At 52.5% G+C, this 270,315-nt stretch overlaps 75 protein-coding genes and 3 non-coding genes across 78 annotated transcripts; 39 read left to right on the plus strand and 39 right to left on the minus strand.

Moving 5' to 3' along the window:
- Window positions 1-4,794: 4,794 nt before the first annotated feature.
- apm1 (AP-1 adaptor complex mu subunit Apm1) lies at window positions 4,795-6,337 on the plus strand (the record flags this gene model as incomplete). Its single annotated transcript, XM_065758589.1, has 3 exons — window positions 4,795-4,833; window positions 4,899-5,027; window positions 5,102-6,337. The coding sequence occupies 3 exons, from the start codon at window positions 4,795-4,797 to the stop codon at window positions 6,335-6,337; spliced, it is 1,404 nt and encodes a 467-aa protein (XP_065612654.1).
- Window positions 6,338-10,284: 3,947 nt separating this feature from the next.
- On the minus strand, window positions 10,285-11,872 carry RMS1 (Ribosomal lysine N-methyltransferase 4; the record flags this gene model as incomplete). Its single annotated transcript, XM_065758590.1, has 4 exons — window positions 10,285-10,737; window positions 10,798-11,031; window positions 11,088-11,689; window positions 11,740-11,872. 4 exons carry the CDS (start codon window positions 11,870-11,872, stop codon window positions 10,285-10,287), a joined length of 1,422 nt encoding a protein of 473 aa, XP_065612655.1.
- Window positions 11,873-13,610: 1,738 nt separating this feature from the next.
- N0V96_009252 (uncharacterized protein) lies at window positions 13,611-15,134 on the minus strand (the record flags this gene model as incomplete). Its single annotated transcript, XM_053195880.1, has 2 exons — window positions 13,611-14,064; window positions 14,095-15,134. The coding sequence occupies 2 exons, from the start codon at window positions 15,132-15,134 to the stop codon at window positions 13,611-13,613; spliced, it is 1,494 nt and encodes a 497-aa protein (XP_053046613.1).
- A 4,548-nt stretch (window positions 15,135-19,682) lies between these two features.
- Window positions 19,683-20,809, minus strand: N0V96_009253 (uncharacterized protein; the record flags this gene model as incomplete). The annotated part of the gene is made up of 2 exons (XM_053195881.1): window positions 19,683-20,094; window positions 20,148-20,809. 2 exons carry the CDS (start codon window positions 20,807-20,809, stop codon window positions 19,683-19,685), a joined length of 1,074 nt encoding a protein of 357 aa, XP_053046614.1.
- A 1,054-nt stretch (window positions 20,810-21,863) lies between these two features.
- Window positions 21,864-23,603, plus strand: N0V96_009254 (uncharacterized protein; the record flags this gene model as incomplete). Its single annotated transcript, XM_053195882.1, has 2 exons — window positions 21,864-23,021; window positions 23,103-23,603. The coding sequence occupies 2 exons, from the start codon at window positions 21,864-21,866 to the stop codon at window positions 23,601-23,603; spliced, it is 1,659 nt and encodes a 552-aa protein (XP_053046615.1).
- A 275-nt stretch (window positions 23,604-23,878) lies between these two features.
- N0V96_009255 (uncharacterized protein) lies at window positions 23,879-26,371 on the minus strand (the record flags this gene model as incomplete). The annotated part of the gene is made up of 5 exons (XM_065758591.1): window positions 23,879-24,177; window positions 24,706-25,375; window positions 25,429-25,455; window positions 25,701-26,107; window positions 26,236-26,371. 5 exons carry the CDS (start codon window positions 26,369-26,371, stop codon window positions 23,879-23,881), a joined length of 1,539 nt encoding a protein of 512 aa, XP_065612656.1.
- Window positions 26,372-27,677: 1,306 nt separating this feature from the next.
- On the minus strand, window positions 27,678-28,683 carry N0V96_009256 (mitochondrial 54S ribosomal protein bL27m; the record flags this gene model as incomplete). Its single annotated transcript, XM_053195884.2, has 2 exons — window positions 27,678-28,348; window positions 28,455-28,683. 2 exons carry the CDS (start codon window positions 28,681-28,683, stop codon window positions 27,678-27,680), a joined length of 900 nt encoding a protein of 299 aa, XP_053046617.2.
- A 357-nt stretch (window positions 28,684-29,040) lies between these two features.
- On the plus strand, window positions 29,041-29,458 carry LCL2 (Long chronological lifespan protein 2; the record flags this gene model as incomplete). The annotated part of the gene is made up of 2 exons (XM_053195885.2): window positions 29,041-29,203; window positions 29,265-29,458. 2 exons carry the CDS (start codon window positions 29,041-29,043, stop codon window positions 29,456-29,458), a joined length of 357 nt encoding a protein of 118 aa, XP_053046618.2.
- A 545-nt stretch (window positions 29,459-30,003) lies between these two features.
- On the minus strand, window positions 30,004-30,910 carry N0V96_009258 (uncharacterized protein; the record flags this gene model as incomplete). The annotated part of the gene is made up of 2 exons (XM_053195886.2): window positions 30,004-30,743; window positions 30,841-30,910. The coding sequence occupies 2 exons, from the start codon at window positions 30,908-30,910 to the stop codon at window positions 30,004-30,006; spliced, it is 810 nt and encodes a 269-aa protein (XP_053046619.1).
- Window positions 30,911-34,656: 3,746 nt separating this feature from the next.
- Window positions 34,657-36,342, minus strand: N0V96_009259 (uncharacterized protein; the record flags this gene model as incomplete). The annotated part of the gene is made up of 2 exons (XM_065758592.1): window positions 34,657-36,242; window positions 36,336-36,342. 2 exons carry the CDS (start codon window positions 36,340-36,342, stop codon window positions 34,657-34,659), a joined length of 1,593 nt encoding a protein of 530 aa, XP_065612657.1.
- A 2,988-nt stretch (window positions 36,343-39,330) lies between these two features.
- On the plus strand, window positions 39,331-40,640 carry N0V96_009260 (uncharacterized protein; the record flags this gene model as incomplete). The annotated part of the gene is made up of 2 exons (XM_053195888.1): window positions 39,331-39,583; window positions 39,646-40,640. 2 exons carry the CDS (start codon window positions 39,331-39,333, stop codon window positions 40,638-40,640), a joined length of 1,248 nt encoding a protein of 415 aa, XP_053046621.1.
- Window positions 40,641-44,726: 4,086 nt separating this feature from the next.
- N0V96_009261 (uncharacterized protein) lies at window positions 44,727-45,260 on the plus strand (the record flags this gene model as incomplete). Its single annotated transcript, XM_065758593.1, has 2 exons — window positions 44,727-44,733; window positions 44,878-45,260. The coding sequence occupies 2 exons, from the start codon at window positions 44,727-44,729 to the stop codon at window positions 45,258-45,260; spliced, it is 390 nt and encodes a 129-aa protein (XP_065612658.1).
- A 746-nt stretch (window positions 45,261-46,006) lies between these two features.
- N0V96_009262 (uncharacterized protein) lies at window positions 46,007-47,185 on the plus strand (the record flags this gene model as incomplete). The annotated part of the gene is made up of 2 exons (XM_053195891.1): window positions 46,007-46,430; window positions 46,497-47,185. 2 exons carry the CDS (start codon window positions 46,007-46,009, stop codon window positions 47,183-47,185), a joined length of 1,113 nt encoding a protein of 370 aa, XP_053046624.1.
- A 5,652-nt stretch (window positions 47,186-52,837) lies between these two features.
- On the plus strand, window positions 52,838-53,520 carry N0V96_009263 (uncharacterized protein; the record flags this gene model as incomplete). The annotated part of the gene is made up of 3 exons (XM_053195893.2): window positions 52,838-53,185; window positions 53,249-53,389; window positions 53,446-53,520. 3 exons carry the CDS (start codon window positions 52,838-52,840, stop codon window positions 53,518-53,520), a joined length of 564 nt encoding a protein of 187 aa, XP_053046626.2.
- Window positions 53,521-59,894: 6,374 nt separating this feature from the next.
- On the minus strand, window positions 59,895-61,649 carry N0V96_009264 (uncharacterized protein; the record flags this gene model as incomplete). Its single annotated transcript, XM_053195894.1, has 2 exons — window positions 59,895-61,195; window positions 61,268-61,649. 2 exons carry the CDS (start codon window positions 61,647-61,649, stop codon window positions 59,895-59,897), a joined length of 1,683 nt encoding a protein of 560 aa, XP_053046627.1.
- A 5,648-nt stretch (window positions 61,650-67,297) lies between these two features.
- N0V96_009265 (uncharacterized protein) lies at window positions 67,298-67,970 on the minus strand (the record flags this gene model as incomplete). The annotated part of the gene is made up of 2 exons (XM_053195896.1): window positions 67,298-67,813; window positions 67,866-67,970. The coding sequence occupies 2 exons, from the start codon at window positions 67,968-67,970 to the stop codon at window positions 67,298-67,300; spliced, it is 621 nt and encodes a 206-aa protein (XP_053046629.1).
- A 1,172-nt stretch (window positions 67,971-69,142) lies between these two features.
- N0V96_009266 (uncharacterized protein) lies at window positions 69,143-70,558 on the minus strand (the record flags this gene model as incomplete). The annotated part of the gene is made up of 1 exon (XM_065758594.1): window positions 69,143-70,558. One exon carries the CDS (start codon window positions 70,556-70,558, stop codon window positions 69,143-69,145), a length of 1,416 nt encoding a protein of 471 aa, XP_065612659.1.
- Window positions 70,559-74,173: 3,615 nt separating this feature from the next.
- On the minus strand, window positions 74,174-75,610 carry N0V96_009267 (uncharacterized protein; the record flags this gene model as incomplete). The annotated part of the gene is made up of 3 exons (XM_065758595.1): window positions 74,174-74,792; window positions 74,836-75,511; window positions 75,586-75,610. 3 exons carry the CDS (start codon window positions 75,608-75,610, stop codon window positions 74,174-74,176), a joined length of 1,320 nt encoding a protein of 439 aa, XP_065612660.1.
- Window positions 75,611-76,522: 912 nt separating this feature from the next.
- Window positions 76,523-77,135, plus strand: YAH1 (mitochondrial matrix iron-sulfur protein; the record flags this gene model as incomplete). Its single annotated transcript, XM_053195899.2, has 3 exons — window positions 76,523-76,677; window positions 76,730-76,836; window positions 76,900-77,135. 3 exons carry the CDS (start codon window positions 76,523-76,525, stop codon window positions 77,133-77,135), a joined length of 498 nt encoding a protein of 165 aa, XP_053046632.2.
- A 384-nt stretch (window positions 77,136-77,519) lies between these two features.
- On the minus strand, window positions 77,520-78,377 carry RRP15 (pre-60S ribosomal particles component; the record flags this gene model as incomplete). The annotated part of the gene is made up of 1 exon (XM_053195900.1): window positions 77,520-78,377. The coding sequence occupies one exon, from the start codon at window positions 78,375-78,377 to the stop codon at window positions 77,520-77,522; it is 858 nt and encodes a 285-aa protein (XP_053046633.1).
- Window positions 78,378-81,243: 2,866 nt separating this feature from the next.
- Window positions 81,244-82,967, minus strand: N0V96_009270 (uncharacterized protein; the record flags this gene model as incomplete). Its single annotated transcript, XM_053195901.1, has 3 exons — window positions 81,244-81,888; window positions 81,949-82,429; window positions 82,498-82,967. The coding sequence occupies 3 exons, from the start codon at window positions 82,965-82,967 to the stop codon at window positions 81,244-81,246; spliced, it is 1,596 nt and encodes a 531-aa protein (XP_053046634.1).
- Window positions 82,968-85,541: 2,574 nt separating this feature from the next.
- On the plus strand, window positions 85,542-86,826 carry N0V96_009271 (uncharacterized protein; the record flags this gene model as incomplete). Its single annotated transcript, XM_065758596.1, has 4 exons — window positions 85,542-86,369; window positions 86,443-86,471; window positions 86,538-86,657; window positions 86,718-86,826. 4 exons carry the CDS (start codon window positions 85,542-85,544, stop codon window positions 86,824-86,826), a joined length of 1,086 nt encoding a protein of 361 aa, XP_065612661.1.
- A 226-nt stretch (window positions 86,827-87,052) lies between these two features.
- On the minus strand, window positions 87,053-88,618 carry N0V96_009272 (uncharacterized protein; the record flags this gene model as incomplete). Its single annotated transcript, XM_053195903.1, has 1 exon — window positions 87,053-88,618. The coding sequence occupies one exon, from the start codon at window positions 88,616-88,618 to the stop codon at window positions 87,053-87,055; it is 1,566 nt and encodes a 521-aa protein (XP_053046636.1).
- Window positions 88,619-95,304: 6,686 nt separating this feature from the next.
- Window positions 95,305-96,564, minus strand: N0V96_009273 (uncharacterized protein; the record flags this gene model as incomplete). Its single annotated transcript, XM_053195905.2, has 1 exon — window positions 95,305-96,564. One exon carries the CDS (start codon window positions 96,562-96,564, stop codon window positions 95,305-95,307), a length of 1,260 nt encoding a protein of 419 aa, XP_053046638.1.
- Window positions 96,565-97,679: 1,115 nt separating this feature from the next.
- N0V96_009274 (uncharacterized protein) lies at window positions 97,680-98,858 on the plus strand (the record flags this gene model as incomplete). The annotated part of the gene is made up of 1 exon (XM_053195906.2): window positions 97,680-98,858. The coding sequence occupies one exon, from the start codon at window positions 97,680-97,682 to the stop codon at window positions 98,856-98,858; it is 1,179 nt and encodes a 392-aa protein (XP_053046639.2).
- Window positions 98,859-104,226: 5,368 nt separating this feature from the next.
- On the plus strand, window positions 104,227-106,094 carry N0V96_009275 (uncharacterized protein; the record flags this gene model as incomplete). The annotated part of the gene is made up of 2 exons (XM_065758597.1): window positions 104,227-105,624; window positions 105,651-106,094. 2 exons carry the CDS (start codon window positions 104,227-104,229, stop codon window positions 106,092-106,094), a joined length of 1,842 nt encoding a protein of 613 aa, XP_065612662.1.
- Window positions 106,095-108,159: 2,065 nt separating this feature from the next.
- On the plus strand, window positions 108,160-109,893 carry N0V96_009276 (uncharacterized protein; the record flags this gene model as incomplete). The annotated part of the gene is made up of 1 exon (XM_053195908.1): window positions 108,160-109,893. One exon carries the CDS (start codon window positions 108,160-108,162, stop codon window positions 109,891-109,893), a length of 1,734 nt encoding a protein of 577 aa, XP_053046641.1.
- Window positions 109,894-110,460: 567 nt separating this feature from the next.
- Window positions 110,461-113,529, minus strand: N0V96_009277 (uncharacterized protein; the record flags this gene model as incomplete). Its single annotated transcript, XM_053195909.1, has 3 exons — window positions 110,461-110,940; window positions 111,011-111,234; window positions 111,294-113,529. The coding sequence occupies 3 exons, from the start codon at window positions 113,527-113,529 to the stop codon at window positions 110,461-110,463; spliced, it is 2,940 nt and encodes a 979-aa protein (XP_053046642.1).
- Window positions 113,530-115,638: 2,109 nt separating this feature from the next.
- Window positions 115,639-116,928, plus strand: N0V96_009278 (uncharacterized protein; the record flags this gene model as incomplete). The annotated part of the gene is made up of 1 exon (XM_053195910.2): window positions 115,639-116,928. The coding sequence occupies one exon, from the start codon at window positions 115,639-115,641 to the stop codon at window positions 116,926-116,928; it is 1,290 nt and encodes a 429-aa protein (XP_053046643.2).
- Window positions 116,929-117,152: 224 nt separating this feature from the next.
- Window positions 117,153-118,214, minus strand: N0V96_009279 (mitochondrial 54S ribosomal protein mL57; the record flags this gene model as incomplete). Its single annotated transcript, XM_053195911.1, has 3 exons — window positions 117,153-117,314; window positions 117,406-117,641; window positions 117,755-118,214. The coding sequence occupies 3 exons, from the start codon at window positions 118,212-118,214 to the stop codon at window positions 117,153-117,155; spliced, it is 858 nt and encodes a 285-aa protein (XP_053046644.1).
- A 542-nt stretch (window positions 118,215-118,756) lies between these two features.
- Window positions 118,757-120,526, plus strand: N0V96_009280 (uncharacterized protein; the record flags this gene model as incomplete). The annotated part of the gene is made up of 1 exon (XM_053195912.1): window positions 118,757-120,526. The coding sequence occupies one exon, from the start codon at window positions 118,757-118,759 to the stop codon at window positions 120,524-120,526; it is 1,770 nt and encodes a 589-aa protein (XP_053046645.1).
- A 260-nt stretch (window positions 120,527-120,786) lies between these two features.
- N0V96_009281 (uncharacterized protein) lies at window positions 120,787-124,169 on the minus strand (the record flags this gene model as incomplete). The annotated part of the gene is made up of 2 exons (XM_053195913.2): window positions 120,787-123,613; window positions 123,670-124,169. The coding sequence occupies 2 exons, from the start codon at window positions 124,167-124,169 to the stop codon at window positions 120,787-120,789; spliced, it is 3,327 nt and encodes a 1,108-aa protein (XP_053046646.2).
- Window positions 124,170-124,976: 807 nt separating this feature from the next.
- N0V96_009282 (uncharacterized protein) lies at window positions 124,977-126,717 on the plus strand (the record flags this gene model as incomplete). Its single annotated transcript, XM_065758598.1, has 6 exons — window positions 124,977-125,170; window positions 125,267-125,417; window positions 125,482-125,809; window positions 125,882-126,209; window positions 126,446-126,460; window positions 126,606-126,717. 6 exons carry the CDS (start codon window positions 124,977-124,979, stop codon window positions 126,715-126,717), a joined length of 1,128 nt encoding a protein of 375 aa, XP_065612663.1.
- A 5,023-nt stretch (window positions 126,718-131,740) lies between these two features.
- N0V96_009283 (uncharacterized protein) lies at window positions 131,741-133,473 on the minus strand (the record flags this gene model as incomplete). The annotated part of the gene is made up of 3 exons (XM_053195915.2): window positions 131,741-131,898; window positions 131,964-133,304; window positions 133,374-133,473. 3 exons carry the CDS (start codon window positions 133,471-133,473, stop codon window positions 131,741-131,743), a joined length of 1,599 nt encoding a protein of 532 aa, XP_053046648.1.
- Window positions 133,474-134,138: 665 nt separating this feature from the next.
- Window positions 134,139-139,399, minus strand: N0V96_009284 (uncharacterized protein; the record flags this gene model as incomplete). Its single annotated transcript, XM_065758599.1, has 5 exons — window positions 134,139-135,296; window positions 136,085-136,584; window positions 136,614-137,497; window positions 138,211-138,850; window positions 139,048-139,399. The coding sequence occupies 5 exons, from the start codon at window positions 139,397-139,399 to the stop codon at window positions 134,139-134,141; spliced, it is 3,534 nt and encodes a 1,177-aa protein (XP_065612664.1).
- Window positions 139,400-140,600: 1,201 nt separating this feature from the next.
- Window positions 140,601-142,601, minus strand: N0V96_009285 (uncharacterized protein; the record flags this gene model as incomplete). Its single annotated transcript, XM_053195918.2, has 3 exons — window positions 140,601-142,095; window positions 142,151-142,318; window positions 142,381-142,601. The coding sequence occupies 3 exons, from the start codon at window positions 142,599-142,601 to the stop codon at window positions 140,601-140,603; spliced, it is 1,884 nt and encodes a 627-aa protein (XP_053046651.1).
- A 700-nt stretch (window positions 142,602-143,301) lies between these two features.
- N0V96_009286 (mitochondrial 54S ribosomal protein uL1m) lies at window positions 143,302-144,257 on the plus strand (the record flags this gene model as incomplete). The annotated part of the gene is made up of 2 exons (XM_053195919.2): window positions 143,302-143,540; window positions 143,600-144,257. The coding sequence occupies 2 exons, from the start codon at window positions 143,302-143,304 to the stop codon at window positions 144,255-144,257; spliced, it is 897 nt and encodes a 298-aa protein (XP_053046652.2).
- Window positions 144,258-144,469: 212 nt separating this feature from the next.
- Window positions 144,470-145,405, minus strand: N0V96_009287 (uncharacterized protein; the record flags this gene model as incomplete). The annotated part of the gene is made up of 1 exon (XM_053195920.1): window positions 144,470-145,405. One exon carries the CDS (start codon window positions 145,403-145,405, stop codon window positions 144,470-144,472), a length of 936 nt encoding a protein of 311 aa, XP_053046653.1.
- A 4,063-nt stretch (window positions 145,406-149,468) lies between these two features.
- On the plus strand, window positions 149,469-150,569 carry N0V96_009288 (uncharacterized protein; the record flags this gene model as incomplete). The annotated part of the gene is made up of 2 exons (XM_065758600.1): window positions 149,469-149,477; window positions 149,505-150,569. 2 exons carry the CDS (start codon window positions 149,469-149,471, stop codon window positions 150,567-150,569), a joined length of 1,074 nt encoding a protein of 357 aa, XP_065612665.1.
- A 12-nt stretch (window positions 150,570-150,581) lies between these two features.
- N0V96_009289 (uncharacterized protein) lies at window positions 150,582-151,075 on the plus strand (the record flags this gene model as incomplete). Its single annotated transcript, XM_065758601.1, has 2 exons — window positions 150,582-150,589; window positions 150,742-151,075. 2 exons carry the CDS (start codon window positions 150,582-150,584, stop codon window positions 151,073-151,075), a joined length of 342 nt encoding a protein of 113 aa, XP_065612666.1.
- Window positions 151,076-151,999: 924 nt separating this feature from the next.
- On the minus strand, window positions 152,000-157,495 carry N0V96_009290 (uncharacterized protein; the record flags this gene model as incomplete). The annotated part of the gene is made up of 4 exons (XM_065758602.1): window positions 152,000-153,335; window positions 153,818-154,275; window positions 154,358-157,326; window positions 157,444-157,495. 4 exons carry the CDS (start codon window positions 157,493-157,495, stop codon window positions 152,000-152,002), a joined length of 4,815 nt encoding a protein of 1,604 aa, XP_065612667.1.
- Window positions 157,496-163,779: 6,284 nt separating this feature from the next.
- On the plus strand, window positions 163,780-165,024 carry N0V96_009291 (uncharacterized protein; the record flags this gene model as incomplete). The annotated part of the gene is made up of 1 exon (XM_053195923.1): window positions 163,780-165,024. One exon carries the CDS (start codon window positions 163,780-163,782, stop codon window positions 165,022-165,024), a length of 1,245 nt encoding a protein of 414 aa, XP_053046656.1.
- A 336-nt stretch (window positions 165,025-165,360) lies between these two features.
- Window positions 165,361-166,605, minus strand: N0V96_009292 (uncharacterized protein; the record flags this gene model as incomplete). The annotated part of the gene is made up of 1 exon (XM_053195924.1): window positions 165,361-166,605. The coding sequence occupies one exon, from the start codon at window positions 166,603-166,605 to the stop codon at window positions 165,361-165,363; it is 1,245 nt and encodes a 414-aa protein (XP_053046657.1).
- Window positions 166,606-170,418: 3,813 nt separating this feature from the next.
- N0V96_009293 (uncharacterized protein) lies at window positions 170,419-171,975 on the plus strand (the record flags this gene model as incomplete). The annotated part of the gene is made up of 1 exon (XM_053195925.2): window positions 170,419-171,975. The coding sequence occupies one exon, from the start codon at window positions 170,419-170,421 to the stop codon at window positions 171,973-171,975; it is 1,557 nt and encodes a 518-aa protein (XP_053046658.2).
- A 1,194-nt stretch (window positions 171,976-173,169) lies between these two features.
- On the plus strand, window positions 173,170-175,540 carry N0V96_009294 (uncharacterized protein; the record flags this gene model as incomplete). Its single annotated transcript, XM_053195926.1, has 3 exons — window positions 173,170-174,006; window positions 174,064-175,359; window positions 175,418-175,540. The coding sequence occupies 3 exons, from the start codon at window positions 173,170-173,172 to the stop codon at window positions 175,538-175,540; spliced, it is 2,256 nt and encodes a 751-aa protein (XP_053046659.1).
- A 362-nt stretch (window positions 175,541-175,902) lies between these two features.
- N0V96_009295 (uncharacterized protein) lies at window positions 175,903-176,702 on the minus strand (the record flags this gene model as incomplete). Its single annotated transcript, XM_053195927.2, has 2 exons — window positions 175,903-176,437; window positions 176,533-176,702. The coding sequence occupies 2 exons, from the start codon at window positions 176,700-176,702 to the stop codon at window positions 175,903-175,905; spliced, it is 705 nt and encodes a 234-aa protein (XP_053046660.2).
- A 3,015-nt stretch (window positions 176,703-179,717) lies between these two features.
- Window positions 179,718-180,755, plus strand: N0V96_009296 (uncharacterized protein; the record flags this gene model as incomplete). Its single annotated transcript, XM_065758603.1, has 1 exon — window positions 179,718-180,755. The coding sequence occupies one exon, from the start codon at window positions 179,718-179,720 to the stop codon at window positions 180,753-180,755; it is 1,038 nt and encodes a 345-aa protein (XP_065612668.1).
- Window positions 180,756-180,996: 241 nt separating this feature from the next.
- N0V96_009297 (uncharacterized protein) lies at window positions 180,997-182,219 on the minus strand (the record flags this gene model as incomplete). Its single annotated transcript, XM_053195929.1, has 4 exons — window positions 180,997-181,636; window positions 181,696-181,768; window positions 181,832-182,064; window positions 182,146-182,219. 4 exons carry the CDS (start codon window positions 182,217-182,219, stop codon window positions 180,997-180,999), a joined length of 1,020 nt encoding a protein of 339 aa, XP_053046662.1.
- Window positions 182,220-182,926: 707 nt separating this feature from the next.
- N0V96_009298 (uncharacterized protein) lies at window positions 182,927-183,982 on the minus strand (the record flags this gene model as incomplete). Its single annotated transcript, XM_053195930.1, has 1 exon — window positions 182,927-183,982. One exon carries the CDS (start codon window positions 183,980-183,982, stop codon window positions 182,927-182,929), a length of 1,056 nt encoding a protein of 351 aa, XP_053046663.1.
- A 743-nt stretch (window positions 183,983-184,725) lies between these two features.
- N0V96_009299 (uncharacterized protein) lies at window positions 184,726-185,247 on the minus strand (the record flags this gene model as incomplete). The annotated part of the gene is made up of 1 exon (XM_053195931.1): window positions 184,726-185,247. One exon carries the CDS (start codon window positions 185,245-185,247, stop codon window positions 184,726-184,728), a length of 522 nt encoding a protein of 173 aa, XP_053046664.1.
- Window positions 185,248-192,216: 6,969 nt separating this feature from the next.
- Window positions 192,217-195,826, plus strand: cta3 (potassium/sodium eff; the record flags this gene model as incomplete). The annotated part of the gene is made up of 3 exons (XM_053195932.2): window positions 192,217-192,620; window positions 192,737-193,345; window positions 193,402-195,826. 3 exons carry the CDS (start codon window positions 192,217-192,219, stop codon window positions 195,824-195,826), a joined length of 3,438 nt encoding a protein of 1,145 aa, XP_053046665.2.
- Window positions 195,827-196,961: 1,135 nt separating this feature from the next.
- On the plus strand, window positions 196,962-198,173 carry N0V96_009301 (uncharacterized protein; the record flags this gene model as incomplete). Its single annotated transcript, XM_053195933.1, has 2 exons — window positions 196,962-197,323; window positions 197,399-198,173. 2 exons carry the CDS (start codon window positions 196,962-196,964, stop codon window positions 198,171-198,173), a joined length of 1,137 nt encoding a protein of 378 aa, XP_053046666.1.
- A 2,464-nt stretch (window positions 198,174-200,637) lies between these two features.
- N0V96_009302 (uncharacterized protein) lies at window positions 200,638-201,771 on the plus strand (the record flags this gene model as incomplete). Its single annotated transcript, XM_065758604.1, has 2 exons — window positions 200,638-201,479; window positions 201,648-201,771. The coding sequence occupies 2 exons, from the start codon at window positions 200,638-200,640 to the stop codon at window positions 201,769-201,771; spliced, it is 966 nt and encodes a 321-aa protein (XP_065612669.1).
- A 216-nt stretch (window positions 201,772-201,987) lies between these two features.
- Window positions 201,988-202,476, plus strand: N0V96_009303 (uncharacterized protein; the record flags this gene model as incomplete). The annotated part of the gene is made up of 2 exons (XM_065758605.1): window positions 201,988-202,041; window positions 202,150-202,476. 2 exons carry the CDS (start codon window positions 201,988-201,990, stop codon window positions 202,474-202,476), a joined length of 381 nt encoding a protein of 126 aa, XP_065612670.1.
- Window positions 202,477-202,853: 377 nt separating this feature from the next.
- Window positions 202,854-203,099, minus strand: N0V96_009304 (uncharacterized protein; the record flags this gene model as incomplete). The annotated part of the gene is made up of 1 exon (XM_065758606.1): window positions 202,854-203,099. One exon carries the CDS (start codon window positions 203,097-203,099, stop codon window positions 202,854-202,856), a length of 246 nt encoding a protein of 81 aa, XP_065612671.1.
- Window positions 203,100-205,513: 2,414 nt separating this feature from the next.
- On the minus strand, window positions 205,514-206,742 carry N0V96_009305 (uncharacterized protein; the record flags this gene model as incomplete). Its single annotated transcript, XM_053195936.1, has 2 exons — window positions 205,514-206,479; window positions 206,536-206,742. 2 exons carry the CDS (start codon window positions 206,740-206,742, stop codon window positions 205,514-205,516), a joined length of 1,173 nt encoding a protein of 390 aa, XP_053046669.1.
- Window positions 206,743-210,139: 3,397 nt separating this feature from the next.
- Window positions 210,140-211,824, minus strand: SRP54 (Signal recognition particle; the record flags this gene model as incomplete). The annotated part of the gene is made up of 2 exons (XM_053195937.1): window positions 210,140-211,651; window positions 211,747-211,824. 2 exons carry the CDS (start codon window positions 211,822-211,824, stop codon window positions 210,140-210,142), a joined length of 1,590 nt encoding a protein of 529 aa, XP_053046670.1.
- Window positions 211,825-212,973: 1,149 nt separating this feature from the next.
- Window positions 212,974-214,236, plus strand: N0V96_009307 (uncharacterized protein; the record flags this gene model as incomplete). The annotated part of the gene is made up of 1 exon (XM_065758607.1): window positions 212,974-214,236. The coding sequence occupies one exon, from the start codon at window positions 212,974-212,976 to the stop codon at window positions 214,234-214,236; it is 1,263 nt and encodes a 420-aa protein (XP_065612672.1).
- A 184-nt stretch (window positions 214,237-214,420) lies between these two features.
- N0V96_009308 (uncharacterized protein) lies at window positions 214,421-216,144 on the minus strand (the record flags this gene model as incomplete). Its single annotated transcript, XM_065758608.1, has 3 exons — window positions 214,421-215,670; window positions 215,726-215,761; window positions 215,817-216,144. 3 exons carry the CDS (start codon window positions 216,142-216,144, stop codon window positions 214,421-214,423), a joined length of 1,614 nt encoding a protein of 537 aa, XP_065612673.1.
- A 3,737-nt stretch (window positions 216,145-219,881) lies between these two features.
- Window positions 219,882-220,655, plus strand: N0V96_009309 (uncharacterized protein; the record flags this gene model as incomplete). Its single annotated transcript, XM_053195940.2, has 1 exon — window positions 219,882-220,655. One exon carries the CDS (start codon window positions 219,882-219,884, stop codon window positions 220,653-220,655), a length of 774 nt encoding a protein of 257 aa, XP_053046673.2.
- Window positions 220,656-222,522: 1,867 nt separating this feature from the next.
- N0V96_009310 (uncharacterized protein) lies at window positions 222,523-223,892 on the plus strand (the record flags this gene model as incomplete). The annotated part of the gene is made up of 3 exons (XM_065758609.1): window positions 222,523-222,527; window positions 222,578-222,585; window positions 222,742-223,892. The coding sequence occupies 3 exons, from the start codon at window positions 222,523-222,525 to the stop codon at window positions 223,890-223,892; spliced, it is 1,164 nt and encodes a 387-aa protein (XP_065612674.1).
- A 208-nt stretch (window positions 223,893-224,100) lies between these two features.
- N0V96_009311 (uncharacterized protein) lies at window positions 224,101-224,580 on the minus strand (the record flags this gene model as incomplete). The annotated part of the gene is made up of 1 exon (XM_053195942.1): window positions 224,101-224,580. One exon carries the CDS (start codon window positions 224,578-224,580, stop codon window positions 224,101-224,103), a length of 480 nt encoding a protein of 159 aa, XP_053046675.1.
- Window positions 224,581-227,149: 2,569 nt separating this feature from the next.
- N0V96_009312 (uncharacterized protein) lies at window positions 227,150-229,742 on the plus strand (the record flags this gene model as incomplete). Its single annotated transcript, XM_065758610.1, has 8 exons — window positions 227,150-227,165; window positions 227,517-227,564; window positions 227,622-228,193; window positions 228,246-228,370; window positions 228,429-228,577; window positions 228,652-228,827; window positions 228,910-229,081; window positions 229,141-229,742. The coding sequence occupies 8 exons, from the start codon at window positions 227,150-227,152 to the stop codon at window positions 229,740-229,742; spliced, it is 1,860 nt and encodes a 619-aa protein (XP_065612675.1).
- Window positions 229,743-230,153: 411 nt separating this feature from the next.
- On the plus strand, window positions 230,154-231,986 carry N0V96_009313 (uncharacterized protein; the record flags this gene model as incomplete). Its single annotated transcript, XM_053195944.2, has 5 exons — window positions 230,154-230,508; window positions 230,563-230,987; window positions 231,042-231,593; window positions 231,651-231,880; window positions 231,938-231,986. 5 exons carry the CDS (start codon window positions 230,154-230,156, stop codon window positions 231,984-231,986), a joined length of 1,611 nt encoding a protein of 536 aa, XP_053046677.2.
- Window positions 231,987-232,168: 182 nt separating this feature from the next.
- N0V96_009314 lies at window positions 232,169-232,250 on the minus strand. Its single transcript has one exon. It is a non-coding gene; the product is annotated as a tRNA-Ser (tRNA).
- Window positions 232,251-232,902: 652 nt separating this feature from the next.
- Window positions 232,903-234,666, plus strand: N0V96_009315 (uncharacterized protein; the record flags this gene model as incomplete). Its single annotated transcript, XM_053195945.2, has 2 exons — window positions 232,903-233,250; window positions 233,314-234,666. The coding sequence occupies 2 exons, from the start codon at window positions 232,903-232,905 to the stop codon at window positions 234,664-234,666; spliced, it is 1,701 nt and encodes a 566-aa protein (XP_053046678.2).
- An 810-nt stretch (window positions 234,667-235,476) lies between these two features.
- Window positions 235,477-240,206, plus strand: N0V96_009316 (uncharacterized protein; the record flags this gene model as incomplete). Its single annotated transcript, XM_065758611.1, has 4 exons — window positions 235,477-236,922; window positions 238,770-238,913; window positions 238,964-240,121; window positions 240,174-240,206. The coding sequence occupies 4 exons, from the start codon at window positions 235,477-235,479 to the stop codon at window positions 240,204-240,206; spliced, it is 2,781 nt and encodes a 926-aa protein (XP_065612676.1).
- Window positions 240,207-240,531: 325 nt separating this feature from the next.
- On the minus strand, window positions 240,532-242,310 carry N0V96_009317 (uncharacterized protein; the record flags this gene model as incomplete). Its single annotated transcript, XM_053195949.1, has 3 exons — window positions 240,532-240,551; window positions 240,603-241,045; window positions 241,097-242,310. The coding sequence occupies 3 exons, from the start codon at window positions 242,308-242,310 to the stop codon at window positions 240,532-240,534; spliced, it is 1,677 nt and encodes a 558-aa protein (XP_053046682.1).
- A 589-nt stretch (window positions 242,311-242,899) lies between these two features.
- Window positions 242,900-244,228, plus strand: N0V96_009318 (uncharacterized protein; the record flags this gene model as incomplete). Its single annotated transcript, XM_065758612.1, has 3 exons — window positions 242,900-242,928; window positions 243,260-244,039; window positions 244,078-244,228. 3 exons carry the CDS (start codon window positions 242,900-242,902, stop codon window positions 244,226-244,228), a joined length of 960 nt encoding a protein of 319 aa, XP_065612677.1.
- A 131-nt stretch (window positions 244,229-244,359) lies between these two features.
- N0V96_009319 lies at window positions 244,360-244,444 on the minus strand. Its single transcript has one exon. It is a non-coding gene; the product is annotated as a tRNA-Ala (tRNA).
- Window positions 244,445-245,018: 574 nt separating this feature from the next.
- N0V96_009320 lies at window positions 245,019-245,106 on the plus strand. Its single transcript has one exon. It is a non-coding gene; the product is annotated as a tRNA-Tyr (tRNA).
- A 176-nt stretch (window positions 245,107-245,282) lies between these two features.
- On the minus strand, window positions 245,283-245,893 carry N0V96_009321 (uncharacterized protein; the record flags this gene model as incomplete). The annotated part of the gene is made up of 2 exons (XM_053195951.1): window positions 245,283-245,373; window positions 245,460-245,893. The coding sequence occupies 2 exons, from the start codon at window positions 245,891-245,893 to the stop codon at window positions 245,283-245,285; spliced, it is 525 nt and encodes a 174-aa protein (XP_053046684.1).
- A 1,312-nt stretch (window positions 245,894-247,205) lies between these two features.
- N0V96_009322 (uncharacterized protein) lies at window positions 247,206-248,527 on the plus strand (the record flags this gene model as incomplete). The annotated part of the gene is made up of 3 exons (XM_053195952.1): window positions 247,206-247,509; window positions 247,565-247,900; window positions 247,962-248,527. 3 exons carry the CDS (start codon window positions 247,206-247,208, stop codon window positions 248,525-248,527), a joined length of 1,206 nt encoding a protein of 401 aa, XP_053046685.1.
- Window positions 248,528-252,684: 4,157 nt separating this feature from the next.
- N0V96_009323 (uncharacterized protein) lies at window positions 252,685-254,229 on the plus strand (the record flags this gene model as incomplete). Its single annotated transcript, XM_053195953.1, has 2 exons — window positions 252,685-253,024; window positions 253,079-254,229. 2 exons carry the CDS (start codon window positions 252,685-252,687, stop codon window positions 254,227-254,229), a joined length of 1,491 nt encoding a protein of 496 aa, XP_053046686.1.
- Window positions 254,230-254,796: 567 nt separating this feature from the next.
- FAL1 (RNA helicase) lies at window positions 254,797-256,125 on the minus strand (the record flags this gene model as incomplete). The annotated part of the gene is made up of 3 exons (XM_053195954.1): window positions 254,797-254,855; window positions 254,909-255,949; window positions 256,020-256,125. 3 exons carry the CDS (start codon window positions 256,123-256,125, stop codon window positions 254,797-254,799), a joined length of 1,206 nt encoding a protein of 401 aa, XP_053046687.1.
- A 526-nt stretch (window positions 256,126-256,651) lies between these two features.
- Window positions 256,652-258,253, plus strand: sap61 (Pre-mRNA-splicing factor sap61; the record flags this gene model as incomplete). The annotated part of the gene is made up of 1 exon (XM_053195955.2): window positions 256,652-258,253. One exon carries the CDS (start codon window positions 256,652-256,654, stop codon window positions 258,251-258,253), a length of 1,602 nt encoding a protein of 533 aa, XP_053046688.2.
- A 1,049-nt stretch (window positions 258,254-259,302) lies between these two features.
- Window positions 259,303-260,311, minus strand: N0V96_009326 (uncharacterized protein; the record flags this gene model as incomplete). Its single annotated transcript, XM_053195956.1, has 2 exons — window positions 259,303-260,125; window positions 260,187-260,311. 2 exons carry the CDS (start codon window positions 260,309-260,311, stop codon window positions 259,303-259,305), a joined length of 948 nt encoding a protein of 315 aa, XP_053046689.1.
- A 5,683-nt stretch (window positions 260,312-265,994) lies between these two features.
- Window positions 265,995-266,264, plus strand: SLX1 (Slx4p interacting protein; the record flags this gene model as incomplete). Its single annotated transcript, XM_053195957.2, has 1 exon — window positions 265,995-266,264. One exon carries the CDS (start codon window positions 265,995-265,997, stop codon window positions 266,262-266,264), a length of 270 nt encoding a protein of 89 aa, XP_053046690.2.
- Between the last annotated feature and the right edge of the window lie 4,051 nt (window positions 266,265-270,315).

The raw sequence follows: 270,315 nt of genomic DNA on the forward strand, positions 1-270,315 counted from the left end.
CCCCCAAAGCGAAAGAGAGGCAGGAGGCAGGCGGCGACAACACCGCAGCTGGCAGGCACGCGGGCCACACCCATTGCGGCGGGAAGGAGAAGGGGTCACTGGCGCATGTGGTGGGCTGGGATACTTGAAGGTACCTGTCTTTCACAAGTCACCTTTGTCTCGGTTCAGGCTGCAAATTGCACCCTTCTGGAGACCATATATACTTGGCTTGCAGTACCCGAGATTGTACCTTAACTTCTCTCCCGTCACGGTTCCAGATGGTGGATGGATAAGGTACAAATGGGGGCCGGGATACCACGACGGAGTCGATCTTGGGTAAGGTACACTACGGAGTACTTGGGCACTTCGGTCCTCACCATGGCCTGGGTACCTAAGCAATGGAAACTATCAATCGACGTTAGATTCAATAAGAGCTTGCTGGGGAAAGTCACTCTCGTATTGAAAGCTAATCACTTTACTTCCTCTAGATCTTGCGTCAACTAACTTTCTCCATTGCTGAACTAGAAGCTTTCCGTGGGGAAAAAGACATGAGACGGACACGGGAAAGTGTCCGTCAGCCGTACGCGTACGGGGGAAGACAGGCGGCTAATTTCCTCTGGCTCTTGTCACTCGGCTTTGGTCTCTCGCAGTACGGAGCAGTGCTCATTGCTCCGACTTCCGAGTTCCCCATGTGAAGGTCCAGGTAATAGGTAATGTGATGCGCTGTCGTTGGTACTGTTTTCTGCCCGTCCATCTCGTCTGCCCAACGACTTGACTCCTCTGTTTCTCGCTTGAGTCGTTCCGTGGGGGGGCTGACCGAAAGAGACTTCTCGGCACCGTGATTATGTGGCTGATTTGACTTGGGCGGGTAAGGGTATAGGTATCGCACTCACCACTGTATCCGTCTGTAAGCAGACCATGCGTGATAACCAGCGTAAAGCCAGCCCACATTCCTAGGCCCAACAAGCATAGCCATGAGGTATCTCGTCCTGTGTCTCGAACCTCTCGACTCCTCAGTGACGGCAAATACAGTGCTGTACGGAGTACAGCGCGAGGCACGCTGCTCAACGAGCAGGGGGGCGACGGCAGACGCAAGACCCAATCATCGTCCACATGCGAGTCCACGTTCCCGTTCGGGACAGGTCAGGCGGCACTGTCTATGGTCCATCTCGTTGAGAGTCTGCAGGGTCCGAGGCACTGTTCCGCACTGGCAGCCGCTAAACTCAAGACAGAGATACGGGCTAACGCTACCTTGCTGCTGACATCTGTCAGTACTCTGTGTACCAATAGAAGGCAGTAGGGAACTCAGCTGAAAAGCCGCAATTCAGTAGTGTATGTACACAAAGTGCCTACTGCGTAGATACTCGCAGTCTGACGCAAGGTAGCTAATCGTATGGGTCCGTACCCCATGTAAGAGAAGTGAGGTGGTATCGGTGTTGGGTATCCGTATCACTATCCAGTATCCATGGACCATATGCTTCGCCCGGGCCAGCAACAAAAAAATAGCCGACGACGATGGGTGGGAGTCGGTTACAGAAACAGACGCGAACCTTAGCAGATTCAAGGCCATACTCTGCAGGAATGCCGTGACAGAAACGGGATTCAGAGAGTGCCATTGCCACAGCTACCGCTAGGGTACAGTGTGAGTGTATCCATACACCGGTCGAGGACGCAAGTCACTGGTGTGTAAGGTAGGTTGTAAGGGTGTGCTGTCGGGTTCGTTCTTGTCTGACGATGCGCTGCTCGCTGGCCTGACATCTGCAGACTCCAGAGTGCAGACCGCATTTTGGGTTTACCGACCAACTGACCTCGTTGTCGCATGGAATATTGTCTTTGTTTCTTTTTTCTTGAGCCACCATCAGGTCTTGACTGCAATGACTGGAATGTGAAGACTGCTAGACTGAGACCTGAGACTTGGTTACTATCAGTTTGCGCCCAGACCGCTTGTGAGAAAAGTGAGGATGACCGTTTCGCTGATCGTCCTACAGCGAATCCTGCAAGCTATTCTTCCAGCCAACAGCTGGTGGCCTCTTCCTGGTTATGACTTGTAGGTATTCGTACTGTGGTGCACTGGTGCCGTTGGCAGTAAGAGAGGACCCTAGCCTGTGATCTGGGACACACAGGGGGCAAGCCTGGGAGAGAGTTGAGGGGGGAACAGGAGATCAGGGCCAAAGTTGGGGAAGCACGTGTCAGAGTTGTTGGGGCCGTCATCACATGCATCTGGCTGGGTTGGACGGGATGAACAAGTAACTTAGCATGTGTGGGCTCTGTTAAGCTTTCCGCTGTGTTTCTGCTTTTGATACTATCATTCTTGAATGCCGGCTGTGTCACAAGGCATCAACTGACAACGGGCGGTGGCCGGGTCGGCAAGCCGGCATTCGGCCCCAGGCACAAACCAGGCTTCCTCGCCGTTTGATTGGCCTGTCGCTTCGTTCCTGCTACGTCACCCTGGAGCACGGGCTCCTTCTTTCCATGTGAAAGCGAAAAAAAAATCTCTGGAAAGAGGCACACGCGCACAGAGGGGAAGAACCCACGGCTCATGAGCCTTCCGCAAGTCGAGGATTCCCAGCCCACACTTGAGACGCGTTTCCGGTCACCTGTCTCTCCAAAAACGGCATCCGCGACTTGCAACCACCAACCTGATCTTCACAAGTCCAGCTGGGCCCCTTCCTTTTACTGCGTGTCTGCCAGCCCTGCCTGCCCCAAAAAAAATTCTCAATCCGGGGCCTCATAAACTCGCAATACCGGTACCTTAAGGTACCTTAGGTAGCTTAGGCAATCATCCCACAGCTGCCGTTAAAAGCCCATAATCACGTGCGATTTGCTGCACCTCTGCTGACTCTGAATTCTTGGAGGGGAATTGGTGGGACTTTGCAGAATGGGTTGCCGGATGACCATGGCAATTTTCTCTAGATCCGCTCAAGGGTCTAGTTGTTCCCGCTGACGTTCTTTCCTGTGACGCCTTTTTCATGGATCTACCATGCCCTTTTTTATTTTCTTCTATCTCTCCATCATCATCCGAGATTCCGCCGTTGCCGTCTGTACATCAAAACCACATGCAAATTAAGGTACACCACCACACGTCAGATGTGAAGCCGCAGTAGTCTGTCCGATTTGCTTTGCAAGAGTAACAGCCGATAACCTGTATTGGGAGATTGGATTACAAGATCCAATCTACACGAATCTTGCGAAACCGATGCCCAATCATGCAATTGAAGCACCAACGCAATCTCTCACCTTCACCCACCCGGCCTTATCAATAATCACCATCGACATCGAGGTGCCATACTGCGCTGATTCCCAAAATGGCAAACGCGCATCTTGTTTGAACCCGATTCCAACTTCCAAGACCTTCTTCCAAGTTCCCAGTTGCTGCCCGCCGGCTTACTTGCCTGTTCGCCCTGCATCGCACGACTCAGTCCTATCTGCTACCCGCCTATCCTGACGAGTTATCTGCCACAAATGATGGCCATGTGATTGCATCTCAGACCCGAGAAGGTGGATCAGCCGCGTTTCCACGGCCCTCGCTGCATGAGCTCAGAGCACGCAAAAGCCAGCTGGCATCGTCGAGGACTAATCAAGCCTTCCGCTGTACCTTTTGGCACTTCCCCGGTAGCAGCAAACTTCTTGTAACCCCCCGAAAGCCGAGAGAGACATTGGCTACCTTGGTTCGGGAGGCGTTTGTCTTTCTTGACTGGGGTCTATCTAGATCTGACAACGGGCCGGCCGGTCGTGCATCGCAACCTTTTCCTTGCCATAGAGGCTGCCAGGAGGACATTGCATGAGGCTTCCTAACTCAAAAAAAGACCCTTAGCTTCAAACAAGCGTACGAGCACCTGTCAAGACTTGTTGAGCTTCGAGGCAGGAGCCTCGGCGATTGCTTTTGTCAGGAACACAAGATACGTTCCATGCATAGAAGCCTGCTCCTGAAAGTGTCTCCCCAGATTTTGTCTTGTTCAAGATTATCTACTAAGATGTACCGGACACAACTATTGTCTAGCGATCGGTAGATCCAGTGGTCTTCTTGTATGGTAAATCACAATAGGAAAAAAAAACATCAATTTGATAGTATGTGTGGCACCTCTGACGCCGCCCTGGCAACTGTACTCCTCACTCGAAAGCAAAGAGAAATGCATGGGCAGCTCTTATGGAACCGGAAGGTTTCCTCTGCGCGTCACGAAATCGCAATTCACATCAACGACGACACGAATGAGCCCAGCAGAATGCCAGTCCAAATGTGGTTGTAATAATGCGCTGCACTGTCTAAAAGGACGCGGTAGTGAGGAAAAGAAGAAAAAGAAGTAACATCGTGAAAATTTTGGCCCGATGTAAGCAAACCGAAGACCCACTCTGGGAGTTGCAGATCATGTGACTTACCTCTGGAAATCTACCTTACATACTTACGTAACACTGCTTTCCCCTGAGGGTATTACATAAGACTCCAGGCCGTCTGCGTGCATCATCAGCCACAGCCTCAACCACAGGCATGTGTGGCTAGCCGCATGACAGCTTGCTTTCCCAAGACGTAGGTAAGGCTGTCATTGTGCTGGTCCGTGCCCTTCCGACTCCAAGGAGACATCGTGGTTTCAATATCGCCAGCTATCTGTCAACGCGGTTCATCAACTGCACGACCCGCGAATAATGACAGCGTCCACCTCCAACTTTTGATCATTTGATACCACCACGAGCTGCCCGGCTGTACCAACTGCATGAAAAGATCATCCTCACTGTCATAGTTCCTCTGGCCAGCGTGCCAATTGACTCCCACCGCCTCTGCCCCTGCCCCTCGATCCCCGCCTTGGCAACCACTTCATCATGGCTTCCGCCGTGTTCTTCCTCGACTTGAAGGGCAAGGTGCGCATTACGAAGCTGATCTGATATCTGAGATATTCGGAAATGCTGATACTGGCTTGCGATAGACCCTTCTTGCCCGAAACTACCGCGGTGACATTCCCATGTCAGCTGTCGAGAAGTTCCCCGTCCTTCTCAGCGAAGCAGAAGAAGAATCATCAGCTGTTCCTCCATGCTTCTCGCACGAGGGTATCAACGTACGTGCCGACTTGCGGTTGTCTGCGCTCCAGCGCCGTATGTGGCATCTTGACTGACGAGATGCGAACTCCAGTACCTATACATCCGACATAACAATCTATACCTCCTTGCCTTGACGAAACGAAACACCAACGCTGCCGAGATCCTCCTATTCCTTCACAAGATTGTTGAAGTCTTCACCGAATACTTCAAGGCTCTTGAGGAAGAGTCCATTCGCGACAACTTTGTCATCATCTACGAGCTTCTCGACGAGATGATGGACTTTGGCTACCCCCAGACTACCGAGTCCAAGATCCTCCAGGAGTACATCACCCAAGAATCCCACAAGCTCGAGATCCAGGCCCGCCCACCCATCGCCGTCACAAACGCCGTCTCATGGCGTTCTGAGGGTATCCGCTACCGCAAGAACGAGGTCTTCCTTGACGTTGTCGAGAGTCTCAACCTTCTCGTCAGCGCCAACGGCAACGTCCTGCGCAGCGAGATCCTGGGCGCCATCAAGATGAAGTGCTACCTCAGCGGTATGCCCGAGCTTCGCCTGGGCCTGAACGACAAGGTCATGTTCGAAACAACGGGTCGGACGACACGCGGCAAGGCCATTGAGATGGAGGACGTTAAATTCCACCAGTGTGTGCGGCTGTCACGCTTCGAGAACGACAGAACCATTTCTTTCATCCCCCCGGACGGTGAGTTCGAGCTCATGAGCTACCGCCTCAACACCCAGGTCAAGCCCCTGATTTGGGTCGAATGCGTTGTCGAGAGCCATAGCGGGTCGCGAGTCGAGTACATGCTCAAGGCCAGATCGCAATTCAAGAGGAGGAGTACGGCCAACAATGTCGAGATTATCGTTCCAGTCCCCGACGATGCCGATACTCCTCGCTTCCGCACCAACATTGGTGCCGTCCACTACGCCCCTGAACAGAGCGCCATCGTGTGGAAGATTAAGCAGTTTGGAGGCAACAAGGAGTTCTTAATGAGGGCAGAGCTGGGACTGCCTTCGGTACGAGGCGACGATGAGCACGGCGGTGGTATGACTGGTGGTTTCGGCGGTAGTATGGGCGGTGTTGGTGCGCCTGGCAAGGGTGCCAAGAGGCCAATCCAGGTCAAGTTTGAGATCCCCTATTTCACGACGAGTGGTATCCAAGTGCGGTACCTCAAGATTACTGAGCCAAAAGTAAGTCTTTTCCCCTCGAGGAGTTTCCAGGAGCCGTCATTTGCTAACTTGTCACAGCTGCAATATCCCTCGTTGCCTTGGGTCAGATACATCACCCAGTCAGGAGACATAGCTGTGAGGTTGCCTGACGCAGTATGAGGCGGGCGGTTATTGGTTTAGTTGTAACGCAATACGAGCTCGAAGGGAGTCTATTTTCCATCGACGCACTAGTATTTTATTGAGCGAAAACGTGAATTGAGGTTACACAAAAAACAAATCGGCTGGTGGGCATGGGCCATAGACACATCCAGGAGGGAGCAAGGTAGATGCGTCAATGCTTCGGGGCTCCCAAGAGCCGTTGGATGAGTGCTTACTGGGCCGAGTAGACAATCCTCGTTCACTAGGACAAGAAGGAGGAAGCTTTCAATGATGATGTAAAGTTCAATATTGCAGAGATGTGTGCGCCCTAGGAGATATATCCTGCGTGTGTCTGCCCCTATAAGAGCTTCATCCCTCATCTTCGACTCCAAAGGCCGTTCGTTAATCATGAGCGTCATAAAACTCCCTTGACTCTGAGACAACCACACTGATGGAGTGAAACATTCGTTACTGCTGGTCGAAGTGGGTATAGATATTGTTAAGAAGTCCTTTAGATAAAGGAAAGAAAGCGACGCGATCCTGTGTCGTGAGATGGAGTAGAGATATTCATGATCGACGATCTTTGATGGCACAACCTTGTTGCTCGAAATTCCTGATAGCATCGAAGGTCGAATTAGTGTTAATGTTATAGCTATCACAGCAGACTTGTACCATCACACCCCGCGGAGAGCCCCTGGGGTCGGGGTCTAGAGAGTTGGAAGTTAGTAGTAGCACACCAAAGAACTCGCTGATGTGGTTTTTTTTCTTTCTTCTTACCAGCCTGTGGACATCGGCTTCCTGTCCATTGGTGCCTGTTCCATTGGCCTTGGAGAAACACATCATCCATGTGCCTAGGACGTGTCGTGAGGGCGAGGAGAGCGATGATGATGGCAAAGCTGCCACCAAGGCCGGTGGACTGGGGAGCTGATGGGTCCGGCGTGGCGAATATCTCTGGCAGAACATGGGGCATCCAAGACGGATTCCTCCCAACCACATGTCTTTGGGACCCGCCAGGCACAATGATCCGAGTAATGCCCGTATTGGGACGATCGTGGCGGAATTCTAGGTTGTGCCAGAATGGGTCATCCACTGTGGACGCGTCAACGTCGGTGAATCTGCATGGAAGGAAGCGCCAGCAGTTGAAGACGCTGCAAGTCTGGTATTCCATCATCGGTCCAATGTCTGGGTGAAAAGTCCCATTCACGTCGAAATGCCCCCCTGTCGGACCCCAAATACCTCCGGGGCTTCTCAAATCCGAACGATGCCAGATAAACTCACTTCCAGCTTGACTGACGACGCCATTCTCATACCGCCAGACCAGACCGGCAATCTCCCTACCATAACCATCAGCGGAATTGGGAGGGAGAATATTGCCGTATGTATCGACATTATCATCTCCCTCGAGGATCTGGAGTTCGTTGACTACAAAGAGAAAGCTGCAGCTTGGGGTATCTTGTTTGCTGCTAGACTCTCTTGGCTTGTGCCCTTTGTCCTTCTTTTCGCCTTTCCTCCCATGTTTGTGACTTCCACTCCGCTATCTTTGTCAGACGTTTTACTGATCCGAGGCACAGGAGGCGTGGGTACATACACTTGAGTGAGAATACATCTCCTGTTGGCAAATAGATCCGGCAGGCAGCGGCTAAGATTGCTAGCGCTAAGGGCTGAACACGAAGTCCACGATGTTTGCTGTTATTCTGGTCGGATGACAGTCGTTTCTGTCAAGTGAGATTTGAGTGATCTTGTCAGAAATGACAGAGATGATGGATTCCAGTCTAATATGCAACCATTGTACCTCGGGGCCTGACGATGTCGTCGTCCATGCCCGACAAGGTGGCCTGATATTCTTCAACCTGCGATGCGTCAAGGATGCAACTCTTATCCTTACTTGCATCCCTGAGCATTCTACAAGTCCAGGGTCCGATTGGGACATCATGGTCTGGAAGATCATTAGAGCCCAATCCAAAGCTGTCGACGCCTTGTTGACGACAATGGACACGTGTGAGACAGAAACGTAGAGTTCTGATCTACCTCAGATTTCCTGATCTCGACGGAGGCGCAGGCCCCGTGGTCACATGTCGTTTGGCCTGTACTCGGCCACGTTGCGCCGGTGAAGAATGACTGCATGGCGCACTGCAGAGACACAACTATGCGATTCCAAGATGAGAAGACATGGGAATCTTGACAATGCGGGTTTCGCTGTTTCCTTTGCTCTGTCTGCCTTTGAGCCGGCGAAACCCAACGAATAGAACTTGACTGGCCCTTGTGCCGCCAGCTGCTCATTGGGGCACGTCTGTCCTGGTGTAATACAAGGGCTTGCTTGCTGTTGGGTTGACATCCAGGTTCAAGACGCCCAAATCTTCCTGCAACTCCGTGTGTGGGCTTCAACATCGTTGAGCGTGGTTGCAGGAGTGCTGGCATCGACAGTAGATCAAGCGTGTAGGGTTGTCACCCATGAGGTGGATGTTTGTATGACTTGCATGAAGCTAAACCAATCATGTCCATGTATGCGATTGGCGTGAATAAATCCGGAGCCAATGAGGTTGTCGGCGATTTTACTTCTTTGGCCCAGCTTGGGGAGCTCGGGCTCGGCCGTCGACGCTGGAAAGGTTCGGCCAGAAACCGACTCGAGGTGGGAGCGGGAATGGATTGTGGCTGTCGACTCGACGGCCGTATTGATGGACTGCTTCCTGGTCGGTCATGGATCCCTGGTCGAAGAAAACATGACACCTCCTTCCCTGCCTATGACCTGGCCGCAGTTGAGGCGCCAGATTCCGCCATCACTGCAAAGAGAGTAGCGTCATTCGTACAGACGTTCATCAGATCATGAAGCCCAACAGCCCCGGGTTGCCTATTGCACCGAATGAAACCTTGGAAAGCTTGGTCGGTTAAACATTCCATTTGTTGTGAAGGCTCGACGTGGCATCTTTGCGAAAGTGCCGAAGACTCGAAGTAGGCAAGGTTGACGCGCTGTGGGGAGCTTGTAGCGGCGGAGAGAAAGATTGGGTATCAAGCGGTACCATACAACCTTGAAATCGCAGCAAAACGCCAGTTGGATTCGTCTATCTTGTGGTTGAACATAGTGGTCGAGAGAACTTGAGAAGAGAGATCAGAACTATGCTAGACGCCACCCTCTATGAGGTGCGTAATGGATTGTTTTATGTCCTCCTAGTTTTTGATGGGAGCAGACGTCTCTCTGACATGGCGATTTTGGCACTCATCCGGGGACGAGATATGGAACAATATTGGATAGGCATGTCTGCGTGATCTCGGTGAGACTCTTCCTCGTAGCACTTCGCTGAGAGAAAGAGGTGGCACGAAACCTCGAAGGGCTCATCCTTCAAGATTCATAGGCCTTTCTTAAGCAAGCGCCATCGAATTTTGTTCCACGACCCTATCGTAAACTCGCGTATTCTTGAATCGGTGTGCGGCAGGCTGGCTTGGAGGGCTGACGGTGTTCCGCCCATCCATATTCCTTCGTCATCGATTGCAATCGGTCGATATCGGGCATCCAGAAGGGCCTATCGGGTGGAAACATCCCCCGCTGAGCTAAGGACCGGTCAGCTCAAGTGCGGGGGTTCATTTGGAGTGAAGCGAACTGGTTTCGCTGGCCAACTGCAAATTATGGCGAACCAACGCCATGTTGGGAGGCCGCAGTTGGTGGGCATGTCTCTGACTGCGGCGGCGCGGCCAGTGGTTTTGGTCGGCCAGGATTTCCGACAAATCCGATGAAATGGGCTTGTTATTGCGGCACAGACTCGAGAAACGCACTGCCATTAGATAAGAGAGGGAAAGGAGACAACAACTTGTGGTTTTAGAGGCACGCATCATCAAGCGGTGTAAGTGGGACTGTTTGTGTGACGTTGAATTTGACATTTCGCAGCCAGGCAGCTCCGGGCCACTTGAGCGTGAGGCGATTACATACTTTCTCGCCTGACTTTATTCCCCTACTCGCTCTATACGGATGGAAACTAATGTCGCACCCTTTTGGAAGCTCTGTCCGACTCTTCCTCGCCAGCAGCTTCCTCTACGGAACCGCTGGTACCCACCACTTGAAGAGCCTCCTTCAGAAGACGCTTCTCGCCAAGTCTTACCTCAACAGCCATTTTCTGACGAGGTGTCAAGCTGCCCGATGCCAGCAAAGCCTCATCTTCCTCGGCTGTCGTCGGGTACTGCGCCAGAAGTTTCTGCAGGGTGGACACAACAACGTGCTGGTAGATTTCATCGCGTTTCCGCTTATCAGGGATGAGATCAGCATTCATCTTCTTGAGGAGCTTCAAGATACCCTTCAGCTGCTCTTCAAGCTCTGCAGAAACCTCCTGGACCTTGGCGGGGTTTGTGAGTCGTCCTTCCGAGTCTGGCTCTCCTGACTCACGCTCGAGGACAAATACATCCTCGAGGTCTTCAGGGTCTATGTATTCTCCCTGCGCCACTCCCGTTAATTCGATTGCCTTTCTCTCTGGTTGAATATTCTCGGTACGTACCACTTTTTTCCAGACCTCGTCAGTGAGCTTCAACTGTTCATTGAGTACAGACTGCGCCAGGTCCCACGGAATCTCAACCACATCGTACCGAGAATGCTTGGGAGTGACATAGCCGTATCTTCTAAGCAACTCAGAATTTGGGTGAGGGCCGTAGTAGTTCAGGATCTCCTCTCCTGCGCGAATTGTTCGCAGAGCGGTGACGCTGAGGTCATCGTCACCGTGATTGACATGAGCCTGCCAAGTCATTAGCGTTGGTAAAACGTCAAAAATGTGAATGGGGGACTACTCACATTGAACTCTGCATCGGCGTTCAAGATGTCAGCCATGGGTACCATACCCAGCATTGACTTGCCCTCGCGATCCTCAACCCATTCCTCTTCCTCCTCTTCCGGCTCCTCTTCGTTCTCCAAGTCGAAGGCGTAAGCCATGATGATGCTACCCATGCGGTGAGCCAATCGCAGGAGCTCTGCGTCAGCCAATCGCGAGGCACCTGCAGGGTAGAAGACGGCTGGATTGGCTGCGATGACCGACAGAATTCGCGAACGGAACATATCGTCGGCTTCATCTTTTCCAATCTTTGACAATACAGCGCTTCCCTTGAGGTATTCGAGCTCAGAAGACTCCCAGAACATGAGTGTGTCAAACTTCTCAGGAAGGACCTCAAAGTAAGGCTTCCAGGGTGAAGCATCGCCTTGGAGGTACTCATAAATCATTACGAGGATAAGAGAACCCCATGAGTCGAGGGGCTCATTCTCCATGTCCTCGTCATCTCCATCATTGCCGGTAAAGACTTGAGGAATCTTCTTGGGAAGCTCAGACGTCTCGACATTGATGATACTTTTTCTTGGGATGGTGAAGAGGACTGTCTCAGGTGCGATGTCCTTTGTGGCCACTGGGGGTCTCTTAGTCAAAAGTGTCTTGAAAAGAAGGCAAATGACCTACCCATTCCTCGCCCAGCGTTTTGGCCTCTCAGGTCGACGATCTGAATGTCATCGTGGAAAGTGGCGCCCGACAAAGACTTGAACCACGACAAAAACCTTTGGGATGTCGTCTGAAAATCACCGTTTGCAGCCATGATGTTGACCGATTATGAGTGCGAAGCCAACAGTACACGTATGTGGAGCCTGAAATATATGAAAGAAGGGCGTGGCTGGTATATCGTGATGTTTTTTTTGTTGTTCTAACGATTCTATTGGCCTTGGGAGGGCCGTCTAGCAATTGGAGACCAGAATTTTCACTGACATAGACGTACCGTGCGCAGAAGATTCTTTTGACTATCGTACTGTATTCGGCGAGACCCACTTTCCTAGAGAGTCTGATAGACCAACACGATGTCGAGGTTCCATCAATTGAGATTTAATGTTAATACGATTCAATTCCTAGTGACGTAGAAGGAGTTGATGTTGCAAACAATATTTGAAAGATTGTTCGATGGATATTAGTAGAAGGGCAAGATTGTATTATTTCTGGGTAGTTTCAAGACATCAGTCCATGGTGTCTGGCTCATAAATACATGTAATTACCACCCCAAGCCAAATGAACAAGAAGACATGGCCGTCCTTCGGTCGGTTGCCTTCAAGATGGGCTGATCTTCAACTTTTTTAGTATGTAGATTTGGATTTACTGATCTGCTTCGACAGGCGAAAGAGGATTGAAATGTTCACTAGCCAATATTCACTCCAAAAGCAGTTGGTCCGGATACTCAACATGGCATTCAGCTGCCTAGAACTTATGGACCATTTCAGAAGCAGTAGAACACTTCAGTGATTGAATTCATTTTATGCTTGAATCTTAATTGCAACTCCAAGTGTCCAGGAATACGGTATGACCTTAGCTGGGCACCCAAACAGGGGCCTCGGACAAAAAATGGACGCATGTCAGCACTTGTGATGAAAGCTGCCTCATATGGCCTAGCAAAGCTCCACAACATTGCTCTCGTTGAATGGATGCCTGGGGAACCCTATGGAAACTGATACGAGAATAAAGATTCCAAACTTTCAAACAAAAGCCAGTGGCATCAACATCATCGCTGGGAACCTCAGCTGACATCCAACAACGCCACAAGAATCACCAGCCAATCTCTTTTTACTTTAGAATATGCGTCCTACTCCTCTCGCACTGCCAACTTTTCTGTTGACAGTTGGCTTCGACCAGCCGAATCCAACCGCAACTCCGCCTTCGCTTCCATCGGACGCTACGCCTTGGATACCCCGTGCGAAATGCTTACATCGAATGGGCGATGCCATCATCGCCGAAACTCATTGCGGCGACAAGGAGATATTGCGACCATGTTTTCTCGATGCGCCTAGTAAACTTCCGGAAGGCTACATCACTCAATGCTTGCTGGATGCTGGTTGTGGTACGGGTCACGCCAGCATGGAGGACCTATGGATCACCGTTGCTTGTCTTCGAACATTCGGCAACGATTGGATCCATCTTGAACATCCCGATGATCATGACGTAGAGTCGCAGTTGGGTGATGGTGATCTGAAGCTCAAGCGGGAAGAAATCCTTGCTAGTGAGTACTTATTTAGCTCGATCGTAGCCTAGGCTTGAAGGATAGATGAAGCTGACCTACTAGTGAGAACGTAATACATGAGCTACCATGATTCAAGATTTATATTGACGCGATGTTCTGCTTCCTTCTCTTCGGGCCCTGGGAATATCACACGTAAATCGTAGAGGTGCATGGAGCCTTGTTATTGTACTAGGCCGTGAGCCATTGACTCTTTTTCTTAAGGTACTTGTAATTTCCACACAAACTCCTACATATATATCACTCGGAAACAGACCTCAAATTATCGTCGGATACACTAAATGATACGATCACCAACTTGCGAGGTTTCGATAATGGTCTCATCAGCCATGACCATCTGGCGACCCTCAAATCGAACCTTTAGAGCCTTCGAAGCGCTTTGGAGTTCATCCAAAGGCCGGAGTCCACCTCCTGCTCTAGCACGAGAATCTTCGTCGAGGGCGACAAGCATGGCCAAAGACGAGTTCTTGGCTTCCCGGAATGCATTACGTTCTTCCCTGCTTGATGCCTGGCCATCATTCAATTTGATTTGGCTGACGATTGTAAGGGCGAGAAATAGTAGAGCAATCACAATCTCGACTGCAAGCATGGATATCCATCCCCAGGTGATGTGTACATATGAGACCTGCGTCAATGCTTCGCCAGAAATATTGAAAGAGTTGAAGGCGTAACTCCGCGGTTGATTGACTCGCATGCTGGTAAAGTTCAGAGGAGTCCAAGCTTTTAGAGCACTGCAACAAGGGGCTAAGGGGTAGACTTACATTGTTGAGACACTAGTTGCAACATTTGTGTGTATATTGTTCAAGGCGATTTGTCGTAGAGTAGAGTTGGCGATATTTTTCAGGTCAAATATAACACTTTGAAAAAGAGTCTTGAGAAACTCTTGTCCACGGAAGAAAACAGCTGTATCCTGATACTCTTCGGTGACGTAGCTAGCACTCGCATAGCCCATGATGTCAGTCTTTAAAATGGTGGATATCTTCTCTAGAGAGAAGTAGCTTGCACTGTAATGTTCTTCCTCGAGTGTCGGGTCAATGTCAAGCTTTGTCAGAAACCTCGGATCCTTGAGATGCAATGTTTCGTGCCAACGGTCGATGCTCTGGTTGCACGTACGCGAGGCTTCTGCAAGGAGTGCCCGGCACTGCATGTCCAGGAAGAAGGGTTTCTCTTGTTCAACAGGTACAGCAGACGTCTCGACAAGAGTAGTTCTTTCGATACCCATAGAAATCTTTGTCTCGTACGTTTGCACGCATAGATAATACATGACCTCCATTGCTTCATGTCGAAAATCGTAGATTGCGCCGATGAGGTCTGACGCAAACGGCGCTCCGGCGACTTCAGAGAGCCCGTTGTACCATGTCTCGTTCAGCTCTGTTGGGTTGGTGTAGATGACGGTGAAAGACGATATCCTAGTTTGCTTGAGATCTTCGTCGTCTTGGAAACCAAAGGTCTCACTCCCGTTGAGCATATCAGTCATGGCCGCTAATGGTGTCTGATGAGCCATTTCCAAGCCGTTAGGGAGAGATGCTCGCCACACCTTTGCATCAGGCTTTGGGAAACCCAAGACAAGGGTGTCGATCATGTCTGGGGAATCGAACTCCTCCACTTTCAAGTATTCGGTGATGTTCGCCGTCTTCACGCAAATGCCCAGAGACTGATACCGATCAAAGGTGCAATTACCTGTAGAGCAGAACGCGCCAGTGGGTGCAATCGGTTCCATGAAATCGGTGCTGTCAGACAAAGTGGCTAGCACTAAAGCTCGGCGTGTCCCCAAGTTCATGCGATCTTCGTCCGACGTCATGTTGCGTACTGCCGCTGCCTTGGCTTCCTCATGCAGGGCCACAGAGTCTCGGACGGGATATTTGATAGCGAGTTGCGTTATTGGTGAAGTTAGGGCGCTGACAACCATCAAAAAGGCACCGAGAGAAACGAAGTGTTTGTATCTAATACGTTTCAACAGCAAGACGGAACCCCACGGCCCTCTGCTCGCTTGGTCGAACAATTGCAGGTCATGGAGAGGTTGGTCTTTGAGAAACCATGACCATTGCGTCTGGCTTATTGCGACTGATACGGGAAGCATAAAGGCTGCTTTTGCCAACGTGGTAAAGAAGGCAAGGAAAGTGTTGAGCGTGATATGCAGGGGCCAGTCTGGTAACGGTTGTTGGTCATAGCTGCAGAGGACCGCAACGATCACTAAAGTCGAAATCGTTAGTATGAAGCTTTGACGGTATTGTCAGATAGAAAAACTTATAGAAACGTACAAAAGAAGGAGGATACGCTGAGAAATATGTAGAACACCTCCCAGGCCCATATATGCCAAAGCGGCTTGACCGTAAATGGTTCACATTCCGATTTACTGGGCGGTTCGTCACTCAGATAGCCTCGTTTTAGACTTTGATAGCCTTGGCTATCCACGGTGTCAAACGTAGATGTAGCTACTGGCTTTCTATTGATTGATACGTTCACAACAGGCGTGCCAGACTTTGACCTTGCCGTGGAAGTCTGATCGACTGGAAGGCCTGTAATCAAAGGATTGCCCTCAATATTGTTGAGCGAGCGTCTGGACAAGAAATGCTCTCTTCTAGCCATTGCTGGGCGCATAGTGCTGACGAGGCCATCACGCGACAAGGATGTTTCTGTTATTTTGTAAGCAGTAACTCAGCCTAGTCAACTTTTGTTGAGCGTATACCATGTCCTTGGTCAAGATCAGTTGACCTTTGCCTCTCTCTCGAGATGAATTGTGGGAAAGCTTCTGCGGACACTGGCCTCGAGAGCCGTCCACGGGGTACCTCCTCGGGACCGGAGTCTAGCCCACTTTCTGAGAAATGGCTGTATCTTTGGCCAAACATGATGAATTCGGGCGTGGTAAATTTGGGGCAAAGTTTCAAGTTGCAACGCGCAAGATGGTTTCGAGGCACACAGTCAATTCTTTTATGTCAGCGAGTTCTTGTTGGCAACCCATGGCTGCGTATTGTACAAAGACTCAATGAAGCACTACAAACGGGTCCTCCCGTGGTCGCCAAGTACAACCTGCAGTACACCAGCCCCCAAACCGCAAACACATCTGCGGTAGAGTGCCATTTGTTCTAGACTCCCACCAACCAAGTTCATCAACTATTACTCCACATAAAAATTCAAGGTTGGACTGCATACGAGCAACTACAAACTGGAAGGCGATTAGTGCAGGCAGCCACGGCACGAACAAAAATAACACTGTTCGCGTCGAAGGCAGGTGCCGGGATGAGAGAAAACCGTCTGTGGTTGGTAATGGCCAAGCACTCAATTCGGACAGAGCTTCGACTTCTAGCCGAGTGATGCAGATGGAACTCAGTCTACCTGCCCGAATCGGCTGGGGGCAGGGCGCTGGAGTCAGACGAACGACTTACGAGCGGAAAGAGGTGATGGAGCTGATGCTACCTCAATCAATGATGACTGATGAATCAATTATCAGGAACAAATACAATGAGTGCCTATCCAAAACTCCTTGTAGAATACACAGCTTTTGCTTCTTCTGTGGCGGTTCTTCACTTACTACTAGTACCTAAAGTATGGCGGTGTCTAGTTGTTAGTATTATGACCATAGGGATTCATTTAACGCAGGCTAAGACAAGAGAAAACTTCACAGCAACTCACCTGCTCGCAAAATGCCAAGTCTCGGTGCCGTTTTCTCTTTGGCTGTGCAAACGTCTCCATCTATGGGCCGGCTATCAGACGGATAGATTGCCAATCAGCACTACTGCAATGCCAATGTCACAGCCCCACGTGATGCCACCCTCTTCTGCAGATGATATGCAGGCATCGAACCACGGAATCAGCGAGCGGGGTACTGAGTCTAAAAATTGTTGATTTACAGCATCCATTGCCTGAATTCAGGCCCCCAACAACCAACCTGCGTTCATTGTCGGAGTGTTGTCTTTCAGCTCACACCGGGCCGACCTATCTATACCTGGGTTCCAAGTTGTCAGTCTTATTCCCTGGAGAAGCATCTCGTAACTGCTGAACGGTGAACCATGTCATCGCTGAGGCAGCGCCTTCTGCCTGGATGGATCTACAAGACGGAAGAATGCCCGATATGCCTGTCCTTCTTCTCCACTGACATGCCACCCGGCCCGGACCCCCGAACCGGACTGAACCCCAAGTTTAAGCCCGATAGCCGCTTACTGCAACCAGAGTACGAAAACCGTTGTCACGGCTGCTGGGTAGCCCGCTTTACAATCTCGTTCTTCAGTCATATTCTCGACGATGTAGACTCAGATAACATGCGAGATGCCCTGTTCTACATCGACGCAGACGTGGACGGCACGAACATTGTTCTTACCGCAAGGAAAGAAGGGTTAAGAGGTGGTTATATACTATCAAAGTTACAACTGCTTAAAACAACACTGCCACCGACCCAGGGTTACATGCAGTCCTGGCTGCGATGCTTGATCTCAGTCCTTGATCCCAACGCTTACAACCCGCTGCCGGTATATGTAGCCCATGCCTACGAGTCTTCGCCCATCGTAGGTCACACGGGGTCTCCAGATGCTTTCAAAAAGATCTTTACGTGGTTTGGGGAGTGTGTTGCGCAGCATCCGGACTGTAGCAGCGGACTCAGCATTCACCCGATGCCAACTCGTCTGATCGATATCTCAGACACAGACAATATGCGATTGGTTGAACATGTTACCATAAGAAGCCACTACATCGCACTCAGCCACAGATGGATAGAAGCTTCCAAGATGCCGCGGTGTGTGAGCACCAACATCGAGTCGCTGAAGAAAAATGTTCCTTGGTCTACTCTTACCCGGAACTTCCAGGACGCCATCATATTCATAAAGGGCTTTGCCTCGTGGTATGCGAGAGGCCATCCGGAAGAAGAGCCCATTCGATACGTCTGGATTGACAGCCTCTGCATCATCCAAGACAGTGTTGCAGACTGGGACGCAGAGTCGAAGCTAATGTGTTCTGTCTATGAAGGTGCACTCCTTACTGTCGCAGCGGCGGCTGGGCCTGATGGCTGCTTTGCTGAAGCTGAACGCGTCTACAAGGGATTCGACGTTACCAATCCTCAACGCCAAAATCCAAGACTGATGTTGCGAAAAAGACTACCGGATCATGAGAATGATTACGAGTTAGCTGGGAGGGAACATGTCATGCAGCAGCAGGGTCTTCGTACGCCTAGTAGATTAGACCTGATGACGAGGGGATGGGTGATGCAAGAAAGACTACTTTCTCGCAGGTTCGTCATCTTCGCCCCAAACGAAGTCATGTGGGAGTGCTACGAAGGCTCGCAATGCGAATGCGGCAAACTCTCTGGCATGACAGGTCAGTTAAACCTCAAGGGAGAGGAAGGCAACATGAGTCAGGTCAACCAAAGATCCTACCGGTTCCACGACTCTAAGCGGGCAGAGGACCCGAACTATACAATCCTGCCGATGCCGCTCAAGATGGCGTACTATGCCTCATTGGACGACAAGGGTGAACATGCGGCACGCAACTTGCGCAATTGGTGGCGTCGGCTGGTAGAAAGATACACCACCCTAGACCTGACTCAAGAGTCAGACAGGCTACCCGCGATAATGGGTCTCGCAATCCAATATGGCCGCCGGACCGGGCAAGAAATGGAAGATTACATTGCTGGAATCTGGAAATGTTCTCTTCCTTTGGACTTGCTATGGCATACAGAGAATCCTTCCAGCGAATCTCACCCCAAAAACTCCAAGACCGAGGAACCGCCATCGTGGTCCTGGGCATCCTGCCGAAGTCAAGTCACAATGCCTCGAGAGGATGGTATGCTGAAATTGACATACTACGCTGAACTGACTTCTGTCAACGATAGCATCACGCTCAGCATGAGATGTCCTGTTTTCACTGGCTTGAGTGAAAGAGCAAGAGATGAAACGTTCCCGATTACTGTATTGCACGACTTTCCCAACAGAGAGGCAAGTCTTTCTCCTTCGGTCTGGGAAGCTGGGGCCATGTTTGCTCTAATTCTCAGAGCGGGTGAAGGCCAAGAGACTACGTGGATGTATCTTCACATCAAGCCCAGCAAGTCTGCCCATGGTGGCGGGGTCACATACAGCCGTGTAGGACTTCTTGAACTAGGAAGGCGCAGATATTTGCGAAGTAAGGCCACTTGCTCGGACGAATTGGTCGAATCCTATTTCAAGTCGAGAAGAATCAAAGATCTAGAATTGGTATAGGTAATTTCGAGCAAAATGCAACGAGGTCATGAGTAAACTGAGATGGCTCTTTTCAGCAACATCATTTCGAGTCTTTTGACCTCGAGAACTCATAAGTTCTCTCAAACCTCAAACGACACCACTGTGACTTAGTCAGTCTCACCACTCAACAGTCTCATACCGACTTAGAAAGGGGCTCTGTGACGTACCTCGCCACAGCTGATCGGCTCATACTTGGGTGGATTCTTCTCATCCGTGCAAGTAGGAAGCACAGAACACTGCTCATTGTGGTTGAACCCAAAGAAGAAGGGCATAGAATACCGGTCCTCGGGAGCGTAATTAAAGACCCGGTGAACAGTCGACTTGAACCGGTCATTGGACAGACGCTGCAAAAAGTCGCCAATGTTGATGACAAAGGTGTCGGGGACGGGCGGCACCTTGATCCACTGCCCGTCTTTTGTAAGCACCTGCAACCCGCCGACGCTGTCTTGCCAGAGGAGGGTGAAACATTGCAGATCAGTATGAGCGCCCAGGCCGACGTCGATAGTCGCGTCTTGTGCTTCCGTGTTCTTTGGGTAGTAGTTACAGACGCTATCACTGTAAGACTGTCAGTCTATGCTCGCGATTTCGTCAAAGGCATGATCACGTACCTTCCAGGATATGTAATAACATCATCAAAATAGTTCTCAGGAACATCCAACGCCAACGCGAAAGCCCGGATCAAGCTCCTCGCAAGCGTCAAACAACCCTGCCAGTACGTAATCATGTCATCCTTGAACCCAGGCAAGTGGCTCGTCCCCTCCCACACAAAGTCCTCATGCTTCATCCACGGCTTCACCTCCTCCGGCACGGCGTCCGGGTCCTTGGTCTCGGGATCATACCGCGGATCATACCGAAAACTGAACCCCTCACGGTGATCCTTCGTCTCCGTCGGCGAGATCTGCGCAGCGCGCTTCTCAGTCCACCCGTTGAAGAATTTGCTCTTCTTTTGCGTCGCCAGCGCCTTCTTCTCATTCGACTGCGAGAAAAAGGCCTGCGCCTGCGAGAAGGCCGCGTCAATGGTGGCTATGGGGATGCCGTGGTTCTTGATGTAGAAGAAGCCCGTGTTCTCGGCCGCGTCGCGGATGGTGGCGGCGAGGGCTTTGCGCTCGGCCTCGGTGCCGCGGATGGTGAAGAGGTCGATGACGGGGACCTCGGAGGCGTTGCAGTCCCGGGGCGGGGTCTTGAGGACGTCGCGGTAGACGGGGCCGTAGGCGGACATGAGCTCGAGCTTGTAGCTCTCTGGGGCGGTCTCAGTCACTGTGGTAGTCATGATTGCGGGTTGTGAAAGTGAGATTGGTTCAGTTGTCGAGTTATTCGTCGAGTTGAGCTATCCGAACTTCAAAGTCCACGTCGAGCGAGGTCAAGAGAAAGGATTCCCTTTTTAGTCACGCGAACTTGTCTCTTTTTTGAGACCAACACTTACGACAAGTTTCACTGCGCACGAATTAGATATGTCAACTCCGACTAAAGCCTCCGGATGAACAAAATGCTCAGAAGGGGTGGTTTAGATCTCGTCGGGTAGTTGAAATATCGTCCGCCGGTCTTAGCCGGAAATCGTCTGAGGTTCGAACGAGGGCGAATGACACGATAGCCAAAGATAATGGCGTGCGACGCGGTTCGCTGGAGACAATCTGCAAATCCGCCCAGCACGGTCGCTTATCGCTCTCGGGACAATGCGCCGACAACGGACCGTGTGGGGTACGGGGTTGATCCCCGTCTTCGGAGCCACCAGGGGCCCTTTGTTTCCCGGGGGCTTCTCTTTTCCCCGGTTGACTCTTATACTCATATAATGCTGATCTACCAAGATACTTGGCGTCACCTGAGAGGTCTTGGTGAAATTTGAATTCACCTCAACATCATCATTTCGACAGTAAAATAGCTTCAATCAGAACCGTGTTCACCAAATACTCGGACGGTCCTCCGTACAGCAATGCACAACTCTTTTCTGTGAAAGGTTGCACAATGTGTCGGCCATTGAGACTCGTTAGCATCCCTGCAGTGCTTATCTCCCCCACATGAACCGCACGACTCCGGTATCTTGAAGAGTATCATGGGCTATCAGCATGCAGCAGCCGATCGCGACTCCATAGCCGATACGATTACCATTCTGTCGGGTATGATTTGGTATAAGTCTCTGTCATGGTAACGTTGAGCTCCTCCAGGTGTCTCCCGTTTGCTGTTCAAGCAACTTGTACGGGTGGGGGGGCATTGCTTTTCAGACGTGTTCAGCACAGTTGAGTGTTCAAAGCGGAATATCGCAAATTGACTTCTCACTTCCGGCCTCCGGATTCAAGAGTGCCGCAACGGGCACCGTCCATACAGAAATGGGCCTCCTCAACCGCCTCCGCATCCCCGCCGCCGCCGGCACCTCGGACATCCACAGCCGCGACGCCCTCCTCAACAACGACGACCTCCGCCCCCTCAAGCTCGCCGACCGCACCTGGACTCAATGGACCTACTTCACCTTCTGGTTCTCCGCCACTGCCACCGTCTCCAACTGGTACGCCTCCTCAACCGCCCAGGCCCTCGGCCTCTCCATGTGGGAGTCCCTCGCCTGTGCTTTCGGAGGCCAATGCCTCATCGCCGCCATCATCACCCTCAACGGCCGCCCGGGCAGCTGCTACCACGTCGGATACCCCGTTGTCTGCCGCGCCGCTTTCGGTATATACGGCGCGTGGTGGCCGACCTTTAACCGCGCCGTCATGGCTATCGTTTGGAACGGCGTGAATGCCGTGCAAGGAGGACAGTGCATTTACGTGATGCTCCACGCCATCATACCGGGTATCGCAAATATTCCCAACACAATGGGCGAGGGCTCGGCACTCACGACGGCGGGAATGATTGGCTTCGTCATCTTCTGGCTCATCACCTGCGCGTTCCTCGTCATCCCGGTGCCCAAGATGCGCGGGCTCGTCTACGCGAAGCTGTGCGTCTTTATCATATCCGCAGTGGCCATGCTCGCGTGGACAGCGACAAAAGCAGGCGGCCTCGGTCCTGTTGTCCGCCAGGGCGGTACGGCGACCGGGTCAAAGAGGGCGTGGCTGATCATCCAGTTCTTGATGCTCGGCGCGGCCAACTGCGCCACCTTTGCGAGTAACGCTGCGGATTTCCAACGGTATGCAAAGAAGAAGAACGATGTCATTGTCGGTAACCTCTTCTGTTTTCCCGTTGCCAACTTCATCGTGGCAGCCGTTGGAAACCTCGTCTGCGCCTCTAGCGAGTTAATCTTTGGCGAATTGATCTGGAACCCTGTGACGCTGCTGGATAACCTCCAGACGGCCGAGTACACGGCGGCCAACCGAGCCGGTTGCTTCTTCATCGCCGGCTGCTTCGCATACTGCTGCATCTTCAGTTCCATCTTTGAGAACTCTTTGCCGGCTGGTAACGACATTGCCGCGTTGTTCCCCAAATACCTTACAGTTCGAAGGGGCTTCTTCGTCTGTGCCGTCATTTCCTTTGCCATCAACCCATGGTTCCTCTTGGTAAGTCTCGCTGAGCCCCCAATATAACCAGAGTCTTCAATCCACCTCAATGTCTGGTAGCATATAGCTAACAAGCCCTAGGGCTCTGCCTCCGTCTTCGTATCCTTCCTCTCATCCTATCAAATCTTCCTCTCTGCCATCACAGGCGTCTTACTGGTAAACTACTACATCATCGGCCGCGGCCGCATCAGCATACCAGATTGCTTCACGTCAATGAAGTCAGGGGCCTACCACTACTCCCACGGGTGGAACATCCGTGCTTACGTCGCCTACATCGTCGGCATCATCCCCAACTTTTACGGCTTCCTCAACAACATGGGTGTCTCGGCCCCCGTCGGCGTCACAAGGTTCTACTTCTTTGCGTATTGGGTCGGGCTGATTCTTTCCGGCTTCACTTTTTGGATTGCCTGCAGGATTTGGCCGCCTCCGATCATGGAAGAGGGATGGATTGAGCCCAAGGACTATGTCAGGCCTGAAGAGTTGGAGGGCGAGGGGCAGATCATCGAGGCTGTCGACATGCCCCAAAGCGGCGAGGTGGTGGACCATGAGAAAGGTCTCGGTGAAAAGGTGGCCAAGATGTAATGTGATGAACCATAGAACCGCCAAGAAGACCACACGGAAATGAGATAGATCCGTCCTGGTTATGCTAGTACGAAAAGGTCGTCGAGGTCTCGAAAAGTATTGCAATATGTTTAATGATGGAAGGCTACCTGCTAAAGCTCAGCATAAAGACTCCAAGCAAGTGACCTGCGATGCGTAAGGCCTCAATCCTATCGTCATCTGAAGACCGGGCACGGTATGCGGGCCTCTATGACTCCTAACGCCAATCCACGCTCAAAGCCTAAGAAGTATCCACTCTAGAAGGACGAAACAGTGGTAACATGCAGCACCGCGTCAATATATAGCCGGTTCAAAACAGTGCATGCAGTACCGGGCTTCATCTTGAACATTCCGTTCGGGCCCATCGAGAATGGCTCAGCGTTCTCAAGTTTCACCTTAAGTTTGCCCGCGGCCAAGGAGCAAATTCGGACCTTCTCCGATTCGGCGGCCCATTCGTGCGACTCTCCGGGCTTGATGACGATAACGTTGAAGGATATTTCCTCAGAGACAGTCACAGCTTGGTTGCTCGTGAGATAGGAGTTGGAAAAGGCTACATCTAGGACATGGTTAGCATCGTAGTATAACATCGGATAGACGTTAGAAGACCTACTTGTTGGGGATTCGCTGCGTTCATCACGAATCCGCCCTGGAGCAACTTCCCAGTCTTCCATTTCCAGAGTGTTTGATGGCATAGCATTGCCACTGAGCGAAGAGGCATGTCCGACGGGCGTCAATGTCCTGGAATCGGCAGGGAGCTTTGCATTAGCCGCCGAGTGTCGTGTGGTCCGTCTCGGCGGGCTAGGGGGCGGGTGGCTATCGACACCGTGAGTGCTCGGCGCCGGCTGTGTTGATGGCGGCAGGGAAGCGGTAGACACCGGAGTTGAGGTTTTTGGAGGTGGTTGAGATGCTGGAGGATATGGCAAGGCATATGCATCAGCCGCGGTTGTGGCAGATGCGGAGCGAGTTGCAACCGTAGATCGTATAGGGGGTGCTATTGAGGTGACTTGTGGGTTTGACGCTCCTTGGCCCGAGGACAAGAAGGAGCAATTATTCCTTTCTCTGCGGAAGTTAGACCGCCACTGACATCCCGAGCAGGCCTTGTTTCCAATCTCCTTTAGGAAACCAGGAGCTGCAGCAGACATGACGACGCATGGCTGCAGGAAATTCTCAAAGGGGTCATTGTGCTTGTAGCACACGTGGCAACATGGTGTCGCAAGATCGCCAGTGAGAAATATCAGAAGCGCAACTGTTGCGAGGGGCGCCAGGTGTCCGATTCCAGTGTACTTCAACTTCCACGTCTGAGGCAATGGGCGCCGTCGAGGGAGTTTCAGCAGCGCCTTCACATCCGGCCTTTCAACCGGTATCTTGTAGGCGGGAGAAAGGTGGCCGGATAAATACGTGAGCAGCGAGCCATCTGAGGCAGAAACGCTTTGGCTCGGAGGCGGGGCCACTAAAGGTGGCTTGATAACTGTCATATCATTCTTCAAAAATGACTTGGGGACGGCCCGGGACGGGGTTGGATTCACAGGTTTCGGAGTCGGGCCCCACGGAACTGGGTTCGGAGCCGTGGCCGGGGCTGACACAGGCTTATAGCCTGCAGTCACTGGCTCCGCCAAGGGAGGCTCGTCGCCCCTGAGGGGATTCTGCGAGACCACGATGGGGGCCGCGTACTTGGTGCCTACCCTCTTATAGTAGTCCACGAATGACAGGGTCCCGTCGAGGTTGTCGTTGAACTTGGAGCTACGATGCTTTGCCTGTTTTCTGTCAATGTCACGAGACTCTGGGATCAGCTGAAAAGAAGACTTACGCAGAAGTGCGCTCCAAGCCCGTTCCACTTTGGAAAAATGACGCGACAGTTGCGCACCGGACAGATGTATGGGTTTTTTGGGTCAGAGTGAAATTTGTAATTCGTAGGTATGATGGCGCCGCAGGTGGATTCTATACCCTGGGGCGTTCTCCATTGCAGATAGCCGCGAGGATGCGGGCTTTTCGTGGATGTGAACTCTTGATCAGTGCCTTGAGATGGCGGCTGTGTCCCTGTCAGTTACAGTCTTTTGGGTCAGAAGGCACTTCTCTTACGAGGGCGGCTTTTGCAGATGGCGTGCCTGTAGTGTTGATCTCCAGGTCTCCTTCAGTCTCTCCGTCTTCGTCTTCGTCTTCGTCCGTCATATCATCAGCACCTGCTTGATCCTCGTAGTCCATATCCTCGTCCGAAGATTCAATCACTTGGACTTGATGCGCTGCTCCTGCCGGTGATGAGACGTCTTCGGTGCTTTTCAGGATGTCGGGCCTGGAGCCGGGCCGTCCGAGCCCAAGGACGTTCAGTAAGTCTTGCTCCGTCGGAGTTGGATTTGTTCCTTCTTCGGGCGATTTACTAGTCGATACACCGTGAATGCCGGTATCCGTTGCCTGCCGCTTAGCATCAACCCCAGCCAGATTCTCAGTCAGAGAATGCTTTCTCTTGGACGATGCTTCGGATGCAGACCCTGTAGGTGTATCAGTAAGTTGCAATCTTGAATGAGGACCTCCATGAAGCGCCGTCAAGAACAACCTTCAAACAGAGTATGCTTGTGAGACCCAATCTGGCAAGAGCTGAGGGATTAGGTCAACTCACCACCCAGCCAGTCCTTTGCATTCGCCGACTGTCCAGCAGAACCCGATTGACCTCCAGATGCGTTGCTAGAGGCCCATGAATCTTGCAGAGCCTGGATCTTGGCATGCTGCGCAAGACTCTTCTTCTCGCGCGCCATGTCTGAATCTGAACCACCTTCCGAAAGTACCGCTTCAAGCTTGACTGCTAATGGATCTTCAGGGTCGGGCTGAGCAATGTCGCTAACAATGCGAGCTGGTTCCGGGCTGCCTGCCCTTGTGCTGCCGCTGTCGTCGGAATCTTCAGTACCTGAACTTGGTTGAGTGGATTCCAGCTCTGGTATGTTGATTTTGTTTTCGGATTCAGCTTGAGCTTGAGCTTGAGCTTGAGGAGGCGCAGAAGCTTGAGCAGGGGTGGGAGGTGATGGAGCAGGCGCCGTAAATGACTTTCCGCCCAGTAAGGAAGTCGCCCAAGGTGGTGCCTGTCCTCCGTAAAGACTCGGTCTCATGAGCGGTTTCGCTGCCCCGGTCCTCTTCATCTTCCTGCCTGAAGTGTCCCCGCTGCCGGAGGCTGAAGAAGGCGACACTGTGCGGGTGGCATTGTTTGCCTGGGTAGTCGAGGTCGTATTGGCCGGTGATAAGGCGTGCTTAAATGAATGTGAGAGCCCAGATGGTTGTGCGGCCTGAGCGTTGGATGCCATTGTTCTATTCCTTTGACTTGAGAGATGAGGTTGCTGCCCACCTCATGCAGCTGCACGCGCACTTCCAGATTGGAGATGCTGCTGCGGGGGTCGAGTCCAAGTCTCGTCACTTTCCACTGCTTCGCATCGAATTAAGGGAGTCAAATGGTTTTTCTTGTGAGATAAGTATTGAAATCAGTTATTATGGCAGATGAGATTTAGATTCCGCCTGGCGTCTGGGCGTCCGATTGTGAAGAGCAATGAGAGAGTGAAGAGAAGGTTGAAGGTTGAAGATGGACGTTGAAAGAGACGCGACGGGACACGCGACTGCTGGGGGCGTAGGCGCCATGTTCAGGTACTCTTTCCTCTAAGGTTGGTGGTCAGGTACATTGCAATTCGGCAAGTGCCTCCCCCACACGCGACCTCGACGGGAAGTCATTAAAAAAAGCAAGTGCCAACGGCTGTCCCGAAGAGCCCCTTTTGCAACAAAGTACAAGATATCAAATTCTCGAACACATCTAATCTCTCCATATCGAAGACCTTGGCCAAGGTTGATTGGAAAGCCGGGATTCCTAGAAGCACTGTGGTAGCAGGCAAGGTCAGAGAATGTGACACCAAATCGTGGATGCTAGTATGGATTTGTACAAGATATTCTACACTCGAGATGACCCCCATGACATTTACGCCTCGGTAGCCATGATACACATCATCCCAATTCGCCTACTCTCACACGTATACCCCACCCATGCCCCAAGCAATTCCCCAAGCAAAAGACACAGTTGATCGATTACCGCTTCTTCTGCGACTTGGCAGCCTTGGCCGCCACCTTCTGCGCCTTCTGCTTCTGCTTCTTCTGCTTGGCCAAGACGGCGGCGTTCTTCTGATCCGACAGTCTCTTGGACGCCGCAATCGTCCACTCGTCCACCTCCATCTCGGCAAACCTAGCCTGCGCCGCCCTCTGTCCCGACAAGTTACGCTCCTTGGCGTATCTCTTCTGCCTCAGCTTGGCCTTGCGGCTCATGCCGCCAATGTTCATCTTGACCAGCCGTCCGATGCGCCAGTTGTCCTCACGGTACGAGTAGTCGTCTCTCAGCTTCAGGATGCGGGCTGGCTGCGTGGGCGCGCCCTTGGCCGTCCGGGGCGCGGGCCGCACAACCTGCGTGGGGATGCCAGAGGCCGAGATGGCGGGCGTCTCGACGGGCTTGGCGATGGTGTGCGCAGACATGTTGAGCTTGCGCTTGCGTTCGGCGTGCGTCGGGTAGGGGAGGACGTCGTCCTTGTTGAAGACGACGCCAATGTATTTCCGGTCCGGGTGGCGCGCGGGATCGCGGTAGTATTTGACGTAGCCCGTGGCCATGGCGTGGATCGTGTGGTCGCGGCCCATGATGCAGTTTTCGCCGGGCCACCAGAGGGAGCCGCGCTGCTTGTAGATGATGTTGCCGGGGATGACATACTGGTCTGGAGCAAGCTGTTAGTATCGAGCTCTTGACCGTCTGTAGTGATGATTATGGAGTTCTCCACTGAATCCAGTTCGAGACACATAAGGGAGATGAAACAAACGTACCACCGGTGCGCTTCGCTCCCAGCTTCTTCGGTATCGTCCTCTTGGGTGCAAGCTTGTAGGCACCCTGCGACTTGACGGAGGCGTATCTTCGTCCGGCCACGAGGGCGTTGGCGGCATCGGCGCGGAGCAGCTGAGCAGCGGTCGAGGTCGTGGACTGGATCGGTGCGGTCGTCCGCAGGAGACCGGCGGCAGCGGCCATCAAGGGCCGCTGCAATTGGAATAGACGCATCAGGTGTGCTTCGTGGACGAGCTGCCCATACGTCGTCAATGGCAACTCAACTGGGTATTGCGTTCTCTCTCCAATTGAAGCTTTGCGTGCATCAAGGGACGGGAGATGGGCTGAGAGTATTTTTCCGGCTGAGTCAGCGGGCCGCGATAGCGATAAGGAATCTGGGGCGGGTCCCACCTCAGGTGGTCTTTTGGACAGCTATCCGTAGGCGCATTGGCGCAGGTAGTGGAGGTTACAGCAACATTGAGCAAGACGACGAACACCTCGAGCGAATTACACAACGGAAGCAACAAAAGTAGATCAAGGGAAATCTTCTCGTCCTTTTGTCATTTCGCCCGGTACCCAAAAACCGACGACATGCGCTTCTTCGCCTCCCTCCCGCTGGTCCTCCTGACCTTGATCAGCTCGGCCCAGGCCCAATTTGGCTTCTTCGACCAGATGTTCGGCGGCCAGCAACAGCAACAGCAGCCCCAAAATGTTCCCAGCGACCCGTCACAATACCAGCAACGATACGATGGCTGTAAGATGTCTTCTTTGCACCTTCACAGCTTTTGAAAGCACAGAATCGCTAACTTTTGTAGCCTACTGCGAACACTACCTCTGCCCCGACACCCTCGCCTGCGTCCACTTCCCCCACCACTGCCCTTGCCCCTGGCCCGCAAACCAGGACAAGTTTGAGCTCACAGACGGTAACCGGATCTGCGTCTCGAGAGGTGGTTTTGCTGCAGGCGAGGCGGCGAGGAAGATTGAGTTGGCGCGCAAGGGTCTTTTGTGAGGAATGAGTTGGAGGGGCAGCAGCAGCAGCAGAACGGACAGGCATTGCAAGGCGCAAATAGACACCAAAGTTGTTTTCCTTTTTGGGGCTTTGGACTTCTTTTCACATGAGCCACAAGATTGATGGATCCTACGAGATAAACAGAGTTGATAGGACAATTCAGACTCTATTGAAAGTGCCAGGTTCTGGCCGAAGCAAAAAGCCTACTGAGTCGTGCTGAAATACCCCTCCCCTCCGACGACGACGGCAAAGAAGGTGCCGACGGCAGAGAGGAAGAAGGCTGCTGCAGTGACTGCGAAACGCGACGATTACAGACACGAAGGCCCCGGAACGCCGCTAAAATCCCCATCCGTGATATCCACCCAGAACTCCTTCGTGTGCCACGCCGTTGCCGGATGCTAATCTCCATCTCGACCCCAAAAAGCGTCAACAGTGCGTGAAAATGCTCGTAATGCGTCTCCCGTGTCGTCCTCCTCGGTACGGCGTGCCGGCTGAGCATGAACTCGTCCAGTGATATCCGCCGCCACCCAAGCTCAGGCTGAGGTTCAGGCCTGGCCGTTGGTAGCCTCGCTAGGCCGGGGAAGAGCAGGGACGGGAGGCGGCCCGCGGGCGGAACGCTCCTCGTCGTCTTCCTCCTCCAATTCTTCGGGGTGGCCCAACAAGTGGGCCACATCCTTCATTTCGTAGTGCTTCTTGCGCAACTCCTCGAAACGACGGTGCTTCTCCCGCTCCTCGGGCGAAAGGCCGGCCAGCTCATCGTCGTCGCCGTGAGCGCTGGCACTGTCGTCGACGTGGACGGCCTTGAGGGCTTTTTCCTTGGACGACTCGCTTTCCGGGACCGCCTCTTCCGGCTCGCCAAGCGACATGATAGGGATATCATCTTCCACGCCAGGACCAGCACGAGCCGTGCGAGGCTTCCTCTCAACGTTGGGGTCTTCCGACATTTCCTCGTCGTCCGAGGGGTCTTCGGTGGGGTCGTAGTGCTTCGCATAGGGAGTCTTGGGCTCGTCAATCTTCATAGTTGACGAGCGCTCCTGCTCGGTAAGGTAAAGGTTGGCCTCGTCCCACTTGAGGCGCTGGGACGATTCGAGATCTTGCTCGTCGTCGCCCTGCTGAGAGGGTGTTCGGCTGGATTGGCGGCGGGAACCTGAAGGGCGGGCTGCGGAAGATGAGCGGCGGTGGCCAGCGTTGTATTGGGTGTTGACGAGGGTGAGTTCCTTTTCGGTGAGGTCGGCTTCACCGGGTGAGGTTGGGGGCGACTTTTGGTACGAGTTCTTGAGAATACCTGCCATGGGTGGTGGTCAGTAATTGCAAGCTTACCGGTCAAGACTTGCTGGCGTTGAGGTCTGGGACGACGGTCGCCTTGCAGAAGGATTACTCACCTCGGGGTCTCTTGGGATGGGGACCAGGAGGGGAATGCGTAGGGGGGCTGCGTTCAACGATGGCGGCCATTTTGAAGGCTTCTGCAACGACGGGCTAAGCTAAGGTAGTGCGTGCGAGGAGCTGGTATTTTTTGGTGAAGCAAAGGTGAATAGTCGTGATACCCAGTCTCGTGAGATGTGTCGGTCAGGTCGTTGGGTTTTAGTCGGAGTTTGGATCAGTTTGGCTCGGATGGTATTAGGTGAGGTGGGTAGAGGGTAAAATAGCGGGGTTTGGGAAACCTGGTGACGACAGGCGGTGGTTTTGTTCAGTCCTGCAGCTGGGTCCTGAGGATGACGAGGGGTGGTGGTTCGTGACCTGCAGGGTGCGGGTGCTTGTGCGGGTGCGCCGACCAGGGGTGGGCTGAGCTGTGCTTGGGAACTTGGGACGTCCCTCTTATTTTTCTTTTTTTTGGGGGGGTTTGAACGACCTATAGAGGGGGCTCGTGATGTCTGTGAAACAGGGAGATTGTTGAATTAGGACCAAGATTGTCGGGATGTGTCGAAGAATGTGTAGAGGTTGTCGGGACGATCAGGGTTGAAGAGGGTTCGGAAAGAAAAGGAACCCAGGACAAGCAAGAGTGGTGAGACGGAGGACTACAGGGTGATCAAGAGATATCGGTAGAGGCGTAAGGTTAGTGTTGAGGGACTTTGTTGCTGTCAGGAGTGGAATGTCAGGCAAATGACGGCGGTGAGGGGGGGCAGGTGAGCAGATGCAGCAGAGGTGCTGCCTTTTGAAGGTTGCCATCTTGTCTTATACCACCGGGCCACAGGCAATGGCAGATGCAGCTTCTCTCTCAACCCCCTTTGGCACAGGGAAGAGAAGTCTGGACTGGGAAGCCCCTCAAGTGGCAGATGCAGCATCAGGTAGGTAGGTAAGGTAGCTCATGAGCAGGGTTGCGTGGGTTCACTCTGTCACCTCGGGCTTTATTCTCGACTACCTACTCCGTATACGGCAACATTACCTCCATCTTCCCAGCTGAGGTTACATCTTCAGACCTTTTCTTTGCTTTGCGTGCAGACACAGATAGTGTAGATACTTGGTAGATAGGTGATGAGAGATAGCATTAGAATTGTACCGGTACTTGGAATATAGATGCCTGGCAGCTGGAAATACTCGTGTGAGTGAGGTGGCGCGTACTCCGTACTTCCGATACTTCCTGAGGTACGGAGTAAGTATCTGCGCAACTGCGGCATGCGGGGATGAGAGAGGGAGGCTGGGGTGGCCTTGGAAAAGAACTCTACTGTTTACGCAGTATGGGTCTCAGTCGCCTTTTTCGGGGTCGCTATCCCCTTGTCCCACTCACTTACGATTCACTTGGGTCGCTTTTGGGGGCCTCTCACCGGCTCACGTACATAGTGTGCAGTACACTACCAAAGCGCCGCGTCTTCCGCGTCTGTCGCTTCCGACAACCTAAGGTGATGATGGATCATTGACGTCGGGTGTCACTGCAGCCGTAGCTCGCTTCGAGTGTCTTCTACGCCTAAGCGACCAAGGCAAGGCACAGCCAGGTAAGGCAGGGCATGTAAGACACATCAGACCTGTAGGTAATACTGCGAATGCGCTTCTCACGAAGTAAGGTAGGGAATCTTAGGTATTTGCCATGGTACTGACTTGTATCCTCATGCTTGTTTCGACTACATTAGCCTGTTGCGAGGTTGGGCTTGCTTGGGCGTGTTTGGGCTGGGAGCCGCAGTGAGGAAAAGGCCGCCATGCGTCAGGAAAAGGTGAGTGGTGGAAATGCCGGAGCTTTGGCCACTCAAGGTACCGAGTACCCTCGAAATGATAAGGCATCCATCCACCTTCGCCATTACCTACGGAGTACTTCAGGCAAGGTGTCCATGGGGGTATTTGTTGTGCCTTGTGCCTTGTGCCTTGATTCCTGAGGTTCGATTCCTTCCAGGTTCTCCATCGTCTCCATGTGGAAGTGGCAGGTGTGGACCCCAACTCCTGGGTTGCTGCTCCGCCGTTGGTTGGTACGGTGTACATACCGCAGTACTCGACGTGCATGTGGTCTGTGCACGCAATCGCGATCGGCCACAGGCAGATGCAATGGAACTTGCAAGCAGCGGCGTGCCAAAGACACGGAAGGAAGAGGCGATGAGTGGCTTCCCGTTGCTGCTGCCTCGTGCTGTGTCTTGCACCGCCCAAAAGTGTTCCTATTTCCAGATCTCATCCACGTCTCATGCTCACTCTCACTTACACATGTCGTGTAATTCACTTCAGCTTCTCACTCCGGGACCCTGGACCGAGCCATGTTATTCTCTCCAGCTGTACGGAGTATACCAATGCTCATCCAAATTGAGTAAGAATGATTCAATCATCGTTTCTTCTGCGACTCATGTCAATGAAATTCAAGTCAAATCGCGACATTTCTCCTCCTCTCCCAACCTCCAAACTCACTCGGATAATGAAGACACTCTCTTTTCTGACTTGCCCCCTACTTCCCATGACTCTAGAGGCTCCCCACCATCGTGACGACGTCATCCGACATGCATCACCCCTCGTCGACATCCAATACCATCCACTAACCTTACCACTTCACCACGATGGCTCGCTTTCTCTTCCCTCGTTTATTGCGCTTTCCCCTCACACTGCTTATTCCTTGGAGCAAACCGCGGCTGTCATCCTATAAAGTGACCTCATGCCGCATCTCGCAAACACAACATCAACCAATCCAATCGCCCCCACCTCACCAGTAAGATCCCCTGAGTTCATGCACTCCAGGTCAGACCAAGGTAGCGCAAACTCATGATCGTGTGTCTATCCTCGGCCTCGCTCCTCGATGGACCATTTGGACTGAAGTCCATCGCTCCATCCCCGCATCATCAAACGCCCTGGTGTGGCCCACTAAACTCCCATCGCATGGCAGCGTCATTCCAGAATCCGGGGTGCATTGGTCCTAGTGCTCATCCACAGCACTTCGTCGTGTGCACCCGCAGCTTCTCATTCTTCAACTTTGTTCAAAGTCAGCAATCGCTCTCAACGCTGGCCGTTATTCATATTCTTCGCCGTTGAGCGAGACCATCTCCCAATTGCCGATTCCCATATCCGAACCAGGTAGTAAAGTTCCACTGCTCTCCTCTTCTGGCCTCCCCTTCCGGCATCCAAACTTCTAGTTTGCATTCCTTTTCGTCAACGACGTTGCACCTTATCTCTCCGAAACGCCGGGCCCCTCTCAACACATGTTTGCTTTGACCTCCGATGAACAGAAACCCTAAATGATCCACTTCCCACACGGCCCGGTCTCGGCCGCCGTTGACTAGGTTTCCCGCTTTCCGGCCTTCATCCCCCGTGTGGTTTGTCCGGTTAAATTTCTGTGGTGCCTGCCATATTAGTTATGAGGATCCTGCTCTGGAATGATACAAGGCTACCAAACATTAGATGAACAAACAAACAAACAAACACTTTTGTTTCAATGAGCGGGTTGTTTCGGTTTTCACAATGAAGTTTCGGGATATTGAGAAGGAGGAAATACAGGCATCGTGTGCTTCACAGGTTCAACCTCATCAGCAGTGAGGCTACACAAAATGACGATGGAGAATCTCAACCCCGTATAAGTAACACTCGGCTGTCAGGTAATTCTGAATGGGTAACAACGCACACAGCGCAGTCATTCATTCTAAGCACATAGCCCTATGGATATCTTGTGAGACGGGCCAGACAGGCTACTTCCGGCGGCTCAGTAAGGCAAATGGCTATGCTAGTCCATGCAGTTTGGCTTGCGGTATTAAGTTCTTCGACTCTCGTCTCCAACATCTCAACGTCCATCACTAAATCTACTCCTTGGGTGATGCGGCCTTGACAGTAACCGTCAAGCCATCTCCTCCCGCCGTGGCCTGGCGAACCATTGCTTGGAACTGGCCCTCATTCGCCAAATCCTTCATCACAATCTCTCTCGTCCTCTGAAGACCCTCCAGCTCATCAAGTCTCTCCAAGCTGGCTTCAAGAAGCTCATCGAACCCTTCTTGCGCGCAGATCTCCTTGAAGGCGTTATGCATCGGCACAGAGTCCGCCCGGACCATGGAATTGGAATCGATCGAGAAGATGTTGAAGTGGTCATGCTTCTGGATGAAGTCGAATCTCGTCATGAGATGTCTCGCCTCGTGAAGAGGCATCTCTGGGAGCTTTCCGGCCAGAAGCTCTTCTGGCTTCATATCCTTCTCCTTCTCGATCAACGCCTTGGCCAGCAAGAAGGCCGTAGTGGCGTGGTCTTGTTGATCCTCGGCATCGGGATCCATGTCGGCGCCCAACATCCAGCACTGGCCCAAGAGCCAGCGTTTCTCCCTGTCGCAGATGAATTTGCAGGCCGCGAGCATATCTTTTGATCTCGCGACGTGGTCGAGGAACCTGACGCGCCCGCCGACCAATTTGTAGACTTGGTTCAGGATGTCGCTGGACACATCCTCTTTGAAGACCTTTTGCCGGAATTCGTGGAGCGCTTCGACGGCAGGATCGCGGGGCACATCGCGGACGTCGGTCACGGATATCCGCGTGGCTTGCCACTTGAGGTGCTCAGTGGTACTGTGGTCGTCACTTGTAAACACCACCGTGACAAGGCGACTTGCCGCCCACATCTCGGCCCGCTGTTGAATCAACTCCAGCAGCTCGCGTCCGTCATCGTCATCTCGGAGGACGTGAACGCGGTTGATGATCAAGACTAGCGGCTTCCGGATGTGTCTCTGCCGCATGAGAGCCACCTTTTCCATCTTGTTGAAAGCTCTTTCAATGTCTAAGATGGCGGTCGAATCGCGAGGGCCCTTGAAGCTGAACAGGCTTCCGATGTAGTCCTCGTGGAACTCAAAGTCGAGGGCTTTGCCCAGGCGGAGACGGAAGACCTCGAGGTCGCTGTGGGCTTCGAGCATGGCAATTCCCGAGCCGTTGACCCTACGCATCGCCTTGAGGATCATGGAGCTCTTCCCCGTGCCCTTCTCTCCCGTAATCAAATGGTACTGGCCTCGGATCGTCCCGTCAATGATGCCGTCAATGTGCTCCTGCTCAGCCCGAGGGATCCACTCATTCTCACCCTCCAAGCCCGTGAAGTCATCAATGGTATGGAGCTTATGAGGAGCCACGTGGCGTCCTAGAGCCGTCAGCTCCGGTGTCGAGAAGCCAACGCCAAAGGCATTGTCCATCTTTCGCAGGACAAGGTCCTTGTAGTAGGCGTGATAGGAGTAGCCCGCCAGACCGAGGACCGCGATGGAGCCAAAAGCCGTCGCGCTGCCCTCGACGACTCTCCAGAAGGTCGGTCTCCAGCCATGAGGTGAGTCTTCAGGTTCATCCTTTTCGTGCCGTTGCTGGTTGTGAGAGGAGCCTTGAGTTGGGCCTTGTTGCTCCACGACGATGAAGCGGGTCCGGGTATGGACTCTACTAGTTGCCTGGTAGGCCTGAGCATCAATGAAGGCACGTAATTAGCTCGATGCCACGTGAGATGGACTTGACAGATGTGCTTGCTTACCCTCCATTGTTTCGAGAGAAGGTAGCGTCTAGCCATCCGTGAGTTGATGTCGTATTCCGGGCTGGAGCAACGGGCTCACGCGTTGTCACGCGGAGGTGTCACGGAGGAACCTGGCACTAAGAACGGTGGATATTTCCAGAAGCCACGCCTTCCCATCAATGGTTCCGAAGACACAAACGGAAGCCGAACTGCTCTGAGCAGATTTCAGGGTCGACACAGGTTCCAGGTCTTTCCAAGAGAAGTCTTCCGAATTTCTTGGCAAAGCATGCGCGTCCTGCGATGGACTCTGGGCCAAACGGCCGTTTGTGTCGTCAAAAGGGACAGAAGATGTAGAGGCACGGTGACAGGGCCCGCCATTTTGCATCAGGGCGACGATGTAGAACCTTAACAGCAAGCGGCCTGAACGTAATGGTGGAGTGATAGAGGCGACTCGTTGGTGGGCTTATGCGACAAGCCAAGTTATTACAGGGACTTCCCGCGGACCGCCCCCTGGAACGTCTATTGTTAGCGAGTAAGGTATCCATAAAACTCATCTTCGGCATCCAACTTATGAATAAAGGACACCCGACGGGAGATATAATTCACTGCAAACACGTTCTGTTTCAGTGTTTATGTTCAGTGCAAGTTACTCCCGTTGGGTTTCTAAGTAATTCTCCTTCGTGTTCCTCTGATCTAAAATGGACATATACCAAAGTTTATGAATTCCAATAAACCTGCCTTAGGCAGTGTGCGTCACTTGCGCGAATTCAAGACTTCACACCGTCCTCGAAGGAAGTTGAGCGGCAGAGCTTCCGGCGAGAGATAGCAGCTTCAGCGTATATTGGGCATTGAATTCTATAGATAGCCGTTTTCCATCACTTCACTTTGAAGCTTTGGCATCGAGCTGCCCTCTTCACCTTACTCAGTGACCATCCACTCAACGACCAATGCTTGACTCAGAAGTATCGAGAAGTAGACATATAAACTTTCACAACGAGACTAAAGGTACGAATGAACAAATCTCATGGAAAAGCCGACCTCAAGAGCAGTGAAAGAACGATTTTCAGTATAGACTAAAGCGAAGCCCACAAACACTTGAGAGATTGGCTGCCGCAGTGTCGTTAGTGTTTGTCCGCAAGATAATCCTCGAACACAAACCCAGACTCTTGATCATATCCCCAGGCTTCACTACGATGTGAGTCCAACAGATTTTATGGATTCGTGTACCTGGTGATTGATCAACTTGGGCAACTGCTATTACCTCCCGTGCCCAGTGAGTGACCAGAGTGACGAGTCAACATCGATACCTTGAACATTGATGACCTCCTTGCGTCTCTTGTATCCATTTTTCGTTCCATAAGAGAAAGTCTTCTATTACGAGCAAATCTGGGTCTCCCGATAAATGTACGGAAGACCTGCGAGCTTTCTACTACTTGACTCCATGGCATTGTAACTGAATGGCAGGTGGCTTCCAAATGGAATGAGTTGTGAGTTGAGATAAGCAAACTAGGACAATTGAAAGAAATAAAACAGGGGTTTTCTTCCAGCTGGTTGCGTAAGGGCTTTTTATACCCGCTTTATAGCACGTAAGCTTTCTGAAAGCAGCCTCCTCGGAAAGGCAGTCATTAGGGGCATCTACAGTATTCATTATCCCTGTCACAATGTGAACAGCTTCCACAAAACATGAGCCACAGCGTCCCAGCAGACAGTGCCATAAAGTTCGCCATTATTGAACACCATGAAATACACATGATTCGACCGTAAGATAACTTGACCCCGTTCTTCGATGATTGCCATTAAGGCGGTTTTAGAGGGTGAAATTTTATTAGTACGATAACTACCTAGGTAAATGTGTTGTTGGATATCTGCATTAGTTCCAACGACAAGAATGACAGCGCCTACAAACTATGCTGAACTGTGACTTGCACCTGTCGTCATCTTTCGCTCCTCGATGAACGTTTATTGCGCGTCTATGATGTCGCGAGGGATGACGCCAAATACACTGAAGTCGCAAAGGTGTATTGCTTCTGGTTGCAGAGTGTCTTTCCGTGAGTACACAGAGGCTCCAGTTATTAGAGAAATTCACGGCGAAAAAATAGCTTCCGCTTGAGGAACCGATAGACTCTTTACCTTCACCATCACTTGCCGGGCCTGTAAAGTAGGCATACGCGTACAAGACAGAAACTAGGCTTGGTGGAATCTCCGTGTACCCCTAGCTCCCGAGATCGAGGTTGGTTAGGTGCTCCTGGCATGTCGGTGGCTATGACGCGAGACACGGCTGGACCGCCGAGGGCGCGATAACGTCCGCAATGCAAACGTCCACGTTGAATATTTCTGGCTACTCACCCGAGACAAATTGAGTCGGTAGAGACTAGCAACGCCACAAAGGGAACCGCCGACGGGTTGCTAATCCATAATCCATTGATCCACATAGACCCCCCCACATGGCATTACGCTTGATTTTATCTTTAACCCTTGGCTTAATTACCCCTTAAAAGGTCCGAACCATTCGGAAAGGAGAGGGTGATTTGATTGAGGTCTCTGTGATTCGCCGGCCGTTTCCCCGCAAAGTAGCAGCGTCGCACTAAGATCTGCCCTCCGCCGCCCAAGCTCCCACATACCGGGGCTTGGCATCCGACTACAGCCTCAATCCCTCCGGTAGACGGTGCGTGACTGCAAGTCGATGTGAAAACCCATGCGTTGGACCGAGGACTGATGACGAGTCACTCATACGTACGCAGTTTGCAAAAGATTGCGATGTTGTTGTTTGCCCTTGCTGTGTGATTCGGAGGCGTAAATGGTCAAGCGTGACGACATCTTGTTCCCTCCGCAAGATGGCATACATAAAGACGACGAGCCATGGCGAAGTTCAGCAGTTCTTGTTTCTTTCCTCACCGCCATCAGTCCTTCTAAGCTCTTCTCTTTCACTTCTTCACTTGAGCAAGATCTTGAGAAATCACATTCTTTTTTCACTTTACTTTCGCTATCTTCAACTTTGACATCTCGATCCAACAAAATGGTTACCGTTTCCCGCCTCGCTCTGGCGGCTATCGCACTCACAGGTGTTACTGCGCACCCGGGAGAGAAGCATGATCCTCACGTTCACAAGCGCGAGATGGCCCTGCGCCGATCTGTTGCCGCCAGCACCCGCCGGGCTCTCGACGCCTGTGCCGGCTCGGCTGCCGACGTCGCCCTCAAGCAGCGCGCAATCCAACGTCGTGAGGCCAAGCTCAAGGAGCTCCGCGCCAAGAGAGCCATCTCTGCGACTGGTAAGTTTTCCACGGTAACCCTTTCGTTCTTCCTGGCTAACATTTGACTTTTTTTTGTTTAGCTCCGATCCGCCGCCGTGCTGAGAGTGACTTGACCACCTGGGCAGCTATCGACCACGAGTCTTCCGCAGGATACACTCTTGAGACCGATCCTGCTACCCTCTTCGCCCAGAACACCACCTGCGTCGTCGTTCCCGAGACCACTATTGGGCCCTACTGGGTTGCCGGCGAGCTGATCCGCAGCGAGATGACCGACGGGCAGTCCGGCGTGCCTCTGCACCTCGACGTCCAATTTGTCGACGTCTCCACCTGCGCGGGTGTGCCCGAGATCCTGATCGACGCTTGGCACTGCAATGCTACCGGCGTGTACTCTGGTGTTTCTGCCACCGGCCAGGGCGGTCTGAACTCGACCTTTGGCCGCGGTGTTCAGCAGACCGATGACGATGGAGTTGTTCAGTTCGATACCATGTTCCCGGGCCACTACACCGGCCGTGCTACCCACATCCACGTCAAGACGACGACGGGCGCCACTGTCCTAGACAACGACACCTACGTTGACGGCGTAACGAACCACGTCGGTCAGCTATTCTTCGACCAGACTCTCATCTCGGAAGTCGAGGCCGTTGCGCCTTACAACACCAACACCCAAGAACTGACTCTCAACTCTGGTGACAGCATCGCCTTTGGTGAAGCGACCGCGGACTACGACCCCTTTGTCCAGTACGTCCTGCTCGGTGACGACATCTCCGAGGGTGTTTTGGCCTGGATCACCGTTGGTTACAACACCACCGCCGACTACTCCAGCTCTGCTAGCGCCGCTGCTCACTACTATGCCGACGGTGGTGTCGATACTTCTTCTGGAAACGGCGGCGGTGGTCCCGGAGGCGCCGGTGGCCCTCCTAGCGGTACCTTCCCCAGCGGTGCCGGTCCCAGTGGTGCTCCCCCGAGCGGTGCTGCTTCTGGCGTTCCTCCTGCTACCTCTGCTACTTCTGCTGCCGCTTCCACCACCACGACTGCTGCTTCCAAGGGTGGTTGTGCGCGCAAGCGTCACTTGTAAATTTGGTGAGAAGACTGGAGCCTCCAAATGCGCGGCGATCTGGGTGTCTTCTTGCCGGTGAGGAATATCGACAGAGTGATTCTGAGCGTGGATGCCGAATTGGTGGTCATTGCTTTCTGAAGGTTGTGTTGTGGCGAGAATATTTGTACGTACTTTACTAGCAAGATGGAGAAAAAGGAGGCAGAGGATGGTGCAAATCTTGTCTGCCACCGTCCTGTTTGGATGATCGAACAAAATCGAATTCGTGTTTTCTAGCATTAGAAAGGCCCACCATCAGCGTTGAATTATTAACACGGCTACACGATACAAACATTTGACTTTTCGCTTCCAACGTTCCGGTTCCTCATGAATCATCTTGAAGTATAAGTATGGTTGAAGGAGAGTTGTGAAAGACAGCAGTACCCGTGCAAGTACTTTCTCTTGAATGAATCCGGCTCAATCGCGCTGGTAGCCATCGGGGACATTACTCAGCTATCGCGGTACTGGCGCACGAACTCATGCAGTTGCACAAGAGAATCGTGTCCAACTTTCTGCATGTACGCAGAACTCTTGTCCCCTGAGATGGAGACGTGAACAAGCTTTCTTGCTATCCAGCATAGCTCGCTATTGTACCGAATCATGCCTGCTTTTTCGAATGCGGCGGGCTCCATGCGACCCCTGATCGTGTCCCACATGACTTCCCACCTGGAAACGGCACGTAGCAGGGCTGGCGCGCACGCAGGTAAGACGCCCATGAGATTGGCCGATGCCAACATGCCGTTGAGTGCTATTGTCATTAGATTTGTCTACTCCTTGCGTATGCTTCAACACTGAATAGTAAAGGGGCTGAACATACCGAAAATCAACAATTGTAGGTCGGATCCGCTGATATCCTGGAACGGGAAACTTCCCATACCGACCCAATTTTCAGCCATCAGCGCGTCCGTACACTGTTTAACGGAACAAATCCTCCTGGAGCCATCGGCACCGAGAGCGTTGGCCGCTTCATAGTACTCCGCCGCGTCTTTAGCATCCCAAAGTTCCAAGGGGCTTGGCAGATCACAAGTCAACTCTGCAGGCGTCATCGATGGCGGTGTATTGAACATGCCGCATTGCTGCCAGTCTCCCAGCGCTGTCCAAATTGCTAGTCTACAAGTCTGTGAGTAAAGGTGTGTCTACTGAAAGGGGTACAGAGGGCTTACCTGATTTTTGACTCATTGCGTACAAATTCTTCGTATTGGAATATGGGCGCATGTTTGGTCTGTGCTAGACCGAGAACCCGTACGGCCGATACAAGCTGCGGGAGTCGCTGGGTTCTATTCTTCCGCCGTGATGCTACGTCGTTTCGGAAGAACTGAACAGAGTGAATCATGAGGGCTGCCTGTAGTGTTTCTTCAAGCTCATGGGTGAACTCTGGCGCTGAGCCTGGGGGCATCAGACGCTCTAGGCAACGAAATATGTATTCCTCCGCAAGGGTGAGATATCCACGGGCTGCGAGAGCATCGTCGCTTGGGGGTGATCTGAGTGACCCAGAGAGTCCAACGGCCAAAAGGAGTTGTTTGGTGGTGTAGTCACTGCCAAAGTCTGGTCGATGAACGATAGGGAAGTCAAGATGGCTGACTCGGAAATAGGTCGCAGCAAATTGGCACAGATTTCCTGCCGAGAACACCGAGTTTGCCGTGTCAAGATCAAAGGTGCCGTCATACCATTGATTCGTGGCAACTAGGTTGTGATGAAGTTCTTGTAAGCCCGAGATTATTTCGGCTGACCGCGGTTCCAGGCTTTCTGGCACAAGAAACGACATCCTTGTGTTGGATAGTATGTTTTCTGATAAGACATCCAAGGAGTTGAAGTCTATCAACTCGGGGGCGAAAGTTGATGCGAAGCCATAAGGGAGGAACGTGAAATCATCATCGATTAGCATGTTTGGAGGGTATTGCGTGGGCACTTGCATGTCCTTCATTGTTGGATCGATTCCATCGCCCTCGGTTCTCGCAGCTGCTTCACTGGCGAGGAACTCGAGTATGTTTTCCGAGTTGGGATTTGTCAGACCGAGAAGGAAAGCGACTGTGATTTTGGTGCGGTCCTTGTCATTATCGGGTGTGCCTACCGCGGTGGTGGCCAATGATGAGGATGGTGTGGAGGATGATGCATCTGTGGTGACAGATGTGCTCTCTTCCAACCGGTGATATGTGCATGGGAGCTTGCGAGAGACGCACCGCACGCAGGGATCAGAAGTATCGCATGACTGCTTGCTGTGAAAGCAGGCGTCGCATGCGCGGGGTTTCTGACCGCGCTTGAGATTTGGAACGGTTTCCTGGTCTTGTTTCTTGGGGCAATGGATTGTGTGCTTACGGCACACATCTCTACCAGGCTTTAGTGGAATTTTCGGCATGGATGTGCGCAAGATGATACGAACCGTCTGGCGAACGCCTTTTCGCAGTACAGGCACTTGTACCTAGCCGATTCTACGTCTGCGAGGTTGTGAGTACCGAGGTCAAAAAACATCCCGAAGCAGTCAATCAAACGCTAAACTCTAGCTCGGGCTGATTGATATACTACGCAAAGGTTGATTGAGAAGAGGCAAGGTGAATCCTGTCACAGTGAATGCTGGAACGAACTGAGAGTACTTTGATAATGACACCCGATAAATCCGGGGAATCATCACTGTCAGGCGGGAAGTAGGCGAAGATCGCCCGAAATAAAACAAGGCTGTAGGACCAAAGGGGCAAATTTTGACACAAAAGAAGAACTACGGAAAGGATGAAGAAGAAACGAAGGGAGGAAACAAGAAGACTACCCACGTGTAGACTCGTGCCGGCGTAGATGAGCACTTCTTTGATACTGCTTCCCACAAATAGCACAGGTATGACCTCCGGTTGAAGGAGCGGCCATGGCGGGTCCGGCTGTCTACCGGCGGCGTAGTTGAAGAATCCCAGTAGAGATAGCGGGCTATTCGAATTGGGCTTAGGATTCTCAGTAATCAAATCGCGTTGGTTGGCAGTGGGCTTGGATGAACGACAGAGAATGTGAAGATGGTGGGTTTAAGCCGATGGACGCGTTCGGAATGACGCGGGATGGCAGGACGAAGGACCCACACATCCGCGACAAGGGGTTCGAGGACAGTCTGTGACCGGAGAAATCCCACCCCCGGAGTCTCGGTGAGCCCCAGTGGCCCCCGCCCTGAGGTCAGGTGGATTTACTATCCCAATTGGGACGGAACTCTCGCTTTCGCGGCTCCACTAGGTGCCGTGGTGGGTCTCTTGACGAATCACAGTACCCTTGGTCTTGGCACAAAATAAAGGGAAAGAGGCTACTCCCCCGACTTCAATCTGCATCTTGACCTCTTCCTTCCTCAACTTCTCACCAACATCAACGTCCAACTGCACCACCCGAAAACCCGGAAGCCCCCGGAACATGCATTTCGTCTTATAGTCATAGTGTCATAACCATATGTATCTAGTGAATAAACTTACTTCATCAATAGCACTTTCTGCACTAGGGATGTGTCCAAGATACCACACCCTACAGCCGCTTTTGCGGCCACCGCAGCGTAATGCATCAATGGGGGCCTTCCGTTATTTGGATCCCGTATAAAATGATCAATGTGCTTGATGTTTGACGCACTGCTCTCGGCCTCCGGTGGTCTCTTATAATGTCCGGGACTGCGCGCTTTCCTGCAAACGATAGAGTTGACCGACCTGATACCCTTCTGCCTTGCTCAGCTTTTCCTCTGCTCGATGCTCGCGTTTGACCGATCCTATTGAGTCGTGTAAGATGTCCAGCCTTTGTAAGTCGGTTCTATCTTCAAGTGTTCCTCGGGCCCTCGGGTTCCTCAGTCGTCAACGGCCCTCTCAAGCACATGCATGGCCTAAACATCATGGCTCACCATCTCATTAGCTGTTCTGCGGTATCATCCGCCAAGACTGGTCACTCGAGCACAGGTTTATGCCCTTCCTCTTTCATCTACATTATATATGCCTAGACCTCAACACCAGAGCCATCAGAGCCATACAAGATCACAGTCTACGAAGACTAGCATCGTGCCACAGAACACTCTCCCCTTTGACAGCCAAATTATCAAGCCTCCATCTAACGCCGTCGAACATGTCTTGTAAGTCCATCAGAGCATTATATCTCGACACTCCCATCACTAGCCATCACGGGCTAACAGCAAAAAAAAAAAACAGAACTACCTTGGATAGCATCGTCAACTGGGCCCGCCAGGGTTCCTTCTGGCCCTTGACCTTTGGTCTAGCCTGCTGCGGTATAGAGATGATGCATGTGTCCATGCCCCGCTACGACCAAGATCGTCTCGGCATCATCTTCCGCGCTTCGCCTCGACAAGCTGATGTTATGATCGTTGCTGGCACGGTCACAAACAAGATGGCACCTGCTGTTCGACAATGCTACGACCAGATGCCCGACCCGAAATGGGTCATCAGCATGGGCAGCTGTGCAAATGGAGGTGGCTACTACCACTACAGCTACTCGGTCGTGAGGGGAGTCGATCGGATTATACCCGTTGACATCTACGTGCCCGGATGCCCACCCACTGCAGAGGCCCTACTACATGGCGTATTCCTCTTACAGGCAAAGCAGAGACGGACGAAGATCACGAGAATGTGGTATCGGAAATAGGCTTATGGGTAACGTCATGTCCTTCAATTAGTACTACGTATATACCATCCTTGTTTTTCTCTTGATCGAGAACCCCCTACCTCTCATGCCCGTGCAGCTAGCGTGCTAGCTTACTGGATCTATCTTTCATGTGTCCTGCCTAGTAGAATTGAGAGCGCACTTGATTGCAGTCGGTAGCAACTGAGGTTACTCGCTTCTCACGTTACTAAGACCGTCAACTTCAAGCCTTGGACCGTGACTAGCTCATATGGAGCTGAGTGCCGGACGCTGAATTGGCTCGCCAATCATCGGGAAGGCACCACAATGAGGCTGACAGCTATTTATCTAAACTCACTAAGCGAAGGCAGCTCGATCATCAGTCCTCAGATTACCCACTCTGCTGTCAGCTTACTGGCGCTCTAGATGCCAAGCCGCTTCGCAAGAGGCCCCCCCACACTACGCCCACAACCATTTGCCCGACGTTGCACATTTGGACTCCTGTCAGCATGACGGGTTCACCCAGCTGCCTGATCTGGGTAAGGCTAGTTCTCGTAGAGACCTCAATTCAAGCTGATTTGACTGCGCCGCTGCATTGTTTCTGTCAATAGGTTCTTGCATCTGCAACGAGAGGGGTTCGTGAGGCAAAATATCTATGCCAAGAAAAAGGTCCATACCAGGAGACTTACTTAAATCCTTCAACATCACGTTGGGGGATACTGAAATTGCTAAATGTCTCGAACGGCTTTACGGCGTCCTCGATCGCCAACATGAAGGTTCGAATCCCAAAAGCCCTAGCCGTCTGGTTCTACTTGTCGCTCGGCTGTGCGGTTCTTGGGGAACCACTCCCTGATCCCACGGGCGGACATAACGTCGGCGCCCAGCGTTTCGTCGTCCCCTTCTTGGAAGCAAATGATGTTGTGTGGCCGAATGGTGTTTCGACTGAGTATCTCGTTACACTGTACTATCCTACCACCGACGCGCCGCCTTGTCCCAAGCCGTACCTCGAGCCCGAGCTTGCCAAATTGTATACCGACCTGTGGAACTATAACAGCTCTCACTTGACGTCAACTCTGCGGTGGAATGCTACTTATCTGGATGAAGAAACCGGCCCAACTCTTTTGTTCGGACCTGGCGGCTGGGGTGTACCGACCGATGGTGACTACATCATCATCTCTGATCTGGTCTCACATGGTAAACTCGCTATCCCCTCAACCTGTCGTTGCTCAAAACTCTAGACTGACTTTGCATCAAATGAAGGATACACCGTTGCTGCATTTGATCACGTTTACGAGCAGCCTTTTGTGCGGTACCCCAACGGCACGGGTGTCTACGGACTGCCGCCGAATTTTAGCAATTACACTCTTGACTGGGTAGAGGACTTGCATGCCGTCAGGGTCAGCCAGCAGCTGCATTTCATCAACTACTTCCCCTCACTCGTGTCAAAGCTTGAAGCTCCCTTTAAAACCAACGATTTCGGCACATTCGGTGTATCTTTAGGGGGCTCTGCTGCTCTCACCGTAGCTCTCGAGAGCGATGTAGTAGCAGCTGCTATCAACATCGACGGTGCCAATTGGGGCCGACTGAACAGCACATCTGACTCTGACCTCAAAAAGCCTTCAATGATTCTCGGCTTCCAGGGCCACAACGCGAATTCCGACCGCACCTGGAACAACTACCGAGCATGGCAGACTGGCTGGTGGCGTCTCTTCTCGGTGGATGGAAGCTTGCATCCTGACTGGTCCGACCTGGGATTCTGGAAGATTTTCGGCACGACACGGACACAAGGGCCGATTGATGGAAGGAGAATGGTCAAAATCTCAAGGACGTTCATCCGGGCCTTCTTTGATGATATCTTGCGTCATGTTAACCAGCCTCTTTTGGACAGCCCTTCTGAAGACTTCCCTGAAGTGCATTGGGACGAAATTCACAACGGACAATCAATATAGTGACTTTCTTGACTATTAGGATGGATATTCTATATAATCACCGAAACTTTGCATGGAAAAACGAATCGATAATCAGCGATTGCCTTGATTAGTCCTTCTGCGGCCCGCCGCCACGAGGTGCGAATGTTGGTATACATTCTTGCTTGGGCAGAGATACGCATGATTCTTGTACATGTACTTCAGAATTTGGACTTCGAACTGCAACACGACAACCAAAATTGGATCACATGTCAGAAAGACTTCACTCTCTGGGAAAGGCCGCGCCTCAACCTCAAGTTGTCACTGTACAAGGAAATGCCTTTTTTCGGAAACACGGTAGCTTTAACAAATCAAAGTACTTGAAGAGTTTGACGTATTCACGACGGTAAACAACAAAAATGACTGGATAAGAAGCTTCTGTCGGCAGGGTCCATTGTATTAACGTCTTAATTAATGCCAATCTTTCTCTTACACATTGTGTAAAGTAATCCTTTAGGTCTATGTGGGTTTCTATCTTTTCCTTACCAAGTTCTTCTCGATGTAAAGACTATGGTACATTGCGATAAATTGTTGTATCAGTATTAAAATGTAAATATTGAAGGCAGCCATGTCTACTGCTATTTAGTTGATGTTGGAATAGTAATATTGTAATCCACTTTCTGGCCAATAGGCTCGTATCTCCATCTTCCCACGTACCCATTGAAGGAGCCATTCCCACCATTAGTGGTAGCATAGACACCGAGCAAACCACCAGTGGTAGCTCCATCTCCGGCCAATAACGCGTTGTTAAAGACCCAGAGCGACTGCTCAGAATCTCCATGATCTGCCGAGCTTCCAAAGAACTCATTGTGAGTCTCGTTCCTCGGAGATATCCTGATCCGAATAGTTCGGCCCAACAGTTCTTGCGGAATTGGTACGATCCTTGGATCAGGAGCTGTTGAGTTGTTTATTGAACGGGCCCTGAGTTGGAAGTAAGGCTCGAGGTTGTCTCCCTTGTCAGATCCAGTGGCTTGGTAAATGATACCGAGATCGACATGCTGATTAGGGTTGACATAATTCGAAACTCCAACTTCATCGCCGACAGAATTTCCAAAGCCTAGCTCGATGTCAACGGAAAAGTTGAAAAAGGTGTGTTCCTGCCGTCGAAAGACAGACGTGACGCCCTCAGTCGTGACGTTGAAGTTGATATCTCTTGTGAGATTGGCGCGAGACGCAGTCATTTGAAGAGTATCTTCGTGACCCTGGGGAGAGACAGTGAAATGTGTGGCATTGAAAGGCGCTCTCCAATAGACCCAATGCGCTGGAATGGCGGACCCCGACTTGAAATCTTCCACATCTGCTTCGCCAACGAAAGGGCCAACTCCTCTTTGAACAAGGGACTTGTCGGGTAATGGCCCGCTCATGTTTCCGCGAACCTTATCTGCGATAGGCCAGCCTCCCACTGGCCAAGTGACTGGGAATAGAACGGTCTCTCGGCCCATGGGATAGTTGAGGTTGTTGTAAAGATCCGGTCCTCCGCGAGTAGACAAAGCAACACCCCACCAGTTTCCAATCGAGTCTTGGAAGAGATCAGCATGCCCGACAGTTTGAAAGTATTCATTGGTGCCTCTGTTGGAAATAAGGGGGTTCTGAGGTGCCGCTTCCCAAGGCCCTTTGATGCTTTTTGATCGTGCGATAGTTGCCGAATGATTTAGCTGAGTGCCACCTTCAGCAATCAACAAGTAGTAGTATCCATCCTTCTTGTAGATATGGGGGCCTTCGGCGTTTGCGCCTCCAGTTCCATTCCAGAGGTCCCAAGGCTCACTGGTATTGCCGGTGGAGAGATCAAGGTAAGTTGCTTTGATGGGTGTTCCGGAAGAGGCAACGACAACAGAGCCATCATCGTCGAAGAAAATGTCTGGATCAATTGTGTCGCCAGGTGTTTCTGGCCATATCGCGTCGGACCACGACAGGTCGTCAAATGGGTCCTTTGTGGTGAAGATGACAAACTTTGGTCCTCCGAGCTGGGCACTGACCCAAGTTGAGATCAAGTAGAACGTGCCATTATTGTAGCGGAGAGTGCTTGCAAACATGCCAAGGTCTTCGCCTTGACTTCCGTTGCGAATTAGAGGGAATTGGGACACCCGGTTGACTGCATTGCTTGCAAGTCTCCAGCTGATAAGATCTTTGCTGGCATAGATAGGATTTCCCGGAAAGGCGATGAAAGACGACGTCGTGCAGAATATAGTCTCATTCCACTCAGGGACAAAAGTGCAACTAGGATCCGAGTGCCATCCTGGAATGATTGGATTGGTGTAAGATGTATTTGCCAGAGAGCCCAGGACACCCAAAGGGCATGAAACGAAGGATATGAAACGCAGAAACTGCATATTCAAGACCGAAGAAAGCTTCTTGTCACTTTGATGGCTAAGGATTCTACGAACGTGCAGCTGTCTCCCGCTTTATTTACCAAACATTTCAATCACATCCCGGTCTGTTTTAAGAACTTGAGTAGCATCGAAGTGTGGATTCTCTCATTTGCCTGCCCCGCGTTCCCACTTCCCCGCCATAGTCTAAGGCGGACTTTCCGAGACGCGGATATCCCGGCCCTTCTCCGAACTTGCAGCTATGAAGAGAAGTACGGCGGGGCCGAACCGAGCCGAACAAGCATTCGTTGGCTGAAGTTATCATTTTAAAGAGTAAGGCAAAGACGGGCTTTTGGGTGGGAAAGCCTGAAGAGAGCGTCGGACTGGGTTCCAGTCTAAAGAAACTCTGGAAGATGACAAAGCTAACTCGGAGCGCCTTCCCTAAACGAAATTCGCCTACGCAATAATAGCATAATCTTAGCGCGAGCAGAGTCTCTCCAGCTAGCCCTTCGCACGATTGTGGCCCCTCACTACCTACTGTGTAGAATGTTGAAGAACTCGAAAGATTGACCCGACGAGGTACGTAACAGAGCAGTTATTCTAGTCTAAAAAGCCATGCATCGATGGCATATAACCGGCATTGTTGCAGTGTTGGCACAACTCATCGTAAGCTCCATTGATATCCTCCATGATTACTCTGCAGTCTGTTGTCCACTTCATCTTATTCATGAAAAGCCATGACGGAGACTGGTGATGTCGATATAAAGTCATGCTCAAAGGCAAGTTTCCGCTGCATATCCAATGTTATCTCGCACCATCAAGCTGCTATAAGCTTCTTCGTTGTGCCCTTGGCCTTTCAGTCTCAAGATGGTTGCCTCAGTCATTGTGGTAATGTCACTTCTGTTGACGGAAAAAGGGGAAGGGGGTAGGGGGAGGGTTAATGTCATTTGTCTGTTATGTGTCTTCTCTTCTCGAGTCGGAAGACATCTCAAATGGCCACGGTAATAGACCGTAAGCATATTACTGCCATCTTTTGCCGGGTTAGCTGGTCCATCCCGTGGTGAATATACTGATGTTCCAAGCCAAGTTGTCAGGTATTGTGAGCCAGGGGATGACGGTGATGAGAGCGAGCAGCTTCGCTACCGGCCTGCGAAAACGACAACGAAGAATCGAGTCTGAACGGAATCTTCCGTAAGGTTGTCTGAGTCGGCGAGGCATAACGTGTCTCAGCTTGGTGATGTGTGAGCCCACACCATCCCACCGGAGGCGATCTCCGCAGGATATCTACCGATAGGTAGGTACAGCCGGCATATGATCGACTTGGTCTGGGCTCAGGTGGTTGGACGACCAATTTGCCGGAATTCCGACCACGCGTCAAGCCGAAGGCGGTAGGGTGATCCGTGTGTAAGCCTCAAATTCTGCTCGCCTCGTCGCCTTCATAGTATTAAGCGTTAAACAGCCGCGGCAAGTCGATGTGCCGATGTCCTGAGACTCCAACGTCGTTAATAAGCTCTTGCTAGTGCCGGGTCTGCCCTAAACCCAACCTTCCTTTGGCATGCGCTTAGGATAGCCCATGACTGAAAATAAGGTCGATGAGCTATCAGCAAATCTTCTACGGACAGGCTACTGGAGAGGATTCGATAGATCCCCAATGCACTTTGAATGCTCTCTGTGATGTGAGCATCAACTAAGGTATGCGGTGTCTGTGGTGCGCGATAGTGACAGCCGCTCAGACAGTGTTCTCTGGCTGTATCGTACTGAAGGCAGCTCTTGGCGATGGATTTCTTGGCAATGCTTTTTGGACGACGAAGATCTTATTGCAAATCCTCTAAGAAAATCGTCTTCAGACGATGATCCGTGATCGACGCAGGGGTTCCCCAGCAGTCCTATCCCAAAACTAACCGTCGGACTTTTTTCCCTCACTCTAAACAATTGTTTACCATCAGGATGTTTTGCGGAATAAGTCATTAGCTAACTTTAAGCCTCCAACGGTGCTAAAACAAAGATGAAAAAGAAGCTTAAGTACTCCGGCGCTAGTCAGGAGTTTCGAGCAAGTTACCGCATGTCAAGAGAGCTTAAACTTTCCTTTGTTCCACCTAGCGCGGGGAAGCGGCAGTGCGGACAAAAGGCAGAGGCCGACCCCGCTGTCCGCGCTTAACAAGACGGGAAGAGCAGCATTGCGGGTACAGGATGCCGGAAGCTTGACAAGCTTCCTTCTCTTCTGTGCCAGTGCGTGGTCTCATATTCCCCTGCCTATGGCTCTTGTAGCCTTCACGAAGCAGTGTCACTCTTCTACCTAGATGGCAAAGACAGAGACAAGCCTAGACCTACAAAGACAAAGTAAACGAGGCGGACAAGACAAGAGACATATCTTTCTGCCATGGTCCTACATTTCTGTAAGGTTTATACTAATTGGATGGTCAGCTCATCGGTGTGTGCACTTGAGACGCAGGAGTATTCCGTCGCAGGGCTGGAGTGGTTCCAGCTTCATGCATCCTTCGTCTTGCGCGGATTATGACTCTCCCACACTTTCCCAAAACGGTAGTTTGCCATCTTGTGTTCGAATAAAATGAGAGATTTTATACGATTCGGGCGCGAATGCTGGACAATCTGGAAGTACGATATGTTCGGTCCAAGGACCAAGACAAGGAACATACTTGTACTGTCTCTCCATGCACTAGGTGTAAGCACCATGATCGTTCTTCTCATGTCCCTTTCTCTTTTCGTCTCCGCGTCTAATCTGACCAGTTTCGCGCTAGAACGCTACATGCATGTGTGCATGTGCAGACGAGTCCGATCTATCTTGGCATCTAATGTGGAATGTGACCCGAAAATCAAAAGGGCGCAAAAGGTCTTGGCATCTAGGTTCAGCCCAAAACACTTGTGCGGCTAAACTTTCTTCGTTTCGACTCCACCCAAAAGCTTGTCACTTGTCAACAATCATTTGATTTCAGATGATTCGCGGGCGTAATTGCCCTCGTGTGCGACGCAAGAAAAGCTTCCTCTACTGCAGGGCGAAACGATCACGAAAGCATCACGACTTAGGGCAGAAGAACGTTGCCAATGTATGGTGGCTAGATCCGTCGACATCTCTCGGACGAAGTGCAGTTGCTGAGGAATTGGGATGATGACTCGCAACAAGCTCTTCCATTGACTATTGAGCATTGGGCCCAAAATTGAGTGTATATAAACTGCCCAAAGGTGCATTCAAAGAAGCATATGTTCTTCACCATCTCATTCTCATCTCAGTCCATCGAGTCACAGTCTTGACGGCGTCGACCCTTAATACCTTATTCAAATCAATCATTAATACTACCAAACCGCCAAAATGCGCGTTCCCCAGCTCATCCTCTCCCTCTTCCTCCTCTTCACCTTCGTTGTTGCTCTGCCCGTGCCGGCACCGGTAGACGCACTTGTTGAGCGGGCGCAAAGCGCATCTAAGAAGGGCAGCGCGGCGGGGAGGAAGAAGGAGGCTGCTGGCATCGACAAGAACATTAATATCCAAAAGCAGGAGCAAAAAGACGTCAAGAAGGTTCAAAAGGCCGAAGGCACAAAGGACTTCAAGAAGCAATCGGGCCAGCTCAACAAGGACATCGCTAAGGGACAGAAGCAACGCGAGAAGAACCAGAAGAACGCGGATCCCAAGAATAAGCAGTTGAATGATGGTCTCAAGAAGGTACGGCAAATAGAGCCTCTCGTCTTTTTTTCAAAAGTCCTAGATCTGACTGTTCCCTTTTAGGTTCAAGGTGCACAGGCCAAGGAGTCGAAGCAGGCCAAGAGTCTGAAGGGCAATAATTCTAAGCAAGATAAGGCTACGCTCAACAAGCTCTCGGGCGAGTTCAAGAGCGGTGAGCAGCAGAACAAGAAGAACAAGCAGGCCGTAAGTGTAACCGGTGATGCGCCGAGTAAAATAAAGATACTGACAGGAGTTGACAGGCACTCAATGGCGGTAAGAAGAAGGGCGGAAAGAGGTCTGCGGAGGAGGCCGAGGAGACTGAGGAGATGGAGTAGAGGTCACTCTGAAGAGCTTCATCAGTCAATACACGTATCACCTTGGGCGAATCTTTATGGACAATTTATAATCTACGATGGGATGAAAATCCGAGAATTGATTAGCATGGAAGACAGCTGCTATGGACATGTATTGATGGTGCTGAGATTGATGAACTGAGAAAGGAATTCGTGTTGAGGAAGGAATCTGTCACCAGGCATAACTAAGGTACTCCATAATGCGACACATATCCTGCAGTTCCCTTGGAGAACAATGTCAGTGCGTGCAAGAGAGGTCAAATCCTTAGTAGTCCGCTTGGCAACATCTAATGTGAACAAGAGTCTGGGCTCCTCCTTCCTTCGTTTCCTCAGAACTACTTCTACAAAGGTAACTACGGCAGAGGACCCACGGCAGATGGCAACACATCCTTGTTTTGACCGTGATTTGAATGTGTAAGTCCTGTAACACACTATTGAAAGTAGATCTGCAATATGAGTGTGAGCTATCCATAAATACTCGAGAAGATCTCGATGTTGTGGATATCTAGAAGGTCAGATGCTAAGCTTGGAATGCCAGTACGTGTCGACATGTATTACTTAGGCCGATGACTATCTTGGCGGACCTTGAAGGTTAGAAGACAAGTATCTACACAGGTTACTGTTTTGATAGGAACGGCTATCTGACTCGAACCGAATCCAGATTCATACGGTTGGTCCGCATAACAAAGTTTTCTGGAATAAATGCTATAGATGGGCCATGACAGAGAACATCTTCGAGAAACGCCTCCTCTGACTGCATTCACCAACATTTTACCTTCAACATCCACTGCACTTCACGACGAAACTGAATTCCACGCCGGAACCCATGAATCTACGGGGAAATACATTCACAAAAAAGGCGATGGTGGGAATTGCCAAATTACCGCCGGAGGTTATCCAACATATTTTTGATCAGCTTTCGACTGCGCCATCGTATTTGCACCTGCACCGGGTAGACGCCAGTTTTAAGAGCAAGTTGTCAGACCTAGAGGCACTCAGTCGAACGTGTCGAGCTTTTCAACAGCTGGTCGGACGAAATCTATTCAAGTACGTCTGGATGGCAAAACCCGGACACAGCCACCTGATATCTCTCATCAGAGGTTGGGACTCCCGCCCAGATTTAACACAACATGTGCGACGTGTGTGCATTCCTATCTATGTTCCAGAACAATCTCCCCGTCAGGAAGAGATGAGATTGTCAGAAGACGATGTCCCGTTCATCGAAGAGACACTTAGGAAGATGGAGCTCGAAGTTTACCCAGGAGGATGGAATGGCGGCGGCCATATCAACATACTTGCCATAATGGTCCCTCTCATGGCCAAATCTTTGAGGGAACTTGAGATTGAGTACATCTTGAGTATAGATCACCGAGGCCATGAGGTTTTGGACAAATTTCTTCTAGTGGAAAACGACGTCTTTCCCAACTTGGAAACCCTGCACATCAAATGCACACCTCGCGCAGGCCGATTTCCAATGGAGCTTGTCAAATCTATATCAAAGAATGCCCCAAAATTAACAACTCTCAAGATACAACGTTTCGACGACGCATGGTTCGACGGATCGCAAACTTGGGAAAAGCTCACCAATATATCCATCTGGTCAAGTTTGAACATGCAACCGTTCATCAGGGAAATGATTTCGACACCAAAGCATTTATGTCATTTCGGACTTGACAGATGTGTGTCGAGTGTCAGTCAGATGGTGGATATGATCGACGAGTTGGCCGAACACAAAGAGACGCTTACAGCTCTAAGTGTCCGATTCCCCGATCGATCAACTGGAGAAACAGCGAGTCTGCTTCTACACAAGCTCTGTAATCTGGAAACCTTCACAACGCAGTTACAGGACGCCGGCACGCAGGATGAAAACATTCTACGACAGCTCCCAAAATCTTTACGAAAGCTGCGTATCGTACGAGCACGAGACTACCACCACAACCATTTTGCATATCATTATTGGTTGGAGGAGCACCTTCGGAGACTCAAGAAGACGGGCAAACATTGTAAATTGCAAGTGTTTGTTTGTGATACTTGGGAGGAAAACGAGGGAGAAGAAAAACTCGACTTTGATGGACGAGACGAGGATTCCATTGAGAAAGGGTACTTGGCAGAGGCAGTCGACTGGCTGTACTTGGTGCCTTGATAGATTCGGATTAAAGATTTGATTTCCCTTGAACTCAGCGCAAGGGCTTATCTTGATCCGGACATCAATGTCAGCGGGTTAACTTCAGTTTTTGTACTTGCTTTTTAGTTCTAGATCTACCAATCACCCCACAGGCGTTTATGGCTGAAGTCCAGGGCGATAGATACCTTTTGGATACACGATGTAGCATTCTAGTCGAGTATTTGCCAGGGACTCGCAGTCAAACCAAGGTATTGATACACACATAGCTCGGCAATTCGCCACACAGTCAGGAATAATGCCGCTACTTTGTGTGCCCCCAGCTGGAGTTGCCCTTTGCGTGATAGTGATTTCATTGATGGAGACCTCGGAAATCCATCACTTCTTTTATTTTATCATGTCTTCGAATTTCTGGACGAGATCCTGATCCAAGGTCAGTTCGATGATCACAGGGAAACCTAATTCTTGACTTTCCCGGAATGTACTTACGTTGAAGTTGCAGGTGCTCATTGTCTCAAACACAGCCTTGTTGTTGTGTAGGCTCATGCTACTGACCCGGGGTGTCCGAATACCGAAAGCCACGCAGGCCATGAACCGGGCATCGTCTTTGGCTGTGCTGTTGGCCAGTGCCTGCCTAGTCTGAAGTGATGTGGTCTTCGGTTTACCACCTTTGGCCTTACTCGCCTCTTGTTGACAGGCTTCTTTGCATACGGCCAATACTCTTCTCATGGCCTTTTCATCCAAAGGTTTGGGGGTAAACCCCGGTAGCCTAACCTGCTGGTGTGTCTCGCACCATGTGCAGTGGCCACATTCCTTGACTGAAGAGTGGGTCGTATCCGCAAAGTAAGTTGCCAGCCCACGAGTAAGGCAGCTTTCGTCTGTCAGCAGGTTGACCAGGTCTTGAACACGCTGCAAATCCTGCTTTTCCTTCTTCACAATCTCCTTGTCTATGTTGTCGATGATTTCGTCGATGTCGGCCTGCTTGCTTGGAAGTTGCTTGCTGACGCGGAAGACCTTTTGGACACCTGTCTTGCTGAGCTTGATGATGCCAGACTCGGCCCACGAGTCTAATTTGCGGGTGATATCAGCGCGGCTTACTCCGCCGTTCCCAGCAGGAACGTCAACATCGATATTTGTCCAGGTTTGCGCTTTTCTAGAGTGGGATAAAATGTACTTCGATGCTGCTGAGCCGTCGGCCTCAAGATCACGATTTTGTAGCACCTGATACTTGTATTCGGAGTACTGAGGAGTACTAGCCCGAAGAAGACCGAACTTCAGCTCTAGGTAGGCGTAGATTATGGAAAGTTGAGTCTCCTGTCCACAATTAGTTAAGACGAATGCCGACACGAAGTAAGGAAAATAGACTCGACAAACCCTAATGTCTACCCGCCGCGATTGCGATGCGATAGCCACGGAGAAGGGGTCTCCGGGCTTCAACTGGCAGTTCTCCTTGCTACATATCTCCTCAAACAGTGCGCGTAGAGCCAGCATGGACGGTCGTTCGCCATGAATAAAGACGTTTCTGACAAAGAAATCCTTGTCCGAAAGATAGAGCATGCACGTGCTTGGTTTACCGTCTCGTCCAGCCCTCCCAATCTGTTGGCTGTAGGCTTCGAGACTGCCTGGAAGATCGAAATGGATGATGGTCCGTACATTATCCTTGTCGATACCCATGCCGAAGGCGATTGTGCCCACAATCTAATAGAAGATCCACATGTCAGAACTCCCTCCTACGAAGGCTGCCGGTCAAACTCACGATCATGTTTTGACTCTTGAGAAACGTGTCTTGTATTCCGCCCCGTACGTCCGCGGTTAATCCTCCGTGGTATGCACGAGCACTGAACTTCTTTTTAGACAGTTCATTGGCTAGAGTTTCTGCAGCCTATTTGCATCAAGGTTAGCAAATTCCCGTTAAGAGGTGAGTAGAGTCCTACCGCATGGGTTGTGACATATATGATGGATGGCCCGGGGTGTTTCTTCAAGAATTTAGTGCAAATCTCGACTTGGTCGTCATCTGCAGTGATAGGCTCGACCAATAGTCGAAGGCTAGGAGATGTGAGCATGATGCTAACAGAGAGAGATATTGTCATTGCCTGACTGACTTTGATCGGTACATGCTTGTCACGAAAAGACCCTCGGGCGGGATATCGAAAGTAGTTCGAATGTCTTTAGCAACAGCTGCGGTCGCGGTCGCTGTGAGGCAAATGACTCTTTCCACATTGGCTTCTTTGGCAAAACGGGCGACTGAAAGCGTTTGTCAGTGAAAGCAGAGACAGTGGCCGCATCGGGAACCGACTTTTGAGGTAGTCTGGGCGGAACGAGTGTCCCCACTGCGATGCCGTCAGATAACAGAATTCGAATCAGACAGTAAGTTTGTGACAATTTGAGACATGCCTCTGAAATGCAGTGTGCTTCATCAATCGCTAATAAGCGAATGCCACCACGAATCGACTTCAGAGACGCAAGAAAGCCCTCGTTGTTGAGCCGCTCTGGTGCGCAGTATAGAAGATCGAGTTTGCCACACGCCAGCTTGCTGTGGATATCGACGAACTCTTCGCGACTTTGCGTCGAATCTAGAACGGCTGCAGAGATACCTCGGCGTCTCAAAGCATCGACTTGGTCCTTCATCAGTGCTATAAGGGGAGAAATGACGACCGTGACACCACTTTCTTCTGGGCTACGGGATCCTGTTTCCTTGTCAAGCTCCTTTATAGCCACGGCAGGGACCTTTTCAGATTAGACATAAGTGACTATTCTGAGCAGAATTTCCCATACCTGGTAGCACAGGCTCTTGCCTCCGCCGGTGGGAAACACTACAACAGCGCTGTCGCCACTGATGATGCGATTGATTGCGGCTTCCTGTTCCAGACGGAAGCTTTCGAGGCCGAATCGTTCTTGCAAGACTCTGCGGGCCAACACCGAATGGTCAGAGGAACCTTTGTGTCGTTTCGGTCCCGGTTCTTCACTTTGGTCCGTATCCTCGTTGAGCCGCTTGGCTGCAGAGGGAGCAGCGTCCACTACGGCGAGGAGATCGGCCTCATCAGCCGAGTCGAAGCCGAAGTCGTCATCCATCGTCGGCAACAATTGAGGTTTTGATGGAATTTACAGTTCACACAATTGGAATAGACTGCCGAATCCCTTGGCGGATGGTGGTTGAGGTCGAGATCAATGACGTCCCAATTGGGAAAGTAGCTTTGCGTGCTAAGGTAGGCTTGCCCGGCAATTACGATGGAAACGCGTCGACGCGTTCACCGCAGGAGCTCGCATCGCGTGGGTCATGTGACCCATGTGTTGAGACCCCCTTGGATTCACTCACATCTTATGTAATACCTTACCTCATGAATCTCATTTCACGACTCACTCAACGTGTCTCGCTGCACTCACTGAAATCGGTCGAAACTCCAAATAACCGGCGAGGTCCAAGAAATTATGAGTCTTTGATATTCGTCGTTCTTAAAATCAAGCAACTAAGCTGGAAGTATCCTATCCGACGGCCTACCAGGCCTTGCCAAATGTGGGATTCTGTGCGGGTCGGTCACCCTCACCCACGACTCATCATGGAGACAGTGAAGAAATTGGACCTTCGAATCGGGGCAGTGGACCAAAAGAAGAAGAACTGCAATTATGAAGGAGTACTCTTCCCCCTTGGCATTCCGTTACTCTTCGGCTGATGTTTCTTCGTACGCACTGGATGCAAGTGCGGTGGGCCTTTCGGCTCGGGAAGGGCGCCGTGGTGTGAAGAGCCAAGCCGAACCGAGATTGTCCATAGCGATAGCGGACCGTGAACTTCGGGTTGCGTGCAGGAACCGGGATGAAAGAACTTGACCGAAATCATGGCGTACTCTTCTCTTCATTGAAGATTAGGGTCTTGAGTGCATATTTCATCCTGATCTGAACCGACCTTAACCAGATATGTCCTGTCGGGTCGCTGCACTCCTTGAGTCAACAGGTTCATCCCACTTACATAGGTATAACTTGGGCCTAAGGTTATAGCCAAGAATGGCGAGGTTCCATCAAGCGCGACTCCAAAGCTAGCGTCAATGTGGGAGAAAGATGAGCACATGGCCTGAACATTTGACTTGCAAAGAAATAACGCGAATCTCGCAATCCCATCATTCATTATGATATACATTGTCTACTTCATCTGGGCACACCTGGTTGGCATCGTGGACCTTCCAATAAGGTAGCTGAGGTACATGCAAAATCATGGATTGGAGTAAGTGACGACCCGGTTTCAGTCTCTGGCCGTTCTGCTCTCTCGTTCCGACATATAAGCACGCCATCTCGGATTGAGGAGATAGACAGGCACTCCGAGTAGGAAGATGAAGCCAAAGATACCAGCCAACACACCAAAGGCGGTTTGATATCCCCATTTCTCAACCATTGGAGTCAACCCATACGTCACACCGAAAGAGACCACGTTCTTAGTTCCCACGACCACGACCAGAGCCGGCCCGGGATGTTTGGGCGCGGCTTCAGATGCGAAGCTAGTGGAAATGATGAGAACGGAGGTGAAGGAATACTGGAAGATGGTCCAGCCGATGTACGGACCCCACCATGTGTAGCCCCCTGATGCGGTGTAGCCATACAGCAATAGCATTCCCACACCGACGACGGCGGGTAAAGCTAAGACGACCAGGTGGTGTTCCGGGATGTGAACGCCTCGATTCCGACGGGCGAGGTACATGACCAAGGGATTGCCGACGAATGTGCAGAACAACATGCCGAGAACAGCGCCAATGACGCCGCCAATGTTGATCAACCCAACATCTTCCGACTTCCACTCATAGTTCGTCACCAGAACAGTGTTGTAGGTCAGTGACATGCCAACACCGCAGCCAAGAGCAATGGAAGATGTCAAGACCGCATAAATGATTCCTGGGGACGAGAATGATTCCGCCATGTGCTTCCAACTCAAGATCATTACTCGCATTGGCTGGGGATGCGGTGTCGACCAAGGTTTGATACGCTGCAAATACGACTTTCTCTCAAGGGATTCGGCCGCTTGATTGGCGCCCGGGGCCGTGAGCCCAGACCGTTCCATCTCCTCGAGGTACGCTTGAGCTTCAGAGTCTGGGATGACACGTGTGACACCAAAATCGTCCGTGATTACGACTTGTCCATCGAGCGACTCGGGCTGGCGGGTAAACTGTGTCTCAAAAGCGAAAAAGAACGCAATGACCAGTCCGACGGCAACAGTGATGACGAAGACCCAGTAATACCAACGCCATCCCAGGTCATGGTTCAAATATGACGAGGTCAAGTTGATAGTAGAGGATATCGCATTTTGTGCCATCCAGTAAAGGCCAAAGATTTTCGAACGCTCATGGAGAAAAGTAACTTCAGTGAGCATAAGCGGCAGAAGAGACTCTGAGGCACCCGTAGCCAAGCCTTGAACCACTCGGGCAGCAAGATGCCCGTTGTAGCTATTTTGCAAAGCGGCAGCAATAGTCGCTATCAGAAGGACGATCATGAATCCCAGGAATACTGGGCGGCGACCATATGCCAGAGCAAGAGGAAGGATGATATAGTTGCCTGATGGTGATAACGTTTGTTAGTCGCTATTGAACCTTGGACGGCGGCGTTTTAAGTTAGGATGGAACTTACCAAGACCAATGCACAATGTTGGAATAGTAATCAGGAGAACAATGTTTTCGGAAGAATAGCCTTGAGGGCCATACATAGCGAAGAACTCATGCAAAATTGCACCCAGGCCACTGGCAATCGACAAGCCCATACTAGAAAACCAGCAGCAGCAGAAGACAATGCCGTACTTCTCCCAAGGTCTGAAACGAAGGGGATCGCTTGGATCAGAGGAAGGAACCGGAATCCTGCGAATCTCTCCATCTCGGTTGATGAGAAGTGCGTTGCCTTCCACATGGCCATCGTGTTTGTCTTGCAAGCCCGGCTTGCTGAGGTCTTCGAGATGCTCAATTTGATTGTTGTGTTTCGCATCGCCACTACTCCCAAGAGGAAGAGACGAAGTCATCTTGAAGGCTGATCGAGTATCAGGTAGTTGAAGATTGTTTAGGTGGTCCGAGGTGTTGTAAAGAAGAAGACACCTGCGGGTTACGACTGCGAGCAACCGTCGCAACTGCAGGGAAGTTTGATGCACCCAATGTTGTCTTGATGGTGATGATTGGGGATAGAAGACATAACTTCTGTGAATACATCGCGACTGACAGCCTTGTTATTTCAATATCTTGACCATTATTGGAGATTCTGGCCCGAATTGAAATCCGGGGTAGACATGGGCCACCCCGTTCCCCGGAGTGGGGGGTTGGGGTGGGAGGTAGTCTCAACTCCCCCGCAATTTCTCTTCGGTTCGGCTGAGAAACAAAGCGCCATTCGGTTCGGGATCTCAAGCTTTGGAGGGCACCATGGCGCAACCAACTAGTACAAAATCAACGTAGCTCGTGTTGAATATTGAATATCCTTCATTTATAAATCCACAGGTTAGTCGACAATCTCGGGCCACGAGCTCTCAGTCTCAATCTGTTCCGTTGCCGTCATTGAGTGGCATTATTCCACCGGGGGCGGGGCCGGAACTAGAAGCTAACAATACATACGTGGCACGGTATCGCAGGATTATCATATGGTATTATTCCGGTCAAGTTTCGTAGGCTTTCCTCTATTTCTCTGTCTATAGCTGACTCAGAACATCTAAATGTTTCCGCCTCGATGACCCAGCTCTGACTAGGACTCGATATCAGGGACATGCCATTGGTCCCCACTCTGAATCCGGTAGGAAAGGGGTCTTCTGGATCCAAGACGACCTGCTTGTAGCTAGTAATCCATGCTCTGCCCTTGATTATCGGCACTACAGCATCAATATCTCCGACTTTGACAGTCCGAGAGATGCGGCACTCGAAAGCTGTGTCAATGACGCTAGTGTGCTTGAAGTATTCTCCGACCGCCAGCTGGCCCTTGGCATGCAGCAGAGCCATCCGCGCACTGGTGCCTGTACCACAAGGGCTGCGATCAAGACGCCCGGGAGATACAACGACAGTGTTCTTGGCGACCTTCCCAACAGCATCTTGGTGAAGCGGCTCCGTAAATTCGAGGACCGAGATGCCCTTGATTTCTGGGTTCTCCGGATGATGAGGCGTGTAGGCAGCTTTCAAGGCTGACTTGATCCTTTCGCCAAGCTCCACCAGCTTCGCGCCTTGCTCGGCTCGATGGTCATCCCGACAGAGGCCGCGTCCACGATCGCGTACCACATTCCGCCCCAGACAATGTCGGCGGAAACGGTCCCGATCCCCGGGACGTCGACCTGCAGATCGAACCGGTCCACGAAGGCGGGCACATTTTCAAAGGCCACGGACTTGCATTTACCACCTTGGCACTCCGCAGTCACGCCGACCAGACCGGCCGCCGTATCTAGAGAGAACTTGGTGATTGGCTCTTGCATGGGGATCATCCCTGTCTGTAAGAGTACCGTCGCCGTGCAGATGGTGTTGGACCCGGACATTGGCGCATATTCCTCACTTTCCATAATCAGGAATCCTGCAGCGGCTTCGGGGTTGCATGGCGGGAGGATCAAGTTCGTGTTTTTTGGTGATCTTCCTCTTGGCTCATTCAATAGTAGCTGACGCAGCTCGTCTTTATGCGTCAAAAAGTGCTGTAGTTTGTGCCACATGCTCGGAGCCGGCACATCCAGAACACCGCCGGTGATTACATCACCAACTTCACCCTCCGCGTGGCAGCCCACTACGTTGATGACACGGCCGGCGTTCATCCTTGTGTCGAACTGAGTTAAAGAGACTGTTGTCTAGATGGGTACTTTAGGTACCTTGTGTAAGGTTGGTAGGTGACGCGGGGTTAACGTGGAGCTTGTGGCTTGAGGTGACAGGTGACTAAGGAATGGTGAATTCAGACGAGCAACAGAAAACAAAGTTTTTGACCGGCTCAAATCAAAAATCATATGTGAGGAAAATGGCAATGGGGCTCTTGTCACCTCTGATGCCCCGTGTTCCTCGCAATACCCCGCAGAGTATCGCGGAGACTTGCCGAGTTTGTTCATGTTTGCTCTAGAGATGCTTGCTTGATAAGCAAAGCAAACCGAAGTTCCCAGTAATCACCAATCATTTGAAGAAAGAAGGAGCGAGTTGGCTATTAATGATAGATACACGAGCTGTCAACCCGAAACCAAGTGGGATTGCTTTTGTATAGACGTGTGGCTCTCACGCTAATCCACGCAATCGAGGAATCATTATCCGCCCCCTTGATACTATCGTAAATCAATTCAGACGATAGGGCTTGGAGCAAAGTTGGTAAGTGATTGACTGCCTCCCGCCATTTTAATAAGAAGTAGCAGTAAGGGCAATCAGCTCAATGGCATACTCTCTATTTCCATGCCCGGGGCCTTGGTCGAAACATCTCGAATCCGTAAAGCGATGTTATCTGATTGCCGCAATTGGCGACCCACCGTCGCGGTGCCAAGAGAGCCATTCGCTGACAGCCGCAAAGCTATGGTCGGTCTACAACCGCCAAGGCAAACATGTTCGTGGCCACGCTTTGGAAATGGCTTGCAGGCAAGCTAAGCCTCGATAGAATCCCTCGTTTTCCATGAAGGCGGTTTTGAGGTGTGGTCGAGGTGTGGTCGTTCCGGGACGGCCGGCGCCAGGCGCAGTTTGCATGGCGCGCGGTTGTTTATCACGTTGATCTTGCCATTGCCCGGTGGGTACCAGGCTTGACTTTTGATGCATTTTCGACACTTATTGTCTGAGGCTTATTTCATTTGCATGTGGCGATTCGGTTTTCTTATCATACTGAGAGCTCACTAGTTTGTGTCTTTTGATTTGGCTGTAAGTTGAACCGAAACCAATTGGTCCCAGCCAAAGGTCTCCGCCAACAGCTTGGATTGAAAGTGGGAGCAGCAAGCTGAGAACAGGGGTCCTGCTATCCCTTGAACACCCACTGCCACCATGAGGACCGATGCAGTAGGTCTGCGGATTGCTTCTGCCTAACTGGCCTTTCGGCGGGCCAACTCTAGGGCGAAGAAAGACAATGATATCATCCTTGAGACATAAGCAGGCGCCCGTGATGCTCAGTGATTTGTTGGTTTGCGATACCATAAGCCCCCACATACCCATCATCCCTCCCGCATTGGCTACGACGTTGAGTCCCCTAGGGCTGAGGGGATGGTGATCGGCGGTTGTACCTGTTGCCCCCAAGGCGAAGCACAACATGGCAGTCTTTACCCTAATAGGAAAATACTCTGGCCAAGACCAACTGCCAAGTGAATCGGCTTACTTGGTGTTGTACACTGGGGCTCAAGCAAGGCAACCCGCGCGCTCGGAGCATAGGATACTTAAGAAATCCAAGCCTATGCGGATCTGGCCTGAGTTGAGAGCCCCTCCGCAATCAAACCCTCGACCCCTTCGTCCCGTCGACTTCTTCTTACTCAATCTGGTAACGCTGGTGCATATCAACCTGTCAGTCGGGTAGGGCTGAACTGCACCTTTTCGGACCTGATCCACGTCTCGTAACACAATGTTGCCGGCATCTCAGCCATCATTATCCCCGGAGATCCCAGAGAAACGACGTTGCTGGGAATGTCAACGTCGTCGACTTGTCTGCGACTCTGTCAAGCCAGTCTGCAATAAGTGTCGTGCTTCCGGCATCGTTTGCCCTGGCTATGACGACAGAAAGCCATTGACTTGGCTCGCACCTGGAAAGATCACTTGTCGTACTCGACGCAAAGGCCGTGGGGTAGACAAGGACACAGGTGCGAAGAAGGACACGAAGGCAAAGACAAAGCCAAAGCCAAAACGCCCAGGGGAACCCGAAGACAGCGAAGCCTTTATCAGAAGCAAGAATAAATACGGCGGAGAGCTTGTCTTTCACTCCGCTCTAAGAACTGACATTTGCGACGTTTTCGAGGCCGTCCAGTATTGTAAGTTGCATACCACAAGACTTGACAAAAGATCTTGCCATTACTCAAAACCTGCCAAATTCTCTAACACGGGAATTATTCAGTCAACGACGTGTTCTATCCATACACGAAGTCGGGGCACTCACCAACTAGCAACGTGTTCATCGCTGAAATTCCCCTCAAGGTCGTCAAATATCTGCCGATCTCGATTGCGCACAATTTGGTGGGCATTGTGTACCATCATCGTATGCATGTGCAAAAAGAATGGAAGAATGATTGCCCATCTATATCATATGCCCAACACCGTATGCACCATCATCGGGGTCTGTCGATACGGGCTATCAACGAAGATCTCGCCAATCCGAAGACCCAGAGTAGCGATGTTGTACTGACAGGGGTCATCCTTCTCCTCCAGTCCGAGGTCAGTCGAAATCAATAGTGAGGCTTCTCGTCCACAATGATTGCTGACCCAACATCATTAGATCAACGCATGCATAACACCCCAGTGGCGACAGCATGTAGACGGTCTCCTGGCTATCCTCGCATGTCGGGGCGGTGCCCGGGGATGGGCCATGTCGGAGCCATATCGCCAAGCCTTGCTCCTGTCTTTTATGATGTAAGTCTAAATCTTATGGGTAAATCAACGCCTTGATGCTAAACTCGACGATGACGTAGTGTGATGACTTCGGCGAATACGACGAGTCCGCCTGACAATCAAGTTACGATTTGTGGTCAAGAAGAGTTCATTGACTTGATCCAGGAGTTATATCCACTCGGATTACATCCACACATTCCTTGTCCGATGCCGCTATTTTTGGAAATTTTGCGGATTAACCATCTTCGAGCTGAGGTCTCCAAGAAGTTGATGAACAAGCCAACAGCGAATGCAGTTGCGGAGGACATTGTTGCGAGGATCGAAGTCTTCGATGGAATAGACTGTGACTCCTTCTACGAAGAAAGGGATCACCGTGATCTCATCGCTGCGATATTCCACTCTGCAGTGGCCGTCTTCTGCATCTCATCGCTGCAGAGCGTTGGAGCCCTACCCAGGGCCCATCGCCTGACAATGCTGAGAACCATACATGGAAATCGCCTCTATTCTCTTATGGAGGAGACAAAAAATTATCCCCAACTCAAGAAATCCGTCCAATGGCCTTTGGTTGTCGCTGGCATCGAAGCCTCGGTTCGGGTAGATAAGCGTCGGCTTGTAGCAGAACTTTACTTGGAGCAAGCCAAGGACATTGCCACGCCATTACCACTTCACGCTAAGAATGTCATGCGCACCTTCTGGGACGGAGACTCTACAGATTGGGATGCATGTTTCGACCAGCCTTACGCATTTGTTTCATAGTGTGAGGTGGGAACACGGCTTGGCTCAGAAGGACAGATAAACGGAAAGGAAACAGGACATTATTGAAGGTGTTTGAGCTACGGGTGATGTGATGAGCTTTGCTGAATTACATTAAGGGAAGAGATGGTATTTTTGCAGTGGCAAGCGCTTGTGTTGTATTTCAGGTTGATTAAATGAATGGCAGCTACTGCAGCTTGGTTTTAAGGAATGTGATAATGGCGCCTGGCCCGGAGCCCAACCACCGACCACGTCCTCTCCTCCGAACAACTTCGAAGTCTTTTTCGTGTAAGTGTATGTCATCTTGCTTTCAGCCCCCAAAGACACTCTCATTATGCCCCAAGTTGAAATCCCTCTCCCCGTTTCAGTGCCCAGGACTTGGCCCTTATGAAATGGTCTTCACATGTCATCATCAACAAGTCGACGCCTTCACGTTAACCTTGAGGTTATCCATGGCCGTCAAGTACGTGATGGCGGTTCCTGTGATAGGACTCGTGGTTTCAAAGCTGACGCTCTTGAGATTCTTCTCATTCACAAGGTTGCACTTTGCCAAGCTTGATCCAAGAACATCGGGATCATATGAGCAGAATTCGGTGATCGTGTTGCCGTTCACGTCCACTCCCTTCACGGTGAGCTTGCAAGCCCTCTTCATATTCTCGAGGCCGGTGCGAACGCACTGGAAGTCGAATGTCTCCAGCTCAAAGCTCTTCACCTTTGATCCGCTGTAGTCTTTGGTGATCAACGGGTTTTCCAGTGTCGAGGCTGTGGTGATGGTGCCGTACACCAGGAACTCGTTCTCGCGGAGGTTGGGGTCCAGCGCCCCGCCGACGGACTTGACTCCGAGGCCCGAGTACTTCAGTTGTTTGTAAGGGGTAGGCGGGAACACAGGATTCAAGATAGGAAAGGCACTCGAGCCAATGTCTTTGTACTGGAGTGTAGGTCAGTAACACATTTTCTTTTACAGGAGGAGAGTGGCTTACTGTGAGCACGTATGGGGTGACCTGCTCGCAGTTGTTCCCAGTAGGAGATGCCATGATACCTCCCAAAAAGAGGATGACAGAGGCAATTTGAGAAAGAGGAGCCATGATGGGCGGAGTGCTGCAGTCGAAGTATCTGGTGCTGGTAGTTGAGTCCTGGCTGGTGATGCCGATGGTGATGTTGGCAGGAACAAAATGGGGGTGCAAAAATGAGCGAGAGGGCAGTGTCTTTATACTGATCCTAGTATCCAGGAAGGTCATATTACAGACCTCAAACCTTTACTTCGTCAATACTAGTCAGCTTGCCAGTATCAAATGAAGACATGATCAAGCGAACAACAGGCACAACTGGAACCATGGTATTGTGGTATGCCGATCATCCGATGTGAAGGTTTTCAATGTTCACAACGCCTGCAGTCACATATTAGGTCTTAGATTTATTGGTCACACAGACAGCTGTTGCTGCATCATGCACCAAACTCTTAGTTGTATGGAAAGCTAGCCTCAAGTAACTCCTTCTTGTCTCTTCATTCACTTCTGTGTGGGCTACCACAATAAAGACGTTCGACGATGTCATGTGATTTTGCTTTCTTGCAAGGTTCTAGTTAGTTGAGATATAAGATAACCCACGAAGATAAAGTTCTTTTCCTGGTACTGAATTCACTGACCGGAGCATAAGTGGCCAAAGCAGGCAGAGTTACTTGTGACGCTTGCGATCTGAGACTTGCGGCAACGACTGGAACTAGCTGCAGTGTCACACTGTTTGATGCCGCCGGTTGGCCTTCGAGGTCTGGAACACGTCTGGTTTCCTCATCGACGATCGGTCTATAGACTTGAAGATGCCACTGGCAGCGGTTCCGGGTCATTAGCATATTACGATTACTCATGAGTGTTTGGTTTAAGTCTGTATGACCTCTAGACTAAGACATCATCAAAATTTCTCCAGACCTTCGGCGGGCAAAATCTCGAATGTAGATATAACACATAGACTGGCACACCGTATACAGCTGAGACGGAGGCCACGTACCTGCACTAAAGAACACTGAGCTTGACTTACATCAGAGGTTTACCATGAAATAAGAAAAGCGAGTGGGACACAGATGATTGCTAGAAAGCCGGTCCATTGAAGATAGTTCATCTGGATACATATAATGAGGTTAAAGAAGGAAGAAATAGCAGAAAGAAAATAACGCAAACCGCCCAGGCTATCATGCAACGCTGAACCACATCAACTAACACACTGCAATACCATCCAGTGACACAACCCAACTTCATATCACTCATGCCGGGGTACATTGAGCGTAGTACGGGTTGGCTGTCTTGCAAGTAGCGCCAGGGACACAAGACGTCGGGCTCTCAGCCGGCCAGTTGACACCGCCACACTGTCCGTACAGAGACTGAGCTCCCGCAGGTACAGGACCAGGAATACATTGCGCGTAGTACGGGTTGATGGTGGTGCAACCCGCGTAGTCTGGACACCTGGTCGGACCAGCGTAGTTCATGCCACCGCACTGGCCGTACAGGTTCTGAGTCGGTTCTCCTGCGGGAGGTGCCGTCGTGGTCATGGTCTGGAAGGTCGTTGGCGACGGTGTCTGCGACGTTGTTCTGGTGGCGCTAGTTGGAGTGTTGTTGCTGGTGCTCGATTTACTACTTGAGCTGGAACTGGGGCTTGAGCTTGAGCTCGAGGTCGAGCTTGTGCGGGTCAGTGTGATTGTCGTCGTAGCAGCAGTAGTAGAAGTCTGAATCAGGGTGGTAGTGTCCGAAGTAGAGTTGCCGAAGCTGATTGTGCTTGAGGACCTGCTAGTGACACCAGCAACAACAGAACTTGAAGTTGGGACACTGACGGAGGCCGTGATGACTGAGGTCGCACGAATCGTTGTGCCGTAAGGGGTAGCGCTACCAGAGGCAATAATTTGGATCCTCGATTGCGGGAGCATGGAAATACCGCCGGAGATGATGGCACCACCAGGAATGACATAGTCGTTGAGGTTGTCCCGGTAGATGTTGTACAGGATACCGGGGTCGTTGGCGCCATAGAGAGCGGTTCCCGGTACGCCAGCAGGGTTGTCCGTTCCGGAGCCGGTAATTTCCAGGTTCACGCATTGGGGGTAACTTTGCGCTCCGTTCTGCTGACCTGCGCTGTGAAGGGCAATGATATCGTGACGAAGAACATAGTGGCCGGGAGCAACATTGGGCGGGATGCGGACGGACCACGCGTTGCCGTTGTTAATCAACACGGTTGCCGCCCACTGATTTGTCTGTTGGGGAGGATTGATAAGGCCGGCGCCGTCAATCTTGAAAAACTTGAGTGCTGTCTTGTCAACGGCGTTGCAAGGCCCATTGCAGTTTGCCAGGAAATCCATAACGGGTCCCTTGTGACTGTCAGGCCACTCCGTCCATTGGAGCTGCACAGTATCGCCAGCAGCAACTGTGATTCGGCCCTTGCCAGACACTGCTTGTCTGTGGCAGATGATATCGGGGGCATTGTAAGCGTCAGGTGCGACAAAGCCGTTGTCGCGCTGGTCTATCGTCCAGCCGGCCACGAGAGGAGGGTTACTGGTGTATGGGTCCTGGACGGGGATGTAGTTGCGGTATGAGACGCCGTTGACGACGATGTTGGTGACATGGCCGTGAGCAGCGACTGAAACAGCAGATGCCAAGATGGCGAGAAGGCCAGATGTCTTACGGTTGCCCATTGTATAAAAAGAATGTGAGTCGGCGTTGAAGAACGTCCGAAAGAGGAAGGGATAAGCAACGAATGAAGAAAACGAGTGTGTGTAAACGAAATCTGAAAGAGTGATGATCCTTTCGTTCGGAGTCGACGCTTCGGGAAGCGTTGATCTTGATACTTTATACTTGATAACCCCGCTGAGTACTGAGTTTATTTGCGTGAGATCACCATGTGGGAGCTAGGGATAGGGTGAGTCAAACATTCCAAGCATCGGTGTTCCCTCACATGGTCTTATATTTTGCGAAAGGGAGTCTCGCCGTTGTCTCCCTGGCTAGCTGAAAGCTCAAGGCGCGCCATGAGTTCGCCACCGATTCTGGGCTTCTTGGGCGTGCCTCAATGTTGCACTCTTCTGTCCCGAGCCATGAGGCACGATGGACTCCCCAACATGATGCCGGAAGCAGGGACAGCTTGAAGTCCATCACACGCCACGTGGATGAGACTAAGCGCCTTTCTTTCAACCTCAAAAGAGATACTAATGGCATCAGAGAGGTGGATCGATGTCCAGATCAAAGTCTTGCCTCCCGTCGCAAACGTCTTGACGCTCTGCCACCCACTGCGGAACCGGTCCGCGGCTGAAGCAGGAGCTTGATATCCAATGTCACCCGGAACGACGTTGAGCCTCTGAATAAGCGAGTGTTCGATGTGCGAGAGCTAGACGCAGAAGAGTCTGCCTTTAAGGATGCAAGGGAGAGTGTCTTGAAGAACCCTTTTTCCAGAGCACGTATTCGCAAGTGAAGGATGACGGGCCATGAGGGACAACCGAGCTAGGTTCTAAGTAGTCAGATCTCATGACCAAGGAGCGAAGAAGACGCTTCTGGCCTTCCAAATGTGCCGGTAATTGTGTATGTGCCTTTAAAACGAGCTCGGTCGAGACTGGGGCAGCCAAATCTGTTCGGTGAAGCCTGGAGACACGACGAAACGATGCTTAACGACTAGCGCCTTTCCCCGACAGTCTAGCCTCCTGTCAAGCTCGATAGCGTGAAGACATGTAACCGATTGTCTTAACATTGCTCATCTGCGGCGTGTGTAACCCGATCGCGGTTCCGCGGGCTTCTTCGGACTTTCTTACTGGACCAACTTGGCAGGGCGGCAAACCCAGACCATTCCCTCACCGAGTCGGCTGGAGGCTGATTATACCCACAGAATCATTGCAAGCTACTGGAGCTGAAGCCACACCTGAAGGTTGTCAGATCATGGTGGAGATGTCTCCAATCTTCATTCCATGCGAGGCGCCGGGATAGAAATCAGTAATCATATCCTCGACATCGTGCCTCGAACAGGATGATACACGTATGAGGACGTGGCTGCCCCTCATCGTGTGAGAATCACGTGAGAATCTGCACCAGAGATAGGCGACAGTAAGCTGGAGAGTGCACCTTGGAATGTCAAGACTTTGACCTGTCAGTCATCGCCTACTTTGAGCTCATAGTGCTGGGCTCAGTGAGAGTGTCTCTCTGCGAGTCCCTGCCGAGGGCTGAACTAAGAAACTGTCTGAATCACTCATCGGTCTTGTGATTGGGCCTGTCCCAAACGAGAGAACAAGCAGACTAGAAGGGGACATTCGGATTTGGCAAAATACTTTGGGTAGTTATGTACGTAAATAGCTGTTTGTTGTTCTAAACAAGACAAATCCAACGCCACAGGCGCGGTGATTGTAAAACTTTCAAATAATTCCTCTCCAATCCAGAGTCAGATTGCTGAACAACCGACGTTTTCGTCCAAGAATGGCCCAGCCATGCTTAGCGGATGCTAACGTGAACGCCTCCATGAAATTGAAAGCCGGGCAGAAGAACGCCCCAGCAAGGTACAGATAGCCTCTGAGAACGGACTCTAGCTTCCCAGTTCCATGTTCTCGTACCGGGACGGGGCCTCGAGACTGGCGGTGGCCGGCGTCTGGGGTGCAGCGATGCCATGTGGATGGACCGTGGCATGGGGTCTCGGCGGAGCACTTCCTGACAGATTGACACGCGGGAGCGTTACGGGCCGAACGAGCGGTGGTACCATCGCTCCTGACGCTGCCCTAGTGTTGACAGGCGGTTGGAGTATGCCTTGTTGCTTATATGGATGGAGAAGAAGGCAACGCCTCGAACCCAAATAACGATGAGGTGTGATACAAAGGCGCCGGCAGGTGTGCTGGTGATGTGTGCATGTTTGTTTACCAAGGAAAGACAGTGGCGGCAGGTCCTCCATGTTGTCATCTCCGTCTTACACCTTGGGCTTGCGCCCACGACCGGTGTCTCAGCCTTCGATGATGGCGATGTGGAAGAACATGAAGGGCATGAGAACGACCATGCAAGCGTTGCGCATTGTAGAACGCGCGACACCCAACGCAACATGCTTAAGAATGATACAGGTGAGGAGGATAGCGTTCAAGGCAGAACTAATGCGGAAGATTGAAGTACGTGCCATGATCTTAGTTCGAGGTGGATGGAGGAAACTGAGTAGTTTGGAATACGCGAGGAAGCGAGAAAGAACCAGTTGAGATGTGATGTGTGAGGTGATTGCATTACAACAGGACTGTTTACGAAAGAACAGGCCGCGCTGGTCCCTTTTTGAAGTTTTTGTCTCATCCGTCGGACGTCGTCCCCCTTTTGGTCGCCTCCCCATGTGAAGAGACCAGGCAGGCGGAGCTCCTATTGCAACGAGCCAACACGATAATCCAGGTACGATGACATCCTGTCATCGGACGAGAACCCACGATACCGGCCCTTGTCCGTCTAGGGTCCATGTCCCCTCGGATCTTGAGGGAAAAGGCTTGCAGTGTGCATGAATGGCATGTAGACAGCTTTTGGGTAGCCTGTGGCGCCCATCTTGCAGACGGGCACTCGAGCATCCGGTGCCTCGAAGTAGAGGAAGGCTTCGCAGATCCTGCCTCTGTCACAGGCGCGGAAATATCCTGACATTGACTCATCGGCGTTCCTGGAGGCTTGAAGGGAAGTAGATGCCCAAAATCCTCAGATGACCTGCCACGATGAGCCCCTTGGTGCTACTGACAGCTGCATTCTCCATGCAGGCACCCTGCACGCCTTGGTGGGTAAATGGGTTGGCGCCCTCCTCGAACCCAGTTTCTGGCGTCGTACAAAGAAAGTTCTAGCGAAATCCCACAGATACGGACGTATTTAAGTCTGACGGAGGGGTAACACAACCTTGGGATTCGCACGTAAATTGGGAAAAATTGAGAGAGTGTGACGGAAAGGACTAATTTTAAAGCAGAATGTTCTATTAGGAGTAGTGGCTCGGTGGCCCCTGAGACTATGGAGTTTGGATTCCAGCAGGACGAAAAAGGTACAGAGAGTACACCATCTCGATGCTTGGGGGTTTCCTTTGCGTCGCTTTGATCAAAATTTGAAAGGAGGATATCATACCGTATCTCATCATGGTCATAGAGGAGAGAGTTGTTCAGGATTTCGAAAGTTTCCGTTTCCCATAACGCCAAGAATCCCGCAGCCCAAGTACACTTCTAGTACAGCAGAATTACAGTTGGATGTTTTGTTGTTCGCACTCGCACTTTACAGTCGGCCGTTGGTTGGATGTGTTGTTGCATAGCAGCCGTTGAACGGCTCGCTTGAAAATCCCTCTTCTAGAATTCACCCTCGGCACTGTTCCCGATGACCCCGGCGGTCCAAAGTCCGACCAGGCCCCACCAGGAGACCTTCCAGCCGCGCCATAGGCCGTCGAGTCCTTGACCCTTGCGGTAGACCGTTTCTGCAATCTTTGGCTTGCCGCCCCTGACTTTCTTCACCGGTGCGGGCGCGGTGGAGATCGCCCGGGTGCCTTCCTCATTCATAATGTAGAGCATGGTTCCGAGAACACCTTTATAAGGCCCAGCCGGAACGATAGTATCGAGCTTCTGGTCCTTGCCTGATAAGGCCCGGACATGCGCGGGGGTGGAGAGGACGGCAACTTGGCCGCGCCGGAGGACTGTCTCGAGAGGAAGCTTGACGAACAATGCTACCGAGGAAGCGCAGAACTTGGCAACTGAGAATGTAGTGGGAGAAACGCGGCTGTCGATAAGGAATCTAGTCCGCAGGACAAGTGGTGTCGATAGTGTGAGGATGGGGTGGATGAGCGAATGGAAGATCGTGGGGATGGCGAGCGAATAGGGGCAGACGTAGGATGGGAGAGCTCGCAGAGTCGAAAGCGTTCTCCTCGACCCCTTTGAAATTGGTGTGACGAGAAGTCTTCCTCCGGAGTTAGCACTGCCTTGGAACCCGAGTCAAAACGAAACAGCCAGTGACATACCTTGTGCGCACCAGGTCCAGAGGTGCGAGAATGAGGCCCGTTGCAACGGCCGCAGCAGCGGCAACGCACAGGGAGGCCCACGGATAGGGCGAGGCAATATCAATTAGCCGATCAATATCCTCCTTGACACCGAGATCTGGCACGTTGAATAATGCACTCAGAGCACTTCTGGACCAGTTTTCCAACAGCGAAGAGAGCACAGAGTATAGGAACGTTGCATTCGATCCCTTCCACACACCCCAAGCTCCCTCCTTTTGCCACAGTTGGCCGATGACTTCCATCAGCGAGTCGGATCGACGGATTGTAATCTGATGAGGCGGCACGGCCTGCTGCTTCGCTGCTGGCGTCTGTGGAGGAGTGGAGGCGGAGGGAGACTGGCGGCTCCGATGGTCCCTGGAGTAGGACGGGGTCGGTGTGCTCGGGACGTTGGAGGTGAAGTAGGCAGGCTCGTCGAGATCCGAGTCCGAATCGGCTTCGTCATATGTCGTATTGCCATAGCCAGAACGCCTTCTCTCGGAGACAGGCGTGGCCAGGGGCGTCGGTACTGCGGCCAAAGTCACGTCATCGTGACTCCGGACCTGCAAAATCGTCTTTGCAACCTCGAAAGGCTGGGCCATCAGGACGGAGGTGTACTTCCATAGTAGCTCATCGACGAGGTCCTTGACGGTTTGAACGACTGAAGGAGATGGTTCACTGATATAGTCCTTGTAGTCGATGTCGGAAAAGATGTCGCGTGCTTTAGACGCGTACCGTTCGCTCGTTGCATTGGCTCCATGACGGGCAAAAGGGTTCGGTGCGGATGAGGCAGATGTCGGATCAGGAGGTTCTCCTATAGTCGGCGGCTTGTAGTATGGTCTCAAGGGATTCACCCCTTCTCGATGAGTAGCCATAGTCTGGTTCGGCGTTTGTTGATGGCTCAACTCTCGTGATGCATGATTTCGGGAGCTTTCCACTTTTGCTACCAATTTTGCATGATGAAATGGAAATCACCTCGGAGATAAAGACTAGCGGGGCCAGCACACGACAGTAAACGCGCCTTCCCTGGTGCTTTTTGGTGCTCTTGCTGCTTGGTAACAGCTGAAAGGACTCCGCTGACGAACTGACCAATGGGATTCACCCCTTTCAGGGTTGTGACGGCAGGAAAGGCCCATAAGGTACCTTACGTAGGTGGTGCCTTCTCCGTGCCTTAGGTACCTTCCGGCCGCTCAATGGGCAATGAGCCAAGGTCTCCGGAGGCGGAACATTGCAAATCGCCGGCCGATAAGCCCGAGGGGTGGGGGCCTTATCGGAGCTCTTGCAGGCGTCCGAGCCTATAGAATTTTCGCTGAATCCAATGCATCTCCACAGTTCCCTTGCGCATTTATCGAAGCTTTCCAACAACTTTTTGTCATTGCTTGCGGGCACCCACCACCCACGAACCGAGCAAGCTAAACAACTCATCTAATTGCTGGACTGTGGTGTCGCTGTGTACAATTGCCTCATAACTCTACGACTTTACTTGTCTGTCTTCCACCGTGCTCCCGAAATCGACGGGCGCTTCGATCGATTCCCCTTAGACCGAGAAGAAGAAAAAAGAATCCCGGCTGTGAAGCCGAGAACGGACTCATACTCGGCGACCATGTCTTCAACCAGACTCAGCACAAGCCTCAGCAGGATGGCTGTCAGCGCATGCCGACAGGCCCGCCCGATGCAACGGCATACCCGAACCATCCACAGCCAGATTATGTCCAAGAGGCCGACACAGCTTCCCTCTAGACAGCTTCAGTGGACTTCGGCGCGCGCTTTCTCAGTTTCGGCTGTCCAGGCGCATGGCCACATCACCCCTCCGAAGGCCGGCGAAGAGTGAGACCGTCCACAGCAGTCTATGGAGGCTTATACTGATGATAACTCATAGGCTGTGGGTAACATTCGTCGACAAGGACGGGGACGAGTTCAAGATCGCTGTAAGCGAAGGGGATAACCTTCTTGACGTTGCGCAGGATAACGACTTGGAGATGGAGGGTATGCAACAGCACTCTTGGCAGCAACGTCAGGTCGTATAACATGCTAACCATTTATCCCTAGGTGCTTGCGGAGGCTCTTGCGCTTGCTCAACGTGCCACGTCATCGTTGCCGAAGAGGAATACTACGAGAAAATGCCCGAGCCCGAAGATGATGAGAACGACATGCTCGACCTGGCCTTTGGATTGACCGAGACAAGTCGATTGGGCTGCCAGATAACGATGACGAAAGAGCTGGACGGCCTCAAGATCAAGCTGCCCTCGATGACACGGAACCTCCAGGCCAGCGATTTCAAATAGCAAGCACCCTCTTTCAACATTCCGGAGTTGGAAGCGGCATACCACACAATTATTTAATATCTGTACTATATTATACATACACCATGTCAGAAATGGAAAGGATAAGAAAGTTTAGCGGGGAGAAAAAGCTGGGGAGGTGTTCATCAATCAAGCGCGGCATCACGGATGGGATACATCGGCTCGGCTCGGCGTATGCTAGATATGGGCGGGTATCAAGGAACGTTGGGAGGGAATAACATCACTCCTCTAAGCTCATAAACATAAACCTTGACAAATCTGATGGACAAATCTGGTGAACGAAGGGGTAAAAGAAACAGCCCTGCCTGTACATGTGCAGTACAGAGGCATTGCCGACATTGGTTTGCCATTGGTATCCTTTTTGAATTAAGCCTCCTCCAATCCACCCTTCTTCAGACCTCCTCCTCCGGACGCAATCAGGTCCAAGAATCCCTTCTTACTCATCTCGTTGATCTTCTCCTCCCTCCGCACAACACCCACGACGCCATCCTTGCGCGCCTTCTTTTCTGCCTCGGCAGCCTTGACTTGCGCCGCTCTCACAGCGTTGAAGAGCTTGACAACACCCCTTTGCGCGACCTTGCGCAGCCTCCGCTCCGTCTCAATCATCTCCCCCGTCGACGTCTCCTCCGTCTCCGGCGCCACAAGCACATTGCGCACGCGGCCCTTCTCCATTGCCTCCTTCTTCTGTGCCCTCATCTGCTTGCGCGCCTTGGACTCGAGCGCCTGGTCGACGGCCGCCTGGGCGGACTGGTGGGCCTCGGCACTGCGGGCGAGGACTGGGTCTGATCGTTTCGCGTTGGAGAGCTTGGTCGATAGAATTTTTGACATTGACGTTGAGAAGGCGGACGGATCATTGCGTTTGGACTTGATGAAATTGGGGTTGCCGCCATCGTCGCTCTCGTCTTCTTCTGAGTCGGAATCTGAGTCGGTGCCTACGGGCGCGTCTCTGCTCTTCTTGGGCTTGGGGGCAGTTTTTGTCTTCTGTTTGGGTGCTGCGGGCTTGTCGTCGCCTGAGCTGGCTGAGTCGTCGTCTGACGCAGCGCCGTCGTCGACAGCCGCGTTGTGAATATCATCGTCAGAATCGAGGAGGTTTACCGCATCGAATTCCTGTTCTTCGTTGTCGGAGGCGGGTTCGGCTTGCTTCTTTTCTTGTCGCTTTTGCTTCTTGGTCGGGGGCGCAAGGCGGCCATCATTTGTCCGCTTCTTTGTAGCTGTTCCGGCCATGGCTGTGGATTATGTGTTGCAGTCAATTGGTGTTGATGCAGTGTGGTGGTTCAGGTGCTCGACTTGGCTGGGAAAAGTTCCCCATGCCGTCTTGCAGGGTCAAATTTTTGGGTTCGGCAGGTGGGGCCATCTACTTATCGTCGGTGTACTCTCCCCGATAAGCACGCTCTCACCGAACGCAGCTCCATATGTTGCGCCGCAAGACCCACACGGAGGTCGAGCGCCGAAGGTCACCGCACAGTGCAGCAAATTCGTCGCATTGATGCGGCGCTCCCACGGAGGTGAAGGCGCCCTCCCCCTCGATAGCGTTTGAAAAAGTCCATCTAGACGGATTCTCAACCAATCGACATGGCAAAAACGTCTACTCCGAAGCCAGTTGCAACTCAGTATTATACTGTAGACACCAGACGAAAAAAAAAAAAAATTGAAAAAAATTACAAAGTTCTCCAACTCTCGAAGCATGAGCAAAGCTCACGTAACTCATCCTCTAAAGAGCCGCCAACCAGAACATCCTAAAAACATCAGTAACCTAGCTGCCCATCTTTGCTATGGAAGAAGCGGAAGAGCAAGATCAGGTTCACTCGGGCAATAAGTGCGGAATGTTGTCATCGTCGGCTTGGCTTACCTGCTCAGGGATTTTTCGTACAACTTATTCGTAAAGTCGGGGAGGTTCGAGCTTCTGACCTTACCATTTCGGGTCCCTGAAGCCGACGGTACACTGGGCAGGCCAATGGCAGCATTGGATGACCCCATGTTTGTCTCGACGGCGACGCATGCCATCGCCATCTGAAGCCAATGCCACTGATTTACGCCAAACTTTTTAAACAAAAAAAGCACCAATTTTAAACACCAAAGTGTCTGCCTAGCCCGGGCCCGCTCTTCCATCAAATCTAGGTTCTTCCAAATTGTAGCATGCCTTGTAACGATGGTTCTTTACATCATAGCCAATCATACGCCCCTCTACGGAGTCGGGGAGCTCTAGCACCCATTAAACAGAGCGGATCAGGGGTACTCTTAGAGCTCGTCTCTGTTCAACCCAAACGTTATGTTCGGCGAAAATCCTGCTCTACATCACGTAAAGGCAAAGCTGTGCTGGCCGGATGGACCGCACTGACGCATCCCGCGCGCTTGCTGACTGGTTATCTCATTGATCGCTTGTCATGGAAGGGCGTGACCGGTATGCAAGCCGTGATTCTCATAGCCATACCCCCCTGCTCTCGCCTGTACATAATCATCCATAGTATTCAACTATGAGACTTGTTACCCACTATTGTATTAAGGTCACAAAGCCCTCGGAAAGCGTCCCGATCCCGACTCACGACGGAGATCTCATTCTACTAACCTGATGGAAGCCTTACTCCACAGAGTTGCGTCGACAATCGCTCTCTTGGACATAGAATGAGCCGGGAAACGCCCAGCCTCACCGAGATAATTCAAATATTAAAGGTTGTGAACTCTTGTGAATCTGGGCAGGATTCACTTGATGCCTACCCCTGTTTGGCATGCTCTGTGTAATATCTCGGTGAGAAACGAGCTAAAACCATCTCCTTCTCAGCTCAAACCTTTCCAGCCATAAGGCAGGTAGTTTACTTATTACCATCTCGAATTTGGTTTGGTCTAAGGCTGTTCCGCATGGATAAAATGACCTACCGTCTTTCTTGAGATGTGGGAGTGGGCTCAGAGGGGCGAGTCTCGTCGTCGTTGACGACCATGCTAAAGCTAAGCCTTGCAGATCTCGTCTCGAGGTGCCTGAAATCTACATATGGAACAGACTGTCCTGAACTAAATCATTCAAACGCTTAATGCCTTCAAGCCTACGCATAGCTTTGAATTCTGGATGTTGTTGGAAGAAAGGAAGACACATTTTTGATCACGCGTGTTTGATAGCCTAAGGTAAATGTGTTGATCACATCAGCTAGGGTACAACAATCCTTAGACTTACTTCGATCTGCCTCCTGTAGAATGAATTGAAATGGTACCCCTAATATTCTCAGACCACAAGAGGCTATGAATTACGACGGAAAACTTCTGCTGTTTTCGGCCGGCATGGCTTGCCGTGAGTGCATAACAGAGTTCTCCTACCTGGCAACCAGCTTCGAACTCGCGTAAGAGCGGTGGAGCATGGCGTAAATGTCTGGAACTGTGGCATCAATTGTCGAAGAGACTACGGTGACTGCAGCTGAAGGGGGTATACCTGTACACTCCCGGAAAGGTAAGTCTTCTACTCCGGGTAGCTTCCGCCTGCAGCACAGAGGAACCCCTGCTCACCCTCCAACACGTGCCGGCAGCGGACACTAGGGGCGACAATGCCGCTCAAAGTAGACCGGAACATCGTAGATCTCGGATTCATGGATCACCCAGCCCGAGCTGGAGATTGATACTGCAGTGCCTTGAGATCCATCACAGGACCAGATAATAGATGGCTAGGCCGCCAACCGTGATGTGGTGATTCCTACAACCTGACCAAAGGTTCTCCACAGCCTACCTGTCACTTGATGCTTACTTGCATTTCCCCAGCTTGCTTCACTCTCTCCTTCGTTCCTAATAAACATACTCAACTTTAGGATGCCGCTGAAGACCACAATGTCGCAAAAACTTTCGTTGATTCTCATTCGATCCAAGGCCCTGGCCAATAAGACGAGAGATGCATAGACATTTTGACTTTGTCCATCTGCAGGTGGGTGGCTAGCCTTTATTCTTTCTATCCGCCATTTAACATCAAGCTTTCGGGCTCTACACGAGTACAGACCACAGACCTTCGGACTCACCACGTTACCGTCTAAACGATCTCGAAACGCAGTTACCCCAAGAACACCCATCGCTTCGACCTTCTGCAGACGCAAGCCCCGAACTCTCACAGCCCTATCTACACCTTGACGTTTTCCTCCGAAACCGATCCCATCTTTCGACTAGCCTTCATCTGCTTCTGGAGCTCCCTGGCACGTTTTACACCGAACCCGTGGTTGAACACCTCGCGAATATCCTCGAGCGTCATATTCTTGACCTCGGGGTAGCAGAAATAGATTGAGACCCACCCGAGCACGCAGATGGCCGCATAAAATCCAAACGTACCAGAGGGCGTGGTGTTTTCCATCTGTGTCAAGAAGGTGGAGGCGACGATGATATTGGAACCCCAGCAGCTCATCGTCAGCATCATGGTGCCCATGGCGCGCACCTCCATGGGAAAGAACTCGCTGCTCAGCCAGGCTGTGTTGCCGATACCTGAGGAGTAGAACCCGACAAAGAACACCATGCTCACGAGAACGATGATGGCCGGCGGTCCAACCGTAGCTCCCTCTCCAAGGGATAGATCATGGTTGATGGGGATCCATTTGAAGGCGACCGCGGCCACGACCAGGAATAGACCCATGAACTGTACCGTGCAGAGTAGAATCCTGCGGCGACCGACTCGATCTACGAGCAACAGGTTGACAAGCGTAAAGATGAAGTTGGTGCCGGCAATGATGGTTCCAACTGCCACAGGGTTGTTGAATCCAACGAGGGAGAAAATCTGGTTTACCATTAAGCTATACTCTTTTCAAGGAACAAGAGTTTCGTGAACTTGACTTACGAGGGGACTGTAGTACATAAGCGCATTAAAGCCACTTAATTGACTGATGGCCATGAGTCCACACGCCGCAATCAGGGCGCGTAGGTTCGCTGGGACAACATAGAGCTGCTTAAGCACCCACCATTGCGACTTTCCGGCGTTCATGTTCTTGGCCTCTTCGACGTGGATGGTGATGTGACGGACTTTCATCCGGACTTGCTCGTCCGTTCCGTTGGGGAAAATCTTTCGAATAACCTTCTCGGCCTCTTGTTCCTTGCCGTGATAGATCAGCTGCCTTGGCGACTCTGGGCAGAAGGGCAGCATGCATGCCAGGATGATGGCTGGAATCGCGCCGCCGCCAACCATGTAACGCCACCCGCCTTGTATGTGGGCGAAGCCGGCACCGACGCCATAGCTGACTAGCTGGCCGCCCGTGATGCACATGTTGTCGAGACCGATCATACGACCGCGATATTTGGCAGGGGATAGCTCGGCAATGTACCTGTTTTTCATGTTAGCGAGGGTCCATCATAATTGAATCTTGCACCATTTGATGCTACTGTGACATACATCGGAATGATCATGGCTGCGGAGCCGACGCCAAACCCAACGACAAGGCGACCAACAGTCATCAAGGCCAACGAGTTGGCGGCAGCTTGAAGGATGGCGCCTGCAGTGAACAAGAAGCTGCCGACGTAGATGGCAATCTTGCGCCCGAAGCGGTCTGCCGTGGCTCCCGCAAAAATAGCACCGATAAAGGCACCACCGGAGGTGATTGACGTGATGAGTTCCTTTTCAGACGAGGAGAGGGTGTGCCCAAGGTCATTGTCGATGTAGACCAACACGGCTGATATGATGCCTGTATCGTAGCCGAAGAGCATGCCGCCGATGGCCGCGGTGATGGAGACTAGCCATGAGAACTTGCCCGTCTGGGTATGTTCGATGGAGTCGAGATCATCAAGGCTGGCTTGAATCTCGGAGGAGCCGTCGGCTACGGTCTCCTTATGCTGGGCCAATTCTTTCAAGTCTTTGGTTTCCATGGTGGCGGTTCGTTGCGTGAAAATAGCCGAGTCAAGGTACGAGGGGTCTTGATATTAAATGGGTATGGCAAAAAGAGACAATTGTGACTATGAGAGAAGGGCGAAAGTTCCCAATTGGCTTGAGGGGAAGTGCTCAGTGGAATGCTGTGATAATCTGGGGAAGATCTGGGGTAAAGTGAGGTCTTTATATTAGCAGTCGGAGTGAAGACCGGAGAGCGTGAAGTGAAGCAATAGGATTACCCCGAGCAAGGTGTTGGTTCATCAGTAGCGCCTTGCTAGATTTCGTCGAAGGCCCAATTAGCTGGTAAGGAAGTAGAAAGCTCTACGCGAGCTATCTTCAATGACACCCTAATCTGCGCAGGTTGGCTGACCTCGAGGAAGATGGCAGGCCACGATGATGTGTCAACCAATAGCAGGATGGCGAATACCGAGAAATACTTGAGTACTTTGCCCATGTCGGTAGAGATGCCAAGCCAAGTCAAAGTCTAGACGAGCCCAGTCATTGAAGCTTCCCCCGGATTTTCCCCAGATTCATGTCATGAACAAGATAAGCCATATTCCGCGGGACTCTTGTCCCAGCCAGGAATCCACCCGGAAGTTCAAACCAGCCTAGGGGTATGTGTAAAAACGTCCATCACATCACCACGAGGGCGAGTTAGTCTAGTGCCGGTGCCGTACAGCGCTGGTGGAGTTCTTAGCGGTGTATGCAGGGTGCGTGCGGGGGAAAGTTGCCTATCCAAGTTCAAATAGGCAAGTCAGTCTTATTTCCCTCGCGTTTCCTATTTGACCTGCTTTCATCCACTCCGTCGTCTCCCATGTCTTCCGCCTACCGCCAAAACCCAACGACTTTCCCGCTTTGGCCGGGTTACCTAAATCCAATGTCAGTAGGCCATTATTGCAAGTTGACAACCTGGAAAGCAGTCGTTGTAGCAGTACTCGCCAGTCGCCGTCCTACATTTCTCGTCCCACGGGCGCCCCCGCCGCCAAACCACCACTCTCACACAATATCGTTTTGAGTCTTTCTCCCCCCTATGAACCGTCAAATCAAGGCCCAGTAAATCTCTGCCCACCGGCCGGCTTTCTTGTATGCCACTGTCTACGCGGAAAACACACGTATCAGCGCACATACTTGACGCTGGACAAGTCCAGTACCCGGCGGGTCCAGAACATGAACCGAGTACAGACCCGGACGAATCCGTGTAACGTCAGTATTCTTTCCTATCCTGTCACTTTCCTCAACCCCGTCGCGTCCCCTCGTCTGTCTTAGGGCCGGCGAACATGTCCATGTCTGCGTGGCATGGGATCACGGCTTTTACCCGATGGAACCATCTGCAGTTCGTTCCGCCGCCAGGAACAGTCTTGTTAACACGCATGATGTTGTAGATCTGCAGGTTAAGGTGAGTTTCGATTCCGTGGGTTGCATATTCCGGCGAGATGGACCTTACAAGGCCCGTGGCCTACGACTGTTCCCCATACCTTCCAAACATGGTCTTTCTGAGCTATCATGAAGGCCTATTCTAACGACTTGATTGGTTCTGCACGCTAGGCACCTCAAATGTAAGCAACCCAATCCTTCAATTTGCGGCTCCTTAACCTCCCACCGGTATCTGTACCATCCCACCGGGAACTTGCCCGTGGCTGAGGCCCTTGGACGCAGTATCTCAAACTCGGCGAATATTTCCTCGATTGCGATCCTTGCTTGTCACTGACCAAGACCACATGCAGGTGATTCAAGTCGATCAACGTGTTCTAATTGTCGAAAATCTGGAGTCGAATGCACCCGTGGATATAGTGTACGCTTTAGGCACACACTGAACCCTAGGTTCGTGGACCCAAGTTCAGTAATCATACCTCAGCCGAGCCCCTCCAGCTGACTTGAACCCTGCGTCTGCGTTAAGTGTTCAGCCAGAGAGAGGAACTGGGGCTGCTAGAAGCGAGTACAGCTTTTCGGAAAGGCAAACCTGGGTGCGTACAACGAATCGGTCCTTCAGCTTTGTCGACGAGACCGAAGATGTGGTCAACATTCATGCTGCTGTCACCGGGGAGCCCGGCGCCGACGAGGGCAGCGCAAACACCTACCTAGGGACTCCACATAGACATGAAAGCCCGCAGGACTACCTTGCCTTGCTATCTGCTGCTTCTTCTCCAGTTCCGGAGTTGCTGTGTCACTCTCGAACTTCAGCAACAAAATCGCAAGCCTCACGTAACGCCCTCCACGGCGGAGACGTCACCAGGAAGCAACGAAGACACTTGCGACCGAGACTAGACACGAAGACTACAACACAAGATGCCATACAACATCCAGCTAAAGAATTCCATACCCATGACGACACGTCTGCATCGAGCGGTCATACTGGAACCTCAATACCATGGGACCTGCTTCACCTTGGAGAAGATCTGACACTCGACTTTCCCAACATACAACACATCTTTGAAGCGATAGATCCCCAACTAGAAGACAAATCCACCGGGAATGATAGAACCTATGTCGAAACACCACTATGGCCCCTCCAAGACCGCCAGGAAGCCTTCCTCTACAGATACTTCGTCGACAACCTCGCACCTCTTTTCGACATGTGCGACAACGATAGACACTTTGCCAAGGTGGTGCCGAAGAGAGCAGTTTACTGCCCGACACTATTGAACGCGATGTTTTCAGCCTCCGCGAAACGTCTGAGTCGAACAATTGGCGTTGATGGGGTCATTGCCGACCGATACCATCAAATTTGCCTTCGCTCGTTGATCCCGGCGCTCTCGTCCTCTACGGCCGTCGTTGACGACAACCTCCTGGCCGCTGTCGTAATCCTGCGCTTCACGGAAGAAGTCGATATCGGTTCCATGACCCTCGAGTCCCATCTGATGGGTACTAGAATTCTGCTTGCCGCCCAGGAAAACGCCGCCGACTTCAGCGGTCTGCGACTTTCCGCATTCTGGCTTGCCCTGAGGCAAGAAATATATATGGCGTTTGTTCATACCCGCCCGGTCTACCACAGCTTCTTCCCCAGCATCAAGCGGATACAGGACCGCGGTAACAGCGATGAGAATGCCGTGGATTGCCATTATGCCAACAAGGCAGTAAGTATCTGTGCAATGTGTCTTAGCTACTGTTACGGTCAGGAAGACAACCACGTAAGGAGCTACGCGCAACTGAAAGAGGATCTTGATGTATGGTGGAAAGAGAAGCCATGGTACTTCGACGCCATGTGGGCGAATCCAGAACCTGGCTTTCTGCTGGAAGAACAGTACATCACCGACGCTGCTGTCACTGGATTACAGCACTATCACCTGGCTCGGATGCTTTTGATCGCCCACAACCCCAAGGTCGCGAGACTTGGTACGGCTTTCCGGGCAATGGAAGAAGAACTCAAACAAACCGTTCGTGTGATATGTGGCCTTGCTGTGGTAAGCTTGTTGTTCATCGACGCCATCGATTTAGGGGAACTTATCTGCTAATTGCCTGGTGCTCCGTAAACAGGCGAACGAGAGAACACCCCCAGCATACGTGTAAGTGCCACGAATCGGCAAGCAAACACTCTACCCAATCATCTTCTGACCGACGGGATACAACAGGAACGCATGCATAGCAATCACCATGGCAGGCGATCGTTTCACAGACCGGAAAGAACAAGAGGAGTTGTACAAGATCCTTGTCAAGACTGACAGGCGGTTGGGGTGGCCGACTCATGCAGCGTAAGTAGACCCTCGCGCCAGGCCTTTAGCCACTGGAACATGACACTAACAGGCGAGCAGACAGTCTCAGATCAGAGAGGCTTGGGGCTGGGAAGACTCCCCATCACCCCCCGCGATGCCTATTGCGGCCATGTTGAACGCCCGCGCACGAGCTGGGACGGCGGATTGATCTGAGTCAATCAGCGAGGGAAGCAAGCTCTAGCGTTCTGTATAAGCCCGTTAGTTAATAGCGACTCGCATTTAATGAACCCTTGCAACTACTTCACTTACTTGCGGAAGGGTCGAGGTTCAATTTACTTAGCATTCTCTCTCAAAACACAAGCTTTGATCTATCTACATGTCTAGATTGGTGACTGCATGTTCTCGCCTAACTTGCCTGTTTCATTCTTCCTGTTTCATTCTTCCTGCTTCAACTTCCTGCGCCAGACTTTCAAAGGCATCGGACTTGGCATTAGGTTCATGGCCTCCCGCCTCTCCGGTTCCCACTCGGGGAAGGGCAAGGCGAAGTTATACCTGTGCAAAACACTCGCCAACAAAACCGTCTGCTCCAGGTAACTGATGTTCCGCCCGATGCATCCTCGTGCACCAGCACTGAAACTGACAAAGTACGGTTGCAGTTCCTTGCCCTTGTCACCGAGCCATCGCTCGGGGATGTAGGACTCGGGTTCTGGAAAGATCTTGGGATCTCTGTGGACGATATATGCCGAGATGGCAACCGTTGTGCCTCCAGGGATGAAGTCTCCGAGGACATACGCCCCTTCAGGTGGAGTTCGTCGCGGAAGACCAAAGGTCGTTGGCGGTATTATCCTGAGAGACTCGTCAAGACACGCCCTGAGGTACGGCAAGTGCTTGACCTTGTCGTACGGCGCAACCACCTCTTCGGGCTCCAGAACGGCATCGATTTCCTCGCGCAACTTTTCCATACACCTGGGATTCTTCAACAACCAGTACATGACGTTGTTCATAGCAATGGCGGTTGTATCTGAGCCGGCATTCATCATGATGGACACCTCCGCAACAATCTCGCCCCAGTCGAGCCCATTGGGGGTTCCATTCTTATCTTCCATCAAAGCTTGGAAGAAATCTTCCAACTTTTCACCAGCCTGGTAGCGCTTCAGTCGTTGGGTTGCACGATGGTAGACGATGCCGTCCCATCCCTTATTCAGGTTCCACCATCGACGGAAAGTTGGTGATATCAGAGATGTCAGACGATGATTGAACTTGTACCAATCACCAGCCCAAACAGTGATGGATTGAGCGACGGCGGTCGAATGCAAACAGGCTCTGTAGTTCACCTCGTGAATGGACCCGTCCATGCGCTCGGCGCGCACGAGATCGTGGCCCTGGTCTAGAAATCCCAATTTCTCAGATAGACCAATATCTGCAATAGCATCGAGAGTGAAGTAGTTCGTCCACGCTCGGTAATCGAAAGCAAGATCGGCCGAGTCTGGACGAAGACCCTCCTTCAGAGGCTGGGTGCAGGCCTTGTCGCACCCGACAATGAAGCGCTCAGTCTTGTCAGCAACTTTGTGTTCCCAGTTCTCAAGGTTCTTCAATGCGTATGCCGCCGACAGAACCTTGCGTTTCCGGGCGTGGTCTGCCTTATCGACGACATCGGCAAGGTGGAAGTGGGTTCCAGCCAACGTCTCGTAGAATTCGCCCTTGAGGCACTTGGTTCCGTGTCCGTAGATGTCCTTGATTGCATCAACGGTGCCATACGAAAGCGAGTTGGGCCCAGTGCGGAGCACTGGGTGTCTCTTGTGCTTCTCATAGAGAGTCTTGGATCTGAAGCCGAGTGCAGCTTCGCGCATGAAAACCAAATTGGTCACCCCAGCTAAAGGCTTGAAAGCCGGGAATCGACGAAGTCTTTTGGGGTCTCGGAAATATTCGACTAGGGGGTAGACGATGAAGTAGAATAAGAGGCTCAGCAAAGCTGCTGAGGGAAGTATGAATGCGTACATGACGAAGTCCTATCTCGGTTGGTTTGAAAGGCTTGGTCGCTGAGGTCTGGTGTAGGAATTTTGATATTTCGATTTCCGACGCTAGCTGGCATATTATCACGGCATCACACTTGTAATAGCGAGCTTTGAAATAGTCATTCAGTCCGGTGCAATCAGCTGACCTCAAGATCAAACATAAACGCAACGGGATATGTATCCCGCGGAATGCCAGCGTTGGAAACATCAAAACAGTCATTCTCATGCTCTTCAGGCGCCTCTAGTGCAGGCGGACATCTTCCAAAGGTGGGCAAGTTGCCTATCCCGTCACCCAACGTGTCCCTGTAAGACGAAATCAGCGTCTTCTGATGGGTCCAGATCAATGGTCACGGCAGACGGCAGCGTGGACTATCTCTAGTCTCACGCACTCCCCGCATGCCAAGATCGAGTTAATTGGGCCCAACTTTCCTATCCGAGACGTCCCGGATTGGAAGTTTCCTATTTGGAGTATACCCCACGATCAGTCGTGGCGTCTATCCAGGAAAGGCAACTTGTCAGCCGCAGTAGATCTAACGACTTGCCTATTTGGCTTCAGATAGGCAAGTCAATTCCAGGCTAGGCAAGTCGGCAGTCATGCATCGCGCCGCGTATTTCCAAACTCGACGTCCCGCCCACATGGATAGTTACACAAGCGCCGGGAGGGTTGGGATGGAAGCCCTACGACGGCTAACCTTGGCGATGTCGATTCTTGACTCCTAAGTACAGGTACTTGGTAACGAGAGGTAGCCTGTTTCCACCCCTCAATGTCCAACTAGCCACTTGCAATCTAAGGACTACTTACGTTTTACTTTCAGCTGGCTTGAATACGTCAATGGGAGACGATGAATCTAATGAACTCGTTCACGAGCCTATCGTTCCCCACGCAACCCTGGCCTTTTTCGTTCGCTATGGCAATGACTCTAGTGGCAAGCGGCAAACAATTTTTTTCCGAAGGAGCTCGTCATCCATGGGGGTGGCATGGATCCAATCCTCGTCGTTTCATTGCACCTAAATAGCGTGATACCGACACATCGAGTGACTTCCTGGAACAGACCCTTTCCCTCAGCCCATGTTGGATATAGTCACAATTTCCGAGACAATATCCTACTTTAGAATCTTTCGCCGACTCTCTTTTTCTTCCTCGCTGACTTAAGTAATAGCCAGTGATGATTCGCCTTGGTAACCCTAAGATATGATATCCAGCCCTTCCACCATAAGTCGTCTCCTTTCAACATCGCCTTCATCGTTCTCAAATGAAGCCGAACTTCTAAACTGATTCCCACCACAATTTTGTCGTGTCAAGTTTGTTGGAAGTCTTACTGGCAAGACCTCCAACTTTTTACGCATGCGGGAGCGATAATCTCAATCCAACACATGAGTCTTATCCGCCGGATTCTTATCGGTGATTATTCTAGCTATTGCCAACTCCCGGAACCCTTTCACTCAGAGGGTATCTTGAAGTCCGCAAATCGATACAACTACTCCTCCACGACACTGATCTACCTTTTGCTCCCTCTTTCCCCACTTATCCCGGCCTTAACGGGCGTATGTTTTTTATTGAGAACTCTCACTCCCCCTTGGGAATCGAGCACTTGAGCATTCGCCATTTTGCTTACATGTTCCTTTAGAGACCCATGGTGCTAAATGCTTCAAGTCACCAAGATCCACTTCTTCGGCCTGCTCGTTCAATTTGCTGTTATCGTCATCCCGACTTGAGCGATCTGCGGCTGGTGCTTTGGGCTCACTATCAACAGTTCCAGCAGCCAATACACCGGTTGAGAGATGTCCGATTCCCAGATCCACATGGCTGACATCCCGACGAGAATGATCAGGCTCATTGTTTTCGTTGTCAACAGAAATAAGTTCGTGCAACCGATCGCTTGGTTGCAAGACACTATTCCCAATAGTCCTCATTCTCGCCCTGGCACCAAATATCGAGTTTCCACCTTGAACTGTTCGTCTGCGTCGTAAGAATAGCCGACGGAAATAATCTCTAAAGGCGGGCATGCAGGAGCAGAAGATGAAGCCATTTAACTCGACGAATGACCAATTAGAGATTGGTACAATGTCCCCTGGTAAGCGTCAGTAATCGAGTTTACAGTCATCGATCAACCAGCTCACATGTCGGATTTGAAGTCTTCATGAAATCACTGATAGAGCTGAGTCTCAGGATAGAGACAAAAGTGATTCTGTAATGGAGATTAGCTCTTATCAATTCCACATCTCCCGGTTTCGCAGGGCGCCACTCACAACAATGCTACAGCGAACATCATACCGGCCCCAACTTTCTGTCTCCATCGCCAATTGAGCCTGACAATCTGAGAAATGGGCATCGCTACTACAATGACATCAAGAGCGATATTGACCGACGCATGTGCCCAAGTCTGAATATTAATATCGTGGCAACGGCCCTGGTGTTCTCCATCCCACCTAGTCCAGGTATAGCTGATGGGCCAGCACTGAACTGAAGTCGCAACTAGGAACGAAAAGGCTGATATGACGCATGCCCATATAACTCCCCAAGTTAAGCGCCTGAACGTTTCATCGGCGAATAGGCGCAAGTAGAAGAACAGAAAGTTCGTCTTCGCAAACATAACGGTGAATGCATAAAAATGCTCCCCAATGTAGAACAGCTTGGCGAGTTTGGTTAGCTCGGACTCTTCTCTTTTCGCCGACCTCATTGCCTGCCATTGAACTTACTTTGAAGAACTCGTTGATTTGCTCCGGTGTAAGTGTCCAGATGTCTTTTCCAAGACCATTTTGGACCGCTGTAGCATACATTAGAACCCGTTTCAGGATTGTTTACTCCGTGCATGGGTGGGCGGCTTACTGAACACAACAACAATGCTCATAGGTACTGACATCAACTAGATCAATCTTGCCTTAGTCTAGGTACAGGGCGAATCAACGATTTGATGGAATGGAAAAACAAACCATTGAGAAAATCAAGGCATAGTCATCAAGTCCAATAATATAATCCAACCGTGAGAGTTGAGAGTACATGCGGACACCAACACTGAATACAGCCACAATGGCCCCTGCTACGGCACTGGCAGTGGCCGAAGTACCTCTATCTCGATTGGGAAGTCCACAAATATCGAATGTGATTCTTTGGCTCTCTGCCTTCATCAGCAAGAGTCCTGGTAAAAGCGTCGAAGGTTAAGAGGCACATACTTAGTCCATCGATGATAGAGCAGTTTTGGTAGCTGCAGGCGACTGCTCCGTAGAGTTGTTGCTCCGCGCAAAGAAATTTAACAGCGGCTTGTGCACTAGGCGCTGATGCGAGCATTTTCGAGACACATTCACTCTAAAAGCAGCATAACAATTAGCAGTCACATAAAGACTCGCGGATTTGCCGCGGCTGTCGCGCTATGTTGGCTTGACGATCAGGGAAGTTACCGCGCATTCAGGCAAAAGGCTCTCGATGCCCAGGCCCTGGGGGATGACACTGGACACTGGAGTTGAGTCCATCATTCGTCTCGGTAAGTGCGGTAAATGACAGCTTCGGCAAGACTGGAAATTGGCGACACAACAGGCACATTAGTCGCAACGTCTGTGGAAAGACGTTGGTAGTTGCAGACGTACGCAAATATGTAACTGGGATGACCTGCATTTGAAAGATCTCCTCAAAGAAAACCTCCCCATGTTCGCCCTCAGGTTCCAAATGACATTGCTTCCCTATTTGCAGCGGTGCTTGAATCAGGGCTACCCCATTTCATTGTTGACATTTGGTCAATCTAAGCTCTATTGAGATTCGGAGTGCAACGGCTCAATCAGGATCAGACTCTTGCGCCAATCAATCATGTCCGATGTGCACTTATAGTTCAGCCGGCGCCATCTTAGCCGAGCGTCGGATCACTTTGAATTTCAGTAGTGGGCAAAGTTGGGACTAGCACGCCATAGCACAGTGGCCAGTGTGCTGTCGAACGCCTGCTTTGGGGGACAGGCTTCTCCACAGGGCAGAAATTAAGCAGGGAAAGGGGAAATCAGACTTCAATGTTTATACGTAGTACAAGCATCAATCAGACGAGTCTTGGCAACAAATGCAACATCAACCCATATCGCCACAACTTAAGATGCAGCAAAACAGTCCTTGTTCTTCATGGCGTTCCATCTATCTAGCAGTTGCCCAAGTTGCGGGGCAAATGGGCGAAACAACGATTTCTTCTTCTACAACACTTCCACGTAAGGTAGCGACAACTTGATGGAAAGTTGGCAAGAGGAGGAATTCTAGACTATTTAGATTACAACTCGCGCGTAGCTCCGAGTAGTCCAGCAGCAAAGTGTATCTGGTTTTGACTAAGGGATTACCGTCATACAATTGCTTCAGTAACATGTTTGCGTTCTTGTTAACCCTTCTATGCCTGAAACGCGTGGCTGACTCCCTTTGAGATACATTGTAGAGGACGTCGACAAAATAAGCCATATATAACGTCACAACAGTTGGAATGTTGACTTCGAGCAAGCCATCTGACCGGCTACACGGTAATGACTGAAGTTGCTGTATAAAAGCTAGCATAACGCTCTGGAGCTTGCAGCCTCAGAGCCAAGTATTCCCCTCCGTCCATCCCGGTCCAACACGCCGACTAACTACATGTATTGCAGAGGAAGAAGAGATGTAGACGTTTCCGAGATGTGTTGACAAAACATCGTGCTTTGATAGTTCTCCTCGTCTCTACACCTAAACACCAACGGGATTCTGGCAAAGGACACCCTGGCCGAGCTGTGGTAATCATTGTTAGAAGACGAGAAACAGACATTAGTCTTTGATCTGTACTACTCACGACGGGAAGAATACAGCAGCGGACACGTTGACCAGCCTTGGCACAGATGCTTTTCAAGTCGCTGGCCGTAGTCGGCACGGTCGGGGCTGTTGGCAAAGCTATTAGCATCGTTCACTTCACCTCCCTCTGATTTCGTTCCGACTTACAAGAAGCGCAGTCAAGATCAGCAACTCCCAGAACATCGGTGGCACAGCACTGGAGGCTGCTGTAGAGACCGGAGCAAGCAACATAGGAAGAGCCGCCGCCAGTATTGCCAGTGGGAATGGCGATGACAGCAGTGGCCAAGATGGAAACGAAAGCGGTAGTGAACTGCATCTTGAAGACGATAGGATGATTGAGTGCGAGTCTTGAGTGACCGAAGAACAATTGAGAGCTGGAAGCTGCTTTGAGTGGGAGATAGAAGAGGTGGTTGATGACAATGAATAGGTTTTAGTTGAGAAGCCTGGCAACTGGAGAATTTATATATCTGAGTCCACTTGCCGTCGTCGCTGCTCATACGACGAAATAGATCGACTTGATGGATAGTCGTCTTGCATTTCCGCCTCCATGTCCGCTGTTAGTGCAAAGTCCTACAGCATAACTTCACCTCGCCATTAACCTAAGCATTTCACAGTCATGGTCGGACCAAAGGCACGCAATGAGGTTCGTAAAACTTTCGGCAATTCGGTAAGAAGAGCTCTTTGCCAACGACCTGGGTATGCTTGGCAATATTGGCTTGGCTGTTCACTTTTAGTCTGAGAAACTGAGGTGCAAGTAAGTCCACCTAATACGAGCTGCATAAGGCGGTGCGGGAGTGGCTACTCCCGTGCCTTTGAAAACGTGATAAGTGATATGGGATCCTCCAAAAATGCCCGAGAAAAGCAATGTCCAACTTCATGATGCTGTTCGGGGATGCAGTTCGTCTGAATCCGGGTGGAGCGAAGGTGTTGGTCTGGCCCGGGATGATAATTCGCCTATAGCCGCTCCCGCCTGTCTAATGCAACGTTCCCCGCCCTCAGCTCAATTGAAAGCGAATCAGGGGAAGAGCCGATTCTCAGCCCAGCCTTCAACTGGGGATAAATCACTAAATGTGACGCTGTAAGTACAGGCATGCCTGCAGATGATCAGCGCTGTCTACTGCCTCTTACCTTTGTTTCTGAACCAAGAGGTTGAGCAGGAGAGGGAGTATATATGGCTAGCGTAACCATTTGTGCAACGGGTATGCCCTGCATAAGGCTGGGCCGTTGCTTTGAAGAATTAACTAGAAATGTTGAGCATCTTTCAAGACACATTATCACTGCAATTAATCTTGCGCTCTGGGACTTTGCTAGTGCTGCTGCTATGAACTCCATGCATGTTGCACAAGACTATGAACCCTTAGATACAACTACTTTCCTTCTATAAAGAAAGTCAAAAGCATTAAATGTGTGGAAGCTTAGCTAAAATTCCAGAAATGCGTTGGCGATTACCCACAACGATTCATCAATCATATCCGTTGCAAGAAGTCCTGCATGTTCGACATTGAAATTGGACGATCCACACTGGTTTTTTCACGCATGATATGTCACACTATATGCATGGGTTAGGCGTTGAGTCTCACTAGTAACCGGTGCTTTGCATGGGTTGTGGGCGAGGCGGATAGAGGCCTGCAGCGACCTAGAACCTAAACGCAGCAATAATTTTCTCAATGCTACCTAATCATTGACCGAGACCCAAGTGGCAGTGGAAAGATTTCCTACGTATAGTTCAATGGGCCATATGATGTAACATAGAGAGAGCTAAAGCGGAAAGCACTGCGATGTCTGCAGACCATGGCCATCTGGTCCTTTTCCGTCTGATCATTAATCATCATGCTTTTATAATGTGTTCCAAGAACTTGACAGGCAACTGAGACCTGTCGACCATGGCCTAGACTTTCTGTTCCACAGTTTCCACCATCTCGTGCACCCGGTCTTGCATCCGGTTTTGCATCTGGTCCTGCTCTTCGAATTTCCTCACAACTTGCAGAGTGGCAAAGTAACAGAAGGGTAGGGCGATAAACCAAAGACCGCAGTTGATGCTTGCTGTAGCAATAAGGGGGGTTGGAAAGGCTTGGATCCCGAAACCCACTGCTACCGCTGCCGTCTCGATGCCACGAAGCAAAGAGCTATACCGAATCTGGTCGCCGGGCGAATCCGACAGATTTCCGATTGCCCAGTAGATGAAGTTCTCAATCATGCCGAGAGACGCTCTTTCCAGCATATAGAGCCCAAAACCGCGTCCGAAGTCGCTCTGAAAGGCCCAATCTAGGACAGGGAGCGTGAGTCGATACTCATTTTGGATGATGACAGCCCATATCCAGGTTGCAGTGTTGAGACAGACAATCAGCGAATATGTTGCTAGAGCTCGTTTCTGACGATTCTTGGACCACGGGAGATCCACAAGTGATCCTCCGAGCCAAGTTGAGAAAGTGCTTACGATAGCTGCAACGAAACCACCTAGCGCTCTCGAGCGCACACTGAAGTATGTTGCAAGGTAGGTGCCGGGGTATGCCTGAATCCAGCCAAAGTACCAGAAAAGAGGCGTCAATAGAAGAATCGAACGGCTTCTGAGTAGCTTCCACATCTCGATGAGCTCTGTCCGCCAATGGATCCCTCTCGGCGCCTCGATGCGACTTCCATCATCACGCATGACCTTGTCAGGGTTGGATAGGAAGAGACCCGAGAAGAAACCGAGACATCGTATGCCAATGAAGGCAAGGTATAGCTCGTATCCAACCTTGCCCTTCTGATTAACCTTGTGGTTGAGCGCCAGCGAGATGGCGCCACCAATAATCATGCCAAAGTTGCGGAAGGTAAACCACGTCGCGACGTAACGGCCTCGCTTGTGGTGTTCAGGATATCCCGTGGCAATCGCTCCCTCGACGCTGTAGAAGAATCCAGCACTTATGCCGCAGGCAACCGAGCCGAAGTAGACGAGCCATGTTCCACCTGTCCGATTGTTGACGTAAAGGCCGGCTGCATAGAGGGGATACCCAAGAGCACCAACTGCCAAAGTCCAGCGGAATCCAATCAGGTTGGTAAGGAACGGGCCAGCGAAGCAAGTCAACGTCATAAAGGCGTAAAGGAGAGCATTCGCTGCGTTGACCAGGTCTGGACTTTGAGAACCACCGACGCCGAGTCCATTCATAGCACTCCATATTCCCGGTGCACAGAAAGCACAGAGACCAAAGATAAGTATCTGAAAGAGAGTACTCCTGAGAAACGGTATGGGTTGCGACGGAGACAGCGGCTGGTTGCCGGGTTCGATTTTTGGCTGGCGAAGGCCGGCCACCTCGACAGACATGACTGGCTAAGTTGCTGACTGGTACGATGGTCGAATTTTGACTCAAATATGCTTGATGATGAATTGAAAAGGTTTGACGGCAGCGAGACAAGACCCCCTCTTCGAAGACCCTGATGGTTGCAGTTGCTGGAGGGCCAACCTCTATGGGCTGGTGTAAAATCAGAACCTCCTCAGGCAACTATTTACATCACTTAGCAATTTGAGATAGACCTCAAATCCGCCTCTGTAAAATTCCCACTGCATGAGATTTGCTTGCAGGGTCACGAATTACGTGCTCAAGTTTCGTCCCAACGTCGCACCAATCGACAGTCCTGAACCAATCTCTTGAGCCTTACGAATGGTAACCCAGACCCCGCATCGGGGACGGTCGGAAGCAGTCAATACGAATCTTTACTCGTTGGGAAGACTTGTTCGTCGTAGATCATATATGGAAGAGCCGGCGTGTAGCCCATTCGCCGTCGATGAGTTGCCTAAAGGCTAGCAACATGGAGCTGGCAAAAGGATCGCATGTATCCACCATAGAAAAGAATTTGCGTTCTCTCTTGCTTAGAATACGGTACTCGGAATATCGCGATATCTTTTCAAGCATGTATGGACCCTGAGTCCATAAGGAGGAGCGAAGTTAAGCATAGGTTTGGGCCTTGATTCATTCAACCTCAACTGCAATGAACCAATTCTATCGGAGGACGCGGGTATTGATAACCGGGGTAGAGATATCGATGCGACTCTCGCCAATTGGCATGAAGCCCAAAATAACGTGATTTTAGCTTCGAACGCATCAAAGCACATGCTACAACTTCCTCGGATAGGTATATAAGTTCCCGTTCAACCAATATCACGTCGCGGGCGCTTCCATCAAACCCATCCTACATCCAGTACCTGCACGTTGTCCCAGATTGCGATCATCGGCATCGAAGCAAATACTTCCTGCTACAGTTGCCGCAAGGCACGCAATCACAATGACGACTTCAATCATATCAAATATTACCGAAGGCCATAAAACAATCAATCAGCTCAATCCCTCCATCGTATTTGAACAATTTTACGATTTACCCAAGACAAATCAACGACTTCTGGGCGAGCCCCATCCCACTGGTACTGTGACACCACTGGCATTGAGGCCTTCCGGTCAACACGGAGATGTTCAGTTGCATGAGGTCGTCCATGCTGTAGAATCCCTCCAGACACAGGACGAACTCATCAAGAAACTCGCCATTCATGGGGTGCTTTTATTCAGAGGTTTGCCAATCTATGGCGCCGAGGATTTCAGCAAGTTTGCACACGCTTTCGGGTACAAACCACACGAAATCATTGGCATTGTAGTCGACAGACCATTGTTGGCACCAAACGTGGCACCTGCAAACGAAAGCCCAAAAGAAGTTCTCATCTACAACCACAATGAGTCACCCCAGGTCCCGCATGCGCCCGAATACGTTTTCTTCTATAACCACAAGGCGCCCGCAAAAGGGGGCGAGACCCCTATTTCTTCGTCACTGGAGCTCTTTCAACGAGCCAAGGATGAAATCCCGGAGTTCATCCAGGCACTGACGGAGAAGGGAATTCTAAGCAGAGTGACCTACAAGTTCGACCAGCAATATACAGGAGGCTCAACCCTAGAACAAGCTTTTGGAAAAGACTTCTTGGACGGTGACAGTGCGACCATGAAGCGCGAGAAGATCGAGGCACAGATTGCTAGATATGGAAGAGGCCAGCATACGACGTGGGAATGGATAGACGACGGCGTGATCCTGACGCATAGGCTACCCGCGATTCGTACCCAGCCAGGCACGGGACTTCCGACGCTCTTCACCGGGTTAGCCGCCTACTGGAAGAACTCTCAAGGCCGACAAGGGGCCAGAAAGGAAGTCACCAAACAGCTCTACGGTGACGGCACGCCAATCCCAGACAGGTATCTAGAACACTTAGCGAAGATCACAGATGAGATCCGAGTACTCCACAAGTGGCAACAGGGCGACGTTCTCGTGTTCGACAACGTTATTGCTCAGCACGGCAGACAGCCTTGGGAAGGCGAACAATCGGATCGTGTGGTGCTCGCTAGTCTTTTTGATGGAGACAGTGTGCCTGGAGCATATGGTGACGGCGACTGGGCTCAGGTTGTTCAGGCGTTGGACGGTTGACGATGTCAAAATCGGACAGGTTCATATTTTGACTTGAGACGACGCGCTCGTCTTCATCTTTAAGTGAACGGATACTCTATTGAGAAAAGAAAAGGACGGGGTAACTATGCTTACATATCGACTGATGGATCACACTTCATTCTTCCAGGACACATGCATTGCATCCAGGTATGCTGCCGAGGCTGCTAGAGGTGGTTGGCAAGTTGCGCCATGTTTTCGAGTAGTCTAAGGGACTGCTACTGTTTGACTCGTCGCCTTGAACTAGGAGTGAACTTTTGATTGGAACTGAGGGAGCTGACTGAAATCCCAATCATTCTCCCTTGCAGCACCCTTTCGTTGTATGAGGTCTCCATTCGGATTCCTAAGCCCACCCCTTGCCTCGAGCTTGGGAATGGGAAATCCACACCATTTCCGAGAACTCAGGCACCAGGCACCAGGCACCAGGCATGAAGACGGTTGAAATCGTCCCGTGGTCAAACTTGACAATTGGACTTTTTTTCCGTCATGCCTCCTGCCTGGTCTCTCTTGTTCCCTTTGCATATTGCAGTAACACATCTTGGAAGTTCCGCTATTGAGATTGAAGAAGAGTGAAGTTACCTCAAGCTTCCAATGCTTATTTAAATATTCGGGACCATGGGAAAGCCACAACTAGTTGCTATCGGGAAATATGAAGCAACGACGAGTAGCTGTTTCACAAATCATTTAAGCTACTAAGCACTTTACGCGCACTTTACGCGGAGACATATAAGTAGAAGTTAAAAATGAAGCAATCAATGTTTATTGTGTTGTCGGCTGAGTCTGAATATACTACGGGACTCGGGTTAGAATCGGTTCAAAGAAAGAGCATTAAACTTCACATTTCAAGGTTGTGCTGCGGTGAGCTCGCCACTGAAATAGTTTAATTGTTTAACCCTTAGTCTTTCTGTTGCGCTGAGTTAGTAGGTACGATATGTTATTTCCATAGCAGGACAGTCTTTCAACACTTCAAGATTTCTTCATCGATCAATGATGACGACATACTAAGAGTCTCTGACTGAAGAGGAGGATTCGCCCATGATGAATTGTTTAGAAATTCTTTCCAAAAACGACAGTATGTCAATGAAATATTGGATGATAAAAGCCGCACTTTACGGAGTTTCTTCACAATATCATAGGAAGTGCCGACTCTCGTTTGTCAATATACCAGGAGTTACTGATGGCTCATCGACCTATTTCTCTGTGCAGTGGAGGTCAAGACTCAAGAAAGCCCGTCAAGTCGCAAAAGCCGCCCCCAGGCGACACCGATTGGTCACGGAACTCTCTCTCCCAGCATGGACCAGGCGATAGATGCAAAATTCCACTGAGGCCGCATGAATCTTGCTGTGAAAAGTTTGGAAAGCATTCGGCCTAGTGGGCTGGGCCGGGATGTCGAAACTTACAGCTGTTTGTCTCAATACGATTGGTATCGCAGTCCAACAACATTAGACATGCTGTTTACCCCGACGTCGGTGAACGCCACTTCGAGCTTCAGATGCGAGATCCTTCCGCAAATCTTTGAGTGGCTCAATGGAAGCCGAAATGATCGCTGCATGGGCGATAACCTCGGAGATGGTCTGGCTGGAGCAGTACTGGAACACCGAATGGTGCTGAAATGTTCAAATGATATCAAGACTCTCAAGGACCCAAACGTCGATCTGACATCAATGGACAGGGCATATTTCGCAGTCGTCTGGACCACCAGAGCCGTGAGGGCACATTGAGTAACCATACCTTGAATTGAGGTGTTTTGGGGGACGAGAGTGGTTATTTATGTCGAGACTAGGTGTCTCCCTTGAATCCCGGTGATTCCTCAGGCATCCTTTTGCATGTGGTGGTGGCTTCGGCTAAAAGCAAGGGAGGGACGAGGCGGACAATCAGCCCAGAGCTCCGCGGACGACATGTATCAAATTAGGCAGTGCACGTGACTTTGAGTCTTGGTAAGTGTCGAGAGATACACGTTGCGAAGGCGTGTACAGGATCGAAGTATCAGGGGGTGAATAAGGATAGCGAGCTGTTGTCACTACCGAATATTTTTTTTTATCATCTCGACGATCAACATTGATCTTCATTTTATCATAATTGTGTAAATTGAAAACTTGTGCGCGTTTATCTCCAATATTAAGGAACGACTGAACAACCAGAATATGCTTGATGCATCAAATAAACATTATTCAGATCATGAACTCATTTTAAGGCTGTTCAGGTCGATGCAAAGATCAAGCCGTGATAATTAAAATACCACTCACTATGCCTCATTTCATCGATGAAAGGGGAAGTAGCCGATCTTATACTGGGGTTATGTTCAAAGGTTGAAAATATCATCTTTTCAGCCCGGCGATACCCGGGCACAGGTTTTCCAACAGACGCCCTTTGAGAAGTAACTATGCTTTGAACTTTTGTATCAAGAAGCCATGACGTTTCTCCGCAATCTCGGATCACTTCAGGCCGTGATAAGTGACTCATGGATCTGCCTACTCTACTGACGATGACCAACATGGATTTGATATAGAAATCGGCCTCGTACCAAGACTTATTCGACTCGATGTATGAGAGGGCCCCAACTCTGACATTCGTCAGAAGCTTCTCACAACAAGAAAACTCTCGAATATTGAAAGGACAGTATGTTTACAACATTTCAGAAGCCTATCAAAACGTCTGACCCACATACATGGGTGCTCCTATTATCTATGTTGAACATATTGGGATATACTTGGAAATGACTTCCTTCTGTTTCAAACCAACGACTTTGATAATATAGATTATGGCTATTATTACTTGTAAGACACACGTCTACAAGGAAAGAAAATGATGGTTCAATTTCTGTACAATTAGGCCGCCTTCTAAAGATAACAGCTATTCTAACTAAATTCCTTTTCGTTCAAGCTTGATCGGTATCTAAAATTAGTTAAGAGAGCACTCTCACTATATTCGATCCTCCACAATTGACTTCATGGTCGGATGCCAGCAGAAGCCTTTATGATTATGGCCTTACTAACAGGGCTGAATGACCTCAGTTTTCAATAGGTGCATGTAGTCACATACGAAAGTGTTGGATTGCCATACAAAATGACGCATTAGAAAAAGCTGTCTCCATTTTGTTTCGCACAATGGCCATGTGTACACGTGGTACAAGGCCCTGCTAGGTAAGCGTTATTCTTCATATCACCAAAAAATACTCAGGTTTCCAAAATATTCCGTCTCATCGCTTCGTCCTAACCTACAGCTTTATTCATGTGACTGCTAATATGTACTTTGCACACGTATGAGAGCTTAGAGTTTCATATAAGTCCATTTTATGCGGGCAACGAGCGCACCTGAAGGCTGGATGCTCTCATATATGCCCGAGTAGAAGCCCGGCGTTCTCTAAACCGATGTATCTTACAACAATTCATCGTAACCGATTGATTATATTTAATGTCATGACGAAGAATAGGGACCAGTGAGCTCAGGCTTTCTGCGCCTTAGTATTTCTTCTTTAAGCCAACACCCACGTGCACTATTTGCCAAGAATTTTCAGCAATGATATCGGTTCTATGATAGTAATGCAAGTCCCGTAAACTCGGGTTGACTCTTTCGTATGACTTCTCTATCTGACATAAGATCGTTGAAGGGTTCAGGTCTACCCCAAGGGAAATAAGAAACTGACTTGAGTCGAGGAAAGCAAGGAGCAAAGGAAACACTATGACCACTTCATTGGCCTTTCATATTCGACCTGACGACCTTCCAGCCACCAGCAAACAATTCCTGGACTTGCACCTTTGATAGGAATCCTGTATTTGAGTGGGACGTTGCCCTCCAGGCCGGTCTCGGGTTTGTAAGTGCCAAGTGCCAAGTGCCAAGTGCATGCATCAAAAGGTCTGGACGTCGACCGTCAAGCTTTCGCTCTTCACCGATGTTTCGCGGCGATCAAATCATGATGCAAAGATACTCCCTCTTGTGTACGAGGAGTTGACTCGAGCATACTCCATTCGTCCAGGGCCTGAAGCTATTCTTGTCTTATGCCTTGCATACGTTGAGATGCCGACAATGTGGATGTCAAGGCATCCACAATCCATTGCAAACACTGGAGATTAACAATGGATACGAGTAAAATGGGCTTTCCTGGAATTTCAAATATGTCACTTCCGCTTTTCACAATTATCCATACATTTAATGGCCTGCATCCGGAATCTAAGGTTGGCTCAACGAGGGACAGAGTGTGGTAGTCACGAGGGCAACCAGCCTTTAGAATGGCTCGCTTATGCAAGGACAACAAGAGACTTCTCTCATCTCGTAAGTTTAAGTCTGTTTGGGGAGAACTAATGCCGTCATGTTCCCTCGCTGTCTCCATTTAGCGCAGAGAATAAGAAAGAATGCGCCAGCGAGGGATGATATCGTGCATTTTGCCGCTGCGGGCTCCGTCTCCACTTGATGCACTCAACGGGCCGAGACCATCAAACTCCAATGTATGACTCGCTGACCGGCGGTTGGTACCAATGGATCGGAAGATCGAGAGCCGCATGGTGATAGACAGGGCCATATCGATTTTGGGGACATGACTAGAGACGCCGGGGCGGGGCCGGGGCGGCGAAAGAAGGTCGGGTGCCCGAGACTGAGAATGGACATGGGCAATTTGACAGATTCCAGGTGGTAAGATCTGGCCCAGGGATACCGAAAATGTTCATTGTCGTCAACGAGAAAGCTCGGGAGGGCGCCGGGCGGAACGCCACGAACAAGACCCAATTTCCAAGCTTAGCGGACGGGAATGCACGCTTATTGAGTTTTAGCGACGTTGGATTTTGTTTTTTTTTTCCTTCCTCCGCCGGACCTATTGATTGGTCCCTTGTTGAGGCGGTCTCCCTCGTTGGATTGCGGAGAAGGTGAGACATTGCCAACTGATGAGTTCCTGACCGAGGTGATCCATTCCTGACCTCCTGACTAAACTCAACACGAACGACGAGGAACGAGACACGATAGCGGAAGAATGGGAGAAACAAGACACGGAGACTGGGTTTGGTGGCGCTTGCTGTAGGAAACTCTGTGTTGGCCCAAGGCATGCAAACTCATCTTGTCACTCAGGAGACAATGCCCCATGGCAAGGGAGAGAGCAGAGCTGTCAGAGAGGCGCCAGAGACATCGTTTGCGATGAGATGCATCTTTGCCCGTCATGAGCGAAGGAAAGGGAGTTTCCAGAAGGTATAAGAGAGACAAGATTCTCCAGCTTCTGTCCAACTTTCCTTTCCCTCCTCACCCTCATCATCATTACACTCCGCATCCTTAGCTCCCCTCTTCCTCTCTCTTTACCTCGTTTCACTCGTTTACGACCCGAGGTCTAGTCATTCTTTTACTTGCTTTCGTCACTCGCTTAGTCATGCGTCGCACGGCTCTCGTCGCCCTCATGGGCCAGGTGGCTATGGGACAGTTGTTCCCCAACACCACCACGACCTCCAGCTCTCGCAGCTCGTCGCTCACCACCATCCAGACCACCTCAACTGGCCAGACGACAATCAGCAGTCTGACCACCTCCACTGGCTCGGACACCACTGTGACGACCGAGGTCCCCATCACGACTTCTGATGAGGTCACGACCATTGACATCACCAGCAGCACTGAGGTTCCCACCACCACCGATGAGTCGACTACGACTGACACATCCGCTACCGCCACTGGCACCGAGACCAGCTCGACTTCGTCGTCCGCCACTGGCACCGAGACCAGCTCGACCTCGTCGTCTGCCACCCCGTCTGCCACGGTCATCCCCAACCCCAGCAACGTTGGCAACTTCTCTCTGCTTGGCTGCTTCGGCTCCACCACTGGTTTCCCTACCTTCGACCTGGTCCTGTCTGCCTCTTCCATGACCCTCGAGCTTTGCACCGCTTCCTGCCCCGCTGGAAAGCGCTACGCCGGTCTGTTCGGCTCTGACTGCTTCTGCGGTGACATCGTCAGCGATGCCACTGCCACCCGTGTCTCTGAGGACAGATGCAACATCGCTTGCCCTGGCAACTCTGGCGAGCGTTGTGGTGGCCGCAACACCAGCGGATCCCTGAAGCGCCAGCTCATCTCTGCCGAGATCCTGTTGACCATCTACATCCGTGTTGATGGCGGTATCGATGTCACCACCACTGCCACCGTCACCACCACCTTCACTGCCACCACCACTGCCACCATCGACGGTACTGCTTCCACCGGCGTCACCACTGTCACTACCACCTACTGCCCTCTGTGCCAGGACTGCCAGGGTCCCTTCTGCTACAAGCCCACTCCCAACCCGTGCTCCAACGGCAAGTGCTTCGGCGTTCCCTGCTACGGTGATGACTGCTACAAGAAGATCGTCTCCTACGGCGACTACTGCGGCTACGACTACCCCTGCTACGGTGACGACTGCCAGCGCCGTCTCGTCTGGGTTGATGGCACATGGCACCCTGAGGTCTGCTCTGGATACGACTGCGGCCGCAAGATCAAGTGTGTCTCTGGCAAGTGCGACTACGTCATCAAGGGATCCGACTTCGACTCCGAGAAGATTGTCTGCTACGGCAACGTCTGCAAGGTCGAGTCCTGCTCCGGCGATGAGTGCAACAAGAAGTACGTCTGCAAGGACAACTCCTGCGTCTTCGAGTCCTGCCCGTACGCCGATGCCAACAAGAAGTACGAGTACAAGAACGACAAGTACATCGAGGTCAAGGGCTGCAACGGCTCCTGCCCCGTTCCCCAGCCTCCTTGCTCCGGCGACTCCTGCAAGGTCGTCATCCCCGTTCCTCCCGTCACCACTGTTGGCTGTGACGGCACCACCTGCAGCACCATCGTCATCCCCCAGCCTCCCGTCACCAAGACTCCCTACGTCCCGGCCACCGAGACCAAGCCCGCCGCCAACCCCCTGCCACCGGCGCTCCTCCCGCTGGTGCTCCCCCGGCTGGTGCTCCCCCGCCGGCACTCCCCGCTGGTGCTCCTCCCGCTGGTACCCCTCCTGCCGGTGCTCCTCCTGCTGGCACTCCTCCTGCCGGTGCTCCCCTGCTGGCAGCCCCCGCTGGTGCTCCCCTGCTGGCAGCCCCCGCTGGTGCTCCCCCGCTGGTGCTCCTCCTGCTGGAGCTCCCCGGCCAACTCTGCTGCTCCCCCGCGGGCGGCAACCCCACCGGCACTGCCACTGCCAAGCCCCCTGTCGTCACGGCCGGCACCAGCAAGTTCGCTGCCAGCTTCGGCGCTCTTGCCTTCAGCGTTCTTGCTGCCGCTGTTCTTCTGTAAGGGACTTGCCTCAGCATGGATGGACATTCTCTTCTCTTGACTCTACCATGGGTCTGTTAATGGTTATCAGTGGTGGTTTGTGGTAGGAGTAGTGGTTTTCTTCGATAGTGGCCTAGCGGTTTTTGGGAGTATCTTCGGATCTCTCTGCTCGGCTATGGATGGACCTTTGACAAACGATTTGACGATATAGATAATAAAGCGTGTGTTTCGCCACATAAAAAACTTTGCCCTCTTCTGTGAATTTGTATCTTTTGTCTGGGGCTTCAATCATAAGTGATAAACTGACTGCTCGTCAATTCCTATTCCAGACCGGTTATGGTGGAGAGGAACTACTTTGACATTGAGAACCACTCATCATCCTGAACCCCATCTGAATTTCTTTAACTAAAACTCCTTCCAGCTCGGTGCGGAAGTTGCTCGTCCTCTGCCAAACAACTCCGGGTCATGGCGGTGATCGGCTCCGGCCTGGGCCCACTTCCGGGTGCAGCGGTCGGGATCCACACGGGCCCGTGTGCCCGATCGCTCGGGGCTCGATCCGGCAAGGAGACGATGGCAAGAAGACGAGAAGTTCACGTTCTTTGACGGCATCGCCCCAGATTATACCCCTTCAGAGTCATTCTGGGATTCGGTTATCTGATCCTGTTCATGCTGGTGAGATGCTGCTCTCAAGATGCGTGTACACATCGGTCGGCGCTCCAAGCGTGCACATGGCCATTTATCCATTTTATGTACAGACACCAGTACATATATATAATCCTCGACGCCGCAAGGTATTGAGGCAAAAAAACATGTAGGCATCGGCGCCATTCTTCCGGCCAAACGTCGCATCCGCCCCCTTTGCACGTTTCAGCACGTGGGAGGTCCAGGCGGGCGCTGCAACGGCGTTCCAAGGTTGAGATCGGGCACAGATGGTCCGTACTCTCTCGATTTCTCTGGAGACGCTCAGGTGATAGGGAAATCCAATGGAAACAGCAGTCAGTGGCAGATGCAGGACGCTATGCAAAGGGGGCTTCGTTTGACTAGAGTGTACTAGCAAGACTTGGCAGGCTGACAGGTGAACTGATAGCTAGTTGATGGATTAACTCAAGCCTTGACTTGTCATCAATAATCAAGGCGAGGGAGGCTGGGAACTTGGAAGAGCTGACTGCAAAGAGCTGACTGCGTCTCTGGTTGGTTGCAGTCCCAAACATCCCCCTTCTCCGTTTCCAACAAAAGCTTGTCTCAGTGCGCGTTCCCCCTCAGCTGGACACGGTCTGCAACCAAACAACCGTCAGGCCAAGGAACCACAACGTGGGAATAGGCCACAGAACGAACCAGTACTGCAGTGATAGCACCGCATCTCGGACGGTCATGCCTGCATGTCGCAAAGCCAATTCCTTGCTGTGCCTGTGCCTGTCTTCCTTCTTCGAATCCTGCCTGGTTCTTCTGTCACATACCCGTCAGCCTGACTTTTCGTAAACCGCTCGGCACATTCCTGTGAGCTGAGCCGTGAGCACTGAAGCTGTTGAGTTCCTGAACCGATGAACATGTTCTGTGCCTGAGAGCGTGCGAGCGAGCTCTTCCGAAGACGACCATTGACCACCACAACACATCGGCTACACACCGACACCACCTTACGACGTGACTGAACATTGACGTTTCCAGACGCGGCCGTGGCCCATGGATGAACTCTAACTTGACCAACATGTCCTCCTCCCCCGCGTCTCCCACCTGCACTACTACCGCGTCTCCTCCCCATCATCCTTTTACCGCCCGATTCTCGCTTTCTAGCTCTTCTTCCCCCTCAACTTACCCAGAGGAACCCCACTTCTCTCATCTAGCCTCACAACAGCCATCGGCAGTATCAGCACAGCACATGAGAAGCGACTCTTGCATTCACCATCTGGATTCTCAACGGGTTACTGAAAGGCAGAACCTTGATTCCTCACCGGCGAAGCTATTTCGCTTTATCGCAGTTCTCACAGCACCAAAAGAGGGTCATCATTGGCAGTTCGGGAATACGAGGGAACACCGAAGAGAGGACGCTTCAACCGGGAAGAGGGCTCCACGCCCGACTCACCCCGCCATGGCGCCCGACGCAAACAGCAACTTGAACGGAGTCACATCCCAGCCCCGGACCAAGGACCAGAACCAGGACGGTGACCAGCAGCAGCAACTGAAAAAGAAATGGAAGAAGATTTGGCTGAAGGGTCTCTCTGTTCGTATCCGGCCTCGCAAGGATTCGCCGCGAGCAGCAGCAGCAGCAGCAGCAACATCAGCAGTACCGCCGCCACCAGCAACCAGAGGCGGAGGAGGAGGCGAGACGGACCAAAGCGTTGAAAGAGGCACCCAAACCGCAACACGCAACCACAACCGCCACAATGTTCGCAGCAGCCAGAGTCGCACGCTACGGCACTCCGGAATGCTTGCGCACCCGAGTGAGCCAGATGCCGTAACGGACTCCGGCCTCTCCTCCTCAACCACTGCCACCTCCGCCTCGCACTCGCCCGCGACATCAACCACCGCTCAGACCACTACCGTCCCCTCGAGCTCGTCGTCATCATCGTCCACTTCGCTCAGTGTGAGTGTCGGTGCTTCCATCGGAAACTTCCCGTCGTCCTCAGCGCCGTGTCCCACGTGCGGACAGCGCCGTCATGTTGACCTCCATCGGCCCCCGACGCCAGTCAAGCCCGAGGACCGGTTCCAGTTCCGGTCCGGGGTCCCGTATGGTCCTTGGACAATCACACACCCTCCTCCTGGTCCACCGCCGACAGCGGCGCCATCGCAGATTTCCTTTGAGCTTCCCGTAACCCAGCAAGTGGCCCCCTGCTGCTCTGCCGAGACCCCTGGACCCCTCACTGCATTCCATCCCTTCGCCCGCCTACCACCGGAGCTTCGGTCCAAGATCCTACGATTCTACCTCGAACGGCCGCGCATCGTAGAAATTCGATGCATGAATGACTTGAAAAAGATCCATTTCGCTCCAAACGCACTCGGAAATCTCGCTTCCAACATCGCATGGAGCGCAGACAACACGCTCCCGGCCCTGATGTGGGTAAATAGGGAATGCCGCGCTGAGACACGCGCATTCTACCGCGTTCAGCTGCCGATGCACCCAACCAACAAGATCGCCTGGCCCGTCATCATCAATCCGGACTTTGACACCGTCATCTTTACGTTCCCCTGGAGCAGCGAGATACCCCTCGACATCTTTCTGAGCGACTGCCTCGCGTTCGACCCGCTCGGCGTAGGGATCCGGCATTTCGGCACCCGCGACAGGGGCGGGCCGGAGACGTGGGACCTAACGCCCGTTCCGGGGTGTGCGCCGCTTGCAGAGAGCTTGGCAAACTTGGAGTCCTACACGGAAGCGATCCAGCTGATGGACGATCGCGCGGCGGCCCGGTTCCCGGTGTGGATGATTCACGAGGGCTACCTCACCAGCGGCATCCCAGCCAAGAACGCATTCTACCGCGACGTTCCGCGGCTGCTTTTGAGCAACGACTACGAGCCCCCCGATGCGATTAACCAGCGCACGGCGCTCGAGGCGTTACGAACGCAGCTTGGAGACTATCTGCCCAAGAACGTGGCCGATAACCTGGTCATGCAGAGGATGTTCTATCGCAAGTATTTCCGGCATTTGAGGATGAAGTGCACAAAGACGGACCTTGCTGGGCTGGGGATGGTGAGGCAGATACCCGGGTGCGAGACGGAGGAGTTCTTCTTGAGTAACGGCCGTGAAGTTGCGGGGCCGCGGAAGAAGAGGAGGTCGGTGCTTGATGTGAGGCCTAGCAGTAGCTGGCATTTGTGGGATGACGACTGAGTTGACGATTGGTGAGCGAGAGAGTCTGAGATGTCTCCTTCAAAAGGAGTATTGTAGTAGAACGAGAGCTGTGTAAAAACTACTCTTCAACAGCAAGATGCGGGCAAAAGGAGATTTACCAAAATACCAGAAGAGATGAGTTTAGAATTTTGAAACATATTCTGCGATATACAAGAGTGTGTCCCTTCACCAAGCGAAAGAAGCAAGACGTTTTGAATCGGCTAATTGGGTATGAAATTCAAAGCCTGCCTCCTGAAGCAAGCTTGGGTATAATGAGAGTCAAGGCCGCCCCGTTTTCCGCAGCAATAGAGTCGTCAGGAGTATCTCCGCTGTAGTCATATCCGTCATATCAGAGTACATGTGATCTTCATGCAGTCTCGGTCCATCCCAAACCATACTCCGACCTGCGACCCCGTCCCAAGTTCCGTAGTTTTGGTAATCCACAAGACCATGCGCCGCCAGTACGTTATATACAGTACAAAATGAAAATACAAAAACAAAAACAATACCAGAAAGACTGAGCACAGCTCAAAGTCTCTGGAGCTTACACAAACAAAAGCCAGGCAGCTATGCAAATGCGCCCTTCTCGTCAACCATCGCTGGCTGAGAAATCTTGCCCTGCATGACAACACCTCTCTCGGCGCCTCTTTCTGCGGCGTTTGTCTTATCGCCGCCTTTCAGGGCCTTCTTGTGCCTCAAAAAGTCTCGGACTGTAAGCGCAATGTCAAGTCCCGAGACGGAGGATCCCAGGACGAAGACCGTGGAGAGACTAAACCCAATGACCAGCGCCAGATCAAAAGGAACAACTTGCGTAAAGCATAGAGCCACAGAGCTGAGATCAGCAAATCCGGTGATGACAGAGGCGAACGAGAGAATCAGGAAGAGCTGGTTAACCATGACGCGGATGTTGGGGAGACTGAGGAGGGGCGCCGGTGGCGCGGGGCCGGAGCGGGAGGTGTTTGGGAGTCCAGGAGGCGCGCGGGCCTTGATGGCGAGATGCATCAAGAAAGCTGCCAAGCCAACCAGGGTTGTAAAGAGGCTTATGATCTGTTGAGATGTGGTTTAGCAAACGATGTTGCTCGGGCCAAGATTGCATGTGGCCAAGGGGAAGACTTACACCGTGGGCAGTGCGAAAGTGAGATGACTTCGCAGTTACGAGTATGCCAAATATGAGAACAACAACCACTGAAGGCCCCATGATGAATAGCCACATGATGTTGTTCCATTTTTCGATCTTTGGCAGAATTGGAGGGGCGTTGATGCGGAGAAGGAGGTTGCGCATGTGCTCCAGCCCGATGGCCAAGGGAAGGATGTTGATGTAAGCGATGATGGCGAAGAGGACTAGTGAGGTGCGAATGTTAGCTGAGTAACAGCGGATTCACGAGCAGAGCATGACTTACTGTGGAGAACCAAGAAGGCGATCCAACCTGGTAGCTTGAATCCGTTGACTTCGATGCCATTGGCAGCGTTTATGATCGAGTTTCCAAGAGAGTCCCGGATCACCTGTCCGTCAATGGCATACGAATGCCCCTCGTTGGAAACCTTGATGATCCCAGTCGGAATCACTTGCTTCGCAGTCTTCGTCACGTTTCCATTATTGAAGGAGTCCAATGCGATGGTCTTGCTGCGGATAAGTCCGAAGCCAATGAGGCCCAAACCACCCACGCCTTGACAGGTAAGGGCATTGACACCGGCTTGAGCAGCCATCGAAATGGTTTGCGCGTTGATCACGACGGATAGGTTGAATCCCTCGGTGGTGTTCACGGAGACCACCGGCGGGGGATCTTGTCTCGAGACCAATTCGACATCCCGGCGTTGGGCGGGCGTGCTAGCAGCTGGGGCCGCCGGCGCATTCGCGGCAGGCTGAGTGTTTCCTCGCGGTTTGCTAGCCAGTCCATACGCGACGAGGACGCCCTGCCCACCGATCCCGACTCCAAAACCACTGGCAGCTCCGCCGAGCGAGTCGTCGAACTGGAGCTTGGCGTCGGGCATCGCGCCGGTGGGCATGGTGGCGTTACCCTCGAAGAGAGACTGCACGCCGCCCATGCCTTGGATTGCATCCCCGGCGCCCTGAAGGAACCCGCGAGCAAAGCCCTGTGCGACCTTGCTGACCTGGATGTCCATGCCGTTAAACTTGATGGTCGCCGGAATCCCTCCGCCGTTCTGCCCGTTCATGTTCATCGACCCGCCCACCTTGTTGAGCAACTCGGTCGCGGTACCGTTCTGGAGGAAGCTGCTTGTCAGACCCTTGGCGAACGTCTGCGAGATACCGCCAAAGTCGATCTGGTCGTCGGGCATCTGCTGCATCGGCACCGCAGAGTCAGGCTGTAGGCCCAATCCGACCGTCGCTCCCTGCCCCAGGCCCTTGCCGAAGCCCGATGCCGCGGCCGGGAGGATACGCATGATTTGCTTCGTGGTGTTGGGGTTATTGGCCGAGTTGAAAAGCTGGTTGATGTCAATATTGGCCGTCACGGTCTTTGTCAGACCAAATCCAAAGGTGCCGATGACGTTGGGGATGGACGAATCGTTTACAGGCTCGAGGTTCGCTGCGTTGGCGTTCAGCTTCAGACCCGCGACTGTGCCGTTTCCGAGACCCGTTGCGAGAGACAGGGCGATGGGCTGGAGCTGATTTGTGAGGTTGCCGCCTAGGCTGTTGAAGTCGATGGCGCCGATGAGGGTGGAAGTTAGTCCCACGCCCAGGTTCTGGATGGCAGGGTTGAGACCGGTGGCCTCCATCTTGTTGTCTGCCGCAACCTTTGCTGCGACTTCCATCGTCTTTGCTTGTGTGGACAAGTTGAGCCCCTGAGCCGCTCCGGCTCCGACACCGATGCCGAGGAACATGCCCGGACCGTTGAGGTTGGCGACCAGTTGGTTTCCGACGTTGCTGAGGCCGTCTTTCAGGGGTTGTAGAAGGCCACTGAGTATGCCAGCTGACATCCCGCCTCCATCGGCACCGCCACCGCCTGGAGTTGGAAGACCAGGGAGGCCTAGGGGACCCGTACCACCTCCGGGAGCGCCGCCTGGAGAACCACCCGGTGCCCCGGGGAGTGGGAGGCCGAAAGGGTTGGGAAGTCCACCGCCTCCTCCTCCACCACCACCACCACCACCATCGGCGCTACCTCCAGAGACCGCCGCTCCAAAGAGTTCTCCGAGACTTGGGAGCTGTCGTCTATGGAGTTGACTCGAGACTCGTTTATCGTCCCTCAACCCTTCGAGGCTCCTCCTGATCTGCTCCTTGTACTCTCGTAGTGCTTCTCTTGTCTCCTGGAGTTGAGGGGACTCATAGCGGGCGGCTAGCTGATCTGTGAGATCAAAGGTGTAATCGACCATGGACATCAATGTCCTTCTTAGCCTTGGGTCGTTGCCGATAGCTTCGACAGTATCTGGAGTTACTATAGCGTCGATAGCTTGACCCCAAGAACCCAGGTCTCGTTTTGCTGTTGATCGGCTGTTGAGGGTAGGTTCTTGGTAGAAGTAGTCTTTGACCTCTCTGCCGACGCTGAAGAGGGAGAATACCATCAAGAACCCGATGCAAAAGGTTGTGAGTCTCTGATGCCTTGGGGCTGGTGGACCTGGAGGAGCCTGGGGTCTCTCCGTAACATCCTCAGGCGATGATATTTTGTCGTACATGTCCATGGTGATATGGAGTGATGGACTTTGATTGATAGGTAGTCGTAAGAGGGGATTTACCGTGACATTAATAGAAACAGAATGGGGTATCAATGGCGGTTAATTGGAGTGGAAAAAAAAGGCTGCCAGCAGTCATGTACGAAGGAAACGAAGACGTGTTTCTTGAGCCAACACCTGAATAAAGGATGACCAGATGGATGGAAGACCCAAGGACATCTAGTAGAAACATCCAGAGATGAATGGGGACGTATCTATACAAGAAGCCCCGATGACCATGGCCCCCTCGAGCCTAAAACATGGAGCGTCGATCTCTCTTCAGGGTGATTCGAGATACCACTTGCCATATGCGGCGGGATTCCGCTCCACCCAGACCCTGACATGGTCCGCACCGGGGTGGACTGGAGTGGAACACGGAAAGGTGGGAAGCTCCTTGCGAGGATCCCAGACATGTCTAGCCGGGGCCGAATCATTGAGAGGAGTGGCAGAGTCGCAGCCATGGACCCGAGTCTCACGACGTCAATCAAGCCTTTTCCTTCACGCATCGTCCAAGTGGCAGACTCATCTTAGGAACTTGTAGTCAGTATCGGGGAGAAGCTGGGGTATAGCCTACGGCCGCGAGAGTTCTGTCATTCACCGGCTCAAGAGCGCACAGGTCGAAGCCAAGAGCGTTTCTACAAAGTTACAGTAAGCCATAGACTCGTGTCAAACGAAGTCAAAAGAGAGTCGTGTTCAATTGAATCGACCTCGAGGTCTACGTTGTTGTAACATGCTTTCGACGGGTCCGAGTACCGACAAGGGCCGCGTAGAAGACGTTGAAGCTTGAACAGAGTAGTTCGGCGCGATGCGAACTAGAGAGGGAATGCGTATACGAGATACGGGCCCAAAAAGGCAAGTCGTTCATTAGGATACTTGGTACTAGCAAGCGGACGTTGTAACTAGTAGCGTGGTGCCGGGAAGGGCAAAAAGGGGATGAGCAGAGTTTGGGATGGGAGCCACAAACGATGGAGAAGCAGCTTGTCAGTTGAAGATGCTAGTGTTTGCAGGTTTCAGACGGTTGTGTGAAGTTGCAAAGACTCTGCGGTGATTGGCTCATGGCCATGCCCATCATCCGTAGACTGTAGCTGTAGCCCGGCTGAGAGTACCTAATGGCGATTAAGGCTGTTTGCAATCGTTCCAAGATGACCAAAGAGGAGGATACAAGTCTGGACAAGGGACCCATGTAGCACATCTTAACGGTTCCCGCCATGGCGATGGGGATGGTGCCGGGCGGACACATGCTTGTGTGTCGAGTCTGTGAGTGCTTGATGGGATCTGACACAATCTGACAGGGGAAAACCAGCAGACACAACTCATGAACAACAAGGAATGACTTGGGCATTGGCGGGTCACAGCGTCATTCGGGCGCTAAGATGCAACTGCCAGACATGTCAGCCGGGCCTCTTCCTGGTTGCCCCCGGCTCTTGGTAGAATCTCTACCATCAGTTCTCGCAAACTGCCCGCAAACCATTTCCAAAAACGGTAACTCCCTGCAAAGGGGTCTTTTCCCTCACAAAAGACGGAGCCGAGTACGGTGCCTCTAGAGGAAGTTTAGTCAGCTGGTTGACCGCAGAGGTTCCCTTCTAGAACAAGGTGGCACTGATTATTAACTCATCGACAACTCCCACCATCCCCGTCTCTTCAACTCAAAAGGGGAACCACCTCATCGTGTCCGCGTTCGTATTGTGAAGCCCAAACGCATCACGCATTTTACTGCCGCGGAACCTTCTCCAACTGTCAGACACACGTCGTCCCTTATTTCCACTTCCAGTGTCATTGCCTCCCACCCCCACACTCGAGGCTACACCACGATACAGAAACTAAGGCTGTACGGATACACCCATTCTCATCTTGATACAGTTGATCCTGTCGTCCATCGGCATCTTCCATTTCACATTGCAGCACTTTACCTTAGCTCAGAGGTCGTCTGAGCTATCGCTAGCGTCGTTCCCCGAACTTTTCAGAAACTTAGCGTCTGTCTGACACTTTGATCCTGCGGACCCAGTAAGGCCGATTCTCAACGCCGTTGACGCTGGCAGTCTATCAAACTCAACGGCGTCTGCCTCGTCACATCAGGCGATGGATTTACCAGTTCGGTCAACATCACGTCAGCCTCCGCCTCTCCAGGCTGAAGAAGAGCATGACGCTGAGGTGTTTGAGGCCGAGCACCAAGATGGGGGCCTCCGAACCACGGACATCCATGCTCCGCCCGCCGTCCGGAAAACGCCCCCGACACCCTGGAGGAATTTAGAGGCGTGTGAAGGTTTCGACTTGCGGACCTGGGTTGCCGCTTCGGTAAGCGAACCGACGACGACTACGACGATCACAACTGCGGATACAGCATCGTCAGTACCCAACAGTAGCCGCAGCAGCAGCAGCAGCAGCAACAGCAGCAGTGGCTACGGTTGCGGCCGAGATCCAGTCTTTCATTGCTTCCCGGACCTGCCCTATGAGCTACGACGCAAGATCTGGCGCATGCACCTAGAACGGCCACGCATCGTCGTGATCAGAGGCGTACCAGACGGCTCGGGCGTCCAGGCCTCCGGCAATGACCTGGGCAACATGGCCTGCAACGCAAACTGGTACTGCGAGAACAGGAGCCCGGCGCTTTTTCGTGTGTGCGACGAGTCACGCCGCGAAGCCATGTCCTTCTTCAGGATCCGGCTGCCAATGAGGTCATTGGCGCCCGACAGCCACGGGTTCCCGGATCTGAAGCATAGAAACCCGGCGTGGGACCGGATCTACATCAACCCTGACTGGGACCTTGTGCTCTACCAGGGCGCCACCAGGTCTCTCACTATGCCCATCCTTGCCAGCGACCTGCTCGCCCACGACCCATTGGGCAGAGGGGTCGCGCACTATGGATCGAATGACTGGCCCCAGAGCATCTGGCAGGTTGATCCAGATCCCGGCTTTGGCATGGCTACCCTGAATGAATCCTTTGCCTGCCTCAAAACCTTTATCCTCTGTACGAGGTCCACGTCTGAGATAACCCGTCCACTCGGCGAGGGCTATGTACATGCTGTGGCTGGCGATGTTGGCCTTACTAGCTTGCGTGACTCTGGCTCTAGCTTTGGCTCTCACGCGTTTGACTGGCATCGTGCCTCATCCGGGATGGCCGCAAAGACCCCAAACAACAGTATGGTCCGAAAGGCGCTGGTCTTTGGCAAAGGCGTCGACCAATCGGTTGTGAATAACCTCGTCACGATGGAAATGACCACCCGTATCCGCGATGGGGAGCTCGCCTGGGCCCTCCACTCGACGACCGATGGCTGGGTCATCAGGATCGCCTGGCAACCCCCGGACTGCGCCGTCTCCCATGTCATGCACCTCACCACGGGTCCCATTAGGGAATCCAAAGTAAGTTGAGTGGCAAAGCGTCTTCCACATTGGGATATACTTCTATATTCGTTCATCTCTGATCTTCTTGTTACATTTGGTATGCGCGGTCCGCCGACAGCACAGCGTCATGACTGTGGGAAAACGAGTAAAATATTGCTTTCGCTGCCTCTCTTGCGCCGCAGCTGGGATTGATGTCCTTTTTGTCAAATGTTTTACACCTATGATACAACAGACGTCTCTCTTCTACGGCTTTACCGATTCGCCGAGAGTGGTCTCAATATTCTGTCCCTGATCACTCTACCTGCCACTTCGGCGCCGTGCTGCAGGGTGATGGCTCCGACGATAGCAAAGACTGCCGAGTTGAGAACAATTTGCTGGCCCGAGCCAGAAAGGTTTTCGGGCTGGAAACGACACTGTCAGAAAAAAAGAGCAAAAGAGGGTGTTGTCGCCTCGTGAGGGGGGCCCGATGAGACGGGAGAGGGAAGTTGTGAGTTTTGGGCTTACCTTTGCCGGCTTCCATCGCAAAACCTTGTCGAGACCGGCAGCGAGCGCCAACGCCTCGACCTTCTCCTTCGTAACGAGCTTTTGGGGCTGCTGGGCGTTGAGGTTGTCGACTCTCGTGAGAGCCGGGTGCTCAAAGTGTGTCCGCTGGTACAATTTTTCCGGGACGATTGCCTTCTTCAAGGGGTCGGTCCCCGTCACTATGCGGTTCGTGGTCTCGAGAATAACCGCCTGTCTACCTGAAATACGTTTGCCGAATGGCCCGAGTCAGCTTCGTGTGCCTTTTTTCCATCGCATTGAATGCCATTGTCGCAAGTGAAGCTTGGTTGGAAGCAAAGTCGTGTATCCTTACCCAAATACGCCAGCTTGTCGTTGAACCCCCGACGACCCTGGTCGAAACTCTTGTGCGTGACCGCCAGCCACTTGGTCTCATCCGGCAGCATTTTGTCTCCGTCTCTGCCCAGAAGCTTCACGTACATCTGATCCAGCTTCTTGGGATCCTCGTTGACCTTCCAAACACTGCGCGCCGGGTTCTTGGTAATGTGAGGCGAGAAGGGTGCCTTCATCCCCTCGGGAGTGTATGACCATCTCGGACGCTGTCTGATCTCGTCGGGCCGCTCAGCCTCTTCGGTTTTCCGTGACAATTGGTCGAATTTGCTCTCGGCCTCGGCCTCCTTTCGGGAGCCGGTCGTCGCAAAGGATCGGGAGAGGCATTGGATAGGAGAGGCGACTCGTGAGTTTCCCGCCGATTGGCAATGCCTCGCGGCATGCCTCGTGAGGCTATATGCTGACCGGGAGCCGTTGGTTGCCATTGGGGGCGGTCGGCGAGGGAGGGACGACGGTGTGGTGCGGATTTTGGTGTGGGCGTACCGTCGTATAGCTCGAGCTCCTGATGCTGGGAACTTTTTCGCGATGGACGCTCGGAACAATTTCTCGACGTCACGTGGCATCGCGCGGAAGGCGGATCATGCAGCGACCGACGCTAGTCTTCACTGGCTCTAGTGGATTTACGAGCTGAGCACGGCCCCTGTGCCTACCTTACCTTATGGTGCACAGGCACAGGTTGGTGACACGGGTGAGTACGTACCTTACTCTATGGCTTAGGTAATGCTCGCAGCTCCCTTTCAATTAAACCCAACGCGTTTCTCCACTTATTTCTGACACGCATGTGAAGAGCTGCGACGCGTTCCGTCCCTCAAAGGAAGTGGAAGGGACGCTCCTGCAGCTTGCTCAGCCTGCTTGACCAACCCCTCGAGTCCAATCTCTTTCAGCCTTCTCGTCAATTGACAACCATGCCATGACAATTTCTTCGGGAGAGTCAATTCCCAACTAAGAAGCTTCCATCCCAAGCACCATGGCGACTCCAAGCCGAATCAAGACCACCGCCCAGAGCAGTGCACTTCTCCTTGAGAAACTGTCGGCTGTTCTGCCCAAGGGCTACCACTTTGGCATCTACCACCTCTCAACTCCACCGACCAAAACGGACGCCCTCTACTCAGCTCCTCCCGAAGAACGAGAAGACAAGACCTTTTGCGAGAAGCATTTCCTCGCAATTTCCATCGATATTCCCTCAAGCACTACCGACGCTGCGCAAGAAGCAAATGACATTACCTCAAAGCAAGTTCTAGTCCTCGCGCTAGAGGTCTTCATCTACACGACTGCATACTCCAGCACTTTCTTCGTCGCCAAGGCCGATTCAACTGGCTACCTGAAGCTTCTGAACCTTCCCAAAGGCACCTCGTCGCCAATCAAGGAGATTAGCAGTGCCTTTGTTTCGTACCTGGTCGAGCAGCGCCGGCGTAGGGGCATTCAGTCCATCGTTAGTCTCTTTGCCCGGGCTCAAGATCAATACCTTTTCCCTGGCTCTGTGGAGTACAGTGGCAAGCATGTGCTCGACGACAGAGGACTGGTGAAGTGGTGGTGCAAAGTCCTGGACCCTCTCTTGGAGAATCCTCCCGTGGGAAAGGGAGCTCCATGGGGTACTGTCAAAGGCTACCTCGTCATCCCGGGCCTCGACAATTATGAAACCAAGGCTTTCCTGCCCAAGACCCCAAAGAGCGCTACCAATTGGGTCCTGGGACACGCCCTTGAGAAGATCTCGCATTACACCAAGGAGTACGATTGGGTGCCCGCACGATGCCTCATTCCCCGATTCCCAGACGATCCGAAATCCCGATTCCGAGACGAGCTGGACGAAGAGGCGGGCAAATCGAAGCAAATCAAGACTACTGGGCACTGGAAGAGCGTGAAGAGCTTGGACACGTTCTGGGAAATGATGGCATACAGACAGGAATGTTCCAGCGGGCGTCTTACGGGCTTCATTTGGGTTGTCTTTGATGAGGAGGCGGAGCCAGTGCAGAATGATAGCGCCTCGGCAACTCTCCCAACACCGAACCCTTCTTTCGATGCGTCCAACCCGCCCGTCACGCCTAGCAAGCAGAAGGCGGTACGACCCGTCACACCCATGTCGACCCCTCGGAAGCTGTTCCCCGTGTCACCTTCCGGCACACCGACCAAGACGAAGACTAAGCCCGAGAAGCCTGAGAGCAAGAACAAACATAAGAAGAACAAGTCCAAGTTGACGGGAGTCGTTAAGCCAAGACAGCCACGCATCAAGACCCAACAGCGTAACTACCTGCTAGACAAGCCAATCTCGACTGCCTATTACTACTGGCCTGCTGAAGGTAGGGGCCGCAAGATTGTCGATGAGAACGATTACAAGCGAGTCAACGAGCTCCTCCTACGCCTGGACTTTGCCAAACCAGAGATCGCGGCTAGCGGCACGCGGCGATGGATTGGTGAGGTCGGCATGGGAGATGATTGGGGCATGCAGGTTGTGGGCAGGCAGGAGATATCAACGCCAGCGTCAAATGGCTCTTCAGCGAACCCCGTGAATGTCATCTCAGGCCTTATTAAGCGCAAGCGCCCGGAGGACTTCGCGACTCCTAGTTCGGATGAGCCGGCGACCAAGGTTAACGTCCTCAGCACGGGGCTCATCCGAAAGAAGTCCAAAGACGAATCCGCGACCGCAGACACTGCTACGGCCGCAACAGCGAACGGTGGGGAAGCTCCGCAAATCAACGTGCTTGGAGCCGGTCTCGTCCGTAAGAAACGAGATGCATGATTTCGAAGGACAAGGAGTCAGGAACCTTATCCGTACTAGCAAGGCGTTGGATTGGGAATACCAGGTAACAGGATGGTTTGTGTTCACCCATTGGGACCGGGTTTGGGAAAGCCCGATGAAGACAGGACGTCAAGGGCATATTATTACGTTACCCCAAATTGATTAAGATGTTGTATTGAGGCAGCAAGTTTACCAAATTTGTAGATCTTTATTAAACACGAACTGGTCTCGATCCGCTCAAGCCAAAGCGCTCTCACTCATTACAACCATTGTGCGGCATCTGACCCTAGTGGCTTCGGCATCACATCCCAACCAACCTCGCAACCTTCGACCTGGGCACTGTGTCTGATTGCTGTCATGGGGCCGAACCCTGTCTTTCGGGTCTCGAAAAATTCCCTGGGGACGTCCTCGGGCTTCTCGTAGTCACCAACTCCTTCAAATCCGCTAGCTTCAGGATACTGCCCTAGGCTTCGCAGGTATTTCATCACGCCAGCGAGGGAAACGTCAACCTTGTATGATCCGCCTGCCGTGGCTCTCTTGTACAGTGCTGCGGTAACACCTGTTGCGAGCAAGTACCCGCCAGCGTGGTCCAGAGCTTGACAGGGAGTCGGACGGGCAGCTTCTCCCTGTCCGGCGTGCTCTGCTTCGGAGACATTCATGCCCGAACAAGTCTGCACCAACGAATCGTAGCCTCGACGGTTGGACCAGGGGCCCTGGGGCCCGAAAGCAGACATGTTGGCGATGATGATGGATGGATTGATCTTCACCAGCTCCTCGGGCGACAGACCATAGCGGGCCAGACTGCCGGGACGGAACCCCTGGACAAAGACGTCGCAGGTCTTGATCAACTCGATCAGCTGGATCTTTTCAGAAGGATTGTGGATATCCAGCTGGACTGTTCTCTTCCCTCTTCCAAAGTCACGATCCATGGTCGGGAGGTCGGGCAGGTTCGGCGAAGTGACCCAGATGACGTCTGCGCCGTGAGCTGCGAGCGTCTTTCCGCACAAGGGGGCGGCGATCACTCGACTCATTTCGACGACGCGGAGACCTTGGAGACACTTTGAGTTGCCTCCTGCCATTCTCTCCGGAAGACCCTTAGGCCCGGCTGATGAGAGTTGAACAATGTCAATAGGGAAGTCGCTGATTGCTTTCGACTGTGGGAGAGCGTCCCATTGGCGGTAGGATCTCAGGGCATATGCCGTCATCTTTCCCTCCACCGTGGCGGCCGTCTCGAGGTCGACGCTGGCCCAATCGGCGACCTTGTCAGATAGTTGCTGTCTGTTCGATCCAGCAGGCAGGCCCACCATCTTCAGAATCCCATCGGCATGGTTGGGAAAGGAATCGTGGATCCGGACATTGCCGTCCGAGGTCTTGTGCAGTCCGCCAATGGGACCCCAGGGTGATGGTGTCGGCTTGCCGTCGAGAGTGTAGAGTCTCTCTGACTTGAACTCAACTGTGGCATGCTGAAGGGGCACGTCGACCCAGGGAACGGTAGCGGCATTGCGCAGGGCGTGAATTTGTGATGCGGCAAGGGCTGATAACGCAATGGAGCTCTGGGCGAGGATGCCAACCTTGAATGATGATGGCAAAGTGGGGGCGCCGTTGTTCTCCAAGTTCACTGATCTCAAGGAGTCGGGAGGGAGTGCGAGGCCTGTCCAGATCTCCTCCACAACACCTTGCGCCGTAAGGTCCCTTCGCGACTCGGACTTGGTCGTTCCATTGACAACGCTATTGGAAGCCACTGTGACAGAGTGTGCCCCATTTGTTGTAACTCCATTCACTGCCTTTGCCGCAGAAACTCGGATGCTAAGAAGAGGTGCGTGCTGCTGGGTCCCGAGGGTGTCGCGCTCGCCAACGCTGCCTTGGGCCCATGGCCGTTTGATTGTGCATTTCCAAGCAAGGGCGGGATCAAAGTACATATTTGTCAAGATGTCGCTGTCGTCGACGCGGTACAACTTCTTGATCGTATCGTTGGTGAAGATGTTGGACTCTTTGACGCGCCTGTAAACGGCAGGGTCGTCAAACATGACATCAAACGTCATTTCAAACGGCCCAGAATTCTTGGATCGGATGATGCGTGCAACCTCGTTGAGCGTGGTCTCTTCTGTAGGCACCGTCTTCTTCGTCAACGGTGCGAGGGTGCCGTTGTCAAGTTCCCCAAACTTCTCCTGGGAGAGACTCGGCTCAGGGGTTGGTGCTGGTTTGGAAGAGTTGATGGACGAATGCCGCACAGGGAAAATCGACGACTCCTCGCCACCATCCAGATCCACCAGATGATACAGGCTGAACTTGAACACAGCACCAGCATCCTGTTCATGCGGCGACAGGGGACTGGCAAAGTTTCCGGTTGTTGCGACTTGATCCGGATACGCAAAATGCAAGATCGAAGCTCGAACGTTGTTCGCGATCGTGTGGGAGAGTTCAGACGTTGGTGCAACAACCTCTCCCAGCACCGCAATCTCGTGGGGGCGACCCTGGACTGGCTCTAGAGGGCCCATCACGCCATTCTTCCCGTAAACGTGGTACAAGAGTTGGCATTGCTCCGTCTGGTCGAGCTCCGGGAATAGGTTCTGGGAGTACTTGCGGACTCTCTCTAAAAAGTCGTCAATCTGGTCGATCAGGATGGGATCTCGGATGCCTCCGATGAAGATTGCACGATAGCCTAGATGGGTGACGCCTTCGAGTTTGACCTGATATGGCGTCGTCTCAAAACGTGCCCCAGACACACGACACGTCTTTGGGGTGACTTGTTCGTATTTGGCGTTGTCGAGGTTGAGGATGCCACCCGGGCCGGGCAGGCGGTCTGGTCTCGTCTTCTCGTAGAGGGTATGCGCTGCCACTGAGAGAGGGGTGCATCGCTCTGATGGTGACAAGGGTGTGAGGTCAAAGGACTCTTTCCTCATGGTTGCGACCATTGATCGTCCCTTGGGTACGGCACAGATGCCGCCGCATTCCATGATCTTGCCCATGTGCCATGCAACATCGGGTAACACTCCTCGAGAGATTGAAAAAGCAGCAAAGGGGGCAGGGTCATAGGATCTTCCGCCTATGATGATGTCCGGGTCTCCCTTTAAGGCCTCGATATATCTTCAACTCCATGTTAGTCGAGAGTATCCATTCCCAAATTCCAGAAGCAGACTTACGGCTCAGATCCCATTTGAGCAACAACATCTACAGCACTGTCCACAACCTCGGAGACTAAAGGCTCCACCGGGCCACACGGTCCGACTCGATCTTGAGATATCCTCGACTTGATCCATTCGCGATCCATCCCCGCCTGGATCGTCGCCACTCTAAATGAGTACCCGTTACTCTCCGTAATTTCCTTCACAAGATCGAGCATCTCAGCAACGTGCTTGTTGCTGCCGTCACCTCCAGCGGAACCAATCAGGACTTTGATCTTGTGGTGATAGCATGCTGCGAGGATGGGCTCGAGGTCTCGCGTGTAAGAGCCGCGGCCACACGTCATTTTGCCCATGCCGAGCTTATACGGTCCGCCATCGGTGGAGCCGCTGTCGACAATGATAGCGCTGGGCTTGTACTTGTTGATGCCGTACCAGAAATGATTCGAGTCGTATCCGTAGCCAAGCATGGCGTTCGGAGTGAGTATAGTGAACTCATCTGATGGGTTAGAAGTCGCCATAGCGAGAGCGTGTGATGTATGCTTGACAAGCAACTGGAGAATGTTGAAATCCTGATGCACTCAGTAAGATTATCGTAAGTTGGGCTAAACGCGTTCCTTTTGACTTGTCAAGTTGACACCATGACTTGGAGACCAGCAGAGCGAAATCGGGTAATTCAAAATGAATGCCGTCTTTCGGAGGCTCTCCGATATCCTCGGTTGGTCTCTTGGAAACTATGACGTCCTTTCTTGGCTTTCCATTTGCCCGCCCGAATGCTCAGGTTTCTGCAAAAGTCTATGTTACGAATCCGTTCGGAATCTTACACAGCAAGCTCGGTAACTAACCCTGTCCGATATGCGGGGTTCTCCTCGGTATCTCCCCCTCCACCTTTCGGAATCTGACTTGGTTTTGGTTGTTCGGTATCTTCCATAAACACATTTCTTTGACCAAAGTTGCATTACCAATAGGTCACGCCTCCTAATTAACTACAAATCACTCGGCATTGATACCGAGATCTAGTGTGATGGCTATCTTAGTCTGCCCACCTAGTCTGAGTTGGCTTGAGCTTTGGGCGGGGGAGTCTTCCCCGTGGGGTAGGCAAACCTCTGCTCCAGATCTCAATTGATATTTTGGTCCACTCGAAAGAAGTTCAGCATGAGCGGAATAAGTTGAACATAAGTCCGTTATGGTCCCCTACGAAAGGTTGCGAAAAGCCATCCGCAAGAAGCTCAAGTTGTAACTTTGAGAACCTCTTCCTCGGCTGTACCGATTCTTGTCAACTCGCCCGAGAGTTTTTCACAGGTTCTTTATAAGACTTTGCCGTTGCCATGTCAGCTATGCGCCAAGAAGCGAAGCAGGATCCAAGCCACGTCGAAAGCGCCAAGCCTTCTTCCGGCGGTCAAATGGAAGAGATTGATGTTGTTGAAGACCTGAAGTCGGCAGATAGCACAGCCACGGTCACTTGGACCAGTGAGGAAGAGGGCTCTGCTTTGAAAAAGCTCGATTGGAGTCTGATACCTCTGTGAGTACTCTTGGCCCGCAGGAAAACTCTGCGTGTCTTCTCGCCAAGGAACTTGCATTAGACAATTTCTCTTTGCTAACAACATCGTCTACGTAGGCTCGGAGCCCTTAACTTCTGCTCCTACATTGATCGTGGCAATGTTGGAAACGCATATACAGCAGGAATGGGAAAAGACTGGGGTATCACTTCGGATGACTACTCTTGGATCGTGACCGTTCTCTACATTGGATATATCTTGTTTCACTGGGTAAGACTTTTTCTGCGAACTCTTTATTTCTTGACTTCTTGTCGCTGACAATCCCATCCCGCAGCTGATCATCGTCTGGACCTTCGTTCCCCTGCCACTATGGACTGCAATGATGGTCTCTGGATGGGGCGCCATGAGCATGCTTCAAGCAGCCACGAACAATCTCGCAGGCATGATGGCTTTGCGTTTCTTGATTGGAGCTTTCGAGGCTGGATTTATCCCTGCTGTCGCACTATACCTGACCTTCTTCTACCATCGTGGTGAGATGGGTCTCCGATACGGACTTTTCATTTCATTCGCACCGCTTGCGAGTTGCGTTGCCTCTGCAATTGCTTACGGCTTGCTGCACGTGAAGGCGTCTATTCGCAACTGGCAACTCCTCTTTCTTGTGGGTAAGTATAGCGATGATTTGTTTTTTATAAAATTAATACTCAAAGTTATTCTCTGACTCATTTATCTTCTAGAGGGCGCTCCAACGATTATTCTCGCCTTCGTGGCATACTTCTTCCTCCCCGCCTCCCCAGCCGAGTGCCGTTTCCTCAGCCCCCGCGAAAACGAGATCATCAGCCATCGCGCCATCAAAGGCCGCGGCGAAAAAAGAAGCGGAAAGCTCAATGGAAAGCAAGCTTTCGCTGCGTTCTTCGACTACAAGAACTACCTGCAAGCTATCATCATCTTTAGTCTCAACACTGCGTTTGGGTCTCTTCCAGCATACCTACCCACGATTCTTGAAGCTATGGGCTTCACTTCACTTCGTGCTCAGGGTCTCTCCGCTTGCCCGTATCTAACCGCGTATGTGGTCTGTGTCTCTGCTAGTTTTATTTCGGATCGTCTTAGAAGTCGAGGTATCTTTATCGCCATGTTTTGTTCCGTGGGGGCCGTTGGTTATGTCCTGCTCGCAACAATCCACACCACTGGTGTCCGCTACTTTGCAACATTCCTTGTTTGCGCAGGAGTGTTCCCAGCGGTTGCCATCACCTTTACGTGGGTAACGGATAATCAAGGCTCGGCATCTAAACGCGGCGCAGGTCTGGCTTTATTCGGTATGGTTGGACAGTGTGGTCCCATTATTGGAGCTCGTTTGTTCCCGAAATCGGCTCAACCTTGGTATTCCAAGGGCATGTGGATTTGTGCTGGACTATTGTTTGGCGCGGCTATCATAGCTGCTACTCTCAGTTTTTGCTTGAGATTGCAGAACAAGAACCGCGACGAGAAGTACGGCAAAAGCGATTTGGACTATGTTCCCCCAGAGGTTTCCGAGGAGGGCGATGACCATCCTCTGTACCGATACGTTCCCTGATCCCAGCTGTCAAGATCTACATAAAACACATTTATTTTACTCAGAGGTGCCGAAGTACCTGGTTACAAGATCTTGGTGAGGACCATATAATCAGGGGAAATCCAACTTAGCTATAACGACCTTAAGGATTGTGTCATGATTCTGCCAAATTCGCTTTTGAAGCTCTATTGAATGAGAAGTATGTCTGGGCTGTCCACATGGGCACCAACCTCGCTAAGCCTTGTATTTATTGATAAGACGTAGAGCGTAGTATGCGGCACCAGGCATGAGGACAAGCATCACGTATAATAGACATAACATATATGCTCGCTTGGGCATAAGGATGATGCAGTTTAATATCGTATGGAGTTCTCTTTTCGATTGACACGACCCAAATTCCCATAATCAATATGTGAGAATACACCTCTCCGTACCTATTTCCCCTCCTGTCTCTCAAAGACCATGCTAAGGGGCTTGTCGATGGTTCGGACTGCTGAACAAAGAAATTGGATTCTGTTAAAAAAGGAGGAGGAAATGTTGATGTTGGGCTAAGCAAGTAGTATCACGTCGACGTAGTGTGTTAGCGGCATCCCGTCGGCATCTCCTCGCTTCCCCGCAATGAGGAGGCGGATTGTGGGGAAATGCCGTGAACACTGTTGAGACTTCACATCTCACCTTCACAGCTTTCCCAGTATATTCGGCTCGACTGGCCACATATCTGCTAGATCTCAGTCTCGTCGCGTTACAAAAAATACGCGACACGCCTCAGAAAACCACCGAATAACTTTCTGCCCGGCTTATGGCAGGCTCCGACGGAAGCGAAGATGCCGAAGCCGGTCTGCAAACGCCGAGAGCACAGACAGCCTCCGCCTCGGTATCTTCTGCTGCCCGGAAAGCTCGCCGCTATGGATTTGCGTGCTCAAGCTGCAAAGCTCGCAAGGTCAAGTGCAGTGGAAACCGGCCCATCTGTACGGGATGCCGCCGATCCGGGGAGACGTGCAGCTGGCCGACACAGACCTCGACCGAGTCCCGACTTCGAGAGGCAAATGCTCGCATCCGGAATCTAGAGGCATCAATCAGGAGTCCAATTCGGTCTTCCAACGAACCTAATCCAGAACTCGAGACACCTGATACCGACGCCACGAATGCTGGTACGTCTCGAAGCCACCCAATATCCCATGATGGTAGTCGCGCTACTGAAGCCAATGCCGACACGGAGGGTTCACTTTGGTTCCAGGTCGGCCTCGGAGAGGATGGTACTGTCATTTACAATGGCCCGACAAGTCGCTTTCACGCAGGCTCCCTCGAGGACACTCACTTAACCGGTGAACATCAGGATAGCGACCCCAAACGGGCACAAATAGAAGTTCTACAGTCTCAGTATGCTCTGATGGACTCTGTGTGGTTGCCTCTCATCGCTGCTAAACCAGCGATGAACGGCACCGGCATCGACACCACTCTCGGCATGGCTCTGCTTGATATTTATTGGACGTGGCTACATCCACTTCATAGCTGTGTCTACAGACCTATCCTGATGATGGATCTGGCGCTCGGAGGACCGTACTGCACCGACTTCTTGCTCCTATGTATCTTCGGTCTAGCAGCTCGGCATCTGCCTGAGCAAGTCACCGCAGCATCTGGAGTCGGGAGAGGCGACCATTTTATCGCACGTGCAAGAGAACTGTTGCTGGAAGAAATGACGGCCATGAAGCCAGCAATTCCTACGATTCAGGGGTTGCTGATTCTAGGCGGGCGCCAGTGTGCCATGGGGAAAAGCTCTGAAGGGTGGTTGTACACCGGCATGGCAATACGAATGATGAAAGACATTGGGCTTCATCTAGACATCACTAAGCTTTCTGGGCTCGAGAGGTGGACTCCTGCTGAGATAGAAACTCGAAAGAGGCTGTACAACTCGGCTTACATTTGGGACAAGACATTGAGCCTAGCCTTGGGCCGTCCGCCTTCTCTAATACGACGTCCTTATCCGGCTCAGGATATACTCGATAAAGTTGACGATCAACGCTCCTGGAAGCCTGTCCAAGCTACGGAGGTCTCCGAGAACTTCGTTGCTTCGCCTTCCTGGACGACGTCAGCCTTTTGTGCGTTTTGCCGCCTTCACGAAGCCACAACGGACATGATGTTGCTGTTCTCAAGCACAAGCAGAAATGAAGAGTTCACTGCGCAAATGGAGGAGCTTGATGGCAGGATATGCCAGTGGTATGATGAGATTCCGAGTCCATTAAGAATCGAGGACGCATCCATGTTGGATCAAAGCCCTCCTCCTCATATTGTGTCATTAAAGTAAGTTTTCGTCCTTATCTCTGTCAGTAGACCCCGTTTTGACAGAAGGAAGCCTACTTTACCATGCTTTACATATTCTCTTGAGAAGACCATATCTAAGTTCTTCCGATACTACAATCAAGGAGAAGGCGCTTGAAGTCTGTGTCCGCCATTCAAAGAAGATCCACTCAATTCATTCGCTATTTTCAACGACTTTCCCCCATCGTTTAATGACGTATCAAGTCAGCTACTGCATATATACAGCTGCTACAGTGGAAGCCGAGGAGCTAAAAAGAGCATCAACCGGTATCGAAAGAGAAACCGCGGCAGCCAGGCTTGCAGCCGCATGTCGTATACTCCAGCAGGAAGCTTCACATACCCCCGGAAGCGGAAGAAGTCTCGACACCATTCGTCGGCTATTGAGCAACGGGCAACCCCGAGTTGTAGACGTTGGCAACAACTCGGATCGCAGACACAACGTTGTCTCGAACTCTTCTGAGAACTCTCATCAAGTCGATCCGCGTCAGGCAGGGTCACTGAACGCACGAATGGGTGGTGTGCAAAGAGGTAGTATGGGCCGTCATATCACTTCGACTAGAAATCATTCAACAACACACAATGCCCCACAGCTTTCTTCTGCTGTTGATCCAGAGGTCGATGAGAATGCCTTCTTCACGGAGGGGGGCAGCTGGAATAACGACATTAGTTACGGTGGGACAAACACGGGGGCCGGATTTCAACCGGACGCGTTCCCATGGGGAGTTGCAGATCACATCTTGGGCGATTCCGGCATGTCGTTCTCCGGCACGAATCTAGTTTGGCCATCTGGCTCCCATCTCGATGGCTTCTAAAAGAACAGTAGGCGTTTCACTGTTAACTAATATAATTGATAATGTAACATCGAAGCCACTTTCAATGGATAGGGGGCAATAAGCCGGTGGGATACCAGTAAGCTGGCTAGTCTCCATGGCTCCTGGAATTGTGAATGCGGCGGAGGTTGCCCGAAGGCGTCGAGGGCCCGATTTCCATCTGCGGAGCACTCAGATGGATTTGAGAACATGCCGAATTGCCTTGGACTTGAGGGTCGGTGTCAGCCGGAAAGAATACCGATCTTGCCGAGATCGCCGCCACTCCTAGTCACGGCCTGTGGGTCTCCCCGAGCCGATCTCCAGCTGACCCTTGACCGGTGATCTCGGTCTACCTATGAGCATATTCAGTCTTGAACATTATTAAAGGCTTCTTTGGAATAGATACAATGATGTTTGAGACACTGAGGAGTTCACTGTCTGCTCCAGCTGATTCAGCCATGGGAAACTTTAATTCAACCGAAGTAAGCACCCGGCCGAGCTTTGACTCTTTGCCGCTCCACGTGGGGGATCCGAAGGCATCGGCGTGGGGATTATGGGGCGATGAAGACGAACTCGGGGCTCTCAATCTTTTGAACCCGGCCTTGGTCAAGAATGCCACAAGTGAGGTGGTCATAGGCGAGACAATAACGCTCAAGTAAGTACATGTAACAAGCCAGGTTAAAGCTCTCTTCAGTTTCAGCGCTAAACAGGCTCTTACACAACAGTCTTCCATTGGATGCCTTTATACAGCCAATGAATCCAGTTCGCAAGCCGTGCGAACACCGTATTATTCCAAAGGGCAACGCCAATGACGATGAGGTTAGTCTTCTAAGTTATGGCTTGTGCTTATGAGTCTCTAACAAACGGCGGAGATAGATCTCCATCAATACGCAAGGCGCAACGCATTGGGATGGGCCACGACATTACCCTTACCAGGAGCATATCCAATATTACAACGGAGTGACCCAGGATGACATTTCAGGGTCCGATAATAATACTAAACTCGGCATTCAAAGTAAGAAGGACACTAAAATCCAACTTACCTGTTTCTACGACCATTCTCTGACTTTTCGCTCAATAGATATGGCGAGGAAGTCCATCACTGGCCGCGGTGTTCTACTCGACTGGTACTCCTGGGCAACCGAGAATAACATCACCTTTGACCCCTTTTCAACCTTTAGTATCCCTCTGTCTCAACTCCAAGACGTCGCAAAAGCTCAGAAAACCGAGTTCCAACAAGGCGATATCCTGCTAGTCCGAACAGGCTGGCTACCAGCCTATCGTGCGCTCACCGTCGCTGAGCAGCTTGCGTTACCCCAACGGGAAGTTCGAGCAAGTTGTGGCGTCGAGGCGAGCGAAGAGGCGATTCGCTGGCACTGGGATCATGCGTTTGCTGCGGTGGCCTCGGATACTGTCGCTTACGAGGCCTGGCCGAACCCAAAACCTTGGGGTGTCAGCATGCATGAGGTGTTTCTGAGTGGTTGGGGCATGCCGATTGGAGAGAGTTTCGACTTGGAGAGGCTCGCTGTGAGGTGTAAAGAACTGCAGAGATGGTCCTTCATGATGGTCAGTGTGCCTTTGGATATTCCTGGCGGGGTTGCTAGTCCGCCCTCAGCAGTGGCTATCTTGTAGTCTAGACACCTGAAGACTTTGGTGACCAAGTCTTGAAAGTGTCGGCGAATAACAAGATTTGGTTACCTCATTTATTTCGCTGTCATGCATTCTCCGTAAACAGTGATCTTATTATAAGACCTATAACCATGCGCGGATTATCTAAGTCAACCGCAGATTGATAAGAGAACTAGTTGCATATGTTCTACGCGTAACGCATTCGTGGTAAGAAAGACAGCGTCTTTCGGTTGGCAATGCCAACAGACTCTTCTTGAACGCCAGAGGAAGCTGGGGTTGATATCACACTAGGCCATGTCAACCACCTTGACTTCGCCTTTGTCCATAGATGCTCCGGGCGACATTGGAGTATTTGTCGACAGAATTGGCCTTCCCCTGAGCTGTGCCCAAACAACCACATGTGTCGGCCGCGAAAACAGAATATCCATATCCTCCAGCGAACGACCTATGGTAAGATTGTCAGCATAAGGCATGCGCGTAGAGGCATTCTTGGCGATAAGTAGAACTGACCCTTTGTCTCCGGAATGAAGAAGAATGACCAAACGCCGATAAAGATCAGGAATCCTCCAAACATGAAGAACGTCCCGTACCCGAGGTCGGTAATCATGAAAGGAGTGGCTCTCGCGACAATAAAGGATCCCAACCAAGTACACGCGGTAGACATCGCGACACAGAGCATCCTGATGTCCAGGGGGAAGATCTCGGACGCGTATGTCCACGTGATTCCCTGGATAGTGGAACAAATGATGAAGGCGTTGAGGTAAATGCAGACCATGGCAAGATAACCCCACGCATCTTGCTGAACAACACCGCCCTCTGCTTTGGCGGTTGGATTAGCGACCATGACGTACCCGCCCACGTACCAGAGGGGAATGCTGCCAAAGAAAGCGCCCCATAGAAGTCCGCTGCGGCGGCCGAGGCCCTCGATGACCCAAACTGCGAATAGCATCATGCCCAACATCTTTGCGATCCCGTAGATTCCGGTGCTGAATAGCTTGTTACTGGTTCCGGTGATTCCTAAAGTCTCGAAAATTTGAGGCGAGAAATATGTCATCACGTTAGTCCCTGTGAAACTTTGTAGAAACATGAGAAACGCTCCCGTTCCAACACGGTTTCTCGTGCCAGGAGCAAGGAGTTTCTGTAGTTGTTGCTTCTTGCTGAGTCGGACGGTACTTCGCTCCTCAACTTGTTGTCTAATTTCGGCCATCTCGTTCTGGATATAGGGATGATCGGCAGGGAGTCTTCGCACGTATACCAGAACCTTTTCCGCAGCCTCAAAGTTATCACCTCGAGCGAGCCAACGGGGTGATTCGGGACAGAACATGATGCCAACGAAAAGAAGAAATGCCGGAAGAAGCTGCAAGGCCAGCGGTACGACCCACTGCGCCTCATTCTCAACGTCGATGGTCCGGCTCGTGCCGTAGTTGATCCAGAACCCGAGCATCCCGCCACCCTGGGAGAAGATCTCAAAGATACCCACGAGGCGTCCGCGGATACTCGGCGGCGACGTCTCAGCGATGTAGACTGGAACTGTCATGGTAGCCATGCCGATACCCAGACCGCCAATGGCGCGGCCGGCGATGACGAGTTTGAGGATGCCTTTTGCTCCGGACATCATTGCTCCGCCGACGCAGAAGATGAGGGCCGCCATCATGATGGCCTTCTTGCGGCCATACTTCTCGGCAATGGGGAAGGTGAGGAGTGCACCGAAGAAGGCGCCGACCTGGAACATGGAGGCGATGTTGGCTAGGGAGTTATTCTTTTCTTGGGTGGTCATCTTGTCGATGCCAAAGTCGCGGACGAAGGAGTCGAGGGCCATTGTGCCTCCTATGACGGCCGTATCATAGCCCACTGCAGGTTTGTGCTGCGTTAGAGAGGGAAATGCGCAGGGACTGTGGGGTTCTCCAAGACCTCACTTACTGGACAAGGCGGCCATGGAAGCAACAAGAGCAATAAAGTGGATTCTCCAGTTGCGAACCTCAGGGGGGTCGTTTGTCCCCTTTGCTGAAGCAAAACCCATGGTGAAGAAGGTGAGCTTCTGAGATATCAACGCGAATTTCTGTGAAGTCGTCTTTCGTCAGGTTTGCAGGCTGATGAGCTCGGAAAACAAAGAGATCTCCTTATGATGGCCGATCCATATTTATAGAAGTGGCAGATACCAAGACACAAAATCTAGGCCTGTAGTTCAAACGACACTAACCAATTAACCTTGAATGAGGATCCGGGGACAGATCTGGGGTCCCCGCGGGGTATCGTGCGGAGAGGGAACATTCACCTTGTGAGCTTCTCCCCGCAGGATTCTGTTCCGCGTAAGAAGAGTTCGAAGAGTGGCTGTAGTGCCATCTTTCTCAACGGTACCGTGCATGTAATGTTGGCCAAGACAAAAATACCGACGTTCAAAATCGGATGAAAGGCGTTTCTTGAGGATCGAGCGGGGAAGATCAATAATCGGGGGGCTTGTGTCTTGTATATCTTTCGTTGAGTAGTGATTCCGAAGTGTGAATGTAGATCAAGATGCCGAAATGCTTGGCACAAGGCGGACTCTTCGGCATTGTAAAGACATCTCGGAAAGAAGCTATCTACGCATAAGAACAAGATGCGAGGACAAGTATTGCAAAGACGATTGTCGCTGCGGCAATGAATGAGTGTCAGCTTGTATTTGCTTGCTGCTATCTCGTCACACTATCAATGCAATAGCGGTGTCTCCTCGCTAGCCGAAGCTCTACCCTCTTCGTTAGCCTCTTCTTGATTTCCAACAACATCAGAAAGCCACTGCTTCAGACTCTCACGAATCTCGGTATCTCGGTATATCCATGCGATGCAAATACCGGCACCCGGTCCGAGTGGGATGGTGCCAAGGACTGCGACCAAGGGGACCTTCCAACCGGTCTCTACGAAGAGCCAATACAGGACAGTCAAGCCGATGAAGAACATGTCAATCTCAACGAATTTGACTGTAGCGCGTGTCATCTCTTTCCTATCATCCCACTGGAACAAGCTCCAGATGAAGTAGACGTGAGAGACTGCAGAGCAAAGTATGGGAATGAGGTAGACGAGCAAAAGCGAGACCGTGTGAGACTCGAGGTAGAAACTGCGGTGCTGGCGCTTCTGCACACGCAAGGCCGCCCATCGGACGGCTTGGCGGATCAGTGACACCCAGACGGGGAAGAAGAGCCAGATGACGATGATGACGGGGGAGTTGTAGATGAGCATCAGGAGGGAGGGCAGAATGAAGCCCCACGCGACGCTGACAGGGATGGCAATAATTTCCGCATCGACAACGAGATGGCGCGAGTCCTTGCCAAAGTCGGGATCCTTGGATGCGGCGCTCTCGACGGCCTCCTGTCCGGCCTTCTTCCGAGCGAGTAGAATGGATCGCGAGCGATGGAAGAAGGCGGGTAGAATGACGAGTTGCCAGACCACAGCTCCACCGATGAGATTGAAAACTAGCCAGGGGCCAGTGGGGTTCGCAATCACGACATTGGGCGCGTTGCAGACGCGTGCGGCTTCGATGGTGGTGACGGTCATGAGACCGGCGATGAAGGACAGGATGGCGGACATGCTGGCGAACGTCCGCATGGAGTCGAGCGCGCTCTGGAAGAAGCTTATGGCGAAGCAGACGGGCGGGCCGAGAACAGGCACCTTGCTGACGGCCGGCAGACGAGCGCGGGCATCGCATTGTGAGTAGAGGAGGGCGACGTTGACATCGGAGTGGATGAAGAGCGACGCGAAGGTCGCGATGGCGAGGATAATGGGCACCACGAGCAGGGCGCGGTAGGAGAAGACGTGGATGGGCGCTGGCCAGCGCTTCGAGGAGGCCATGATGATTGACGACAGCACCGACTAGGGTATCAGGGTAGTCAGTATGTTGTGGATGAGTGCGTAGAGTCGCAAGATGATGCCGTCGCCTGTCCGGTTTCCGACATGTTCATTCCAACTTTCATCGTCAGCTGCGCTCAGCTCAGCTCAGCGCACTTTCAGCTGAGGCTCGTGACAACATTGGCGCACGTGCCGCCAGGTGCCCCTCATTCACAGTCATCTGCCTACGCCTCTGCTGCACTAAAACTGAATGAGATGTCTCTCAAGAGTAAGATGCGCCTCACTAAAGAGCCCTCGAATTTCACATAATAATCATCAATAATTGTGGATATCAAATTATCGAATTCTCTGGCGAAGCTTCGATGCAGGAATCGTCACACCGTAAACTCAATCGCGCTTGAGTCTTTGAGATTACGTTGGGGGGCTATCGCGTGAAATACGGGCAGTGTGCAAAAGATGGAACGCAAAGATGGCGCCAGTTATGTGACAGAGCTTTTGCAGTGGAAGGTATGCTTTGACGCCAAGTAATATCATGTTATGAGATCTTGATCTCATTCTTACTGCTATCTCCCAAAGCTAGAATTGAAGAAACGCGACGAGAGATCTTTTCAACCACCGATGGTGAGACTATCATGAGGCCGGCGTCAACACGAGGTTACGGATGACAACTGAAACCCACCAGAAGATGCCTCTCCATACATGATGCCATAAACGAAGCAATCCCCAACGAATTCCCACATATCCGTATCTCGACATCCCTCTCTTACTTGACGGGGTAGAAAGGGATGGTGTCCTCCCAAAAGAATCCAAACATTGTCCTCTGGCTTCAGATTAGGCGGGCCAAGGCCAAGCCGATTCTCCTGCGTGATGAAAAGAACTTGGTAAGAGAGCATTCTGTCCTCCCACCATGGACCCCCTCGCCAGCTCTCATCCGTGACGGGCTCATGATACTCACCGAACTTTCCCTGGATGAGGCTGTCATATTGGTACATGATGTTGTCTTTACCCGCGTGGTTCTTGAAAGCGTCTTCAAATCCATGTCTCCAAAGGGACCGTTGCGTGTGCCCAAGGTCCATTAAGATGGTAGCCACTTTGTCAACCCGAATGCCGTTCAAAGTGAGCAATGCGAGATTTTCTGCCTGCTTGACTGGTAGCTCGAATCGTGGTAGGCCACTGCTGGCATGAAATTGCCTCCAAGCAATATCGTGTGTCCAGAAATCGTTGGTGCACTTGGAGTCCTCCGGCTGGGCCAAGTCCAGGACCCAAGTAGGCAGACCGGTCGTCTCTCTCCCCTTCTCCAGCCGATAAGAGGCTTGAGGCTGTTCAGAGATTTCAGTAAACTGATCATGAGTCTGGAAAACAAGACCACAATATCGAGGACGTAGTCCGTGGGTCTGATATCAGGCAAGTATGTCTTGTTGAGAAGCGCCCAGATACCAAACAGCTTGTCTTTCGGATATGTGGACCTTCTGTCTAGTCTATATAGCGAGCCGGTTCTAGACTGGTTCCAGAGTCTAGCGTGAGCGATGCTGAGGACGGGTATCGTGAACGGACTTGTATGAAGCCTCGGGTAAAGAGTGGTGCCCTCTTGGAAAAGATCGAAAATGTTATTGTGTTGCGGGTGCTCATCTGGTTGCACAATGTAGCTCGCCTCGTCCATGATCGTCTGGAAGCTGATCTCGAGTGGCCCCCAGAGGACCGTGGCTCTCGGGGGCAGGCAGACCTCCTGGACGGTCCAGATGCGCTGCCACCATTCGCAGTCCATCATCGACTGTAAGGCTGCCCCGGCAGTGATACCATTGCCAGCAACGCTTGTAGCAAATGGATACTGGCTAGGCCAGCCGAGCTTCTCGTCGTGTGGCTGCCCTGCTATGATACGCACAGCGTTCAAGGCCGCTCTTGCAGCCAGTTCCGCTGCGACGCTGCTATCACCTTTCACTACAATGTCTCCCATCCAGACCAGACAGTTCTCGCACTCGCCGTAGATGCGATGCATGAGATCAATTTGGTACTTTTTCTCATCTTCATCATTCTGGTTGATGCATAGAGCATCTGCCCAGATAACTATCGGCTCTCTTTCATGGCGGATACGGCTCAAAGCTCCTGCCAGATTCTTGTTGATCGTAACTTGAAGGCCATTCACAGTCACTTGAGCCTTTGCCTCGCGGTTTCCCCAGACATGCAACAGGGTATTGTATTGTGGCCTGTCATCAAGTCTGACAGTGCTGCAGATACAACGTAATTCTTCTGTCTGTCGACCTGGGAGGATCGTGAGAAGGCGAATGTGGGTTTTCGGGTTGGGCAACTTTGCGCTCCCTATCAATTGGATTGCTTTGCACATTTCTGCGCTCAGTGTTCTTCTGTATGGCTGCCATTACATGTTGCAAGATTCGTGGTGTTCTTCCCGTTGAACGACTTTGATATATTATACTACGAGGCTCGTGTTCAGGACATGGAGCAGGGTCGCTTTTGAAGTCTGAAAGAGAGCCTTTTGCTCACCATTTCCAGGCAGACACGCAAAGCAGCCCCGTTGGGCTGAAGAAGCTAGTATGAGTGGCTGAGCGAGCTGAACAGCCGGGATCATGGACTGATCAAGCAGTACAGGATACTTGAGATCAATGTCTTATCACGGAATACTTTTTCGGTGACTACCTTATACTTTGATATATCTTGATTTTCGTCGGCATATTACAGTCGTTATGCTATTCGGCAATGATTTTACAGGCAAAGTGCCATGTCGTGTATATAACTATCCAAGTTCAGCCAGTAGCTTCTTTCTCCTGTGAAGAACAAACCCTATTTGTAGTTTATTTGACTCCGAGAAAAGACAGACAAAGCAGTGTTATGCTTGCCCCATCACTGCTTCAAACAATGCAGATTAACAGGCGTAATCGGCTCTCCTCCCCCCAACACCGCCATGATATTCCTCATACTCAACTCCTCGAACCCTTTATGCGTCTCAACCGTCCCTCCAGCATTGTGACATGTCAACATGGCCTTCGTCCCCGCCATCTTGAGCAACCGCGGATGCGGCCTCGGCTCGTCGGCATGCACGTCCAACGCAACAGTCCCAATCTGCCCAGACTCCAACGCGTCCGCCAAAGCCTCCTCGTCAACCAAACTACCCCTCGCGATATTCACAAACCTCGACCCAGCTTTAAACCAAGCCAACGACTCCGCAGTAATAACCTTGCCACCAGCAGGCGTGCACAGCACAACGCAGTCCGAGACACGTAGCAAGCTCTCCATCGTCTCGTGAAACATCGCGCCAAACTTTGCCTCCACGGCGACGGGGTCTTTGCGGACGACGTCAAAGTAGTGAACTTCCATACCGAAGCCGACGCCGAGGCGCTGTGCAATCTGCTGGCCGATATTGCCCATGCCCACGAGGCCGAGGACGTGGCCGCGGAGGGTGTGCGAGGCGGCCGTGGCGCGGGCGTGGCAGTCTTGGAAGGCGGTCGGGTCTGAGACGGATGTCGTGCACCAGGGGAGGTGGCGGAAGGTCGAGATGACGAGGGCGACGGCGAAGTCTGCTACTGCTTCGGCGGCGGCGAGGCCTGAGTTGCAGTAGATGATGCCTTTTTTTGGGTGTTGGTATTCCCACAACAAATGGTTGATATATTTTCACCCAATATAGAGCGATCTGGGAGAAGGGGGGAAGGCTCACCTCGTTCACCGAGAAGTCGCGTATCGGCCCAATCGAACCCGGCACCCGCGCTCGCAAAAACCCGACAGCTCGCAGGTAGCAGCGGAACCAGCTCGGCGTCCCACGTACCCATCTCGCCGCCCGTGCCCCAGAACGGGCGGAAGACGGCGGAGAAGTCGCCCCACTTGCCGTCCCGTAATGCGGCGGCGAATGCGGGGCGCTGGCGTTCGGGTGTCGAGGGACGGATGATGTCGCATTGCGCGGAGAAGGCGGCGTAGATTTCCGGATTGTACTTGATCGGGTCGCCTATGTGTAGGACGCGGGGCTTGTGGGTGCCGTTTGTTGTTGTTGCTGTTGCTTGCGGTGCTGCCGTGATAGGTTGCATTTGACCGCTAGGATGATAGAGGACGGGCGAGGCGGAGCGAGGGGTTTGAGATTGTGGTGTTGCTGGGGGCCAGGGTGTATTGTTGGGTTCGGCCATTTTAAATGAAGCTGAGTATATGTTATTGAAATTCGTGCAGACAGTATCTCGTTCCCGATGAGCTTGGGTTGACTGCGACGGAAACGACCTTGATAAAGTACTGGGTACAGTGGTGAATGGGCGGACTAGGGTAGCTCGTTAGCTGCAGGAGATAATGCAAGATTCCAATAAGGTACGCGTGTGACTCGGGGTCTGATAAGGCTATCAAGAAGTGACCCTGATATCTAGGATTGAAGACCACAAGAAAATAAGAACGTGTACAGCTTCTATTTAAGCTGACGCAAGTCGATGGCGGAGGATTGGTGGAATCTCATGCAAGAGTGTCGGTGTGAGGATGAGGCGAGATCAGGTACGCTTCGTGGCACGATGGGAGCTTCTCCCGATCTTGGCCGGACCTCGCCTCCCCACGCTTACGGTCCGACTGCATGGAAGGACTACACATTTCTCATTTTACGGAATGACGAGGTGAAGAGGCTTTTGGTTGGGTAGGCCTCATGCTTCCTGACATGTGCAATTTTGCTGTGCCAATTCTACTGCCGCACCGGGACTGGTTTCCTTCGAGCCGGTGAAACCAGCCAGAAGCCGGACATGAATGAGTCGGCTTGATCGATCTCGAGAGATTCAAAAAAGGCCTCTCAGGCTGGAACCCAAGTAAGGTAGCTTGTCTGCCTGCGAATTTGAAGTACCAACAAGCTGTCATTATTAGACCCCGCAATGGGTTATCCTTGCAGGAGACATGCGGGAAGCAGTGGGGTGAGAACGGTGACCGGTCTAGGCCGCCTCAATCGCGGGGATGGAAATCTGGGGTCAAAGTTAGCTGATGAAGGCAAATGGTCCGATTATCTCTTCATGCCCGTTACTCCCTGCTCAGAAGTCTGCTGGACACGCAGAAAACACTTCCAATTCTCGGGTGTAAATAGTCCATCCATAGAACTACCTCATAATGCCTAATTGGGATTCCTTGCCGACGTTATTGAGAGTTGAGGCAAGACGGCTTGAGAGATTGTGCACGGTACTGATTCTTATCACCAAAAAGTTGAGCGAATGCTCTCTTCGATCCCATGAGCGCACTGAGCTCGTGCTGTTAGGGTCACTTGGTAGCTTCAATAGTCAAGTGGCCAGACCAAGCTTTTACTTCATACTTCAATTCTTCATGTCTTTCATGGCCTGAATCTTCCTACAAATGAAACAGCGAAATAACTTATTTGGCCTTGCCAGTGGGAATGTTGAACAGAACAACCACGTCACCCTCATCCAGACCCTTGTCCACACGGTAGAAGCCCCGTCTCTCGAGCTGGATAATGTCGTCCTTCTTCAGCTCACCGACGCCAGCATCGCACAGCGCCGTCTCCATGGTCGACGTGTTGGGGTTGAGAACCTTCTCGAGCACGTCGTCCTCCTCGAGCTTATCCTTGTTGATGAGGTAGTCAAAGTCCCAGAGCTCGGCCTTGACGAGCTTGGTGCCGGCCGTCGACAGCCACGTGACCTTCTTCTCGGTCGTCTTGAAGTCGCCCTTGAGGTTGAGCTCAACGCTGAGATCGGTGATGGGGTCGGTGGCGCCGATCTCGCGGGCGAAAGCGTTGCCCCAGCCCATGAGGGTGAACTCCTCGTCCTTCTTGAAGCTCTTGACGTCGGCCTGGTCGAGGATGAGCTCGTTCGAGAAGACGACCTTCTTGGTGCCAACGTCGGGGTTCTTGGGGTGCTTGGGTTTGTCCTCGGTGCGGGGCGTGGCGGGGGCGTCGGCACCGGTGACCTTGACCTTGACCGCGTCCTTCTCCAGAATGGCAGTGTGGCGGGGAGCGATGGGATCAATGACCTTTTTGTTGATGTTCCAGAACGACGCCCAGTCCATGTTGACGACATTTCGGGAAGGGCCCTGCTTGATGATGAACTCGCGGAGGGCGGGGATGGTCATACCGCGTCTGCGCACACCACGGATGGTGGGCATACGGGGGTCGTCCCAGCCCCAGACGGTGCCTTGAGCGACGATCTTGGCGAGCTTTCTCTTGGATAGGAAGGTGCGGACGAGGTTGATACGGCTGAAGTCGTGCATGTAGACCTGACGCAGCTTCAGGGTGTCGATGAACCATTGGTAAAGGGGGTTACGGTCAGTGTACTCGGTCGATCTCAGGGCGTGGGTGACACCCTCGTGAGAGTCGACAACGGGGCAGGCGAGATCGTACATGGGGTAGATCTTCCACTTGTCGCCGGTGCGGTGATGCTTGTTCTCAACATTGCAGCGGTAGATGACGGGATCTCTCAGGGCCTTGTTAACGTTGTCGACGGAGATCTTGGCACGGATGCAGTTGTTCAGACCCTCGGGGGTACCCTCCTTCATGGCCTCGAAGATGCGCAGGTTCTCCTCGACGGAGCGGTTGCGGCACTTGGACTCGATTCCATCGGTTCGCTCGTTGCGCATCGTCTCCTGCTCGGTGTCGTCGGCGTAGGCGTGGCCCTCCTTGATCAGACGAACGCAAGTCTCGTACAGGTAGTCAAAGTAGTCGGAAGTATAGGAAAGGGAGTCGGGGGTGATACCCATCATCTTCAAGTCCTCGACAATGGCATCCTGGAACTCCTCGCTCTCCTTGGCGGGGTTAGTGTCGTCAAGACGCAGCAGAAGCTTGCCCTTGTAGGCCTCGTGGGCGAAATAGTCGCTGAGAAGGGCGGCCTTCGCGTGACCGATGTGAAGGTATCCTCTGTTACATGATTAGGGGGTTTTCAAGCAAGTGGTATCTAGAGCGGGGGACCAACGAAGGCTCAGGAAGGAATCTGGTGACAACTCCGGCCTCGGCGTTTTGGAGAGCAAGAGAGTAGCTGGCACCCTTCTTGCTAGCGGCAACGACCTTGGCCTTGCGCTCAGCATCGACAGCGTTCGTCTCGGCTTGGATCTCGGGGTAGGTGACTTCGACAAAGGTGAACCTAGCAACGCGGGTTAGCGTCGGTGGGATAGTTGATTGAAGCCAGGGACACGAATGACGCACCAACGAGTAAGGTTGGCCATAGTTCCCTTGCGAATGAAGCCCATGGCGACCTTGTTCAGCTTCAGGGTCTGCCAGATCTTGGTCTCGGTCTCTCCCAGCGAGTACCCCTCGACAAAGGTGCGCAGCGTCAAGTGCTTGTCGAGGGCGCGAAGGTGAGGCTCGATCGACTTGAAGTCGCCGGCCAGGGCGGTGGGGAGGGTCTGGAGCTCCTCGGCCTTCATGATGGCGGTGTTTGGTCCAATTGAGGCGATGAGACGATCGGAGGGAATCGGTGGTCAGGACGGTCCTGGTGTCTCGTGAGTCAAATGTTTGGAGTGGCTGATATTTCGTGGTGGGGTTAAAAATCATGGAGGGGTAACATGACGGCGCACTCACCGAGAGCACTCGGCCGGGACGGTCTGATTGGTGGCTCAGCGGGCAGCTTCTTCTCCTGTAAGTCACTGTGGTGCAAGGTACCTTACTCGATGTATTCGTAAGGCTCTTTCTGTCCTGGAGTCACAAACAATTGATGCATTTTAGAGAACTACAATGAGACCAGTCATATCTTATATATGCATTCCTCTTAAGATTTTGAAAAACTTTTCAACCGATGGCAACTAATTATGACTCTTCGTCCAAGGTAAAGAAAGCTCTGGTGACAGTGGTGTGTTTCGAGGCAAAGTGTACGTATCTTCACACCGGGACCGGACCGGTCTTAGATACGTATCTTACCTGAGTTGACCGGGAGGTGAGAACCTGGAACACCACGGCACCCATAGCTCGATAAGATATCCGATAAGATAACAACCTTTTGCCTGAACTGTGAGGCCACACCAATTTTTCTGCAGGCTTTGGCCAGAGCTTCGCACGCGAGACGATCCGAGGTCAGCTCTGGCGAAGCAACTCCAAAAGGAAAAGATCACATATACCCAAAGCCCCGTGATGGCGTCAACGAACCAATGCATGGCCTCAATGGCCCGGCTCAGCCTCGCAGCTTCAGCAAGACCGACAGCCTCCACGATACCGCGGTTCCTCATCCCTTCCGTCGCCCAGCAGACACGATGCGCGAGCAACCAGGGGGGTAACAAGAAGACGGACAAGAAGAAGAAGAAGCTCTCCAAGGACTTCAAGACCTACAACGTCAAGAACTGCCCTCAATTCTCTCTTTGCGATGCCATGCGGTGTGTATACATTCTACACGAGAACAATGAGTTCATTCCCCCAACTGACATCGACGCAGCTACCTCCGCGCATTCGAAGTCGGCCGCCCTCCCCAGTCCATCAAGTACGAGATCCACGTCCACCTCAAGACGCCCCGAAACGGCGCCGTCGTCAAGAATCGCATCCGTCTCCCTAACCCCGTCAAATCCGACATCCGCGTCGGTGTAATCTGCCCCGAAGGAAGCCCCATCGCGCAGCAAGCACTGCAAGCCGGCGCCGTCGTCGCGGGCCAGGAGTCCGTCTTCGAGGCCATCAAGAACGACAACATTGTCTTCAACCGGCTCATCTGCCACACCGACAGCGAGGCGGCGCTCAATAAGGCCGCCCTGGGTCGCATCCTCGGTCCCAAGGGTCTCATGCCCAACCGCCGCATGAAGACAATTACCGATAACATCTCCAGTGCCATCCGTGAGACGATGGGCGCCGACAACTACCGCGAGCGTACCGGTGTCATTCGTATGGCGATCGGGCAGCTCGGTTTCACGCCCAAGATGTTGTCTGCCAACGTCAAGGCATTTGTGGCCAGCATCAAGTCTGATCTCGCGGAGCTCGAGACGCACAAGGAGGTTCATGAGGTTGTGCTGAGCTCTTCCCAGGCTCCGGGCTTCAGCTTGAACGGAAACTTTGACTCCACGGATGAGGAGGTTACGCCGGCTCACCTGTCCAACGTCATGTAAAGATGTACAAAATCCAGATGAAAAAAGGGGCAAAAGAAAAGGGAAGGGTGTTTAGATGAACTGTATCATAGGTGTTTTTATTACACGTGTATCAAAGTGGCATAGCGCTCTAGAACATGTTTGGAGATTTTGATTTGGGTATCATATGCATCGCTACTCTGTGACAGCCGAGTCCTTTTACTTCTGTTCGTCGTGTGCTGTTGCAATCCAGCTCAACTGCTCTTGAGAGCTCTGATCGCTTCGGCCTGGGCGTCAAGCAATCCGTACAAGCCCAGGTACTTGACCGTCCTCGCCTGACCCTTCTTACCCGCCCTGCGTGCTTCCTTCATCGCCGTGCCGAGATCAAGAAGGATTGTGTTCCGACACCTCACCATCCGAGCCTCAGCCTTGACCACGAACGGGGCATCCCGCCCAATAGCATCCGCAAGAGCTTCGACGATGCAGAAATCTTGCGCGAAGCCCGCGAGCTTCGCAGGGCTGCTACCCACCAGGCCGCCCACATCATCATCATCATCCTCTTCCTCATCAGACTCCTCGCTGTCATCCGCGTCCCAGCCACCATCCTCTTCCTCTCCCTCGCCATCGCCCGTTTTTGCTTTTCCCGGTAAGCTTGCAAGCGCAAGCCGCTCCTCGAGCGAAGACACCCGCTCATCCAACTCAAGCATCTTCCTCCCGGCTTCAATTCCCCTCCTCACCTCCCTCAACTCCCCGCTCAACCCCTGAACCTCCTCTCCGCGCGTCCTCACTTTGCCCTTGATCTCCTCCACGGCCCTCCGGAAACCGAGCATGGCGACACGCACATTCTCGACCCTCTCATCGCCGCCGCGCAGCTCGTTGCCAAGAGATAAGAAGGCGGTGTAGTTGCCGTTGACGAGCTCCAGCAGCTCGGCGCTGATGGCGGCGCTGCGATCGCGGAGCTCGGCTTTGAGGTCGTCGAGGGTCTGGTGCCGGTGCGGGAGGGCGGAGAGGTAGTTTGCCGGGTGGAAGTCGGTTGCGAGGAAGTCGGATCGCGGGAGGGCGGCGGGGAAAGGGAGCGGGGCGTCGTCGTCTTCGTAGCCGGAGCCGGAGGCGACGGAGGAGGAGGATGAGGAGGGGAGGTGGAAGGCTGCCGTTTGCCGTGTTGGCGATTGGATGCCGAGATTGGCCATGGTTTTTGTGCGGTTGCCGTTGCCCGTTGGCCCGTTGCTTTGGGTTAGATTGGTTGGGTTGTGCTTTTACCCTTTCAAACGACGACAGTGGTGGCTCGGTGGTCGAGGTTCGGCGCAAAGATGTGGTAGCTCGGAGCAAAGGCGACGTCAAATTTAGGCAAGGTAGCTATCTCGAAGCTAGAGGACCGGGATCGGGAATTGTTGGGGCGCTTTGCTGTCGAGAGGTGGGTGGGTGGTTCGAATGGCAGCTGTTGGTCGACTTTGGGCGGGATGGAGTTGGATAGGTACGGATAGCTTAATGCAGCTTTCTCAGAGGTCCACACGTTGGTGTTTCGCGGGGGTCACTGTGAGAATTGGAGTGGTTGAACAGTGCGTGGGCCACACACATAGTGAAGTAGGTGGTAGCCCCCGCCCAGATTCCCACAGTTCTCACTGCATGTGGACACGGTTGCGCAACCTTCAAACAACCCAAGTGGTCACTTTGAAGTCGTCAACCAGTCGTGAATGAGGATTTTGTGAAAGAAAGAGAGGGTCACAAAGCAGGGTTGGTTCAGAGTTGGAGTCGGTGCTGGCATTGGATAAATCTAAACCCTGCCGTGTCTCTGGCAGTGACGATGCGGCGATCAATCTGCTCGGCTCTTACGACGATGACCGCGCATCATCATCTCTGATGCGGTCATTGGTGAGAAGACGCAATCAACACCTCGAAGTTACCTTGATTGAATATATAAGATGTACTTCTCTAAGGTAAGCGGCTAGGTGAATTGACATTCCCGCTATGAAGAGCCGGCCGAAACTCAACTTGACCTGAAAGATGTCCGACAGAACGGGCGGAGGCCGAACTGCCCGCGCTGCGCTTGGTGTTGCCTTGTAAGAAGGGGATCCCTTGTGATGCCAAAGCGTTCTCGGAGTCCACCCTTCGGCCCAGCCTGTCAGGCAAAGACAGTTCGTGTAATTAGTGCGAACCGATTATTGCCGCCGTCAAAACCTCGTGAGGTGCGAGGTACCGCGGCCGCCATACGCAGTAAAGGAACGGATGCAGACTCCAGTGAGGTAGCACTGTAGTACCTGTCTATTAGTGAAGCACTCCACGATGTACGTAAATTTTGCTCTCTTTTCTCGCGTGGCTCCCACCCTCCCATCACCCACTTCTGGGGCCTCCACTTGGGATCAGCCTATGTGGGATGAAGGGCCGATCTGATTACGCACAGTCACGACACGAGAGAAGTGTTGGGTCACGAGTGGTTGGCTCGTCAATAGTATCCATACAGCACTGGAGACTGGAGACTGGAGACTGGAGACTAGAGACGATCCCGAAAGCAGACGTTTCAAGCGATTCCCCAAAGCTAATACAAAGTAGACTGGAAAAAAAAAAATGAGCGTCTCATGTGAGCCTACGGAAAGGAAGCGGCGGCTGGGGGCTCGGGGGGGTGAAAGATCAAATGGCCCAATGACGGGCGAGTGACACGAGGTGTGAGTGGATGAAGGATGCACGCTCGGTCGGTTGAACCGTAAATCGTATGCGCAAGGTAATACGGATTGGAGCTGGAGGCGATGGAGGATGGTGACATCTTATCAAGTACCTTCTGATCTCCCTGATGAACTGCTCCAAGGCCATTGGACGACTGGCGGTGACACCTGAAGCAGGTTCCATTGAGGCATAAATCCCCGATTATCAGGTACCTTTTTTTTTCGGCTCAAGTTACTGGATGGATACAGATCTCCTTTGTTCGTACCATTGATTGTGTCTATTTTATGCGACTGAATTGTGCAAGTACAATCAAGACCTCGGCGATCCTGACTCGCTGTTCTACACTCTGTACTCCGTAGACATTGCCGAAAAGCCTCATCAAACTTTGTGTCAAATTGATTTCCCCCGCTGGTTTCCTGTCGTTATGGTTGTTTACTCATGCCTTACTGTAAGGTAGTTTTAGAGTAGAACCACGGACGTCTCGGCTTACGAGGGAGTCATCGGACAAAGGGCCGCTCCCATTTGTTGATGGAGTGACAGGCCTCTATACTATGGTAGTAGATGTAACTTTATCCCACGGTCATCACTGGTCACGCACATCATGCACTCGCCCGGTGGGCAAGGGCAGCGACATCGGCAGACCCTGAGATCAATTCCCTCGGGATGTGGCTACGCTTGGCACCGTCAAACATCCACACATGGACAGATTAAAGAGGCACAGAGGTGACGGAAGAGAGTGAGAGAGAGAGGCTGGCATGGATGGGTGTTACGACATGGAAACTCAGCCATCAAGGGGATCAAAGCCAATTGACGGTGGATCGTATGGTCAACCAAGGCGGTGATCCGTGGGAGAAGCCGGGCTGTGTAGCCCTGAAAGTCCCTACATAGTAACACTCATAGTGTGTTGTGGCCAGCCAAGCCCAAGAAACAAGGTCCGAGATCGCAGGGTCGGAATGGAGCTGGAGGCCGGAAAGCCACAGGAGCCATCGAACGATTCCACCCAGTGTGGCCCGACAGGGTTGAGAGAGTGTGCCAAACGCTGAAAGTGAGTAAAAAAGTATGAGTGAGGGTAGTGTCTTTACTGTACGGATGTCGGGGCCATTTTCCGAGTAAGTGAGAATAACTGTGACTGAGGTGTGTGAGACTGTGTGTGAGTGAGGGAGTGAGTGAGTGAGTGAAATGGGGGAAATGAGTGGGTAATGACCGGACGAGTGAGAGGACGACGTACTTCTGGCAGGCAGTGCCCGGGTGGGAAACAGAGGGGGAAAAAAAAAGGAAAAAAAGAGAAAAAAAGACTAGCGCAGGCCCTGGTGGGGGCCTTGCGAGCAAGATAATCTTATCAATCAGATCAAAAATTCCTTTTTTGAATGTCGTCCTCCCCCTTCCCCCTTCCCCTTGGGCCCTTTCCCCTCCCACTGTCCACTGTCCCAGTTCCGCGCTGTCCCTCCAATCCCCTCCTTCCTCCCCACCATCCTCCGAAGTGTCGGAAGAAAGAGGAACAAGCCCGCAAACCAAACATTTCTTCACCTCATCAACATTGACTCTCTCCCACTTACACATACTGATCTCCTGGCTTCAATCGTCAAAAATCACTTACACAAGCAATTACAACAGAGTCAGCCAGCTACCTGACCTCGCTGCCGACATCATCTTCCGGCTAGGTGTCTGTCACCCACTCGGCAACACACGCGCACCACCACGCCCGTCTGCATAACACTACTCCGTACAGCGCAGACAGGCAGACCTATCAGCTGTGCATCTCGCTGTAGGGGTATCTGCTTGATTCTGCTCGGCATCAGCCCAGATCGCCAAACAGTAGCATCATATCAACTTGTACAGCACCGGTTGCTCTCCGAACAGGTCAATCAAGCAAGCAAGCATCACAAATATAAGACGAACGAGAAGAAAAAACACGGGAAAGAAAAAAAACCAAAAAAAAACCATCATCACCCCTCGGTCTTACAACATCGGTACCTTATTAGCGCAGCAATTGCACCACCATTTTCTTATCAGATCTCAAGAGCCGAGAGAGCGCCGAACCGCACCCTCGGATTTACCAGCTGGCAAAAACATCTGCAACCCACACCCCGCCACTCGGCCACCAGCTGTCAGCGGCGATATCCCACCACCCGCCAGCGAATGAGCGGCCTTAGCGGACCCCGCCTGCGGAACACTGCTGTTTGTTAGCGTTAGGTACCTTAGGTCATTCCTTCCACCAAGATGGCCGCCTCAGGTGTTTCCACCACTGTTCCCTCCTCATCCACCACCACCACCACCACCAACTCATCCTCCTCCTCCCACAACCAGACGTCGCAGCAGCAACACTCGTCGTCGACCTTTTCTCCCGTCACCTCACCTCCCGCAACCGACGCCCGAAGCCTCTACTCGGCCGCATCTCGCTCCAACTCGGTGGTATCGACGCCCGTTTCCGCCGCTTCGCCTGCCGCGAGCACACCCGGCGGTCCTCCCACACCAAATCCGAGCGGACCGACAAATGCCTCCCACGCCCCGCACCAACTACCTGCCATCAGACCGAACGCAGCTCAACAACCCATCTCAGCCAGGCCGCCTCAGGTCGTGAACAAAATGTCCATGGCCTCCGTAATCAGTCCCCCGCCCGTCACAGAGGCCCCCAAGATGTCCATGACCACCAAGGAATGGGTCATCCCTCCCAGGCCCAAGCCCGGCCGCAAGCCTGCCACCGATACGCCACCCACCAAGCGCAAGGCCCAGAACCGTGCTGCCCAGAGGGCTTTCCGCGAGCGTAGGGCCGCTAGAGTTGGCGAGCTGGAAGAGCAGCTCGACGAGATTCGCGAAGGTCACGAAAAGGTCGAAAAAGACCTAAAGGACAAGGTCCACAGCCTCGAGATGGAGCTGCAATCTTTCAAATCCCGCTGCCTCGTTCTCGAAAACATGTTGGATCGCGAGAGAAAGGATCGCGTCAAAGCCGAGTCCGAACTCGAAAGCCAAAAGAGACGTTGGAACGAGCAGCAAGCCACCGCCCCGAGACGCCTGCCGTCTCCCCAACGCCGAGGTTCTCAAATCGCTCACCATGAGCATCCCCCCACCCCATCGGCTGGCCACTCAAACCAGCCCTTTTCCATCTCACAGATCGTCTCCCCTCAAGACTCAACCCACATGGAAGACTCTCCCGCCCCGTTTGGATGCGGGTCATGCGGCCCTGAAGGATGCTCCTGTGCCAACGAAATTCTTGCCGACACCGTCACAGGATGTGGCGGGTGCACGCTCGGAGGTCGATGCCAGTGCCTTGAGGAGACTATCAAAAGCGCCATCATCTCGGACCTAAAGAGAGCCCCCTCGCCCTCGGCGCCGACGTCGTCCGAGAAGCGTGCCCGCGTCGAGCCCACTCCACCAGAGGAGGAGACGGAGATTGACTTCACCGCCATGTTCTCCAAGAAGGCACCCGTTCAGCAGTTGCAGCAGCAGCAGCAGCAGCAGCAGCATCAGCAAGCGAACCTTGCCATTGTGCAGCCTCAGCCCCAGCTTCCTTCCGTGGCCTTCAAGGACTCGTGTGGGTTTTGTAAGGACGGAAGCTACTGCCTCTGCGCCGACACCTCCATGTCGCTCGGCCCGCCCGCCACTACCCCTTATGGACCTCCTCCCGCCTATTCCCAGCAGGTTCAGACTCCCCTCCCTCAGAGAACGATGCCGTCCCTCCCCCCATGCCAATAGAGATCGACGCCGATGGCGCCGTTAAGCTCCGTCCCCGTCCCCAGACCACCCAGCCCGTCGCTCCCGTCTCCCGCGGCTGCGGTCCCAAGGGTCCCGGATCCTGCGCGCAGTGTCTCGCCGACCCAAAGTCGGGTCTCTTTTGCCGCGCCCTGTCCGCCAACTTTGAGCGTAGCGGAGGAAGCGGCTCTGGAGGCGGTTGCTGCGGAGGTGCCGGTGCTGGAGGCGGATGCTGCAAGTCCGAGTCCGCGCCTCCGCCACCCCGTCTCCCCTCAAAGGGACGCCTCGGCCTCAGCCTGAGCTGTGCCGAAGCCTACCAGACCCTCTCCAGCCATCGAAACTTTGAAAAGGCTGCCGACGATATTGGCTCCTGGCTTCCCAAGCTTCGTGCCGCGCCCAAGCCGGGCCAGACGCTGCCGTCGCCTTCCCGTCTGCCCATTGAGGTCGAGGCGGCGAGTATCATGAGCGTGCTCAAGGACTTTGACATTCGCTTTGGCAGAGGCCAGTAAATCCTTTCCAAGGCTTCCATCGTCATCTCGGTATAGGCAGGCATGCATATGTTCATGAATCTGGGTCGGTTATCTAAAAGCTCTGTTTGGTTTCACACACATTCCTTGTGAGACATGGTTGATGTGGACACGAGCACTTGGAAGAATTGGGTTCGGCGTTTGGGGTCCTTCGAGACACTATTTGATTTATTTATTTTACACCCAAACTTCTAGGAAGTAGGGGCTATCTATACATGAGGATGCTATTTGAAAGCTTGCTCGTCGGAGGGGACAAGAGAGGAGGCCATCTAGTTCCCGGTGCATCAACCTAGGCCAATGGGGCCGGGCTGTCTTACGTAGTATGCATTCTGATTGAAGCCCCAAACGAGGCTCAACGCGAATACAATGTCGTTTCAAATCGCCTTGATGTTTCTAGTTTGCTTTCCGTGGCATACTTGATGTCTTGATCATGTGAGAACTTGGCAGCATGCTGTACGATGCAGACAATGAGCTTGACAGATACTGGACAGGGAAAGGCATCTCACGATAATCACAGAATTGGACACGTTTTGTAAATCGGGGAATACTGCACGGGGTATGATTGCGAATAAATGTCATCTAGATTGGCCCAAGCCTATACTTCATACCCAAGTCATAATCGTATGTACTCCGTAGAAAAGTGGTATATCCTCCATACAAGGCCGAGTGCCCGCTACCATAATGTCCCTCCCTTTCTACTGCAGTCATCTAAAAAGGGGGATACACGAAAAGAGATCCCGTTGCTTCCCAATATGATGAAACGAAGCCCATGTAAATGCCCACTGGATATGCCCACGTTGTACTCGTGAAAAGGAGAATGTCAAAAATAAATATTGAAAAGAGCGCCCCCGGCGCCCGGAATGAAAAGAAACATTATCGCACTGAGCAAATGACAATCTCAACGCTTCAACTCATGGCATTGAACTCGTTCTGTCGGAGGAAAGACGTGGCGAGCTCATCGCCGCCTTGTTCTGCCGCCTGGAAGAAATGGACTGCCACACACATCAACGCAGGATCACTGCGGACATCCCCGTCTTTGGAGTTCGGATCTTGCCCGGGATGTTGGGAGCCAGCAGAGCCACCGAGGCCTGAGGTGCCTGCCGATGTGCGACTTCTGTCTCCAGGGTAGAGTCTGGCACCTGGGCCTGTGCGTCCGGAAGGCCCAGCATACTTGTCCATGACAGCCTGCTTGAATACCTCGCGTGGCTTCGAGAGGGGCAAAGTGGTCCGCTCCACGAGCTCAGGGTTCGACAAGTAGAAAATTGCGAGCTCTCGCTGGGCCGTGGGCAGACCCTCTTTGGCGGTGATGGTCCACATCTTTCCTGCTTGTGCCAAGCTATAGGCTGTCGTGACAGGAGGGGGTGACTCTGTTTCCAGGCGCTCGGCGTCTGGAGCAGGCGCATCATTGGTCGTCTTGCGTGTACTAGTATAAACCCCTTGAACCTCATCCGCCACTTCAATCATTGTTCGGCAGACCTCTTGCTTCAGATTCAAGGCGGCGAGGCCAGTATCCCAAAACGCCGTGCCCTTATCTGTGTTGTCAAGGATTGTTGGGTTCACGAATGCCGCAATAAATTGAAGATCACGGAAAAGTGTCTTTGGCCGGATAGACGCATCCCGGAACAATGTTCGCAAGACGTTCGTGACGGCATCGGTTGTTGTTGGGTTGTTTGTGGCGCCAGAGCGAGCGTCATTGTTACCCTGACGCATTTGACGGGGCCCAATAGCCGGTGGCGAAGTTGTAGGTGCTTGCAAAAGGGTATGCGAGCGTCTTCCTCTGACGTTGTCGATAGCCTCCTCCAACGGATTCGCGCGGCTAGAACCTGTGGGGTCATCGACGGCGCCAGACAAAAACTCTTGTCGATTCCAGCCCAGTCTTGATCTTTTGCCACTCGCCAAAGATGCAACGATAAGTTGCTGCAGCTCGTATAGGGCGTTCAACTTGGCATGAGGGTTAGGATGAACACTGAACATGCGAAGCAAGCGCTGGAAAGCCTTCTTGAAAGGAAATTCCGGAGTTGACTCCTTAGAGCTGGCCTTGCTTCGCGCAGATACGGTATCGCTTGTGGCAGAACTGTCGTTCCCTGGGGCGCTGGCGGTTTCCGTGGTCTCGGAGTTTTTGTCTGTTTCGCCGGCACCTCGCAGATTCCCAAAGCTCTTCTTCTTTTCAATGACGCGAGGCCTCAGTGACAACTTGCCAGACTTGGCAGACCTCCGCGCGCGTCGGTCTAAGGAATCGCGTCTGTCGATACATTCCTGGCCCAATGAGGAGAACCAGTCATCTGTCTCCGACCCGCGGGAAAGACCAATGTGCCCAAGTCGGAGAGTAGAAGGCTGACCAAGGTCTGACGGAGCTCATTGAGGAAACGAGACTTCTCCTCCGACAATCTCTGTTGATGAATCGTCTCATTGGACGATGCCGATGTGCCAGGCCTGCCGGTAGAATGGCTCGCATGCGAGCCTAGATGGGAATGAGGTGACTGGAACACACTGGACAGGTTTGTCATGCTTGTCGTGGGAGACTGGGCGCGGGACGTTGTCGAGCTCGGGGATATCGCCGACTGGAAGGGCGACCAAAACGTAGAACTGGAGTCGATGGTGTGAACTGGCGATGAGACGCCAAAATAGTCCTGCCCATCAATAATGTCGGACAAGACTGTGCTTGCCCTTGAAAAACGGTAGCTGCCAGAGTCAAATGACTGCTGGCTAGAGTTGTGAGCTGACATTGCCCGCAGGTCCCGAACAGAGCTTGGCCGGCCGGTAGACATGAACCTTCGATCCGGGTCGCTCATGACGCTGGCTGTGTCGTCGAATGCGTGGTCTCTGTCTCGGGGGCCTCTGCTGCCTGTCTCCAAATTGCGTCTGTCTCGTTGGTAAAGCTCGCTCGACCACAGAACAGGGCTGTCCATGATGGACTCGCCAACCAATTTCGAAATGCAGGTGTCCACTTCACAACCGAATCTGTGAATTCGCTCCTCTCCACAGCAGAAGTTCTCAACGCCGGCTTGTTGAAGCCAACGGGAGGTCTTGTCTGCCTGGTCGTCACTCAACTTGTTGGGCCCGCCCTGCTCTTCCGATGCTGCTAGAAGATCCATGATCTGAGTCTCTGTGCGATACAGATAGCTTGACGCCGGTCCCCGTGCAAGGTGCGCGCGGTTACGTTGGTAAGAATTATACCGCCTCTGCATACCCATAGTTTTGAGAGCAGCGCAGATGTTTCGACTCTGCTCATATGGTGCAGAGTTTCGCACGTCTGTCACATACCACATCTTGTCGCGAAGAGCTCGGGAGTCGCTTCATCATGGCATCAATGAGCCCCTCGTGCCGTTCTTGGCTTTGCTTGAGCCAGACAAGCCAGGCGTCGTATTCTTCAATGGCCGAAGCACAGCGGCGGATTGAATCGCGTGGCCCTCGGGAGAAAATATTAAGAAGTATGGCAAACCCGTTTCGTCTCAGCGATCCTGAGCTGAGTGCATTGAGTTGCTGTAGTGTCTTCCAATAGAGGTGGGCTGACACAAAGTCAGCTTGCGCTCGCGACTGAGCCGAGGCAGCTGTAAGCATAGCAATGAGAACTGAAGACGGCTCCAGGTCGGCGTCCTCTGTCTTCTCTGCCGTCGTCGGCGATGAAACTTCCTTGGTTTGCGAGTCATCGGCCGTGGCACTCGCTTGTGCCTCAGCGTCGCGTCTACGGTAGGGGTTTCTGCTTGGAGATGACTTTTCAGCGGTAATGATCTTGTTCTTGGATCGGTACTTTTTGATGCCAGTCGCCCGGTTGCTGAACTGTGCCCTTGTTGCCTCCGGCTCAATGCTGGCTGGGATCTCGAAATCCTCGACAAGCTTTAGGATCGAATCTCGCAGTTGGTGGTAGTCTTTGTCGAGCTCAGGCTTCTCATCCACCTCGTCATCGTCAGTCTCGCTGGTGGAGGAGTGGTCCTCGTCTTCGACATCTTCGTCTGGGTCGTAAGTCATCTGGCTTGACAGGCTATTGCCATCTGCTGAGATGAACAGCACGGCCCATCGTTCGGCACATGGGTGACATGAGCCCTGGACAACATCCATGCCGACCTGAGCGCCCATTTCGCGGAGGGCAAAACGAAGACGATATCCGTCGTCCTCATAGTTACTGAGACGTCGTTGAGCCAGTGGATCCAACACGGGTGGCGAGTAACGCTGAGGTGAGCCGGTCCTTTGGTCATCCATATTCGTCTCTCTAGAAGTCGTGGCGTCACTAAGAACAGACGAGGCACTGGTGCTAAGGATCGATGCCGTATCAAAATTGCTCCGCGCGGCTCCCATTGAGATGGGCTGTGAGATTGCCGAAAACCCAGAGATGGAAGGAGCTCCGGATCTAAGCCCGCTGGACTGAGCTGACATGGGCCGACGCTCCGGGAATAAGGCGTTGACGAGCGTGATTAGATCTGCCGGACTTACTACGAGATAAGGATGAACCTCGACTGTTTCTCGAAGTGATGTGATTGAGCGGGCCGGAAGTAGCTTCGCTGGAGGTCTCTGAGAACGGTTTCGTTTGAAACAATTCAGGATGCTCTCCACGTGTCCTTGGATTTTGGGCGGGGTTGAGACCGTTCCCTTCTTGTTCCACGTCACCTCAACAACAAGCTGCTGCGCCCGCATGGCGACCTGCTTGAGGATCTTCTGCCGGCCATACTCAGTGATGTGGTAGTCGCCCATGAGTCCGTGGCTTTCTGGGTGAATAACGACACCAAGGAGGAAGACAGAGAAGAGCCACTTGTAAACAAACCAATTTCTGGTACCATCGACGAGCTTGGTATCAAGCTTCTTCAAAATGGCATTTCCCAGCTCGATGAGGCCTTCGGGGATGCCAGTCGCATCCTCATCGTCAATGATCTCGAAAAGCTCGTTTACGGCCCGATCGTAGAATTCCTCAGCCGCAATGCTGTCCTTGGCTGTCCAGTCCGCGAGATTGAACCTGGTACCATGCTGATCCTCGGCCTTGTCCAAAAGAAAGGCGCCATCCTCGAGTATTTTCATCAAGTACCATTCCATGTTGGACTTCCCGGACCAGTCCCGCATGGCCGTCCAGACATTGAGAACAGAAATCAGCATGGGCTCGCTGCTGGCCTTGGATTCAGTAATCAGTCTTGCTAGAGCTGTTCCCCATATCTCGGTTCGACGTCGATCCTCGGCACTATCAGGGCCAGCCGAGTTGGCGAAGCATGTGTGAACCAGGGCTGACAGGGGATCGTGACGTTGGAACGACAACAAACGCTCGATGGCGTTTGGAGAATGAGCGGGTGCTCGACTACTTGGTCCGCCAGCGTGACTCCTGGCTGCAGGACGGCCGTGGTAGGGTAGAACGGATTCAACAGGCTCCAAACCCTGATGGAAGCCGGTAAAGACATTGAGTTCTGTAGGGGTTAGAGAACATAATCTTGTCGCCAAGTAGTCCGGGTTGGTCCTGATCTGGTTCAAAAAGTTAAGAAAGATTTCCCGGACAGAGGCGGGCAACTCGGAAAGAAAGGGTGTCATGGATCCGAGAGAACTAGATCCCGAGGTCGATTTCGGTGGCGTGTCCAGGCTTTCTGAGGAGGCCAAGGCAGGGGACTGGAGAGAGTCCATCTCAGGTTCCAACAGAGCATAGCGGCGCAGTTCGTCGCAGCTCTTACGCACATCGTGAATGGCGTTGAACAGAGAAGCAAAGGTCTTCTTGTCATCGGAGCGAAAGCAGTCAACCAAATTCTTCCGGGCAATCTCACCGCAGCGGTTTAGACGAGCTGACAAGGCCGTGGAGATGAGGTTCCTCTGCAAACGTATGCGTGTGTTTGCGCGCTTGCGCTCCTGGTACTTGGACAGTCTAACCAAATGGGCGAGCTCCTCTAGGGTCGTTGTATCAGGTTCGGGCGCAAGATGGGGGTTCGTGTACATGGATGGATCTGGGAGTAGAGCCTGGGGGAGCGCAGGCGAAGAGGCCGTTCCCGCGGCGGAGGCGTGTGCCGTATCGGATGAAGAATCCATGGTGGCTTTTACGGGAGAGGTGGCAATGGGCGTTGACGCTTGGGCAATCACGGGCTTCTGGTGCGACCGAGAGGCGGGTCTCCTCGGTGTGTCTTCGCTACGACGAACGGGCAGGGTTACGGCCTCGACGCTCCGGGTTGGGCTTGGAGACCTCTGGCGGCGGGATCTGAAGGACGTATTGTACGTTTCGGAAGGAGGATTCGAGGATCGAGGCTGGTTCGCGTCATCTTGGGAGGCAGCTAAGGCGCAAGAAAACATCAACAGTTAGTACCTGCAGGTAGGGTGAGAAGCGGGAGGTTACGATAGAACAGAGCGCTTTGTGGGTGATGTTCAGGGTGTTTGTTGGTGGAACATACGGGCAGAGACTACGCGAACTGGCGAGGAGAGGGAACGCTGCATGGAAATCATAATGCGACCATGAGGATTCCGGTCGAAGAGCGAGCGGGCAGCTTCAGCAGCAGCTCTCGAACAAGCTGGTCGCCGTTCTGTCGCAATCGCGTGATGTCGTCGATTGTGCGCTGTTGACGATGGGCGCAAGCGGGTGGGTACGATATCTGCTGGAGCGGGGCAGACTCAGCGACAAAAGACGGCGGAGGCAGAGGGGGGAGGAGAGGAGAGGTCGGCGCAATGCCAGTGCCTCGAGAGGTGAGGTAAATGTCGTCGTGTAGGAGGAAGAGTGTTCACTGCCTTTTTCGATATGTTTACATGGAAAGGAAATTCTATTGTCAAAAATAAAAGAGGGAATGAAAACAAATCAGAAACCCAAGCAAGGCGAAAGTCATGGGAGGTTTGGGTCGCGGTTTAAGGTAAGGTAAATGCGGGAGGAAGGGACGGAACAAGAAAGGAAGGCAAGGGTCGCAAGGCGAGGAAGGCACAGCAAGGCAAGGAAGGCAAGACCAGGCACGACACGAGGGTAGGCTGGTCGGGTCAGGTACGTACTGTAAGGTACCTCACTCTCACCTGCCATCTGCCAACCTACTGAGGTGTCTTGTCAGGTCGCTCCTTCCACCTCCCGTCCCAGAGATACCTAGATACATCAGGGACCTAGGTATACCTAGGAAGGTATCTGTGTACATTGGAACCTTAGATAGAAGACGAATACGGTAGAGAAGAGGACAGCAAGACTTGATCATGGACATGTTGCAAGTTGCATGCAGTTGCTCCCCGGTTGCTTGGGTATCGGTACTTCTCACGCTGTCCAGGGTGAGAGAAAGAGAGAAAGAGCTGTCGCTTTCCGCTGCAAGTAACAGACACTGGAGCTGGGCGTGGGCTTGGGCGTGGGTGAGCCCTGAGGTGCCGGCAGGGAGACTCCACGTCCACGGCCACGACCGACTCGCTGGACCGACCCATAGCCATACTCCGTACGGTTCGGGTACCCAAATAGCCAAACAACAGGCCGGGAGGAAGATGGAAGCTGTGAGCTGGAAGACAGGGGTGGGATGCTGGGGCCGGAGACAGGACCGACAGGATAGCCAGCGAGCGAGCGACCAACGGCCAGCGGCTAGGAACCCAAGAAAGGCTTCTATTGGGTTTGGTGCGTGAGACCTATGCGATGCGTCCAGTCCCGCCTCTTCAACGTAGAGGTAATGCGTGGCAAGAGAAACGGAGCAAGGTAGACCCAAGGTGCAAAGCTGTGCTCCAGCTGCTGGTTCCCTGTATCCGTAGCTGCGAACCGCTGGATGATCCTCCCAGCAGCAAAAAGAGGGGGCGAACTGCTGACAAGGATGGCCACACTCGCACATGGCAGCTCTCTCTCTCTCTCTCCCCCTCTCAGAGTCCATCACACACACAACATACAACACACACTACACACACACACGCAACGGAAGCAGTGCAGTCAGATGATGACTTATATGCGTCGAGGATGTCTGCTTTGGGTAAAGTACCTATTCGCACTCACAAGCTCACGTCCTCGGTTCCTTCTGAGCAGTTAGTTTACCTAAGAAACATGTTCCTGACCTGACCTGGGTGCCTTTGTCCGAGCAAGTACCGTCCATCTGCCTCGTTCTTTCCATGAATATTCGTTGCATAAGGTACCGTAAGGTAGATACCTCAAAAAGTCTCGAGGCGGGCAAGCGTGGGGTAAAAGGCTGGAGGGGAAAAGAAGGAAGGAAGGAAACACGGAGGAGGGATGGAACTAAGCCAAACAAAGCTAGAAGGAACGGTCGGGGCACGCCTCTCCCACCTGCCACCTCACACAAAATGCAAATGCGATCCATGAAAGTGGGAAAGAGGCACCAGCTGCAATCCATCTATCAGAGAAGGTGCAGGTGTCCCCATTCAAAGGGTTTGAACATTGGACGAAAAAAAGACGTTGCCCGCCAACGCACACCCAAACCCACCCCCGTCCCCGTCCCAGTCATTCAGTCTTATTGTCTTCAGAGTGCCTTAGCTTCCATGGATGAAGCCATCCCCGTTGTCATTTTCGCCGCCACTCTTACACACTGAGAAGTGCGCTACTGACTATCACTCGTTGCTATTATTTTTGTTTCCTTTCGTCGCCACGCGAACCACATCCAATAAAAGCAACAAGCCAGTGCTTACCTACGAGTCTGGACTACCTAGCGATCTAGTCCGATATTCTCAGCTTCGGCTGATGCTGCCAGGAATACCAATAAAAGTCCCTAGATCAAGCTGGAGCTCAAGATTCAACCAGGACCGGGATCGCCAGACCAACAAAGACAGCCAACCACGGTCACTGCATGACATTGCTTCTGATTGACTTTGGCATCGTCATCTCCCCCTGCCTCAGCTCCGACTAGTCGCTCGCTACCTCGAGGTTTCCAACACCTCAGGACAAGCTTCTTCTGGCTGGGCCGTGTCGGCAACCCTCGCTCTTGAGGCCTGCGATATTTTGTACACAGGCAGGCAGACTCAGGTTCGCAATACTGCGCACGCGCACACGCACACGCACACGCACACGCACCAAGACAAGACCCGATTGAGTCAATGTTCGTTCGCCTTATTGCCTGTTCCACGACACGAGATGCCGCCGTCCTCGTGCATCGTTGCTCGGCGTACCACGTTGGACACAGCTGTCACTTGAAGAATACGTACTGCCCAACCATTCGCCCGCGATACCGAGCATGCATCGAGCATTGCCCTGCTGCAGTGCAGAGAACACCGCCGCCCGCCGCCGGACACTTACCGCCGACTTTTGCTTTCCCGCCCACCCAGAGACCTTTGTCGCCGCGTATCTGTCCCGTCAGTGATGGTAATCCCAAGAAGAGAAGCGGTCTGCAACATGAGTCCCGTTACAGCGACTGCCCATGCCATGCCGTCCACCTCATCAGCGTCTCTCGTGTTGCCCCAACAAAAGTCGGACAAATCACCACGCACACCGACGGGCCAGTCAACGCAGCGACAGCGACGGCGGCACAAGCAAGCACCAGGGAGGGGGAGGCAAGGAGAGTGGAAGCAATAAAACAACCCAGGAAAAAAAGTCACCTCTGCTTCCGGCCGCCTTGATGAGTTGGCATGCATAGCCTTTGGTCCTGTTGTTTTACATGCTCCAATACACCAACAGAGAGGCCCAATCCCGACTCACTCACGGCCTGCCCGCTGCTCGAGACACTGCCATACAGCGCAGCGCCCCCTGCTCACTCGCCGTCCAATCTGCGTCGTCCACGAGAGCGGGCACGCCATGCCAACGCATCACAGGGCCCCAATCGGCCCCCCTTGGCCAACCCGGCGAGCTTCAACCAGCATCTACCCACACCGTCTGCTACACCACATCCTTCTCCAGTCACCATCAACAATTCCCGTCTCCAGGGGGCCAATTGTCGACTACCAGACTGATTGTTTCCTGCCACTCTCCTCCTGCAGCAGCTTTTGAGGTACCGCCAGCCCAGCCGTTGTCCCCAAACCCGTCTAGATGAGGTCGGCAGACCGTCTCCCGAATGCCACCCGAATTTCCACACCGCAAAACGGTCAGCTCGTCTACCCGCGCGCCGGATGGGTTGCATTCCATCTCTCTACCCACATCACTCGTTGTATTCGCTGCATCGTGTACAACTTGCTCGTACCCATTTAGCGTCGCACGAAAACCTTCACGATCTTGTGTTCGTCCGCTACCAGCAAGTAGCCGCCTTCGTTTCCACCGTACAAGGTGTCAACTACAACTGCAGGGCCTGACCGGTCTTGATGTTACGGATAGTACATCCTGCAATCCTTCAAAAGACTGTTGTGCTGGAATCTGCATCGGCTTTCCTAGTCTTGGTTCACCAGCTTAGGTTCGCACGCGAGGTATACCTTGACAACAAGTCTAGAGCACTCATTCCAGAAATCACGCACTTTGTGCCATCCACAATGACCAGAGCGAGATATTGGGCCTCTAAAATGGCCTCTACCGTGCAGCTGGGTAGATCCAGCCACTCTGCGCCGCCAGGCTGGTATCACGTTGATCCCGTATCACTGCCGCCCACCAACCCCTCGATGGCACCAACGATGATACCAAAATGCCTCTCTATCCCGGTTCTGGCCGCCCACAGATCGCTCGTCCCATGCACGTCAGATTCGCCAGTCAACCACTCTCGTTCGTCTTAACCTCAGACCCCCCATTCGCTCCGCTGACCCCACGTCCATCTTGCATCCACTCCCGCCTCCCGCCCGCCTATTGAGCCCCAGCCGCCCTCGGTCCCTGCGACTCATACGCTGCATTTGTGCTACCTTTTCAGCTTGTTTTTCGTCCTCCGGGTTCGGCTAGTGAGGCCAGGCTGGTTTTGTCTGTGATAAGCTGTGCGTATCATGCCTTCGAACTGGGCCTAGCAGAGATGGAGGACAACGAACGGTGAGTACTTGGCCCGAAAAGATCCGGCTGGACGGATAATACAATGCAGTCCTTGTATGGGAGCAACCAGGTATTTGCCCAGACCAGGTTGTATCAACACGTGGTAGATATCACGCCCGGAAGGCTGTTCAACCAGCCCGCTGGTGACAACAAACACGTTGAACCCGTCAACCAACGCTCGACCTTTTAGTCCTTTGAGGCAATCCTGCCGGATTCCCATTAATGCCGTCTACTAATGGGCCACTGGGATTAGGGCTGCATATGCCATCGTGGCTTAATCTGCGCTCCCGACACTAGTGCGCAGGCATAAGCCTAGTTGACGGCCCCGTTGTCAGCATGTTGTGTGACTGTTTGTTGTCATTCCCATTTGAGGCGTCTGGCCGCTTCGTTGCCTTGCGGCCATTTCCGGTGTTGTTTGGGCACATTTCAGCTATGGTTATACGGCCCAGCTGATTTGCCAGCTTCTTGTCGTCTTAAACGGCCATGCCTTTCCTCTTCTTGGCTAGGCATTACCATGTTCCTGGTCTGTGAGAGATCCGAGTGTCTCTCTTGAGACGTCTGGTTGTTTCTTGCTCTTGACATGATGTTGAATCCTCGGTAACTTGTGTTAAACAAATGGATCAGGCCATTAGTGTGTCCTGTTTTTCTTGTTCTTGTGCTTTCCATACACAAGCCTCAAAAATAGATGTGATAGATCTACGTAGTTATGAGAGTACAAAGATGAAGGCGGGATCTTTCATGCAGAGAAGCTTCCTCGATGCAACTAATGATGGTGGTAAGACCCTTTCTTGTCATTGTCTTCGCTGTATTCTTTCCATCGGTCTCAGATGTCGGTTCAATACCGGCTAGAGGGTGTTTCCAAACCAAATGACCAGCCAGTCCCGTCTACTCGACTAGGCAAGGAGTGCTCATGGCTCCTCATTGCTGGTTGCGCTGGAATGATCCCGGCCATCTTCTGGGTGCTGCGGTACGTTGTAAGTTCTTGATGCTTGCATGATTTATAGGTATCGACATCCAGAAGACTGCGTGTACTCATGGCTGCTGGAGTACCAGATTCCCGAAAGATTGCTTGTTGACGGGAAATTTAACTTAATTGCGTCCTCCATGTGCCAGTACCTGAGGGACTGACATCATGTGGCCGAATTCTCGGTTAAACGTTTGCTTTCATTCTTAATCTAATTAAAAGGGTGCAATGATTTCCTTACACCAACGAGAGCAACGCGTAGACGCGTAGAGAAAAAGGACTCGAGTCCCGATAGCTGATTTATGAAGTAGACTGCGTCAAGATATGGGAAATATCAGTGGACTTTCCGTAGTACACCGGAGCCGAGACCGTCTGCGGGGCCGTGTCGGAACATCAACCGCCGGCCCGGAGATCCGCGCAACATCAACTCCTTCTACCGCCAATGCCATTTCGTCCCTCCAGTGGAGCTCATAAATAGAACAGCGAAATTTGAACTTTGAATAGTCTACGAACAACTCAGTGTGCAGACGCATCGCTTCAAGGTGGGAATTGAGCGCTTTTGCGCAAGTTGAAACGAAACACATCAGCGCCTAATAGCGGGACCCGCCGGCCGATCATCGAGGGATGCTGAGAGGGCCGCAGAGGTGCGCAAAACAAGCTGGAAGCCTTCCATGCTCTTTCCCCGCGCCGGATGCCGGTCGCTCGGCCGGGATCTGTTCCTCCGAGGTGCCCTTGCGACTACATCAGCAACACCCAAAGTCTCTTGAACCCATTCTTAGAATGACAAAGAACCTCATTCCGGACCTCCAACTAAGACGGTCCCATCATCAACCAGGATTTGTTCTCCAAAGATCACACACACACACACACACACACACACACACACACACACACACACACACAGCACGAATGACCTGCACCACATCCCCCAAAGGCGCAATGCTCTCCCCCCGCGCCGCAAAAACCGCATCGGCCCTCCACCGGCCATGGCGCTTCGCCCCCGTCCAGACCTACTCGGCCTCCACCAACCCCTCGGGGCTCATCTCGTTCGGCAGCGCAAGCAACGCCCTCATGCAGCCCGCCGTCGCCGCCTTTGCGGGCACGGTCCCGCTCACGCCCGACGTCTTTGGATACAGCTACAGCACCGCGGGCGGCGCCCGTCTCCGCGCCGCAATGGCGGCTCATTTGAACGTGACGTTCAGTCCCTATGCTCCGTTGGACGCGGAGCATGTAAGAGTCGCGGCGGGGGCGACGGCCGTGCAGTGTATCCTTGCGTTTGCGCTTGCATCGCCGGGAGAAGGGGTGCTGGTGCCGAGGCCGGTGTATGGGCGGTTTGAGCTCGATTTCGGGAATGAGATGGGAGTGGAGGTTGTGTATGCCGATACCACGCCCGAGACGTGTTTCCTGCCGGATGTGGTGGTTGAGGAGATGGAGGCTGCAGTAAGGAGGGAGAAGGCGAGGGGTGTGAGGGTGAGAGCGGTGATGATTGTGAATCCGAGTAATCCGCTGGGACGGTGCTATCCGCGCGAGACGCTTGTGGCGATTATGCGGTTCTGTGGAAGGCACAAGATTCATCTTGTTAGCGACGAGGTGTATGGGCTGTCCGTGTTTAGGTCGTCCGATGAGTTGCCCGGGTTCACGTCTGTGCTGTCTATCGACCCGGCAGGCATCATTGACCCGGACTTGGTACACGTGGAGTACGGCCTGGCCAAGGACTTTGCGTCGTCGGGACTGCGGCTGGGCGCGCTGGTGTCGAGGAATGCGGCGCTGCACGAGGTGTTTTCGAGTGTGGTGAGATTTCATAGTCCTGCTGGGCCGTCTGTCGCGATTGCGGCTGCCATGTTTGAGGATCGGGTGTGGCATGATGAGTTTATTGCCAGTTCGAGGCGGGCTATCGTGGGCGCGTATGAGTTTGTCACGGGGAGGCTGAGGGAGATGGGGGTTGGGTTTGTGGAGGCGAATGCTGGGTTGTTTGTGTATATTGACCTGTCGCCGTGGTTGCCGCCGCCGGAAGAGGGGGAGGGATACGAGTCGGATCGAGAGAGGGAGTTTGCGCTGGCGGAGAGGTTTGTTGAGAGGGGTGTGTTTTTGCATCCGGGGGAGGAGCATTGTCTTGCGCCAGGGTGGTTTCGGTTGGTGTATACGCAGGAGGAGGAAATCGTGGCCGAGGGGTTGAGAAGGTAAGTTTACGTGGAGAGGCACTTGTGAACTTGGCTAACATGACTACAGAATCGATGGTGCTTTGAGGAGCCTGCCTTGGCGAGTATCAAAGTAGGTATAAGGCAAGCAGCCAGACAATCACGCATCAAGGAGACGATCGGCACATTATCAGGGAAAAACGAATCTATGTCCATGTAAATGGAGGGAGAAAGAAAAAATGTACAGACGCCCCCATAGGAGGGATTAAGAAATTAAGTTTAATTCATGTACACGCTTGAGGGGCCATGACTCTTTGATCTCATCGGCCGTATGCTTCCGTCACGTCTTTAGGTTCTCCTAGACACTTCCATCTCTACTCTCTTAAAAGTGGTAGCGGCGGTTGAAGGTGCGGGGACCGCGAGGGCCACGAGGACCGCCACGAGGGCCACCACGACCGGGGCCGCGGGGACGGCTGCCACCGGCGGAGGTCTGGTTGAAGGTCTCCCACTCGTAGGAGGCGAACATCCAGGGGCCGACACCCTTGTAGTCGTTCATGGCGATGGGGACGGAGGTGTAGTACTCGAAGCTAGCGTTGCTCTTGAGGGAGCCGACCTCGACGGTGCCGTTCCAGTTGACGGTGCCGTTGGCGTTCTCGACGACAAAGGTGGTGAGCTCCTGGTAGCCTTTGGCGGCGGCGGGGAAGAAGCGGCGCTCGGGGAGGAGGCCAAGGCGGATACCCTTGAGCCAGGAGAAGACGAAGAGGGCGGAGGCGGAGGACTCGATGTAGTTCTTGGGGCGACCGACGTAGGGGCTGTCCATGATGAGCCACCAGCCGCCGGTGGTGCTGTCCTGGGCGTTCTTCAGGCCCTCGGCGAGGGTGACGAAGAAGCGGGAGAGGGTGGTGACGCCGGGGTGACCGCGGGGGAGGAGTTCAAGGACCTCGAGGAGGGCGACGGCGTACCAGCCGACGGCACGGGACCAGGTGAGAGGGGAGGCGCCGGTGATCTGGTTGGCCCAGACGGCCTCCATCTTCTCGTCGAAGCCGTGGTAGAGGAGACCGGTGGTGTAGTTGCGGGTGTGCTTGTCAATAACTTCGAACTGGTTGACAATATCGTTCCAGGCGGTGGTGTTATCCTTGTCGAAGAGGGAGGTCCACTTTGCGTAGAAGGTGTCGGCCATGAAGATGCCGTCGAGCCACATTTGGTAGTCGTAGTCGGGGCTGCGGTGGAAGAAGCCGCCCTCGTCGGTACGGGGGTGGCGCTCAACAAGCTGGTCGCGGATGGTTCTGGCGGCGGTCTTGTACTTCTCCTCGCCGGTGCGCTCGTACCACCAGAGGATGTTGTTGCCGATGCGGTACTCGTCCAGGGAGTAGGTGGTGGGCTTCCAGTTCAGGATGCTGCCGTTGGACTGAACGACGAGGTCATCGATACGGCTGCGGTACCAGTCGACGAGAGCGTCATCCTTGGTGAGCTCGATGGCGGCCTCGAAGCCGTCGTAGAGGACGGCCTTGGTGTAGTGGTACGGCTTCTTGTTGTCGATCTCGTGCTTGGTGAACGAGTCGGCAGTCCAAGCGAGGTAAGGGCCGGCGGCCGCCGCGGCGGTCGCGAAGAAGAGGACGGACTTCATTATTGGCTTTGATATGGGGGGTTTTTGCTTTGCTTTGGGGGGGTTCAAAAGAGTGACTATGTCGAGATTCGGGAATCACGACAGGAGAGTGAGAAGCAAGCGGATGAAGGAACCAGATCTGAGTCGCCAAGCTTCCTCAAAAAACGGCTAAGGCTGGGGGGGAAGGGAGCTCTTTTTAATCCAAGATCGGATACAAGCCGGTTCGTCTACGCCTCCATGTTTGCTGGAGAGCACCCGACGGGGGGGAAACAGTGCAGCCGTGTAACGAAGGATCCATCGACGGGGTTCTGGGATGAGTTGGATGAGTCGGGGTGATTAGGGACGACAGTGGGGGGGTTGCGCTTATTGATCATCACCAGAATGATCAGATGGGGACAGCCAAGCAGAGCATGGCGACTGCGAGGACGAGGGGTTTGCAGACTGGAGCAATCAACAGCACTGGGCTTGAGGCCGGGAGATCAGGGAATCAGGGGTTGGGGGAAAAAAGGCAAAGGATTGCCAAGTGGAAGCCAAGGGGAGAGCAGAAAATATCCAGGAACTACGTGTAGAGATCCATCATAGTCATCTTGTTCCTCATCCCGCACCGCCCGTACCATGTCGGACAAATCCACCGCTGTCGAAGAGGAATATGATGTGCTTCTATAACCTGCCCAGCACTCTGCAAAGACAGATACAGCAGCGGCTATCTCGAGGTCGTCGTCAGCATAGTGTGAGTTGTTTATGAGCCAAGTATCGTCGCATCCCACCCCCTCTACGGTTCATCTCCGCCAACTTGGCCCATTCTGGAGAAGAAGTGGATGGGATGTTGGACGGAGGATGGAGAAATAAGGTCCGGATCCAGTGAATGACGAGAACGACGGTTGAGGCTCCCCACGTACGCGTCTTGGCAACGTCTTGGCACGTCTTAAGAAGATTGAAAGACGGCGGGCCTGCGTGCCTGCTTCGCTTCTCAAGGACTACGCCGCTCCGTTGCTAGTCGTGCTAGTATCTGAGTATCCGTAGAGACTAGCTAGAATCCGTAAGAGCAGACCCGTCCGCAATCCTAAGCGGCCCCCGGGAGTTGCAGGGCGCTCACCTTCTCTATCAGTTTAAACTTATGGGTCCGTCGCCGCGAATAAAGGCCAACAAGTATTGGCTTTCTTGGGCTTTGTGACGATTGAGATGACCTTGATCTTTTCTGCTGGGGCCAAGCCCGGGCGGGATGCTCGACACCGCTGACCGTTGGAGGTGGCATGGTTGAAAGGGAATTTGAGGAGCCAAAGACCACAATTGGCACATTTTTTGCGCGTGATGTGGGCACCGTCGGGGGCCCTGGACGTTGCGTTGCCAAGCTGCGTATTCGCTGCACCCCTTCATCTCAAAGCTCGCTCAACGGGATGGCCCCACGTCGGGTGCGACTCTTCAGCCCGCGCTCATTATCGATGTAAGACTGTAAGTTCGGGATGAGTGTTGGTCTTGCATGTTTCTGGCTTGTTTGGTTGGCCTCCCGGGCTGATGATTGATGGATCATGGAGCGCCCAGCCGGACAAACTCCCAATATGAAAAATATTCGAAGAGAGATAGTTGGCGACGCGGTGTGAGCTGTGGACTCTGGCCGAAATTCGCTGCATGGGCATGAGTGAGCCTCCAACGGGTGTCTGTTGACTCTGTAGAACAATCCAACGGTCCAAGAGATCAGCTTTTCTCGGCCGGCTGTAAAGATGCCTGATGTTTGATAACGATTGCGCAATCTTTCCTGGTCAGCCAAGTTCTGTTGTTTCTTTTGAGAATTTCCGCCGAACGATCCAGTGAATAATCAGATAATCACTTGATCTCCCTCCGTACTATGATAAACTTCCTGCGTGTATTTTTTTTTTTTTTTTTTTTTTTTTTTTTTTCGCGCTGTTGACGCCGGCACGATGTTGGATTGATGAAATTGGCCGTAGTATTTTAGCTTCATTGCCAAGACAGTCGCATCGAGGTGTTGAAGTAACCCTGCTGGGGACAGATGTCAGCAGCGATAAATCTGCGACACTTCCGAGCCAAACGTCGGCGCGATGAACCGGATCTCCAGTCCAGGGCAGAAAATAAAAAAACAAAGAGCATGAAAGAGAAACAGCCACCCGCAAGCAAACATGGCTCCCGTGCCGAATGTGACTTTGGCCGGTTGATTCCGAGAGAGCAGACCAAACACAATCTGATCCATCGTGGCTCCAGTCTTCGGAGGCGAGATATGTCATTCAGGGGCATAGGGGCTCGGTGTGTATCCGTACGGATACTGTGTGGTGAGTGTTCTGCGTGGCACGGTGGCAGTGTGATGTAATTCGCTTTCGTTCTGAGTGAACTCACTGCCCAGTGTCAATTTGTATAATCAGACAGAGTGAGGCGTAGTGGCAAAACTTGCGAGTCGCCATCTCCGCCAAGGGACTGAGTGGGTGGCACGGTGGGTTAGTGGTCTTTGCTTTTCCATTCCCTCTTCAGCGAGTCTGATCGGCAGATAAGACGGTCTTGTCTTGAGTCGAGTGTTGGTCACGCTGTCTGTGGGTGAAAGTGAGACTGATTCAGACGATTGAAGATGTTCGTTAGTGCGCAAGCCGACTTCCCACCTGTCAAAGTCAAGAGGACGATGGATTAAGCTCATATGGCGTCAAATAGCCGCCCCCGAGAGTCTGTTTTAACTGAGATAAGTAAGCCGACGGGATCGCTCAAGGATTGCTCGATTGTTGAATTTCCTTAGTTATGCAAAAAGGGCAAAAACGACTGGTTTTGCCGACGATAGAGTTTGAACCCAATTTCCATTGTCGGGGAAGCGTGAACCACCGCGAGAAAGCCACATGTTCATGTGGCTTGACTACCTTATCGCCTTATCCACTGAGGTAGCGAGGGGTGGCTGGTGATTGGGAACCCGAAGATCGCCCGACTCCCATGGAAGTCATCAATGGAAGGTGCGCTACAGCCTGGAGTTGCTCCCGTGCTCCCGGCGGGAGGGCAGGTGATGGCCCAAGCTTCTTGTCAATCTCGAATGTCACTGTGGTCGCCCTTGCCAATTGGACGCAGCTTCCATTGCCAGACTGGAGGCACCAAACTTAAAGATGGTTTACAGCAGCTTTCCGGCGAACAAGCTCCCTAAAAAGGGCAAACTGGAGCAGTCACAAGCCAATCAGCCAGGACAACCCAAGGCAGTCTGCGCCGTTGGTCGCACCTTCCAGCAGTTGTGCGACCTCTCCTACCTAAGGTACTGCACGTCACCTTCCAGAATTCGGATACCATAAGGCAGGAACGACCCAGAACGGGTATCGACACACGGGTACCGACAGGCAACGATCGGATTCGGCAAGGCTGAAGCAGCAGCTCCTGCCCAGCATTTGCAATTAGGTACCTATTGTATCGTACCTAAGGTAGGTAAAAATCTCAAGTGAATAGGCAACCCAAGGTACCTGATCATTTTGAGTTGTGCGAATCTTTCCATTTCGGCCAATTCTTTCCCGCTTCTGACACTTTCGAAAAGCAAGAGTCTTACCTTCGAGTTCCCCGCTTCTGCCTGGATCGTGAAGCTCGCCCCACCTATTCCGATTCATTTGGACTTCAATACTAATAATTACGTCCATCGACCCAACAGACATTGGTATCTTTCGTTCGCGTCTTTGATTCTCTTCCGTTTATTCTCTAAAGAAGAGACTATCCAGCTAATATTGTTGTCGTTGTCAGTCTCATTTTCAAGTTCGAATTCCCCCAAGTTCAACGGATCGGTGCATCAATAACTTGGCGCACTGCTGTCGCCTTCCCACAATGTCACAGCATACACCATCGGCATCAGGGCCGTCAACATCAGTCATGGATGCACCGGCAAACCCTCAGTCCAAATCGCCCTTCAACAAAGTTCCTCTCGAGGTTCTCATTCGCATATCTGATCAATTGTCAACCCCCGACCTGGGAAGCCTTCGTCTGACATGCAGGTCCATAGAGCAGTCCATGTTCAATCTGTTTATGAAGGAGTTCTTTACTCAACGCCAATTCATGCTCACCGAATTCAGCCTACAGACCCTCATCGACATCAGCAAGTCACGGCTGAGTGATTGTCTCGACTATGTCATCATCGGCCTCAACACATTCACACGTCATTACTTTTCCCCAGGAGAGGAAGCCAAGGAAACCCGCTATCGCGAAGCCCAATCCGATCACCACACCCTAGTCAACAGCGGTCAAGACGTTGCTATGCTGACGGAGGCTTTCCAAAACCTCAAGAACCTCAAAACTGTGGGCATTCGTGACTACCACTCCAAGGGAAGGGGGTTTCGGGATGGTTTCGAGGTCAGCTGGGCGAGTTACGGTGCCACCACGCTCCGGCAATATACCGGAGTAGATCTTCTGCGCATACCTATCGAAGAGATGGTCGCCTACACCAACAAAGTCTTCATCACCCTCTTCACCGCGCTTGGCAATGCTGCTGCCCGGCCCAGTGCCTTCGAACTGCTCCGCCACCAGCAAGGCGTGCCCTCTGACGACGCTTACAACCTCTTCACCAAGTACCTCAAGCCCAAGGTCGTCCCCATCCTCGAGGGCCTCGAGACCTTCATATGTGTTGTGAACGTAGCAACTGGCCCCTCACGATTTACGTCACTCACAGGTAGCCCGGGCACTCACCAACGGCGTCGATACGATTATCTCCTGCGTCTCTTCTTGGGTGCCATGCCGAACCTCAAGCATTTACGGTTAAACTTTGCACACCCAGGCCACAACACGGATGCTATTGATGAATTTATCGACTGGCTGGGTACACCTGCCTCCAGTGCTCTTTCTGAACCGGACGACAACCAGCTACCGACGCCTCCAGCTCCGGTGGCATTCCCCCACCTCGAAGAGATTAACTTGGGCTTCGTAGAAGTCGAGCCGAAGCGGCTTCTCAAAGTCGTGCAAAAGCTTGCACCAACACTCAAGAATCTCGAGATGTGGAAGGTCACGCTCCGCACCCGTACAGGAGCTGTTCAAGGGGACTATAACGTGAGAGGCGACATTTCCATTATCAACATGTGGGCTCGATTCCTTCAGAGTCTGCGCAGCATTCCCGATCTCGATCTGAAACACATCATGGTCGGCTGCCCTGCTCAGCGCATGTCTATGATGAGCGCTAGGGTATGGCTCCAAGCCACAGACGGAGTGCCAGACAAGAGTGTGAGCAGACGCGAGTATACAGGCATCGACTGGAGGCATTTTGTGGGAGACTTGGCCAAGCAAATCATGGTGGATATCCCGCCCGAGCGTGAGCGTAACCCGGACTCGGACGAAGAAGATGATGAAGACACGAACGATGACATGGACGATGACATTGACGATGGTATGGACCATGACATGTTGGAAGACGACATGTTGGACGCGATACAAGGTCAGTAATTACATGCTGCAACTCTCTTTAGCTCTTGCGAGGCGCCGTTCTTAGAGTCCTACGGTCTCGTCAACGTGGCAGCTGCTTCCGTGGCCGTGAAATAGGATGGCGGAGCTGGCGAGAGGTGAATACTACATAACGGCTGACGACTTGATACCCGGTCCAGAACAAATGGAGTCAGGAGGCCACTTTCCAGATGAGATTGAGGAGGCGCTGGATGGCCTTGAAGATGCGATAGCCTATGAGCAAGGCTTTTATCCGATTGTGTTTCAGTAGACGATAATATAAGAACACAATTAGGCCCGGGCCGTAACCCTGCCCGACTCCTTCTACGATCAACACTTTTTGGGGCAACCTGTGAAGGAGGGAGTCCAGCGACTGAGTCGAGTATTCGAGTTTTTTAGTCTGGTGATGCTGGCCATGTAATTGTTTCTTGAGTTGTATTCTGGTCGGTGTAGAGCCTAGAGTCGGGATCAAAGGGCCCACCATGTACATATCCAGGCAGCTGGCCCGCTCAAGGAAGTCAATCAAGGTTGGCAAATGGATGGGCATGAAGCAATTTGGATACCTCAGATGGCAAAGTTGAGGTACACTGCAATTTGAAGCCAAGACCTTGCTCCAGGCAGGAGCTCCTCTAAAACTGAAGAGCATCTCCGGAGGGAAACATCGTCAAGTGTCCAGGTACTTTGATTGGCACTGAAAAGTGTTGACCAGCGAGGTACTCCGTTACTCGTGGTGGTACGGCGGAACCTTGATGTTGAAACGGCACGTGAACTCGCGAGGACCTCGAGCAGTCGCGGTGGCTCGTGCGCCAGGCACCAGCGGCGTTGGTGCCTGCAGGACCATGTTGGTTCGTCCAGAAGGAGCTGAAAGCGTGCGGCGCCTTCCACCCAGGTCCCAAGGTCCCAAGGTCCCAAGGTACTAGGTAGGTAGGTGAGGTAACTCCAATTGGCAATGAGCTGACTTGTTTTTCTGATCCAAAGTCCAAGGAGGCACAGCGAAATAAATCATCTCGACTCCCTTTCATCTTTTCGCCTTTCATCTTCACTTTCTTTTCCATCTCAGAGTCTCACTCAACCACCATCAATTGGACTCGGTCACTCAACACGGACCCCCCCTGTCATACTTTTGAAGCTTTGTTTCCCTTACACACTCAAGCTCCCCTGTAAACGTAGGCGCATAACCTCCACATCCCGCCCACAATGTCCGCTCCAAGGCGATCAGGGAGAACAGCTGCAGCAGCTACAAGCGCTGCTCCCACGACCCCTGCGGCCCAGCCATTGGCTGGCACTGTCATCGCCATCAGTGGCACCTTTGACAAGAAGCGGACGGATCTCGAGTCGTGGCTCTCCTCACTCGGTGCCGGCATTGCCAAGTCAATTACCAAGAAGACCACTCATCTTATTACGACACTTGAGGAATTCAAAGCTGTCACCACCAAAGTTGCTTCCGCCCAGAAGAACGGCATCTTCATCGTCACCCTCGATTGGGCCGAGACGTGTGAGTCTCAGGGGTCCAAGGTCGCCGAAAGCGATTTTGAGCCCGGCAAAACCGCAACGACCAAAGCAAAGGCTCCCCCGGCCGCAGCCACAAACGGGTCCACAAAGAAGAATGGAGCTTCAGCGCAGTCCAATAGCTCTCAGCAGAACGACTCGCAGTCGCAGTCTCAAACCAGCACTGCGTCCAAGGCCAGTGCCGCGAGCAAGAAACGCGTCAAGGCAGATGCCCAGTCTGACAATGACAGTGATGCTGATGTCAAACCTGACGCGAAGAAGCAAAAGGCTGCCGCCGGTGCCAAGGGCAAGAAGAAGGCTGCTGGTTCTGCGGCCGCGGCTAACGATGCTGACGACAAGACCGACGTGAAAAAGAAGGCTGCAAGCGGTGACCCCCAGACCGCCTCCAAAGGAATCGTGGTTCCTCTTGATGAGGGCTGCAAGGTGCAGGGAACCGTCTACATTGCACCTGACGGTGTCATCTACGACGCATCTCTGAACCAAACAAACGCCTCGAACAATAACAACAAGTTCTATCGTATTCAGGTATGTACACGCCAATTGATGTTACTAGTCCAAGCCGTCATCTAATCACCCCCGCAGCTTGTCCAAGATGGCAAAACGTTCAAAACATGGACCCGCTGGGGCCGAGTCGGAGAATTCGGCCAGTCTGCTGTTCTCGGCAATGGCAGCCTCGACGATGCGTTGAAGAACTATGACAAGAAGTTCAGAGACAAGAGCGGTATCGCCTGGGCCAAGCGCGCAGACCCTCCCAAACCCGGCAAGTATGCCTTTGTTGAGCGCAGCTACGAGCCAGACTCGGACGACGAAGAAGATGACAACGAGGCGGGGGAGGCCGGCGACGTCAAAAAGGAAGAAGATGACAGTGACGACGACATGGCAGACCCAGTCAAATCATCCCTTCCTCAACCGGTGCAGGACCTGATGGGCCTCATCTTCAACCAGCAGTACTTCCGTGAGGCCATGACCTCCATGAACTACGATGCCAACAAGCTGCCCCTCGGAAAGCTCAGCAAAAATACCATTCTCAGAGGTTTTCAGGTGCTCAAAGACTTGGCCGCTCTTTTCAACGATAGCACGCTTGCCGACTCCGAATACCACATGTCTGTCCCGGCTGCGACTGAGCACTTGTCCAACTCATACTACTCGCTGATTCCCCACGCCTTTGGTCGCAACCGTCCGCCCATCATTGGCTCTGGTGCTATGCTGAAGAAGGAAGTCGACTTGCTCGACAGTTTGTCCGACATGAAGGTCGCAGCGGACCTTATGAAGGTTGATCGCAAGAACACGGACGTTCACCAAGCCGACAGGCAGTACCAGGGTCTTGGAATGGAGGAGATGACTCCCCTTGACCGCAAGAGCACAGAGTTCACCCTTCTTGCCGAGTACCTGAATGGATCCAAGGGCTCTACCCACGGCCACACCTACAAGATTGAGGACATCTTCCGGATTGAACGACAGGGCGAGCTGGAGCGCTTCGAGAAGAGCGAGTTCTCATCCATCAAGTCGGACCGCAGATTGCTGTGGCATGGCTCCCGAGTCACCAACTATGGTGGTATTCTCAGTCAGGGTCTCCGTATCGCCCCTCCCGAGGCTCCCGTGTCGGGCTACATGTTTGGCAAGGGAATTTACCTTGCCGACATGTCGAGCAAGTCAGCAAACTACTGCGCCTCTTATAACTCAGGGGGTCAAGCGTTGCTGCTGCTTTGTGAGGCCGAACTTGGAGACCCGATGCAGAAGCTCACGAACGCGAGCTACAACGCGGGTGATGATGCAAAGGCGGGCGGCATGTGGTCCACTTGGGGTCAGGGTAACACCGGGCCGAGCAAGTGGAAGGATGCCAGCTGTGTCAACCCGGACCTTAAGGGTATCCAAATGGTGAGGACAAGCCGCGCCCTAACTGTAACGCAAAGATCCAGTACTAACGATTTCGCAGCCCGACGTGAGCGTCACGCCAGGCCCCACCAATGTTCCAGGCGCATACCTCATGTACAACGAGTACATTGCTTACGACCTTGCCCAAGTCCGCCTCCGCTACTTGTTCCGCGTCAAGATGTGAGGTAGCGAGTGGAGAGGCTGAAAAGGATCCAACAGCATGGCTTCAAACTGGAAGGTATCAAGACCCTCGCGACAGGGTAGCATATTTGCACGACATTCGACCTAGGTAAGAGGTCTTTACTTTCTATTCGTGATCACTGGCAATTGGCGTTCGACGTAACTAGGTAAATAAAAGGAACAACTGACTTGCTAGTATTTATGGACATTACCTACTTGCTCATTGCCATCAGATGTGAATATGCTTTGACAACGCCCGACGTCACCTTACAGACTGCTAATTACTAGCCAAATGCATTGACTGATATGATACCCCGAGGAATTGACGAATATAAAGTTTTGAACCCTGCAGGAAGTTGATTTCTTTCATTTCTCTGAGCGCCTAGACCTCTGCGATTCAGACTCTACGAGATCCTCCATTTCACCAGCATCCTTCCCACGCACGCCCTCCACCTGCTCATACACCCTATCCAACCCCCAAATAGTCCACACCACACACCCCAGCACCGCAAACTCCATCAACACCGTCATGAACAGATACGTCGTCGTATCCCCGCTCACCGCACTAAACCTCTTCTCCCCGGTACTAACATAGGCAATCGTATACGAGATCCGCACAACCATGAACGGGAAACACCCCGCGAAGCCAACCATAGCCCGCCTCTCTTCCTGCGGGATACGCGCCCACTCCTTTGCCAGGAGCACGAAGAGGAGGACGCCCCAGAAGTAGAGCGCCGCAAAGAGGCCCACGCCTGCTCTCGTGAGCGTACCGGGCGCCGTGGCGTCGGAAGTCTTTTTGGCGGCGAGGATGTAGTCTGCGATGGAGATGCCGAGGCCGGCCCAGCAGATGAGTTCTGGGATGCGGAAGTGCCATTGTGTTAGAACCTGGACGAAGGAGTTACTGTTTCGTAGGTGGTATATCAGCATTGAACAGAGATGCATATGCCCGCCTTTCTATACCAGTGGTAGGCGCAGGGGAAAGAGGGGAGAACTTACACTCTCTTGAGCAGATCAAGCAAGACAAATGTAAGTAGAACCAGACCCAGAGATTCGCAGACAAAGATGGCGGCCCAGACTGCGCGAGAGGAGTTTGTGATTGTGCCTAGCATGCAGCCGGCGCCGACGATGCGGATGGTGGAGATAAAGGAGATGCCGAACCAGCCCATTTTCTTTTGGACGCGGAAGAGGATGCCGAACGCGAGGCAGACTGTGAAGACGATGATTTGGGCGATTGCTACGCCGTCGCGGTATCGAAAGGAGCGTGTCATTGTGGTGTTAGTGCTGGTTGCCGGGCGAAGGATTTGATGATGTTGAGAAGGAAAGAAACACCAAATTTGAACCGCTGTGAAAAGGAGAGCTAGTCAACCCAAGTCCTGTAAGATTGCTTCAATAATATTATGGAACATTCTTTGCATTTGTACGTATGATGTCTCCGATCATGTAAGCTCACACCGGATGGACCTTCGGCGCAGATCTACAATGTCCCCCGGCTCCCGTTCGGGAGGCCGCTCATGGGGGACCCAGTTTATTCTGTTAAGCGAGTGCGAGTGCGCGACGGAGTACTCGCACCAGGCAAAGGCGGTGCTGCGGATTTCTTGGGTCTCGACTGAGGTCCAATAGAAAAGCACTGCGACATTCCAAGACAGATTTATAAGGATTCGATCTGCCAATTTGCTTACTTTTGAGCCCCAGGATGTTGAGCGGATCGTCTGCTCAGCCCTGTTGTAGGGTAGCACAAGCGTGACAGCCACCGTCCAGCCCTCATGCGACGAGAATTTGTCGTGAGACAAGTTGCTTTTCAGATGAGATGACAGCTACTGCCTGTAGTCGATCTAAAAAGTTGGGGTGAAGTCTATCGACTTTGGATGAAAGGGCAGCCCCTTGTTGCTGGATATTCGCTTTCTGAGTCAGTCTCATGGTGCGCGAACAATTAGGTATTCGAAGACTTTGCCTTACAGTTCATCCACGACTGGCAGGTTCTCGGCGGAATGATCTTTTTTGAACGAGTTTGACGACTGCTCCAACTGCGAATTTGACACCTTTCAGATTCGTCGATATGGGTATTCCGACCATACCTTAGCCAGGCACTGCTATCTAAAGACAGCATGGGTGGGCCCGGCAGCTATTTCAGCAACATGACTTTTCCTGATGAAGTCATCGCGGGGCAAGCTGACGCCGGATTTAGGCCCCGCGTCTACAAACTCTAAACTCTAAACGCCGGCGGTGGCTTGTGATTTCTACTATAATCAAGCCTCGACTTCTTCCTTTTCACATCACCACTGGTCTACTGCATCATTACAACCTCGAATTCGACTCTTCGGCCGTAGTGAATAGCAGTCTCCCAGCAATCGAGAACCATCTCAACCTACGTGAGATCTTTCGGCGGCCAAGGCGACTCACACAGCTTCCACAACCCGACCGTACCTCGCCCAGAATCAATTGGACAGTGTTGGCTTTATTGAACGTTATGCTTTGCGACATTTGGGAGCCCAGCGACAACTGGAGTGGCATATCTGATCAAGCGCGACGAAAGAAGTTACAAAATAAGCTCAACCAGCGTGCCTATCGTTAGTTATGCCCTGAATGATGCAATATTCCTGTGAACTCACCCCTTGCAGGCAGGAGACATGGAAAGAAGGGCGACCAAGTGTCATCGAGTTCAAGAGACGAGCAGAGCATGATCTGTACAATATCCAAGGACACTCTTAGTAAAGAGCATGGAGCAACTAATTTGAGAGGTGCTCCTGGAAACGGCGAGAGCATACTTACCGCGCTATTGGCCGGATGCGAGCTCATCAGGTGTCCTCGACGGCAAGCTCTGGCTCGGATACGCATACAGCAAGTGTACGAAGACTACTCTCTCCACGCTCCTCGGCCGAAAGCTTTGCACACACTCGTAAGGCTACGAGTTCTCGCCGCCCTCGCTCGCAACGCCTCTTGCATGGGTTTTCCGCCGGAAGGCTTATGCCGGTCAGACTATATCTCACCATATAATTCCTACGGCCCCTTGATCCCATTTCAATCACGCAAAGCTAGCCCAGCCCTACAGCCCACACTTTTACAAAGAACGGTCCTCCACCATCCCTGGATCGATCTTTTTCCTTTTCCCCGGCTACGGGACAACGTTCTCATCGGGGTTGTCAGAGGGGATCTGGACGACGACGAACTATGCGCTGATATCTTGGAAGTTAAGGACGAGGACCTCAGCGATAAGCCCTCGCTGATCGTATGGGGCGAACCATGGGACTGGAAGGCGTGGGAGGCTAACGAGAACTTCTTTACGAAATGGGGATCCTTGGTCAAGGGATGCCCGGAGCTGCTGGAGGCTACAAACTCCTGGAGGGTGAAGCGGGGTGAAGAGAGATTCGTGTTTGAAGTCTGAGCCCGACCTGAGGTCGATTGCACGTTGTTGTCAAGGCACTGTCAGCTTATATCGTGAAGAAGAAATGTTTCGTCAAATTCGATGCTTCCAGGCTCCCATGCCTTTTGTCGCTTGTTGCATCAGAAATTTCCACGTGTTCCCGTTGACGCATATGATTTCTGCCAAGGTAGGAAACCATCAGTGGCAATACCAACCAACTGCCGACTCAAGAGCAGAACATTGGGTGATAATTCGTCGATTACATGCATTTGTGTTTCAGAGGACGATGTTCCATGCAAAACCGTCAGGTTGCGCCTCGTTGGACCGTGGACATGTGATTGAAGAAAGGAGTTGCATCTCCGCAGGCAACTCCGCCAGATCTCCGCGTCTAACTTAGCTCTCGTAGCCAAACCTTGTTTCGGACAACGTAACCTCTCCCAAGGCCTCCAACATCTCAGTTTGTTCGACCGCCAAAGAATGAATGACCTGGTTGGCTCCAACAACCCATCAGCTCATCATGGTCCGCAGATCGAAACAAAAGTCATGCTTCGCTTGTGTGGAGGCAAAGAGGCGTTGCGACCAGAGTCTCCCGGCCTGCTCACGGTGTCTGGACAAGGAAGTCCATTGCACTTATCCCACTGTCCGTCGAAGTAGACAGGCGCCGTTATCGAGCCATTTCAGCTCGAGATTGGAATCCGGATGGGATCTCGAGGCCTCGTGGCCGGGAAGCGGCATCGACGGTATCGGGGTGGTGTTGGATGAAGCCCTTTTTGCTCCGGCACCCGCACCGGGGCCAGCAGCAGATATCGCCGCAACGACGATGACAACCACGGCGTCCTCCTCCACCTCCTCCGCCACAAGCCATATCAACTCCGATGGTGCTTCGCAACCGGTCGTCCCCAATGCGGAAGGCTTGAACTGGTTTCTCCAATCCACATCCTGGACCATCGACTACCAACGTGAAGCGCCAGTGTCAATCCCGCCAGCCGCGGTCTTTACCAATTTCGTCCGCGGACTGCAATCTTGGCTCGTCCGCTTCCTCCACAAGGGGTGTAATCCCTTTATCCACCAGCACCTCTACTCCGAGACGACCATGCCCCAGTGTATCCAGGACGCATACGCAGCCATCGCCATAGCGCAAACCATCACCCCGGATAACGAGCACGTCGTTGACGCGGTGTCGTCGAATTACATCATGACCCTCTTAGCTGCCAACTCCGCAGACGAGGCATCGTTCCTCCCGATCCTCTCGACGAGGCAACACCTAGCGCGCACCCAAGCTCTTCTGATCCACCTGCTCTTGTGCCTCTTCTCCCCTTCAATTTCTCGAAGAAGCAAAGCAGAGAACTTGATAGACACCCTGCGTCTCTGGGCCCGTCAGCTGTGGGAGTCAGCAGCGCTAGACGCAACGACATCGCCAATATTCCCCAACATCCTGTCGAGGACGTCATGTACTCAAGCTATCGAAACGGACGTAGTCACCAGCTTGTATCAAGCCTTCATCCTCTCCGAGTCCATTCGCCGCACGTTCCTTCTCACGAGCATGGCTACCGGAGTATACACCAGCTTGAAGGAGACTTGGACCCATGACTGTGCCGGCGACGTCTGTATCACGCTCCGCGGCGAGCTCTGGGAAGCTTCCTCGCCTGCCCGCTGGGAAGCCGCCGCGCGGAAGGAGGACCCTTTGTTTCTTCATAGCCTGAAAGGGCAGTCTCTGGTGGCCCGAGGAATTCGGGCCGCCGAGGTTGATGAATTTGCGCGGCTGATGTTCACTCTTCTATGGGGATTGGAAAAGGTAGATCAATGGGTCGTGAGCACCGGAGATTGTGTTTCTGTAGATTATGGAACTTGTATCTGAGCTCTACTAAATTTGGCGTTATGGACTGTATAGCCTATTACTGGTCATTGTAAAGAAAAAGGGGGACGTTGTGAAGTGCTCATTTAGCCACCGTGGGTGGATGTATGTGGCCTCTCTTAACGATCTAAAATCGCAATTTGCTCCTAGACTATTTACTCCATACGTATAAAGGTACTCTACTACGATGTAGCACACCTACAAGCGAGCTAACAAAAGTGATCCACAAGACTCCAGCACCTAACTACCATGGCTCAAGACCCGGGAGTCCTTGAGCACGAAGCTGCGCATTCACTTCATCATTGGCGTTGCGCCATAAACCTGCGACTTGCTCCTCGTTCGACACGACTGGATTCGGGTCTCCAATCTTCCCACCAGGAAACATAAACTTGCCTTTAAACTTGGAGGGATCTTGACGAATCTTCTTTGAGGCAGCTGCAAAGAGGGGCGTCGCAGCGCCCTGCTCTGGGGAGATGAACGTCCAACGCGCAATCGTCTTGATCAGACTAGGATTGATCGAGAACACGCCCTCAGTGGCAACTTCGCCGGGATGTACTGCCATGGATAGAATCGGCAGCTTCTGCTCATCCATTCGTCTCTGCAGCTCCTGGGCGAAGATGACATTGGCAGCTTTGGATACGCCGTAGCGGATCGTGTCGAAGCCGAATATAAAGCGACCGACATAGCGCCATTGCCATGGAGGCGAGGGAACTGGATTACGGAAGCAGTCGGGAGAATTAAAGTTGAACGGGAATTTTCCAGGGACCAATGCGGTTTGTGCACTTGAGCTCATCGTGATGACTCGGACGTCGGCGCCTTTATCCTGAAGGGCGTTTTTGAGTAGCGGGAGCATGCGGTTGGTGAAGAGAAAGGGACCGATGAAACTTGAATTGTCAGTAGGTTATGATCAGTTCTTTCAATCAATTGAGGCTAGTTAACTTACTTGGTAGCCATATGAACCTCCCATCCTGGGCCAACCAGTTCCGTTGATGTTGTTCCTGCGGCAGCGTTGTGAACTGGACAATTTGAATGTTAGAAGGAAGCAAGAGGAAGCAAAAAGGTTCAATGATGAGACGTACTCAGTATGTCGACTTTGTGCTCCTTCTCCTTGAGCCTATCCGCTGTTGAAGTTACACTACGCATGTCGGTGACATCCATTGTCATCCATTGCAGGTTCTCGGGGTCGATTTCGGGGTGGGCGTCCAAGATTTGATTGCGTGACTTGATGGCCGTTGTTTCAGAGCGTGTGGTGATGTAGACTTTTGCGCTCTTCTGTGCGAGAAGTCTTGCTATTTCGCGACCAATATCGCTGCTGTTGACCGTGTCCTGTCAGATACCCGCCTTAGGGGCTAGATGATCGCACTACCTGGGTAGTTTGGAGATAGTTGCGTACTTGCCACCCGTCACGACGGCAATCTTTCCTTTCAGATTAGGCATATCTTTGAGGGGCATCCACTGGTTGGCCATTTCGAAAAAATGGTGTAGAAAATGCCAATTGAGGGAAAGCTCAGTTTCCAATAATATTGGAGAGCTGCGATAGACGGCTGGCTTGAGGATGGCGTTGTAATGCGTTGGAAGTCCGGTGATAAATCGAGATCCGCACGCAACCATCTGTAATTGATGCAATGAAGTAGTTGGATGAGAGTTGTGTAAATAAATCCAAACCTCAGGATACAGTTCGAAGTCCGAAATTATCGGATCTGGAGTAAGCGCGCGCGATGATAGTTCCTCCGCTGGGCAAGATTGTAAGTTCATGAAACGGCCACACGGAAAGAAATATCCTCCGAAGCATGCAGAACCATGATATCAAGAATGAAGCTATATCGATAGACTGTCAAAAGCCGACTGTGTATCACGTCAAGCAGTGAACACAATGCGGCGGAGTTGCTCCGGAGCACTAGCGGAGGAACGGCGGACGGAAAGTGGAGGAAAGTGGGTACCCTATCCGCAGGCCGAGAAGGGGGTCTAAAGTTTCAAGTGATAAAGTAAGGTATTCTATAGAGTCCGATGCCCTGATCTTCATCTAAATTCATGCTTTGCAGCTTCTTACGTCTCCTCTTATGGTTTCTTTTCGCATCTGGAATAATCACTTTGCTCACTTGCTTGTGTCGAGAGACATATCTCACAGCCGCCCTGAGATCTTGGCAGAAAAGCAATCATTGCTAGCCTTACAATCATCGAAGGGGATGCTTCAGCACAAGCTTCCCAAAAGCTCCTTGCTTAGACACCATCTCCATTTCTTCCAGCGCCTTTTCTCCAGTACCCTCAAACACACGTACGACAGGAAGCTCGAATCCCTTTCCGTAATTCTTGACTACCCAGTCGAGAGCAGCCCACATGTTAGCGGCCTTTTCAGGATCTGCGGGAATGACCTGGCGACCGCCGGCAACCTCAAAGACAATATCGTAGTCTCGGGATCCGAGGACTGACTCGCTTGGCGGACGCTGCGCACCCGTTGCAATGGCCCAAGAAAATTGTACCTTGCCAGCAATGTTGGACAGCGCATCGAGGAGAAGCTGACTCGACCCGGGCGACCCCGCGGTCTCGAATCCCCAGACACGAGAGTGGCCTGCTGTGATGACCGCTTGTTTGACCTTGTCTGAGACATCGGCATCCTTGTAGTCGAAGCATTCGGTCGCACCGAGACCTCGGAGAAGATCATGACGGGAAGGAGATGCCGTAGTGATGATGTTGGTAACCCCGCTGGCCCGAGCTAGCTGAATGGCGGACAAGCCGACGGCCGTACCCCCGCCCCATACGACCAGTGTGCCCTGCACAACGCCGGAAGCAGATCCGGGGAGAGGAAGTTTGAAGTTGTTGTACAATGCGTCGCTGGCGGTGTGGGTGACGGTGGTTATGGCTGCGGCGTCAGAGTGGGCCATGTTCTCAGGGACTTTGAACAGGCTAACTCTCGGCGTGAAGATTCGCGGCTTGTGAGCGCCGTAGTCTTTGGAATATTGTCCCTGGACAATGGTCTGACCGGCCACAACGTCGCCGACACTGAGCCCGGAATCGACAAGCGCGGGGCAGTCTAGGACCTTGCCGCAGAAGTCCGTTCCCAGGACAGAGTTCCGATAGTTGGTGAAGTGTACTGTCTTGAGATCCGCAGGGTTGACTCCCGAATAGAGGACGTCAATGAGTATCTCGTCGTCTCGTGCTGTGACTGGAGGGAGATCACGTCGAGTAGTGACTTGTCCATCATTTCCGACGAAGAGAGCAGCACCTGTCATAGTGGAAAGTGAGTGTAAGGCGCAGGCTTGAAGACATCAACGGACGCGCGTGTTGATTGTTCAATAAAACATTCTAACTGAATCAAACAACTATGCGCAAGTGTTATTTATCTAATCCCCAGAGGCGCATGTGCGGGTGCTTAGTTCCAACACCAGGATTACTCAAGGTCCGCCAAGTCCGCCTCTCCGCAGTCTTGCTACATGCTGTGTCACAACCGAATTCGACTGTGACGGCCACGACCACTCCTTGACCTCACTGAGAGGGAGTTCAGTTGAAAGTCCGCAAAACCTGTCGGACTTTGTCAAACGCCACGGACTTGAATGTGAGCAATGAAGCCATGATGTTTATGTTCATAGCCTCCATAGGTACGGAATTGTGACATGGAAAGACACCTGTAAATGGCATTCCAAGCTTGAATGACGAGTGAAAGAAAAGCAAAAGTCTCGCAACAACGTTTCAATGCATAATATGTTTCATTGATATCTACCTATCAATAACTGAGTAATCGCCGAAACATTACTTGCGACAGGGTTGATGCAAGTTAATTGTTGCTGATTTCACACAGTTTGAAGACCATATCGAACATGTGGTCGACGGCTGGTGGGAAAGCGTTGTATAGTCATTGTCATCTTGATTGATGCTGACTGACGCGAAGCTCCTGAACCCCTGTGTCTGGGCTTTGGTGTTCATCCTTCCAGATGCTAACAATCTCTTTCAGGAGCATTTCGTCGAAGACAATATATCAACCGTGGAGCGGAGGTTGATCATCCACTATGTCATCTCCAATTCCATTATTCTCATTCCACTCATCGGGGGCCTCAAACGTCTCATCCGAAATCCAGTTCCTCGAATGAGGAGGTCGAATAGGCTGACGATCATTAGGCAACCAGTACGCCTTGCGGTAGCCATTGAAGAAGTTCATGCCCTCCTCCCGAACATCGCTGAACTCGCACATATCCCAGTGCCAGACGGCGAGGTCGATCCACTGGATACTATTATCGCACTGGTGCTTCTTGCACTCGTCCAAGGCCTTGCCGAAGCTAATCCAGTCCGGCGTGTGTGGCGGCGCCGCTTTCGCGCACCATTCGCCGGCAAGTTTTGGGAGCTTGGCGCCTTTGAGGCGCCATTGGGTTTCTCCGATACAGTATTGGACACAGGCAGGCAGTCTGTCGATTCTGACGTGACGTGCGCTGGTACGTTTGGGTGGTTTGGCAAAGACTGCCAAGGGGGCCAGAAGGATGGCGAGGGTAGTGGACAGCTTCATCTTTGCGGTTGCTTGGGTGTATGTGTTATTTTGTGTGTGTTGGGTCCGACGCCAGTGAGTCCACTAACTGGCAGCTTGGAATGAATGGGTGAACGGCGGTGTGTAGGATCTATTGATATGTTAGTTATACGTCTGGCAGGACGCGACGAAATTTGTGTACCTTGTCTAATGTGGTCCGATGGATGAAAGCCAAGATCAGTAGGGTATATGAGAGATGAGAAAGAGATGGAGGATTGGCGGGAAGGAAGGTCCAATATTATATCAATGCTCAGACTATCTCCGGTAACATGGTAAGGAAGTTCGTGGAAGCGGAGCTGTAAGGTTGAAGTTAGTTTCGGAGATAACTTGAGGTACCTTACAATGGTTCGATCCAAAGCTTGGGTTCTTTGACAAGCATCCCCTCGATGGATATCAAGGTGTCTACTTTGCCGACTAGATATAGCATTCACTTACAGTAAAATAGGTAACGAGGCGGTCAAGATTTACCAACAGCTATCATATTAGTCAATGCGGCGATAATTGACTCCTAGTACTAATGGGGCTCTTCGATAGACTGGCGTGAATTTGGTTGAACGCGTAACGTATTCATATAAACAGACTTCCCATAACCACTGTGTTGCCGAATCCCAGAGTAGAGCAGAGTACAGACTGTTACAGGCATAGGAAATCAAGCCACCAATGGCACTGGACCTCTTATTTCCCTGCGCAAGCCTCAAAACACACACCCTTAAACGTCTTGTGACTTTTTCCATCAGTAGCCACCGCCGAGCAACAAGTCTTATCTCTTCTCGCACATTTCTTCCCTTTGCTGTTCTGGCAGTCTTTATCAGAGTTACACATATCCTGACAATACTGCCCATCAAACGCGCCGCAAAACGGATTGCCCTCGACATGATCCATGCAGTCGCACAGCTCGTCCTCGCCAGTACCGCAGTTTGATCCGCTAACGATGGGATCTTGACAGCTTTCGGGGAGGGAGACGCCTGCTTTACAGGTATGTGGTTCGATGCAGTGGCCCGAGTGGCAGTTGTAGTTTTCTGGGCACTATGGTCGTGGTAAGTTGAACCGTCTTTGGCTGTGGCTAATGCATTGTGTAGAGGAACAGCCTTACCTTGTTCCCGCACTTGCCGCAGTTCATTGGATCGCTCTGGAACGTGTCTTTGGGCAGGCACTCTGAGTTACAGCACGTTGTGCCCTTGCCACACTAGTATGCCGGTCAGTTAAGCTTCCGATAGTAAGTCCTAATACTTGTGGTCCAAAAAGGGTCTTCGTGTCAGGGGTGACTTGCCTCGCTCCCGCATTTTCCGCAATTTTTGCCATCACTCTGCAATTGTATCGTACTGATACACTTGGAATCGCAGCAGGCTTGACCTTCGTTACACTGAAAGCCGTGAGTAAATGACTGAGAACGTCGAGTCCAATGGAGACGATATTAGGGGTGAGGGGTTTGTCAACACACCTTGACGCCACACTTGCCACAACTCTTGCCATCGCCTTGGAAGCTGTTCCCGGGGACACATTTCGAATTACAACAACGTTCCTTCTCGCCGCACTGTTGTATTCCACAATCGACATGTCAGTCCCAAGACCACCTATCGGGCGGAGGGGGCAAAAAAGCAACAAAACATACCTCCTTCCCGCACTTCCCGCAGTTACTAACATCAGTCGACGTATCAACACACTCAGCCGTCTTACCAGTCTTGCAAAACGACTTTGGCTTCTCGCATGTCAGGCAGAGGGTATCGCAGTTGGGGAAGACCAGTTTGAGCGGCAGACAGAGTACCGAGCAGAGGGCAGCTAACTCGTTGGTAGACACGGTGTCCTGGAAGAGCTCTTGAGCGGCTGGTGAGCGTGTTAGTCTTGATTTAGTGAGGAACTAGCACTGGACTTACAGATTCCTGTGCTGGTGATGGATATTAAAAGCCAGATTGATATGGATTCGGAGAGTTTCATTTTCACGGCTGCAAGTTGACGACCTGGTAGTATCTTGCACCTTCTCTGAGAGACAAGGCACATGGGTATCGGTGGACAACGTCGAGGGTTCTATGATACATGTGTACATCTTATATAGATGCCATGTTTACTCAACTCTTTACCATTCTGACCGAATTTTTTCTTTGGGGCGTATTACATCGTGTACCATATTCACAAGTGCAATGTTTAGCCTAGGGGACGTTGCACCGTACTTTAGAAACCGTCCATCTTGAGCAACGCAACCAGTATGAGCAGCTAAGCTTCATTGCGGTGCTTTACTGGGCAGGCGACAAAATGTCTCGAGGCTCGTCGAACCCAGCAGTTTCAGCAATAGTGAGCGACCAAGGGAGATAAGTTGTCACAGTCAACAGGTATTACATAAACCAGCCAATAGTCTCAGATACTGTTACTTAATCGATAGTCTGGGGTGATTCTTGGCTTGTACGGTTCTATCCAAAGTCAATGGCTCACAAGCTTCGTAACCCATCGGCAATCTCGCAATATGACAAGACCGACATTATAGACTTGTTGATAGATAAGGTGTGGCGATACAATGGGACCAAGCATGTAGATCTATAGCTAAATACATTTTCCCTCTTGCTGGATTTCAGCTGATCGCCTAATCTTGGCAAAGCCGTTTGACAACCTTTGGGTCTGACCGTTGGTCAGCTTCGCCAAGGCCAAGAATACCCCAAGAGCACCAAGCCTTGGACAAAGTCGCGGGTGGAGAGAAGGGCGTCGGCGCAGCAAAGGACCCCTCAAAGCAGCCCGGCCTGGTCCTTTGAGAGAGTCTTAATCCCCTGGCCGAGTTTCTAGTGCGATGCGGTCGATACTCGTCTCTGCTGCTATATGTATGATGACGGCGCCGCGGCCAAGCATCAAAGGCAAGGTAGACATTCTGCATGCCTCCCACCCCGCGAGACCGGCAGACGGACGCTTGAGATTGGGGTCAATGCCATCATCCAAGACGTGGGTACATGCATAGTGCCGTAATACAAGCTCACGGGAGGAGGGAGGATAAGCAAAGGTCAAGCTTCATGTGGACCATTCTGGGAACGAGGAAAGGGTAAGACGGGCAACACGGGTGGTTAAAGGCTTAGGTTGTGACATCAATATCGATTGTCATACCTAGCGAGCAAGTTGCTACTGTAGCGACCGCCCTTAAAGTGTGTTTGTGGTGTACGGGCATGCGGCCACCCACCGGCTAGGTGTCTTACCCCAGCTATGCTACTGCAAACGTGCGAGCAACGTGTTATTGTCTCCAAGGGCAAAATGACTTACGCTAACATTGCCGTAGTGGAAAACCGACAATTACAGTCCAACATAGACCGTACCGAGGGGTTGGTTCGGGACCATGGCCGGTGGCGCCAGGTGACGGCATGGAGAGTGTGAGTGAGCATGATTTGGATTCTTTACGAAACTATACACGAACCCGATCCGTGGTTTTGACGAGTCCAGGGACCACGGCGATGGCTTGGCGAAATAGTTTCGTTGCCAAGAACATACGAGGAAGAACTAGTGGTGTTTCTGGCCTGAGCGAGCGTAGAACGAGAGAACCGATGGGCTCGAAGGAGGGGCGGAAGAACGCTCTGGGTTGAACCTCCTACGTCACTTGGCCCGGTCCACACCATCTTGCGCGGTCGCGAGAAGCCAAGCGCTTGGCGACTCCACCGGGAAGATTGTGACCGTGTCAGACCATTCAAAGTTGCACTTGGTGAACAAGAGTGACAAGAATTGGAAACTCAAGCTCTGCGTTGGAGAAGACGTCGGTTTGAAGCAGTTCGGATGAGGGAGGGGGAATACACTAGCCGCCGGGAGCGATAATTCCAGCTCGGATTTCTCGCGCACAGATACGGGCGCCGGGCGCGGGGTGATGAGCGACAGGCAGCACAGATGAGGAAAACCGACAGAAGGGATCAGCATCGCGCTTGGATCGTCGACGCAAACCCTCCATGTGCGATGTAATGTCTCTCGTCCCCTCGTTATGGTCAGTGTGTGATGGGTGATTTGGTTGTGCGAGCTGCGAGCCTGCGTCCTCGGGTTACGGGCTGCAGGCTTCGGGGCCGTGAGTGGTCAATTGACGGCGATGTGGGATGATGGGGTCAATGGGGATTTCTGGGGTCTAGAATGCCTGGGCCCAGTGTCGGTCATCCCACGTCGGAGCTGATCCAACGTCGTTGAGTCGTAGGACAAGAATCGCCAAGGGCTGCCAAGTAGAGCCGGCGCAAACGGAGTCGCAATGGTGGGTAGCTAGGTCTTGACTGTAGTCATGCCATGGTACGGAGTATACGATACGCGCGAAGCATGGAGAGGAGGCCGAGGGTATACTAGACTCGCTGTCGCTTTGCCAGTTGATCAGGCTGGGTCTTCAGGCTGGGTCTATTTCTAGAGAGTTCGGTATTAATGGTATGTAGGCTGGGCAGGACTGCCAGAAACCCACATTCCAACGTGGGTGACGGGTTGCAGCGGTTGCAGAAATAGTAGGATGGCCGTCACATTCCTCGCTTGCAGTCGGGATAGACTTGCTTTTTCGTCTGCCCAGGTCCGGGGCGGCACGGCGACGTTCGCCGGCAATCGTCGTCCGGAGGCTGGAGATGTTTCCTACATCGCCCGCGCCGGCGGCACGCCGTCGAATCCCGGTCCACCTTGTCCTACAGTCCAAGTCTGCCTAGCTAGACATTTTGATATGCATGATGTTGATAGATGGTGTGAAAGATAGTGTACGGCTGACGGCGCGGACGAACTGCTGTGGTCAAGGTTGGATTCTTGGCAGCGCACGGAGTTGGGCGAAAAGTGATTGAATGTGGCGTGCCGTGTTGCCATCCGGTCTCGCCATTTCGCTCCGCCCGGCGGAACGCGAAGCCAGCGTCTGGCTGCGGCTTTCTTCGGGTTCGGTGATGGGATTGACAAGGTCTTGTTGTCTTGTGGCAAGCATCTTCCATACGAAGAAGACTGATCAGCTGACGCGTAGGGAGGGTGCACGTGATGTCAAAGCTTGCAAAGAGTCAGAGCAGAGCCTCTCTCAGCCTCAGCTCTCGGAGATATACGATGACTGGGTTTGGCATGTCGTTTGGGGTCCGAAGTAGGAGTTCGGCATCTGGGGAGGCGTTGTTGAAAGGATCATGTTGTTTCGGTGTCTTTTTGAGGTGAGGCCGAGAGTTGTTCCATTTGGCAGTAGCTCCCCATTCGTACCCAGACAAGTACCTATGCGTGGCCAGGAAGGTGCAACGCAAACGGCCAAACAACATGACACAGCAGTGTGTCGGCGCTCAGTTCCAGCGGCTCTCAGTGACCGTTGTGGGCTTTTGCGGCAGCCAAGGCGCCATGATTCGCCCCCTTGCAACCATCTTACAGCGGATAGTCGCGGCGAGTCCGCTGAGCTGCGTAAGTACCATGGCTGTGCATCTTGGCTGGCAAGATACCTCCACCCGCTGTAACCAGGTGCTGTGGTGCTGGACACAGCTGGAGGCAAGCCAAGAGAGAAGGAATCCAGTGGCCAAGAGGTGACAGGCCAATCACACAACATGCTCGCGCGAAAAGACCCATATAAAATGTGAATATGTCTGTGCGTCTGGGTTCAGCACGTCCAGCAGCAAGTGATACATGCCCCCCCATGGCGCATTCGAGACTTGCCATTGGTTCATCGCATCGAATAACTTTATTCGCCGAGAGGCGGCCAATGGCGTCACTGACATGAAATGGGTTCGTTCCATTCCACTGCCTTTCAATGGCGAAAAAGCTGCAGAGTCACACTCAATTTTCAAATATGTGTGCACGCTAAGAACTTTCAATCTGTTTGCAGCTGCCATGGTCCGTTCGTTTTATCGTCGATTTTCTGGGTGTTTTGCATGGAGGCTTCAATGGTACAACACCATCTTCCTGCTACTGCGGCTCGCACTCCGTTGGCCGCTTTACCCAGCTGGCCCAGACGATCAAGCTAACACCTCCGGTCTCGCATCATGGAAATCTTGTGATGCCTAAGATAACAGAGACATCGAGTTTCGCGTCCCTTCCATTGATATGAATAAGTAAGGTAAGGTACCTTATTGAATACTCACATTGCGCGTCCTCGGGCCTACCTCCGGCTCTGTTCCTTCTCTCCCAGCGCCCCCTGCTCTTTCCCCTACCTTAATCCATGCCCCACTACCGGACCCCACTCCCTCTGGGGTGCCCCACTTTCGTCCACGCCGCTTCCCTCCGCCAAGAGCTCCGCCAAGGTCATCGTCACCCGAGAACCACCACCCAACCGGACCGTCTTCGCTCTCAGTCTATTTTTCTTGCCTTTTCCAACTCCAAACCAAACTTCTGAGTAAACTGGAACGGTCTCCAAAAAGCCAAGAAGCTCACCATCCGCCAAGTTCAGCCAAGTCAAGCTTCCATGTCTACCGCCTTGGTAACACCCTCAACGCCCAATCACACTCTGTCAGTCGGCACAATGACCGAATGCCTTTTTTTCTTTTGCAAGCTCTCGTGCCAATGTTCCCTTCACGACAACGCCCCTCTATGAAGGGGGGAAGGGGCGTGTTATCATATGCCCAGACCTTGGCATCTTTCCCAGCTTTTTTCTTTCTCTTTCTTTCACTTCCCCAGTCTGACGCTGATGACCTTGTGGGCTACGAGGCACAAGCTTCCAAACTTTTCGAAACCCTGCGCATTTCCAAGTCTACCAGTCTCCCGGCTGTCAGTCTATAAAGGTAGCCTTGTCCCCCCTCAACCTTTGTGACCTCAAACTCTGGATCTCTCGGTCAAACAGCTTCCCCTCTCCTTCCTTCCAACCACGCAACGGAAGAAGAAGCTTTTCGGGTTACCAAGCCAACCATCAACCATCCTCTCTGACCTCATCCACGAGTGAGAGGCATCAACACCACCACTACTTATCACCAGCCTCGATTTGGCAAGTTCTACAGCCGATTCAAGCTTCTCTCCACCTACCACCTCGATCGTGAATGGAAACATCCTACATCGCATCGACGTCGCCAGCTCAGACACGACAAAATGTCTGGTGACTACCCAAAGCACCCCTTCCTGCTGACGGTCCAAGAGACCGCTCAGGCGCTCGGAGTTGACCCCGACAAGGGATTGTCTTCGCAGCAAGTCCAGCAGGCTTCGGACAAGTATCCTCCCAATGAGTTCGAAGTCGGCGAGTCGGTGCCATGGTACACCATTCTCAGCAAGCAGCTGTTCAATGCCATGGTGCTCGTTCTCGTCTTTGCCATGATTCTCAGTTTCGCCATCAACGACTACATCGAGGGTGGCGTTCTCGCATTTGTCATTGTCGCCAACGTCACCATCGGTTTCTGGCAGGAATACCGCGCTGAGAAGCAGATGGATGCTCTCCGCACTCTGTCTGCCCCCTCTGCCAACGTTCTCCGCGACGGAAAGACCAAGGTCATCCCCAAGTAAGTACTCGCAATACGTCAACGCGCCGTTCCCCCACTTTCTCTCATCTTGGCTCTCTTGGCTCTTAGCCGCCTTGCTTGTTTCCCCTTGGCAAACATGCTAATCATTGCAACAGTGCCGAAGTCGTCCCTGGTGACATCATTCTTCTCAAGATGGGTGATACCGTGCCCGCCGATATGCGCATGTTCGAGGCTATGAACCTGTCTTGCGATGAGCAGTCTCTTACCGGTGAAGCTCAGCCCGTCGACAAGACTACCGAAGCCAACATCTTGGTCCCAGGCACCGAGAAGAAAGCCACCGAAGAGGGCGAGGTCGGCATCGGTGACCGTCTCAATATCGCGTACGCCACCACCATTGTTCGCAAGGGCCGTGGTCGCGGTATTGTAGTTGCTACCGGCATGCAGACCGAGGTTGGCAAGATCGCCGCATCCACCCAGAAGAAGACTCGCAAGCCTGGTCGCTCCATGAACTACAAGAAGTACGGCAAGCGTCAGCCCGTTGTTGGTCTCTCGAGACGTGTCTACGATGCCGTCGGCAAGTTCTTGGGTCTTACTGAGGGTACCCCTCTGCAGAAGAAGCTGGCTGCTCTGGCCTACCTTCTTTTTGGCTGTGCCATCATCCTGGCCATCATTGTCTTTGCCGCTCACAAGTTCGATGTCACCGGTGAAGTCATCATCTATGCCGTTTCCCTCGGTATTGCCATCATCCCGGAATCTCTCGTCGCGTAAGTCTCGAGTACTCCTTTGCCAACTACAGCTACCACTAACAACAGACTTTCAGTGTCCTCACAATCACCATGGTTGTCGCCGTGACGGTCATGCGAAAGTCCAACGTTGTCGTCCGAGACCTTTCTGCCCTCGAGGCACTAGGTGGCGTTACCAACATCTGCTCCGATAAGACTGGAACCCTTACACAGGGTGCTATGATTGTCCGCAAGGCCTGGCTTCCGTTCTCCCACACCTATACTGTCCGAGACTCACAAAGCCCCAACGACCCGACCAAGGGTCGCGTCACCCACTCGGAGTCCAAGGAGCAAGAGAAGGTCGTCGATGAGGCCCCCAAGCGCGACTACGATCAGGAGCGATCTGCCGCTGTTCTCAAGTTCGACGTCCCTGAGGAGAAGCTTCAAAACAAGCAGCCTGCGAAGGCGCCCGAGGCTGAGAATGAGGCCGAGATGACTCCTCGCCTCAAGGCCTTCCTTCTGTCCTCCGCTCTTTGCAACCTGGCCACCGTCCGATATGACGACGAGGAAGCTAAGTGGCAAACCACTGGCGAGCCTACTGAGATTGCCCTCCAAATCTTCTCGCATCGCTTCAAGCTTGGAAAGAAGTCTCTCGAGGGTCTTGGCTGGAAGCAACTTGCTGAATTTCCTTTCGACAGCTCCATCAAGCGTATGTCTGTCATCTACGATATCCCCGAGAACGACGAGACTGCCGATATCTGGAGTCCCGAGAACAGCTTGGTCTTCACCAAAGGTGCTGTCGAGCGCATTCTAGATCTATGCACCCATATCGGTTTTGGCGAGGACAGACAGGAGCTCACCGACGCCTTGAAGGAAGATGTTCTCAGCCAGATGAACGAGTTGGCCTCCCAAGGCCAGCGAGTGCTCGCCATCGGCTGCCGCGACTGGAATGGGAAATTCACCACTAAGCAGGCTGACGTCGCCCAGGAGAAGGAGGATGCTCTGCGTACCGAAGTTGAGCAGGGCCTTACTCTCCTGGGTCTCGCTGGTATTTACGACCCTCCCCGCCGCGAGACTAAGCCATCCATCGCCGAATGTTCCTCTGCCGGTATCAAGGTCCACATGCTTACTGGCGACCACCCCGAGACAGCCAAGGCTATTGCCAAGGAAGTCGGTATTATCCCCAAGAACCTTGGTGTTCTCCCCGACGAGGTAGCCAAAGCGGTTGTGCAGAAGGCCACGGATTTCGACAAGATGACTGACGCCGAGATTGACGCCATGCCCGAGCTACCTCTGGTCATTGCCCGTTGTGCTCCCGATACTAAGACCCGCATGATCGACGCCCTCCGTCGCCGCAACGCTTTCATGGCCATGACTGGTGATGGTGTCAACGATGCCCCTTCCTTGGCTCGTGCTGACGTCGGTATTGCCATGGGCTCAGGTTCTGATGTTGCCAAGTCAGCCTCCAAGATTGTGCTCACGGACGACAAGTTCAACTCCATCGTGTCCGCCATTCGCCAGGGTCGTCGCATGTTTGACAATATCCAGAAGTTCATCCTCCATCTCCTCAGCTCCAACGTTGGCGAGGTTATCCTTCTGTGCTGCGGCCTTGCTTTCCGCGACGGTGCCGATCTGTCCGTCTTCCCAATCTCCCCTCTTGAGATTCTGTGGATCAACATGGTCACCTCGTCCTTCCCTGCCTTTGGTCTTGGTCGTGAGCAAGCTGCCTCTGATGTCATGCGCAAGCCCCCTCAGAACAAGAAGCGCGGCGTCTTCACCAACCAGATCATCATTGACATGATCGTGTACGGTATCATCATGGGCGCACTGACCTTGGCCACTTTCATCATCGTCGTCTACGGAGCCAACGGCGGAAACCTGGGTTCCGAGTGCAACAAGACCTTCACCGAGGCTTGCAGACCCGTCTTCCGTGCCCGCGCTGCTGTCTTTGCCGAGCTCACCTGGATTATTCTCATCTCTGCCTGGGAGTTCAAGAACCTCCGCCGCTCCATGTTCCGTCTCAACCCTGACAGCAAGAGCAAGTTCCCCTTCTTCAAGGACATTTACGGCAACAAGTTCCTGTTTTGGGCTGTTATCATCGGTGCCCTGTCTGTGTTCCCCGTCATCTACATCCCGACCCTCAACACCACACTTTTCAAGCACATTGGCATCACTTGGGAGTGGGGCATCGTCGTTGGATTCACTCTCCTGTACGTCGTCGGTGTCGAGGCTTGGAAGTTCGTCAAGCGCACCTTCAACCTCCTCGACGACCACCAGGTTGTTCGCGGCGCCTTCAGCCAGGGTGGCGAAGACGAGGGCCGCGACTTCAAGAAGACCATCACCTTCAGTTCTTTCAAGAGTTGGCACTCTTTCGGCCGCAAGGATACTGGCGAGTCGACTGGCCGCCGTAGCCGCTCTCAGCACCGGACCAACACCAACCTTTCGGGCGATACCCACACTGCTGATGCTTCCCCAAGCAACAGCAATGACGAGAAGGCCCGTATGGCGGGCGGTGAATGCTAAACAGCATTACCCATTTTATTGTTTTTCTGTGATTTGATTCGCAAAGAGTTAATGATACCACTGTCACGAAGAGGATTTGTCGCATAGCGCAAGATCCACGATTTGACGGCCGAGTTAGAGGAGGAAAGAGGCAGGCCGTGTTCCAGGTGGAGGATGCATGTTTTGTACCCTTGAGAGGGCTTTTGACTATGGATTAGCATCACGATGGATCGATAGACCATCATGACTTTGATGTGTTAGAGTAATAATGATCTTGAAACAACTTTTCGTCTCTCCAAAGTGAATGCACATTGGTTCGTGTCTGGGTACAAGCGACCATCGCTTAGAGTCCACACATGGAACACGTCGCATCTTCCAGACCCATCTGGGGGATCATGCGGAGAATAGTCTGGTGGTCACAAAAAAGCTATGAATCAAATTGATATATGGTTCGAGACGACAATGCCTTAGATAGTGGGAGAAAAGTCCAGCGGAAGGGTGGGCAAGTGCTGATACTTCGAGAGCCCAGGTATTGTCACACCGGTACCCGCGGAGGTGGAGCCGACCAGTCACCGGTCAGCGGGCACGGGGTTGGCCCGACTGGGAAACGGTGGCTGACGGCCGGCGAGGTGAATTGGCCCGGGTAGTCATGGGGGATCTCCGATTGTTTCCACGGACTTTTTGGCGTTATTAATTTTTCTTCGAATCCGATTGACGGGATCGACGCCACATATACGGGTAACGCTTTTCGGGCTTGAATTGCGGGTATTTTGGTAGCCCGCGGATGATCCGCGGATCCGCCCTCTTGGTCAGCCCGCATGTCTCCGTGGCCATGGTTCCTGCGAGGTGTAGAGTATCCGTGCTATCGTCCGATTTCATCCGCCTAGTTCGGATTAATCATCGCCGGTACTTGCTGTTGACTGCATATCGTTCGGCCCGGAGAGCGAGCTATGCCTGAATAGGGCTGACAAAGGGTTATACGACCGCTATGGCGCGCGTGCGCGCTTCTTGGCTTGTTTGGGCCTGAGCCTTTGAGATGAGATTGGTGAGACTGATATAAAAGTCCCATAGACCCGGATTCATCGATGAGCACGAAATATCGTATCTATCACACTTCCTTGAGAGTCTTTTAGATTCACGATATTTATCCGCAACCATGTCTACAACTTCTTCCTTGAATATCCCTCCCTCAAAGTCGACGGTCTCCGTCTCCATCATCGACACAACACTCATTGGCGACCTCCCCACGGCACCTTTTATGGGCCCTACCATGAATGGCTTCGAGAGGTGGCACGGCGTAGGCTACGCCTTTCTAGTAACACACCAGGACTCTGCCGGAAAGACTAGACGCGTAGTATTCGATCTCGGTCTGCCGAAAGACTGGGATAATGACTTTTCTCCAGCTGTCTTAGAAATGGGGAAGAACTTGGACGGGACGATGATTGCTCAAAAATATGTTTCCGAGATTTTGACCGAGGGTGGTCTTGATTTGGGGGAGATTGAAGCATTGTTCTGGAGGTACGTAAGCCATGTTTGCTTTTAGTGCGCGAAACCAAAGAGACTTTTGAATGTGATGGCTAATTCGATGCATAGTCACGCACATCCGGATCACATTGGTCGCCCGTCACTCTTCCCCTCCACGGCATCGCTGATCGTCGGCCCGGGGGTGAAGGAGGCGTACTTCCCGGGCTACCCAACCATCCCAGATGCACCCGTCCTCGCTCGCGAATTCGAGGGCCGCGACGTGCGAGAACTAGACTTCTCTTCCACCGAAATTGAAATCGGGGGACTCAAGGCGCTGGATTACTTCAATGACGGGAGCTTCTACCTCCTCTCCGCGCCGGGCCACGCCGTCGGACACATCAACGCCCTGGCTCGTACGACGGAGGATACCTTCATGTACTTTGCAGGCGACTCCTTCCACCACAGCTCCGTCCTCAGACCCCACGGCGGCGCGACGTTACCAGAGGAAATACAGCTGCCGGGCCACTCTTGCTGCTCGGGACGGGCGTTCCACGCAGTCCATCCCGTGGCTGGTAACGCTGCCGCCCTTGGGCCTTACAGCAAGGTTTTGGGGGAGGCGGGGAGCGACGCGAACGGGATCCCGTTCCATGCGCTGCCTGAGGGTGGAATATTTATGGATTTGGAGGCGTCGAGGGAGACGGTGCGTGCCATTCAGAGGTTTGATGCGAGTCCGGATGTGTTTGTTGTGGCGTCGCATGATAGCAGTTTGGTTGGCGTTGTAGAGGTTTTCCCGGCGGATGGGAGTAAGTGGAAGGCCAAGGGGTGGAAGGAGGGTGGGAAGTGGGTGTTTTTGAAGGATTTTGAGAAGGCGGTTGAGATTGCTAACTCGAAGGAGAAGTTGTGAGGGTGATGATGAGAGAGCATTTGTAGTAGCTTTATACTTGTAGAACTTCTCCTCTTTTATACTGAAATTTACTTCCACACTGCCTGTGTCGCATCCTTTTGCTGATACTGTGACTCAAGCCTCATTTTACCACCCATATGTTTGCTCGCTTTTGAGCTAGACTGCCTCGATCGCCTTTAAATCCACAACATCAAAGATTTATTGCCCAACCAAGTCTCCTAAATCTCGATACAGGATTGTCATCCACACTTGGCACCCCCGTTGTTTTAACAGGTAAATGAGCATTCAACGCCAGCCACAGTAATTGAGGACGGCGCGGGAACCCAGTCCGGAACGTTCTTGCACTGGATGTCCGGCCCATAGACGCCGTCGATAGTGCCAGAAAGGCTGGCGCAAGCCTCGATTCGGTCATCAAAGAATTGTTGAAACGTAATTTGGCCAAAGCAGTCGCGATAGTTGATGTGGCAGAATTTCGCCATGGCTACGGAGGCCAGTGCTGGTAGAAGAGCGAGAGTCGATTGTTTCACTGATGTTAGGAGAAATCATGTTAGTTGCCAAGGAATCCTTCTGGCTGCGGCAGGAAGACTCACTGTTGCCTTGGCGGTACTAAATGATGTACTCTTAGGAGGAATATTGGTTTGAAATGCGCCTGTTGACTCTTTTCCTTCAGGAATCGAAACAACATCCGACTCTTCCCATTAAGTAAAGTGACCCGGAGCAATTTAGTCATAGCTCTAAAGTGTGAACTTACCGACAGTGAAGTAGAGCAGCTAACAAATTACAATGTTCGAACTAAACTTTCCTGTATTAGAGTCTATTATATCAAACCAAGACTTCGCCAAAATGATACTCATTTAACCATATTTATAGTTCAGAGGAACGAAACTCCAGTTACCCAAATTAGTAGGATTTGCTAAAAGGTTCCCACTCAAATTGGAATGAATCAAGATAATACTCCGTAGTCACGGTATAAATAGACCACCGCATGACAACTTCGATCATAAGGATGTGATCGCCGACGACAAGTCACATAACATACTTTGGCTCAGAAGTTTTTTGAAATTACAACATCGACATGGGTATCCGACGGATCCGATCAAATCAATTCTATTGGGCTGTGAGATGGCTACCCAAGACTCATACACTCGCGCCTTTGAGCTTTTAATGTTGATACTTTGGGAATCCCCTCAACCACACAACTTTCGTATAGTCAAAAGCCCAGGCCTGAAATCCGCACGTCAGGCACGCCACTTCGTATATCAACCAAACACGACATCTTTCCATAATTCAGAATGCACAGTCAAGTGAGCCTTCTGAACATGGTGCTTGCACTCTTCGTCATGGTACTCTCTTTGGTCTCAGCTAGTCCACTGCCCTTATTATCTCAAGACGTTCCAGCCACCCTTGGGCCTCGACAATCCGTTTGCCGCCCCACCGTCGGCTGCGTTCCCTTCTTCAACGCACCAAGCTGGAACAGCTTCGAGTTGACGATCCCCGCCCCCGGTGATCCGCGTACCCAGACCGCCCGGTCGTCTGGCGGTGAGATAGAGGCCTCCGTTTGGAACCGAGCCGACGGATCAGCGTTTGTCGGGATCCACCTTGGGGACAGCTACACGCTGCCCGGGCACAGCGAGATGCAGATTCAGGCACGGCACCGGAATACTGCTATCTCCCTCAATCGTAACTCCATCCAGCTTGAGGGTGAAGGAGGACTCGCTACTATTCCTGCTGCGACGATTAATTCTTGGAGACAGGGTAATCGGATTGGGAATACCATTACCCTTACTATAAGATGGAGACTGGAACAGGATCTATGAGAGTGGATTGATTGATTGGTTCATGTTGGAGTCAAATAGTCGATGAGAAGCGCGAGCTTCTCAGCCATCTTCATTCATGCGATTGCGGCAAGTTTTCGTTTTGCATGGTAAGCCGCTAAAAGCGGTAGATGAAAAAAGAAGTGCAACATCCAAGTAAAATACCAAGAAATTGAAGTTTGAGTCGAAGTCACCCTCACATTTGTTCTATAGCATACCTAAGTAACCCAGTGGTAAAATTCGGAAACATTTCAACTCTCGAACTTGTCACAGCAGTTGTTGACATTGAACAAAAAGTGTTGTAAACTGATTTGGTAACACAAAGCTTTATCAAAGACGTTCTTCCGCAATTGATCCCGCCTGATTACGTATGTGGACCTTTAGGGCCAATTAGACGACGGTCCCCGGTCATGTTTGCGCCCTTCAACCTGTCGGTGCTAACCCTTAAGGGGAGGCGTCTCACTCAACTTATCTGCAAAAGGACTTTGGTAGGCTCTTGACTCACTCGGCATAGTTGGGACCATGTACATGAAATTTGCTCTTATCGTATTTCCGTCGAGTCTGCTGAACCTGACTCTTGTTCACACACAAGAGGTGTTGTAGAGGTGTTCAACTCCAACTACCAATCAACATCGACTTCCACAGCAAACATGGCAACGCAAACCGCGACGGAGTTGCAGACCTTCGAACCTGCTTCGTCAACAACAGTCACCACCTTACTGCGAAAAAGCCATGATGCGCCATCAATCTCCCAACAAGCTCCCGGCGGGCTAATGACCACCGACTCGGAAGAGGAAGCAGCGACGACCGGCCCCGTCCTGCTCTCCAAAACCCGAGCCGGCATCGTCATCGCCCAAGTCTGCGGCCAGCTCTTCTTCAGCAGCTTCTGCAACGGCATCATCGTCGTCGCCCTGCCTGCCATGCAGCACAATCTAGGCTTGGACGAAGGTCTCCTCGTCTGGCCTAGCTCCAGTTACTTCCTCACGGCCGGATCCTGTCTCCTGCTCGCCGGCTCCATCGCAGATGTTGTGGGAAACAAGCGCGTGAACCTGACGGGCTCATTTTTCAGTGCCGTATTCGCCATGGCGTGCGGTCTGGCGCAGACGGGCGGTCAGATCATTGCGTTTCGGGCTCTCCAGGGTGTGGCGTACGCTGTCATCACACCTTCGTCCATCTCCATCATCTCGACCAACATGGAGGAAGGGCGTCCGCGCAATATGGGATTCGCATGCATGGGCTTCTCTCAACCCCTGGGCTTCCTGTTCGGGCTGGTACTGGGTGGTGTGTTTACCGATAATGTTGGATGGCGACCGGCGTTCTACCTGGCTGCGGCTGCAAGTGCGGCTCTGTTCTTGGTTGCCATCTGGGCATTGCCGCGCGACCTGCAGGCCAGAAATGACCAGTCTATCTGGAAGCGGCTCGGCAAGGACATTGATATTGTGGGAGTGGTCCTGGTCAGTACCGGGCTAGCGACCTTGTCGTATGTGTTGGCGTAAGTACCTGGTCCACGTATAACTCAGTGAACGAGATGGTTAACCTGGCGCAGGTCATTGTCAGCCGACATCAACAACATCCGTAAACCATCTAGCATTGCGCTTCTGGCAATAGCCGGCTGCTCTATTCCTTCGTTTATCGGGTGGATGCACCATCGGGTAAAAAGCAACAAGACTGCCCTCATCCCCAACTCGCTCTGGGGCAGCTATGTGTTCACCAGCTGCTGTGTCATGGTACTTCTTACCAACGCTCTCACCAACTGCATGGAGCTGTATAGCAGTCTGTTGTAAGTCACAGTGGCACTTTTTGGGGGGAGTTCTAGAGTAACGTAAACCAGCTTCCAGCAGGTCCAGGGCTTGTCAGCAACGGTGGCATCAGTCCAAGTAGTGCCATCTCTCGCCGCCGGGGCACTTACAAGCATCGCAACCGGCATCTTCGTTCACCGCATGCCTGTCTTGTGGATGTTGCTGATCTCATCGGCAATGAGCACAGTTGCGCCGCTTCTCATGGCCCTTATTCGGACTAACCAACTGTACTGGGAGAACGCCTTCTTCGCACAGGTAAGCAAAGGGAATCTCTACTACTCTCATCTCATTTCAGCCATGCCCATAACCTACGGCTTTCATTATTCAAGTCTGGTTTTTAGTAACTAAGGTAAACCCGTGTAGATCCTCACTCCCATCAGCTGTGACATCCTCTTCACAGTCGGCCTCCTCATCGTCTCCGACGTCTTCCCCAAACGCATGCAGGCCCTCAGCGGCGCCGTCTTCAACACGTGCGCCCAGCTCGGCACCGCCCTCGGACTCAGCGTAGCCCAGGTCATTGCCTCGTCTGCGACCAATGCCTCTTCGTACGCGGACAAGTCGTCGCCTGATGCCCTCATGGTGGGTTATAGGGTTGCCTTCTGGGCCATGTTTGGCTGGATGATGTTTGTCTGTCTCGTGTGTGTGTTTGGGATGCGCCGGGTGGGTGTAATTGGTGTGAAACGGGATTAGACCCATTCATCCTGTAAACAGTCGCGCGGTTTGGCCGCCTCAGGGAGCATACACAAGGACATTTCAATGCATGACCGGCGTCTTCAGACCTTGCGGACAAGAAAAAGAGTAATACTGGAATTACGAAGCGATAGACAGTAGAGATGCGTGATGCTTGAGATATAAATGATGTATGGAGAGGTAAAGACTATTCTCCACATGCAGCAAAGCATGAGGCTCATGACGCTTCAAGTTTTCACCCTCGATCGATTCCAAGTATCCAAGCATGACTCAAGAATCGAGGAAACATGTAAACCATCCCACCTAATAGCTTATCTCCGAATTTCAATTCAACTGGAATAACATGAATATTCGTCACCATACTGCATTTTCGGGCCTCAGTAGTGACGACGACTGGCCTCAGTATCCCGGCTCGTCTCACTGCTCTGCTGACTTCCACCGCCACTCACATTGACAACGACAAGTGGCTGCGACCTCTGCCGCTCCTGCTCGCGCTCTCTTTCGCGTTCGGCATCGAGGTCAGCATTTCGCTGTTCATGGTAGGCATCCTGGCTGCATCCGTAGACGCAGTAGGTCTGGGAGTCCTTGATCTGGCGGTTGCAGCCGGGGCAGCCTTTCGTCATGATTGCGAATTGATGTTGTGGGGAGGCTGAATGGTAGAATTTTAGATTTGGATTCGAGGAAGTAGTAAGTAGGGCTTGTTGGTTTTGAGACAGGAGTTTGAAGTGTTTGAGAAAAGGAGGGAAGTCCAGTTCAACGACTTGGGCAGACTTCTCGCGAGTTTAAATACTCTGACATGCTAGCTGATTATGGTACCTTGCACTTTCTTCATCCTCGTAATTCCTGGTGTCTGTCACCTAGGTGCAGTCAAACCAGTCATTTCAACCGTACACAACTACGGGGACAAGGCCGAATGCACGCGCGGCCTCCCAGCCTGATCTTACAATCAGGCTATGCGCTGTCCATTGATAGTCAGTTGGCCTCACCACTGACGAGATGACGCGAGGCCAACAAGGGATCTACGGTCATCTCTCGGATATCATTTACACCCGAGCCTCCAGACTCATTCGTGTCGGGCGCTGAAGATAAAGGTCCGGGTGTGGGTCATACCCGAGGCCCGGGATCTTCATACATCAACAGCTCTAAGCTCGCATAACAATACAAGGCCGGACAGAAGGGGGGGCTGCTTGCCGTAGGTTCTTGCGGCGCGATTACCGCAAAGCCACTGAAGGGGGAGAAGATAGTTCACGTGGGGGATCCGCATAGGATGGGGTGGGATGCGGTGTCCTTTTGTAAGGAGCCTATGAGGTGTGACATGGAAAGGAGGTGTTGGGGTTACGCTACCAAGGCAAGGCGGATTACTCTCGACACGTCACAAAACGTGACGACAAGTAAATGAAGTAGAAAAAGAAACAGATTCGTGAATGGCCTTGGAGGATTCCGGTACTCACGCACGTATCACAATCTCTGATCACACGCATATTGGATTATAGCATAGATTCAAGGTAGAGCATTGTTGCTAATTCAATACGGAAGCCAGTGGAAAGATGGTCCAACTTTCAAAATGATGAGACTGACTTTATCGGTTTCCCTATGAGCGAGCGTGGAAAAAAGCAACCCAAATTACTTCAACTTCCACATCAACATTTCAGGTTCGGTCCGTTCTTGAACCGTGATCTCCGCCATCTTGCGAAAGTGACAATTAGACCTAGTAGTAATGCCGAGATTCATGATGTCCATGATGTACATGTCCTCGATGATACCCTCCTCCTCCTCCGCCACCACCGCCGGAACCGACGTACACAACCACAGGCGGCACCCTACTCCGTTCCCTCTCCCGCATCCTCTCCATCTCGCGCTGGCGTTCGCGCTCTCGCCGACGCTTGTTCTCATAGTAGGCAACCTGGCTGCATCCGTAGACGCAATAGGTCTGATAGTCTTTGATCTGGCGGTTGCATCCTGGGCATCCTTTCGTCATGTTGGCGATGCGCGGGTATATTGGTGTTTTGAGGTTTTTGACTTGGATATGTATTTGCTTTGAGGGATTCTGGTGGTGAGATAGTTAGCTCAATGAATGAGCATTCACTCTGAGCGATGTGATTCTGAGCGTAATTGGCTATTACGATTATCAGAAGAATTTTGGGGGCATCGATCTTCGCATATGGGTGGAAGTCTCCCGGTCTTTTATGCCCTTGGACCCGACCCTTCGACGCAACAACACCATCTCACTCACCAAGGATCAATCTCTAGACCCGATCATGTGCCAATAATCCGCATATCAAGCCTGGTACAAAGTTCGAAGCATCCTGCCTTCAATCCGTCCCCTCTTGTTCTGGCCAAGACGCGTACGTCACAAGCTGATGCAATAAGCACGCATATTGGGCACACTGCGGCTGGTAGGAGCCGAATGTACGAGGCATTGATGCAAGCTGACCATCTCAGAGGACATCTCGTGTACCACAGCATGCGAAGACTCATGATAGTAGGCATTTTAGGGTCGTATTGGTGTCCTGGACGAGGCTGTAGGATTCATTCATAGGGGGTTGAAAACCCGCGCGGGTTATTATGTGATTCTGACCAAGGTGGCACAGCACAGATAGGTGGCAACGTACGGTTTCAATCACCTAGAAGAGATTGATATATGAACTTTGCTTAGTGGTAACGCTACGGCGGGTTACGTAAGTTGGGCTTTTTGAAAGAAGAATGGCCACGGTGATCCCTATAGACATATGTGAACAGGGTGTAGAGTATGTTGTAATTATCTTCATTATCAGCGGCATTAGACAACATGGAAACATCACACTGGAGTTAAAACAAGAGCAGATCAAGTATTAAAACTTCCATTAGGCGTAAACACCGGGTAAAGACTAATGTACAAGCTTGTGCTGCAGGGTATTATAGTTTCTTCAGCGAGGCCGTTTCTCATAACTCTCAGACTCCAAGACTCCAACAAAACTTCGGTGGAGATAATCATCTCCGATTCTGTAATTCATGGCATTCCCATGTGCCATCTAGGCATGCGGTTCTTAGAATAAAATTAGACCATCGCATCGGGGTGGCGGGATCCAGAGCCAACGGGCTTGCGGGTTCCAACGGGCTCGCCGTAGTCGTTCACACCGGCGCCAGTGGAAGCACCATGGCCATGGCCGTGGTGCTTCTCACGGTGCAGGATACCACCACCGCCGCGCTTGCCCCAACCGGCCTTGCGGGTGAAGACAGCATCGTACAACTCAGCCTCGGCACCGTAGTTAAGAGCCTGGCCACGGTTCAGGGGAATGTGGTTGAAGCGGAAGTCCCAGATGGCAGCGTAGGTCATGCGGTAAGAGGAGAAGGCAAAGGTGATTCCGATGGCGGCACCGGCGAAGATGTCATACCAGTTGTGGAACTCGTCAATAGTGAGCGCGCCACCGATGAGGACGGCACCAAGGATGGGGATGTAGGTGATGATCAACTTCCACATGGCGGGGTGGTAGTCGGAAAAGACCTTGAATTTGGCGTTGAGGTACAGGTAGAGGTAGCCGAAGCCGGCGAAGGCAGCGGTGGTGTGTCCACTGGGGAAACTCTCGAGAGAGTCGTTGATCTCCTTCATATCGCCGGTGCAAACCTCCTTGGTAACGTACAAGCTCTGGAATCCAGCGGCGCTGTATCCGGTGCGGGCGATGCCACCCTGGCTAGTAGTGACACGAGACAGATCGGGCTGGCAAGCCTCGAGGAAGTGAGGGCGCAGGCCACCGATGAGGAACTTGATGAAGACCTGGAAAACGGCGGCGCAAATGAGGGAGTAGAGAAGGCCGATGACAGCGTTGTTGACGTCCCAGAAGGAGCGGATGCGGATCTGCATGAGGAGGATGATGCAGATGGGGATGACGGAAGCGAGGAAGGCAGCAAGCCAAATGGGAACGACTTCGTTGCGCATAGGGTAGGCAAATTGAGGGTAGACAACTTCACCATCGGCGAAGGTGACGGCGAAAGAACGGTTCGGGGCAGGAGGTGCCATGTATATCTAGGGATTGTTAGCGATGCTTAGGCAATGTGATATTGAGACGCAATGGAACTTACTCCGAGACCGATAGCACCCATACAGATCATGGTGATAATGTCGATGAGGGTGCCCTTGAGCCATTGCCCGAAGCTGGGACGGGTAGACATGGAGTAAGGCTCAGCGCCGCGGCGCTTGCTGGTGACGCCGTTATGGTGACCGTTGGCGTGGCCGGTGGCAGCAGCGCCTGCGGGCGCCGCCTCACGACGTTTTCCAAAGATGCCCATGTTGATGCTTCTTGATGATGTTGTTGTTGGTGTTGTTGTTCTTGGGTAGTGTGTAGTGTCGTATTAGAGGTCTTGCCAAGCTTTGGTGAAGAAGATGCCAAGACGGGATGGCTGTGCTCGACTGCTTGTGCCTCGCCGGGAGCTGCAAGAAGTGTCTTGGCGAACTGTGATGGATGGAAGGGGTGGCTTGACTGTGAGGGATGAAAGGAGAAGAGTGAGCAGAAGAAGGGGAGGGAGGTCGACTTTAAGCTTAAGGAATAAGGTCCCGGGTCTACAGTCTGTGGCAGGCAAGAACGATGTTGAGGTGACTACCGATACGCTTCCTTCCTCTAGGTATTTGCAGGAGGTAGGTACCTTGGTACTTGCAAATTTGGCTTGACGTCATGTTTGTTTAATCCCAAAATGGGACGAAAAACTTGGGAAGGTGCACACGGTTGGGGGATGTGGGATGTGGGATCGAGGGCAGGCGCGACGCACGCACGGCACGACGCAGCCATACGCAGCCATATGTCATTCCAGCCGCGGCTTCATTTCAGGCTTTTGCTAGGGGCGTAGGCGGTAGGGCGCCGGGGCGTTTGTTACCTCACTTCCATCTTGCACCACAGAATCGGTCCAGAGACCAAGACATGGATATTTGCTGTGTGTATGTGTACCATACGGAGTACCTACCTGTTGCACAACGGACATTGGTTCACTTTCAGCTTCGGGACCTTTTGGGAGGGGGACATTTCAAGCCAGGACCGTTCCTGTTACGCACTAAAACCCCGGATTGTGGCTAGTGACCCAAACTGGCCCAAAAAGTGACTTGTCTGTCTCAGACATTCTGGTCGTCGAATGTGTGTATCCGTACCGTAACCATACGAGTTGCTAGCAGAAAGGAGATGAAAAAACATAGAAAAAAAGAGTCAAGCCACGCGCTACTCAGTGAGGGTACATACTGCGTAAAAGACACCAACGACGTCATGCCGCCTCGGACGCGTGGGCAGTGGGCACATCTACACATCCTTGGCAACGACCGGGCCCGTTCCCGCACTCCACATTGAGCATTTCCATCCCTGTCAACCGGCACCTCAGATCCGACTGCCCCAATCAGAATCCTGGACGACATAAGATTGGAAAAGGTCTGGACTTCCATAGGTTGATGATGATGCGCTACTCGCTGCCAAAGGGCAAAGGGCGTCAAGCCACGCCATACGAGATGAGGCGTAATAATACTGCGTATCTGTTTTTCTTCCTCTCTCTTGTCTGATTCACAGTGGAAAGAATACTTAGCCATCGAGATGTACATGTACTCAGTAACTCAGACAAGATTCTACCAGTGGCCTACGGCAACCTGTTTCCAAGGACATCTGTCTGCACCTAAACTATGGCTGACTGCATTGGGCTTGACAGGGTAACAGGGCGCCAAACGTCCAGAGACGTCTCCCGCAAAAGCGTCGCCGATCCCTTCAACATGTCCTGCAACCTCCGTATCAGGCTTTACAGGCATCTTTTTTTGTCTGTTGGCTCGGCGGGCGTATCAAGACATACATGGATCCACTGTCCGTAACAGAGATGTCATCCTCGGCTCCGCTGTGATGAGTCCCGCAGAGGTATAATCGTTTTGTGAGATGAAAACCTCAAAGCCAGGTTTAGACATACTCAAAATTTGGTTCTAATCCCTGGACATCGGACTGGGGGAGGGTCGTCCGTAAGGCATCATGGTACTCGGGCATTCCAGGGGTCGCTCTCGAGGGGGACCAAAAGGTCCGGGACGTTTGTATCGACGATGGTGTTAGCGTTCCGTGCAACGTGCCCAATTACCTAAGGTAGGTGCGTCTTTGATGTTGCACCACCGCCAGGGGAACTTTGATGACCTGAACAGATTCTTCCTCGAATGGACACGGCAGACACCCTGTTTTCTTTCTTTCTGATTTCGTTCTTTTCCGCACTTTGCATTAGCAAATGTGAACCTTAAGGCTCACACTATTGGCTGTTGTTTCATCAGTCTAGAAAGGGGTGAACCGGTCACAGTTTAGCTCCAGCTCCTGTAGCTTAAACCAGCTTCATGCATTCATATTTTAGACATTTTTGGCATTAAAACCCCGGGCAACAACCTGAAAAGCAATTCTCGATAATACTTATGAGTTACCTAAGCCATTGCCCTTGCTTTGACTCGAGATTAATCGATTTAGTTAATTTTTGGCGGTAGGTAATTCGGCAGTGTTCTAGACAACCATAGCGCTTCCGTTTAGACTTCGTTGCATTCTAATTTCCGAAAGATAATCATGGTTTGTTTTAACTCGGCCGGGACTAATTTTTTGCTCTCGTAGGAAATTCTACTCCGGCAAGCGCGTCGCGCCCATCCCATGGATGATGGATTTTAGATTAGGTATACGATTATGAACTCAAAAAGTCAAGTCACGTTCATGAATATCAAGGATGATAACTTCCAAGCTCGGAAACGCACAAATGATACAATGAATGCAAACGAGTTATCACTGAGAAATCTCACACAACAAAAATCGTGACAGCGGAGTAAACCGACGTCATCCCGCCCCCAATCAAGCTGCCCTGCTCCATGTCACGGCACACGAGATCCGACTTTGCCAATCACATCGTCCCCCATCCTACCTTAATTGCTTGTCGTTCTCTCTGTCCATTATTCCCGTTTAGCTAGCTAGCTACAACTTTCTACCGCACGCGCCACAAATCTCGATTTCAAGAGTTTTGCCATGGCTCGCCTGGCTAATGCGGCACCGCCACACCGCCACAGATTCAAACGCGGCTGGTTCACTGTGACGTTAGTCCGCACGGTACGCTATGCTGGCCACGGGTGACGGACCACAACGCACGTTCATCGATTGACAGAATCCACAGGTCTAAATTCTCCGTCACAGTTGTACGAGAGAGACATCGGTGATCGTTTGGTGCGTTGGTTTAGCCAAGTATCTGTTGCGACGCTTGCGGGCTCCACTGTGAAGCAATACATTGCGCGGCTTCGTGAGATCTTCACATCCTTCTGCCCAAAAGTAACTTTTGGCTCGTCACCTGCTGCAAGGTAGCCAGGCAGGTTTCTCAGCCAGACAGCTAGCACATGCAACCATCACGCCGATGCATGGAAGCCGCAAAGATTTAATATGGCAGAAGAGTTGAATCAATATGGCAAAAGATTGGAATGTCTTGTTGTATTTCCGCCCTCTTCATGCTTCTCCTCCCAAAACGCCAAGCCTATGAATAAGAGGGCTCCGAATATGGTCCCGCCCAGGCGACTCCAGTAAATCCATCATGCCTTCATCCATACTACTATCTCTGCCTCTCCACTTACAGTTGCTTGCCATCATCGACGAAGCATCTGGTTTGTACGGATTACTCTTTTTGGTTTAGACATCATCATCTCTCCTTCCCACGAGATACATCAACGACGCCCGCCGCGGCCCCGGCCAGCACCAGGCATTCCGCCGCCCATGCCCGGCATACCGCCCATACCGCCCATACCCATCTGCTGCATCATGGCCTGCATGTCGGGCATGCCACCACCACCACCTCCGCCGCCGAGCATCTTCATCAGGCTGCCCATATCCGGCATTCCGCCCCCGCCCATGCCTCCGGCGCCGCCCATGCTCTGCAACCGCTTCTGCATGGCCGCCATCTGTTGTGCCTTGTTGCCGCCGCCCATGGCCTGCTGCGCGCGCTGCATGTTCTTCATATTGCCACCCATCTTCTTGGCCATGCCCGCCATCATCCGCTGCTGCGTCAGCAGGTCCTCCACCTCACGTACCGAGGTTCCCGACCCATGAGCGATTCTCGTCATCCGCGTCGGTTGCTCGATAAACATCTTGCCGTCCGAATCGAGCTCCTTGTCCGTCATCGAGTCGCAAATGTAAATCATGCGCTTGAGCTTGGCGCTACCCTCCTCGTCGTCCATGCCCTGCATCATACCGCTCATGCCGGGAATCATGCCCGCCATCTTGGATAACGGTCCCATCTTCATAATGTTGGACAACTGGTCCCGAAGGTCGCGTACCGTGAAGATACCCTCCGTGATATGTTTTATCGTCTCCTTCTGGTCCAGCTTCAAACTTTGCACGTGCTCCACCAGTCCGGCCATGTCGCCCATGCCAAGCAGCTTCTGTACGAATTGTTGTGGTGCGAAACGCTCAAAGTCGAGCATGTGCTCACCCGTACCGATAAAGACGATGGGAGTATGTGTTGCTGCGACGGCGGAAATAGCACCACCACCCGCTGCGTGACCGTCCGTCTTGGTGATGATGATGGCTCCAAAGTCTGCCGATTCCTTGAACGCCTTGGCCTGCGACTCGGCCTGTTGACCGATGGATGCGTCGAGCACCATGATCGTCTCGTCGGGCCGGATTGCCGTCTGAATATCCACCATCTCTTGGAACAAAGCCTCCTCTTGCCTGTGACGACCTGATGTATCCACGATGATGATCTCGAACTTCTCCTTTTTGAACTTTTCGACACCGTCTCTTGCTACCACCGCCGGGTCCGTCTCTGTCAGTGAACCGTAGTATGGGATCTTTGCCTTGGTCGCGTTCTGCTTCAGCTGGTCAAAAGCACCGGCACGGAAGGTATCGGCGCACACCAAGCAGGCCTTGAAGCCTCTCGCCTGGTAATGGCGCGCGAGCTTCGTACATGTCGTCGTTTTACCGGCACCCTGCAGACCAACAAACATGATGATGTTGGACTTGCCCTTCTTGGGCTTGAACGGTTCGGCATGGGGGTCGACGAGCTTGACGAGCTCATCGAAAACGGACTTTTGGATGAGGCGCTTCTTGTTGACGGCGGGCGGGAGCTCCTTGAAGTTGACTGTACTCTTGATCGATTTTCGCAATTGACCGACGAGGCGCACGTTGACGTCGGCTTCGAGGAGGGCGGAGCAAATCTCCTTGAGCATGCCATCGAAAGCCTGCGACGCGGAAACAAATCATGTTAGCTCTTGTTTCTCAAGATATCGTGTGGCGACTGCGACGAATGGTTCTGCGGGGTAGGGATGCGGCGCACCTTTTCGTCGAGGTTGGGCTCTCTGGTGAGATTTGTGACGGCCGTGTTGATGCGGCGACCGAGATCTTGAAGAACCATGGTGGGCGGTTTGCGGCTACCGAGCCGACTTGGGGTATCTCGAAGGGGGTCCTTTTGGTGATGCTCTCGAGGAACGGGAGGACGACGTGTTGCAAATGGGAATTTGGCTTCAGGGTGGGATGTGGATTGCTGCGCTAGCCGTCCACTGCCACCACGCCGGAATCCATGGATGTGACTGGTGAAGCGCCGAGTGTGGGGTTGGTGACCTTGACCGCGGGACATCGGACGCACCGTTTCTCCAGACTCCAGGTATCTCCGTATACTGTGTATACATATCTGCACTGTAACAGCCGGCACTGTGAAGCTATTCCCAGATGTCATGAAATTCGTCCATACATGAACCCACATCCCCGAATATGCACTCATTAATTCTTGGCTACATTGAAACCAATCTTCTCAAAACTCTGGTCGTCAAGGTATAGATGCCAACCACTTTACCTCGAGCCCTGCAAAGTCTAACATCTCAGCGAACATTTAAGCACCTTAACTACTGACTGCAAGATCAATATTCTGGCATGAATTCTATTTAGTGGCGCTCAGATTTCGGCCGTTTCGCGTACGCCTCCCAACCTCAACGGCCCAGTGTCTCTATGCATGTCTGGGGCTGCAAACTCTCGCCCACATTTGCATGTCAACGTTTGACGCCCCTTTCTTCGTCAACACCGTCGTAAGTATGTTGTCCCAAACTAAAAGTCGGCCCAAATGATCTCATGATACCTTTTATAAACATAATCGAGCGTCTCGGCTTCGTTCTTGACCACCGGGAGCCGAACACACAATTGCACTAACCTTTTTGCTTTTATTGCAGGAAATCATTGTCGAGATGCAGCCATACGATTTGAAGCTTGCTATATTCGCGCAAATAGCCCCATACTATCTCGGAAAGGTCCTGTGTGAAAGTTTTGCAGACCAGGACAGAGTAGACTTCCGAGAACACCAGGCTCATATAAAGGCAGTCATGCTCTTCTCAAAAACTACGCACGCGATGGGATTTTTTCAAACTCGCTCTTCTCAGTCATAGAATCGTTTCAAGGAGGTATCGATAAGATGGGAATCTACAAGGGCCCGGTGACTTCGTTTAAGAAGATCACCAAGCTTGTCGTCGCAGCCCTTCTTTCCAATGGAAATACCATACAAGACTATCGCCTCATGGATTCGGCAAAAGTCAACACCATTGACCGCTTTCACGATGGTGCCAGATTCCCCAGAGGCATCGGCACCAATCAGAGCAGCTCTGCGGATGACTACAGAACCGTCTTTAATGCCTGGGAGGTGAACAGCGCCATGAAGGGTCTCGAGAAGGAATATGGCGTCCAGCTCACTCAGGCTCCTTTCGATACCTATTGGAACCAAAAATCCACCGTCGCCTTCCTACCCGTTCCCGACGGTGTCAGCCGCGTGGAGCGCAAAAACTACCGCGTCTACCTCACGGCCGGCGTCCAGGCCCGCGAGCGCGGCGGCCCAGACAGCCTGTTGTACTTCATCTCTGACCTCCTCTGGGCCGACAAGCACAAGGCCTTGCTCGTCTACAACACGACCACCGTCTTTACCCTCGCGCAAGTTCGACAAGTACTGTCTCTCGGCATCGTCATCTTCCCCCTGGTCAACCCAGACGGCAAGCTCTGGGACGAGCGCTGGAATAACTGTTGGGGCAACAACATCAATCCTACGTCCCGCCCCTCTGAGAACAGCGTTAACGGCGTCGGCGTCAATATTGATCGCAACTTCAACTTCACCTGGGACTACCGCAAGATCTACAGCCAGCAGGCTCTCGACGTCGCGTCCGACAAGCCCGAGCACGAGCTCTTCCACGGCCCCGCACCCTTCTCCGAAGCCGAGTCGCGCAACATGGCGTGGGTCATTGACCAGTACCCATCCATCAAATGGTATCTCGACGTGCACACAAAGAACCGCATCGTGAGCCACGCGTGGTCGGACACCCCGATACAGACCACCAACCCTGAAGTGAACTTCCGCAACCAGAGCTACGACGGTAAACGCGGTGACGTGAACACGAAATATGGCGAATACATGACCCCCCAAGACCACGACATCTACAAGGATATCTCGAACAACATGGCCGAGCAAATGGCCAAGGTCTCTGGAGAGCCATTCTACAGCATCGACAAGCTCCGCAAGAAGGGACGGATCTTTCAAGGCTCTTCTGGAACTGCCATCGACTGGGCGTACAGCAGACACGTCGTGAACGCGGCGGCGACCAAGATTATGAGTTTCAAGATAAAGTTTGGCACTTCGGAGGAAGAGGCGGCGGAGATTGGGCAGAAGGGCGGGTGCCAGTACTACCCGTCGCGCAAGATATACAAAAGGGGCATCTCGGAGAGCGCTGTGGGATACATGACCTTCCTTCTCAACGTTGCCAAGTATGAGAATATGAAGGGCCCTTGGCCTTGAACTGAATATTGTGGGCCAAACGAAACGATCCGGGTCATATGTCCAACGGGAATCAACTACTCATTCCCCTCACTTCAGCCAATGGCCCCTAGTTGATCATTTTGTCTATCCTAATACCTCTATGTAGTTCCTCATGTCATTCATGTCATCTCTCATTCCCTAGTCTAGCTGCTTCAACAGCCCGTCATGAATGTTTTGACTTCTTGGGCAAGAACCGGGCTTTCACCCCAGTGAGCATCGCCATGAAGTAGTACTGTATCTCAGATTCAGGCGGCATCTGAACCTCCACATCAAAGTGCTCCAGCAGCGCGGGTATCGTCTTGTAAACGACCAGTTCCGCGAGGTGTCGCCCGGGACACATCCTTCCGCCCCCGCCCCAAGTAAGATTAAACCGTTCCATACCCTTGAGGTCCCTCTCCGAGTCCAGCCAGCGGTCGGGATGGTATTCTTCCGCATCTGGGCCGAATATGAGCGGGTTCCTGTGTAATGAGACAGGGTTGCAGCCGACAGTAGTCCCGGGTGGAAAGGTCTCTCCGTGAACTACAAGTCCTTCAGAGGGCACCGCGCGGGGCAGAGCCATCCCGAGGACAGGATACAACCGTTGTGCCTCCTTAATGGCTGCTTGCGTATAATCTAAACGAATGGCGTTATCATACACCTTGGGATCTTCCGTCGTGGAGCAAATTTCGTCTGAGATTCGCTTCTGCACTTCAGGGTGTGATCCGATCATGGACATGATGGACGTCAGCGCAGAACACATGGTCTCATGCCCTGCTCCAAAATTGGTGATTGCCATTCGACGGAGATACTGTTCCGTGAATTCCGGCTTGTCCTTGTGTAGCTGGATCAGATCCACAAGGAAGTCTTCTTTACGATCATTCTTCGAGACTGGCTTATTCGCCAGGGACGAGGTGACCCTCCGCGAGACCTGCCGGTAGACGCCAGTGAAGAATGGCTTAAAGTTCTTGGGCGTTTTGTACGTCACGCGCCAGAGGTTAGCAAATGTTCTCCCCAATGCTTTGGAGAACAGCTCTGCCTTCACGGCGAGAGGGAAGAGCCCAAAGACGGACTTGCGGCGCCAGCCGAGGTAGCCGTGGGTGCTGGATGAGTGATCTGTGTGGTCGCGGAGGTAGTTTGGTGACCAGGTTAGGACGACGGCCGAGAGGGACTCGACGGCTATGATGTGCATCCATTCCTTGAGGTCTACCTCGGCGCCGTTGAGAGAACGGAGGGTGGTGATCACTCGAGCGAGTACTGCGTCGAGAGCCGGTTCGTGCCGTTTGAGGTATGCTGTTTGGTAGAGAGGTCCGATTAGACGCCGTTGTAAGCGGTATCGTTGCGTGTTGCGTTCGGATAGCAAGTCAAGTGTATCTGGGCATGCAAAGTTTGGAAAGGGTGTGAAAGTGATGTCTGGTCTTTGGAGGGCAGTCGACACTGTTGATTTGGTGTAAGCTGGGAGTGAGGTAAGATGAGGATCGTCATAACGTACAATAGAAATCGGACTTTTCATAACCACTACCGGCTCCTATAAGCGAGTAAGCACGAAATTAAACATCTTTCATGAGGTGTAATCAACATACGATAAATGTGCTTGAACGCATCTACAGAATCAAACCACACCTCATTTGGCCCAACTCTCACAACCGGTCCGTACCGCTTATGAAGCGTCTTTCCCAGCGTGAGCATACGCCCATTGCGAACATGGTAAGCATGCCACACATTGGAAATGGCAGCAAGCCTGGGCCCAGGTACGCGAGCCAAAGGATGAAGAAACAGGCGGTATCCGACGACAATGAAAACGATGAGAATGAATGATGATGACGTGAGTAACACTGCGTTACGGAGAAACGATACTACGCCATAGACGCCGAGCAGCGGGGTGTATCCTCCGAGCGCCGGAGAAGGCATCTCAAGCCCGGCGCTTCGGACGAGAGCTTGCGATAAGGGGGTGGACGGGGATGAGATGTAAGGTAGGATGAGTGAGGTAATACGGATAATGTGGGTGAATATGTGAGTGAGGCAGGGTGCGCGTGATGTGGCGGTTGAGGCTTTGCAGCAAGCGGCGCGCCGCAGAGCAGGAGAAAAATTTCGCGGGGGGCGGGGGGGCGCTGTGGGAGAGCTGCGGCGGGCACACGCCATTCGGACCGGCCCCACTGGCCGGAACGGGGAATCGAATAGGGGGCTGAGCCAATTGGATTTCGGGCGTCGCCGCTGGGTGTCCCTTGCATTCTTTACACTCATGCCTACTACCTTACCCTCGACTATGTATCCATAGTACTACTACAGTACTACTGTGTATTGCATCCTTACCTCAGCTACGTCTTGAATGGCAAGGCAAGGCGGGAGAAGGGATCCGCTAGAGGCTAGATTTCTTGGTCTGCTTTAGAGGGGACCTGGGAAGCTTACGCTTGTGCGGCTGGGATCACATAGGGCTCTTATGCGCCGTCTCAGGGGTGGACCCCGCCGTTTCGCTGCTGGGGAAGCTCCCATGGGCCATAGCTCGCTCGATGGACCGTCTGTGGGTTGCCTCCGGCTTTGGATGCCGAGCGGCGAGCTTTCACGCTACGCAGCTCATGATGGATTATCAGTACTCACTGTGATGTAATTCCACTGAGTATTATAGTTGGCTCCTAATGTTACTATTCCCGTCGCTCGTTGCGTAAGTGTAAGAAATCCAAGTAAGCACTGCCCTTCTGTAGTCGTCGTATGTCCGGGGAGATAGGGGACTCGACAGACCATGAACAATCAAGTCATTGACTTACTCGAGCTGGCGGCTACAAGGCAAGTGACACTTCCAAGTTCCGATGACAGCTCCCTTTCTCGGTTCATCCTGGATCGACCAAGGGTACCGTTGCAGCGAGATTCGCTCTCAGACCTCGTTCATCCGTCTGGAATTGATCATCGATCTGATGTGCCACGTCAACTCTCCTTCAATACCCAAGTACTCCCGAGACCCTGGAAAGTTCAAAATAGCTTTACCCTTAGGATCCCGTCATCCTAGAATGTTTCAAAGGTTTAGCCGAATTATAAGACGGATCATATAATCTCTCATCACGCCTTTGGTCCTAGCTTTGAAGATTGGTGGAAGAACATCTCTCGTGTATCATCGTGGCCAAGTTGTTTTTTTTCAAGAAGATGAAAAGAAATTGCTAAATGGAAGCCAGCTTCCGTGATATGTCACTTTATTGGCAATGAATAAGAAATTCAATGGGACCTCCTGCAGATCACCGGAATCGCATGTACGGAGTGCTCGAGGCCGCCGTCGGACATTATCTTGGGCACGCAAAGTCTAGGTTGAAACGGCAAATCCCGCTACGGCGGGACAATAAGCCGAAAATCATCATCTAAAGAAAACCCGCAAACGGGGTAATTATTGGATGGAGAAACTCTAGTTGTCGATCTGAACATGGCTTCATATTCTCCGTAATGGTGTCATGCTCCAGAGACTGCCGTCAATTATGCTTCACCTGCATGAGGCTAAATCTCTACTCAGATATCACCAAGGTACAAACACCAATGATTGGCGTAAAAGGGCGGACACTTGCAAACAGCTCCAACCCATGTCTCGTCAACCTGATCACACATCTCGGTTGATCGACGCTTCTTGGTGAGCTTGAATCAAATTGATTGTGGTGTACGTCGCCCTGTTGGAGTAAATCGAGCTAACGGTTTCATCGAGTCTGCAACTCCACTGAAGCATCTTACTACAACTGGATACAATGACTGGACCACGTCAATCCTAATTGGGATGAGCCTTTCGAAAACCAGCTCAACTTTGTGACGAACATGTTCCCTTCCAAGAATAGATGCACGCAACATACGTATGGCTGGCTGAGAACATCAGTCCCTAAGGTGCGTACGCAAACCTAAAGATGGACGACTGGCTGATAGGGAGCTGAGAGTCCACGTCATCGAGGCAAGCTCCATTGTAAGGGAGCATATGGGGGGGCAATGGCATCTTCCGTAGTTTCTAGCGCTTCTTTTCCCAGCCTGTCCCCTTTGATCTCGCTTTGAGTCACAAACACGCAAAAGCTGGTTCTTCTTTTTCTCCCAGCCTCAAGGGTCTGGTGCATGACAACTCCGAAAACTCCCTTTTGGGAAACTTCGGCCATCATCGTCCGATGTTTGTACAATATGCAAGCAATTTGGAGGATAAAGTCGCCAAAAAAAGTGTCAATTGGTGTCAACGCAAGCAATCCCGTCGCCACATTCCTCAAAGCGGTCGACTAATCCGCCCCTGGCCCCGGGCCACCGGCGCAGCCCTTCGGGGCGCTACCCGGGATCCTAATTCGGGAAGTGGGCGGGCTTGCGTGTCCCAGCCCCAAGGGCTGTCTCGGGAGAGAGCTTTTTTGGCCTGTTTGACCCTGCATAGGATTAGGGGGGCCAGAACAACTTGTCAGTGACAGGCGTTAACAGCGTCGAAACCAGACGTTTCGAAACAAACGGTCTCTCGAGGCCAATCGTTCCCAAACTTTCAGACACACTAGACCCGACGAACACCTCCTGTAGTCCCCCATTGCTGGATACTACCAGGCCCCAAAAAGTGGCTTACTGCTGTGTAAACCCTGGTGTCCCTTGTCGGGGCTTCATGGAGCCATCTCACTCAACTTGACACCGCCCTACCGCGGCTGGGCCAACGATGAATGAAGACGGAAAGCCGCGCAAGCAGACATGCCACAGCATACTATGTTCAGTCAAGCATTCGACCAGCTCCCCCACAGGCACAATGGGGCTTTTCTCCGTGCTCTCTCAAGAGTCGATCATAGCGTCACGGAATATTCCCTGATGGGCCCAGCCCGCGATGGAGCCACTGGGGGATCGAATTGCGGAGCTGAGCCGCGTTGTCGTCAACTCTTCGACTCGAAGACGTGCTGAGCATGTCACCTGGGTGTAAGTCGAGCAACTCGAACTACACTAAACCATCCCGTCATCGATGTCAGTATAGTATCGAAAGAAGATATAAACGCATCGGATATCCAACTAACCCAGACTCTTTTTTTCCTTCTCATCACCACACTCATCTCATCTTATCTCTTCTGCATCTTCTTTCTTTTCCTCAACATCCTCACTTGTTCTACCGCAAACCCCCTTCTTTCTTTTTTACCACGAACTCCTCCCTTTTTTTTCAACAACTTCACTTCATTCATTCGCCAGGATGCGTTCCAACCTCATTTTCGCCCTTGTTACCGCCATCGCGGCCATCAGCTCAGCGGCGCCGGCGCCCCAGGCTTCTGGTGCGCCCCCGTCCGGCACTGGGCTGGCTCCCCACCCCACGGCAGTGGAGCTCCCCGAGCGGTACTCCTCCCCCGCGCCCCTCCGGCACCGGCCTGCCTCCTAGCGGTGCCCCACCTTCCGGCACTCCCCCGGCTCAGCAGCAGCGCCGCTTCCGTGGCATGATGAACCGTCGCCAGAACTCCGCCCTCCTCTGACCCCCGCCTTCCGGTGCGCCTTCCGGCGCTCCTCCGAGCGGCACTCCCTCCTCGCCCCAGCGGCGTCGCTCAGCCCAGCGGTGGCGGCCATGGCGGCTTCGGTGCTCAGGAGGCCGGCGCTAAGCCTACTGGCGCTCCCCGTCTGGTGCACTCCCTCCGGCGTCCGCCCGAGTGGTCCTCCCCTCTGGAGTTCCTCCTTCTGGTGCTCCCCCAGCGATGCGCCTGCTCCTACCGGCAACGCAAAGCGTGCTGAGCCCTCCGGTGCTAAGCCGTCTGGACCTCCTCCTTCAGGCGTTCGCCCCAGCGGTCCTCCCCGAGCGGCGCACCCCTCCGGCCTTCCTCCTTCGGGCCCTCCTCCCAGCGATGCCCCTGCGCCCACCGGCAACGCTCGCCGCGCCGAGTCTGCTCCCGCAGGCCCCAAGCCTACTGGCCCTCCCCGTCTGGAGTGAAGCCTTCCGGTCCTCCTCCTTCTGGTGCCCCTTCTTCGGGTGCCCCGCCCTCTGGAGCTCCCCCTCTGGAGCTCCTGCCCCCACTGGCAATGCTCGCCGTGCTGAGTCTGCTCCCCGGCCAAGCCCTCTGGCGAGTCTGGACCTCCCCTTCAGGAGTTCGCCCCAGCGGCCCTCCTCCCTCCGGTGCTCCTCCTTCTGGTGCTCCCCCAGCGGCGCTCCTAAGCCTACCAACGCCAAGCGTGCCGATGAGTCTGCTCCCGCCGGTCCCAAAGCCTACCGGTCCCCGCCTTCTGGAGTGAAGCCCTCCGGCCCCCTCCTTCCGGCGCTCCTTCCGGCGCCCCTCCCTCCGGTGCCCCTCCTTCTGGTGCTCCCGCTCCTACTGGCAATGCTCGCCGCGCTGAGGACGCCGCTCCTACCGGCACTAAGCCCACTGGCGCTCCTCCTTCCGGTGCTCCCCCTCCGGCGCGCCTTCCGAACTCCTCCTCCCAAGCCTTCCGGTGCTCAGGCCGAGGGTGCTGCTCCCTCCGGCACCCTCCCCTAAGCCCACTGGCACCCCTACCGGCCCTCCTCCTTCCGGCGCACCCTCCGCTCCCGCTCAGAAGCGCGCCGAATCCGCTCCTCCCTCCAAGCCTTCCGGCACTCCTCCCTCCGGTACTCCTCCCTCTGGCACCCCTCCTCCTCGTCCCAGCGGTGCTCAGGCTGAGGGCGCCGCTCCCAGCGGAACCCCTCCTCCCAAGCCTACCGGCACTCCCACCGGCCCTCCCCTTCTGGAGCTCCTCCCGCTCCTACCCAGAGCGCTTAAATAGCTCTCCCGCTAGAGAGCTACGACGACGATCATCAACGATAGACTTGAAGCCATCGGTTCAGCCCGCACAGAAGCAGCGAATTTGATACCATCTTGAGTCTGGGTTTGTCTTACCAGGAGACATTGAACCATGGCTGTCAAGCATTGGAAGTAGGAAAAGAGAAGAAAAGGTGGATGTTGACATGAGACATGGGACAGTTGACGACGATGGCGGTGATCACTTGGCTAGTCATTTTTGCTTTGTAGATATTGGTTGAGATTTTTGTGGGCATTTGTATCATAGCATTTCCTTTGAGAAAACCTGAGAATAACAGCGCTGTTACCCGAAATCGCTTCCAGCCTTTTTGGCTAGTTTACTTTGCAATAAAGACCCAATTGATGTTCAGTTGCATTGAACTTGTGGGTACTTTTTTTAAACTGTTGCCTAACAGTTCCCGATTTTGTCATACACGTGGCTGGCAATCTTGGGTTACGACGAAAACATAAAGTCTCAGCTCCAAGTTTTAGTTGAGAAAAGGAAAAGTAGGAGGGTCGTATCGCCAGCCGTTGAACTAATGCATGCAGTCATCAAGGGGCCCCAGAATATCAAACTCTTCTCGTCTTGCATGATTGGTAGAACTGTACGAATGGTTGATGTCCAGGGGACCTGGCCGTCAGCTTGCATGCATACGCCAGGGGTAACACTCCATATCACATGGCATCATTAGATCCTTCAATTCCTTCCGTCTCATGGCTGGCGGCTGTTGCACCTCAGCTCGGATCCGGGCTGGGGTTTTCAGAGACACGATAGCAAGCCCATCAGTCGATGTGCCAGGCAGCAGGCTTAGCCAAAACTCAAAAGACTTTAAGATAGACGCTATCCTCGCAAGATGCGCTAGGGTAGATGTTCCTTCGCGTTGTGGGCTAGACATCTTAATGATCCCTTCACGAACGACCTTTCTTGACCCTAGCCCCCGAAAACGAGTGATCCTGACTCGGACGATCGCGAAGTTCTATATCGACAATGATTTCTCAACCCCAGTCGACGGGTGGCCCGCAAAAGGATGACCTAATTCGTCAAGACGACGCAGGGCATCGAACCTCTCACAAAACCGTGCCCAAGGTCGTGGAATCTCAGCTGGATGGTTACAGCATCTTACCAGCTAGAGAGGATACCCTTGACAGCGTGGGGGAGCCTCCCGCATACTCAACTGTGAGATGGTGGTACTTGGAGATAGGATGTTGCTTTCTCGCCATTGCAAGTCTCGTCGCTCAGGCAATCGTCCTATGGCAGTACGATGGCAAACCACAAGATGCGTGGCCAAGCACGACCCTGACCCTCAACGGTCTGATCGCGATTTTATCTACCGTCTGCCGCGCGACCTTCATGATCGCTGTTGGTGCCATTCTCAGCCAGGCGAAATGGAATCATTTCTCTGGAAAGAAGAGCGGATACCATAGGCTGGATGACTTTACATTGATCGACGACGCCTCGAGAGGTTCATGGGGCAGCTTGCAGTTGATATGGAGGTTTAAGGGAGCGTGAGTATTGAATCGTACCTAGAAACTAATCAATGCTGATGGCAAATTTAGGCACATTGCTTGCGTTGGAGCTGTATTGACAATGTTGTCACTTGCTTTGGGCTTCTTCTCCCAGCAATTGATTACTTTGCGGGTAGATCAGGTTGTGAGCAACACACAAGGCCAAGCAGGCACCGTTGCTAGAAGTCAGTGGGCAAGCACGGTGTCGGGATATTCCAACTCTTGTAAGTCGCTCTCTTCTAGAGTTCGAGATACAATCCTTCTATTCGTCACATGTTCATAACACTCCATGTTCTCTCAGGGAGCCCCCTATCACCAACGAAACTTGCCATGTACAACGGGTTCATGTCTACAGAGGTCAACTTGCCACAAGTGACCTGCCCAACTGGAAACTGCACTTGGCCCATCGTTCCGACTGTTGGCGTCTGTGGCTCGTGTGTCGACTTAACATCGGAAATCAAAATCAACAGAAGCTCTTCTGCGAATTGCCTTGTGACTGCGCCGGATGGTGCGCGCCTTAGTGGATACTGCGGCACAGGATCCGACTTTATGCCCGTATTCAACATCAGCACTGGCTCGAACCGCACCTTTAAATCCACAGATCCTCAAATGATCAAGGCTGACGCGCCCAATCTGATTGCGCAGTTCAGCGGTCTCGGTATCCCTGGCGGGATGCCAGCGACGACCCCTCTTGATGACTCCCGCGCAGCGGAGTGTGCTCTGTGGTATTGCCTCCAGGCGAGGAACATCAGTGTAGAGTCTGGACAGCTGAAGGACGAGATCGTCGATACCTGGAGTGAGGTGACCGGAGGCTCGACTCCCGACGGGCGAAACGTCACGTTCGCCAATATCCCGGCCAACTTCAACACCGAGGCTGGCAAGAGCTACGGAATGGGCCCGTTCCAGATGTACGCCATGCAGGCATACGCAAAGACAAACATCATAGGAAACGTCAGCGCCGATGGAACTTTGGGAATTGTTTTCACGTCGGCGTCTCCCTTTGCGGACGGAATGCACGCCAGTTTCGGGGACGTCGGCAGCTGGATGGAGAGACTTACAAGAAGCTTGACCAACGACGTGCGCCTGAACAGTAACGACACTACAGCTAACGACGCTTTCAGAGGCACCGTGATGGCCAGCCAGGTTGTCATTGTAGTGCGCTGGGCTTGGATCGTGTACTCTGTTGCCCTGGTCGCTGTGTCGGTGATTTATCTCGGGGCTGAGGTTGTGCGAACGAAGAGAAAAGGACTACTGCCATGGAAGTCTGATGTACTTTTGCCAGTTTGCATGAACATGGATGATGAGATCAGGGAGAAAGCATCTGGAGGCATTATCGAGCCGGGCGGTCTGAAGAGACTGGTCGGAGATGTCGCGGTTCAGCTGAAGGCTGACAGGACAGGCGTTATCAGGTTCGCACAAGAGGTCAAGACCGATGGAACCCATTCGCCTTGATAAAATGCCAATCAGTGGTTTGCTAGGTAGATCTGAACCTGTTCTCGGGCTCGGTCCGAGGACATGATCGAGGCATGTCTACTAGTTGAGATATGGAGTGCGACGATAATGAGGAGTCATGATGGATGTATTGGACTGAAGCCCCTATGAAGAAACGAATTTACAATGAACCAGCCAGCTGCCTACTTATTTACTTTCCAGCCGGAGTTTACGCCTTGGCATCGAGAACGTGCGATTCATTCGCGCTGACCTTGCTATGCATGATCATCACTGAATCTTTGTCGCAGAACTCGATAACCTTCGTGACCTTGGAACCGTCCTCGTTAAAGTCAAAGAACCAACTGAACTCCAATTGAAGATTCTCTGAGCCATCTTTGAATTTGATATCCGAAGTTGACGTAAGTGCGGCCTTTCGAGCTTCGGAGTCGACGACGAGGTTTGAAACCGTGGTGGCACCGACTACGAAGACGGCGATGTCCTTGGCGAACTGTGTTGCGTAGGCTGCGTTGTCGAGGATGAAGTCGCCCGGTATGCCAAATGCTTTGGTCATGGAACGGGGGAGCAGTTGGCGGGTGCAGTCTGGGGTGACCTCGCGGTTGATGATCGAGGCGTCGTTCTGCTTCTCGCCGTCTGTGTATGCCTCAAAGAAGGACTTGATCGTCGCCTCGACTTTTTGCCTGAACGCCATATTTGGGGACTTGGTATAGCGAAATGCGTTGAATCGAAGGTGGAAAAGTGAAGAATCAATGGCGAGGGCCTTCGATTGTTATCGGTGTGCTGGCATCTTCTTATATGCATCTCTGGCAGGTGTTTCAATAATCTCACAGGATTTGGACTCGTTTCATCTCACGTCATCCTATTAGCTCCAAGACCATTGAGAGTCCACATACCCCGCGAAGTGATGATTAGCGTACTAATTACGCCTCTTTCTGCATTAGGCATGGGACACTCGGCATTCTATTCAAGGACTGGGGACGATGTTGTCTTGGGGACTTTTGTCAACAAAAGACCATACGGCATACCCGATGGGATTTTTGATCGCTCGTCATCAAATCGCCCGCAATTACTATTCAATGAGAGTTGATGGTATGTTTCTCAGTGGACGTGTTGTTCGATACTTGCAGAACAGGAAATCCGCCGGGACTGCTTACTGCCCCTCTAAAGCCATCTTCTCATAGGCCAGTGAGGTCCGGTGCATCACGTACTGGCAGGATAAATAACCCCGTTGAACAAGGAGTCTGCCAAGGCACCTGACGCGTCAATGTGGTATATCTGATTCTGGCCATGTTCATTCGGTGCCAGTAGGGTGTCTTCAGTATCATCTGACCATACTCCAATGGCCGATGATTCGATGCCGAGGATCAAGCTTGGTTAGCTCTTGACGAGAAGATAATCCAGTGTAGGGCCTTGCCTTGGGCCTTGTCTTCGTTGGATTCAGTGACTTATGACGGCTGAGATGTCGTACTAACAAAGCAAGGGCGTTGTTGGCCCCCTCCCAAACTTCGGGGCCAGAGATTACGGCCCGCGACGTTCTATGATATAACAATAACTTTGATACCGGCCTTCTACGTTCCCAGGCTCAGCCAAAGTATTAGTACGATGTTGTTCGGCTTTGCGGGCTTTAGGGATCACCTCAAATGGGATGCGGAATGAAAAATGCATGACTTCGGGACCTATGAGCCTGCTGCTTAACATCGCTAGCTACTTGCCCAAGGCCTTGCTGAAATTTATTCTCATTATTGGACTTAAGATTTCGTTTGGCTAACTTATCAATATCTTCATGCGACAGGCAATGTTACTACTGGCCTCGTAATCCTACCTAATTACATTTCATATCGCGAACTTCGAAGATACCTTATATAGCTCTGATATGTACATGTAGCTGCGGCTGAAAAATCCGATGAAGAAATCAAATGTTATTACCATGGCCTCCAAGCGCTAAGTGTGATTCACTTGAGAATGCAATATTCAACGTTTGAGGTCTGTCACACCTAAGTACCTTGATGAGTCGGTACATAGAGTGCAAAACACAAACTACAACCTCACGACCCCTAGAAATGTTTGTTCAACTTTAAGGACGATTGGTCTACACCTAGACCGCTAGTTAATTACACCATGCTGAACGATGGCAACAGTCATGACAACCGTGTCGGAGTAAGCCAAGTCTATGCTTTAACATGCAACAGCTGTTGCGGAACAGAGACTACATAGAGAAGATATCACTCGTGAACCTCCACTACGCAAAGAAGCATCTTGGATTTTATTTTCGATTTGGTGGAATGATCACCAACGTGATAGCATTTGGCAGAGGAGACCTCCGGTTATCCCCACAAGATAGCGTCAGACATCGGCCAAGCCCGCTGATTTGCCTCTCGGAAGGGAACCGAAGCTCAATCGTTTCGGCTTCTCTCCCCTTGATCTGTCCCATCTATAAAAAGGACGCCCCTCGTCCCAAGAGACTAGAGACGTTCAGGTCGAGCGTCCTTCAGAAGACAAGAATTTTTGTTGGAGCTTTCTTCCAGTCTATTGGCTGGTGCGTCTTATCAGCGATGTTCGGAGCTGGAAGCCGATGGTGGGTCCTGGCTACAAGCGGATCGGATGGCTGCCGAAGGGCGAATGTTGTGATTAAGACAGTCTTGCCGCCTCTGTGCCATGTTACGCCGCGGATCTTTCTCTTTGACAAGCCAATTGTCCCAAACATTTGATTCAGTCCCCAGTTCCTTTGGGAGATTACACAAACAATACAGCACTTTGTTGAAGATTCTTGGCAAGATCACCGCATCATTTGCCAGCGCGCAATTGTATACTCATTTGCTGCATCAAGCGGTATACGTACACGACTTGCAGTAAACCGGGTTATCACACCGCATAGTAAAATGTCGAGTAGCAGCTACCGGGGCTCGTTATCGCCGACCCCAGACCCCTCATCCAAGGCAAGTTCGGCTCTTATCAGCCCCACACTCTCAATTGCCGCAGCGACCTCCATCACATGAAGACTTTGCAAACTTACCGGTGAACGGAACGGGCAGCAGTCTCACAAGGTGTCAGGAGCCTCTTCTTCGAGTCGGAAGAGGAAAAGACGCATCAAAGACGAGGTCGAGGAAGAAGGCGCGATGCCTCAGCAAGCTGCCGCCAAAGCACGGTCTGCGAACGCGTCAGTCACCACTTACCCTCAATTCGCCCGCCCTTCACTCACCCCACCAAACTCCACCGCTGTGACGTGTTTGCCATGCTGACTGCCGTATTAGATGCAACACATGCCGGAGGCGCAAGGTCAAGTGTTCAGGAGAGCAGCCTTGCAGGAATTGTGCACGAAACAACCTAGACTGTGAATTTGGTGATGGGAGAAAGAGATATTCAGAGGCGTGAGTCCACTCCGAGGTCGGACTTCTCCAACTCGCTAAGTCGGTGAACAGATACGTCTCAGAATTGAGAGCCACGTTGACTCGATATGAGGACCAAATAAAGGGCGAGTTATCACAGCTGATACCTTGCAGCTAGCAATTGCTGGAAATGGGAAAAATTCGGACTAATATCAACCAGAACTCGCCAAACAACCACGAGCACAACCTTCGCCACCTGCCAGGGGGGTATCAACAGGGGCATCAAATCCGAGTCCACCAGGCATTGCGCCGTTTGAGCCCACTGGTGAAGTCCCGCCTCCAAGTTATGGTGCGTAACCTCGGCCTGCAATTGGATTCTAAACAATAACTAAGGCGCAAGACATAGCGTCCATAGAACGTGCCCCTGGCCCGCTCTTCGAGCAACGGTTGCGGAGTCTCTTCCACGAAAACAATGGCAAAGACCCAGACTCTCCCGAGAAAGATGCTCCGGAGCATTTGGAGAACGAAGATCCGCGTGATCTGCCGTTTACCCCTGAATGGACTTCAACAAATGAGTTGATCAAGGGCATTCCTCACCAAGCCTTCCCCAAGGAAGCTGAATCTAATCGTCTCCTGAACCTCTTCAACTCCTATATGGGAGTTACACAACACTTCTTAGACCAGCGGACATTCACAGACAACATGACGCTACTTTTCAACAGCCAAGCGTCTCGAGCTCGACAGATGGACACACCATGGTTCACACTGTACCTTCTAGTCATGGCCATGGGCAAGTTGATGGAGGAGGATCCGCGCGAGGTTCGAGGACCCCCGGGAGCGTTCTGGTTTGCTGAGGCCATGAGGAGGTTACCGCCTCTTCACAGCATCAGCGAGTACGGCATCGTAGGGCTCGAGATTCTATGTTTGGCGACGACATATCTGCAGTGGAATGACCGGAAGAATGACGCATACTTTTTCGTAAGTCCAGAATGTATGATGCTGGATCAGATGGAAAACTAACAAGCCGCAGGTGGGAACAACAGTACGGCTTGCTCTGACTCTGGGCTGCAACTTGCCATTTTCAGAGCAGAAGTGCCTACCATCAGAGAGAGCACATAGAATGCGGGTGTGGTGGACTGTCTACATGCTGGATCAGTAAGTCAACCACGCTTACCCATCATGAGTTCTAAGCTAACCATCTATTCCCAATTAGGCGCATATCGGCAGGCCTCGGGCGTCCAGCTTCCGTTGATGATAGGCACCTTTCATTCGATCTCCCTGGTCCCTCTCCAGGGTTTGATTCTCCAGAGCCTCTCAATGTTAATGTGAAAATTGCGCGGACAACTGGAGAGATCATGTCATGTAAGTTAATTTTACAGCATGTCTGTCTTGATTGTCATTTTGTATGGCCGGTAGTTGACCACCGCGATCAACAGCATTATATAGTCGAGGCGCATTATCGCAAGCCGACCTTGTCAGGAAGATGAGAAACTTGCTTCAATCACTACACGACATTGGCGGATCTATCCCGGCAGATCTTGCCATAGACTTCAGCAACAAGCAGTTTGAGGTCACCAGAGCTGGCGCATCACTCTATCTGAGGTTATTCCAGGTAAGCATCAACTGTTATCTCTTTCTAGGGAAATATTTTGGCTTTTACTGCGGTAAACGGGCACTAATACGACCCAAATTAGTCCATCATTCTTTGCATTAGACCAATCCTCCTCCAAAAGGTCAAAGACAAGGTTCAGAAAACACAGAAGCAAGCCGTGACCTCGGCAATCTCCCAGCTATGCCTTCTTTGCAACGAATCGGCTTTGAGAATCATCCGCATTCTCATGGCTATGCAAAGGCAAGAAGAAATTGGTAAGGGCTCATTTCTCCCTGGTGACAGATTTGAAGGATGAATTATTAACAAGTCGAAGCGCCGTTCGCATTCTTCGATCTGGATGCTGCCTTTTCAGCCGCCTTCGTCCTAATCATGCGCGGCTTCGCACACAAGCAGGACAGCCAGAAGCCGCCACCGCAAGAACTCTTCCAGGCTATTGATTTCTTGGAGTACCTGTCCTCTGCCGGAAACCAGGCTGCAGCTCAGCGTCTCAAGGATGTTCGGCAGTTCTCTGCACACGTGTGGGCCAATGTGGTAGCGTTCGATAAGGACCATGACGTGCAGATGGGAGAATCCGGGGCGTCCCATGGGGTACCCCAGGTGGGGAACACACCCGGGGCCGGACTACCGGAGCAGTCGGGACCTTCACCGGCCCAGATGCCCTTGACTACGCCGACGCCTAGCTCCTCGGTGCCGTCTTGGGAGGGAGAAATGTTCGGGGGACCTGCAGATACTTATGGATCAGACACATTATTCGGTCTGAACTTGGATGAGAATCTGGAACAAGCCTTTGGGCTGGAAGCGGCAGAGGGTATCTACAATAGTTTCAACGACCCAACTCTCCCCTTAACGGGAGTCGACCAGCTGGATTGGGCTGAGCTGGAAAAGATGATGGCACCAGGAGGGTATGGTTCATAGTCGCTACAAATAATGTCAAATGGAATCGAAACATTATCAATCAACGCAAATAGCTCGGGAATTCTCGCTCGCCAGTGACGTACGAATTGCCTCTGCATTGACAGAGTCCGAAGTATAACTTTCTCCGTTCGACCGTGGTGGACGATCTGGGCGAGTGGGGCCAATCGGATGACGGCCGCCTCCGGTTCGGGTACCGAGCCGAGAATCTTCACCAAATTCCGCAATGATTCAGAACACCATCGGAATAGAGCCGAGCTTCTAATGATGCGCCATTAACCGTGAGAAGAGTACTTAATATCTGGCGATAACCTCTTAGAGATCATGAGTGAATATAGAGCCGTATCTCGAAGTGAACATTGAACGCTGGATATCCGTAGATCTGTGTTCAAGTATCCATATACAACTTCCACAATGGTTCAATCAACACTAGACAGTGTCTCCATCCTTGGCGCCGGCAACGAAGCCTCTCGCCGAATCCTCACCAAGGAAGCCGTCAACTTCCTTGCAATCTTGCATCGCAGTTTCGAGCCGACCCGCCAACACCTTCTCAAGCTCCGCCAACAACGTCAAATCGACACAGATAACGGACACCTGCCAGATTTCCTCCCTGAGACTAAGCACGTTCGCGACGACAAGAACTGGAGGGGCGCTCAGCCAGCGCCTGGTTTGGTGGATCGCAGAGTTGAGATAACCGGACCCACGGACAGGAAAATGGTCGTCAACGCTCTCAACTCTGACGTTTGGGCTTACATGGCCGATTTTGAAGGTGATATGAGAAGCCCCTGAAACCGTTAGTTGTATTCCGACTGACATCGATTAGACTCAAATGGTCCTACATGGGACAACATGATTCAAGGCCAGGCTAATCTGTACGACGCCATCCGCCGACAAGTCGACTTCAAGCTCGGCGAAAAGGAGTACAAGCTCAGAACTGATCGCACTCTCCCGACATTAATCGCCCGCACGCGTGGATGGCACTTGGATGAGAAGCATTTCACAGTCGACGGACAGCCCATGTCCGGCGCCCTCTTTGATTTCGGACTGTACTTTTTCCACAATGCCAAGGAGTTGATTTCCCGCGGCGCCGGCCCCTATTTCTACCTGCCCAAGATGGAGTCGCATCTCGAGGCGAGGTTATGGAACGACGTGTTTAATATGTCGCAGGATTACATTGGTATCTCGAGAGGCACCATCCGCGCTACCGTGTTGATCGAGACCATCAGCGCTGTTTTCGAAATGGATGAGGTTCGTATCAATCGACGATCACAAGAGTAGCCCCCTCACTAACTTGCTTCAAAGATCATTTACGAGCTCAGAGACCATAGCTCTGGCCTCAACTGCGGCAGATGGGACTACATCTTCACCTTTGTCAAGCGCTTCCGCAACCGTCCCGGCTTCGTCCTCCCCGACCGCTCCGACGTCAGCATGACCGTCCCCTTCATGGACGCCTACGTCAAGCTCCTCATCAGCACATGCCACGCCCGCGGGGTCCACGCAATGGGCGGCATGGCGGCCCTCATCCCGCGCAAGGACGACCCGGCCGCGAACGCCTTGGCGATGGACAGTGTGCGCGCCGACAAGCTGCGCGAGGTCAAGGCCGGACACGACGGTACCTGGGTCGCGCACCCGGCGCTGGCGTCGATTGCGTCGGAGATCTTCAACGAGCACATGCCTACCGCGAACCAGATCTTCAAGAGGCCCGAGGTGAAGGTCACGCGAGACGACTTGATTAACTCTGTTGTTCCTGGAAAGGTTACCGATGAGGGCGTGAGGAAGAACTTGCATATTACTCTGGCGTATATGGAGGGTTGGCTTCGTGGTGTGGGCTGCAGTGCCATCAATTATCTCATGGTATGTTTCAACTGCTACTTTCGGCCCCTCTTGGGACATATCTAACAAGACTTGCAGGAGGACGCCGCAACAGCTGAGGTGTCGCGCTCACAACTGTGGTACTGGGTGCACCATGGCGTCAGCACCGCTGAAGGCACCAAACTCGACAAGACGACAATGCTCAACGTCCTCGACGAGGTCACAAAGGAACTGCTCAAGTCTGCGCCGACGAACAACAAGTTTGAGCTGGCGGCAAAATACCTGCGGCCGCAAGTTACGGGCGAGGACTACGCCGACTTCCTTACAACGTGAGTCACTACTGCTTCTGTATGATTGCCGTCCAACTCTAACAGTGCCGCTTCTAGACTCCTCTATGATGAGATTACTTCTGTTGGGCCGTCATGGAAACTTTAGATCTTTAGCCAGCGATGCTTTTTTGTATGATTAATGAAACCGATTGAATGGCGCTGCTGTCCACAATGTACGCTGCGTATGACTACAATATGAGTTCCGGAGCACTTACAAGCAACATGAAACTCTGCTATCACTTTCTCTCGTAAATTCTAGTGGAATTGGGACCTGTAAACGCCAAAAAACGACTTGGGCCTGATTCGAACAGACGCTCCCGAAGGAACAAGATTTCTAGTCTTGCGCATTAGACCACTCTGCCACCAAGCCGTGATCCCAAATCCGCTGACGCGGGTTGATTGGATTGGGAGCCGAGATCTGCGACCTTGTATCTTGGTGGGCGCCGACTGGAGAAACGGAAAAGGCCCTACGAATGGTGCGTTGCCTGCCCCAATTTCCAACCTCGAACCTCCTAGGTGTGACTTCTCATTGTGTTGAGCCAATGATCATGAACCTTACACACGTTCTTATTAGCCTTTCTTTTCCGTCCAAAGTAGCTGGATTGGGCCGTCTGAAGTTTGGAACGGCTTCTATCGTGCATGGATAGTCAAGGTACACTTCTTCAACGGTGCTTTGGGGGGGAAGGGGTTGAAGCACGACATTTGACCATTAATTCATACGTAGAAGGTTTAGAATAATGCTTGCAAGAAATTTAGCTCGACTAGCAGCAGGCATTATTCAGAAAGGAAGACGGCCAAGGCGAGCCGCAAAAGTACTGGAAGTCAAGTAAGTTGAGAAACGCTTTCGAAAGCCCCTGTCAAATCACGTGGTGGACCTGTTCACTTCGCGTAAATGTGGAGAATTCAACCCTTCCCGATAGAAGTCTCGATAGCCGCGTTGGGCTTAATTCGTCACTCTCACCGAGTCCCGGTCTCGTGCAACAATCGACTGGGCTCTTTGTGAGCCCCCTATTAATATCAACATGGCCTCCTCTTCATCCCAGTCTTACAGAAAGTTCAAGAAGCTGGAAATGACCGTCGCTACAGCGCGCGAACTAGGCTTCGAGTACGATTGGAACAATGGCCTCCTGATGTTTGGGGACTATTGGTGCATGGAAATCAAGCGTCTCCGCGAAATGTTGTCCCCCGATCATCCTGGTTATGACGATGTCTGGGATCAGAGAGAATTTGAAGCCGATAAGTCGTACCTTCGGGACAAGAAGTGGTTTGTCGCGCAGTCAAAGTATTACGGCCTTCGACTAGGCGATGTGAAGATGAAGACTCTGCGCAGTCTGCGCCATGATTTGGCCGAGTTGGTCAGAATGGGTGCGGTGCGTCGTTCAAATCCTTCGGCAACCGAGAATGGACATCTGACCTGAACGCCTCATTCTTAGTGCGACACGCTCAGCAAACCTGTAGCCGCTTTCTACGAGGCTTTCAGAGAGATGGAGGACATTCAGAAAAGTCATGTTGAGATCTTCGATGGGCTCACAACCCTGGAGGACCAAATTGCATTCGATGTTGAACTCTTCGCGCGGCGCTATTTCGCACCAAACGGAACACCCGATCCAACCATCACTCCCACGCCAATGTCACTTCGCAACCTTACTAGCGACACTAGGTCTCTACTGGGCCGCTTCGATGAGATCGACGGTCTTGAATGCAGAGTGATTGATGTGAACGATACCGAGTACTGGGCCATTCTTGGCTGGGACCAACAAGCTGTCGAGGACGCAGTGCGTTCAGCTAGGGAGTTGTTGATAGAGAGATCCGACAAAGCGATAGCCGACGGCGCTTTCGACCTAGTCGCGAGCGAGATGGAGAAGCATCACAGATATATCCTCAGCAACCTCACGCCACCAGAAATTGACTACCGCGTTGATGGGAAGGAATTTTTAGTCAAACCGGAAGGGACTCCGATGCGGCTCGAGGATGCCCTTGGCAACTTCCTTGTGCAGGGCGTCATGGTAGAAAAAGAGTATGCATCTGTGAACCCAACGGGTTTGGAACTCAACATCAGACCGTTTTCGTCTCCAGTTGAGGATGACGGCCTGTTAGTTGGGGACATGAGGTTCGGCGAATTTGAAGGGACCGCGATCCTCTCTTTTGCCTACGACCGGATGCCGATTGTCCAGTCAAGGCATGTGACTCCGTCAGTGGGGTTCGAAATCGTAGATGGCCTTGATACTATGTGGCAGAGCTTGTCGCTGTTTAAGATTTTTTCCAAAGGCGGCACGGACGAGGTCATTCGGGAGGCTCTCGAGGCCGTGAAAAGACGAAATCACTTCCGGGAGCCACGGCAGAACTGGCGACTGCCAAAATCGCGCAAGCCAAACCCATGGTTTCCGCACAGTGGCGCTCGGCGGCTTTGTTTCTGCGCAAAGGGCTGGAATGACGCTAAGGACAGTGTCATGGAGTTCAAGAAGGGAGTGCTCGATTTCAACCCGTCTTGCACCCGGTTTAAAGGCGTCATCACAATGTTTGAAAACAATGAATTGTACAAGTTGAAGGGCTTCAAGGTAGAAGACTACTCGCCTACGCAGTGGGAATCCGAGGAATACGACGACATGGGGTCGTGGACGACTGAAGGGTCGTCTATGTCGGGAGAATTATCTACGTCTGAAGAGTCAACCACGTCGGGTAACTCACCTGCGTCGGGAGACTCATCTCCATCGGGAAACTCATCTGCGTCTGGGGAGTCATCTTCAGACTCTGGGGAGTCGTCTTCAGACGTTGACATGACCTAAGGAACCTGTAGGTTCCAAGTACCAGTGAGAAGAGAGCTGGATTATGGATCACTTTTCTTTGCTGAATTCCTTCCATGGATGTTAGTAAACAATACCTAATTCTGTAGCTTCGATTAAGACTGCTGAGAGCTATGGTCTTGAATTACATTTGTGAGGCGTCGGATATGGCTACCTCGAATCAAACTGTTGTTTCATCTGGCTCTCGTGTGCAACCTTATGTTAAGTTGTGATTATCTCCTTCCAATGCAATCAGTGCAGTACTCAGGTGCCAATATTAAGCACCCAAGAAGAACTATATGACTTCTTAAGCCTCGATGTCTCAAGTAAATCGTGCTAATATAAGCAACAGGTCAAATTGATGATAACTTGCTCAATCCAGTTGTTGTGTGCCATTCGGTAATGTCAGCAGCCCTTCCAGGTCTTTCTTTTCCTTGTCTAGACAACAAATTTGTCATTCCGCCGATTCTTTACTTCGTGAGTCCATGTGTATTGGACACAACCCTGAGGTCTTGTCCAATCGAAAAGCCACACAATAGAAATTTCAAAACCATGGAACCTGACTGGTAAAACTTTCCGGTTCAAAGACCAAAAGGGTAGCCAGAACAAATGCCGAAGCCCCTCTCGGCTGGTACGGAACCAATCCTTTCAACGCCTTTACATTCTGCTTCAAAAACGGCACCGTTGACTCCAGCTAGCAATCAACGCCGTTTCTACCCTACGATACATCCAGCTGTGCAGCGTTCCTGCGATGCTGCATCCATACGCGATATTCAACTAAGCTGCCCCGACTCCACCGCTCCCGTTCAGAAAATGGGCGACGAAGACTTGGAGAAATCGGCGAAATGCGTCCTTCCCTATAGGGAGCGTGATGAGCATCAAGACACATACGAGCTCATGCCGCTTCCAGGTCCGCCTCCAGATCCGGATCATCACAGGTTCGCGGAGGTTCCCATAAAGATTAAGTCCAAACGCGTCAGGCTCGTCAGAAGACTCCAAAGGAAACCACAATTATACAGACTTGTGCCCATTCCAAATTCGACTTTTCACCAATTCGCGAAATTGCCCGACAAGATCAAGTTCAGAATTTGGCGCGAGTTTTACTTGGAACCTAGATACTACATCGCAGAACTTCATCCAAAAGACGATGACATAGAAGGCGAGGATTACGACTGGGATGTGGAATCGTACGATGCGGAATCGTCAGGCGAAGAGCCTTCTGAAAATAACACAACCGAAGAGGATGCCTCCAAGAGGAGGACTCCTGAGGGTCATTCTCCAATGAAAAATACTCCACAGACCGACGCGCTAGATGCCAATGCTCCCAAGGGGCAACCATATGACGAGTATCTATCCGATGAATATAGTTCGGAAGAGGATGAAGGTTCGGAGGATGAAGCTAACGAGGATCGAGCCGCCGAGAATGAAGCTACCGAGAATGAAGCTGCCGAGAATGAAGCTGCCGAGAATGAAGCTGCCGAGAATGAAGCTGCCGAGAATGGAGCTGTTGAAAGCAGGGGCTGCGGAGCTGCCTGTGGTAGAACCATCGACAATCAATCCGACGAGCTAGACGTCGACGAAGTAGATGATGAGATGGACAATGCAGAGGGCCGTAGCTCTACTGATTTGCTCATTCGGTCCTCAAGCAACAGCTCAGAACCACTCGACAAAGCAAACGAGGAAACCGACAAACCGACACACCGTACGGTGTTTTGGACTCTGTCCAGACAAGATGCAGAGTACTCGGATGGCTACTACGACTCCGTCGACACGAAGATCGATTCTTTGTCGAGATCCGTGGCCCAAAGCGTCAGGTCGACATTCTGGTTTCCAGCATTCGTCAAGGACGAGCTTGAGGGAAGCGAGGAAGGCCCATGGATGGCGGTCCCTCCATCGAAAGATTCGGCATCGAAAATGGGAGAGAGTGCTACCATCAACTGGGACATCGATTTTGTCCACGTAAAGGTGCGCTTCCGTACCTGTGTCCCAGAGAGCATCGACTGGATGCAAAACATCCAAAACCTCGTCGTCGACACAAAGCCTTTCATAGCGCGACGTCCGCAGCATGTCACAAACACATGTCTCTGGATGTGGACCAACAAAGCAACGCTTTCAAACCTGAGGACTATCCGACAAATCGCCGCGCCAGAGTACCAAGTTCCATTCTGGCATTCCGAGTGGTGTCATTATCAGATGAGACACCTTCTCCGTTTCGCGCCAGGAACACCTCCCCAATGGCGCGATATCCAGTCCGAACTGGTGTCTGATGAGTTTTGGATTCCACCTGACAACTTACCACGACAACCCGAGTGGAAGCAATTCGTCCGGGACTTTTTCGGCAAGCTAAGATGCGCGGTTGGGAGTCGGACCTTCAAGAATTACATGAGGGTCCCTCATCGCTCCGATAAGGATGAGGTCAAAGGCGCACGTGTGATTTTTGATGTCGTCAAGCGACATCCAAGCCATTTCCACGGTGTACTCTTCCATTCACCTGATAAATGCGGCCATAAATTCACTACCGCAGAAATAGTATAGGATTAGGGCTGACTGTAGTGATCGAGAGGGTGGAGCTTCATTGTTCGATGGCCGACAGCGTAGCTACAACGATTCAAGAGGAAACCTCGACTAATTGTAGATCTCTACACTTAAAGCAATTGCATCACCCCAAAGAGGATCTTTCATATACCTTCTGCGCTGGCTTCAGAACCAAATGTTGTAGTTTGATTTCAAAATATCATGTTTGAGCCAAAGGCTTTGTTCCTGACCCATTCTAAATCCTGCCCGAGATGATTGAGAACGTTGCTCGGAACCGACTCCTGCTAAGAGTCTCTGAAATCATAAAATTTGACGCTGGTCTCTCTTGCCTTATTGTAGTACTAAGTCACGCATCAATTGGTATTGGTTCCCGATTTTCCAGGACTATGCTCTTAGCCGACACCTTTCTCTAGGCAAATTAGACAAGTCCAATACCTCATGACTCCATGTTCTGCTTTGATCCGGCCTTGGCAACCGGATTTAATCACGAACAATACGAAGTTGTCGGTGGGATCCGGCTCTTGGCTGCAACCTAGTAACTTTATATACCCAATTGAGGTTGAACGGCACCTGTCAGATCCCAATCCAGTGCGTGCCCCCGCACTTTGTATATTAGGGGCTGCGGCTCATACGACTCTGGTACGCACTGCCGATAGGCTCCCCGCATGCTACTCACTGACCTCACTTGAGCCTATTATAAGCTTAATGAAGCGCTCAGTCAGGGCCAATGGGATAAAAACAAGACTTCCGGCTCGCAAACCTCATTGATAGACTCAAAGAGGACGGTGTCTCCAAAATCATGCAACCTAAGGTCAGGTCGAGTAGTGTGACAAGTCCAGCAGGACTGTGTCCCAGATACTCAATTGTACCGCGTGGAGTACTCTTCTGGACTGATGATGAAGCTTATAAAACGCACTATCCTTGCCACTTCTCTGCCTTCTGTCTTCATATTCTACATTCATCTCCTCTTGGGCACTTATTTCCCTTCCCAGAGGCTTCAACATGCCTTCCCTCAGAAGCTTCATAGTATATTGCTTGGGCATTGCCGCACACTTCACATCGGCGTGGCCAACCCAGCACCCCGAACACGTCCAGATACTCACCCGAGCAGAGCAGCTCGCCACCGAATACGACTATGTAATTGTCGGCGGTGGCACGTCTGGCCTGACAGTCGGTGATCGACTCACAGAGGATGGCAAATGTCAGTTCCCAATATGTCCTTCATCACACAAATCTTCAACCTAATGCAGAAAAGACACCGTTCTCGTAGTCGAGTATGGCTACTACGACAGCCAGACTGGCATGAATCCACGTCGCATGTTCAACATCACGTCCAAGCCGTGCCCCAATCTCAATGGCCGAAGCTTTGACGTAGGTATTGGATGTGTTGTCGGTGGAAGTTCTTCCGTCAATGGCCAAGTCTTTCTTAGGGGAACCAAAGACGAATACAATGCCTGGAAAGAACTTGGTGGAACCGGGTCTACATGGGACTGGGATAACCTGCTGCCATACTTCAAAAAGGTAAGCGATCAGATGAGCGAATGAGTGTAAGCTAAGTTGACGGATCTTAGGGCATCACCCTCGCGCCTCCTGATGCAGCTCAAGCTCGAGAGTACAACATCACCTACGACACAAAGTACTGGGGCACAACCTCCAAGATCTATGCTGCCTTTGGCAAGGGCCCTCTTCAGTCCGTCCTCAGTAGGTTCCAATCCGTCTGAATCCCTTCCCGTCAGTCTCGAACCGCTGACGATAGCTCTAAGAGATACTTTACAACGCCATGGCAAAGATGCCCGGCATGAACATCCCCGTCGACAGTGGCGCCGGTGAAGCCGGCCTATACTGGTACCCAATGTCCCAAGATCCCGTTCAGTTTCAGCGTTCTTATGCTCGCACCGGTCACTGGGACGGCCTCAACCGCGCAAACTACGAGATGATCGTCGGTGCCAAGGTCAACCGCATCCTCTTTGACGGCGACACCGCCACGGGAGTGCAATTCGTCTCTCGCAATAATACGGGAGCCGCCCCTGTACAGATCAAAGCCCGTCGCGAAGTCATCCTCGCCGCCGGCTCCGTACATACGCCGCAGGTCCTCATGCTCAGTGGCATTGGGCCCCGCGCACACCTCGAGCAGGCGCGCATCGCCGTCAAGGTTGACTTGCCCGGCGTCGGATCAAACTTCCAAGATCACAGCTACATCCCAAGTATCTCCTACCAATGGGGCGTCCAGCCGCCCAATTCGGGCGGAGGCGGCTGGGGAGGCGGCGGTCCGCCTTCCCTAGCCTCCATGATCGGCCTTCCCGTCGTCAGCCCGGACAGATTCGAGACCCTAGCCAAGGCATTTGAAGCACAAGACCCCAAATCCCACCTACCCTCGACCTACACCGCCGAGCAAATCGAGGGTTACAAGCAGCAGCAGAAGGTCTGGGGCAGGCTCATGCGCTCCAAGAACGTCGTCTTCTCCGAGATGATGATGTACGGCCCCGGCGGCTCCGTGCAGAACCTGCACTGCATGTCCCGCGGCAACATCCTTCTCAACACGGCGCAGCCCGAGAGCGAAATGGTCGTCGACTACCGTGCCGCGTCCAACACCATCGATTCGGACGTTATGGCGGAAATTATCAAGTTTATGCGACGGTACATGACTACCGGCGACCTGGCGCAGTACCAGGCGCGCGAGACGTCGCCAGGCACGGGCGTGTCGTCCGATGCGCAGCTCGTCAGCTGGGCCAAGGGGCAGATTATCCCGTCCGTGTATCATCCTGTCGGTACCACTGCGAAGATGCCGCGCGAGTGGGGCGGGGTGCTAGATGAGAATCTGCTGGTGTATGGTGTGAAGAAGTTGAGGGTTGTTGATGCTTCGATGATGCCTACGACTGTTGGTGCGACCACGTCCATGACCGTTTACGCTGTTGCTGAAAAGGTAGGTTCTGATGTCTCCAAGGCCATGGGAAGATTGCTAACAGGGATGAAAGGCTGCCGATATGATCAAAGCGCAGACACTGTAGCTGATGCTGGCTCTATGTGGAACTTTCGAAGGGCATGGTGGAGAGACAATATTGGATTAGGGGGTCATGCTGCGACCATCTTACCACATTCGTTGATGCTTTTCACATACCACGCAGACTCTAACTCGTTTCTGAGCCTGTTGTCAGAGGATCGTACGATGCCCAGTGATCTGATTGAGTAGTTGTGTATTGACAATATTTCTAGTTTCATTCAATGTAAAGCTTTTCTAGTAACTAACTGTTCCAGCCAAAGGCAGAGGAAGCATGAATGTAATGATGATTCGACGGGCGTCGCCATCTCAACCCCTTCACACAGTGACTTCTACTAAAGTTCCTCGGACACTTCTTTTGCTCTCGTCAGCTTACCGAATGATACATGACCGCTGGAAAACATACCTCCTTTAGCGATGTCCTGGCTCTGTGCCTCCTCCCACTCCTTCATCCAAGCTTTGACAAACTCGACCTCCTGAGCCTGGACGTTCTTGATAGACGCAGGTGGGAAGTCCGGCGTGACATCCTCCGGCTTCAATCCGTTCTCATCCCAGTGATGGACACCCAAATCGATGAGAAGGAAGGGCTCGCTGGTCGTCGACTTGCGGTTCAGGCCGATTTTGTGGGGTGTGGCAGCTCTCCAGGGATCAGCCTCACCATCGACGATCGCAACACGCGGGTAGCTAAAGTTGAAGCCGCCGTGCTTGTTGATGGCGTCCACGTTGGGGGGCTCGGTGATGTTGAAGGCTTCGCGGCAGTAGATGGAGCTATAGTCGACGTCGATGAGGCGCGAAATGAGGGGAAGCTCGTTGTCAGGCACACCTGATCCAGTCTGGAAGTAACCCCATCTGCGAGAGGTGTTAACAATTGATCAAACTCGCTGGCTTGAAGACACTCACTCTGTGCAAACCTGGTAGATCCAGCTGCGGCCAGGTCCCTGGCGAATAGAGGTGTTTCGGTGTTCTTCGCTGTTGCGGCCCGAGAAGCACTTGACCAAGTCTCCGCTTTTGCAACCCTTCTTAACGTAGTCCTTGACATAACCGACATAGTTGAGCATGCGATTTGTCAACTTGGCGTCTGAGCCACTGGCGGAGAGCAACTCGTCCACCGACGACTTCAAATGGCGGGTGCTGCCAAAGAGGACACTATCTGAGCTGATAGTGGCGCAGTACGTTCCAAAAGCGGTGGTATCCTGGGCAGGGTCCCAGTTGGTTGACTGCAGTCCCGAAATGCCGTACGACAAGGTGCTGGCGAAATCATCATCTTTAAGAGGGCCTAGGCCAAAGAGATCCTTGAGCTGGCTCTTGTCGGAGTCAGACTTCCCAAGCAGAATCTTGTCGACAACCTCGGTGAGCTTCTGGGTTGTCTCGGCACAGTCACCTGGCGAAAAGAGCCTAGCACCTTCGTAGTACTCCCAGTAGTCGATGATGGCTGCTGTGACACCCGACGACGATATGCCGCCCCAGAAGGCCTCCGGATAGAGCTTCCTAAGAAAGGCGGCAAAGGCTCCGGCGTACGAGCCTCCATAAGCAAGGTAGGGCGTACCAGGTGCGGTAAGGTTCAAGTCCTCGTGACCAGGGAAGCTGATGTGCTTCGCAAAGTAGGCCGTATCGGCGAGGGCCTGGTCGGTGCTCAAGAAGCGGAGGTTCTTAGTGCTGAGGTCGGGCACAGGGAAACTCTTGCCATAGTAGCGATGCTCAAGGACGACACCGACGCCACCGGTGGCCTTGGCAAGAATGGAAAGGATGCCGTGGTCGAGGAACGGCAGACGCTCCTTGGCGTCCGTCTCTCCGGCGGCGAGGATGATTACAGGGCCTCCCTTGCGGTAGTGTTTCGCGTCGAACCAGTAGCGGAGGTCAAAAGACTCGTCCGAGTGCGGTTCGTATCGCGAGTCGTTGTGGAAGTGGTCAACAGGGACGGAGAGGTTGTACTCTGGGTACTGCTCCGCAAAAGCAGCCGAGGCAATGTCCACCTGAGACTCTGACTCCGCCCGGGCAGCCGACTGCAGCGCGTTCCAAGCCTCGTGGCCCGCGAGATGTTGCAGACCAAGTCCGGCGGCAACGGCCCGGCCCGCGGCCAGCACAAAGCAAGCTCCGGATTTCCAATTCGTCATGTCGCCGGCGTGTGATGGGGAAACCAATGATGTCCGTCCCGCAGTTGGAGGCGGCGCCGAGTGTTGTTGTGACTAAAGTTGTGGAACCCGGCGTGAATGGTGCGGGGTCGTTTATGTGTGTGTGAGCATCACGCGCGGGCCCCCATCGTCATCTGGGCTTACCTTATCACTTGTTGTTCTCAGCGAATTTCATCTCATCTCACCTCTGCTCAACCCATCACATCTCACTCTTACAATCATTCATCTTGAGAACTCAGGTTTAATGGGTCCACTCAAAGATGATTTCATCCTGTAGAAATGTGCAGACTGACTATCGGCTGATTGGAGCCTAGACAGTATGTAGAAGGGTGAGCATCATCACCTCAGGACTCGTGCTGGACTGGATACAATTACCTGCCTTTGCCTAAGAGCACTCCGAGATGTAGAGACTTCATGAATGATTGTTACCTAACTTGCAGACTTGAGCGCAACGTGCCAAATGCTTGGTTGAATTCCACTTCAATCTGCCGGTTGAGTCACTGGCCGCAGCCGGCGTCATACCCCCCGCCCGTAAGCTGTCAGCGCAAGAGGGCTTCCAATCGGGTCAGCAATGCTGCAACCCAACGTAGGCACGAAGCCGTCCGGCAGAACAGCTTCATCGAAAGTTCGAAGGCCGATAGTACTCACAGCTCATATCCAATAGTAGAGCAAAACTCTCGGCGTAAGATTTGCGCCTTTGACTTAAACCAGTAAGCCACCCAGAGGCATCACGAGCGAAGCTTCGAAATGTGGTTCCTCGGGACTGGGTGGTAGAAGTTTGTGTGAGCCAGCAATGCTCCGAGGGAATCCCCTACATATATCATCTCCATTTGCTTTTGATGACGACGAAATCTGTTCAAGCTAGACCCAAGAAACCTCGTTTTGGTTCCTGAAAATGGCAGCTCCGGACCTTTCGCCGTTGGCCAAAAAGACGCTCGACGTCTCTCGTGGCATTCATATACACCTACTACACCTCGCCCACCCGCAACTCCAAGCCTACCCTCCTCCTCTTCCATGGCTGGCCTGACACGGCGCGTCTCTGGGCCGGTCTCATCAACAACTACCTCATCCCAAATGGCTTCGGCGTCGTGGCGCTGGACAACCTCGGCTTCGGTGATACGTCGAAGCCCACCGACCCAGAAGATTACGCATGGCACCATGTCGCAGCCGATGCTGTCGAGATTCTCGACACCGAGTGCTTAACCAAAGTCATCGCCCTCGGCCATGACTGGGGCTGCCTCATCGCCCAACGGCTGTACAACTTTCACCCCGATCGCACCTGCGGCCTTGTCACGTTGAACGTTCCTTACATGCCACCCACTGGCCACTTTGATCTCGAAACGGTCAACGAAACGACGAGGAGGGCATTCGGCGTTGGCATCTTCGAGTACTGGCACTTTTTCCTCGCCGAGGACTCGGTAGACCTCATGAATCAGAACCTCGAGTCTGTATATAGTGTCACTTTCGGCGAGCCGCAAACCTGGCTCGAGAACTGGTGCACGCCCGGCAAGATGGGTGAGTTCATCACCAGAGGCCGCATGCAACCGACGCTACCGTTCGCTACACCGGAGCATAGAGCCGACTTTATGGAGCGATACAGCAGAGACGGCGGGTTTGCCGCGTCAAGATGTGTTTACACTGTGACGGGCTCCGGGATCCAGGATAAGTCGGAGAGGATGCTGAGCGAGGATGTTAAGACGGTCGCGTGCCGGTGCTCTATTGGGGCGGGAAACAGGACTACGTGTGCAGACCTGAATTACTTGAGCGGAGCATCGCCGCTGGAGTGCTGCCAGATGTCAAGAGTATGACGAGGGAAGGCGGTCATTGGGCTTTTCTTGAGAAGCCGGTTGTGTTTGGAGAGGATGTGTTGGGATGGCTGCACGAGACTTTTGACTCTTGAGTCTGCACAAAGAAAACAGGGATCACCCCGCTGGCAGCGCAGAGTTACCCAAACAACTCATATGAAAGCAAACCACAACCACATTTAAAAAAGCAAAAGATCAACGCCACGAGTTGTGATGTTGTTATTTCTGGACGATCAGGGGATTGAACCCTGGGCCTCCCGCAGACACTAGGTGAATGCAAAGCGGGCGCTCTACCACTGAGCTAAACGCCCTGTATTGGGTGCGACACTTGATGCCGCTGTGGGATGCTCACGATGCTCGCAAGCGGGTTTGAGAACCCCGCCAGACACAGCCGCATGCATGCGGGCGGAGACATAAGCCATGGTATTAGTAAGAGAGGAAGAGAGAAAGGAGACAGTCGCCGATTTGGCTTGAACTCCGACAAGTCCCTCTGAAAGTAAGTTGGATCATGAGAAGCATAGCAAGACAGTAGAAATGACTAGGTGTTGGAGAGAGATACTTTGTTACAGGAGTGATTAGTGCCTCCCCTTGAGGGGTGTTTTGTTAACCCCGTAGTTGTGGGCCCTGTTGAAATACTCTCTTCTGCCAGTCCATAGCAACAACCCCCAAAATGCAAACTCTAGATTCTCGTCAACTCGGTTACAGACACTGCAGAGAGGAGAAGAGCCTTTTGATTGCTGAGAAAACACCCGATGTCGGCTCACAACTAATTGACAACTCGAATTGACTTTGGTGGGTTGAACGAACCCCGCTCTCAAATCGAAGCCTACTTAGATCCGTCAGCCCTCTCGAGACTTAACACCGAGCGGAGCTTTAGCTCCGACACTCCCCTTGGTGTAGTTGGTTCATCACGTTCGACTGTAATGGTTACATTGTCATCGAAAGGTCTCTAGTTCGATTCTGGAAGGGGAGAGTTACTCTTTTGCTTTTTGGGTCGAGGACATCTTTACAACTGCTTTGCTGCAGACGTGCGTGAAATTTGCTTAATGGATGACCATGTAACGTAAAATGAACGTGGCACGGTGCTGCGTTTGTCTAAACGGCAAGTAGGTGGTAGTTCTTCATTGGCAGCCTCCCTCACATATGCTTTCATTGTCTCCCAATACCACCATCAACATCCACCCCCTCGCTCCTTGCCTTCTTAATTGCATCTCTTGCCTCCTGCTGCTCCTTCTTCTTCCTGTTCGATCGGTTAATAATCTGTATTTTCGCTCACTTTACTCACCTGTTCCAACCATCCATGACTCTGAAGAGGGGGATACTCACTCCTCAATCCCACTACCAAACTCCTCGTTGACAACCTCCTGCCCTGGCACCTTTTGCGTACCACTCTTCCTCTCCACCGCATCAGCAACCTTGCCCTCCGCAAGCGTCGCCATTTGCTCAGCCTCGACGTTAGGGTTCTCCAACTCTCTGCTGCTACCACCCTCAGACGCGTACGCGGTATTCCGCCTCTCCGTCTCGTCCACGGGGCCGGAGGAGTGTACGCCTGCGCCTAGCGAACTTGGCGTCGCGTCGTCGACGGAGCGGGACTGGGATTGCGGGAAGGGCGTGCGACCTAGTGCTGCGTCGCGCGCGGCGGTCTCGCGGTCCGAGGCATCGTGTGCTGCTGCATTTTCGGCGGGGTTGCGGGTTGTTGGGTTTGAGGCTGTTTTGTAGGCTTCTGATGTTGGGGGTTGGGATGGTGCTGAGGATGACATTTTGGCTTTGGTCTGAGGTGTTTGTTCTTCGAACGAGTAAGATTTACACTACTAGAAGTGCAATGAGTGTCTGAGGAAATCCGAATTATGCGATTGTAGACATTCACAGTGAAATTCCGCGTCGCAAAGTATTTGTCTTTCGCAGAGAGCTCCAAAGCTCTAGAGCAATGACATCGGTGACAGGTCGATGACGTCGGCGGGCAGTCGTGGATCGACGCTTAGTCTCTCCCCATCTCCGTCATCGTAAATCATAAACCCGCCTTCAATGATTAGCTTGTCAACAGCTATGGTCATAGAAAGGTGCGGTTTTTTATTCACGATAAGGCTTCTTTGGTCTTTGATTCAACAGCCGCCGGTCGCCGCCAAGCCCGTCTACCTTGGGGCGATTGAAATCTCCGGCTATCAAGAACGATGCCCACATCTGAACCCGGAGCCGATGTAAGACAACAACGGCACTCAGTCAACGTTCCCTAGATGTTGTGCTTGCGCTACTCAATTCTAAGTTATTGCTTCAGCTCGATCAAAATGTAACTGTGCAACCCTTGTCAACCCAATTGGTTACTCGGTTGACACTGAATTCGATGTCACTTGAAATACGATTTCAGTTCATCATCACTTATCCAGTGTCTAAAGGTCCCTCCAGTCAAGCTCGACCCTTCTCATCTTACCTGACATATTCCAAATGAAGAATCTATCAGATCCCGCATGGCACACATTGTCTTTGGAACAAGCTTCATCTGAAGGTCCCCTTGAACCAAAGCCTCGCGATCGATACCACAACGGCTCCAACCTGCTTAGCCACAGACAATGCAACCTCCAACTCATCCCATCTCCATAAACCATGTCGCTCCAAGTGCCAACGCCGCCCAAATCTCATTGGTCTACCCCGCCCATCGACACCGAAGCCAAGACCAAAAGCTACCCCAAACAGTATGGAGGAATGGGTACACCGGACGAGTGGGAAGCCAACACACGGCTCCGATTCGGCCTCGACATGTGCCGCCGAGCTCCGGCGACCCGTCATTCGCCCGTTTCTACCGGTAGTCGTCCCGTCTTTTGCTCTCGAATCCTGTTGACCCCCGCATGCATACCGACAACCCAATTGAAGAATCCGAGTTGCATATGGTGTGATGTCGCGCAAACTTTCGCCTTTTCCACGGCCCGCGCGGTGGTGGTGTGGTGATTGTTGTCGGAAGGGCGTATAAGACATGTCCAAGACCCCTCTTCAACCTCACGATGGAAAGTGTCGCAGATGTAGTAAACAAATTCCTTTCTTTGAGCTGCCGTCATAATCATTACAATATTTTCAGAAATGCCACCATCCGCAACAGAGACGGCTGCCGCCAAGCAGGTCGAAGACTCCAAGGCGAAAGATTTGCCATCGAAAGAACAATCAAAGGAGGCAGTATACGCAGACGACTTTCCGCCGCTAGATGAGGCGCTCCCAGAAGTACGGACAGACCACAAAGAGCCCCTCAAGACTACTGGGGTTCTCGATCAGTTTGAGCACTTCGAAGTGACGCCCGTCATCGGCCGCGAGTACCCGACTCTCGATCTCAAGGAGCTGCTGCGTGCGCCCAACTCTGACGAACTACTTCGCGACCTAGCAATCACCAGTGAGCAATGCCTTCACCAAGAGACTCATCTCCTATACTGACACAAGTACCACAGTTTCGCAGCGCGGTGTCGTATTCTTCCGCAAGCAGGACAACATCGACAATGACCTCCAAAAGGAACTTGTCCAACGCCTTGGCGAATTATCCGGGAAGCCCTCGACTTCGAAGCTTCATATTCACCCCGTCAACAATTCCGGCCGCGGCGACACAAAGGACGATGAGATCAGCGTCATCTCGTCGGCGCAGGCCAAGAGGCTGGGCATCCACCGCTTCCTAAACTACACCAAGAAGCAGACGCAGAGGTCGCAGTGGCATTCCGATATCACCTTTGAGCCGGTGCCAAGCGACTATGCCCTACTGCGTCTGACACAGCTGCCCAAGACGGGAGGAGGTGAGCACTTTCGAGCTTTCGCCGCCAACTTTGGCGCACACTTGTACTGACCAAAACATAGACACGCTCTGGGCCTCGGGCTACGAAGTATACGACCGGATATCGAAGCCGCTCCAAAAGTTCTTCGACGGCATGACAGCCACGTACGCCCAGCCAGGCTTCAACGCAACCGCAGAGAAGAACGGCTTCAAGCTCTACTCCGAACCACGCGGCGCGCCTGAAAACGTGGGCGAGCTCCTGGAAGCCATCCACCCGGTGATCCGCACGAACCCGGTGACGGGCTGGAAGAGCGTCTTCGCCGTCGGCCTCCATGTCCAAAAGATCAACGGCCTGTCGGATGAGGAGTCGAAGCACTTCCTCGACTGGTTCGTGCAGCTCATCATCGAGAACCACGACCTGCAGGTGCGGCACCGCTGGCAGAACCCCAACGACGTCGCCATCTGGGACAACCGCTCGGCCTACCACGCCGCGACGCCGGATTACATCGTGGACGACCTCGGGGAGAGGCAGGGCTCTCGTGCCGTGAGTCTCGGGGAGAGGCCGTACTATGACCCCCAGAGTCAAAGCAGACGGGAGGCCCTGCGTGCCGAAGCTATTGCCGCTTTGAAGGCGGATTACAGCTCATGAAGGTTGTTTCCGGAACCAAACGACTTGTTTCTCTGGATGGTCGTGCTCTCGAGCTTTGTTGTGAGGACTAGACGACGATGGACTCATTCTCCTACTCGGGAGCAGATTACCGTAGCAGTCAAAACAATGATTTTCCCCCAGAGAAGAGGAAGAAGCGGTTTCAGTGTGCCCTATCGTGGCTCGGGAGCTACTCCCGAAGATCTTTCAGCTGTGCCTGTATCAAGTAGACTTTATCCCCACTTAGGGGTAGAGGCATAGATCAGACGAGGTCGCCAGCACGAGACTTCTGATACTGGACCCTCCCGTCGGTTCTCTTTAGAGTTCAGAGCCAATCTCAAGACCGTCGCATCTGCCGGTCAGACATGGCACGGGCGTTGCACCCAGACCCTGAGAATGTCGGCCAGATGATATTCCATCTTCTCCTTCTTCTTCTCTGCATAGAAGGACCTGTTTCCTGTCGACTAGTCAGTCGGCAAAGGCCCCGATGCATAGGCGCGGCTGGCTATGCATCGAATCATTTTGCCATTCGGCAACGCGTGGATCATACGCAGACCTCGAGTCGAGCGGTTCAGACGGGCGATCTGGACCTCTTGCGACGTGGGCTTGACGCCAGACGCGCGCGTTTCAACGGGCCTCTGAGGGTCTTTGGTACGTTCCTTGAGTCGTCGCTATGGGCATTTTTCTTCCTTGTCGTGAGCCGAAAGATGCCGTTTTGGCATTCATCCGGCAGCCATATTGAAGCTTTGAGAAATACTATACGAGGTGGTATTGGCGCCTTGACGTGAGGTTTTTCTGCTCGGGTCGTTTCTCGTTTCTGCACCATTGTGGAATTGGAAGAGGCCAAAGTTCATATCTGTCTCGTCGAAACCGGGCACTTTTTTTTTCTTTCTACAGAGGGCGATTTGCTCTTGTAACAGTCGCCATGTTAGGAATAAACGTTGGCTAGCAACGAGCAAATCAATGCTTAGTCTATCCATCCACAAGATTCAGCGGCGTAGAAGAGTGGCTGAATGTGCTTGTCTTCTCCTTCACAGCCACGGTTGCTGGGGGGGGGCAGCACCCCCTGTGACAGCAGCCAGCAGCACGTAAGATGTTCATCAATTTCCTGCGGCTGGCGTGTGAGAGATGGTTTGGGACAGATGAGCACCGATCCCTCGGTGGTCCCTCCGTGGACCAGTCTTAGTCGGCAGAACCGACATGGGTGAAGGGTTGTGAGTCGTGACTGTCCACTGGCTTGTTACAGTGTCACTGTCAGTGTACGGATACAACTTGGCAACCAACTATGAGCGAGTTTTGCCGAGCAGAAAACCGTGAGAGTTTTATAGGATATGTTCTAGACGCCTTAGACGGCACCGTATTCGGATGCTCAGGCACTACCTATTTGTACATTAGTCTGCATTGGTCTACATGATAGAGAATTAAGCTCAAAGAGACGCGTCGATGAGACGGCGTTGGGTGTACTAACGTCGCAATGACAGGACTCAGCCAAGCGTAGTGGCAACTGTAAATCGTGCAGCTAGCGATAAGCTACCTTACTGAGGAAAAAGGTGTGAAGCAGAATACGAGGCGGAAAGTTTCAGTGGGCAATCTTCATGTCGCTTGTGCCGTGAGTTACTCTATTTGGAAGCTTATTGAAGTGTGGAAATGAGGACCAGAGGAGGAAAAGATGAGAAGATAAAAATTGAAGAGGCTAAAGCCTAAAGTGGAAAAGAAATGAAGATTGGAAGATTCGCAACTGTGATTCCTATCCTCCAGGTCCTTTCAAAAAATAACAAAAAGTGCCTAAATCCAGGTGCCTACGATTACGGTACGTACTTTGCAGAGCTTACCAAATCACACAGGCACTGAGCTGAGGCCATCGCGGTGTTATTTTTGGGCGGCGGGTCGCTGCAATCCTCCCGAACCGACCTGCAGGCTCTACATACCTGAAAAGGTACACTACCTGAATAGGTACATTGCAGACAGGTGCAGCGCAGTCCAAGGCAGTGTGAGTGAGCACCCCGCCCGGAGCCTCGTCCGCGTCAGTCGCTTAGCTTCAGGGGCATCGCAGCCAGATGCGCCCCGAGACAGCCCAAAGAAGGGGGGAAGATCCCTGGACGCACAGTGTCTCGCCTGTCGCTTGTCTTCTCTTTAGGTAAATTCGGCAGTGTCTCACCTGTGGATGGCAAGGCCCTCCCTCACCTTCACCTCGAACTCAACTCACTCTTCGGGTCCCCCTCACTCATGTACTTGTCACTCACTCGCTCGCTCATCTGACCTGCAACCCACTCACTCACTCACTCACTCTTCCGCCTCCACCATTCCACCATTCACTGTATTATCCGTCCCTTCACCCGATATTGGCACGAACACTCCCATCGGCTCACGCCATTCACGTCCTCTTGCTTGACCTGTGCCCGTCTCACTGCGACCCAAAGTCTAATGTATTTAAGGCCTGCCTGACGAACCGAGCGTACCAGTAGAGTCCTAGACAGGCACACAATAACAACTGAACCGACGACTCTATATACCCTCCCCTCCGATGCCAACCCCATGTCGGACCCTGTGGATCGCAAGCCGGAGCTGAAACGCTCTCACCACGCAAGGCCTTTGTCACCCCTAGGCCCATCTCAAAAAATGGTCCGAGAGGCACAGTCTCCTACAGAGAGGCCGTTCCTGGCCGGCCGAGTGGTCTCACACCTGTCCTCCGTAGCTTTTCTTTACAGTCTTTACACCTACTGTCCGGTACGAATACCGTAACTCTGCTGATCTGGCCTTGGCTTCGACCCAAATGCCTGGGAAACTATCTTCGTTGTCTCTTCTAGGATGGCCCTCGCCGTAAACGACAACAAAGTTGTTGTCGTTGCCGCCCGTCTGACGCGTCCCAACTTCATGGCCCGTCGGTGAGAATGTCTAATCTGTCCGGTCTACGAACATAGCCCTTCATGATTCATCGGCGTTACTTGAGCTTGTCCGTAAATGGGGATACATTGAGAGGAAAACTGGTGTACCTATCCGTACGATTACCTCGGCACATATACCCGCCTAACGAGTGTCGGCGATGCTCATAACCAGTCCTCCAATATGGGAAGGGCGAGAACATCCTCCAGGCCTCCTCATCAGTCACCACTTCACTCAACGCACCAATCGCACGCATCAATACAGACCAGTCCAGACTGAGAGATCTGCTGCCCTCATCACGGCCCGGACATGACACCACGACCACAAACATGTAACCAAACCGGCACCCATCATCACAAACCCCTGCCAAACATCCTTGGGAGAAGTGGCCAGTGACCAGTCATCACGCACAAAATCTCCGTACCCTGGCAAGCTGGTGCCGTCTCTCCACCGCTTGCAACCACTTCAGCCGCGGCCATATTGGTTCATGGGCCGGCTATCCAAACCCAACCAATGCTCTGTTCCCTCATCGCATCCACCCTCGTCCAGCGGGACACTCTCCCGAAAATCTGGGGCTGCCGGCGGCTTCCCAAGGCCGCAGAGACCAGAATGCGGCCACCAACGGGGAGAGCTCTCACAGTGAGAGAGAAAGAAAGGACATGGGTTCTTGCGTCTGTCGCCCGTCACAGAATCTAATCCACTCCTTCACCCCTGGTTCATCAACCCCTGGCCCGGTGCGCGGCCACATCGCGGCCACTTCTTGTCTCCCACTCTGCCTCTCTGTCTCTCTGTCTCTCTCTCCCCGGCCCCCTTCACTCTCAGTCTGCCTCGTCTCCTTCATGGGCCTGGTCGAGATCAACAGGGGTTGTTTGGTGTTGGTGGTTGGATGGCCCTGCTGGTATAAGGTCGAGTGACCCGCCATTTCGTCTCCCCCCTTGAGACATTTCGATCGTTTCTTTTGTCGTCTTGTGAATCTCAGCAACTCTTCTTGATATCGACATCAGCAATGACGAGCTAGATCTCGCGTTGGTCGACGGGTTATCTCCAAGTGCGAGCCACCGGTGGCGTACGAATCGATATCACAGCAATAATTCAACATCTCACCTCGAAACATCGACGTCTCTCTCACTCTCACTCTCACTCTCTCAAACCATACGAATAACTCATCAAACGCCGCCTAGGACCACTCTTCACCAACTCGATCAACAATGTGCTCATAACCAAACAAATCTTGCATCAAATCCAGCCCAGACGGCAAACCGCCCTCAAACGCAAACATGCCGCCCCGGGCCTACGGCGACCTCCCCTTCCTGGCCCACCGCTCCATCGTCCCTTATGTCCCCAGCTCTGCCTCTGCCTCAGCAGCAGCAGCGACGACAACCGTAGCAGCAAACACCACGATCCCGCCCTGGCTCGTCCTCCCGAGACCCGACCCAAACGAGTGGAATGGCGCCTCCGTCGTGCCCGTCGCCGTCCTCTCGGCCGTCATGGCCACCGCTTTTGTTGCTATGCGCTTCTACACCCGCGCCAGGATCCTGCGCTCCGTCAAGTGGGAAGACTGGACCATCCTCGCCTCTCTCATCTTTGCCATCGCCACCAGCGGAGGCATGATCACTCGTAAGTAGAACCTGCTGTCAGTAGGAGAACTGGAACTAGAACTAACACCAACAGAACTCAACTTTGGCCTCGGCTCACACCTGTACTACTCCTACCCCTCCTTCGCCGCCTACATCGAGGCAGGTATCTTTACAAACCTCTTCTACTCCGTCAGCCTCACCCTGACCAAGATCTCCATCCTACTCCTCTACATTCGCATCCTCACCTACGACTCCATCCGTCTCCTCGGCAAGATCCTCCTGGGCGTCGTCGTCCTCTCCCACGCCTGGATTATCGCCAGCATCCTCACCACCTGCGTGCCCCTCCACTCCACCTGGGACTACGACCCCCTCAACCCGCCCGTCTACTGCCACCCCATCTCCGTCTTCTGGGGCAACGCATGCCTCCACCTCGCCACCGATTTTCTCATCTTCCTCCTGCCTCTGCCCGTCATCCACACCATGCGTCTCCCCCGCCGGCAGAAGACAGGGTTGTACATCATCTTCTGCCTTGCCTTTCTTGTCTGCGCAATCTCCATAGTCCGCCTCGTACGCCTCTTCCACACAGACGAGACCCCCCTCCAAGTGATGGATGTAACCTGGTCCGCCGTCCGTATCGCAAACCTAACCTGCGTCGAGGTCCACGCCGCCATCGTGACGGCCTGCCTCACCACCCTCAAACCCCTACTATGCCGCCTCTTCCCCCGCTTCATGGCCTCTGCGACCGGCGGTAACACCGCCGGCGGCGGTCTTATGTACAGCTCCTACAGCTCCTACGCCGCCGCCGCAGCAGACGCCGCCCGCCGCGAAGAATGGGAAAAGAACTTCTCCCACGGCGACCCGGAGATGCACTACCAGCGTCCCCTGACCATCGGCACCAAGTCGAACCGTCCGCGCGTGCAGAGGGATACCTTTGCCAGCCTGGACGACCTCAAGTTCTCCCCCTATGAAGAGGCGGTGGAGCACGAGGAGCACGTCAACGTGTTGAAGGCGATGAAGCCGCCGCCGCGGAGCAGCGTTCGGGGCGGCAGCCGAGGCAGCCGTGACGAGTTCCGGTTGGCGGAAGTCGATGCCGGCGCGCCGTTGCGGTGGCCGTCCACGCTCGTGAGGAAGTCGAGGCTTCAGCCGCCGCAGGGCGCAAAGACCCGTGGGTCGATGCTGCGGTACGCTCAGACCGTACGGTCCATGCGCTTCAGCTCTGCTCCTATGCCTGAGAATCGGATTTAATGAATTACATGTATAACAGGAAACGGCAAGGCGTTCATGGGGAGTGACGGGGAGGGTATTTTAGCAGCGAACACTTTTAAGATTCGCCAGTCGCGTACAAGTGCGGAACAGCACAACCACAGCCGATCAAGCAACAGAGAGCCACCGAGCTCTTCTGCAGTACCAGCTTCACATATTTCAAATGGCGTTGGAACGGCAAACCAAAACAATGCGTGGGAGGGTATCATGTGTTGTATACCCATTCGGCGCAGAGCGCGCGGCTGTTCATAGTACTACGAATAATGACATTTTCCCAAAGCCATCAGTCCACTTTCTTGTTTTGTGACGCCTGCATTCGCCCGCGATCCTCTCATTGACAATCTAGATTTTTCACTTTTTAGGAATGTGTAAGCAAATCATGAATAGACTCCAAAGGACGAACTGTATCTTGCTCACCTGCTTCAAAATCAAGCCCCCTTCCTCCGCTGTCTCATTGGCATGACGACCTCCTCGTCTGCCTTTTGTGATCATCCTTGCCGTCTGCCGGCACAGTATTTGAGCATTGTTGATTTCCTATTACCCATTTGCTTAAGAGATGAGATCGGCCACGTTCATGGGCATCTCGTCGATCTGGGTGGAGTAGTACACTATAATCTTAATCAGCATCTCACCACTCAACATCTCATAGACAAATACTTACACTCAATGTCCCGCAAAATGCGCACATCTTCGCTGGTAACGAAGTTGATGGCAACACCCTTGCGTCCAAAGCGACCACTGCGACCAATACGGTGGATGTAGTTCTCACGGTTGCTCGGCAAATCGTAGTTGATGACCAAACTGACCTGCTGGACGTCGATACCACGCGCCCATACATCAGTCGAGATGAGCACACGGCTGTTGCCCTGTCGGAAGTCCTGCATAATGCTGTCGCGCTCCTTTTGCGGCATGTCACCGTGCATACTGCTGACGGTGAAGTTGGCCTCGCGCATCTTGTCCGTCAACCAGTCGACCTTTCTGCGGGTGTTGCAGAAAATAACGGCCTGGGTGATGGTCAGGGTGTCGTAAAGATCGCAAAGGGTATCAAACTTCCAGTCCTCCTTTTCGACGGCGATGAAGTACTGCTTCAATCCTTCGAGGGTCAACTCGTCACGCTTGACGAGGATACGAACGGGATCGGTCATGAACTTGGTCGTCATGTCGAGGACATCGTACGGAAGGGTAGCGCTGACGACGACGACCTGAGTCGCCGGGGGTAGGTATCGGTAGACGTCGTAGATCTGCTCGCGGAATCCGCGGTTGAGGAGCTCGTCGGCCTCGTCGAGAACGAGCATCTTGATGTGGCGTGTACGGAGGTGACGGCGACGGATCATATCGGCAACACGGCCAGGGGTGCCGGAGACGATGTGCTGGCCGTAGTCAAGCTTGCGAATATCCTCGCCCACGTTGGTGCCGCCGATGCAGGCATGGCACTGGACGTTCATGTAGTCGCCAAGGGCCATGACGACGGACTGAATCTGAGTCGCGAGTTCGCGGGTCGGGGAAAGGACGAGGGCCTGGGTCTCGCGCACCGCCGTGTCGATAACCTGGAGCATGCTGATCGAGAAGGTGGCCGTCTTACCCGTACCGGACTGGGCCTGGGCGATGGTGTCGCGACCCTTGCAGACCTGGACGATGGCGCGGGACTGCACGGCCGAGGGGGACTCGTAGCCATAGGCATAGATTCCGCGGAGGAGGTTCTCTGGGAACTAAATGTCAGTATGCGCTGGTTCAATGGCATTTTGTACAGTGATAGTGGTGGACAGCCTTACCCTTGAGAGACATGGACTCAAAGGTCGGGTGGACCGTCACTTCCTTAGAGGTCGAAAACTCCATCCTTTCCTCCGCCTTGCGATCGATTCCGCTTCCTTCCGCCATGATGCTGATTTTACCGGGTGGTCTGGCGAGTGATGGTGCTGTTTAGACGATGTGCCACGAAGATGCGTGTGTTGGTGGATGGTTTGTAGGCGGACGATGCAAGCAGACCGATGGAAATTTTAGAGGGGCGCGCTGAAGCTTCTACAGCGCGACGGCATGTCAGTGGCCACTCGCTATACCTAGCGCTGAAAGTCTGTCTTCCGTCCACTGCAAAGCCCGGAACGGAAAATCTGGAGGGCCGACACCGTGGGAATCCTTTTGGCTTTCCCACAGGGTATCACTCGTTTCCACAGTGCCCTGAGCAGCTTGCCATCGCAAAAAAAACCCAAAGCTAACGCGCGACCTTATTCGGTGGACCGCTCACCAGCAAACGTGCATCCAGAAAGGCTGCGATCTCGATTTTTCTAGAGCCTCGTCCCCCCAGCCTCTACCCAGATCCCCGAAATCCGGCAACAACCCGTGCCAGCTCAGCCCTCTTCCTCCCCCCAGATAACCATCGCGCGCGACGGCGGCGAACGACGACGCAATGGGCGTAATCGAAGAGCAGCGCTACCTCCACGAGGACCTCGAGCGCCTCGAGCAGGGCATCGCAGACCGCATCAGCGAAGAACCAAAACACATCCGCGACCGCCTGAACCGTGACCACGAGATCGGTCAGCTCCTCGATCAGATCCAATCCCAGTCCGTCAAGCTCCTCGACATCTACCGCGACGCCGACGGCTCGCGCAGCCGCGAGATCCAGACCATCGGTACCGGGGACCCCTTTGAGGAGTTCTACAGCCAGCTCAAGACGGCGCGCGAGCACCACGCCAAATACCCAAATGAACAGGCCGAGAACTCGGAGGTGCGGTACCGCGTCAAGAAGCTCGACGATGGAGATGTTATGCCCTACATTGTCGATCGCCTGTTTACCGGTGAGGAGGGCTTCGGCCGCTTCTTTGACCTGCACACCTCCCACGAGGCTTATCTCAACTTGCCCAACGTGAAGCGCCTGTCGTACCTACAGTACCTCGAGGTGTTTGACAACTTCGCACCCGGTTACGGCGGTCTGAAGCGCGGCGACAAGCTGACGGATCAGTACTTCAAATACGTCGGCGAGCTGGCGTCGTACCTCGAGTCCTTTATGCGGCGCACGCGGCCGCTCGAGAACCTCGACAAGGTGTTTCTGGGATTCGATGGCGACTTTGAAGCGGCGTGGGAAAAGGACGAGGTCTCGGGTTGGCAAAAGGAGACGAGCGGCGGCGGCGGCAGCGGCGCGAATGGTAATGCACGAGAGACCAGCTCGGCAGACGCCATCTGGTGCGACGACTGCGAAAAGGAGTTCAAGAACGAAAACGTCTACAAATCACACATGACGGGCAGGAAGCACATCAAGGCCGCCGAAGCGAGGAAAGCGCGCCGCGAGGAAGAGGGGGAGGAAGAAACCATCGGCAACACAAACAAGGTATCAGCAACGAGGCTGAAGGAACGAGCCATCGCGGAGCGCGAATACCGCGTCAAACGCCTCGCGGCAGCAATGAGCACGGAGCGCGGCGACACGCGCGTAAACGTCGAGCGCAGACAGGGCATGACGGAGCGCGAGCGCCAGCAGGAGCTGGAAAACATAATGAATCTGTCGTACTCTGCGCCAGGCAGCGGCGTGGCGCACCACAACGGCGGCGCGGACGGCGAGGATGACGACGAGGACGGCGAGGACGGTGAGGAGAAGATTTACAACCCGCTCAAGCTACCGCTCGCGTGGGACGGCAAGCCGATCCCGTTCTGGCTGTACCGCCTGCACGGGCTGGGCGTGGAGTTCCCGTGCGAGATTTGCGGCAACTTTGTTTACATGGGTCGGCGGGCGTTTGACAAGCACTTCAACGAGGCGCGGCACGTTCACGGCTTGCGGTGTCTCGGTATTACGAATACCAGTCTCTTCCGTGACATTACGAGCATCGAGGAGGCGGTGAACCTGTGGGACAAGATCCAGCGGGAGGCCAAGAAGACCAAGGTTGACGAGGGGAGCGTGGTGCAGATGGAGGACGCCGAGGGTAATGTCATGCCTGAGAAGGTGTACTATGATTTGCAGAAGCAGGGCCTTTTTGTAAAAGACGTGGCACTACATTGGAGAACGAAGCAAAAGGGGTAAGGGGGCCTAGGTACGGCGTGGTGTACAAGTATTCCAAAGGACAGGGAGACGCGTTGAGTCGAGGACGCGCCACGGAGATTGTAAAATGTAGAAATCAAAAGGACTTGCATCGCGGTTTACTTGGATGAGCGACAATCATATTGCGGCGATGTCAACCATAGAAATGAATATCTTTGAGGACGACCCTCATGAGCTACGTACGATTCTCGACGACGGCGTGAGCCTTTGTTTGGCAACCCTCCTGGAGACATGTAAGGAACAACCGTAGACATATGTCCCAACATCGTCTATATTGGAACATCGCTTTTATTCATCGATTTGGAACTTGCAGAAGTTGCTTCTCATGGTTTGCTCAACATCGTCATTGAGATCTCACGGGGAAAAGCTATGGGTAATGAAACGCTCGCAGTATATGGAGAGTTCTCCTGCAAACCTTCATCACGGACTTTTCGACTGAGCAAAAATTGAAAGCTGAGCTAAACTTGGACAGACGTGATACAGAATTAGTCACCAGAGAATCACTGATGAAAGCGGAATATATGTGTGTGGTTTCAAAGTGAGCCATCCGTGGAGGCCACTGTGTGTATGGGTTGGTTGTCTATGTAATATGGCCCATTCTAAGGCATCTATCTCTTTGTACAGTACCGCCGGGGTGATTTCTTTTGATCGCTCCAAAAACATTCGCTTTCCCCTAGTTGCCGTGTGTAACTTTTTTGTCTTCCCTTTGCGATCTTTTTCCCATGTTGACCGTGTGACCCAAATCCCCGAGTAATCCGTTCAGGCGATACCCAAATGTCGCTCTGAAAATGACAAAAACAATCCGCCTGTAGTATCCAGGTGTCCCAAATACACAAAGAAAACGAAGCACAATGGCTTCCGCCGCTTTTCATCCTCATTAAGTTCTGTCCTGGAATTCTTCCCCTGATGTGTATAATAATGCTGGTGTCCGTTTACCGGTACACAAAAAAACAAAATCGCTGTTTATCCCTTGTGGGAATGTCTTTCATTCGTCTCCAATAATCGTAAATGACCGTCGAGGGTCTTGAGATCTAGTCCTCAAAGAGACCAGACATCTCCTCGAGAAGCTGGTCGGCGGTAGGGCGCTCGGCAGCGTCCATGCGCATAATGCGGTTGATGAAGTGAGAAGCGGTGCGGAAGTCGAGAGGCTCAACCTTGCGGCCGACAGTCAATGCCTTGGCGGCCATGGCCTTGCCGGGACGCGCCCGCTCAAGGTAGGTCTCGGGGATGGCACCGAAGCGTCGAGACTGCTGGCGGAGGACCTCAAAGATGTAGCTGCGGTCGTGGTAGCGAGCGTTGGTAGGGCGGAAGGGGTTGTAGTCGCCGCCATGGAGAAGGGCAATCATCATGGAGCCGAAGGCCCAGATATCGCTGGCGGTTCCCCAGGGAACCTCCATGAGCACTTCAGGGCTGGTCCAAATGGGAGCGCCGATAAGGAAACCCTTGGTAGCGACGTCAGAGTCAACGGAGTAGGAAGCCCCGAGGTCACCGATCTGAACGTCGGAAAAGCGAAGATCGGGGTCAGCTTCAGAAGCCGAAGCGTAGTTGACGAGGATGTTGTCCGGCTTGATATCGGTGTGAACGTAGCCATCCTTGTGGAGTGTGGAGAGGCCGCGAAGAACAGCGCGGGCAACGAAGCGAATCTCGCGGTTGGTCAAGGGCTTCTTGATAGTAGCGTTCAAGAGATGATCGTCCATGTGCTGGAGCACAATCATCGGCGCATCTTGCTGGATCTCGTCGATAACAGGGCGGAGGAAAGGGTTGCCCTGGAACTTGCGGAGGACGTTGTGCTCGTTCTGAGCTCCGGAGATACCCTGGACACCCTTGACGATGGACTTGTTGCCCATGGGGTTACTGTAGGTGTTGTAAGTATTTTTATTCATTTTAAACGACACTTTCTTGTGGTAAAGCTTACGTTGCAATCCAAACGCCCTCACGGATCTTCTTCTGAATGGTGTATCGGCTGGCATTGCCGAGCAGGATCTGGCCGATCTCGAGGGACGGGGTCCCGAAGGCGGAAGTGAGACCTCTGGGGATCATTTTGTTGGTGTGTGTGTGTGTGTGTGTGTGTTTGGAGGTTGAGAGAATGAATCTCTGTCCAAAAATTGCTGCGATAAGATAGGCTTCGGCGGGTTTGCGTCGTCGAAGTTCACTTCTTTATGTGACAGCTTGCAGAGGCTGTCGAAGAAGAACCAGGTCGATAATGGTCATTAGGTGATATATGCCCGATCGAAGGTTGTGGAGAAAGCGTCTAGCACGAGATTCCAGTCATCAGGGTGGAATTCTTGTCGAGACAAAAGCCGGTTGAAATGTCCAAGATGGGCGTAATCGATGGTCTCGAATCGATGTCGAAGTGGGTTGAGTTGGTTGTCGGAGTGAGAGTGACAGAGTCGAAGCAAGTTGAGTCGGAGGAGCAACGCTTCTTTAACGGGCGGTCGGGTACTTTCAGGCGGTACCTTGGAATAAAAAGCCAAGACAACCACCTCAAGGGCAAGCCGCAGACCGCAGGGCAGGGGGCGTGGCGTGGCGTGGGAGAAGTGGGTGGTGTGTGACGGAAGTGGTGGGGGCGTGTATATGCGAGAAGACCGGGACCCCTCCACTTCCACTCTGCATACCTACTTACACAGTAAGGCAGTAATTGGCACTTGTATCTCCGACTCTTTCATTCACTGGCAACCTGTGTGCCTGTCACTGTCACACTGTTCCTCTATCGTTCTCTCTCGTCTCTCGGTGTGTGTGTGTGTGTGTGTGTGTGTGTGGCACACGGATCACCCAAGTCCCTTCAGCGGCTTTCTCCCAGACCGTCCCAGTGAGTGGAAGGGAAGCAAAGACGAAAAGAGTCCAGACTTCTGATTGCAGCGGGATGTGCGAGCCGGACTTGGCAGCGAGCAGCAGGGGTGCCGAGGTACGTACTGATATTCGTGTACACTATTCGAACACGGTATTTTAAGTAGAGATTCTCTCAGATGGTGTTTGACAAGACGAGACGAGGGGCAGTCTCGCAGGAAATAGGAAAGATACGTCTCTCAAAAGTCAAGACTCTTAACTCCTCTCGCTCAGATCGCACACAGACAGACCGACTGGCGAAGGTACCGGCTGGGCATCGAGGGCACCGAGGGCTGGAAATAGGACTTTAGCAGCTGCCACCATCTTACCACGCTCTCACCTTACTTCTACACTCACTATTCTTCGGTAACAAAGCTAGCTATGCGTGCCACGGGTCGAGCGCGGCGGCGGTGAGGCAAATGAGTTCGCTCCAACTCTTCCTAGTTTCAACTTTCAGTGAGCCAAGGGGGACAGTCACACGGGTCCAGAATAATCACGGCACCTCCACCCGCCATTATGGAAGGAAAAAAAGATTTTTCTTAGTGCGACGGCACACTCACCTTATCCGCCTGCCGCCCTGCTTCATCCACCCCCACGGGTCGTCTCCTCTCCTTGGTTAAACGTGCATGGCTGAGGGGGGGCCGGACTGTATGCTGAATGTTGGTGGAGGGCGACCTATCGGTCTGTCGGTCTATCGCCATAGAACGTGCAGCGGCCGTGGACAGTAGATAGACTGCGGTCTAGATCACTCCTCGTGCAAAGTCGGTCCCTCGCGACGCGTTGACAGCTTCCACCGTAGTAGATAGACAGAACCATACCTAGTCCCAAGCTGTTCTGTGTGCCCAGCAATCGACAGAGACCAACAGAGACTGAGGGTAACCCAGGAGGGAAGGTCATCTGCGTGCGTCTGCTGGCAGCAGGTCCAGGACAGGGAATTTTGGCGTCTCGAACAGCGACGGTGACAGTCCTTCTCCAGCGAGACCCAGTCTGCTCCATGATTGACCTTGGAACCCTTGGCCTAGGGATCGGCAAGGATGGACCGTATTTGGCGGCGCTCCCAAATCCCATTATAGGGGTCCCCTCCTCCGGCCCAGGTACGCGCCCACACCCCTCTAGGTCGCGAGTGCTGAGTGGCCCCTGCTGGCTTTCTTTGCAATCCACGAGGACACCCTCAGTGACCATCGGTGTGCCCAGGTGGTGAACTGGTTGGCTGGCATGCCGCTGCCACCGAAGGGCCGGATACTTGTATCTACATCCGTTGCCTGCCCAGGTGGCCTGGTGGTATTCCGGCATGACCAGACGTCTTCGGCGCACACGGAGCTTTGAGAGCATCCGGCCTCTATTGTCACGCAACTGCAGATAATTGCCCGGTCCAAGGATGGTGTGCTTGTCTGGTGCTTCCTTTGCTGCCGCGTCGTCTCTGAATCAATCGGGTTCGGCTATCAACTGCCATAGTGGTGTGCTGCGGTGCTGCACACCAACTGCAGGCTGACTGCCTTACGGTGCGAATAGGTGGGCACTGATCTGAAGTGTCAGTGGGTTGTTGACTGATTAACTTCCAAAGTTAGAGATGAGGTGTGGGTAGCAAGCCGCACGCCGCACGCCGTAACCCGTATTCGACTACCCAAGCCATCCCTAACGCCTCCAACGCCGTGGTCGGCAGGTCCAAAGCCGTAAAGCCGCAAGCGTTACGCCAGTCAGTTGAGGAAGCTGTTGGCTTTCTGGCCATACAGTCGATGGGCTTTTGCCAGGGAAACAAGCTGACAAGTGTGTTTGGTGGCTGTTTGTTCGGCTCGCATAGCTTCGCAGCAGTGAGCCTGCTGGCTTGGCTGCAGCTGTGGTCTGCAATTTACACTCGCGCATGCATTCCTCATACAGAAGGCCTGCTCGCTCGCAGCAGCACAAGGGGGGAAGCTTTGTCGTGTCTCGGAAACTCGGTCAAGACTCTCGAGGGCACAGTCAAAAACGTGGGGTGAGAGGAATGCCATTGGTGATCCAGCATACATACAGTATTGTGTGACTTGTGTATTACTGCTGCTCGCTCCCGAGTCGGAAACAGGCGAACGTGGCAGACCTCATCGGATCAGCGAGAGCAAAGGGACCAGCGTCAATCCACGCGTGCCACGGGCATTGTGTGCCAATGGAAGACGCCAATTGACGGGCATTCTGTGGGTTTGTGACGGCGGATGCGAATTGAGCGGCGATTGTGTCTCCAGACGCAGGGCAGGAGGCGAACTGATGTGCGCTGGGAACGACTGAACAGGATACTCCGTATGTAGTTTGTCTCCGTACGGCTCTAGTGGCAGCTCCAGTGCTCCAGTCCGTGTCTCTAGAAGCCTCCATCGGTGCGTCCGGTCACATCATTTTCCGGGTCTTTTTGGTTCTTCTGAAGAGGGGGAATCTTTGCTCGGGCATCTGGGGTGCGTTGCTCCTTGACCTCTGGAGCTGCACAACTGCAGCCGACAGTCGCAGGTCGGTCAATCAATTGCTCAATTTCTCTTCTGTCGCACAGGCTGTGTCACTGCACTGACGCAACTCTTGGTATGACCGAGTGCTTTGCTTGGTACTAATTGGCACAGCCATCGAGGTGCTGATGAATACGTGAATACCTGAAATCCGCAGTGTACGTGTGTTGCTCGATAATCAGCGTAGAATGCGTTACTCTTCGTAAGGTAATGGCAGATGATCTAGGTATGCTCTTGTCAGCATCAGTGGGGACCCGTGCCCTCGATTCGTCTCGATTCCCATTGCATTCGTACACCTTGGCAATCTGAGTGAAGCATTTGGTCTCTCAAGTGACACTTGGTAGCCAGGCGTGCTCAGGCGGAAGGTTGGTGGTTCTGTGAGTAATAATAAGTAAATAGCGGTATAGAGGGGGGTTTGCTCGTGTTGAAACCGGCATCGTCAGGCACGCATCCGCTTGGAAGAGTTCTGAGTGCATGCAGGTAGTTAATTAGACGGAAGCTTGGAAGCTTGGAGGTCCACGATTGCGGTTGCGGAGTGCAGCGTTGGTTGAGTTCCATGGTCGGTGTCGGCGCTGATGTCGGAGTGTCGTGTCGTGGCCCCAAGCTGACGGGAAGCTGGGGAAGCTATCCGTAAGGTACGGAGTACGGAGTACGAAGTACATCGTGGAGAGCTTCACCCCCCGAGCTACACAGCTGACGAGGGTGGCATTTTTTGCACATCACGGGACGAAATGTTGCGACATGGGAATCTAAAATTGAAAAACATGGGGGAATGTTGGGGCCTTTGGGGGTGGGGGTCCGGTAGCCGGGGAAGACGAGGGACGAAGCCGGGCGACGATGCTTCAGCTGGAGGGGGAGGGAAGGCACGAACGGTACGAGGGCAGGAGGTACCTCCCTTTGGAAGCAGTAGGAGGGCAGGAGACATGGTCAGGAACAGCACGAACGGCAGGCACTGAGGCAGGAGGCAGGAGCAAAAAGTGCAGGTGCGAGGTACAGGTGCGAGGTACAGGTGCAGGCAAGTGCAGGTGCAAGTGCAACCGCCAACCGCCAACCGGAAGGAACGACGAGGCGGAAGACTTGGGGTCAGCTTCCCCGGTGTCTTACCCCCTGCTCCCGTCATCGGCTGGCCCTCCACGCCTTCCCAAGCCTTTCCTGGCATCCCCCGACAAGAAAAATACGACCGAGAGGGAAAAAAGAAGAAAAAAACAAGGTGAAGACAGGTGAGGTGAGGCCCCAAGGTGAGAACAGGTAAGCAGCCATAGCCTTCCCCGTGTCCCAAACAGGACTAGCGTCCCCTCAACTCCCGACCGAACATTTCTATTTTCAATGCAGCCCAGTCAGCCATCCAATTTGGACACAGATTTGATCCAGATTTCCAAAGTGAATCAATATTGGATCCCAAATTAATGTTCTAGGTAGGCCCCCCAATTTTTTTTTTTTGACATTTTCCCTTGTAAATTGCTTGTTTCCTCCGTGAGTCGTGACAACATCCCGCCCCCCCCCGGTGGCCATCTCGGTTCTCTTTTCATGTTTGACTCACCTTCATTTCTCACTCCCTTTCCATTCTGTTCCAACTTCCTTGCACCCTCGTGCTACGGTGCTTCACTGCTTCTAACCTGCAGTAACCTGTGGCTTGCTGCTGCTGCTGCTACTGCTACTACTGCTGCACTCCCACCACCCACGTCAATCCGTCTCACCGTGACCTGCGTTGCATTCTTAACCCCCCCAGACCTGGTGCTCTCACCTGACCAGATCCAATTTGTCGGTCCCTGGCCGAATGTCACCCTGACGCCAAAAAAATTCCGTCTCCCCCCAAACTTGGGATTCAATTTACCTACTCAAACTCCGCGACCATCCCACGCTCCCACGCCCTCTCCCACGCTTTCAATCAACACCGTGCAGTTACCCGAGTCTCCGACCCCTCGGCCGACATCGCTCTCCACGGTTAGTCTCCAAGAATCCAACCAACCTAGGATCCGAATCCAGACCTGGAACGCAACTCGCCTCGCCTCGCACACCGCTCTCTCTCACCGCGGCGTCGTCCAGTACCATCGCCCCGCGCGCATTGCCAGCAGCACCCCGAACCAGCACAACTGATACCAAGTTCACCAACAATAGCACAGGTGTTCAAGCAACTCCCAAGCCTGGTCTGGCCTAGCCTGTCACCCATACTATCTCCTCTCCCTCCAGTGTTCGCCCTGTGGTCCTGCATCCATCTGGATAAACTCAGTCACTGACCCAACCCCGACCGCCCCGACACACGCTCAAACCCGAGTCCACGTATGAGCCCATAAGCAAAAGACGAGTCTAGACTGCCCCGGCGGCCAGCACAACCACTGAGTCTTGAGTCTGAACCGCTCTCTCGTCCCTCCATCCCAAAACACGTCGCACAACAACATGTCCTGACTTCGTCTACCCTCCCCTGCCGAGTCATGCCCGTCCAGTCCAAGCCCATCCCCGCCCTCTACACGGTGTACATCCTCCGTTCCACCGTACGCCACGCGTCTCTCTACATCGGCTCGACGCCCAACCCCCCGCGCCGTCTGAAGCAGCACAATGGCGAGGCCCGCGGCGGCGCTGCTCGCACTTCCCGTCTGAGCCTGCGGCCCTGGGAGATGGTGGGGCTGGTATCCGGCTTCCCGGGCATGGTTGCTGCTCTAAAGTTTGAGTATGATCTCCGTCCCGTTCACGATTCATCTTGACCTTGAGGCTGTTTCCCTCTTATCATGCTTCCAAAAGCAAGGCATGCTCTTGAGCTACTCTGCTTCGGACGATGTTTCCCCGCTCCTCCTCCTCTTCCCCCTTCACCCCCCTAGCTTGCACATGCTTAGGTTCTCATGCCTGTCTAGATCTTGCATATTGCACCATATTGATTTGACTTGATATCACATTTTTGTATCAACATCAACTTCCCAACTATGCGCTGACAAAGAACAACAGATGGGCGTTGACGAACCCGCATCTTTCTCTGCATATACCATCCACGTCTCGCATCACCGTCTCGAACGGAGTCAAGAAGAATGGACGTCCCCGCCGGCCTCGTGCGAGCCTATCCTCGATATTGTCCAATCTACAACTCCTCCTAGGAGTACCAAGCTTTCGTCGGTGGCCGCTTACACTACACTTCTTTGCAAAGGATGTACACAAAGCATGGGTTTCCTCTTCTGCCAACTCAACCGAGCCTCTGCGAAACACCCTCAACATAGTCACCGACTTCGGCCCTGACCCCGCCGCATCTTCAGACGACGTCGCTTGGGGCATCCATGCCCTGCCTGTGGACTACACGCACATGAAGCCATACGTTGAAAAAGCACAGTCCATCATCGCCTTTGAAAGAGAGGGCAGCTGTGTAGTCTGCAAAGAGGCACTACCTCACGGTCAGGGATTACACGCCGTGTGTCCAAACGAGTCCTGTGAGGCTGTTGGGCATCTTTCATGCTGGAGTCGTCATATGCTCCACCACGAAGAGGATCGAGAAGTGGTCGTTCCTATTCAGGGCCGTTGCCCACAATGTGGGGGCCACATTCAGTGGGTCGATATGATGAAAGAGTTGTCACTGCGGGAAAGGGGTGCGAAAGAAGTCGAGGCTCTTTTGAAAGTGAAGAAGAGGCGAACGAAGACTTGATAAGATCCACGTAGGTCTCTCTGTCAAACACGGATCTGCAAGGTCCATCTGCGAGATAACATCCTTTCGGCCCGCAAAGCCTGTTTCTCCCAAATGCTACGAGTCAGCCCGGGTTTCTACGAATCAGACGGCCAGTGTCGAATTTCCGCATTGTCGTCATACCAGTGGAGTTCTACCTTTGCTGCAATATCGAATCGTTTTCACAGCTCGACTGCTATCGATTCGGGGGTGTTAAGAGAATTCCTTGGGGCTCTTAGGGTTACCCTAGAAGCGATCCTGCCTGCCAAAACGTTTGCCCAATTTTGCAAGCTCAATTGAAGGCTTGGAGGCTTGTGTACCTCCGCAGGCTTGCCTTGACTCTCGCGTTTGCTGCATTCTGGCTAAAGTCCAACGTTCGGGAAAACCACTCTGACAGTGCTGGAACGCACCGTGGGTGTTGGTTCGGGAAAGTCGGCCATCCCGACTACGCCCAGCGCGATGCACCTGGCTGGATGCAAATGGCTTCGGGCGGTGCATGAACGCGGATAATCCAGTGTCGTTGCTCGGCATGCTTGGCTCGGGAATAGGTCAGACACTGAGCTGGCGCGAAGCCGGTGACGGTCTGGGGATCTGCGACACCGGTAGACTCTGGCGCCACCATCTAAGACAGCAACCAGCTCCCGAGAGCTGCGGCTGCAAACATGGGCTTGGTGAGCAACAAAGGGGTCGGCTAGCTCAGAGTACTTTTTTCCATGGCATGGCCTGGATTGCCAATCTGGCCCGAGAGCAACCACGCCGAGGAGCCAGTAGCTAAGATATTCTCGTTATCCGACTTGGCTTTGGCGGAATAGTAGAAACTATGTGTACGATGAAATCGGAATTGACTTGTGTCTTGCCTGTGAGCCTTTTGCGCGTTTTCAGGTCGTAAATAGATATGATCCGATTCGATGCGATCTACGAGAAGCTTGCCCGAGCCGTAGCCAGGCACTCGTATCCCGATATTATTGTCTACGACACCATATCGGCCTTGAACCAGCATTACAGGTCGAATAACGAGATTCAATTGTCGTGTCCGAGATCAGTCTTGTTAGTCTAGTGTGATGTCTCCGCAATTTCCACAGACGTAGTAGATGCTGGAACTGGCCTCTTGCCCGATCCGATTCGTAAAAACATGCCAAGAATCGATACTTCCATCAGCAGGAAGCATGAGCTGTACTGAAGTCTTCCTAGTCAACTTCGTGACGGACTAGCAATGTCATCAAGCTCTAGGTCAAAGAGGTCGTCGTGCAGGACTCTAGAGAAGGTTATAGTATTGACATTGTGTATCCTTGACTTTGTGCTGCATGTTTCAGTCGGATCGAGCGAGCTGCGATAAGCTGCAAGACATGGTACTTCTGAACTGACAAGAGAGGGGTCTGTGAATCCAGAAGCGATAATTCATTGATGTCTAAGTGGACTTCATGCTGAATATTTCTTGGACTGCATCGCTCTAGTGATCGTCTTATGGAGTCGAACCCGTGATACTATCTCATCGATATATGGAGATATCCGTAAGAAATCTAGTAATGACGATGTTTGATCTTGATGAAATCCTCTTGATGTTCAGGGTTATTAAGAGGGAAGGCCCTTTGACTCCAAAACAAGGGATGGGAAACGTCTTGAGAGGCTGTTGGTCTGACCAAGCCCATCCCACTTTCGTACACGTACATGGGTTGAAATGCGGCCACCTTGCGAAGTGGAAAATAGCCAAGTTGATTCCGTCTCGCAGAACAGGGGTTCATGGGACCGTCATATCTGAGATCTCAGAACCTATGAAGGATCCGCTCCAGGAAGAAGAGATGTTGTCCAGGCGGTAAATTTCGGGGCCAAGTTCGAGCTGCTTCTCGCCTGGGCTTTCGGGACACTGGGAGTATAGTGATGAATTCTTTGCAGTCACCATTGTTTCATTGAGTTGGACGCGAAGCTGTAAAAAAACGGGCGAAGCATGCCTAGGGACGTGACATGTTATGGCCCTGCTACTGCGTTACACTCACGTTCTCTCCACAACTTGACCTCACCCTCGTCCCAATGAAACATAACTCAAGGGAAGCAAATTTCTGCAAAGTCGGGTTTCTCAGCTTCGGGTCATAAGTCAAAGAAACTTCGACTGGACAAGGACCACAGTCCAGCTCTCTAACCCGCTAGTATGGCCCAGGCAATCGATCGGGCAGCCTGGAAACCGTCTAGATGTTAGCCAATTGCCCAACAGGTTCTTCGTGCCATCGTGCAAGACTCCCACTATGTTGTTTAACCTGATTTGCCTCTTACAGAAACGCCATGTACCGGTTCCAACGGGGTTCTCTATGTGGCTGTGTGGTGTGAGCATCTAATATACAGATCCAATAGGAATCATGGCTCTTGTTTCTATGTGTTGCGGAAGTTGCTGATTGCCAAGCATTATCGGGCTAGACCGCCAGGCAATAGTCGGATGTAGATGCGTGTGTGTGTGTGTGTGTGTGTGTGCTTTCCCGTGAGCAACTTCGCTCGAGACGAGAAAATTGAACAAATAGTGATCCGTGGATGCTTGGTATATCTCCAGCATGCAACATTTTGTTCCTCGACTAATCGCCCGCCATCATGATTGCCTGGACAGCAACCAGTGTTTCCTTCATTTGAACTGTAATTTCCACATGAATCTTCATGTTGATATCTATTTGTCCGCCAAAATCCCAGTCACCCTTTCCATCTGGATAATGAGACACATGTGGCGAGCACTAACAAGAAAGGACATAGAAGCGATTTCAGGAGTTCCAAGAAACAACTTAATTTATTTGGTTACGCAAAAACGCCAGTCAGCCCTATCTCATCAATCTGAATTGCGGATGCTGGAAGGCGCCTACGCATCTCGGCGGGTTCTGGAGCCGAATTGTTTCGGACGGTCGAACCAGTCGATTAATATAAGCACGGTCAGATGGCCACCGGGGAGAAGTGTAATCAGTTTCCTCCTGTGTTGGTGTTCGGCAGCCTTTTGTTGATAATGAATGACAACGAGAACTGCTCGGGAAAACCCGCTATTGAGGTCATGTATGAAAGAGCTTTGAGACAATGTCTGAGTAGAATCTGGAGAGCGTCAGAGGCGATTAGAATCTAGAATCACCCTTACATGAATG

Source organism: Colletotrichum fioriniae (assembly GCF_027942845.1).
Source record: "Colletotrichum fioriniae strain IMI 355084 chromosome Unknown scaffold_12, whole genome shotgun sequence".
In the NCBI taxonomy this organism is placed as follows: domain Eukaryota; kingdom Fungi; phylum Ascomycota; class Sordariomycetes; order Glomerellales; family Glomerellaceae; genus Colletotrichum; species Colletotrichum fioriniae.